At 48.5% G+C, this 288,358-nt stretch overlaps 4 protein-coding genes, 1 non-coding gene and 1 pseudogene across 5 annotated transcripts; 4 read left to right on the top strand and 2 right to left on the bottom strand.

Moving 5' to 3' along the window:
• The first annotated feature begins 20,453 nt into the window (after positions 1-20,453).
• LOC120849020 lies at positions 20,454-23,700 on the top strand (annotated as a pseudogene).
• A 7,432-nt stretch (positions 23,701-31,132) lies between these two features.
• Positions 31,133-32,254, top strand: LOC120849019 (uncharacterized protein K02A2.6-like). Its single transcript, XM_040221110.1, has one exon. It carries the CDS (start codon positions 31,133-31,135, stop codon positions 32,252-32,254), a length of 1,122 nt encoding a protein of 373 aa, XP_040077044.1.
• A 14,863-nt stretch (positions 32,255-47,117) lies between these two features.
• Positions 47,118-86,697, top strand: LOC120849015 (peptidase M20 domain-containing protein 2-like). Its single transcript, XM_040221103.3, has 6 exons — positions 47,118-47,441; positions 60,604-60,749; positions 67,402-67,551; positions 81,011-81,152; positions 82,157-82,399; positions 84,139-86,697. Exons 1-6 carry the CDS (start codon positions 47,198-47,200, stop codon positions 84,429-84,431), a joined length of 1,218 nt encoding a protein of 405 aa, XP_040077037.1. The 5' UTR covers positions 47,118-47,197; the 3' UTR covers positions 84,432-86,697.
• A 6,865-nt stretch (positions 86,698-93,562) lies between these two features.
• On the top strand, positions 93,563-93,634 carry Trnaw-cca. The gene has a single exon. It is a non-coding gene; the product is annotated as a tRNA-Trp (tRNA).
• Positions 93,635-100,365: 6,731 nt separating this feature from the next.
• Positions 100,366-168,360, bottom strand: LOC8036048 (ERI1 exoribonuclease 3). The gene is made up of 9 exons (XM_029971091.2): positions 168,128-168,360; positions 160,619-160,796; positions 133,256-133,372; positions 131,270-131,329; positions 129,498-129,592; positions 122,428-122,500; positions 119,431-119,527; positions 103,897-103,983; positions 100,366-100,621 (listed from the first exon to the last, which is right to left on the bottom strand). The coding sequence occupies exons 2-9, from the start codon at positions 160,790-160,792 to the stop codon at positions 100,578-100,580; spliced, it is 747 nt and encodes a 248-aa protein (XP_029826951.2). The 5' UTR covers positions 160,793-160,796; positions 168,128-168,360; the 3' UTR covers positions 100,366-100,577.
• A 2,274-nt stretch (positions 168,361-170,634) lies between these two features.
• LOC8036051 (phosphatidylinositol 3-kinase regulatory subunit gamma) lies at positions 170,635-201,341 on the bottom strand. The gene is made up of 8 exons (XM_029971096.4): positions 201,002-201,341; positions 188,545-188,651; positions 179,839-179,973; positions 177,374-177,451; positions 176,832-176,886; positions 174,410-176,135; positions 173,512-173,682; positions 170,635-172,669 (listed from the first exon to the last, which is right to left on the bottom strand). Exons 3-8 carry the CDS (start codon positions 179,917-179,919, stop codon positions 172,453-172,455), a joined length of 2,328 nt encoding a protein of 775 aa, XP_029826956.1. The 5' UTR covers positions 179,920-179,973; positions 188,545-188,651; positions 201,002-201,341; the 3' UTR covers positions 170,635-172,452.
• Positions 201,342-288,358: the final 87,017 nt, after the last annotated feature.

Here is a 288,358-nt window from a genome sequence, read left to right as displayed (position 1 = left end):
TTGTATCATTTGAGTGCAGATGAAGTCGCTCGCGCAACTCAAGCCTTGACATCTTGTTGCGGCTTCGGCGAGGTTTGTCGCTTTGTTTGTCGCATGAATTTCGGTGCCGACGAATACGAGGCGGCGTGCTGTAATAGATTTTCGCGGCGCGAATTTCGTCGTTAAACTTCCCTCCGCTGAATTCAGCCTTTAGACGCGAACCTCTATGAGTAGAGTCGAATCATTCCCGAGATACGGTCTTGGGTTATGAAAAGCGCTTCTGTTCATCGCGTCATTTTTCAGCGGTCGTGTGTACGGCGCGTGCTTTGCTGACTTTTGGAATCGACGAATGTGCCCGTGATGAGCTGCGAAGATGGCATGCTTGGCTCCGCGACCTTCACAACCCAGTATTTTGCAAACAAAAGGCTGCTGACCGGTGCGATCTTCAGCGTTCGTGCGTATGGCCGGTACTTTGCTCGCTTTCCGAATCGCGACGAACCAGTGTATGCTGGCCTCTGAAGATAGCACCCTGGGCTGCGATTTTGTAAACATCGAAACGCACCGAAAATACGCTCAAAGCAGGGAAAGTAGTCAGATTTCTGGATTTTGTTAAACATCTCCAGCGCTATCGTGGGAAGATCTAAGCATCCTACGACCTTCATTTCATCTTGACAATGAACCCCCTCCCCCCCCCCCCCCCCAAAAAAAAAAAAAAAAAGAAAATCAATTTTCTTGTGCATTTTTAAAGCTCGGGTTTAAGTAGCAAAATTTGGCCATTGAGGTTTGTTTTTAGCTTGTGTGGTTTAGGCTGTTTGTTTTAGGAGATTTGCCCTTAGTAGCATAGATGTAGGAGATGCGCTTTAGTAGGCGCGAAGAACAGAGGTCAATAACCCAATGGCGCGTCTTGCCATTGGCGTGGTTGTGCGAAAAAAGCTGTCACTCTCTCTCTTCGCGATCGAGTAAACTTTTTCGTTCAAAAATTGTCCGTTTTCGCCGTAAAGGGGCGCTAACAACTACTGCCGTAAACTATGCGGAGGCAAATTGAGAAATCCAGATGTTTGTTGCAGTCAATGGTAGGCGTTAAAACATTACTTAAGCTGACTAGTTTTTAGGGCGCAATAAACGACGAAATATTAGCCAGACTATAGGCGCAATAGGTAAACGTCTAAAAGCGGAAATCGTTCACTGCGTACCTCACAAAACTATGCTGCGCAGACTATACCCCGTTTTACTCCGAGTCCGAGCGCAGTGGACTCTATCAACCCGATGGAGTCAGACATGTACAAGTTACTCAAACAGACTAACGGAATACCGTTACACGTTGCGCACTCAAGAAGTAACTAAGCACGTTACACCGAATCAAAAGAAACGCTGTAGGAGCTTGGTTGGGTACTTGAGTACAAAATATCGTTAGTCGTTACTTCATCGAAAAGTATATCGAAAATGCGTTACTCGTTCCTGCTCTTAAAAATATTACGTGTAGGATTGTGAAATCATTCCTACACGCAGCGCATTCCTACAACCAGCGCGCCACGTCTTCCTTCTGCACATGTTCCTTCGGCGGTGACATCAGGGTTACCTACTGCGCAGGCGCGGCGTCCCCGCCGACTTCACGGCTTCCGTGACGAAGCACCTGCGCTGCTGTGCTTTTCTTTGTGTTCAATTTCTGAGGCGCGTCCGCTTCTACCTTGAGAGCCTCGTGCTTGATGACGCATTATTATGGCCATCTTTCGGGCACAACGCCCGACGCAACCTTTTCGCGTAATCGGACATATAAGGCTTCCGCCATGAAGGTTACAGTCACCAGGTCATTACTTCGTTACCCCCCCCCCCCCTCTTTCCCCCCCCCCCCCAAAAAAAAAAAAAAAAGAATCGAAGCAAGTAATGCTTGACTTATAAAGCCGTTATGTACAAGTTCGGATGGAGCCGATCAAGCACCGCCGAAAGTGCATCACCACAGCGCTTACCGCCTTCACGCGTTTGCTACCACAGGCTTTAACGGCAATCACGTACAAACAAATCCGCAGGACCGTGGGACATGCACGGGGCGAGATTGGTTTTGCCGGTTACAGCAAAGGCACAAGGACGACAACCGGCGTGACGATGCACTCCGGCGCTGCTTGGCGGCTCCGCCGTGTGGTATACTATCGGCTGCTGTCGGTTTTGGAGTGAAACGGAGTGTAGACCCCTCCCAAGTTGTCACTAAAAGAGCCGTCGACTTACCGATCGGCGGTTTGGCTCGCGAGGAGGATGCGGGAAGCGATTAGGGAAAGGGCCCCGACCGGCGCGTACCACATCATCGCTCTGGACGCCGACATAAGGTTGTTGCTGAGGCCGATGAAGAAGTTGAGCAGGACGTTGCGGTCGTCCGCCGAATGGGCCAGCACGAAGCCGACGCCCACCGAGAAGGCAACGAGGCCCAGGCCGTTGGGCGGCGAAGGGCCCCTGGGGTTCTTGGCTTCCTGCATCGTCGACATCGACGACGATTCAATATAGTACATAGCCATTTGAACGAGAAATGCAATGCCGCCATTCAAAATCGCCAGTGATTTTCGAAAACGCGCTTGTAAGAAAGTGAATGTAAGGGCGCACACGAGGCTGGGTTTAGGTTGAACATGACATAAACCCCGAGACTGCAACGAAACAACAACAGGAACACTAAAAGGTCTCGAGACTTTTCAGTGTTCATGTCGTTTTTTTTTTTTTTGTTTTTTTTTTGTTTTGCCTGCAGTCTCGGGGTTTATATCATGTTCACACTTTTAAGACTCGGTGAGCCGTCTGCTGGACACCTGGAACACAGAAGGACTGTCGCTAGAACTCGCGAACTGGATCGGTGGTCAAGGATCGTGTAGGCAGTATAGTACCACTCATTACAGACCATTTTCAAAAGTTCATCGGACAGTATTGGCGGTCGTCATTTCTCGGGCACGAAGCACTTGATTGGATCCGAGTCGTCCCCGAACACTGACGCTGCACTCGTATTCGATGACGAGCTAAACCGAGTTCACTCCGTACGCTGACGTAACTTTCGTGTTTAATACGTGTTCAAAGTACGGTGGCCAAACAGTGTCGGGCACGGGTAATTGGCGCAGCAGCTATTATAAATGGCGCGTACTTTTGAAAAGGGTTTATAGAGGTTACTTCCAAAATGCACACAACTATAGCCTCCTCTCTACTGACAAAGCCTGGCAGATGTTCACGCGACGCGGCCGCCGAAAGTGAAAGGCTAGAGCGGCAGACAAGAGTCATGTAACAGGCGCCCCGCTGCGGCGAGACGCCAAAACACACGTGTCCCGACCGATGGAATATCCGCTCATGCTTCTCGCGTTCCTCGGGCTACCGCTTCTTTTCTCGTCGAGTTTGAAAACCATGTTTTGTGTCCTCGCCGCTGCAAAAGCTATGCGCGGAATACCAGACTCCCCGAGAAATGCTCTGTGCTACCAGATCCTCGCGTTCCAATTCTGCGACCGGCACTCTATGGCTCCGTCATCGAACTGCCAGGCTTTGTGAGTATAAAGGAGGCTATGACAAAACATACCAAGCCACCCCCCAAAGCCAGCAGGGCCAACCAACTGCCTTCTTACAGCAAATCGGAATGAATCTATTGGAACTGTTCTCATGGTCGACGCTGGAAAACCGGTGGAAAATTTTCATCTCCAACCATTTCAAGCGGTGGTGAGACGAAAGCTCTTTCCGTTGGGACTTCTGCAGTAGCCGCCAAGAACAAATTTTCAAAACTTTACTCGAGTTTGGTGCTTTCTTCTCTAATTTTATTGCTTCCTACATCCGAATGACTAGATTTATTACGAAATAAATACCCCGAAACCATTCGATGATCCTCCCGCGTTTTAAGCCTTCTCTCTACACATATCTTAACATATAGTTCCTAACGCACGTATACATCTAAGATATTTTAGATGTCGGTGAATTTGGCGCGTCTTTCCCCGGCGATCCCAAGGTATATACATGCTGCTGTATAGTTCTTATCACGCGAGGGCTGAAAGCATGTTTAGACGGGAAAAGAGCCTGCATTGTGACAAGCACATTGAACATCACGCCCAGTGCCACAGCCCAGACTGTTTTTTTAGGTTTATAGACAAACACACAGTTTACAAGCAAGTCGGCGTTTTGCGCGTTTGCAGGAACCGGATTCCCGTGAAGTGAAGCTTCTGCGCATGCGCAGTACCGACAGCAGCGCCTCCGCAGTGTCGTGACGTCAGAGAGTTGAGTTGCCGCGTACATATTCTCAGCCTCGTCGTTCCCCGAGCTCCCTCCGTAGGTAATGGACCTTTCTGAAAACGCCAGCGCAACCAGTGGGCGCTCCGGGGAATCATGGAAGCTCCGAGGGTGTCGCGCCCTTTAGCCGAGCCTGGTCTGGCCTAGTCGAGCAGGTGGCGCACGCGACCGCCCGAACTGTACCATCATTCTTCATTCGTTCATGCTCCTAGGTCAGCTAACGGTCTTCGAACGTTGTTGGCACCAGCTTCGTTGTGTTTTTTATTCATTATTATTTTTTTAATGACGAAGAAAAATAAAATGTACCAACTATATTCTGTTCGCCCTTAAGCTTGCTTAAGCTCAGCTTAAGCCGAGACTAGAGCTCCCCCTTCACGCACGCTTTCGGCCCTTGCTAACACAAGTGCGAACGTGCAGGCACGTGCAACCAAAACACTGAAAGGCAGCGAGCTCGCTCTGAAGGCGGAGCTCACAGTCCGTTGCAACTCAAGAAGGTAAGCGAGGGTAATACGGACCGGGGAGGAGGAAGGAGACGGGGCAACACCTCCTAGACTAGTTGGACGGGGGGCACGCTAAAGAGAGAAGGAGGTTTCTCCTCTCTTCTCCGGCGTTCCGTCTGCTTCCTTCTCCCTGGCTCCTCTCACCCTCGCCCTACCCTCTTGAGTTGCAACGGACTATAGGCTTAGTCTAAAGGCCCGTTCACACTCTTGCAACCGAGTGCGACCGAGAGAGACCAAACCGGTTTTTAAGCCTCTTGCGATCTCTTAGGACCAGCTCCGCTCAGTGCATCCGGTCCCAAGAAGTCTTTCTCGGTCGTAGTCGGTTGCAAGAGTGTGAACGCGCCTTAAGGGTGAACGGAGTATAGCTCAACTAATTCCTGTAACAAAATTAAAAAAAAAAGTTTATTGTGTGAGTGATACCTCGTTCTTTTGGAGCGTTCATCCCACGTGATGACCCATTAAAAAAGTACGGGGGCCTATCCAGACCGATGGCCCATCCAAAAAAAAAAAAAAAAGAAAGGGCAGTGGACAGACGTGCTGCGATTGACAATTTCTCACCTCATGAGGGCAACGCGGCGCAGAACAGGGCGCGGCAAAGATTTCCGTCTGCCGTTCACAGGGACCCAACGCGGTTCGCGCAGGCGGTGTACGGCGGTCTAGCGGCAGACGACGGAGCAGCGACCTTCACTGTTCCCATGATGCCTCACGCGCGCCGTTTGAGGGCAAGCGCTACTATGCAAAAAAGTTCATTGACTCTCCTCAAGTGCTTTTTGGGGAACGTATGGACGCTCCGATGGTCTCTAATCTGGACACTCATCGAAATAGTCGGCGATAAATTCCACCGCCGTGATTGGCTGGCGCCAATGTTCAAGGGCGGCGCCGGCCAATCGTGGCTGCCGAATTCCTCGCCGACTTTCTCGCCAAGTGTACAGGGGCCCTAATCTGGGCACTAGGCGACAAAGTCGGCGAGAAATCCGGCGACTATGATTGGCCGGCGGCGTCGGCCAATCACGGCCGACAGATGTCTGGCCGATTTTTTCGCCGAGTGTCCAGATTAGGGCCCCAGAGTAGAGCTGAAGTTTTTTTCATTCTACAGATTCCGGTTCACTTTACAAGCCGACTGCACTAGATCCGGTGTAACCACTCAGTCCGCCCCAAAAGTGCGTCGTCACAACGGTCGTTGCCTTTGTACGTTGGATATCACCGACTTACTCGATCATGCACGATGGAAGCACTGTGAACGTGTGTATTCTTCTGTTCGCCATTTGTCTAGCCGGTGATGAAAAAAAAACGGCGAAGACGACGACCGCCGTGACAGTGCACTTTCGGCGAGGTTTGATTGGCACCATTGTGGTCGGACTAGAAGTGAAACGGAGTATTGTATTATTCACGCACCTTGAGTGGATGGGGCGTTGCCCCATCGGTGGCCAGCAGAGCGCAGTTATGATGCGGCCTGTCCCCCGTGTGCACCGTCGTAGAATCCGGTGGGTCAAAGTAGGTTGCGTTGCCCCGCGCTCTCCGTCGGACGAAGGCCTCGGACGGGTACGAGTGGACCACCACGTCGACGATGTTGGGCGGGAACAGGTCCCTGGGTGACCGGACAGAGCGGAAATAAAATATATTAATATTAATGCAAAATAATTAATTGTCCCATTGAACGAAGCCGACGTTGTCTGTAACCGCGGAAAACGGCACCTAAATTCCGTCAGGATCAGCGAAAAACGGCAGTTAAATTCCCATTGACTGAGCGAAACCGCACCAAATGTCCCACTGGCAAAAGCACAGATGCTTCGTCACGGAATTCAGCGGGGTGGATTCCGTGAAGAAAACACAAAGAAAAGCACAGCAACGAGGATGCATCGTCACGGAAGCCGTGGAGGCGGCGGGGTTGCCGCGCCTGCGCATTGGGGGAGCGTGATGTCACCACCGGAGCGCGGCGCCACGCCGAGCTTCGCACTCCCGCCGCTGCCTCACCCAGCTGCGCAGCAGTCACCAGCGAGCCAGGGCGGTCTGTGCGGCGCACCGCCGCACACCCTGACGGCGCTGCGGCCGCTTCTGGTGGCGTTCAATTAGACATTAAGGATTTTGAATTCACTGCTCAACAACTCATAAGAAGTGCTTAGGTGTCCTCTGAGGTTTTTATTTTCCCATAAGAAGAGAGCGACACTGGGGGAGAAAGCCTCTATTGGAAGCTTGACGAGCCCTTAACCCGAGCAATCAAAAGTTTCCATCTTTTCCGGATGCCGAATGCGTTAATCGTTCTGCGTGGAGCGAACATTTTTCATGGAGCATATTGAATTTATGTCATTTCTTTCCATTCATTCATTTTTATTTCTTTCATAAAAATAACAATGCCTGAAACTCAGTGCGTGCCCTGTGCTTTGTTATCCCCAGTGCGTGTTAATGACAAACATAGGTGCCATATAATTAGCACTAGATCACACGGCCGCTTGTTCTGGCGGCAATTGAGAGTTTGAGCGCCACTCGTGTTTCTTCAAGTTATTCAGCGACAGGCTATTTTGTAGATAGAAATCCCAGGCATGGTTTCGTAGGTTATGAACATCAAGGATTAATTCTAAGTGGCATTTAATGGAAGCACAAAATCATAACCTCTTATATACGAAGAGCCACCTCTCTTTTCTTTCTGAATTTTGCGGGAGAAGGGATGGAAAAAGGCTCTGGGTACACCTAAGCACTTCTTATGAGTTGTGACTGCGAAAGCATGAATGTCGTTCTTCCGCTCCCTTAGTTCGTCTGCGGTGTACTGGCGTGAACGGCCACGTTTCGCTACTGGCGAGCTCGCGGCCGAAGGCCAAGCGCGCGCTCTCGTGAAGTAACCGTGCCGCGCTGAGCTCGGCCGTGCAGCTACTCTGGAGTCTGCCCGAGCGGGGAGGCCCCGCAGCCAGCCGCTTCCTTTTACCGGCGCGCTGCGGCGCCGGCCCGCACCGCCATGGGGTGGCGCTCTTTGAAACTGACGCGCGCCGGCCAATGGGAGCCTCGTTCCTTGAAACTATGACGCGCGCCAGCCAATGGGAGCCTATATTCGTCAGATTTCCGCTTTACTTCGCTCCTTTCAGAGAGGTGAATTTAGCTGCCGTTTTTTGTGGCTTTTTGCGCGGCTTCAAAGCTGAGAGCATTCAGATCGCGGCTTCACTTCGCTCTAGTGGGAGAGGGGAGTTTAGCTGCTGTTTGGCACGCCTTCAAAGCTGATGACGTCGGCTCGCTCCACGGGACCAGCTAATGCTTTCGCATTAAAAACCGGCTTCCATCATAGTTCTCACTTTCAATACGGCTTACCCTCCTCTCCTAGATGAAGGAGGAGCAAGTCGGAGGACGCCCCGAGGGACTGGGAAACGAGGATGTCATAGGTGGCATAGATGTCAGACAAACGGTTTTTTTTTTGTTTTTTTAATGCGAAAGCATTAACTGTACAGCCGTTCGCACAGACTCCGGAGCGGCTGTACGGCCGATGTCAGAGCGGCGCGGCCACTTCACGAGAGCGCGCGCTCGGCCTTCGGCCGCAAGCTCGGCAATAACGAAACGTGGCTGTCCACACGAACTAAGGGAGCGGAAAAACGACATTCATGCTTTTGCATTTACAACTTATAAGTGCTTAGATGTGACTCGAGCCTTTTTTTTTCTAACGGACAAGAATATAAAAACATTTCGGAAGGTGCCCGCGGATTCCTGAAGGTGCCACCAACTTCAAACCATCTTTCTGCTATGTTCTGTCGTTCTCTCACTTTCAGTTTTGTGACCAAATCTACGTGCGAATTCGCCGGCTTTTTGACACACCTTTTATAGCCCTTTTAAGGACATGTTCAAAAAAAAAAAAAAAAAAGAAGCCCGTAGATACCTTACGATATCTATAAGCACACGCGTGGTGAGAGAGGCCGAGTGGTTGATGGACATTCTGTCCCCGTTCTCTGACGGGTTCTGGCGCCCCGGCTGCATCAGGTGGGCCACCGAGACGCCTACCACGGCGGCGCTGCCCACGTTGAGCACGCAAAAGACGAACGCCCACTGCATGAGTCTGCCACCCGTCCGATAAGAGGTGCTCCCGATGGCCCCAATCACGCATGACAACTCCAGAGGTAGGAACAGCATCATCAGCATCTGCGGGTGGAATCATGCACGGCGAATCAACTTAGTGTGTTATTGTAAAAATTATGTCTATATGCCGAGCGCAAGTTGGTCTGTTTCTTCTGCAAGGCGTTGTGGTGACGTCAGAATGCCGAGCTCTGATTGGCTCTGATTGAAAGAATAGTAGACAGACCTTGAGGCAGTTTGTTTTGAAGTCTACCCACCATTCTTTCAATCGCAGCCAATTAGAGCTAGACGTTCTGACGTCACCATAACACCCGCAAAAAAGAAAGAGGCAGACAAGTTTGCGCTCCGCATACTCCGTTTTAAGTTCGACCGCAGCGAACGCAACGAACCGGGTCAACCGATGGCGCTACTTCAGACTTAGGCTAGGTGACGCAAGCTACCGCCCGTTACAAAGAATATAGTTATTAACATCCATCCATCCATTCAGCGCTTGTCGTATTTGAGCGTTGCTACATAGCCTCCTCTATACTGACAAAGCCTGGCAGATAGTCACGTGACGCGGCCGCCGAAAGTGAATAGGAAACGGATAAGGGAGGAGAGTCATGCAACGGGTGCCCCGCTGCGGCGGAACGCCGAAACACACTATACACCAACTCATGTTTACAAACAAACCGGAGCGCCCCTAGCGGACGCCACCGGCGCGCGCATGCGCGATGGGGGTGTGGGCAAGAAGCTCGCCGTCGCCCATAAACAAACCATTGAAATGCGATGTAGTCGGCGTCGGTGCGAGTCCCCCTGCCCTTTTTCGCGTTCGAATTGTTCGTTCTACGTCTTCCTGGCGATGTCTGACTATCTTGAGCGGCGTCAGCGAAATTACCGAGGCTCGTTACACCGCGAAACTTCACGTGAATAATGTGACATGTGGCGATTCATACCGCTGGACGCCGCAGATTGTACGCTAAAGCCTGATTCACATGATGAGATTTCGCTCGGTATTTTCAGTCGCCACGCCGCTCGGGCTTTAAAAGCGTGAACCGTTGCTGAGATGGTCGACGACGATACTGAAAATCGCAAGCAGAATCGGACCAACTGAACTAGGCATAACAAGTCGGTGTTGGTCACTGGTAACAATGACCAACATCTCCTTGTATCTACTGTTTACATCGAGCCTGCTTACCAACCAAATTTAAGTCTTTTGAGGCCTGCACTCGCTTCTTATCGCAAGTACCGGGCCAACATTTGGTCTACGGACCGGCGTCGTCTAAAAGAGCAAACGACAAGCAGAAACGTTTGAAAGAGCAGACGACAATTCGAACAATCAGGCGGCCGTTTGAACTTGAAGACGCACTGAACGTAGTCCACAGGTGGTCTGCACAACTTGACAGTTTTCTGGCGTTCATGTTGGAACAAAACAAATGAATTCAACCCAAAGTGCTTCCCGCCCAAGCAATCGTTGTCCGACGGCGTCTGCTTTTCCCTTTTCACAGCACATATCCAGATTCTCGGACGAACCGAGCACGTGAAAACTGACCTTCAAACCTTTCTCGACACTTTTGGTACGGCCCCAGTCGCGACGTTTTGACGAGAAGGCAGGTTTTTGTCTGGTTCCTTTCAAAACAACGCAGGAATACACGTCTGGCATGGGGACTTCTGCCCACAGCCCCAGACCGGAAGTGCAACCGACGCGCCACCACCGCGCTGTGACGTCACAGAGATGAGTTCGTGTATACTTTTCTTTCTCCTGTTGGCGAGGGTATACATGGAACGCCACGCCTTCGCTGTTCCTCCGTTTCGGTTTCGTCTGTTTTGTTTGCGCTCAAAATTGTGCGGCAAAGTGCCGGGGTTGATTGATTACAGATTACAGATATTGATACATGAGAACAGCGTCGAAAGGACAATCAATATGCAAGATGACGAGGGCGACGTTGAGAGAATAGCACATCGGGCGACGGCGGTGCCTCAATCTGAGCCCTTGGCCTCGGTTCCTCGGAGGCGGCAGCTTCTACTTTGGCTGGGCTACCTCCTTGGAGCCTGATGCTTCGACCCCAGTGAGCAACAGCGCCATCATGTTCCTGGGACTCCTTCATGCACCGATTGAACAGCGTGACAGATCCCCATGGCTCGCCGCTGACCCGACCAACCCGACACCACGAAATCTGGACTTCTGCGAATCGAACTGCCATCCTCCCCAATACCAGCAACCATGGGCGTACCAGCCCGGGGGGGGGGGGGGGGAAGCAAGGCCCCCCCCCCCCAATTCTCAGAGGGTGGGAGGGGGCAAGGCATGTGTTTTGCCGCCTTGAAACAGCCGCGATCGGCGGCACCCAAGGAATACCAAGGGCACCGCCCCCGGCCCTGGGAGTGGGGGGGTGCTGGTCTGCCCCCCCCCCCCCCCCCCACCAACTCAAGAACAAGTTGGTACGCCGCTTCCAACAACTCATGTCGTCGTCATCTTGCATGTATACACTCATCACATTATCATGTTCACTATAGTCGGTTACAGGTTAAGAAGGTAGCGGCTAATGCCCCTCAAAGGGAATCATATATCCCTCCGCCACCTCCACATCCAATAGCGTCCCATCGTTTCCGTGACGTCGCGGCCAACGCGCGAGGAGGGTCTTGCCTTGCTGTACATATTTGCCTTACCTTTCGACTTTGACTTAGCATTGTGGAAGCCACGAGAGGGAGATTAGAGTTTTCCCCCTCCGATGGAAACAAATACGACTTTCGAGGATCAGCTTCCCCCTCCGATGGATCCAAAGGCTGCTTTCAGGTGTTCGGTTCCCCCTAAAATGAATACAAAGGTCGCTTTCTTAAAAGGTGGGATCGGAACAAGTTGGAATCCATTGAAGCGGAACAAGGAGCGTTTCCAGTGAACCCTTCTTTCGACTGCGGAGAGATTTGAAACGAGCGCATCACGCTTGTGGGAGGAGCTTCTCCTACCTTCTTGACTTGTAACCGACTATAGACGCGGCATCGCGGGCCTCCATGGTACGGGCTGCTGCCTTTCCGCGGTGCCGCGGCTCTCCGGAGCCAAAAAATAAAGACTAAAGACTATCGCCTGCATGGCGTTTTCGGCGGTTAATGAGCCATAGGACACACAACTGCCCAGACAACACATATGGTCCTGAGGAAGCCCTCAGCTGGCCGAGACGTCTTCGTCCTGACGACGTCTTTGTCGGGACGTCCGGAACTAGTCGGGACATTCTGGTCCTTTCAAAGACGTCTTGAGGACGTTTCAGGTTTCCTTGTTTAGGAAGACCAAAAGAGTCTTGTCCCGAATGATTCACATTAGTACAAAATGTTTCCATGCCGGGAAGTGAAAACGAAACCGGAATGAGTAGAAAAATAAGAATTAAAGGATATTTTTACTGAACATTTCAATAGAGGCCGCCGAGGCCTGTGGCCTCGGCTGCCGCAATCGCCGTTGCCTCGACATCAGCTGCCCGTCGCATCGGTTTCTCCTGAGCGAACAGTGTGTTTCGGGTCCTCGCCCGCTCAAAAGCTGTGCGCTGACTACCGGACTCCCTGAGAAATGTTCTGTGCTACCAGGTCCTCGCGCTCTAAATCCGCGACCGGGCACTCTGTGGCTCCGTAGGCTATGGTTGCTATCACAGGATAAATCAATCATGCTGAGTGACGTGATCCTACGTTGTATTTGTTTTTGTTTTTTTCATCTGAGCGTGATTGGCTTATTTGCTGATAGCAGACTCACAGAGGATGTGCGCCGTGAAGGTGCATTTTTGATGCTTTTTAATTATCTGCAGCAGTCGGTCTAAGGCGAAACGGACTATGGAAAGTTTGACGCTTCAGAGCGCACCATCGGGACAATGGGGAGTTTTTGGCCCATCCTCCATTCGTTTTGGTTCACGCCGCCGGATACTCTTTTCTGGACAGCGTGATTTGCATGTCCGATCTAAATCAAAGTGTGGGTGTCTTCGTGACGTCCTCTCGAAGCAGCACTGCCTCTGCAAATTTGCCTCGGATTGCTGCAAAACCCGCTACGCCAATGATTGGCGGATCTAGCCGAGAGCAGGTCTTTGGCCTCCTGTCAGGCATGATGGGGCTCAGGTTGGAAGAATATTCGCCGTGTTGCTTCTTTTAGAGCGCAGCTCTTACACGCCCGTTTCCGGCTTGAGCGGCGTCGCCGTCGCTTTGGCGTAACCATGAGATCACGTGACCCTGCACGTGACCCCTGTGACATTACGTGACCCCCTGAGGTTACGTGAGCCCCAGTTGTTAACGCCACGAATTTCAAAGAAACACGCTCTAGCTGACACATATTTTTGTACATCCGATTGTAAAATGTTCCAAGCTTCTTATTCTGCCACAACGCTAAGCACAATTTGCTCTTATAATCGGGCGTTGAAGAGAAAACACATTTGTGTTTTCCCATAGGAATACATTACCAGAAGTCAAATTTAGACTGCTTGCTGTCTGCTTCAAAATGCAACAGCACACTAGCGCCACCTGAACCTGTAGCGTCTATTGTAATAACTCTATGGATTGGTGAGAGTCTCCGATGACGAATTTCCACAGAAAAAAACAAAGCTCACTTTTTTTTTTTTTTTTTCTTCTACGGAAATTTGTCAGCGACTCTCACAAATCAACATCTAATATGCGTTTGCTACGTTTTTGACGTCCCTTCCTTCTCCCTAGTCGCCGCGGGAGTCCAAAAAGCGCAACACAGGACCCCAGGAGTGCGGGCTATCTCGTGCTTGTAACTTTGGAAGCATTAAAGGGGAACTCCGCCGACATTTCGAGCTACCTAATTCAAAGGCATAATCTGAATGCGGATGGCTTCCTGATTCCGAAATGCTATCTCGTTCTCCCAGATTCACTCTAGTTAATTAAAAAAGTGATATTTTGTTTGCTGCCGAAACCGAAACATCGTTCTCCCTAGTTTTTCCCCAGTTTTCCCCGCCGCCCAAGCGTGACGTCACTTATGTGCAGCGAGGCGCGCGGCCGGCAATCGGGTACGCTCGCGACGCCTTTCTCGCGTCTAACAGCAAAAGAACCTGGCCGTTCGTGCTGTTTGAAGCTGATAATTATCTATATTTGCACAAAGTATGATTTTGGCCTACGTGCCGAACTATAAGAAAGTAAAAAAAAAAAAAAAAAGGAAAAACGGAAGCAATTGGAATTTTCATAAAACCGTTTTTGCAACTCGCTACGCTCAAGCCGCGGCTCGCTAGTTTCGTAATATCGCCAGTAAACCCGTTCTCCTTTTATTAGAGGATGGCTAGCGAAGAAAGGTCGAAGAGTCACGCAATACATTTTTTGACGAATTGCCAAAGCACCGCGGAAAATGCTCGGAATGTGGGCACAGATGCCCCACACGCTCGTATGACCTGAAGGAACCTGCCATTTGTTTTAGGTCTTCTTTTGAAAGAGTTGCTGTTGCAGGCGTCAGCACGTGTAACTACTCATGTGGCATGAATATGCTCCTGGGTTGCTTAAGTAATTTAGCAAAAGATCTGTAGACCATTTCTGAAAAGCGCTTCTGGTCGATGCCATTTTCAGTGTTCGTGCGTGTGGCACGTACATTGCTCGCCTCCCAAAGCGATGAACATGTGCGTGCTGGGCTGGGACCTAAGACATGTAGACTGTGATTCTCGTAAACAATGAAATGTATAGAATAGAATGAACTGCATTCGTGTAGATCAGATGGCAGGTTACTGGTCATGAAGGTCGTGTTAAAATGACGATTAAAAGAACTTCGCAACCACCAAGCCAGACATCAAAGTGCAATGGAATTCATTCATTCATTCATTCATTTGTTTATTTTCTGTGCTCATGAACAGCTTGATGCCTTGGTAATGATGCACAACAAAATGGTCACAGGTTAGTTACAACCACTGATCTCTATTTTAGTAGGCTGGATCGCGGATCGGGAGCCCGTCGGTGTCGCCATCGGCGGCCATTGCTTGACACCACGCAATACACGCAAGTCTATGGGAGAAACGCACAAAAGTAAGAATATTGAAGCTTGTACACTGTGCTCCGAGGCGAATATGTTATGGTGTGCTGCGGGCCTTATGTCGGGTGTTTGCAGATCGAATCGGTATTTGTCAAATGTCCGGTCGCCGACTGAAAAAATCAAACGTACCGGAGCACCTACGGCTGAGCTGGCAAGCTTGCTCTCGTAGTGGAGTAAGCAAAGGAACTTGCCGTCAATGAGACCGTCCTCGGGGAAGCCCAGAGGTTGATGAATGACAAAGAAGTTCCGTCTCGACAGCGGCTTTCGGGAGTGAGCGAATTCCGCGTGGCACACCCTTCGCGCTTGTCGTCTGCTAAACCCAACTCAACGAAACCGCCACCGACTCCGCGGTAACTCTAGGTAAGTCGCCTCGTTAAGCTGCACTACAGCGGAGTCACTCTCGACCACAAAATATTTATTTATAAGAATTACCAGGGCTGTAATTTTTAATGTTTGTACGCAAGCTATTTGAAGGGCTTATCGAAAAGCACCCAAAAAGTTTCAGTGCCGACAACAGCTTAGAAACGGGGGAAAACGGCACTTTTTCTCGTTCTTCCCATAGAGTCCCATGCATTGGCTGGTGTCAATCGATGGCCACCGGTGGCGACACTCGGCCCCAGCTGCCGAGGCCGCGGTCCGCGATCCAGCCTACTACAATAGAGATCAGTGGTTACAACAGTCTTGAAAGCTACGAAATGTGGGTTAGAAACATCAATATCTGCTCCCCTGAGGGTATTGTAGAAGTGTTGAATACGGGTCATGGGACTGGTTTGGAATGCGTATAAAATACACAAACACACTGTTCATCTCAAAATAAAGAATATTTGCTTGAAGATACAGTAGTGCGTGAGGTACAGAAAGACATCATAAATCTTTTAATTAAAAATAAGTTAACAAAAGTTGCTAAAAAAATATGTACCCGTATTTTTTCTTTTTACTTTTTGAGTAGAATGCAACGCGTTCATACACCCATCCACGAGAGCACTTGGGAAAAGGGTAATTCTATTTAATATTTTTTTTTCTTATTAAGTTGGTTTAGCGCAGTTTTCATCAGCTCTAAATATGAATGCCTCCCCTCAACAACATTAATGTTTTCATGGTTTAAAAAAAACTTTTCAGCCCGATATAAAATTTCTCCGCAATAGAATAAATTAAAGACGTTTTCACCACTTTTTCTGCAAAGAATATTGCACGCCAACCATTTGACAAACCAGGCAAGGCTCTATCGTATTTTGATGGAGCTCAACACCTGCTCCATAAACCTCTGTAATATCAGATAGGAATAGCAATATGTCGAAAGTCATGTCTAAATTCAGACTTGAACTTTCTTTAGACGTTTCACTTCTCGTCTTCAACATATCGGCCGCGTGAGTGGAACTCCGAGAGTTGCCCGAGCTAGATTCGACGTCCGAAACAAATATAGTGTTTATAAAAAAACAAATAAAAAAATAAAAAAATCACTGATCTAATTCTGAATAACAAATGTGACTGTGCAAAATGTCGACTATAGTGCTAGATCGTATACTATATTTCTCGATATTATTAGCGCCCTTCTTTAGACGGGTGTCGTATAATGGTCACAGCAGGCTTGAGTTTGCGCTTGCCACTCTTAAAGCTGTTCCAGCTGCTGAAGGATACTCAACTCGCAGCTCGCGGCTATAAAGCATCCCCAGCAAAAGTGAAAATGTTTCACGTGACACTAGTTTTCTCGGCACACAGCTCGCGCAAAAGCACCTTGACGGCTGGCCTCCATTGCTGCCGGGGAACGCTTTTTTTTTTTTTTTCTCCCACGAAAACAAGGGTAAAAAAGAAGCTCTTTCCCGGCACTGTTTCTACAATTTATCGCGGAGCACATATTGCTTCCCATTGCAAAGGAACTTTCAACTTTGACGCTGCGGAAAAATTATCTCGATCGCTGGCGTCCGGAAAGCCATGCACTTTGCGGGCCGCGGCTGCCCGAGTCGCCTGTCCGCCTGCACATTCGTGACGTACGCGGGTAGGGAAAAGTAGGGATTTTTCATTGTTGCCAGTAGAGAGTTGCCTCCCGGAACCCTCGCGGCCGGCGTAACTTGAAAATTCAATAATTTCACGGAAAATTTTTCTTTTCTTAAAACATTTTGGTTATCATTTGAGAAAGGGTTATTGACGCGGTCCGCAAATTTCCAGCCAAATCGAAGTCTACCAAAAAATCGGCGGAGTTCCCCTTTAAAGGTGAACGGAGTATAAGAGGGACTTTTAGTCGACCGTACGCTAGAGCTTTGCTTTACTAGCGAGAGCTCGTGCCGTCATTTCAAAGCATGGAATTGAGCAAGCGCCCGCTGGGCCCCCTTTTCCCAGCGTACGATCTACCAAAACTCTCTAATAAGACAACCCGTCAGACGTTCTACTCGGTCACCCACCCGCATCAGGATCTCTCCCGGGAAGGCGATGTACATGAGCTGCCTCCCGGTCCACTCCCTGACGTGGAGGGCTGCCCCGAGAGCGAGTCCCAGGATGACGGTGAGGGTACCCAGAGCGCTTTCCCTGTGCCGCCGCTTCCACCGGCGGCGCAGCAGGCCGGACATGTCCATGTACGCCGTCCCCGGCATCCTCGTCCTCGGGGACAGTGAGTTCCGTGCAGAGGCGTTCTTCCACGGGACGGACAGCCGCGAACGTTCTCTACCAGTTTTTTTCGGCAAGAATGAAAGGCTTCGGCTGTGCACGCGGTCTTCGTCTTCTTTACATCTTGTTTCATTAACTTTCGTCTCCATTAAGTAGTTCTGGTATTATAGCCATAAACAAGTTAAAGGGCCATACCACAATTTGTTTTTTATACATATATGTACTTTCAGTAAATATCTATATACCAATTAAAATTATTCCTTTGTATTGATAGCCTATTAAACTTGCCTAAATTATTTTTCTCTCTTTGCAATGGCAGTCGCAAAAAAAAAAGAAAAAAAACGAGAAAGAAAGAGCGAGGACTTCCGGCGTGTCTTTACACAAGCTACACGGCGATGATTCTCTAAGGGATGATTCTCTAAGTAGGCCTATACGCCTTCACGGAACCGCACCGGGGTGGACGCCATGCGCATTCTACCTTGACAGAGCCGTGCCCCAGGACTCCATACTCGGGCCAATGCTTTTCAATATCGCCATGGCACGGTTAGCGGATGCCCTGGAATGGGACACCACGGCACGATTTACTATCTATACGGATGACATTACAATATGGACTAAAGCTAACGACCACCTAGACGAACAACAAATGCAAACCGAGCTACAAGCAGCAGTCCTAAGACTAAAGACAACTCTATAGATGCACTGGGGCTGCAACTATCGCCCGAGAAGACCGAACTCCTCAGCGTAGACGGAAAGGGCGTCACCAACCCGAGGAAGCAAATCACCTTGGTGCTCGGCTCGGCACCAACCACCTCGACGAACGGACATATTTTCACCCTTAGTGACCAGGTCGCTAGCTGTAATAGCACACACAAGGGGATTCAAACGTTGCGTAAGAACTAAACACCCCTTCTTCACCCCGTCCGCCATATGTCCAACAAGTATGGCGGCGCGTGACAAAGCTCATCCGCAACCCTTGCGCGTGCGGTGGTGGTATCAGCACAGTATGCGTCTGGACGCATACTGTGCCTTGCGCGTGCGGTGTGGTATCAACACAGTATGCGTCTGGACCAGTCTTGGGCAGTAACTAGTTACTATACTCCGTTTCACCTTCAGTCCGAGCGCAGCGGACGCTAGGAGTAATCCCAGTCAATCCAGCGTGGAGAGAGTGTCATGTGACCTTAAGCTCCCTGCGTCCCTCTGCCCAACCGGCAGGTCACGCGATTTTCTCCCGGCGCTGGATCGGCTGGGATGGCCTGTGGCGTCCACTGCGCTCAGACTGAAGGTAGAACGGAGTATAGGAACACGTTACCGGTAACTAGTTACTTTTTTCGGTAACTTTTACCTGTAACGCGTTACTCTTTAATACTGGTAACTTGTAACTGTAACACTGCTACTTTTTTATTGGGTAACTGTAACTGTTTAGGCCGTTACAGTTACTTTTTTTTACTATATAAATTAAAACTCCTCACTGACAAAAAAAAAGAAAGAAACATTAAACAAACAAAAAATTGCCTGCTTTTGCCCACGACGGACAATGGACGACGGGCGAGTGAGCACGAATCTGGGAGGAAAAGGAAGCGGCGCCTGCGGGGGTAGGGGAGGCAAACAATGTCTGTTTCACCGACTTTGGCTCAAACTTCTCTTGTGGGGACCATCTGCGGGTGTCGGTTTCGGTGGTCATGCGACATGTCTCCGAGTATTCCGTCTGGGCTGTGTATGCCCTTCCCCCTCTCCCTTCCTCATTGTCAGATATGTCCGTGCTGTCGCTTTTACACCCAGCCGGTCGCCGCTCCCTCTTCCCTATTAGTTTTCAAGGAAGCTGTCCCCATATTGGGCGGAAAGTCGGCGCTTGTTTAACCTTTTCATTCTCTTCGGAACCGCTCGAGTAAACATGACGGCAGGTTTAAGGGTAATTGCCTTTTCTGTTGACAGCCCCAAGAAATACCCCAATGGACATTTTGTTGTGGATTCTATGCAGTGCTCCAACTGAAGCGATTACCCGGAAAACACGTGTTTTTAAGTGAGAGAAATAGCTGTTTTGAGGCGCGTGTGCGGACTGATCTTCCACAGTTGGCTTTTGAGACAGGGGCATCAGTGGTCGTCGTGCACACCTAGAGCACCAGAAGGCCTCACTTTGTCTTCTTTCCCCCTATATTCTTGCAAAGCTGTTTAACTTCCTATCTTTAAGCCTGTTTCCGAGTATATCCCATAAGGTAATTGTGTGACCATCTGTGTCCTCTTTGGTTTCGGAGTGAAAAAATAAATGAAAACGTTCACTGACGCGGGAGGTCTAAGTCTAACGCAACTTAGTTCTGAAAGCTTGTACCCTGTCGCCTATTGGTGAAAACTTTTGGGGGCTGAGCTACGTGCAGGAATGCGATTGGTTTGTGCAGAGGCCCGTTTAACCAGACGGTTCAAAAATGGCCACTATTTGTCAGCTATCACTTGTCAGTTTATTCGGAAATCTCAAGCAGAGGTTACTGTGCGCGTTCAGCCTGTTTATTCTTGATAGCGCTCAAGCCATGCTGATAGGCAGTCATGTCTTCCGACACGGAGCAGCCGTTACCTTGGCCCTCGTATCGCGAATATTTTTCTGTTCTGACAACGACTGCGACAAACATCACAGTGCCGTGCAACATTCGCAGTAAACAGTACTCAGCAAGCAAGACGTCTTCGTCCAACCTGCGCAAGCATCTAGAGGTATGTTTAAGCTTTCTATTCTTGGGAACTCCGGTTTCTTATGGCTCATTTGGCGTTATGAATTGTGCTGACGATGGGGAAATATATCCGTATCATTAAATTGTGCTCTTTTTTTTTTCTTTTTTTGCGCAGAAGAAACATTCGGTCGCTCTGAAGGAAGTCGACTCTAAGAAAAATGAAGCCGAACCTGGTCAGCCCTCGAATGAGAAAAGACATGCGGGTGGCGGTTTGACACAGACACTGCAGTCCTGTCTTTCAGGAACGAGTCGACACAAAGCTGTGCCGCAAAGTCAGATAGACAGGCTAATTGTAAACTTTGTGGTAGGCGACATGCAGTGCTTTTCAGTCGTTGAAAATGAAACTTCCGGTGCTTGATCATCGGAATGCAGCCATCGGCAACAGCGATGAATCAGCAGTCTTTTGTGAATCATCTGGACATCCTCTACCGAGAACAAAAAGCGTCCCTCATTGCTACCCTGGAGAAGGCGACGAGGGTCTGCTGCACAGCAGACTGCTGGACAGCCTCAAACAGGTAAGCTCTTGACGCACTGCACCCCATATTTATACGATACGCCCAGTGAGACGCACGTCGGTTGGTTTTAATGCCCGGCACATCTAAGCCTGTAATTCCTGAATAGCTGAAATAATTAACATACAAATATTGTATTAGATTGTCAACAGAAACCTAACCTTAAATGAAAGATCTTGTAGTCCACTTTCTAGTCTTTTTGTAAAAAGTGTCTCCTGTTGCATCAGCACTTGAGCAGCAAATGTATGAATCTAATATGTTTGTGACCAGTCAAGCCGCTTAAGCCACTACTGTGTTACTGATCCAGCAGTTTATTTATGGCAGCGTTAGAGTTATGTAACGTTAGCTTCCCTTTGCGCAATATTTTTACACCGTAGAAAACACCTGCGCGCAGGTAAACCCCAAGTTGAACGTAATCACCATCCGAGCGCTGCGATACCTCGATTAATCTAAGCGCTGCTCTGCCATTCAAGACCGTTACGGAAGGGCACCGTTCTGGCGTTTGTCCTTTTTTTTTTTTTTAATTCAATGAAAGCAGAGAGTACGCCGTTTCCTCTACTTTTTTTTTTTTTTTTTTTTTTTTTTTTACTGTTGGACGCGCATTTAACGTTTGGCGGCGCTCAGACGTATGCTAAATGAAATATAACATTTTCGCACCAAATCATTTTTACCCCTGCTATTGATCGAAAAGTGATCAATAGAAGAAAAAAGCATCACTTGTGGGCAAGTAGACCTGTGGGCCTTTTTTTTTTTTAGACTGAATAGCAAATTTGACAGGTTCAGCACTCAAGGCCTCTCTGGAATCGAGATTTTGCTGTTCAGTAGAACAGCGAACTCTTGATTTTCACTAATTAGATTTCCAACATATTGCCATTTTCGTAATTTTGTCGTCAAATGGTAGGGCATAATAAAAATAGTCAGAATTAATCAGCTAAATTATGAGTGCCACGGTAATAACCGGAGCTTTGTTGTTCCTAACTAATAATGTGACTGGCGATAAAATTGCAGAAATTTAAGATTCCAATCGGAATATGTTGCGGTGACCGTGGACCTTCAAGCATGTATACAGGAGAATCGCGCTTGGTCGTGATTGCATTGTCACTACATTGAATGGCGCAGCAACAACAATAGCCATTCCCTTTGTTTTTTTCCCAATCTTTTTAGGAGCTTTCTTGGAGTGACAGTTCACTTCCTGGATGAGGAATCCCTGGAAAGGAAATCCGCAGCGCTGAACTGCCATCGGCTTTCAGGCCTTCATACATATGATGCGATCGCTTCTGCGCTCCATGCAGTGTTTGTGGACTACAAAATATTACACAAGATATGTGTCGTGATTACGGACAACGGTTCGAACTTTGTGAAGGCTTTTATGTAAGTTTATAGTCTTGTTACTGTTTTTTTTTTTTTTTTTACCCTTTTCGCTTTGGCTGGACACCTTCATATCACCTAAACGTATACCCGAATTACATATTAAATGCGGTACATTGTGTTTTACTCAAAATTTTTATTATGCTGTTGGGGCGATCTACAGTGTAGTCATTTACTGCTTTTATTGGATTAATGAAGCTGCACATGGGAAATTCGGCTGAGTTTAGGCAGTTTTATTGAAAATATCCGGACGCACACTTATTGCGTAGCTTCATTTCGTAACCCTATTTTTATGACACTTTCCCATCGGAGTCATCATACACTATATACTAGATGATTGTTTAAATTTGTAGCTAACCTATTATCTCATATCTTTTGTGAGGTTCAAGCTCAGCTGGGTAAAGGTTCTGACGGGTGTGACCCATTTTGTGGCGCAGGGTATTTGGAGAAGCCGCCGAACCTGAGGAAGATGTCATCCAAAATTGCATCACAGAGGTGCTTGACACAGCTTCAGGCACTTGCACATCAGCGATCCACTTGCCTCGGCACCAGAGGTGCGCTGCACACACTCTTAATCTAGTTGCCTCCGCGAATGCAGAAAACGCGTGCACCGACTTATCTTACGGTGCAATGGCGAAGAATGTGCTTGCAAAACTGAAATGTCTCTGGAGGAAGCAAGCTCAGTCAGTTCAAGCCGCTGAAGCCATAAAAATCACCCTAGGAAGACAACTTCCTGTCCCAAGCGCCACGGGATGGAACTCTTTGTATAACGCTCTAAGGTTCCTGAATGAGGTCTCGGAAGGCAAACTGGACGCCACATTCGAGAGACTTTCGCTGCCAAAGCTACAGAGCGAGGAGCTTGCCTTCATCAACGAATACTGCAAGGTATTTTAATAGTGTATTTGTTTCACTTTATGCAATGCGCTAACCTTTCGTACACTTTCAGACGATGTATGCCGTGGCGAAGGCACTGGACATTCTGCAAGGCGAGCAGTACATGTATATGGGTATGCTGCAGCCCACTCTCCACTCGCTCTTGCGATATACCAAGGGTCGCTCCCACAAATGCAGTACTGCACCCCACTTTCCAATTCCCTTGAGGCGGCAGTCAAGAAGAGGTGAGTGATACATTGGTTGTTCTCTATATTGCTACCCCTCTCTGCACGTGCGTTTGCATTGGAGCATATCCGTGCGAGCTATCTAGACTTAACATCGTAGGTTTCAATTATCCATAATTTGATTTAAAGGTTCAAACAGTACAAAAATCTCCCTTTTGTTACTCGTCTCGTCACAGGTTCTTAGAAGTTCTTGAAGACCAGGACTTGGCCCTTGCAGCGGCGGTACACCCTAAGTTCAAGCTATCGTGGGTCATGGAAAACGAGCGGAAAGCTACAACTGTACGGCTGTTTGGGGGAGAATGTCGTGCGCTGGAGGAGCACTGCACTGAGGACGCAGCAGGCAAAGAGGACGGCGACGAAGACGATTTTTTTTTTTTCCACTTGCCTCAAGCGTCGCCATCATCAACGGAGGTGCAACAGTGGGTGAGCGACCCCGCATCCGATCTGATCGGGCTCTCAAGGTTCCCCAAGATAAAGAGCATCTTCATCAGACTCAACACAGGGATTCCATCGAGCGCACCAGCTGAACGCCTGTTCAGCAAAGGACGTGATGTGTTCGCCATCAAGAGAGGGAAGCTCTCCGATGACAATTTTGAAAAACAGTTGATATTAAGTTATAACAAATATTGCAAATAAATTATAATCGTTAAAATTCTGAAACGGCGAATAACGCAAGAAAGAAACACCCTTCGGATTTAAATTTTTCTAATTTCTCAGTTTACCTTTCTTCTCACTATAGTGTAACAAATAAAATATTGTTTTGGTTTATGGTTTCTTGTGTTCAATTTCGGTACTGTAACGAGAAAGTAACGGCGTTACTTTTTTGCGGTAACTGTAACCGTAACACGTTACTTTTTAACCCGATAACTGTAACAGAGTTACTTTTTCCCCCTAAGTAACTGTAACTGTAACACTGTTACTTTTTACTGGTAACGTGCCCATGACTAGTCTGGACAAAAGAAGGCGGCTAAGCTTTAAGAGATTACGCTTCGCGAATAATTTCTAAAAAGAAAAAGGAAAGTACATTCTTCAATCCCTTAAAACGTTCTCCGCTCAATCGTCAGGTCCGGGTGTTTTATGCGACGACAAGCCGTCAAAACACGCTGAATTTTTTCGAGTGTGATCAGCTCTTCCAAATTTTTTCTTACATCATCCGATAGCTGCGGTACTCCTTCCAGTAACGCTGTGAGCTTATCTTTCTCTTAAATAACATTTACATCACCGAATAGTAGCGAGTAATTAGCAGTGAAAACATATTCAATAAAATCTTTATCACTGCTCGTGGCTATCTCGTGGTAGATAGCCGCGGATTTTTTTACTAACTGCATGTTTTCGCTCTTCATCTAAGGCCCTCCGGTTGGGTTGCTACCCTGACACAAACTTTTCAGCACGCGCTCGCACAACGGCTCCGCAGTAGTGCTCCTGATGGAGAGAATCCAACTTCCGCCCCCTTAGATTCTTAATTTCTTCCTCCATTACACCTGGGCTACTGTTTTCAATTTTGAAAAATTCGTACCAATACATTTGCAGCTCTTTCTCCTCTCTTCTCGCCTTACGCTGTAATTGCGAAGACCTTTCAACCGCAGCTTACTTAACCTCTCCCTTAAAATACTCACACTTTTCAAGGAAACGTGTTTTTTTCCTTGGGATTATTTTGTATAAAATACCGCTAACGCCTCTGACAAATTCGTCATCCTTTAGCAAGGTGATGTTAATTTTCCAAAGGTACCATTAAAACGTATTCTTTCGCGTTTTTTTTTTTTTTTTTTTTTTTTTTATCAGCGTCACGTTTACTAAACAGTGATCGGTAAAAAAAAGAGGGCATTACTACATAATCTGCTGTTCTGCTGATAATCTTAGTGGAAACGTAAATGCGATCTAATAGCGAGAGAGATGCTCGCTAATATTACGTAAAATGGAGCCTGCCCCGGTTTGCCCTCGCGTATATATCTTCAAGACAGTGCTCTTGCAACAATTCGATTAACATTTCCGCGCTCATACCGTGGTTTTTCCTTGCTGATGCCCTATCTTCCGGGAAGCAGTCGCAATTGATATCACCGGTAAAGTCGACAACCCTATCGAACTGCATGTACGATTTTATGAAATCAAAGAAAACTGTTCTTTCATTAGCTCGGCTGGGCACATAAACACAAATAAGACGCCACTCGCGATTAAGCAAGACCAAATTGCATAGTAGGAATCGGCCTCGCTCGTCCAAGGCTACGCTCAAGCCTCACAACGGCACTAGGGTGACCACCCATCCCGCGACCCGCGGGACTGTCCCGCATTGAGGGCTCGTGTCCCATGTCCCGCAAGAAATACCAAAATCTTTAAAATGTCCCGCATTTCACATTGTCGTAGCATTCGACTGCGCGAATTATGGCGCTCTCGAAGAACGGGCCGCGGGGTAGCGCGGAGGTCGCTGACAAACGTGTGAATCTCGGTGGTATGCCATTTTCTATTATTCTATCATTGCGGGACGCTACCGTCGTTCTCGCAGGAGTGGGACGCGCATGTCCCGTTGTGCCTCTACCCTTGATGGCAAAATATTGCGAGCGAAAAGTGCTCGCCAAAAATTGAAAAATAAACTATTGTAATTATTTGCAAATCATACTGTGTCATGCGAAAGGGTTGTTGTGGAAAGTTTTTTTTATTTTTACTGGAGAAGGCCACACAGGGCAAAAAACCTGCAACTCACAAGGGTAGTAAAAACAACAACATAATGGTTATAATTTTGTGGAAGAGCATGGTTAGTATAAGAGTAACTATCGACAGGAAACAATACGTCGAAAAAGATTTACTGTTTTTTATTTCCCTTTCATGCATTGGGGTCCGCTGCAGTCGATTTATATGCTTTCAACTTAGGCACTCATAATAAAATATTTACCATTACAATTACGCAAAAATAGATCACTGTGAGCGAAAATTGTTTTAGCATAATTGCCTCCACACAATTTTCGGGTGTATAATATGCTTTCGGACAAGAATATCGGGGTGAATTTTTTTAAATACTCTTTTCTTGAGTCGTGAAAATACCATCCTCCTCTTACACCCCCCCCCCCCCCCCCCCCCTGTTTAGGGTGTCCGGCATTTCGCCTGCAGGAAGGTGGTCACCCTAAACGGCACAGAATTTCTGAGAAACAAAAAAACATCCCGCTGACATACCTACTGCGCATGGTTTACGCACACCTCACGGTTGCTTAAAAGGGGCCGTAGCGCTTGTTCTATGTCTCTATTCGAGGACACCCCGCAGGGGGCACCTGTGAAAGCAGGTGTTTGGAGAGTCGCGTCTCCACGGACCCCGAAACAAGCGGGTTTGCCCGCCCACGTCTGGCTGTGAGTAGCTTCCCCGAGTCCGAGGAAAAAGGCATCCTGGTGGTTGAGTCGAGCCCGGGGTAGGTTTGGACCCTACGGGGCCCCCCGGGTGAGGCAATATACCACTTCGGCTCTTGCTTCTCGTAGACGGCGGTCCTGGTAAGGCCCGGCCAGGATGATTCAGTCTAGTCGCCTTTTCTACTAGTATCCCCTCCGATCTTTTACTTTTACCTTTCCTGTTTCCTTCACTTCTTTCTCATTTATCTTGCTCCTTTTTCTCCCCTCTTTGGCGGCAAGGACTAACCTTGGGTGGCAATAGATACTCTCGTCTAAACCACACTTGGTTATTACAAAGAAGTTTGTAGACATGTCTGACTTCGACTCTTTAGCTATGCCAATTGGTTCGGGTCACAGGCGCTTGCCTAGTCGCCACGAACCGGGTTTTGGTCTAGAAGGGGCAGCAATAAAAAGGCAAAAAAACTTCGGCACCTGTGGTGTACCACCCACCACGGTGTCCAACAAGGGGACAGGCAACACCTCATAACAGTACGGGCTTGTCTGAGTATGCTGCTGTGCCGGTGCCACCAAGACACTATGCTGAGGCTGTGCGCCGGGGACCTGCACGGCCAACAGCTACAACGGGAACAGAGACGTCCTTGGACGGTTTGTGTGACCGTTCCTCGTTCCCCTCAAGCTCAGCGGCTCCGCCCTCGGACCGAAAGGTAGATGCCGGTCCGTCAGAATCCACTAAAAACCAAGCACAGGGGAATGTGCCTTGGGCAACCCCTGCAGCCCAGCCACCTAAAGGCCGTGGACTCTCTCGTGCCTCTGGTGGCTCCCGTGTACCTGGCAAGCCGCCTGGGCCAGAGACTCCCAACGGTCCGCCAGCAGCGGCTCCAGACGAACCGATGAACGAGAGCGGGCCTACGTCCGAGGAGGACAGGCGCCCCACTCTAGTTCAGAGTCTTTACCCTCGGCCACCTGTGATACCACAGGTAAGCCGAAAGATACGTCCAAAAAGAAAATGCACCTCGAATTAAAGTTGACTTTAAAGTTTAGCTAGACAGTTTCTTAAAAATACCAGCTTACATATGATGGAAGAAGTCCTCCTCCAATGGAACTGTCGAGGATTGCTACATAACTATGATGATGTGTGCTATCTGTTAGGCCATCATCACCCATTAATCTTTTGCCTTCAAGAAGCCCATTTGAATCACAACCATTCTGGATTTTTAAGGCACTTTCATGTTTTTCGAAAGGACCGTCTCCATTCTTCCCACACCTCGGGTGGGGTAGCAATAAGAGTTCAGCGGTCTACTCTATGTATTGAGGTACCCCTTAATACTACATTGGAGGCTGTGGCAGTTCGTATTTTGCCTGACCGCTTGATGACAGTTTGCTCCCTTTACATACCTCCTAATTATCCTCTAACTCGGGACGAACTTGAGGGTCTGTATGACCAACTCCCACGACCAGTTTTAATCCTTGGAAATTTTAACGCTAATAACTCCTATGGGGTAGTAGAAAATGTGATACGCGGGGATCAATGATTGAACGATTTATTTCTTCTACGGGATTATGCTTGCTCACCAACTCGCAGGCTACATATTTTAGTGCTCCAACCCGCTCATTCACCTCCATTGACCTGTCGCTTAGTGACCCAACATTGTTCCCTCTCTTCTCATGGGGGGTTAATCGTGTAGTGATGTGGATTTTATGTGTGCGCGTGCAACACATATATCAGCGGGGAAAAGGAGAAAGAGGAAGAATAAATCCAGGGAATGGAAATGGCTGCCCCTCGTTCATTCTACACGCAGTAGTAGCACACCGCTTATGCACCGCGACTGCAACTCTACAATGGCGACGAGGATGCTTCAGACTGTCTCCGGCTACAGTTCTGACAGGTAACTCCCTTGCACGAACTCACAGCCAGCCAGTGATCTACCAAACTGTGTCGGCTCCAAAGTTAGGCCTACATTCCCACCAACAATGGCGTTGATCCCGGCTCCTCTGCTCATGTTCGACTTGGACGCCACCGACGCCGCTAACATCGGCTCCGAATGGCGACGGTGGGTAACCAGATTCGAAAACTTTATCATTGCTTTTGACGTGAAAGATGACGCACGCAAACGCGCCCTTCTACTTCACTATGCGGGGGAGCGAATTCACGAAATCTCCGAGACTCTCCCTGACTTGCCGAGTAACTTAACATCCGGCCAAACGCCAGCGACTGTCGTGGCTGATTCCTCATCAGGCACCACTACAACCGTGAGCACGTATAAGGATCTTAAAGACAAGCTCGACGCCTACTTCAACCCACACATGAACAGTACGTTTGAAATCTTTCAATTTCGGCAGGCGAAGCAACTCGATGGCGAGTCTATGAGTCAACTTTCAATCCGACTTCGGCTTCTTGCTCGGAATCGCGGATTTGCTAACCCCGATCTCGAAATCAAGAATCAAATCATATTTGCGACAACATCATCGCGTCTGAGACGGACAGCTTTGAGGCAGGACCTCGACCTTGCAGCGCTTCTGAAACAAGCTCGGCTCCTCGAAGATGTCGAACGCTCAACAACAGCCATGGAGACATCAACTGATGCCGCTGTCCACAATCTCGATAAAGAACCTCGCCAAGACCGTGCAGGCTATACACCAAGAAGTACTTCATCGCCTCGGCGGAAGCCAGAACTCCGAGCACAACACTGTCAAGACTCATCTCCTCAGTGCTTCCACTGTGGTGGCAGTTGGCCCCATGAGGGAGGACAAGCAAACTGTCCTGCCAAGTCGTCCTCCTGCAGAGCTTGTGGCAGAAAAGGCCATTTCAGAAAAGTCTGTCAGTCAGCCCACAAGCCCATACTTCATCTGTCACGTGACTCTGACTCTGACGAGAACATCTACGCCATTGGAACCGTTTCGGAGATATCTAACCGTAGCCTTCCACAAGCTTGTGTAGATATCAACAACACCCTCGTGCACTTTCTAATCGACACAGGTGCTTCAGTATCAGTCATCGGGACTCACACCTTAGAAACTCTAAGAACACCTGCGGAGCTGCAACAAGCAGGAGTTCGGATTTACGCATATGGGTCAAGCACGCCTCTACCCATCCTTGGCAAACTAAGCGCCACGCTGACATACAAGGACAGCAGCATAAGAGAAGACATTTTCGTGATGGAGGGTTCAATGAGGTCATTGTTAAGCTTCGCTGCTGCGAACAGACTGGGCCTCATCAAAATCACGTACGCCGTGGATTCGTCCCAGCAAGCAGCACCTCTGAGCCCGAGCGCTGAAGCCACGTCGAGCTCCTTTGGGACACCACTCAAGGCCTTTCCTGAGCTATGTGCCGGTATTGGCAAACTAAAAAAAACATCCAAGTACATCTTCACGTTGACAGGGGAGTCGTTCCAGTCTCTCAACCTCACCGAAGAATACCCTTTGCGCTGCGAAGCAAAGTGGAAGAAAAGATCAGTCAGCTTCTATCCTGGGACATCATTGAAGAAGCAACAGGACCCACCCCGTGGGTTTCTCCAGTTGTAATCGTGCCAAAACCGCAAAACCCAGACGAGATTCGATTATGCATCGACATGAGATGCGCAAACAGAGCCATACTTCGTGAGAGGCATGTCTGCCCTACCTTCGACGACTTGGTCATCGCACTGAATGGGTCAACGTTATTTACGAAACTTGACCTAAAGGATGGATACCATCAACTAGAACTTGACGAAGAATCGAGAATAATAACAACATTTGCGACACACACCAAGCTCTATCGATACAAGCGCCTAATGTTTGGCATTAACGCGGCCGCCGAAGTCTTTCAGGAAACCATTTGCCAAGTCCTTAATGGAATACCTCACGTCCTCAACATCAGTGACGACATACTAGTGTTTGGTAAAACAAAACAAGAACACGACCAGGCCGTAGAGGCCACACTTGTAAGGTTGAAAGAATGGGGCCTCACAGTTAACCCAAAGAAATGCCTCTTCGTACAGACGAGCCTGTGCTTCTTTGGACACATCTTCTCCGCTTCTGGCATTACTGCGGATCCCCAAAAGATTGCAGCACTTAGGGAAATGGAAGCTCCTACTAACGCGCATGAGGTTCGAAGTCTGCTTGGCACTGTAAACTACAGCTGACGCTTCCTTCCTAATCTCGCGGACCTTACACACCCCCTTTGGCTCCTCACCAAGAAAACTGCCAAGTGGGTCTGGGGACCAACAGAGCAGGCTTCCCTGGACAACTTGAAAGGAAAACTCTCTGAAGTACATAATCTCGCATTTTTCGATGGCACAAAGGAGATCATTCTTACAATTGACGCATCCCCTGTTGGACTCGGTGCCATATTAGCACAGAAGACAGACAATATCATTGAAACTGTCGCGTACGCTAGCCGTGCTTTGACCCCCACGGAATCACTATACTCCCAAATTGAACGCGAACTACTTGGTGTTGTATGGGGAGTTGAGCATTTTCACCTGTACCTATATGGCAACACATTTCTTCTTCACACAGACCACAAACCACTCGTGTCAATCCTTACCAATCCAAGAGCCTCTCCCTCGGCACGCCTTGAGCGTCTCGCTCTGAGAATTCAGCAACATAACTTCAGAGTGGAACATACGCGTGGAAGCAGCAACCCTTCGGACTACTTGTCTCGCCATCCCTTGCCAAACCTTCCCGCTGATGCCAACCTGGCTCATGCCACTGATGCTATGTCAGCCTTATTGCTCAATGCCATCTTCCAAAAGCTATGACTAGCGCAGAAGTAGTTGAGGCCACGGCTAGTGACCAACATCTACAGGAAGTGATCGCTGCCCTCAAGAGCCCTGCCAGATGGCGCAACCCAGCTCTCAAGGACTTTGTGTCAATACAACACGATCTCTCTGTGGCAGACAATGGCCTGCTGCTGAAAGGTACTCGTCTCGTTCTACCCGCCGCTCTCCAGCAACGAGCCATATCTCTTGCACATGTGGGGCACCAAGGGATAACCAAGACAACCAAGCTCATGAAGCAGAAGGTCTGGTTTCCTCATCTCGATACTAAAGTGCAAACAGCCCTGAAAACCTGTATGCCGTGCCAAGCGACCATTCAGTACCAACATGCCGACCCCATCGCCATTCCAGAAAAGCCCAGTCGGCCTTGGGAAGCCCTCTCACTTGACTTCGCCGGTCCATTTCCAAACGGCAAATACCTGATGGTCCTTATGGATGACACGTCCCGCTATCCTGTCGTAAAAATATTGTCATCGCTCACCAGCCAATCCGTCATCAATAGCATCACCAAGATCTTCAGCATCTTCGGAATTCCAAAGGTGACCAAAACGGACAACGGACCCCCATTCCAGGGCCACGACTTCAAGCAATTCGCCCACACGCTAGGATTCCACCATCAGCGTATTCCACCGCACTGGCCGCAAGCGAATGGGGAAGTGGAGAGATTCATGCGAACATTGAAACGGTTCATACAAGCGACAACACTGGAAAACAATAGCTGGACCTCCAAGCTGGGCGAATTCTTGATGGCCTACAGGGCAACACCCCATTCAGCAACTGGAACCCCACCTTTTGATGTGCTTTTCGGCAGGTCCATGGGATATCTTCTCCCAAGCTGCTCCAATGACAACCCACCTCAGAAGTGGCAAGACACAGATCTCCAAAATCGCACAAAACACAAGATATACGCTGACAAACGTAGGCACGCCCGGCCTCACAACCTCACTGTGGGAGACCGAGTTCTCTCCAAACAAAACCAAAGAAACAAGCTGACCCCTGCCTATGATCCCAAGCCATACCAGGTCATCGATGTCAAGGGGACGCAAATTACGGCACGGCGGGATCACGGCATAATAACAAGAAACGCTAGTTTTTTTTAAACCCATGCCCCCCACCACGAGCAAAGGATCCGAAGGTGACTGTGACTCGGACAACGCGTGGTTCAATGTCCACCTCTCTCAAGATGGCTGCAGGGGAACGCTTCCAGACCCGACTGATCGAGAAACCGAGCAACGCCTCGTTCGGGGGGAGGACGAAAGAGACCGATCTGTTGAAGCCCCTGCCCCTGATCCACCAGGAACATCGCGACCGATCCATACCAGGTGCCCTCCTGCACGACTCAAGGACTACGTCTGCTCTTAATGGGCCTTTCGTTCTGGTCATTTGTCTGCTTCTTGGGGGAAGTGATGTAGTGATGTGGATTTTATGTGTGCGCGTGCAACACATATAGCAGCGGGGAAAAGGAGAAAGAGGAAGAATAAATCTAGGGAATGGAAATGGCTGCCCCTCGTTCATTCTACACGCAGTAGTAGCACACCGCTTATGCACCGCGACTGCAACTCTACAAATCGTAACCCATTTGGAAGTGACCATTTTCCCACAATTTTAAATCGCATTGGAGGACCGGTTACACTTCCAATGCGAACTCCCCGTTGGAAGTTTGACCAAGCAAACTGGTCAGTTTTTAAACAAGTATCCCTTTTAGCGTTTACATCTCTCCATGAGCTCCCCATTGATTGCATAAGTGAGCGTATCACCAAGCATATTTTAGAAGCATCAATCATGGCCATACCCATGACATCAACACATCTTCCCAAGAAACCGAAACCATGGTGGAATAACGACTGCCGCATAGCAAAAAAGAAAAGAACAAAGCTTGGGGGATTTTCCGCCAATACCTTACACAAACTAATCTTATCAGTTCTAAGATAATGAAATCTTGCGCTCGGTGTATTCGCAGGAAGTCTAAGCGAGATAGCTTCAAGGGATACACATCTTCCATAAACAGCAGTGTTTCGTGCAAAGAGGTATGGGACCGAGTGCATAAGATCGATGGCTGCGACCGTGGATATTATATCCCTCTTTTGACTAGACATGAAATCTATCCCGAAAGTATTGAGGAGCAAGCTAATCTACTAGGAGAGCATTTTGAGTCTGTCTCAAGATCTGATCACTATACGCCAGCTTTCGTTCGGCACAAACTCCATACCGAGAAAATATCTATAAGTACCTCAGGAGGCAATCAAGAACCTTACAATGTATCATTTACACTACATGAACTTGAGGCAGTACTGCATTGTCCCAAGGAGACTGCCCCTGGCCCTGATGGTATTCACTATACTATGCTATGCCACCTACATCCCTCAACGCTTGAACTCAATTTGTACTTATTCAACCGTGTTTGGTCGGAGGGTCAGTTCCCGCCGTCTTGGAAGGTGGCCACTGTCATTCCTTTGCTTAAGCCAGGCAAAGATGCTTATGTGCTTCCAGTTACAGACCGATAACACTAACGAGTTGTCTCTCAAAAACACTGGAGAGAATGATAAACAAAAGACTTATGTATTACCTAGAAAAAAGCAACCTTCTAGACAAATATCAGTGCGGCTTCCGTTCGTTTCGATCCACTCTCGATCACCTGGTTTGATTTGAGACCACTGTGCGGGAGGCATTTGTAAATAAACAACTGTTTTTCTGTCTTTTTTTGATTTAGAGAAGGCATATGATACGGCCTGGCGTTTTGAAATTTTGCAGGATTTGTTTGGTCTTGGTGTCCGAGGTAGAATGCTAGGTGCTATTCAAAGTTACTTTAAATGTTGCACATTTTATGTAAGATTGGGAACAACCCTTTCCACGGAGTTTTGTTTCAAGAAAATGGAGTTGCCCAGGGAAGTGTCCTTAACGTAACCCTTTTCATTGTAAAAATGAATTCTATTGCCTGTGCTATACCTCCTTCCGTGGAATATTCTATATATGTAGATAATATTCAAATTTCTGTCTCGTCCTGCAATCCTTCAATATGTGAACGTCGGGTCCAACTGGCAATTAACAAGTTACAAAAATGGGCTGACACAAACGGTTTTAAATTTTCGCTAGAAAAAACTGCCTGTGTGTGTTTTTCTCGTCGGCGTGGAGTTCTGCAAGAACCTTCTTTAAAATGTACGGAATACCAATAGTCACAAAAAGTGAACACAAGTTTCTGGGACTCGTATTTGATTCGAAATTGACTTTTGTTCCACACATTAGGAACTTAAAACTTAAATGTCTCAAATCGCTGTATATACTTAAGGTTCTATCGCATGTATCGTGAGGCTCCGAAAGACTATGTCTGTTACGCATATACCAGGCGGTTGTTCGCTCCAGGCTTGATTATGGGAGCATTGTGTATGGCTCTGCCCGAGCATCAGTCCTAAAGATGTTGGACCCCATTCACCACCAGGGAGCAGGGACAGCGATTGGTTACTGGAGCATCTCGCACCTCCACGGTACTTAGTCTGAATGCAGAAGCTAATGAGCCATCCCTTGAAAGTAGGAGGTTTGCTCTGGGATTTATGTATTCTATTCGAGTTCGCTCTGTCTCTTAGCACCCTACTCATTATAACCTCAAAAACATCAGGCTCCAGAGAACGTTCGAGAATAAACCAGCCGTTGTTCCTCCTTTTGCAATTAGGAATATGAATTATGCTGGGTCTGTAGAACTTGATCCCAAGACTCCAGCAGTTCAATGCTTAACCACTATAACCCCGTGGGATTGTGATCTTACACTGACTAAACATTCCAAAAAGGACACACCAAATGAAGTCACGAGGCAGGAATTCTTTCAGCTACAAAATCAATATGAACAGTACGCAGGTCTGTGTACAGATGGGACTAAAACAAACTCGGTAGTTGGCTGAAACAGGTCAAGAGAATCCACAATGCAGCCACCATGCTGACAGCTGAGCTCTATGGCCTGCTGTTAGCTGTTGATTATGCAACAAAAAAAAAAAAAAAGGCTTCGCCACTCAATTGTTTACACAGATTCCTTGAGGTCATAAAGAGTACTTACATCACTGAATCACATTAGAAATCCACTTCTTCTAGAATTACAAAATAAAGTTATCGCTGCCTCCTACAAGCAAATTGAGATGATTTTCTGCTGGGTCCCAAGTCACGTCGGCATCTCAGGTAATGAAAAGGCCAATAGTGTTGCAACTTCTGCAAATGAGGGACAAATAGACCTACATAAAATACCATACAAAGACTACCACATCCCTTTCAAGTGTTGCATTCGAACTAAGTGGCAACGTGAATGGAATAATGAAACACATAACAAACTGCATGCTATAAAACCTTTTCTAAGTGAGGGGGAGAGGGAGACCCCCGGCATCGGGAACGCTTTTATGAGGTGGCATTGTGCCGGCTACGGATTGGTCATACGCGTCTCACCCATGGGCATCTCTTGCGTGGAGACGATGCTCCACAGTGTGAACGCTGCAACATTCCTCTATCAATAGAGAGTTTTAGTAGATCGTTCCCATGACTCCGATAACGATACCCGATACTCCGCCACCGCCTATCTTGTGCATGCATAGTATCGTTATCGGGGCTATCGGAGGTATCGGAACGATCTACTAAAACTCTCTAATATCACGCATCCTACTTGAATGCCCCAAGTATGACCAAGATCGCTTTAAAATTTTCTCGCAAATATATCAAGAGCATACTCCACTGCACTTAGTTATTTTACTTGGCGATCAGCCGCTGGTTCCGCATGCTTGTGTGTTTAATTTTCTTAAGGACATCGGCCTTAGACACCGAGTATGATTTTAATTAGTAATCCGAGCTCATCTTCATCCTGTAAACACTTATACAATCACATATACATAGATTTATTACACCATCAGCTACTATACCTTTTTCTTCTTCCAAACCCTTACTTATGCAATAGTTTCACTCTTGACGCATTTTGGCCTGAGTAGCCCTTCCGCCATGAAACCCCACTCAATCAATCAATCAATCAATATTCGAGGACATCTTCGTTTCCGGCAGAGCAGTGAATTCTATTTTTGTGTCAGAGAGGGGCTGTTGCAGCTGGTACTGCTTTTTTTCTGAGTTCAAACTGCGGACATTTAATATTGCGAACCGAATCAGCTCGCGAAAATCGAGCGTGCTCAAAACGTAAGGCGTCATACGACGTGACCAAAATAGGAGCCCTCCGACGAAGTCTTATTAAAAAAAAAAAGGCTCGAGGTACACCCAAGCACTTCTTATGAGTTGTGAATGCGAAAGCATGCAAAGCTGCGTACTTTTTGTCGCCGATCAGCGCGCGCGCTGCCCTGGGCGCGCTGACCTTGGACGCTCCGTGTTAACGGCCCGCTGACGGACACGAGTGCCATAGGGTAAGCGGTCGTTGAAACTGACGCGCAGCAGCCAATGGGGGCCTCGTCAACGCCCAGCAGCCAATGAGACCGAAGCCGAAAATCCATCAGCTTTACTCCGCTCCTTTGGGATCGGGGAAACTAGGCGCCGTTTGGCTAGGCTTTTCGCGTAGTTTCATAGCTGGGAGCTGGATTCACTTGAAGAAAGGATTTAAGGTGCCGTTTGGCGTGGCTTCAAAGCTGATGACGTCGGCTCGCTCCATGGTACCCCCCCCCCCCCCCCTTTCCCCACCAGTTAATGCTTTCTCATTAAAAAATAGCATCGCTCAATACAAGCTTTCCACAGCAGTCACTCACTGTGGGTTGTCTTGCCGACGGTCGTCAGGCGGGATGCGAGGTTTGAGCTGGACGCAAATCTTTTTTTCCATCCAGCCCCGTGTTCCGATGACGTGCCGTTCCCTTCTGCTTCGGTGTTTTCCGGAAATGACGTTGAGCCCCGCATTCGCTTGACGACCTGGGTCGCTAAACTCGTCAAGCACAACTTTGTGCCCGAAGTTTGTGGAACGCGCTAATTGGACTCTGGCGACGCTGACGTCGAGCCGAGCGAAATGTCAATCATTCGAACGCTCATTTCTTTGAGAGAGGCAGATCGTAGCAAAGTTCATCGAGGCGCGCGTGCGGCACGTGAGGGGCGCGAAGAGCCCGCTGATTGAACGGCTTCGCCGATGACGTAGCGCCCATTCGTCCCTACATCCCTACGCCAAGCTAAAATTAATGCTTTGCAGAGTGTCCCTAGGCGACCTGCTGACGCTCAAAATCCCTCCGAAGTTTGTGTAAAAAAGAAACCTCGTTTGTCGAAGTTGTCGCTGACGTCAAAGTGACGTTCCCGAACTTTGCGAGAGCCGTGGTTTGAGCTCGAGATCTTCGCTTCGGATCGAGGCAAAGTTAAACTTTGTCAACATGGCGGTGCCGTACGCTACGGCCGAGCTTATCTTCCGCCACCGTCGGCGTCGCTACTGAGACCACCGGGGACGCCTTTCAACTCCCCGACGACGACTTTCGGCGACAGTACCGGCTATCGAAAGCCGTTGTGCGTTGACTCTGCGACGAGCTTCGTTCGGTGCCCGGACTTCCAGGCGGCGGACAATCGCGTCTACCATGACCGTGGAATAACATGTTCTCTGCGCGCTCCGGCTATTCGGAACCGGTAGCTTCCAAGGCATGGTGGCGACTGACAAGCACCTGTCAGCCTCCCTCATGAATGTGAGCCGGGCTGTCAGATTTTTTGCGGCTACCATCTTTTTTTTTTTTTTTTTTTTTTTTGTAATATCCGAAGAGGTACTAATAAGCTGGTATACAATTCAGAATGTTGGGAAACAAACAAGAACCGGGGTAATTCTTGGGTAGGGTCGAGTCTCCCGGCAGCCGGCAGAATTATTTCCCCGAAATTCTACTGGCAGTCGTCACTCATTGGCGGTCAAATCAGTTCATCGAACGACGTGTCATCGACAGATCGTTTCATCGGCACGCGATGTAATCACATGAAAGAGATTTTCTTCCGTTAGAGGTATATACACATTAAACATTTTCACACTTTTATACATCTAAGTGGGGTGTCTCATAACTAACACCCTAATAAGTGTAGCGATGGACATTATAAAAGAAATGTAAACCTCACACCTTTGAAAATGTGTGATTTTTAAACACGTTTCTTAAAACGTGTGATAATAAACATCTTTTTATAAAGATGTAAAACTACAATACCCCTTCTCATCAGGCACGTAGCCGGGGGAAGGGGGGGGGGGCATAAGGCCCCCCCCCCGAGATCTTCCATTTTGCTGGCGCCTCCTCTCCCTCCTCCCCCTCATAGAGCACTTTATCATGAGCGCCCGCCCCCCCCCCCCCCGCCCCCCCCCCCCCCCCCCCCCTTAAACAAAATTCTGGCTACGTGCCTGCTTCTCGTCAAGGTGTAATTACCACAGTACATTTCTTTTTTGGGGTGTACACAGTGGCCCGGGACCCAATAAAATGACTGAAAAACTAAATTACACCAACGAGTCGCCGAAACAGCACGTTCCTTCTTGGCGAGTGTCGAGGCAATTTCGGCCGAAAACCGGCTTCAATATTGGCCGGATGTAGTACGTTTTTGCGCCTCGTCCCGACATCCGGCAGGTATGGGTGTACCGATGCAAATATACGATTTATGTCTAATAGCACTGGCACCACTGATTTCTTAGGAGGCTAGATCGCAGATAGAGGCTTGCATTGCTGGGGTCGAGCTGCACCAAAGGCAGTCATCGCTTGACACGATCTTATGCATGCTATAGGAGAATCGGGAAAACTCAATTTTATTACGTTAGTAGGTTGTTCGTTACCATTAAACTTCTATCGTGTTTCCGCAAATAACAGTTAATATTGTGGGCAAGAGTATTAAACGCGTTGGAATACCAATCTTTTTTTAACTAAATGTTGTGTCGAGGGCGACTTTGTTCGGCGTTAACTGTGATGTGTTTAATGAGACAAGGGCTACCGTGAGTTATTGTGGAGTCATCCGTAATTTCGGAGTCATCAAAGCTCAGCAAACGACAAGTTAGAAGGCCTTTACTGGGGACGTTCTCATCGTTTTAACCGCTTGTACATAGTACTTCATGGTGAAAGCTTTTTCTTTCAACTGCTGTGAGGGCTTCCGTGAGAAACTGAAACTCGGAGCGTGCCGTTCAGTCGCTGAACGTGCCATTTATTTATCAACCGAAGCAAGCGACGTCGGTAAAGTCAATGGTGCTCCGGCCGAATTTTTTTTTTTTTTAATCTATGTTCAAACGCTTGACGAACGTCTATTTGATCTCCAAGAACCCGACATAATCATCGCAGCACGTCATAAAATGCTCGCCCTCGAGCACCGCGTACAAGCTTCGAATTTTTGCGTGTTCCTCCCCTAGACTTGCGTGTATTGCCTCATGGTGTAATAGGCCAAAACAACAAGGACGAAAACGAAGGGAGAACTATCGACAGGACGCGGCGTATTGCCTGTCGTCAAGCAATGGCTGCCGGTGAGGCCAGTGACGGGCTCCCGATTCGCGATCCAGACTTGCACTGTGAGAGTTCTAATGCATTACACCCGCGTAGTGCTGCACGGAGAACAGGCCCCGAACGAACTTGCCGAATGCACCAAGTGCAGACTGATGCTGTCGCCATAGATGTTGTAGAAAAGTACCGACCTCAAACCGAAACTAGCGCCTTTTTGTTCGACGTGATGGGTGGGAATGCGAGAGTGCAGTCGCTGTCATCGTTTATCTATAAACGTTGGTTGCTGCAACGTGAAACTTACACATTTGCGATGACTTCCAATTAAGCAACTCGGCTGTCAGAGATATCTACAGACGGCGTACGTTTCCGAAACCAGCTGACTACAAAACAGCATACACTTGAGAAAATTGATGGCACTGTACGCGCAAGAGCTTGCTTCTTTTTAAGCATAGTATTATGAGTGAACCACTGAAAGGATGCGGCTTAAATCTAGTTCTTTGGAACATCTAGCAATACGTTTCGTAAGACTTTTTACTTCCTTGGTGAGGGCATTGAGAACGAGAGCTTTCTCAAAACAAAATATGACGGGGCAAGATAGCTGCCGTTCAAATATGACTTTGCTTGAGTCTCGGGCAACGTCTCCATGCTTAGCCTTCTCGGACACTGAGTGAATGCGTCACAGGTTTCTTCTGTGGGAGCTTTGTCGAAAAATGTTCCACTTTTCACCCATACACAAATGATGCTAGATCTCGCGGCCTCTGTGGTTGTCCTGGGCCTTTCATTAAACACTGGTAGGTTTCAGCGTCTGTACGGCTACAAAACGACTCAAATTTTGCAAATAAAACAAGGGCCGTCGATTCCTCCCTTCGTGAAATAGCAGACGCTTACAATTCAAGCTCACGTCTGAGTTTGCGGCCCGCGGGACGCGATTTCGAGCAGAAAACCAACTTTTTCTTTCAGTTCCGCTGTGCGAATGCCGCATCGTAGCAGACGAACTCTCGTCGTCTTCTCTCGCTCCTTGCCTGGGCGAGGCATGACGGGATTGTCGGCACTAGAGAGCTCAGAGACAACGCACAGCGAGCGGCGTGAACGCTCGCCTCCCCGCGCTGTCTCGTGCTCATACCTCGGCAAACCTCACTCATGAGGGCCCTCACTCACCCTCACTCACCCTCATCCTCACAGGTGAGGTGAGGGTGAGTGAGTTTCTGAACCAGGAAAATTCATGAGTGTGAGGGTGAGTGAGGGCCGTGAGGGCCGTGAGGGCTGTGAGGGCGGTGAGGGCCGTGAGGGCTGTGAGGGCGGTGAGGGCCGTGAGGGCTGTGAGGGCGGTGAGGGCGGTGAGGGCCGTGAGGGCCGTGACGGCGGTGAGGGCCGTGAGGGCCGTGAGGGCGGTGAGGGCCGTGAGGGTCATGAGGGCGGTGAGGGCCGTGAGGGCGGTGAGGGCCACGAGGGCCGTGAGGGCCGTGAGGGCCATGAGGGCGGTGAGGGCCGTGAGGGGCGTGAGGGCGGTGAGTGGCGTGAGGGCCATGAGCGTGTGAGTGGTGTGAGGGCGGTGAGTGCGTGAGGGGTGTGAGGGCCATGAGTGCGTGAGAGCAGTGAGTGGCATGAGAGGCGTGAGGGCCGTGAGGGCGGCGAGTGCATGAGGTGGTGTGAGGGCCATGAGTGCGTGAGGGCGGTGAGTGCGTGAGGCCCCCTTCAGATCGAGCACCTTTTTCAGCAATTTTGGTGTTAATGACGGGTTGTTCCCTAGCTTTCCCTAGATCGACACGAATTGCTGAGATCGGGTCCGGCTCGAAATAAGCAAGCAACTCGGAGCAATTCGAATACGTTTGAAGCAGCTGCATCCAATCAGGGACGCAACATTTTCACGTGATACCTCGTGCCGGTGATGATGACACCGAAAGACTTGGTTCTGGTTTGAAATCGATTGTTTTTTGGAAATAAACTGTTTCAGAAAGGTGCATTAGTATTCTTAATGGGCGGTGAGTGGCGTGAAGGCGGTGACGCCGGTGAGTGGCGTGAGGGCGGTGAGTGGCGTGAGGGCCGTGAGGGCCGTGAGGGCGGTGAGTGGCGTGAGGGTGGTGAGGGCCGTGAGGGCCGTGAGGGCCGTGAGGGCGGTGAGTGGCGTGAGGGCGGTGAGTTTCGTGATGGCCATGAGTGAGTGAGGGGCGTGAGGGCTGTGAGGGCGGTGAGGGGCGTGAGGGCCGTGAGGGGCGTGAGGGCCGTGAGGGCGGTGAGTGCGTGAGGGCCGTGAGGTTCAGTGAGGGTGAGTGAAGAGCTGAAGGTGAGTGTGACTGTGAGGGTGAGGGTGAGTGAGGGGCTCATGGTGAGTGTAGCTGTGAGGGTGAGGGTGAGTGAGGGGCTTAGGTGAGTGTGGCTGTGAGGGTGAGGGTGAGTGAGGGCGACCTAAAATGCCGACCTCTGCTCGTGCTCTCGTGCACCGCCTAGGGATCGCGGGGGATTTTTCGTCAAAAGTTGCGAAGTTGAGCGCGCGCAGGGAGGAGGAAACTTTGCGGCGTTCTTTTTGTCACTCCCCCCGCTACGTCAAAAAGCGAAGAATGTTTTGCTCCACGAGTTTAGCGACCCTGGCTCATCTCGACATCGACGTCTGGCATGTGAGCCGTGGGGTCCATATTCCGCTGTCGTCGTTGCCGTCAGACGGTGGACTTGCGTCATGTTGATTGCGCACTTGCTGTTGATCAGGTTTCCCCTCCGTCTCCTCGCCCGTTTCTCCAGCGCCTTGCGGCACTGGCTCGGGGGCACTCGTTCGCGCTTCCGGGACAGGGAGACGGACGGTCACTGGGGCATCTGATCTCACGCCCTTACACACTGACAGGTCAAAATCATATTTGTTTTTTTTTTTTGCAGCAGAGATGTTGAGGGCTACTTTCCCCAGTTTCGTGTCCGGTACCAAACAAATGTCGACACAAAACTATACAAAACTCTGGACAGCTACCGCCATCTATGAGTGATGGCGGTAACCAGAAAACCAGTGTGGTTGCCGTCGTCGCTCATAGATGACGGCAACCTTTCCAGTAATCATAGAAGAATGGACAGTTGGGCGAGTTGGTAAGAATTTATCGTAAGAAACAGCGCACGAAACAGACGAGGACGAAGAAACACACGGGACGAGCGTACAGCTTCGCTAAACTTCCTTCTTCACCAACTGAGTGCAAAGGTTGTTTATTATCCGAAACAATTGAAAACGATGTCTGGAATTACTTTCAAACCCCAAACCTTGGGAACTCAGTAAAAAAACAATTTCCCAAAGCCGAATTCGAATGCATTGACGTCAAAGATTGAATCATCCTGCAACTCAAGTTTCTCTCTCGCCTCTGAACCATCCCGACCTGAAGTGTCTTGCTCGTCCGCGTCCCGCGGTCAAACGCTCTTTTCGTGCCTACCGCCTATCGCTGTGAGCAGGCGTATTTGATAATAGTAGATGCCACTTGCAAAAAAAGTTACTGCGGACGTGTGACTCTTCGGTGTGACTTAGGGACTCGCGGAAAGCGGGGTTACGTGGCAAGTTTTTACCGCTAGATTGGCTGCATAGGTCGTGGCAGCGAGACACCGCACGTTGTCATGGCATCAGTACATTCATGCGCCGCCTCTCATTGGTCCTATTTTTTGTGTGTGGTGCAGCAGACAGAAGTAATGACACATGCCATTCTCCAACAAAACGGCAAAACTGATCTCGGCGGTGTCAAGCAAAGGACTCGTGCCGCGAGTCGCCGTCCCTGCAAGTTCGTGAAAAGAGCAACAACCACAAACGCTCTGACTTAAGGTATTTGGTGCTGGTGCCACCATCTCGTCGAACCCATTGAAAATAGATGTAGCGAAAAATGCCCCATCAAATTTATTTACACAAATAAGGAAATACCGAGACGTTTAAGCTTCCCGTCAAGCTCTTAAATTTAAAATACATGGTAGTCAAATTGGTAATTTTTCTGGAGTTTATTAAAAATCTTTAGCGCTACAGAGAAAAATTAAAGGGTCGTACGACCTTCATCATATCTGCATGGTGAACCACAAACATATTCCATACCCTGCTGCATTCCTCAAACTCAGGTTTGTGTAGCGAAATTTACCCATTGAGTGACGAGCGGGTGAATCCCCCTGAAACGTTTATTTCAGTGTATTATTCATTGTCTCTTCGCCTTCATCCATGACGATATCCCCATTTGTATATTTCCTTTCACCCCACGTTGGAGCGTAGCCAACGCTAGCAGGAAACGAGGTGAGGCAATCAAACAGCGCTGTAAGGGCAGCGCCACGACGTATATTACCCATTTTGTTTGTGTGCGTTGTCTGCTAATCTAATCAAACGCGGTACGTGTGCTGTGATGTTGCGGTTTCAATATGCGTGTATTTTGTTACGTATCCGCCCATTTTATATGCACTTCACGCGGCTTCCAACAGAGGGCAGAATTTTGAAAGGGGTGCATCACAAGGGTTTCAAATTTTCGGTTTTAGCCGATAAATGTACACTGCATTTTTTTTTTTCAGATTTTGGTATTAATTGAAGGTCAGTATTTTGCTGTAGAGTACAGTCAACTACTTTCGGGATCGTTTAATGTTATGCTGTGGAGAGTTCAACAACTAGTGCTGACAAAAAGACAAGCAAAACAAAGTCCCGGTTTTGGGTTGCTTAAAAAATATTGCATATATCACAAAAAAAAAAAAAAACACGAAAACGTTTAATCTGCAAAATATTAACCGAAGAAGAAATTAATATAAGGGTGTTTCGATCTGAGCACTCTTGGTGCGTATAAATATTTGTATAAATAAACTAAACAAAGGAACACATTCAAACATTTTTCAAAGGTTGTTTAGGTGTTGTATTTATCATGTTATAATTTTACAAGTCTAAGTATCCGCGGCAAAAAAAAAAAAAAAGAAAAAAAAACCAAAAAAACGTGAGCCTGAAATTATTGTTTTTTTATTTTTGTCGTGCACAGTAAGGAAAGATGGTAGCATACACGTTCGGATCTGCCGGATCCTCTGGTGTTCATCTCAAAGAAGCCTTCACCTTTTTGGTTTAGGTGGCGCCACTTGTGAGTGGCAGCGTTAGTCAAACTGTTTTTACCGTTTCCCTCCCTGTGCATAAGAAATAACGAGACTTTTTAGGCTTCACAATTTTTCCTAAGACCCACACTCCTCAAATTTTAGTCTATAATAAATGCACCACTTGGAAAGGTCTTTGTGGAAAAGTGTCATGGCATTCAGATCTTTTTATTTTATTTATTTACACGATTTTTCTTGCCCGAATAGCACTTGGGAACAACCTGTAGCTAAAAACTAAATGATTACGCCGCACATTAAGATGAGCTAGAATACAAAAGGTTAAGTACTCTGTGTAACGTATTTCGGGTCGATGCCTTGTCAACTGTGCCGTGCTGGCACAGTTGGACTCAGATGGCCGAAAGGCTCCGATTGCCTTCGCGTCCAGGACGCTAGGAAGCTCTGAGCAAAACTATTCTCAGCTAGACCGAGAGGGCCTGGCCATTGTGTTTGGGGTCATCCATTTCCATCAGTACGTCACAGGGCGGAGTGTGATCATAACCACCAGCCTCTGCTAGGCATCATCGGAGCTGAGAAGCCCGTTCCACAAGACCTGTCGCCGATGATTACCCGGTGGTCGGTAAAGCAGCTCATAACTTCGAGTTAAGGTACCGGCCAGAAAAACACCGTCAGAATGTGGACGGCCTTGGTGGACTTCCGCTCTCAACCACAGATGATGAACCGGAGGTTCCAGGAGCGAGATATCTTGATATTTGAGGCTTTGTCCCGTCCACCATTGTCCGCCGCACAAGTGGCGATAGACACAGCACGCGACGGCGTCTTTGCGAACAGATACCGAGCCATCCTTGAGGGCACCCTTGACCGGTTACAAACACCGGGGTACAAGCCGCACAGCAAAGTGGCAGAGCTGTCGACACACAGGGGATGTGTAAGTTGGGTAGCACGAATCGTGATTCCTACAAAACTGAGGAAAAACGCGATGGCTCTGACACACTCTGTACATCGCGGGATTGTGGCAATGAAAGCATGCGCTCGGAACTATGTTTTGGTGGCCCGGAACAGACAGGAATATTGAGATAGCAGTTTCAGAATGCAACACCTGTCAAAGGCAGCGATTGCAATATCCGAAAGAACCTATCCCCGTGTGGAATATAGGACATCAGAACCATGTGACACCCTTCATATAAACTTTGTAGGTTTCGGTCAATGGTCAGGTCTTCCTAGTTGTTGTGGACGCTTTTACCGAATTGCTAGAAGTGGGTGTTGTCGGCAACGTGACCTCGACCGAAGTCATTAGAGAATTATGGGTCATTTTGGCGAAATTCGGCCTGCCAAGGAAAGTAGTGTCTGACAAAGGCGCAGCGCTGGTGTCCAAGCGAATTAAAACATTTTACCGAAACAATGGCATCATAACGGTGCCAGGTGCACCGTACCGTTTTGCCACCAATGGTCAGGCAGAGCGCATGGTACAAGAGCGAAAAATCTCTCTCGCCGAGAGAGGGAAGGAAGAACTAAGGTGATGCGCTGGCATGGTTTTTATTCAAACAACATACCTCCATTCACGTTGCAACATGCAAAATTCCAGCTTGGGTGATGTATGGAAGGGAACTGCCATCAGCGTGTGAGCGACTAAAATTGGTTGTGTTTGAAGAACCTGTGAGGACGGCCGATTCCTCTACCTTCTCTAAAGAATCTGAAAGAACGGCCGGTTCTACTAACTTGGGCATATGCTGAGCGTAGGACAGGCGGCTTTGACTAAGAAGTTTCCAAGCAGTCAAGGTTGGACTGCAGGAGTGGTGGAACGTAAGATGGGCTTACGCTCATTGATCAAGGTCTGGCGCGTCGACATCGCAACCATATATGAAAGCGACGGACAAGACTGATGTGCGACAAAAACCGGACACGTGGCCTATTGCCCGGGACATTGAGGTGGACAGATCTGCTCTAACGCAGGCACCATCACTCAGCTCCGACAGTCAGGCTCAACCAAACAGTCCATATCCGAGAGCTGGCGACAAGCCAACGACTTTGCCTTGGGAACTAGTATTAGCGTCTTCGACGGCTGACACCGGTCCGGCTCCAGGTATCCACCGGCCTAGCAGAATTCAAGGACCTGTGCAACTCTATGGGCACCACAACTAGTCGGAGGTGTTTTATACCGACTGACAGACTGGCGCTTATCAGCTCGTGGCCACCCGAGTAGCTTGTGCACCGAGCGCGGGGGGCCAGGTTGGAGCGCGAGCAGACGAACGCCGGGGCCCGATCCAATTAAATCTGTATTCCAGTGGTCTCCTGTTTACGGCCCACATGTACCAGTCATCATCCTAAACCCCACTAGCCAGGAACTGTCAAGAAATAAGAACCCTGAAAACAACACTGTGCGACTCAAATCCCCCCAAGAAATGACGGAAGAAAACGTCGGACGAGCGCGAAAAAAGAAAAACTAGAATAAAGAATCTACGTCCGCAGTGTGATAAGCGTGAGCTGGATCTCGGAACGCGAGATAATCGGCCTTGCGCCGAAGCGTGGCGGCGGTTGGCGGCGCTAAAGCGTGACGAAAGCCGCGGGGGCATCAGCACTTGCCGAGGCCGTCTGTCACATCGACTCCGCGAGGCAGTACGGCCGCAGCGTCAGAATATGTCAAGCGGTGCTGCGATGGATTCGTTCGAAGCGCTCGTCGAGAAGGCCGTGGACAGCAGGCGGGTTGAACTGCACGCCCTAAGCGACTACCTCTGGCGGAACCCCGAGCTGGCCCTGAAGGAGTTCAAGGCCCACGAGCGCCTCACGGAGTTCCTCGAGAACCAGGGATTCCGGGTGCAGCGACACTGGCTGCTGGACACTGCCTTCCGCGCCGAGTTCGACAACACCCGGGGCGCTGAAGGTATGGATGGGATCGAGCAAACCTGCAGACATTCGGCGAAAAAGTCTGCTAGGAATCCGGTGGCTGTGATTCGTCGGTGTCAAGGTCAAGCGCACCGCCGTCCAAGTCCTCGCGTACTTTTCGCCTAGTGTCCAGATTGAAGCCCCATGAGGTTGGAGGCAGCGACAGGCGGCTATGTCCGTCTATTTACTTTCCCAACTAATTCGCTAGCAACAACCCGAAGAGGCTATCGGGTATTTCAAGTGCGGCAGCGTTTATGACACACCCGGCTCATTTACGCGTCCGGGCCTTGGTTTGTAATAAACGAAACAGGTCGAACATATCAGCTCTACCTCAATAATGCATACAGGGGTCAATGACCCCAACGAATCTGATACTCTATTAGAGAGTCTTAGTATTGCGTATAACGAACGCAAGCGCTTTGCATTTTCGTTAGCGTTGCGTGTTCCATCCTGCGCATGCGCGTCGTCGCTATCCGCCAATCCAAGATCGCAGTCGTGGGTTCTGCGCACGCGCAGTGCGGAACACGCAACGCCATTGCAAACGCGCAGGACTTTCATCCCCTAGTATACGAGGTACTGAAAACCCTATATTAGCCTTCTGAACAGCAAATGCAGTATTGCCAACATTCGTATTATGTTTAGGCAGGGTTTTATATAAGTAATATTTATCCCAAACAATCTTTTTTTTTTAATAGGGGTGGGAGTTGTTGTTGTTGTTGATTACGGGCTTTATGGCGCAAAGCTACTATGGCCATACTGCGCCAAGCTTGGGGGTGGGAGTTAGAGGAGTACTGTCTTCACCATGCAATTATCAGACTCGGTGGACACGAAACGAGCGTCCTATTTTCACGGCAAGTTGGCTAATTAACTAAACTCTCTTAATTAACTTTTCCTTTGATGGTTTTAGATGTTATGTTGAAATTGCAATATTGACGGCAGTTACTAAGAGGCCATACCAATTTCAAACATTTCGAAAGAGGTAGTGCTTTTTTAAAGACATTGTTCGATTTTTTTCAAAGTGACGTCGTGTTTCAATTATGTCGTTAATATCTTGGCAATGTGTCCTTAGTGGGTGCGCAGGCGACAAAAAAGACGATGCGATTGAAACGGATATGTCACTCTTCTAAGCGTCATTGTGAGCCGGGCCAGAACTCGGGGTCGGACTTCCATCGCTTTTTTTCGCGCAACATTCAAATCGAACGCCAAAAAAAAAAAAAAAAAAAAAAATTGATCAATTTCTTACAAAAATTATTAATGAGTTTCAATTGACTTTCTATTGTGTTCCTATAGAGTCAATAAAACTCAGTATAAACTCAAGGTCTAATGAGTTTGATCATTAGAAACTCAATATCGATTCTATTGAATTTACTCATTAGGAATGCAATTGAGACTGATAAAACTCAATATCGATTCTATTGACATTACTCATTAGGAATGCAATTGAATTTGATCATTAGAAACTTAATATCGATTCTATTGAATTTACTTATTAGGAATGCAGTTGAGTTTGGTCATTAAGAACTTTTTTTGAATATGCTCATTAAGAATGAAATTTGGTTTGCTCATTAGAAATGCAATTGGTAGTCTTTCGAATTCACTCATTATTAATGCAATTGAGTTTACTCATTATGAATTCAAAATATATTATTTTGAATTTACTCATTAAAGGGGTAGTGAAACGAAAGTTTAGCGCCGATCTTGTTGCATAAATATGGGCTAGGGACAGGCACCACCTCGGAAATATAAATATTGCGCTGTAAAACACAGGAGAACTAATTTTAAACATAATTAAACGATTTCAGATTCTCATCTGGTGGATGGGGGGAAGTTCTCGTGACATCACTTGTGGCATAATAGCAGCGCCGTTCTGCGGCAATACGGCGTGCCGGCAGAATTCGCCTAGGCCTGAACGCGTTTGCAAAGCCTTGGCGGAGAAAGCCAAAGCGTAGTTGGCCACAGTGAGCTCGTTCTCGTAGCGGCTCTTTGCCCGACACGACCCGAGCATGCTTCTGGCTCGGCCGGTATTAGTTGCTGCGAGTCGCGAGCTGCGAGCCGACGTTAAAAAGGATATGTTTGAACAACGAGGGTGTCAGCAAGAGCCACGCAAATACCTGTTCACACTCGGAGCGGACACGCGCGTTTGATCGAAGTGCTGGATTCGCTTTGTTAGACCGCGTTTCGGTAAGTGCTTCTGGACCGATCTTTTACGATTGCAACTCGATACTGACATGACACTCGGCAAAGAAAGGTTAGACCGACATCGCGTAGCTCCCACGAACTGCTATAGCTCGACAGTGACGTAGCGTCGAGTCAGAATAAAAATGGCATACTACTAACAGAGTGTACATACAGAGTTGCGAAGGTAATCCGTATGGCGTTTATTTGAGCTCTATATCACACAAAACAAGGAGATAGAATCAATGAGAGTCCCTTTTCAACGACAGCGTTCGTCACCGCTGTCTCGGAAAATAATAATAATAATAATAATACTTTATTCGCATTGATTGGATAGGGTATCCCAGGCATGCAGGGGTGCAAAAAGGCATAGCTGCCCATGCCGGGGAGGCTTGCAACCCAACCTGGGGACCCAGGAACTGCGCACACATGCGCAAGGTTATAGAGTTCAAGTTGAAGGCTAGTGCAGGCGCTGGGCAGCCTTCACCAGGGACAAGATATTGTCGTCTTCAGGGGGGAAAAGTCGTGTGAGGTCCGGCGGTAACTGTTGCCACAAAGCAGCAGCACGTGGTAGCCATGAAGACTTGTGACGCTCAGTCCGCGTATGCAGCGGCTGCAGGCGGCCAGTGCGGTGACAAAGGCGGGGCGCATCAATAAGCAGCTGGTGGCCAGGGCTGAGAAGTCTGCAAAGGAGGCGCACGGAAGCGCCATGCATCCGGGAGGCAAGCGGTTGCCAGGACGCATGGTGAAGAAGAACAGCAGTCCTAATCTGACGATAGGGCAGGCGGCGGGCTCTAGGAGTGCTGCGGCTATAAAATGTGTATGCTGCACGTCGCTGGACACTGGCGAGGCACGACTGTAGGCGTACCGAATGGGGGAACCAGATTACCGAACAGTACTCGAGTATGGGGAGAACGAGGGCTGTGTAGAGGTTACGGAATGCATTTGGAGGCATGTTGAGCGTGGTGCGGGTAATGAAGCCCAGCATACGGCGAGACTTGGCGAGAGTGCGTTGGACGTGAGGAGAGAATGACAGGCGCTCATCAAACTCTACACCCAGGATGACACTTGAGGAGACCCTGCGGATCTCCACTTGGCCAACAGTGAGCCGTGGAGGTGGTTGTCGAGGGCGACACAATCCAGTTACAGTCATAGTCGTTGATTTTTGAGTGTTGATGGGCAGCTGGTGCTGCTGCGTCCACTGGTAGCACTGGTCGAGATCAGACTGGAGGGATGCATAGTCGGAAGGATTGCGGATTGGCTGCAAGAGTGAGATGTCATCTGCGTAGAGTATGGGGATGCAGTGTAAAGAATCAGTGATGCTGTCTATGAACATGGTGAAGAGTGTGGGCCCAAGCACACTCCCCTGGGGTACACCAGCACGGACAACACTGGAAGCAGATTTGGCGCCACGGTAGACAACACGCTGCATTCTGTTATCCAGGAAAGATGCTAACCAGGCGAGCACAGTGCCTGATATACCCTTGGCGTTAACGCTGGCCAGGACAGAGGGGTGTGGAAGACGATCGAAGGCTCGAGAAAGGTCGAGCTGTACAAGCTCACAAGGTGTGCGGTTATCCAGGTGGGCACTCAGTGTGTGTACTAAGACACCCAGTGCAGTTTCACAGCTGCGGTTTTGGCGAAAGCCGTGTTGAGCAGGTGACAAAAGGTTGTTGTCGTCGAGATGGGAACGGATCTTCTTATTAAGGATACGCTCAAAAGTGCGACAGACAATGGATGTAGACGCAATAGGACGGTAGGAAGACAGTAGACTCGCTTGGGCGCCATGGCCTTTGTAAACGGGTGTGACGTGGGCAAGCTTCTAGGCATCAGGGGCCGTGCCCGTGTCAATAATGCGCTGAAACATACGGCACAGAAGAGGAGCCATACTCTGTAGTGTGCACTTGAGAATCAGTGGGTGGATGCCATCGGGGCCAGGGCCTTGGGAGGGATGTATGAGGGAGACAGCCTCAAGGACGTCCTCAGTACTCATGGTTACAGTGGAGAGGCTGGGAGCCGAGGGAATGGCGGTAGTGGGGCTCAGGATAGGCTCAGGCGACACTGTGTATGTCGACCAGACCGACGAAAAATGGCAGTTGAAGGCTTCCGAGATGCAGGACGGTGAGGAAACCATGGTGTCATCAATGAGAAAACGTGGGCACTGCGATTGCTTGCGTTGAGAGTTTATGTAGGCCCAGAACAGTTTTGGTTCTCTAATTGCTCTTGCGGCAATGTCCTCAACAAACAACCGGTGAGCCACGCGAATCTGTTTCTTGAGACTGCGCTGGAGTTGTTTGGCAGTCAGAAGGTCGTCGGCGTGGCAGGTTCTTTTCGCTCGGCGGAATAGCTTGTCTTTCAGTCGGGACAGGGTTATGAGCTCACGTGTAATCCAAGGAGCGTGGTGTCGGCGGCGGGAGCGTTTCTCAGGGACAGTGCCGGAGGTGAGGGCACACGTTAGGGAAGTGTAGAGGTCATACATATCATTGATGGTGGGTTCACAAAGCACAATCTCCCAAGGGGTGAGAGACACAAGTCGTTGGAGGTGCTGCATGTCAAGTTTGGCGTAAGATCGATCCAGCCTGCTGTGTGGACCACGTGTTGGGAATGATGCAAACATGTCTAGAAGGATGGCTCGATGGTCAGAGGAACTAAGGCCAAGCGTCACGACACATTCACGGATAAGGGTGGGGTTGGAAACGAAGCAGAGGTCAAGGTAAGATGGGCTACCAGCGGGGGAAGTGTATGTCGGCTCGGTACAGAGTTGGGTGAACCCGTTAGTATCCATGATGTCGAGGAGAGAGTCCGATGCCAAGTCTTGGGGCGTAGGGGACAGGGGGTCGTGCCAATCAATGTGGGCATTGAAATCGCCAAGGATAAGAATGTTGTGGTACTTGCCGACCACAGAGACCATACGCTCTACAGAGCGACGGAGCTGTTCGTAAGACTCTGATCGCACTGCAGGGGGGCAGTAAACGCAAGCCACAAGGTGTTTCTTCTTGTTGAAAGTAATTTCCACAAATAGAGCTTCAAGCTCGTCCAATTCGAGATCACAGAGCCGGTGGCACGGGAACGAGCTTGGTATGGCAAGCATGACGCCCCCACCACGGGACGAAAAACGATCCCTGCGAAACACAGCGTATAGGTCCAGGGGGATGATGTGGCTGTCAAAAATTGACGGATCCAGCCATGTCTCACAGAGCGTGAAGATGGTGCTGGGCATTGACGCCATGGTGGTCTGGAGCTCCGGTAACTTGTTCCGAATCAAACGGGCGTTCGAGAACCAAATCGCAGGGTTCTTCCTTCGTGAGGAGCCGGGGTTAGTCGGAGGTTCCCGTAAGTTCTCGGTCGTGGTTCTGGGTGACCGTGTACATGGCGGGGTCCCGGGAGACTGCGGAGCCGCTGACAGGAATAGCTCGTCGTCGATGGGGGGCAGCTGACATGCACCACAATACCACTTCTCAGGAGACGCGGAAAGGCGACGGTAAGCCGGCAGAGAAAGGAGCTCGCACTTTCGATGGACCCAACGGTCACACTTGTCACACTGTAGGGCAGCAGTGTTGTTGTGGACATCTCGGGCGCAACGGGGACACGAGTGCCGTGGGCCGGGGTTTGTGGAGACATCTCCGGCAACCAGTAGCAGCCAGACGACGTGGGGTCGAGCGGGCGGGAGCGGACCTTTAGGCTTGGTCGCCGCCGAGGCGGAACTCACAACGATACGGGCTGAAGTCAAGCTGCGAAGTCCATATCCCGGGATCCACGGGTGCCCGGCGCATTCATGGGCTGAGACCTTGGCCTGGAGCTCGGAACGCAGGCGTAGGAAAAGTAGGAGTCCGAGAAAAAGTCGGAGCCATGTGAAAACCGTGCGGGGCGCCATGGCTGCCGTTAACGGCGACGAACAAGGAGATCGAGATGACAAGGGGAAAATATTGACCTCTGAAATTTAGTTCAGGGATCAAACTACTCATCCGGTAAGGGTCCACAAGGGTCGCGCGGGCATATTCCATTCAGCAGGCCAGCCGGCCATGGACAGATGGTCTTGGCCAAGGACCGCCGGAGCAACGGTGCGCCGAGTCGATGTTGCTGCTAGGCCTACTATATTCTGCCGAGCTCGCTCGGTCGGCAGAATCGTGGCAGTCCTCTTCTCGTGTGTTTGTGGATCCTGCGTTCTTGATCGTCGTGGTCTGTTTTAAGTACTCCTTCCTTTTTTCTTGCTGGTTGAAGTCGGGACGCACGAGAAGAGCACGTAGAAAAATAAATGTCCGTTGGTGGCCGATACCAAGTAACTGAGCGACGCTGTCGGCCTTGTTGATTTGATCGTAAAAAGTGCGTAAGACAGCTTCGGAGCTGTCGTAGGATTCTGTCGTAACCTGCGCAAAGGTTACGACAATTTCGTTTCGAGAGTACGGGTTTTCTCTCAAATTTGTCGTACGCACATTTTTCGTCGTGAGTTCGCCTTGAGAATCCGGCCTCAGGGCTGGTTTTGTCAGTGCTGCCGTGGTTGCCGACTTGCCGTGGTGCAGCGTGCGTGCAGCCCTTGCACATCTCAAACGGCCACGTTGTCACAGGTCGTAAATCGTCGACGCGCCACCAAGTGGCAACGCTCGTAACCACAACATTCACGCCGTAGCCACCGTAGCCTTTCCCGTCTGGCACAAGTGACGTCACGAATGCGCCCAATATCCCAAGACGCATCGCGCTCTCCGATGGCCGATTTTTGAGCGCGCGCCCAATCGGGCCCATTAGGGTGAAAAATATAGCCATCCGTTCAAAATACAAACGCGCGATTATGATTTATGAATATCATTGATCATATTGAACCTATTTCTGACCATAATAGGTGTATTTCAAGTTTCGCTTCAGTATCCCTTTAAGAATAGACTTGAGTTTGCTTACTTAGAACTCAATATCCATTAATTTGAATATACTTATTAAGAATGCAATCGAGTTCGCTTATTATGAACTCAGTATCTATTCATTCGAATTTACTCATTATATATGGAAACAAGTTTCATCATCAAGAACTTAATATGGATTATTTTGAACTTACTTATTACAATTGCAAATGAGTTTCATTATTAAGAGCTCAATATTGATTATTTTAAAGGGGCTGTGCAACGATATGTATAGGAACGCTTCTCGTTTTACACTAACTTATTGGCACTATACTCTATTTCACCTTATGATGTACCGCAGGAAACGCTACGATCGCGAGCTCCTTGCTCTAGGGCGCATCTCGACGGCACAAGCTCTCGTGCATTAAGGGCAGCTGTCAACGCTATGAGCTCGCGCTTCTAGCCTTCGCTGCGGTACAGCATAAAATGAAACGGTGTATAGTAGGACCCAAGAATACTCGAACACAACGCCACTGACCAAGAAGCGTCTTCGTAGCTGCGGAATTCTAAGGATAGAAGCGGACCTTTTCTTTTGACTCTCTCCTTCGCAAATTTTAATGACGGAGCTGTGGGGACAATGCCAACAATGCGATCCCCAGGAGTGCGTCATCAACCTTTGCGATCCCGCTATGACGGTATTTAAGTGCTTGGAGCGAAAGCTCGCGCTGCAGAACCCAGGGATCCTGGGTTCGAGCCCCACCCCTGCCCGTTTCGATCTGGATGAGCATCGTACCGGCGTGCGGTCGTGTATCACTACTGCGTGATGCACGTTAAAGACCCCAAGCTAGCGGCTGTACCGCACTGGCTAAATTGCTCATCTACAGCTGGGAGACTCCTCGCCCCTGTGAGGCAGACCAAGTTCTAGGCTGTATAAACACACACACAACCCCAATTTTTTATTTAAGTGCTGCTCATACAGTGGACACGAAGACTGCGTAGGCACTCAATTTTGGCTCGTGACAATCAATGCCTCGACATGCATTCGGGTAGTGGCCCGTGGCCAATCGCTGCAATGACGGGAATAGCCCAACCTTAAAAGGGTCATGAAACGATTTTCCTACTTCTTCCTCCTTAGCTTTAATCCTCAACTCAAATGCGAATTGTGAAATCACGTGGTTGTGACATTCCTTCGGCACCGGTGCGATGACTCCTAGCTTCCACCGTGCTTTTTATGCACACCATAAAACTTGTCATTCCCCAGTGACAATAAGTTCCGTCAGGGCACTCATTGGCCACTAACGCGAATCCAAATATTCGTCGACGGATTGATTGTTGACGAGCGCATACGTCCGAGTGACGCAGTTCTCGTGTCCAATGCGTGAGCAGGGGTTTGCTGACGTCACGTTGGCACCGCTGACGCGCTTTGAGAACCGCGGATGTGTCATAGTGAAAAGACTGAGAGCTTTCGAAGGCAAGAAGGTACAAAAATAGTCCGCTATATTTTCAAATGTTCGTAACAAAAAGCTGGCTTTTGACTTTCTACCCTCTTTTTGTTTTGGCCAACTAAACGATATGCGAATAGTGAAGTCCCAATTTAAAATCATTTATCCCAGCCCAAAATTCGTTTCATGCCCCCTTTAACAATGCGTGGAACTCAGCGCGCGCCCTGTGCTCTGCCAACCTAAACGTGCGGCTATGTGAGAATTATTGGCGGCATATAATCGCCTCCAGATGACGTTGTCGTTTTTTCTGACTACGAGTTGAGGGAATGGACGGTAGTCGTTTTTCTCGAATTTGTTTTGCGGCTGCCATGAAGAAAACCAACGTGTGTTTCATAGGCCGTAAATGTCCAGGATTAATTGTAAACTGTATTTATTGAAAGTAGAAAAATTGTTGCATCACCCCTTTAAGTTTACTCATTAAATATATAAATGAGTTTTATCATTCATTACCTTGAGCTTAGTCGCTGATATGACTTGACAGACATTTCTTTGTCTCCTCGTCAGATATTCAACCGAGTTTTTGTCATTGAGTATAGTTGACATCAGCTAGCTTGCGCCCTTCGCTGTTGATGAATCCAGCAAAGGCACAGCTGCGAATAACCATGAGTACACTTACTCTCAACATAAACATATTTGTTCAGATTCATTTAATGGAATCCAAGACTTTTGAAACCTTTGAGAGCGTAGGGTGCATTATAATAACTCTAAGGTCACTGACAAGGTAAGAACATCAGGGAGGAGCTTCACATGTCTCCTCTCAAGCTTGAGACTCCCCCTCGAAAACGCTCTAACGTCTCGTGCGCATCAAGCGCGAGCGCTGTCAAAACACGGTGGAATGCATGAAGCGCGTGCTCGCTTTATGTGTTCTAAAGACACGCCAAGCAGTTTTCACGCTGTCAGTGACTATATGGTGACATTATTGAGCCTATTATACTAGTCACTTCGTACAGAAAAGATGCAATAAAATATTTTAAAGCGAGCAACTACCGTGTCTCGTCTTGCCCTAAGTGGTGTTATGCAGAGAAGCGATAACATACCGTCCAGGAATCGCTTTTGTGGATTACTGCACCGAACGACTATTGCTTGTGCCAATGTTTTTCTATTAAGGGATAGAGTCCAATGACGTCGAAACACTGTTTATCATTTATGAGACTTCCGAGGAGGAAATAGCAAACTGGGAACCTTAATAAATGCTGAGGTGGTCACCGGCCAAATGAATACCTCCCTTATGTAGGATATATAATGCGGTGGAGCAGTCAAGGGGAGTACGATTAGTGTGTTGTGAGTGCTTAGTTATGATGTTTGCGTTCGTTTCTTCCATGTGCTTTGTTTCCTTCATGTTGCATGCTTTAAGGAATTATACAAAAAATTATCAACAACTTGCAATGTTTTTTTTTAACACAGTTGCAGTAAATTCGATTGAATGGCGTTGCAAAAATGCAATTGAAACTATATTGCAAAATTTGTATTGAAACTCAATAGCAAAAATTCTATTGAAACACAAATGCAGAAATTCAATTGATATGCAATTGCTAAAAATTCAGTTAAGACTCGGTGGCCAATATCCTGGGACGGTTCAATAGGAACTCGTTAGAAAAAGTCTATTGAGTTTCAATTTAGACTGAATGCGGTGGTATTAAGTGAATCCTTTACACTTTCAATTGAAACTCAATTAATTTTTTGTAAGGGATTAATACATTTAAAAGCAGTACCTTTTCGCAAATTATTCAAATTGGTCAGGCCTAATAAATGCCCCCTCAATACTGCAATTACAATATTACACCTAAAACCAATAAATAAGAGGTTAATTCACAAATTTTAGTTAACCAGATCAATTCAGCACGACGATTATCACTGCATCTAATGTTTAGCGAGCCGCATAAATATATGGCGAAGGCGACATCTGTTTGCAGATGACGTCAATCCGCCATTTTGTCCTTAGTTTCTTTTTTAAAACAAATTTACTACTTTGAACGATTACATCCCAACCGGTTGAGATGATGTCAGCGTGGTAAGACATAAGCTTCTGTGCTCTACGCACTTGAGGGGTCATGAAAATCCTTGGAATGCTCGAGTTTGGCACACGCCAGACAGCTCACAACAACAAAATGCTGGACAATATTATGTCAGTAAAAACACCCTATAGGGTGTATTCACTAGCGGTCATAGATGAGCTCGCTGCTCCTTTCGAACCACCGGGGAAGAGAAAGAGAGGGGGAAAGCTGCTTATGTACGAATTTTGAGTGAAAGTTAATCTTCTATAATCTTCTAGATGGAGAATAGCGACGTCTGGGGAAGCCTGAGACATACAAAGGAAAGTCCCGGTGAGAAGAGAGTTTCTCCTTCTCCTCTTGTGATTGCCCGAGAGCTGATGGAAAACTCCTCCCGAGCATGCGCTGTGAGCAGTTACCTCAAATATGGCGTCCAGTGAATTCCGCCTATAGCAGGCGGTAGGCAGAAAGACACTCGTTGAAAAATATTCATTTCCCGATTTTTATGAAGGCCTATCGTGTCGTTAAGCACGGTCAGTTCAGCTCAGCACCGCGCTACAAAAGACGCTTTGGGGTACCGCCGGTGCTAACTCAATTTTACAGTATAGAAACAGGAGTTGCATGGAAGGTCGAACCCCAGAGACACTTCATACGGTGGCGTAAATTCCGAACGTGTATCAGCGATCTCACATTCCTCAATAAGGGCTATCTGCTTTGTCAGCGAATGAAGAACATCTTGATAAAATGAAGGGTGGACAATACTGCTTGTGTCGAGTTTTCTAGTGAGTCACTGGTTGATGTCGTCCGTGGTGTTTTCCGGCCCTTCGAACATAGCACTTTGTAGAGTCACATTTCCATTAAGTCCGCGATGGTGGAGCGTTTCCCGTGTTGTCCCCGCCGTCAGCGCGGTGTGACAGGGCCCCGGGCGGCAGCAGCATGTTGCCCGACTGTTGTTTTTGCCGCAATGTGACAGGGTCGCCGGCAACACGATTTCCTCGTGTTTGGTACGTACCAAACACGAGGAAATCGTTTGGTACATTTAGTACAAAAAATAAATACTTATCGCACTCGTTATTCCCAGCTTCTGCTTCTTTTTTTCCCTGCCTATCGCAGTGCAACTCCCTACCCCGAGTCGCTGCTTTGATCCCACCGCGCTGGATCCTATGAAGGGGCGTGGCGGACAACGAACATCGTTCTACGCCGGCGCGCGTTGGGCTTGTCGACGCCAAAGTATATAGGTACATTAGTAGCGCTGGTCCCGTTCAGAGTCTGAACTTGCCACGATTCGAGGGGCTTTAGCGACCAGGCCGACGATGCGAACAGATCCTCGGCGCGGCAGTCATGGGCCTAGCAGACAGCCGTTTCGCGGTTTCGCTCGAGCCAACCCTCCAGTCATTGGATTTTTCCGACTGTGTCACGGACGAAAGATGTTTTGCTTTTTGGTAAATTTATTTGCTAATAACTCTTAAAATACAATAAATTTCCAGAAAAAATATTTTTTCCTCTAAGTTCCTACGTATGGTGAGGTCCGTTTCATCGGAAATTTCAAGCCAGTTCAAAAATCATTAAAAGAGCGGTGCAACGATATTCAATTGGAATGTTTTTTCCTTTACACGAGCTTACTGGCTCATAGTGGGACTCAAGGATACTCGCACGCAACGCCACTGGCCAAGAAACTACTTTGTTGCGGTGTAATTTCAAGGACAAAAGCGATCATTTTCATTCAATCTTTCTTTTGCAAAATTTGATGACGTAACGTGGGGATCGCAGTATACTCCCCAATGACGATATTTGAATGCGGTTCATAGAATGGACCCGGGCATTGTGTGCGCACTCGATTTGGGCTCGTTATAATTACTAGCCCGAGAAGCATTCGGGTACGGGGCCCGTGTCCAATCGCTGCAACGACGACAATAGCCGAGCCATAACAATGTCTGGAACTCGGCGCATGTCCTGCGCTTTGCCAACCCCATCGCTTGGCTAGGATCAACATTGGCGGCATATAATCGGCTCCAGATCACGTGGCCGCTTGTTCTGGCTGCAAGTTGAGGGGGTGAACGCTGGTCGTTTTTCTTTAATTTTTTTCTGGGACTTCTATTGCGTGAAGTGAAAAACGAACGCGTGTTTCATAGGTCATTAACGCAAGGGATCCGCTCTAAGTGGTATATGCGCAAAGTAAAAAAATTGTTGAATCGCCCCGCCCCTTTCAAGGGCTTCTTTTAAAGATTGTTTTTATTATTATTACACGTAGGGACGAAAACAGTACAAGTGCCATCTTGCACCGTACGCAAAAACCTGAAAACGTTTTTGAGATGAAATCCCGAAAGTAGATCTAGCATGTCCCAGCTTATATGACGCCATCTGTGAGTCGCAACGTCAATCAAACGGTGTTTTCTCTCTCTCTGTCTTTTGCATGGGGCTATACGAACGTTTTAAATTCATTTCCTCTCTCCTAAAACATGCTTGTAAGATTAAAGTATGCTAAATGCACCGCCTAAATTCATCTTTGCAGAAAAGCTTTGATACACTCCGTTTATTTCTTTATTTATACTACCTTTCTACGCCCAAACATCGCTCCGCGAAACATTTTGTATGCTTAGTTTTGGCAGCTCAGTTATTCGACGGAGTGCCCTTTAATGGAAGGCGGTGTGGTTTGGCAGGTCCCACGGTGGCCTTCATGTGCGAGTTCGACGCGCTGCCGGAAATCGGCCACGGGTGCGGCCACAACCTGATCGCCGAGTGCTCGGTGGCCGCAGGCATCGCCGTCATGGAGGCCCTGAAAGCGAGACCCGATATCCCAGCCAAGGTGAGTCAACAGGATGCCGCACTGGGATGTCGCCAACCTGCCGACGCACGAATTTGACCAGGTTCGAGATCGACCAGGTTCGAGATCGACCAGGTTCGAGATCGACCAGGTTCGAGATCGACCAGGTGCGAGATCGACCAGGTGCGAGATCGACCAGGTGCGAGATCGACCAGGTGCGAGATCGACCAGGTGCGAGATCGACCAGGTGCGAGATCGACCAGGTGCGAGATCGACCAGGTCCGAGATCGACCAGGTCCGAGATCGACCAGGTCCGAGATCGACCAGGTCCGAGATCGACCAGGTCCGCGATCGACCAGGTCCGAGATCGACCAGGTCCGAGATCGACCAGGTCCGAGATCGACCAGGTCCGAGATCGACCAGGTCCGAGATCGATTAGGTCCGAGATCGACCGGGTCCGAGATCGACCGGGTCCGAGATCGACCGGGTCCGAGATCGACCGGGTTCGAGATCGACCGGGTTCGAGATCGACCGGGTTCGAGATCGACCGGGTTCGAGATCGACCGGGTTCGAGATCGACCGGGTTCGAGATCGACCGGGTTCGAGATCGACCGGGTTCGAGATCGACCGGGTTCGAGATCGACCGGGTTCGAGATCGACCGGGTTCGAGTTCGACCGGGTTCGAGATCGACCGGGTTCGAGATCGACCGGGTTCGAGATCGACCGGGTTCGAGATCGACCGGGTTCGAGATCGACCGGGTTCGAGATCGACCGGGTTCGAGATCGACCGGGTTCGAGATCGACCGGGTTCGAGATCGACCGGGTTCGAGATCGACCGGGTTCGAGATCGACCGGGTTCGAGATCGACCGGGTTCGAGATCGACCGGGTTCGAGATCGACCGGGTTCGAGATCGACCGGGTTCGAGATCGACCGGGTTCGAGATCGACCGGGTTCGAGATCGACCGGGTTCGAGATCGACCGGGTTCGAGATCGACCGGGTTCGAGATCGACCGGGTTCGAGTTCGACCGGGTTCGAGTTCGACCGGGTTCGAGTTCGACCGGGTTCGAGTTCGACCGCGTTCGAATTCGACCGCGTTCGAGTTTGACCGCGTTCGAGTTTGACCGCGTTCGAGCTTGACCGCGTTCGAGCTTGACCGCGTTCGAGCTTGACCGCGTTCGAGCTTGACCGCGTTCGAGTTTGACCGCGTTCGAGTTTGACCGCGTTCGAGTTTGACCGCGTTCGAGTTTGACCGCGTTCGAGCTTGACCGCGTTCGAGCTTGACCGCGTTCGAGCTTGACCGCGTTCGAGCTTGACCGCGTTCGAGCTTGACGGCGTTCGAGCTTGACGGCGTTCGAGCTTGACCGCGTTCGAGCTTGACCGCGTTCGAGTTTGACCGCGTTCGAGTTTGACCGCGTTCGAGTTTGACCGCGTTCGAGTTTGACCGCGTTCGAGTTTGACCGCGTTCGAGTTTGACCGCGTTCGAGTTTGACCGCGTTCGAGGTTGACCGCGTTCGAGTTTGACCGCGTTCGAGTTTGACCACGTTGGAGTTTGACCACGTTGGAGTTTGACCACGTTGGAGTTTGACCACGTTGGAGTTTGACCACGTTGGAGTTTGACCACGTTGGAGTTTGACCACGTTGGAGTTTGACCACGTTGGAGTTTGACCACGTTGGAGTTTGACCACGTTGGAGTTTGACCACGTTGGAGTTTGACCCCGTTGGAGTTTGACCACGTTGGAGTCTGACCACGTTCGAGTCTGACCACGTTCGAGTCTGACCACGTTCGAGTCTGACCACGTTCGAGTCTGACCACGTTCGAGTCTGACCACGTTCGAGTCTGACCACGTTCGAGTCTGACCACGTTCGAGTCTGACCACGTTCGAGTCTGACCACGTTCGAGTCTGACCACGTTCGAGTCTGACCACGTTCGAGTCTGACCACGTTCGAGTCTGACCACGTTCGAGTCTGACCACGTTCGAGTCTGACCACGTTCGAGTCTGACCACGTTCGAGTCTGACCACGTTCGAGTCTGACCACGTTCGAGTCTGACCACGTTCGAGTCTGACCACGTTCGAGTCTGACCACGTTCGAGTCTGACCACGTTCGAGTCTGACCACGTTCGAGTCTGACCACGTTCGAGTCTGACCACGTTCGAGTCTGACCACGTTCGACTCTGACCACGTTCGACTCTGACCACGTTCGACTCTGACCACGTTCGAGTCTGACCACGTTCGAGTCTGACCACGTTCGAGTCTGACCACGTTCGAGTCTGACCACGTTCGAGTCTGACCACGTTCGAGTCTGACCACGTTCGAGTCTGACCACGTTCGAGTCTGACCACGTTCGAGTCTGACCACGTTCGAGTCTGACCACGTTCGAGTCTGACCACGTTCGAGTCTGACCACGTTCGAGTCTGACCACGTTCGAGTCTGACCACGTTCGAGTCTGACCACGTTCGAGTCTGACCACGTTCGAGTCTGACCACGTTCGAGTCTGACCACGTTCGAGTCTGACCACGTTCGAGTCTGACCACGTTCGAGTCTGACCACGTTCGAGTCTGACCACGTTCGAGTTTGACCACGTTCGAGTTTGACCACGTTCGAGTTTGACCACGTTCGAGTTTGACCACGTTCGAGTTTGACCACGTTCGAGTTTGACCACGTTCGAGTTTGACCACGTTCGAGTTTGACCACGTTCGAGTTTGACCACGTTCGAGTTTGACCACGTTCGAGTTTGACCACGTTCGAGTTTGACCACGTTCGAGTTTGACCACGTTCGAGTTTGACCACGTTCGAGTTTGACCACGTTCGAGTTTGACCACGTTCGAGTTTGACCACGTTCGAGTTTGACCACGTTCGAGTTTGACCACGTTCGAGTTTGACCACGTTCGAGTTTGACCACGTTCGAGTTTGACCACGTTCGAGTTTGACCACGTTCGAGTTTGACCACGTTCGAGTTTGACCACGTTCGAGTTTGACCACGTTCGAGTTTGACCACGTTCGAGTTTGACCACGTTCGAGTTTGACCACGTTCGAGTTTGACCACGTTCGAGTTTGACCACGTTCGAGTTTGACCACGTTCGAGTTTGACCACGTTCGAGTTTGACCACGTTCGAGTTTGACCACGTTCGAGTTTGACCACGTTCGAGTTTGACCACGTTCGAGTTTGACCACGTTCGAGTTTGACCACGTTCGAGTTTGACCACGTTCGAGTTTGACCACGTTCGAGTTTGACCACGTTCGAGTTTGACCACGTTCGAGTTTGACCACGTTCGAGTTTGACCACGTTCGAGTTTGACCACGTTCGAGTTTGACCACGTTCGAGTTCGATCAGGCTCGAGTTTATGGCGCACCGTGCATTCAAGAGGGCGCCCATCAAACCACTCTGGCATCGTTACCGCGAGGCGGCTATACAGTTGCCTCACCTCAGACACGATCACATGGTCGTGTCGCCGCGGGGTCGATTGGGATCTCGAATTTGGCTCCCGACGGGCCGCTTTCTCTCATAGCCATTAGATGGCGCTGCAGGCGCCCCAGGGCGGGCGAGGAGAAACCTCCTCGCCCATCGATCGGGATATAGTCGGGGGCACCTGGGGCAAAAGTCTCTTAGGACTCCGGGCGGTACCGAGAATAGGCAAGTGTGTGCGACCGGATCTCGGGTAATCGCGGGACACGAGGCCTGGGGGCCCTTGTGTTTAGCCTTGGCTTAACGTGCCAGTGTAAATATGTGTGTAATGTCACGTGTATTTGTAGTTTAGTTTGAGTGTTGTGTTTTATGAATCAATAAAAGGGAGCGGAATCCCGCTCCCGTGAAAAAACCAGGCTGGATTCGGTTTGATCTGGCGTATCGGCGGCGGTACGTGATTTCCTACGAGTTCGATCAGGTTCGAGTTCGATCAGGTTCGAGTTCGATCAGGTTCGAGTTCGATCAGGTTCGAGTTCGATCAGGTTCAAGTCGATCAGGTTCGAGTTCGATCAGGTTCGAGTTCGATCAGGTTCGAGTTCGATCAGGCTCGAGTTCGATCAGGCTCGAGTTCGATCAGGCTCGAGTTCGATAAGGTCGAGTTCGATAAGGTCGAGTTCGACCACGTTCGAGTTCGACCACGTTCGAGTTCGACCACGTTCGAGTTCGACCACGTTCGAGTTCGACCACGTTCGAGTTCGACCACGTTCGAGTTTGACCACGTTCGAGTTCGACCACGTTCGAGTTGGATCAGGTCCGAGTTGGATCAGGTCCGAGTTGGATCAGGTCCGAGTTGGATCAGGTCCGAGTTGGATCAGGTCCGAGTTGGATCAGGTCCGAGTTGGATCAGGTCCGAGTTGGATCAGGTCCGAGTTGGATCAGGTCCGAGTTGGATCAGGTCCCAGTTGGATCAGGTCCGAGTTCAACAAGGTCCGGGTGCGTTCAGATTCAAGGTCAACCAGGTTTGAGTTCGACCAGGGTCGAGTTCGACCAGGGTCGAGTTCGACCAGGGTCGAGTTCGACCAGGGTCGAGTTCGACCAGAGTCGAGTTCGACCAGAGTCGAGTTCGACCAGAGTCGAGTTCGACCAGGGTCGAGTTTGACCAGGGTCGAGTTTGACCAGGGTCGAGTTTGACCAGGGTCGAGTTCGACCAGGGTCGAGTTCGATCGGGGTCGGTTCGAGTTCGACCAGGGTCGGTTCGAGTTCGACCAGGGTCGGTTCGAGTTTGACCAGGGTCGGTTCGAGTTTGACCAGGGTCGGTTCGAGTTTGACCAGGGTCGGTTCGAGTTTGACCAGGGTCGGTTCGAGTTTGACCAGGGTCGGTTCGAGTTTGACCAGGGTCGAGTTTGACCAGGGTCGAGTTTGACCAGGGTCGAGTTTGACCAGTTTGCAGTTCAACCAGGTTCAGTATCAACCAAATTCAAATTCTGCCAAATTCTTTTTTTTACTTTAAAAGTTTGATAGAAGTTCGACTATTATGCGCATGCGCGGGAATATAAAACGAGTTTACGTCTCCTGGCGGACGAGGGGTGCAATATGTTTTGTGTGAATTGCTTCACATGAACACGTTAATTTGATTTAAATCAATTTTTTTACAGCCAGAGTACAGAATGTGGGTATGAGGGCCGAGCGTTTCCGTAAGGAGTTTTTGTAGATCGCTTTCGCCCTCCCGCAATGCTCTCTGCAACCCACTACGATACCCGGAACTCAACAGTCAAGGCCATCGGCGCGCAGGCGCAGTAGCGGCTTCTTCGTTGCGGAGGGCTTAGCAAAGGGGGACTTCCGCTGACGGAGACACTCTAGCTTCAGACAAACGGTGTAAAGTATGGATGACGTCACCAGCACTTTGGTAGCGCTATCTAGATTGTCGTCGCAAAGCTCTGCATTCCATAGAGTTCAGTAAAACGCCGTCTAGAATGTAGACGCTGTACGTCAAAACATATGCATTCCATAGAATACACCGCAGTTACCATAGCAGTAATCCTCAAACCGGTGGAGCGTCGAATGGGGGTACTGCCCAACCAAGCAGCGTCTACGGGCGGTTCCGTAACTGAGGTAATTTAGTAACGTTGACACAGACTGCGCACGAGCGTTGCGTCAGCGATCGGCTGAGCCCTATGTCAAGTAAACTGGTCCAAGGACTCCCGGTGTCAGGTTCGGGCCCAGTTGCCGAGCTGGCGCTACATAAGCATAATGACGTCACGTGGAGGTAGAGGAGGCTGCTCGTAGGCTTTGATTATTATTGGTGGCGTGGGGAAAGTTTCCCTTTAAAGCTATCACTTTAAAACGGTTTACAAAATCGCCCCATTTTAGCGAGTTTTTGTAGACCGCGCTCCCCCTCCGCTAAGCCCTCCGCAACGAAAAAGCCGCTACTGCACCTGCGCACCGATAGCCTTGACTGTAGAGTTCCGGGTATCGTAGCGGGTTGCGGAGAGCGTTGCGGGACGGTGGAAACTAGGGAGTTTTAGAATAACGTACGCAATTTTAGCGCACGCTAGCGCTAAATTTAGCGCTTGTATTAGCGCACGCGACGCGAGGGAGTTTTAGAATAGCGTTTCTCCGCCGCGACGCAAAAGCCCAAGCATCTCGCGCTTGCGACGCCACCAAGATACAGTAAAAATTTTTATTTCACACACGAAGTGATGTAACTTCAGAAGAAAACGAGTTTTTTGGTCCAGAGTCGCATTTTAATTTGTTTAAACATGAGAACGCGACGCGAGCGGTTGACCGGTCGTGTCCGCTTGCGTCGCCTCGGCAAGAGAGGTCTCGTGTACTGACCTTCGCACATCGTTCCTTCGCCGTGAAATGTTCGCGCGTCGCAAGCATCAAGTTGCCGGTGATCGCTGCCAAACCGAGTACATTGTCGTCCCGTATTTAAAATTGCAGTCGCGAGAATGCCGCCGACGTCGCACTCACGACGCCGCCAAAGCAGCCGCCGACATCATCCATGCAAGCCGCCATTTTTTTTTTAACTCTGCTCGTCTTGGCTTAAGCCAACTTCTCATCACGAATCCTCCTTGGAGAAGCGCAAAGACTCTTTGCGTACGCACGCTATTTCCGAGAAATAGCGCACGCTAAAATTGCGCACGCAAAGCGCGAAACCTGTTTTGCGTTCGGAGCATGCGCAGTGGCGACGACGCTATTCTTTGCGCACGCAAAGCTTTAGCGTGCGCTATTCTAAAACTCCCTACTATCTACGAAAACTCCCTATTGTCGGACCCTTCTTTCAGGTGCTTGTTCTGGGGACCCCTGCGGAGGAGAACTGCGGCGGCAAGGAGATGCTCCTGCAGAAGGGAGCCTTCAGGGATGTGGACGTGGCGCTGATGGCACACCCGGGACGCCGAGACGCGCTGAAGATGGGCTTTACGGCCTCGCAACACGTACGTTTACTCGCTTGGGCCAGAGCGACGGTCGTGTCAAATACTTTATTATGAAACACATCTTAAAGGGCCACGTCCTAACATCGATATTTGTTTTATTATTGAAATCGACTGAAAATGATTCGTAGGGATCGCCCTTGAAATATCAAGAAACGCCGCCCGGATCTATGACGTACTAGTTGGCGAAATGATGCACTCTTTGCTTTTTCCGATGACCTCAACAGGAAATGGCGTTTAGTTTTCTCTCTTTACCTTTCGTCGGTCATGGGCACTCAAGGGCCACCCGGCCAACCGCGGAAATATTTCGCGAGACAATTCTTCGCGTGCAGACGGCGTGTTCCATTTCAGTTCCTCTTTCTTTTCTTGTGTTTTAGCAGTGTTACTCGGTCTAAAACGATTTTTCAAAAGGTAAAGGAGAAAACTACCTACCTTGGTCAGCGACGTGAGGGCGATGTCATAAAGGTGCTGCGTGAGAGGGTACCCAAAAAATTATCCGGCACGTAAGAAAAAAAAAAAAAAAAAAAAGCTCGTCCGAGTTTTTGATTTTCCCGTTGTGCGCACTCCTCTCAACGGCCTCGGCACAGCCGCCGGGTGCTGTTTGTCATTAACACTTTTGGGCTCTGATTTTTATTTTTCGAATTCAGGGGTCTAGTATATTTACAGTCGTCGCAAAAAAAAAAAAAACGCATTTTATGAATGACAATTATTACACACATGCAACTTGCGACACCTCTTAGCGTTTTAAAAAACGCTGTGGCTGGAGTTACGTCCGGACGGAGCACTGAAGCGCGTATACCTAACCCTCCCCCCCCCACTCTCCTCTCTCTCACCCGTGAACCTAAGGAAGGCGGAGATTTGGAAGTAACTTGGGTTACGTCGGACGTAACGCTAGACGCTTCGTTTAAAACTGTCCTCGCAATAACGCCACAAAAGACCAAAAAAAAAAAAAACGAGCAGGAGCTTAAATTGGGGGAAAACACAAACTTTTTCGCGCAACAATTTTTTTTTTTGCGATGATTTTTATGGTGTTTTGCCACGCGTTTTTGAAGTTTTTGGGACGGTAAAAAGAATATCGATCTTGGGGTTGTCAGTGGCCCTTTAGAGAGTGTACAAACAGAACACAACAAAAACCACGTAGAAAAAAAAAAAAAAAAACGCGCGTGCGTTTTTTGCAAAGTGTGAAAGTTCCGGCGCGCGCGTGCGTTTTCAGTGGCGACGTCTATTTGATTATTTGTTATTTGACCCTTTTTGACAATACAAAGATTTCAATAGAGCTGGAACAAAAAGGCGACCAAAAAGTCTCCTGACTAGGCCCCTAGTACCAGGTTGCATTCCCTACACTCACCACGCAGGCAGCAGGCAAATATACAGCAAAACAACGAAAAAAAAGGAAGAAGTTAAAAGAAAGCCCGATATGCATATTACCTTGGAAGTCATAGAATTAACAATAGAAAATTATGTTACAGCAACATAATTAAATACATCGACATGTATGATTGGAACGGAAAAAATAGCAAACTACAATGAATGGAGGAAATACATTTTTGCCTGTTTTCTACACTCGCATAACAGGCAGCATGCAAACATATACTACTTATAAGGTCATAGAACTAGCTAGAGAAAAAAAATTGTCTAACAGAAATATAATTACAAATACATGAATATGTATGATTAGAACCGTCAAAACAGCGAACTACAACGGATGAAGGAAATGCATTTTTGCTTGTTTTCTGAAGGACAACAGTGAGGAGCTATTGTCAAGCATTTCAACTAATTCAGGAGGAAAGTTCAAAAAATTAGAAATTAGACAGTTTTTTTTATTATTTATGTGTTTGAAATTGTAATGTATGTCAGTGTTTGTATATGTAGACAAAAATAGTTCACAGTCAGTTTTTAGTTTCGAGAAAATAACTTCAGACAGTCGTTGTTTATATAAAGCCTCAATATTCAGTGTATGGTTCACTTCAAAATATGAGGATGTGTGATCAGATGCAGACAAGTTTTGAACAAACCGTATGTCTTTTTTCTGCATTAAATACTAACTCTCTATTTTTTATTTGGATGTGACTCCATAGACGAGTAAAGAACAATGTAGTCTAGAATGAATGGTAGAAAAGTAAAGTTCTTAATCTATGTAACAAACCGCGGATGACTGAGGAATATTACGTTTCACGAAGCTTACATGAGACGTCCAACGAAAGATTTTTATGAATCTGTACACCTAAGAACTTGAATTAGGAAACCAGTTCTAAAGATCGTGAATTAAATAATAATTCACTGGTAAGATTTACTGGCTCGTTAATTTAAGAAAAAAACATTATACTTTCTTTATTAGCATTTAGAAGAAGCTGAGTGGCATCTAGACACTTGACAAAGTTTCAAGGCACAGGTTTGCGACAGGAAGAAGAGATGATAGGTTTTGGACGAAGAAACAAAACAAAAAAGCATTCGTATCGTCAGCATAGAGAACAATGTCTGGAGTACAGTCAACTCTCATTAATTCAAACTCAAGGGGGGCCGAAAATTTGTTTGAATAAAGCAAAGTTTGAATTATCAGGAGTTTCTTCCCATAGAGACGCATAGGATGGGACCTGCAAGTTAGTTTGAATTATCCGAAAGTTTGAATTAAGAGATTTTGAATTAACGAGAGTCGACTGTATAAGGAATGAAAACAATGTCATTACTATAAAAAAGAAACATTATGGGTCCTAATATGAATCCCTGGGGAACACCGTATCTTATATTATCAGTGCCTGATGCTATATTATTGATTACCACAAAGTGGGTGCGATTTGATTGGTAATTGCGTAATAGGTGAAGTGAAACGCATCTAATTCCGTAGTATGGCTGGTTGTTAAAAACTATATCATGTTTAATAGAATCGAAAACTTTGTTAAAGTCTAGAAATATACCTATCCTGTAGAGCTTATTTTCTATGTTATAACTTATGAATGAGTTTTTCCAGAATGTTGAGCAGAGCAGATTCAGTGGATTTCCCTCTATGGAAGACATATTGATTTGCAGAGATCAACTGATATGTTTTAAGATGATTAACTATTCTGGAATTTAATTAAAGCTTTTTCTATTTTAGAAAAAAAAAAGAGGAAGCATTGATATGGGCCGATAATTACTGATATACTACCCACAGCACCACCCTTGCGCAGAACAGAAATTCTAGCAGTTTTAATTTTTTCAGGAAAGATTCCCGAGGATAACACAAGGTTGGTTAAAGGGGCGGTGCAACGATTTTATGGTTAAAAGAGTTTGCATCTCGTCATTTTTACATTGTTTATCGAGTCCCCGAGGATAGACAAAACACCTCCTTCATTAAAAATGTCGCGATTCCGCTGCATAATCGCAAAGCAAAAGTCGAGCTTTTAGATGCGGAGCATCTCTTGCTCGGGTCTATGTCCCGCGGCGTCGTTGTCCGCACTCACACTACGCATGCACAACTCTCCTCCTTCGCTCTCTCCAACAGCTGCGCGTTGCTCTCTCCGCTCTCTCTCTCTACAAGCTGCGTGCACTTCGCGTGCGTTCGCTTCTACTCACACCGCGCGCGCATGCGCAACTCTCCTCCTCTAGTCTCATCTCCTTCAAGTGTGAATAAAGACCAGTGTCCGCGCCAATTCCAGGGCGCCGCCATGTTTATCTACGCTCGCGCCACCACGCGGAGAGAACTGGCAGGCAGGAGGGGGGGGGGGGGGGGGGCTGCGTTGGCGGCGTTGCTTTGGGGAGCTGGATGCGGCAGGCTGTCCGAATGCACCGGCACATCGTGAACGATGTCTTCACCAGAAGCCTCCGCGACCCGTTCTTCAACAGATAAGATGTCGCGAACATTCGAGAACCCATCTCGATCAAGAAAACAAGAGAAAACCTTTGTTGTCTTCAATGTTCTAGGTGTCTGCTGACCCTTGACATCCGCGTTTCAGTCCGGGTTCATTGCGTAGTAAATATTTCGCTACCGCTTTCTTGTAGCTTTCAAATGCTTGATTGTTGGCTTCTTGTATACGACATTACATTCGTTGCACGTTTGAGACCGATTTTCGCGATCTGCTTGCCTTTCTGCGGAAGCGCGGCTCTCCCGAGCCGAAATAAGTGGGAGGCGTTCACTTGATCGAACGCCGTTTTAGCGAATGCAAACGAGACCACGACGTTTCATCGAATGACTAGCGAATGGGTCTAGTTACATAGACAGCTCGGATTAGCTTTCTTTTGTAATGTGGCGCCTTGTCTGCCGCTGCGAAGCGGCGAAAACGAGGGCTCCGAGTATGTTAGCACGCGTCCCCCCCCCTTACACACACAACAAACACACACTGCGAGCGTCTGGGTTCCAAACTATTAATTGCCAGTTCTAAAGGATGGTACTTACTTGAAGTGGGAGCTGGAATTCTACGAGGTACCAGGAGACACTTACTATCGGGCAACGAAGCACGGTGCCTGTGGGGGCGGAATCTAGGAACGCTACAGATTAATATTGTGACAGACGATCAGTTATGATAGCAGACGAAACTTCGACTCGTTTGTTCAGAAGTTCGAGGTAATATTTTATTAGCCCTCGTTACAGCACACCAAGGATCTTAGGCAGTGAAATTCACATCACGCAGGCTCGTCCGTCGTAGCGAAGTCGACGATGAGGTGTAATGAGCTACTAAGCTTCACAAGGAAAATGCGCGTGAGAAAGAGTTTTAAGGAAGTCCAAAACACCGATCCAGCAGACGTACGTACGTTTACTCCGGACTTCATGAACCCGACCGCGCAAGATCAAAGAGCACCGCCGCCATCGCCACCCGGTTTTCTCTGCACTTTGCGCGACGACGGCACTGCAACGGAGGGCACTAGCCTCGGCGTTAACAATCCGCGAAATATATTAATTTCCCACTCTTGAAGCCATTCCAAATGATAAATGAAACTACCTCGGCGTTGTTGAACATCTGACGACACAACCGACACAAGTGTGCCGCTGGCTGCGTGAGCCTGACACAACTGTGCCGAGCGGCTGCTCGGCACCGTTGTTGCTCGTGAAGGCCTGCTTATTTGTAGTTGAGACGATGATTCCACATCTTTCGTGGTGCTTGCAATAACTTCGAAGGGCAGGGGAACCTTCTCACGAGGACGTTGAAGACACTCAACACCGGAGCCACCAATCGCACAAACCGTCGCCATGTTTGCTTCTTCTTCGTCACTCGCGGCGCGGTCAACTCGTCGCGAGATGTTTTCTGGCTCGGCTAGATGGAAACCAACAGCGGCAAAGTGGCGTATGGACACAGGGCTCTCACATTACGGGCACTATACTCACATACCGCGGTAAACAGGACCGATGCCGGCGAAACGGCAGTCGGCACACCAGCCCTCAACGGGAAGCGGCGGCGCAGGCCGAAGCAGCCCCCCCTCCCCGTGAGCGTCTGGGTTCGAGATTATTGTTCGCTTTTGCTCCTTGCGGTCGAGGCTAAAAAGAGCACTTCCGGACAAAGGTCTATAAGCAGCGGTAGCGCGCTTGCGCGCGTTCGGGGGAGGAAGTGGCCGAGTGGGCTAACGCGTCTCAGCTCGGAGCGTGGAGCGAAAGCTTGCGCTGGCAACCTTCTGGGTTCGATCCTCGCCGCCCCCGCCCGTTTCGATCTGGATGAGTTTCGTACCGGCACGCCTTCGTGTGATCACTACTGCGTGATGCACGTTAAAAACCCCAGGTTAGCGGTTGTACCGCACTGGCTAAATAGAGAGTTTTAGTAGACCGTTTTCGGTTTCCCGCTCCGCTCTATGGAAAGCGGAGTCGCCATCGCGCATGCGCGACCCGCTCTGGGATTTGAGCGTGGAGCGTCAGCTCCGCTATCGTCGCCATTTTAAGAAGTACGTTCCACTCTCAGTAAAGGTGGTGCTTTTCTGGAAAGGTAGGTGCTCGCTATTTGAAGTCATGCTTGGGAGCGCGCTTGACCCTTATGAACCTCGCTGCACTAAGAAGCTGCGCAGACTTTGTTTGCAAAGGCGTCCGCCAGAAAACGTTTCACGGTGGTCAAGAACCTCTGGCTGCTTCGAGAAATCGCTGGCCGCAATCCTTTCACAGCCCCTGAACGGTGGGAACAGGTGCTGCCTTGTCTAAGCCAGCGGGCTCGATTTTTCTATGCGAGATGACGACGACGACGTTGAGAGGATGACACACCGGGCGACGGCGGTGTCTCAATCTGAGCCCTGGGCCTCGGTTCCTCAAAGGCGGCAGCTTCTACTTCGGCTGGACTACCTCCTTGGAGCATGATTCTTTGACCCCAGTGGACCCCAGTGAGCAATAGCGCCATTATGTTCCTGGTGCTCCTTCATGCACTGATCGAACGGCGTGCAAGATCCTCATAGCTCGCTGCTCACCCGCCCGACCCGCCTCCACGAAGTCTGGACGTCTGCGAATCGGACTGCCACCCTCCCCAATACCAACAACCCATCGTCGTCATCTTGCACGTATATACTCATCACATTAACATGTTCCCTAGACGCGGCACCGCGGGCCTCGGTGGTACGGGCGGTGCCGCGGCTCTCCAGAGCCAAAAATTAAAGGTTAAAGACCAAAGACTAAAGCAGTCGGGAAACGGACAGATATTTTGTTTGGTTACTTCAGGCAGCAAGACAGTGAAAATTAGCGAAAGCGAGTGCTCCATTTATATATCTACTTTTTTTCCCCAATGAAATGAGTCTTTTCTTCTTCGTATGCTTCGGTTTGTGATATGGTGCCTTGGTGTTTATGTACACTGCGCGACACTGTTAGCGGGAGCATTCAATATCCTGTTTTCATTGTTCACCTTAAATTCGAGGGGCTGATATTTGCCTATTGGTGTGGAATAAAGTGCTCGTTTGTGGCACTAATCTGAGCGACAAATTTTCAGCTTTTTCAATAGCTGTCAAAGAAATAAACTGCAAATAAAAGCGATTTTTTTCGTGTTCGTATTAACAGTGGAGTGCAGTGAATGTATCTGCCTTGGGGGGTGACATGAAACCATTTTGCTTGACTATACACTTCTTTTTATTCCTTTTGTGTGTTTATGAAAGTGCGTTTTTCAGCTTAAGCTCCTGCCCAGTTTCTGCCTCACTTGTGCTACGGTCTTTTCTTGCAATAGAAGGCCACGCAACATAGTCTACTCTTACAATGCTGAATCAACAGTAACACTGTAATTTGGTTAGATGCAATATTCACACGCACATTTGAGAAGTAAAATTGGAGTCGTTGGTAAAAGTTTTTTATTAAAATATTTCTAGATGCCTTTCAGCCCAGTTGGACAGGTATTTCGCTCAGTACAAAAGCTTGAACATGATTTACTGTGATAATTTTATGCATTCTAATATTAAACAAACAAAAAAAAATGTCCATGATCTTTGTGGGTTTCGGCCAGCCGTCAAATTATGCCGTCTGCGCACATCACTGCCTGCTGCTTCATGACGAGCACCCTCTTGTGGTCTTCTTCTAATTTTTTTTTGATGGACGGCATATGGGGGCATGCTGTGCGGCCAACAAAACCCCAACAGTTTTTCAGGGGTGTTCCCTTGACCTTGACGGCCTAATAAAAAAGACAAAGAAAAACACTCTTACAACACGGCAGTAATTAAACACTACCAAAACATGTGATATGGGACTTGTTACTCCTCTAAGATAAAGCGTATTTCCATTGTAGGGTTGTAAAAAACAAAGTATCGTAAATTAATATATATATATATATATATATATATAGTTGTTCCTTATTTCTGCTAAGGTTTGAGGCCGTCAAACTGTGCATGCAAGGCCCGCTACGCCGGAATTCAAAACGAAACTTCTGAAAACTGTTCTAATCTACCACTATTGCTTAGAAGTCCAGGGTTGTGTTTGCTAAATTTTGCATTGTTTATGCCTGTCTGGTCTTCACCAGACAAAAAATTGACGTGGAATATTCTTTCGACCGTTATTGGTAACTCTTTTCAGAACACCACCGGGTAACATATTCGGCCGCCATATTTTGGGCATCGCTTTTAGTGCGAGACTTGTGACTAGAACCCATTTCATATTCAGTATTGACGCAGCATTCGTGTCTAATACACTTAGACTCGCATCCGCGACAAACAATGACGTAGCTCTCTTGCTCCCTAGACACTTGGCCAAAATAAGGCGGCCTCGAAGACTAGCGGCACCATGGGTTGCACTTTTAAATAGGCTGCATTCAAGTTTCTATTACTTTGGAAATCTACCAAGGAAATCCAATGCAAACATCTCTTGAGGAAAGTTAAACAATTCAAAGGTTGCGAGCGAGTGTGAATAAATAAAGCTGAGAGGGAATGGTTTCTTTGAGTGCAGCTTGCGAGCGCTATGCTCGTGGTCAGCTTTCAGTGGCATTTTCGACAGGAGGGCGCGTGCACAGGTATAATAGGCGTTCAAGCACGACACCCGTACATCTGACTGCATAGCCATAGGACGTCCACAAAAACACAATGACTTTACCGACGCCGTGCTGGTTGCAAAGTGATACTCGTTCACTTCGTTTGATTATGCTCTTTTGTGTTACATAGAACTCAAATCGAATGGTTTACTTTTCACGCGCGGGGCGTACGCTTTACTTCTTGATTCAACCTCTTTCAAGCTGAGTCACGGTGAAAAACATCGACGCGTATTGAGTAAGTGCAGCCATCTTGAAATCTAAGCGATCACGCTAAGGACGCTGAGGGCAGTCCGCTCTACAACTTGTGAAGCGGAGCGCACGCTCACTCCGCTAACTATACGCTCCAAATCAGAGCGGGCCACGCATGCGCGGTGGGGACGATGCTTCTCGCAGAGCGTAAAGTAGAGCAAAGAGGGCTCATAAAAGTGGCCTACTAATACTCACAGATTACGAACGCGCTCGTCGTGACTTGTCCTGACACTTCCCATGTACACCTTTGGCGTATAGAAAAAAGTAACTTTTCACCAGACAGAGCAGCTGTGCTAGAAACAGTGGAAACGCGAAATTTACACAAACCATACAGGGTCTCACCTGTGAGCGCAGCTCCAGTTTCGCCAGGGCCAACCACCTATGTTTGTTCATGTCAGCGAGCAGGTGGCCGAACCTATTGTTGATGTGACCCACGATGAGCTTCACAGAACTGAAGAACACCGACAAGCTCCGTCCAAGTGCTCATCCAAGTACGAACAGACGGTTGGGATAGGCCAGTCGAGGAAGAACCATGCAAAGCGTCTCGCTAGATTGGCAACACCCTGCGCCGATCTGTCGGGTGCTGGTGTTTGGAGGCCCGCATGCAGAACAGCCAGGTCCTTCTTTAAGCAGGATAGCTTCCTGAAGGGTTTCTTTTCCACGTTGGAAATATCCAGCCAACCGCGTTCGGAAAGGAAGCTTCGGCGCTTGATGGCACGAGGGATACGAATCATAGATTCGATGTCTCGCCAGCTTAATCTCGTTAGTAGAAGTCTCCTTCCTTGAGAACAGCGGGGATTCATCGTGCAGATGCCTTGCTAGCCTTGAGCAACTCTGTACTCGTACTACGCAAAAGGATGTACTCGCAATGCGCAAACTTCGTCCTTTTCCCTTATTTTTCTACTTCGAATAAGTAAATCTGTTTCAGTATTAATTCGAGTGGAGCAGAAGCTACAAGAGCGAGTGCCGGCCTTTCAGCGTCCTTGATAAGCACGCTCGCTCGTGCAGTGCAAGTACCGTTAAAGGTGTATCCACACGACGGACCGGGCCGCGGACCGATTGATCACATGATGCACGGCCCGCGGGCCGCCCGGCTGCAATGAGCATCCACACGGCGGACCAAAAGAGCAGACGACAGAGCGAACCGGCCGGTCTAACCCTCGACCTCACAGCTCCGCCAAGCGCATGCAGCGAGCTGCTTTGAGGCTATTTGTAAGGAGCCAAGATGGGGGTTGAACGAAAGAGACGTTTGGTCGCGGTGGCCCTGGCGTTGAATATTAAGGACGAGGACGACTTAAGTGAACCGAAAAAGACATGGGGACATCTTTAGATGATTATTTGGGTAGTCGTCGCGACTATTGTCCCACAGAGCGGGGAATTGCTCCATGAGCGCGATGAAGTAAAAAGTTGCATCGTCGCACAAGAAAAGGTTCGTCTTCTTCGTCTTCCATAGTTGGCGCCAAAAGAAAACGACTTAGGATTTAGATTCTAATCCAAACAACAAAAGTCAGCTTGTTGCCAGACTTAGCGCTTCAATTATACTAAAAACGCCGCGGTCCGCCGCCAAGGTCCGGGCGAGAAATGTCGCTTGGCATTTCTCAGAAGCGCGGGCCGCGGACCGCCGGCGGACCTCGAAAACCGGTGACGTAAGATCACGTGATGCGCGGCCCGCGGACCAAAACAGCAATTTGGCCCGTCGTGTGGATACACCTTTAGAGCAACATGCTCATGCTTATACCTTCGGCTTCACTCGCACACACGGTGGAACGATTATATTTATATTTTATAGCTTAATATTTCTTCAGGTGTGTGCCTACTCTTTTGTGTTCATTGTTGTCACCTTCGTTTTTACTACCTCTACAATCCCGCTCCCTTTTAGTCTCTTGGTGTTAACGCTTAGGTTTTTTTGTCTTACTAGTACTATAAACGTCCACTTGTGGGGCTACGCCAGCAAATTTTTCGAACCCGCTCAAAACGCTCTTACGCTGAAGAAAAACGCTCCACTAAAACGCGTTTTTGGACCTCCGCTTTCCATTCCGGCGAAGCGGGCCGCGCATGCGCAGTTTGGCACCGTCAGAGCGGAGCGGAAGATGAAAACGGTATACTAAAACTCTCTAATGTCTCATCTACAGCTAAGAGACCGATTACCCGTTGAGGCGCATCTCCATCAAGGCTGTATAAACATACAGAGCAAACCACTGCGCGCGTTCAGTTCACCCGCTGTTGACTCCACTTCACTCCGTTCTTCCGATGAAGTGTGATGGAAGCAACAGTCCCGTCAGTTAGTGGGTTGGCGCAAGCAAGCGTCAGCACCACCCCACAAACTAACAGCAACGCTACGTCCACTGAAGACAAAGCTGCGCAGCGAAGGGCACGCGACGCTGAGCGCAAACGCTTGAAGCGAGCGGCAGACCCTGAACTACAGCAACGAGAAGTGGCGTCCATTCGTCAACGTCGAGCGGCGGATGCTGAACTAGGACAACGTGAAGCAGCGGCGGTTCGAGAACGTCGAGCAGCAGAACCTGAGGTTCGGGACCGTGAAGTTCAACGTAAACGTACGAAGCGAGCGGCGGAACCCGACCTTCGAGAACGGGAAGCCGCGTTGGTTCGTGAACGTCGAGCAGCAGAACCTGAGGTTCGGGACCGTGAAGTTCAACAACGTTACTAACACCGTTAATAACACCGTTAATAACGATCCGCGATGCTCCGCATCACCCCATGGTTCCCCTCGGGAAGATGGTGTAATTTTATTTCCCCCACCCGCAGCCCCAAGTGGCAGCCGAAGGAACTACGGCGGAAAGATTACGTGACCTCGCTCGGCTCTAAGCTGCAGCATAACGCCCGCTAATGTCAGTAGAGAGAGGGAGAGGAAGCGCCCTCCGAGATAGCACACGGGAACCTACACGGCACTCCGAATGACGTCACTTGAAGGGGGATCAGGTGTGACCCTGAAGGCTGGGAGTAAGTTGAGGGGTGCCCGAAATGCCAATCTTTATCTTTTTTTCTACGCAACAGCTAGGTACACGCAGGCGAAATCGGTTTTCTGTTCTTTACTTCAGAAGTGTCAGAGGGCAACTTCCAGAAATCTTTGACCGAAGTCCGACAATCGTTGCACTCCCCCTTTAAGTGACAGACTACATCACATATTAAATCCAAAACTGCTTTAATTAATGCCGCCTTCAATCACGCAAACAGTACGGGTTGCCTCCTCGCTGTCATCTTCACATTTTTCTTGTTTTCGGGTGGACTAAAAACAACACTGGAGGCCTTGACGACAGCCATCCGTGCGTGCCAGTGGCTGTCCGGGCGCACGGGATGAGCTCACTCTAAGCCTCTGACCAAAGACAGATGCGAAGGGGAGTTCCCATCCCCACCCCCTAAGCTAAAAACAAAAAGAAGAAAAAAAAAACGCAACAAAACGGACCGGAACTAGAGGAAAACCTCTACGATTCGGCTGCAGCAAATACAGGAAACGCGTGCTCTTGACATCCCTTTACTCCGCGAAAATTCAATGGCCTTGGCACCGACAGCTTTTGCATAGGTGGAATGGCTGGACGCGAGCACCTTGGGGGTTTTTCCAGAGGCATTGGGCGTCCAGATTCACGAGTCCGGATTCGCCAAGACAGCCGATCCCGAACGATCCCTCGGCGCAGCGTGAAGGCGCGGCAGCCTGGAAAGCACGATGCGCCTGTGTTCTCTCGGACGCTGAGTTTGCCCCACCCTCCAGGGGATGATTTGGCGCTGTATGCGCCACGTCTAATGCAAATGAGTGGATTAGAATGTATTCTACTTGTAAAATATTTGGTCTTACCGTGGTCTACTTCCACATTCTTTGTAGTTTTGCAGTAATTCAACAAATTTCACACCAATCACATACGCGTTTTCTCGCAATGGCCCCACACATCTTGCAAATCAATGCTGGCTTGACACTTCTTGCGCAGGAGCAGCAAATGCCGTTAGATTTGTACGAAAAAAGCACCCACACGTCGTATGCCTCCATAAGCGACCGCCATATTTGATCCTATACCTTAACACATGAAGTAGTCTGCTCTCTGCGCGGCAAGCCCGGGAATCTACAGGCAGAACAAAAGATTAACTAGTCACCGCAAAAGAGTGAGGAAGAGCGAGTGCAGACTAAGGCCTCGGCGTTTTGTGTCATCCCGCCCTGGGGCCATTCTCTGAGGAACGTGGTACGGTCCCTGGTCGCTGCCCCGCATAGCGCTAAGTGCGCAGGTTCTTGGTTTCCCTCCTTCCTTCTCTTTTTCCTGGTGTCCTCTTGTCACAATATTGTGCCGGGCTTCCCCCTTTGCGGTAACAAAACTGAAGGAGATGCGGAGATTAGACCTCGCGAAGACGTGGGGGTGCAGAGCTCCTATTAAAATGCTTAGTGCGTAGACGCAAAGGTGTGCTGCCTTTGTCACTACTATACTCCGCGACTACTTTTCTTGGCAATGCAGTGGAAGGTACGTCCCGCGTCCCCTCTCCCATTTTGAGTGTACGCAGGCTCTCCTCCTCTCCTCGGAAATGGGGGAGCAGGAGAGCCTGCGTACACTCAAAATGGGAGAGGGGACGCGGGACGTACATTCCACTGCATTGCCAAGAAAAGTTGTCGCGGAGTATAGATATTTGATTGCGTACCCACAGTGAGTAGAGACAAAGGCAGCTATGTGACAAAGGCAGACATTGCGTCGACCCACTAATTTCGCCGAAACACAAGAAAAAAAAAAGCGGTTTCTAAGTGGCGTGGTTCACGTCTTGCGGGCGAAAGAACTTCGCTTGCGGAGTGGGGCACACGTCTCGAATCACTGTCGTTGCCCATCCTGCAGCTGTCAGTCAAGTTCCGAGGACGGACCGCGCACGCCGCAGCGTCTCCCTGGGAGGGTCTGAACGCCTTGGACGCAGCCGTCACCTCCTATATGAACATCTCTGTGCTCAGACAGCAGATGAAGCCTGCGTGGAGGGTGCACGGTGAGTAATTGGGCAGAGCTTCTTAACCTCTATCGGTGACAATAAACCCCCCCCCCCCCCCAAAAAAAAAAAAAGAAAATAATAAAACCTTCCCAAAGGAAAACTTTACGGAGAAGTGCTCCCCGGATAAGTGCTCCCCGGAGAAGAGTTCCCCGGAGAAGAGTTCCCCGGAGAAGAGTTCCCCGGAGAAGAGTTCCCCGGAGAAGAGTTCCCCGGAGAAGAGTTCCCCGGAGAAGAGTTCCCCGGAGAAGAGTTCCCCGGAGAAGTGCTCTCCGGAGAAGTGCTCTCCGGAGAAGTGCTCTCCGGAGAAGTGCTCTCCGGAGAAGTGCTCTCCGGAGAAGTACTCTCCGGAGAAGTACTCTCCGGAGAAGTACTCTCCGGAGAAATACTCCCCGGAGAAGTGCTCTCCGCAAAAGTGCTCTCCGCAAGAGTGCTCCCTGGATAAATACTCCCCGGCGGAATACTCCCCGGAGAAATACTCCCCGGAGAAGTACTCCAGGGAGAAGTACTCCCCGGAGAACTCCTCCCCGGAGAAATCCTCCCCGGAGAAATCCTCCCCGGAGAAATACTTCCCGGAGAAATACTTCCCGGAGAAATACTTCCCGGAGAAATACTTCCCGGAGAAATACTTCCCGGAGAAATACTTCCCGGAGAAATACTTCCCGGAGAAATACTTCCCGGAGAAATACTTCGCGGAGATGTCAGCACAGAAAAAATCCCCGGAGAAGAACTCCCTGAAGAACTCCCTGGAGAAAGACGCCAATAAGACGCCTTTCGTTAACAGAAGGACGCCGTCGATCAGGATTTAAAGTCATTTATTTCTATCGTTTTATTCACGTAAGATTTTTCAGTGAAATTTTTATACCGTTAATACATGTTTTTCGGCCACCTCTCTACAACAACCTCACTCATGCGGTATACCTTCAAACAGCCATCGATATCTTTGAGTTGCGCTGTAGGACCCTCCGACAAAATCAATCTTAGGTTGTTTTGTTGACTTTCAGGAGTGATGCTCCAGGCGGGCAAGTACCCGAATTTGATACCCGAAGAGAGTGAACTCAAGTACCATATCCGGGCCCCCAGTACAGAGGAGCTCGACGTGATCCTGTCGAAGGTGGAAGCGTGCTTTAGGGGCGCCGCAGAGGCCACGGGCTGCTCGGTCGACATCATCCGGGGCATGAAGTACAAGCACATGCTGCACAATGACACCATCGTCAGCGTCTACCAGAGGCACGGCGAGGCTCTTGGTGAGCATCATATTATAGACCCTAAGATACGGTGAAGTAAAATAACTGACACGACGACAGGTTCGTTCCCTCTAGTGCCCATCGGTATAGGTTAGCCGCAAGCTGCGGTACAAAACCTTCATCCAAATTGCGAGCCAAAAACATACTTTTTGTGTAAAACTAAAAAAAAAAGGCTCTGAGAAAATTAGCCGTCTGCGTAACGCCTTCATTTCAAACGTTTTGTTCACTTTCCATCCATTGAACAGCACGGCGGAAGAACCCACGTTGGCACCTAGCTGATCTCGCCAATCCGCAGTTCCATTCCCCACGATAAAACCCGTCTGTTATGGTCAGTAGTGTCCGCATGGCAACGAAGCGTCCTTTCAGACGGCCGCGCGCACGCAGCGTCTAAAAACAGCAATGGCGGACGCTATCATCTGAATGCCGTGTGCTAAAGTGAACAGGGCAACGCTAGCCAAAGTCGGACGCTCCGTTGTGTAGCGGTTGCCCGGCGGTCCAGACCAAGCCCCCCCCCCCCCCCCCCCTTTTTTTTTTAAATATATATATATATATCTTCTGTGTGCCTGTTTTAATTCGGAAGCGTGCGGGAGTATCTGGACGAGCAGCAGCCAGCCCGAATATTGGGGCGTCTTTTAATGAAATAAATATCACATCTGACTATATTTGGGCCCTAAGTGACCACATATGCGCTATAGTAAACTTAATTACAAGTAAACTTAATTATGAAATCATTCAATTTTTTTTTTTTTTAAATTTTGTCTGAGGCCGAGAGGTTCTACTGGCAACACTGAAAGCCTGACATCAGATGTTGTAATGTGGGACAATATGGAGGGCAGTACTGCTTGTTTCCGATGGTTTACAATAAGTTTAATGGCGTAAAATGAATTCTAATTAAGCTCACGCCAAAAGGAAAAGAAAACATGCGCAAAATGCTACGTTTTTCTTCTTTTTTTTTTTTTTAGGTTAGCGTTTGACTTTTAGGCAGTGTTGGCGGAAACGCGTTAGAACTTAAAACTTAGAAGTAACGGCATTACCGGTGATGCGTTCCTTTTTCTGTAACGTAGTAAATTAACGTACTCGCTCCTTTTCTAGAACAGTGATAGGTAACGTACTTCCGTTACTTATTTAGAGTAACGGGTAGCGTAGTTACGTTACTCGTAACATCCTCTTCTCGAGAGCTGAAATAAGCACACTTAATTTCCTCTTTGTTTTGTTTTGTGCTTATATACTTCATTTACCCGTCTTCTTTGTTCCCAGGTACTTGGGGATATATATATGTATATGTATATAATATGGGGTATATATATGTATATAACAAAGCCAGACCACAGCCCAGCTGCAGCCTTGTTTTAACAAAGAAAAGGGCTACTCATGTCTCTTGCCGCGTGCTCGATCTGTAGTCACTCCTTCCTGAAGAACCGGTGCTTCTTGTCTGTGGCTTGGTTTGAGGATTTCTTTTGTAGGGAACTTGAGGAAACGTAAGATGCAATTTGAAAGGGAAATGAGAAGCTTTTCTTCCAACGAACCTTGGGGTACAAGTCACAATAGGCACAAAAAAGATGTTTCTGGAGCTCCCTCTCGGCCACGCGTCCATAGCTCCGTGAGGCTGCAGGATCCAAAGCGTCGCTTCAGGGAATGTTCGCTCTCGCTCGTACATCGCCCACGCACTTTCATAGCAAATAAATCTCAAACCAGTAACGTGAGAAATGGTGAATTCAGCACGCGTGTCCTCGATGCAGGCATCACATTTGAGGGCGAGGACCCCAGAGCGGTGATCGGGACCGGAGCATCGACGGACGCGGCCAACGTGTCGCACGCCGTTCCGACGGCGCACCCGGTGTACGCTCTTCGAGCCACGGCCCGCAACCACACCCGGGAGTTCAGCCGTGCTGCGGGAGACCGGGACGCCCAGGAGCCCACGCTCAAGGTGGCCCGGGCCCTGGCCCTGACGGCCCTGGACTTCCTCAAGGATTCGGAGTTGCTTCGAAAGGCCAAAGAGGAGTTCGCGTTCAACGCGACGCCCAGCAGTTAGCTTGCCCCAGAAATACTTCTTTCTGATACACCTTTCACTGCTCCGTGTATTGCCCAACATACAGGGTGTTTTTTTGTCTTTTTTAACACAGTGAAAGCTACACTAATTCGTTTTCTGCGGGTGAGTTATATGGCCAGGGGGACAAAATATAAGTGACAAATTGTCCTAATAAATAGAATAATTAACTAAAATGTATTAATCAACTTTTTAATGAGTGAAAATAGACATATGATTCTAATCAAAAACTTATTGAGCGTTATTTAAACCTACCAAATGAGTAATTATTGGAAATAATTTAGGCGGGTGGGAAGCGCAGTAGTGCGCTAAAGGGACCACTCGCGCGACAGGCACAAGGCTCGGGCTACGGTAAGAGACGGAAAAACCGCGCGGGTGTTTGATCACGCCTGTAGCCTTGCTCCTGCTACCCGAGGGGTAACTTTAGCACTCCACCTGCTTTCCACGCGCGTTAAGTCGTCCTGATATTGACTGATTTATCGGTCTTAGGTGACGCTCAGCAAGTTTATAATTAAAACCATACGTTTATTTCCAATAGTGAAAACGTTAACATACTTATAGTTAATTAGCCGACTGATCGTTATAATTTGCCCCCTCTACAAATAATGTCCCCGTGGCCGTACAACTCGCTTGCCCAAAGCGCAATAGTGTCGCTTTCGTAAGTTTTTTTTTTAGCAAATTTGTTAGGCTTAAAAAGAAACGGCCTGTGCTGTTAATGAAAGGACGGCGGGGTGGCCTCTGAGTTGCCAGACCCCCAGCGCCAGTTTCTCAAATTTGATGGCACTTGGGCGTTTCGTGTGCATAGAAGGTAATGAGTACTTACATTCTCATTGTGTCAGAGACTGGAGGTGCTGCTATAATGTGCGTGCTCTGTGCTCGCCAGTGTCTCTCTTGATAACCACGAAACTATATTTAAAAGAACCGTGTCACTCGGCCATATTAATTTTTGATGCCGAATCGCATTCTCGCGGAAGCTAATCAAGATTTTGTATTCGTGCCGTTCGTGGCACGTCGCGCAACTCGCGGTACAAAGTCGTGTCGTCACGTAATGTCACGGTGTCAACGTTATGGATATACTAGTCACCGAGACGGTTCCAGAGTAGTTAGGCTCCGAAGCTCCGCGCGCTCTAAATCATCCATATACGTGACTCCAATTGGGAGCCTTGCATGTACACTGTGCAATAACTGTACGGATACCGCGCCGTCGGCGTGGTCGCCAGGTCTTTTAGGTGTGTGGCGCTCTGGATAACCGCTTTCTTTTGCGACATTATTTACAATGCAGTCTGAATGCCCTCGTGTATCTAACTCCGAGTTTCAAGTTAATGACCCCGGGTGTCATGCCGCACTGGTCAAATCTTTCATTTTGAAATGAACCGTCTATCACTGCCTAAACATCCAGAAAGACAAGTAATACACTCGATGAGGGTGGCCTGCGCCGTGTTCCCACTGCATTGGCGAACTTTATCGCTCAGACTTGGAGCTTAGCCGATTATTTCTGGCATCACATTAAGCCGCTGGCATTTTTTTTTATTTATGCCTTTTTAGCATATCGTAGAAAGCGATAAAATGCAGCAGCATTTTATTGATTTCTTTACAACTGAATGCAAGATTTTCAGGACTGGACAGGAAGAGGATAGATTGAAACATAGCCTCAGGTTCTTGTGATAGCCTGAAACTTGCTTTGTTGGTCAGATGAAGCTAGCAGCGAAGTTCAGCAATGATTTCCCCATGACGATTCTCAAGGCAGTTGGCCGTCGACGCTATCTTTGTAAAAGATTAATGTGGACAAATGAATGTGACAGTGAGTTACGAGAATGGCTTGATATGAAATCTGACTCTCTAAACCACAAGCACCAAGTATTTTTCTGCCGTCATTCATTACCTAAACAGCAAGACGCGTCTTACTCACTCGGGGCATCAAGTGACATACCTATCTAAACCCGGGCTGTCAAAGCTTCATTAATCAAGACAGAGAAACAAAAATGTAATAAAAAAAGGTCAAATGGCAACCGCCTGAGTGCCCATTTACACAAATCCTTACATTTTTTTTTTTATGCTTTATACGAAGCGAAGCAACTTGAGTAGACTGCACTGCAATAGAATTCATATTTAGAAGCAGCCGTTTTTCCAAGCATCGTTCGTGCAGAACCAAGTTCAGTGAAACAGCCTGATCGGCGGCCGAGCCGACGAGCAATACGCCTCGCAAGTGGGCTTATTTTCGTCTTCTGCGCATGAGAAAGGAGGTAGCGGTGACGTCAGAACGCCGAGCCCTGATTGGCTGATCGCGACCCCATCTGAGCGTCGCATGCCCCTTTGCAACGTCGTCTGCTCGCAACGTCGTCTGCGTCTGTCTTACCTTTCCCGCGACTTTCGGAAGTGCAGGTCTTTACGAGCGAGCTCGACTTCGCCTTTCAGAGAGGGCAGACGAAATAACTCGAGCGGTACGTTGTTTCTGTCTAACAACTAGCAGACGCGCATCAAGGGGGGAGGTCAAAGGACTCACTGGCGAGGTGTCCCGAGGCGCCGAGGTTTGTTTGCTAAGAACCGAGAGGTGAGCTTGTTAGTGTCCGCAAGTTCCCTCCCGAATACTTTTTCCTCCTTTCGTGTGCGGCGAGACTCCTCCCTCTTTAACGGCATCGGCGGGTTGGCGCAGTCTGCTTTACGTCTGCTAGTCAAAGCGATGGCTGCTTTACCTTTCCTGCGTCTGTCGGAGATTCACCGCTTTTTCAGCGGCGAGAGTCTCCGCTCCCTCGGAAAACAAGGAGATGACAAGAAAAAGAGATTGACCTCTTGATCTAAAATTGAGGTTAGCGATCAAAGTATAATATGGGAAGGGTTCACAAGGGTCGCGCGGGCATGTTCCATTCAGCACGCCAGCCGGTCGTGGGCAAACTGTCTTGGCCAAGGACCGTCGGAGTGCCTGCTGGGCCTATCTGCCGAGCTCTCTTGGCCGAGGTCGGTGGGATCGTGGCCCTTGGAGCTTTTCCCGGGTGTTTGTGGATTCAGCGTTCTTGTTCGTCGTGGTTTATTTCAAGTACTTTTTCCTTTTTTTCTTGCTGGTTGTAGTCGGGACGCGTGAGAAGAGAACGTACAAAAATAAACGTCCGTTGGTCGTCGCGACCAAGTAACTGAGCGACGCTGTCGGCCATGCTGATTTGATCGTAAGAAGTGCGTAAGACAGCTTCGGAGCTGCCGTAGGATTCCGTCGTAACCTGCGCAAAACGATCATTTCGTTTCGTGAATACGAATTTGTTCTCAAGTTTTGTCTTACGCACATATTTGGCGTAAGATCGTTTCGTGAATCTGGCCTCTGCACTTCCGAAAGTCGCAGGAAAGGTAAGACAGACGCCGACGACGTTGCGAGCAGACGACGTTGCAAAGGAGCAGACGACGCTCAGATAGGGGGTCGCGATCAGCCAATCAGGGCTCGGCGTTCTGACGTCACCGCTACCCCCTGCGCAAGAAGCAGGCGAACTTGCCCTCCGCATACGCCGAGAAGACCAGTGAAATACACTCGCCACACAAAGCTTGCTTCCTGCAGTGGGCTTGGAACTCTTTCGTTTTATAATGGCAAGAAAAACACTCATCTACTTCACAGTAGTCTTCTTTCCCAAGGAGATGCGGAAGAGTCTTGTGTCGTTCTCTGACCTGCATCGACACCCGAAAGGCAAGCAGGCATGGGAGTCGCGAAATCCGGAACGTTAAAATGCGGTTCCCTGAAAATACGGGCGTCACGGTGCTAAGTGCTTGAGACGCGACCTGATCACTTCAGCAGAATCTGGCTGTCAACAATATCGTGGCTTATGGCGGCGATTTGAAAATGGAATAATTATAGTGACAACAGACGCGACTGCTGCCGTGCAATGATGCCGCAGGTAATCAAAACATATATACACGGCTAGAGTGAGGCTGTTGTCGGCAAAGCATTAAAGAATGGGAATGCGGTATACTCTGACACAGAAGCCAGTGACACTAGGATATACTAATGATGGGTGTCAAGTCCTGGTGTAAGGTGACCTCATGTCACGTGAGACGTAATGGCACGGCGCGTGACACGGAATTAGTAATTTCACGTTGCTTGAAACTATGATGTGACACAATAACGTCACGTGACCATGTTGGGTGACGTCAGGCCAAGTGACGCTATACTGAGTCGACAATATGCCATTAAAAGAAATGTTATGAAAGCCTACCGTTTTTTATGCATTTCAATTCTGAACATGGCGGCTTGATCGCTAGATCAGAACATGTATCTCTCAATTTCTTTTATATATTCACATTACCTTAATGCCTTAGTCCTAGCAGAGCGACAAACAAAAACAACCGGCACAGACAAGCCTCAAACACGTGCAGCATTCACGCGATGGCACCTTTGGCAGGCTTGCAATATCACTCGTGCTTGCTTCACGAGCGCCGAGAGACATGCGGCACGTGTTTTAGGCTTGTCGGTGTCGTTTGTTTTTGTTTGTCGCTCTAGTGAGGCTAGGGCAGGCTGTTGATAGACATTACGTAAGCGAAGATCTAAAGAGGAAGATATGCTAAAATTATTAGACTTGGCATCGTACATCAATCCTCAAGCTAAGCCAGGCCGCCTAATTTAACTTTGCTGCTGGCGACGCAACAGGAATTACGTAAAGGCATTCCACATGTACCGATTTTCTTGAGGTGTAAAAAATCTTCAGGGCATAAACATACCCAACAAGGTAGTGGCCCCACCCCATTCTATCGCGATTCACTCCTTATCAAAACATGTGCGAACATCCGAAAAATACTGAAATTCTGGAAGCGCTACCAGGCGAGCCCACCTAAAATAATAGGAGCCTGTGCACTAAACATTTGACGTCATCAGAGTGAGATCGATTGGAAACACATATTCGGCACGAATGCAGCGTTCACCTGAGCCCCGTGTCCAATGAACGCGTCGAAAGACGCTTGACATCGGGCTTGGGTTCAGTGAGTTGGCGCCATCCGACTGTGATGACTAGAGTCACTGAATAGGTCTCCAGAGTACCGACAACCCCAAGCTTCGCGCCGTGGCGCTCCAATTCATCCATATCCGTGCCGCCATTTCGGAGCCTTGCATAGTACGCTGCACAAAAACTGTATACGCAAACCCCGCCGTTGGCGTTGTCGACCGGTCTTTCAGGTAAGTTTGTGGCGCCGTGGATATCCGCTTTCATTCATTTGCACCATCATTTATTATTATCTGCACTCGTGTAATCACTATACTCTGTAATTCACGTTAAAGAAATTCACGTTAAAGACCCCAGGTATTTAGCAGTCATTTTGTACTGGCAAAATATCTAATTTTGAGATGAGTCTCCTATCGCCGTCTAAATATCCAGAAAGTAGTAATTCGCTCGATGAGGGTGGCCTTTGCCGTGTTCCCACTGTAGTGGCGAACGTTATCGCTCAGAGCTTAGCCGTTTATCTTTGGCATCATGGTAAACGGGCCGTGCAACGACTTCAGTTTGGAATGCTTTACATTTTACACGAGCTTGCTGGCTCTAGCGGGGACCCAAGTATGCTCGCAGGCGACGCCACTGGCCAAGAAACTCCTTTGTTGCGGTGTAATTTCAAGGACAAGAGCGAGCGCTTTCTTTCAATATCTTCTCGGCAAAACTAGATGACGCAGCTTTAATATCAATCGAAGACGCACGAGGCAAGGTATATGTACCTTGCACAAGGCGCGGCGGCGTCATCTCATCCTGACCTGCTCGACTCGCGGCATCTCGTCAGGCTCGTCTGTCAATGGGCGCGGGACAGATTCGAATCGTCTCTAGAGGCGTCAGCTGGCAGCCCAGAGGCTGTTCATGGGTGATCCGAGAACGCGCCTTATTTCAATGATAGCACGAGAACAGTCGGAGCTAAAAAAAAAAACACCCTTGCGCTTCCGTGCCTGAGAAAGGCGCTCTTTCGATCCAAACAAACATGAGAGCGATGCGTCCTATAGACGCTTTGCACACGCGCCAAATTACAGCCGCCATTGGTGACCTTCTCTTGTCTTACCGAGATGCCGAGCAACTGAAACGGTAGTTGACGATCCCCTACAAAAGCCGATGCTTTAGAAAAGGACACAGTTGAGGCTAATATGGCAATAACCTGGCCTGCTATGGTAATGATGAAGTGAAATAAACGGAATAGGAGGAAACAAAAACTGAAGGTCAGTTATGGCGGCGTCCATGCACAGCTCCTGCAAAGCGTCTATAAGCAGTATTCTCTGGGCGGCCACATTTATGGATGCTGTCTAGAGTCGAGACTCTAGACAGCATGTCTGCTTCTTGAGCAGGGGTTGTGCTGACGTCAGAAAGACGCCGAGCTCTGATTGGCTCCGATTGGAAGGACAGCGGGTAGACCTCGAGGCAGCTAGCATTGGGGTCCACCCAATATCCTTCCAATCGGAGCCAATCAGACCTCGGCGTCTTTCTGACGTCAGCACAACTCCCGCAAAAGGAGCAGACCAACTTGCGGTCCGCATAGCCACGCAGCGACACCAAGACGAACGCGTCTGCCGCTTGGCGGCGACTCTCGTCAAGCTTCGGCGTGTTTGCTGCTTGAAGCAGGTTCGGGATCGACCGATGATGAGGTCATGCGCAGGCCCTGCCTTCTACCTTCTAGGTGGTGTCGCTATACGGAGAGCAAGTCGTCTGATTCTTGTACAGGAGTTGCGGTGACGTCAGAACGACGCCGAGTTCTGACTGACTTTGATTTGAAAAATATAACCTATCAATCAACAACAACAACAAAAAAAGATAGTACTTTAATGCTAGACGGCTTGAGGTCCATCCACTATTCTTTTTGGTTTTTCAATCAGTCAATAAGAGTTCGGCGTTCTGACATGATCGCAATTAACCCCTGTGCAAGAAGCAGGCGTACTTGCGTTCCGCATAAACTTCACAGGGCCTCTACTGAAACAAGCCTGCAGGTCACCTACTTCCTTTTTGCGGCGTACTGCGTAGGGTGTGAAGTGATGAAGTAATGTTAAAATAATGTTATTTGCATCATGGGGGGGGCACAAGAAATGCCGTGAATCAGAGGGTGGGTAAAACGCGGGAGACGTACAGCTCGACAAAGCTTAGAACTCCCCCCCCCCCCCCCCCTTTGCGCCCTCAAAGACGACACCCCAACAAGGAAATCTTCACATGGCAGCTAGACAAGACAATTATAGAAAAATTGCAACGAAAATACAAGATTTCATGCCTCATCGCTAAGATGTACGGTGTCGGAGATATTTGTCAAAATGTATCGTACATGCTTTTATATATATATATATATATATATATATATATATATATATATATATATATATATATATATATATTCAATTTTTTTTAGGAATGTAATTCCAAATATAGAAAAATACGTAAAATATTCATTAGCGTATTATGAAAAATCAATAAAAAGGCTTATGAAAAAGTTTGATTTATTAGAAAGACTACAGTGGCTAAAAGGGGTAGTGTAACGAACGAAACCGGAGAAACGGCACAGCGTTGGAAGACGGCCGCGGGTGGCGGTGGCGCTTTTAGCACCGTCGTTGCGGCTATGGCTCCGGCTTGGCCGCTTGGCTCCGGCCAACTCCGGCCGATTCGCAGCTGTCGATTACACTGTCGTCTGCTAGTTTCACATTTTTATTCACCTACGAACACAAACCATGTCCTTGAAAGTTCACTGGAAACAAGTAATTGTTTTTGAGGTATTTATATTAGTTATGAAGTGTGTTAGGGTGCCTCTATCTGCCGGCCGATGTAGGCACCCTAACGGAGCTGCGGATCGAAGCGCCATCTACACCGTCTTCCAAGGAGCGACCCTTCCCGATGCATGGTGAAGGCTACGCGGTAACTACACTACCCCCTTTAAGCCACTGTAAAAAGACGAACAGGTTAACCGAGCTGAATGAAATTCCTTAATATATAGCTCGCAACATAAAGCTAGTTTCTCTCTCTCTCGAAAAAAAAAAAAAGGTATACTTCTACACTTCCACAAAACTTCAGTTGGACGTTCAGCGCGCTGACGTGGAACCGGCGGTACAAACTTTCACGAGCGGCTTGGTAGCCGAGTGGCACAACGTATTAACATAAATAATGTACGGGTTACTGATTAAAAGAAGGTAATCGGGGTTTTGTTGGTCCTACTGTAAAAACATCAGTGTTTTCTTTTTTTTTTTTCTGTAGTTTTTGAAATGAGGTATATCTCCACCGTTATCAAGCCCCTCCTAAAAGTTAAGGCCGTTTGTTCGACGTCAGTGCAATGAACTCCGAATTAAAGCTTTGAGGTGCATTATATGGGACAAAAGGGTGTAAGACGACATCCCCTTTTTTTTTTTTTTTAAGTAAACCGCAGTTTTGCGGCGTGTGAGGAGGAAGCCTGTGTGATGAGGAGAAAAAAATGCTGCAGTGAAACAGCGATGAATTCGGCGCTATTATTACGCGAATTCAGCGGTGCGCGGGATGTGCGAACCGGCCTTCAGAACTTTGCGCAGTTACTGCTTATGAATTCCTGACGTTTATAAATTATAAGTTATAAAACACGCGCTATCTTCCTTCCCCCCCCCCTTCCCCCCCCCCCCCCCCCCCCCGCAATGGCACTCGCAGAAAAAAAAAAATCAAAGAAAAACGAGCGGCGTTCACCCCCTCCACTTTATAAGCCAAAACGAGCGGCCACGTGATAGAGGCGATTATTCGCTGCCAATGTTTCTCATAGCTACGCGTTGAAGTTGGCAAAGCACACGCACTGAGTTACAGATATTGTTAGATTTCGGTTCTTCCTGGCAGTGATTGGACACGAACAACTACCCGAATGCTTTTCGAACTATTGATTATCTTGAGCTAAAATCGAGAGCTCACGCAATGCTTGGTTCCAATGTATGAACCGCGTTATATCATCTTCACTCGCGGGAGTACGCTAACGCTGACCTCTGAGCTAAGTCATCGAGTTTTGTGACGGGAAGACTGAGAGAAAACTCCCGCTTTTCTCCTTGAAATTACACGACAGAAAGTGTCCTCGTCAATGGCCTTTCGTGTCAGTATACTTGGGCCCCACTAGTACCAATAAACTCGCGTGCAGTGAAACAAAAACAAAGTACAACTTAACATCGTTGCACAGTATTTTTAAAGAGAGGCCCGGTGGCGCAACGGTAGCGCGTCTGACTCCAGATCAGAAGGTTGCGTGTTCAAATCACGTCCGGGTCAAGGTTCATTTTCTATTCTAGGAATCGGAATGGTGTTCCTCAAGATTGATGCACATTTTTTTTTTCTTCTGAAACTCTTCAAAAGGTGCTTAGAGAAATGGGGACGATTGGTAAGTCGGCGACGGCTCGGACTACTATTTTTTGACTCTGACTTTCATATTGATACTGTTTCCCATAGGTATATGGTGTATCGTCGGTACCTTCTCAGAGCTCGCCCCGTGGAAGCTTCACGAAGCTTGTCAACCGAAATGTGTCACTCATAACAAACAAATCGATTGATGTGCAACGTGTACGTATAATTGAGATAGAAAGAACCGGGACTCCCATTGCTTCTGTATACCAGTTCGTTAGCGAGCTCACCGGCGTAAGCGAGCAGGGGTGAAGATTGTGGGATTTGCTAGCTACCAACTAACACAGGTACCGATAGAGTAACCAAAGGGTTGTCTCAACAGCGGCGGCGATCTCAAAGGAGACGTCAAACCTAGTAGCCCGCGGTCCCCACATCTCCGCGGCAATGTAGACGACGTTTAGGGCCACATTACCGCGGGTCGCTCCGTCGGTGCCAATGATCGTCTACCTTGTCTCACTCTCTCGAATATAGCGGAAGAGAAGACACACGTACCAGAGTAAGGGCAGAGTCCAAGAGAATTTATTAGAACACTCTTAAAATGAACTACTATGTCCCCATCCAAAATGGCCCCCGCGCCGGCAAGGTAAGAAAAGGTCCTTACCTGCCCAGAGGCGGGGTTCCGGAGAGCCAAGACCGGGGAAGCGTCGGAGAAGTCGCCGACACACGTCCTATCTCTTTCGCGGTCACCCGGACGAGTCCCTTTCCCGAAAGCGGGAAAACAAGAGGCGAAACCTCCTCGCCTGTCAGCAGTGATCCGCATCCGAGCGGGGCAACGGAAATCGGTCCCCCCGGGAGAGAGTGAGAGGAGGGCCCCCCAAGCCAGGCGGCCCTCCGCCTCACGAACAGGTCGTAGCTCACGGCGAAGGAGGCCGAGTGTTCAGACCCGCGGCCGTTATCACAGCCATCAGGGAAGGGAGACCAGAGGAATTCCCACAAGATTGAGCCGAGGATCTCCGCGTTCTGCAGCGGAAGCTGCTCAAATGCGCTAATACATAAAAGCTAGGGTTCGGAGTTTTCGGTTTGAACCGATAAAAGTATGCCGAATTCATTTTCGTAAATTCAGTTTTAACCGAAAAAGGTCAGTTTTTTGGTTCGGCATTTTCGACTTAAACCGATAAAAGTACATCAAATCCATTTTTCTAAAATTCAGTTTTAACTGGAGAAGGTCACTTTAACCTTCCAGTCGTACCGCAGAGCCGTGGAGAAAAAGTGGAACGACAGTGTCTATCGAAACGTGTCCGATTGTATGGCATACACGTCGATCGGAACGTGAAGTCTGAAATGTCCTGACTTCGCCATGCACGAACGTGTTTTCAAACTCGTTGTAAGGAAGGCTGACTTGATGCAAGCTCTGCTGGTTCCGTTGTGCTTCAAAACGTCGCACCGTCTCTTTTGGCGGTCACAATTGGTTGATTGGCCGATTTTGGCTCAGGCAGCGCTTCATATCTCCTCAGCCTGCCAGTGTCCAGTGTTAGCGTTGAGGGGGCATTCTCAAAGCTCAGGGTCACATTAACAGGAAAGAGAGAGTGCGGATCAACAAGAACCTGGGAAAGTACACTTGTGTCACGTAAAGATCACGTAATCCTGATATACAGAAGGTGAAGCTTCATGTTTTTTGGGCATAGGCTTCATGTCACTTGTTTGTACTTCTGTGATTTTATTGTCTTTTTTTGAAGTTGCACAAGAAATGGACAAATGAAGTGTCCATTTATTTTTCAATGTATCTGTGCCGTTATTCTTTGAGTGATCACAAATATCAAAGCTACAAGGATCATCTCATGCGGTGTCCGTAGGTGTCTATTTTATATTCACCGAAAAAAAAAAAAACGAAAAACTTTTGTGGGCAAAAATACACGCCGAAAAAAAACCGAAAAATAAATTTTAAATGAACACCAAAAAAAGTACGCCGAATTTTGAAAAAAAAAAAAAAAAAAAAAATAGAAACCGAAAACGCGGAACCCTAAATATAGCGTGAAAACATTAACGAAAAAGAAACAAAGTACACACCTTCGAAGTTTTATAAAACTCTAGCAAAGAATTTTTTTCTTTTTTTGCGGCTGTTTCGAATTTTTGTTTTTTTTCACGTGTGCATTTTGGTGCTCAACGTGAGCAAGCGTTTCAATGTTCACAAACTTACAGCCCAGCGTGCAATCTTCACAGCTCAGCTCGCGCGGCTTCGTAACTTCGGGAATTGAGCGAAGCACGTGCCATATACGCATGGACGCTAAAAATGACACCGGTCCGCAGCCTATTTCAGACAACTCTGCGTGGCATTTCAGATGTGAAGAGCGCGCGTGTACTGCTTAGAGCGGCGCGCAAAATGCGGAGCGCCAGTTCGTCTGCTTCTTCTCCAGGGGTTGTAGCAGGGTGTAAGATAGACAGGTGGGGAAACGAGAGCCACATGAGCGACCGGATTGTGTCCCCCTCGGTTTTCTTTTTCTGTGGCGCCATCTATGTGGAGCACCGCGAACTCTCACTCCGGGTGGGCGACCGGTGGCGACCGGCTAAACCGACGGAGACGGTTTTTCGTGGATTTTTAATGGAGGACTCTCGTGCTCTCGGTTTATTTTGCGCACTCCCCCATAGAGTTCCACGCAAATCCTATTCCAATTTTTTTTCCTCTCACCGCAGCGCCATCTGTCGCAAATCGGGGGTACCCGCAAGCAGACGAGTACACAATGCGGTCACGGCGCTGCGGTAGGCTTCTGTGGGCCGTTTCCCCACCTGTCTATCTTACACCCTGGGTTGTAGTGACGTCAGAACGCCGAGCTCTGATTGAAGGATAGTGGGTAGATCTCAGTGCAGCTTGCTTTGAGCTCTACCCCCTATCCGACAATCAGAGGCAATCAAAGCTGGGCGTTCTGACGTCACTGCAACCCCTGCAAAAGAAGCAGACGAACTGGCGCTCCGCGTAGCTTTGGCTTCATAGCCACGGGAAATTGCGTCAAACAAATGGCGCGCGAAGCGCCGCTTCCCTGACACTTAGTGCAACTGAAATTGATTTGCAGGAAAACTGCGAGAATAGGTGGTGTTCACTGAGCCTGCAGGTTCGATTTTGCCAGGGAGCGCCACCGTCGATCCGCCATCTTGGAGGTCGCGGTTTGACCAGTTTAGCTGGCTTAGGTAACTTGGGTACGCGGTCGTCCGTTGGTAGTGTGTTAACTCCATATCGTTGAAAGTAGCTTCGTTGAACAGAAGACAGAAAAAAAGGCTATTTCGAAGGCGGGCCGTTTTAATTTCCTTGTTGCTGCCGCCGAGTACTGAACCGTATGCAAGCGATTTAGCGAGCGACGACGACCTGCACTCTCAAGTAAAAAGGGTGTAAAAGGGTGTATCGTTACACCCTTTTGTCCCATATAATGCACCCCAAAACTTCAATTCAACGTACAGCGCCCTATAGTCGAACAGACGGCCCCAAATGTTACGAGGGGCTTGTTAACGGTGCGATATAACTTTTTAATTAGCAAAAGTACGTATCAAAGACCACAGAAAGAAAACACCGAGTTTTTACCGTAGAGCCAAGAAAACCCCGATTATTTTTTTTTTGTAGTCAGTAAAACGCACATTAGCTATTTTAATAAGTGTCACCACACGGCTATGAAGCCCCTCGTAAAATTTGGGGCCGTCTGTTCGGCTGTAGGGCGCTGTACGTCTACTTGAAGTTTTGGGGTGTATTCTATGGGACAAAGGGTGTAACGATACACCCTTTTTTCTTGACAGTGTGCTTCGCTGTAGCTCGGTCACTCGCGCCACGAGGAAAACCGCATGAAAGCGACATAAGCAAGCGAACAAGGCGATGAGCAACTATTTCTAGAAACCCAACAACTGAGCGACGCGCACCGTGAGAAATCTCGTCGCTGTCACCGTCGCTCGTCTTGTCGCTCGCTAAACCGCTCTCATCGCGTTTGGGCGATGGTGAACTGCGTGGTTGTAGGGCGCTGTAACCACACGCGGAAAAACCATATCGACAAAAACTTCGCGAAAGCGGGCTTTTTCCTCACCCCAAAAGTGGTGATTACCCAGTGTGAGCGAACGGCATCCTTATAACTTCGAAGAGGCACCGCGGCATGGGCGTACCAACCGGGAAGGCAAGGCAATGCACGTGTTTGCCCTGCCCCCCCCCCCCCCCCCCCCCCCCCCCTTCCCCTGAAACAGCCGCTACTGGGCAGAGCAAACATTGGCCGGCGGCGCCCAAGAAATACCAAGGGCACCGCTCCCCGGCCCTGGAAGGGGGCGGGGGGTCTGGTTTGCCCCCCCCCCCCCCCCCACACACACACACACACACTTAAAAGCAAGTCATTGGTACGCCACTGCACCGCTGAAACAGCTGACGACGTCGGAGAAGCGGCCGTCGTGCTGACGACCTGCTGCGCTTGTCGCATGCATGCAGTGGTTGCCGGACTGCGTACGCGCGGTGCAGATCGGTTGTTCCGGTCACAACGGAATCAGTCGCTCTGACCGCTAAGGAAAAATGCGCCGCATTTTTTATTAGCTACGCACTCGGTGAGCCGCGCGGTACGTTTCTGCACAGGAACGAACACCGAAAGCACGAGGCACGACACGGAGGCGATGGAGCTACACGGCCGCAGTGAAGAATATACGCTAGAGGAGAAACAACAAAAAGCTAGGTAAACGAAACAAGGGTAATCACGCAGTGCTACAAAAGCACCAAAGGAGGAAAATTACAGTTCTTGCAAAAGAGCTACCGCCGTGGGCACGGCGCGCGGCACGGAGCGCTGCATGGAGTCGATGGAGCAACGCGGCCGCGGTGGGCAAGTCCGAGAGCGACAAACAAAAACGAACTAAAACACACACAAAAGCACCAAAGTGCTTTTAAAACGCCGCCCCCCCCCCCCCCCCCCCCCCGGGATTTACTCGGCTGCCGCGGTGTGAGAATCGCGCTCCTCCTCGATGATAGGCTTCACAATAAACGTGCTTGCCCAGAGCTTCCTGGCGTGAGAAAATAAAGGCCCTAATACCGCTCGTATATAGCAAAACTAGAATTATTTACGCGTCGCAGACCTAGCCTCGTGCTGCTATTCTGGGTGAAACAAGGAGACGCCAGGCTCTTTAAATCGACCGGAAATCGCGCTACGACCTTGCGCAGCGTTACCTACAGATGGTGCATTTTTTTTTTTTTTTGTAAAATGCACCATCGCGACGGCGAATCCGTCCTTGCGATTGGCCAGCGCCGGCCCTCGCGCCTTCCTCGGGGAAGTGGAGGGGCCCTTCAGTTTGAGTATAGTTTGAGTGAGGTTTCTGAATTCGGCGGTAAGAGCTGCGCTCTAAAAAAAAGAAGGTTCAAACAATCAAAATTAAAATCGCTAGCTAGCAGCAAGCCTCCGCCAGTTTTATGGTGTTCTGCCGTACCCATCATCCATTCTTATTTGGTGCCCATTTGCGCACGCACCCCCTGGCATGCAGGTTGCTAATGCAAGTGTCAACAACCGCATGGGACCGCCTATAAAAAGGCGGTGATATCAGTTTACACATTGAACATTATCAAGGCGAAAGCCTTACTTGTCCCATTGTGCGAAAAAGCGGCGTATATGGCCATAAAATATGATTAAGCGGCACACACCGCTCAATCGTATGCTCAGGGACGACACCGTCTTTGGCGCCGTCCTCTACGCGTCGTTCTCAACGTCATCCTAGAGGCCCTGGAAGTCGTTCTTGACGTCAACCTATAGGCGTCGTTCTCGACATCGTCCTTAAGGTTGTCCTAGACGTCCTTCTCGACATCGTCCTTCAGGTCATCCGAGAAATCCTCCTCGCCGTCGTCCTTGACATCACCCTAGGGGTCGTCCTAGACACCATACTTAGCGTTGATCTCGAAGACGTCGTCCTAAACTTTAATACGTGTATAAACATTACTCGAAAACATTTCGCCCGCGGGACTATAATGCCTTCGCCTTCCAACACGTAAGCAGTCTTAGGTGTCCTCCTATAATTTTTTTCTGCCTCAACTGATTAAATCACTTGTGGTCACGTTCCTAAAGCCAAAAAACAGCACTGTGGAATGCGAGTTTGTCAGTTCTGAGGTCCGTGGTATCGCCTTCTGCGTCACGTATGTTCGTAGCGTGTGCTCACGTGTTTAGTGCTTGTTTTTAATAAATCTTGCTTTTTCACCTGAAAAATGATTGTTTTTGTTTATCTATTCACCATATGTGGACATTTGTTCAAACGTTTACGCACCCTGGCTGTGTGGTCGTAATAATTTGCTTGTTTGCAATATTTCTACCTGGAGTGTAAGGAATTTGGTATGGGGTTTGTTATCATGGAATGTCTATGTCAAAGCATGGTTCTCAAGCTTTCCAATCCCAAGGAGTGCCGATATTTTAATTAGCAACTGAGGAACCCCTCGTGATCTCGTCATTGATGCAATAAAGCACTGAAAAAGTCTAGAGACCTTGTAAAGAAGAATGCACACACTAGGGAATGTTTTCCTTATAGTTATGCATGAAAGGACTGTTCAGATGTTCTAAAATAGTGCTTAAATAGGAAGCCAGGATTTTGGAGCTTGGGGAAATCCAAAGGGTTTTGGGAGACGGTACGTAGGAACCCAGCTTGAGAACCCGCGTGATAAAATCATAGACTGCAAAGGCACTGTGGCGAAAAATGGACAATTTATTTGGATCGTCTCGAAATGTGTAAATGCACGCAAATCATGGCAATCGGTGCCACTGCAGTCGGTCTTTGTCGAACGACAGCCACCTCCAATGGGTTCTAATATGGGTGTAGGAGATTTGTAGGGCTGCACATCAATAGCAGAGAAGGGATTTGCAATAAGACTTTTAACCTAAATTTGGTGGCACTATAACGAGGGAGATGGTCCTGCCAATGAGGTCTTGCCGGCCGCTGTAAAGAGGAACAAAGATTGCACGAAGTCAACAATGTGCAGTTGCTTTCCAAGAATGAAGCCCAACAAAAGAAAGATTAAAAAATTAAGGGAAACTCCGCTCAATTCCGGAAGTTTCGGGATATTGAGTGATTTCACAAAGCACTAATAAAAGATAATATGTCGTTTGCTTCATGAAAACTGGGATATATATTGTTAAATCTTACTTTAAACATGAGCAGTGGTGGAACTTACAAGTGGTGATTTGGAGCAGCTCTTGTAGCAGAGAAAAACGGGTTTTGGAGCAGAGATTACCCCTTTTGGAGCAGACAATTATGAGCTTTCATTTCGGAAAGTTTTATACAATCTCTTTGAAAGTTAGCCTGTAGAGAAGACTGCAGTTGTTGGAGCATTAGGAGACTAAAGTGTGTTATGCCTACAGAAGACCTGGTTTTTACAGATATTTGTTTATTTATTGAACAAGCATATGCCGGCAATTTTGCAGATGTCTCAATTAACCTATTAGGAGTACCAATGGCATCATCAATCTGTGTTTGATATAAAAAAATGTTTTTGGCTACACGGTGACGTAATTGTTGCGAGTTTGACATCAAATGAACACTTTTGTGCTGAATGTGTCTCACACTGCTCTCGCTCGTATTCAATCTGCTGCTGTTTATAGAACAGCCAAGCGGAGCACATAACTACTCTAACCGATCACGAGTAGCACTAGCTATTCATTGCAATCGATGTGAGCCCTGTATGCACAAAAACCAATAACTCTTCATTAGGCATGTGCAAAAAATGAATTTTGGGATCGAAGCAAATTCAAAGTGAATTGTGGTCTTGGACGAATATTTTTGAATTGTATATTTATGTATAAACTGCCCACTCATGGGCTCTGTTAAATTTTAAACTAGCTATGTTTATAGACTAGCCTCAGAACGTCCAGTATCCTTGCTATCCACTGTCCACTGGGATAGCAAGTAAATGACAGATTTGACATAAAATTAAACATATGAAAGATCCCAGCCATACCTAATTGAGGGAATTTACGGATCTTCTTTCTATATGAACATATTTTCTTCAACTGTGAATTAAAAAACAAAACAAAAAAACACAGAAATAATGAAACAGGTTTTTAGAACATTGCTGCCTAACCTATACCCTTGCATAATAGCCACAGTTAAATTTTGAAGATTTTACTGCAATGTAATATCAACAATAACAAAATTTCCTTTTTTTTAATACATCAGGCGCGCGAGTATGCACCATACTAGTTGGGAGATGTGTTTTTCACTCAAGCGCGCGGCTGCGCTGTGGCGAAGCGAGTCGCGAGATCGCTGTGTCTGCTCCACGGGTATTGCTTCCCCGCAGTGTACCTGTACTTGAGGAGAAGCGCACTCAAGGGGGCTAACCCGCCGCGATCAACACTTCGAAAAGCATGAATATCGCAGTCCATTTGGAAGCGAATATTAAATAACATATTTGAAACTACGATTAGAAAATTAGAATATTCGCGCAACCCTATTCTTCGCTCATAGTACTTAGGATAAAAAAAAAAAAAAAAAAAAAAAAAAACTACACTTTCTTAATTTTCAGTGGCATCGCCAACAATGTCACGTGCCAGACACTCTCAGTTTCCTTTTCGGGAACAGCTCCCTTTCGGCGCAGACATGGCGCAAATTATGCACAAATACAGCAGGAGCAGCATGTAGCAGGTTATTCGTTCTGGCATAGTTTGGCGCAATTGGCGCAGCAGTTCCACCACTGCATGAGCAGAAATCGAAATCAAAATTTCGGCTGCGTCTGGCAACATTGGCCTCGGGCTGCCCAAAAACATGGCTGTCACGTAGCACGAGATGTCACATGATTCATGGCCAATATGGTTGGCAGGCCACCGTTGGGGCGGGCATGTGCCAGGCGCAAAAGTTGCCTGCACTGCACTCTTCACCATATTTTGGTGGCTACGACAATGACGACGTTTGCACAGCTACTGCATCAGTCCACATGTAGTGTGAACGAAACTCATAAAGACAATAATCACAAACGGTGAGACGACGACGGTGGTTGTGACGCGGGAGTTGGCGGGACGGCTCCCAAGAAGCGCCCTAAGCAGGCGCATTACGCCAATCCAGTGGACACTGCTGAGCGCCAATAAAACACATTATTGACGTCACTAGCTAAGCTTGCCCGGAGAAGTAAAAACAAACAAAAAGGGGGCAATGGTGATGACGTTTAGCTCAATGTTGGCTACGCCAATGCCCATAGCCTTGATTGCACCGCTGGTTGCGCCTCAATTCACCTGCTAGAGTCAGTTGATTTCAGCAACATGGCGCACTACAAAGTTTGCCAGACCGTTTAAGAAACGTTTAGACAGAACTAGGTGTTTTTCTTTTTTTTCAAAAACAAAAATAAAGCTTTTGAGGATTGCTTTTGAGAATATTTTCTGCACAATATCCGAATTTTTAATCCTTCTCTGCACAAGTATTAAATTTTAAACAGAGCCCAACTGCCCAGATTGCACCCATAAAACACACGGCGTTTCATTGGCAACAGCGGAAGCTCTGACGTTACATCATGCAAAGAGAGTCACGACAGCTTCACTGCTCCCTCAGTAAAACAACCTTGTTCTGATAAAGACAAGATTTGCAATATTGAGGGAAGCTCAGTTCTTCGACTATGATCTTTGTACGCACCATAAGCCATGTTCCCAAGACCAGGAATAAGTCAACGCCTGCGACTTAGACGTTACATTGCCCAATGTGATGTTACGACACGACCAGCCATGCACACTTGCGAAATTTGGCGTGCAATTGCGTATTGATGTTCAGAATTGATTTGACAAATATTGAGGTGCTTTTAATAAAATAAATATCACATCTGCCTATAATTCAGCCCACTCTATGTGACCAGCACAGAAACTTAGTAACTTTCGGATAATCACCAAACAATCCCAGTATGAACTTTGCGACACACGATGGCCATGCAGCTCATCACCCTGGTTGCCATCATCTCAACCGGTAACTTCGGTTTTGCCGTAGACCCCCCCAAACAAAACTCTGAAATAAGATCTCTACAAAACTCCATGAGGCATCCAAAAATAAAATGTACCCCATGATTCAGGAACACTTCCTGCACTAAACACTTCATGCACTATAAACGGTTATACCTACACCTTTTGCCTTAGACCCCTTCTGCGGTACAGTACCGCAGAGAAAAGTAACAAACAGAAAAAGTGTTTCCCACTACAAGCGCTCTCTGGAGCAAGGTTAACAATAAAGGAAGCACTCACTTCTCGATGGCAGGTGGCCGGTAATCCGGAATATGTGACCCTTCTCAGCAAGCCAACGCAAGACAGACGTTATGTTGTGGCAATCATCTGCAACAAAGCATAACAGCAACTCACTTGACCAATCAGAGGGCAGAAGATTTGTATGGTGTGTACTTTACAAGCCTTTGAATAGGCCTAGTATTTCCACTTCATTATACTCATCCCTCAACAAATGTATCTGTTAACTACTCTCCGATACAATGAAATCACGGGTTACGAATTGCTAACGGAAATTCCCGGGCAAAGCAATTGTGAGAAGTTATGAAAGAAAATTCTCACAATTACTTTCTGAAAGCAATTACCAGAAATACCTTCAAGGGAACACATACATTCCTCCATTGGTTAGAGTTTGGGTAACAACAATTGCACACTTTTCAGCAAATTCTTTCTACAGCAAAAAACGAAAAACGGTGAAAGTCTCACATAAATAACATAAATGCCGCTATCAGGGTCTTGGTTCTAAAAATATAATAACTAATACAATAAGCATTCAGAAATCACATGACTGGATAAAGTAGCCAATAAAGTATTCTATTTTGTATGTATACCTTATTTTCTAAGTTTATTTTCCCAGATTTTTATCCGCACAAGTTATACAATGGTGCGACTTATTTGCATTTCCTTATTAGTATGGACCCTGATTGTGCAAAATGTTGGCAGGATCGACATTTACGATGACGGCAGAGCGCCTGCCGATGGCCTGCTCTGTCAGCAGCCTGAAGATGGTCCAAAGGATAGCAGCATAGGCCCACAGCTGCAGTTTTTCCGTGCCAACCATATAAAAAAGTATGGTTGACATACCAACAATTCTGTGACCTAAAATACTTTGGTAATTGCCCAATTTCAGTTACGCCGTCAAGCAAAGAAGTAAGTGACGCCATTAAACACTTTTTGACCTACACATATTGCACCTGTGACAGACAACTTTTCCCTGCTAATGCGTACAAGTCTGCGACGCTGCCCAATTGCAGGTACTATGCTAAAATGAACTTTGCTTTCTTTTTTTTTTTTTAGTTCCCACACCATTTAACTGGCAGAAAACCTTACTAAATTCTGAAGCCTTGTCAAGCTTCAGCATTTTCCCCGGAACTCTGGCGCAAGTGTGCACCTTTTTGTTTCTCTCTCTAAGAATCCACCAGATGCCGAAGAGTTGGTGCTCCCTGTCGGCGACTCGGTTCGAGGACATTTTGGTAGGAAACTCAAGGAAACAAAGAGCGCCATCGGTATCATCGTCATGGAATTACCCGAGACTGCGGTGATGATGGAAAAGCACCAAGAAGTATGGTGCCTGGAACGTGTCTCCAACCGGTGTGTCTACCGTGTCTTAAAAAGAAGTCCCTCGACTTCCTCCTGATGACGTCACAGAAGTGTCATTAGGCCACGACCCTGGCGGCATCGCAGCAGCAGCAGTGGATGGGGCAGATGCCTGTTCTGCTGCAGGCCACTCTCCAGGATGACAGTCCGTGAAAGCTTCGACAGCCAGGGCCTGTGACATCGCGAGGAAAGCGACCCTCACATTTGCTCACACTTTCTGCCACGACTTCTGGCCAGGACCGCGACGCGCAAAAGCGTGACACTTAGGCTACCGCGACGTCGTTTATTGCCACTTCAGAACCACTTTTGATCTCTGTGCGGGATAGGAGGCTAAAAACACACCAGTGGAAGAATCATTCCTGGCGCCATGCTGTTAGGAAGGGGGAGCAGAAAAGCTTCTTTGTACGAACTTCGATCGAAAGACGGGCCACAACGGGACCAAAGGCGACGTTATGGCAGATCGGTCTAGGTCACCATGGCTCAACGAAGGCAACAGGGTCAAGCTTACGCAACTTCGAACCGAAGGACTCTCAAAGCGGGAATTCGGAAAACGGTGGATTCTGAAGAGGTCGTGTAGCACTGAGGCGCGAAGCCCAAGAGCGCGGGGCTAGGGCGCGAGCGGCCAAGGCAGCTTGAGAGCGACGAGACCCACTAGTCAAGTATCCTTGTCGAAAAAAGCGCCTCGTTTATTTTGCACGGCGTTTATGAATACAATGACCTACCAAAGGGGGCGCCGCAATTCGGACACAATTCGGTTGCTACATTGGCGCCCTTTCCATCCCTCCTTCGGGAGCACTTTTCTCACAAAACCAAGAAGCTTAGAGGAAAGCACTACTCCTGTAAGCTATGCACCGTAGCTTTGCCTCAAAATGAAATCCTTGGCAGACCCATTATGGACTACAGCCCAGAAAGGGAAATAATGTGCCTTACACGTTACGTCCAGCAGAGAAAAAAGTATGCACTACAAGTTCAGTCATTTAGGGGTAACCACACGCCCTCCGTAATGGGAGTAGCGTGACTGTGGTGGCCCTGGAGATACTGGAGGTGCTCTAATACTCGTTCGACCAAGGCAACGTATGTTCCATCAGTGAGAAAAAGGAAATACTGAAGAGAGACGGCCGATGTTTCAGGTGCTGCAAAAGATATCACCGGGCAAGAGATTGTTGCAACGCCAGATTTCTCTGCTGCGCCAACTGCCAAGGGAAACACGACTTGCCTCTGCGATCGTGACTTCAAACCCACCAAAGGCAGTCCTCATTCTTCGTCACAGCCCGGCACTTCGGAAGTGTCAGTAACGAGTGCGGTGTCTAACAGCGTCAAAACAGTTCTTCTGCAGACCGACACAATCTGGGCGAAAGGAGAAACTAAGCGCCGCCTATTCCGGTACTTACTGGATGGGGGGATCCAGCGAATGTTTGTGACGACCAGGCTTGTCAACGAGCTGTCTTGTAAGGTTCTAGGAAAAGAGGATTTGAGCATTACAGTCTTCGGCAATACTGCCCTTGGCAGTGCGAGTAAACTCCGGAAGGTAGAGGTATGGCTTCAAAGCCAATACGATCGGAGACGGGTACAAATTGAGGCTCTGGTAGTTCCTGCCATTTGTCATTCTTCTGCGTTCCCAGTAAGTCTTTGCAGGACAGCTCAAACGTGCATGCTGCAGCTTGCCGATCGTTCGTGCTCGGGGTTCAAGATAGACATTAAAATTGATATACTGATCGGAGCAGATAATTACTGGAAGGCTGTCACCGGGTCCATCAAGTGACTTGACGGAGATTTGGCAGCGGTAGAAACAATATTTGGTTGGAAACTCCAAGGTCCAGTACGACCATTACCGAAAGCGCGCTGGCACCAAACAACTGCTATGGAGGTAATGACTTGACATCAAAGCGACCAGCCTTCTCAGCAGCTACGGGAAAAGAATACCCTACTGGTACCTGAGGAGGATGTGCCAGAAGCCAAGCAGTCAAGCACCAAGAGTGAACCGGTGCCTGAGGAAGCAGCCCGGAAAAACAGTGACAATGAATGCGACGAAACGGAGGCCCTGGAATGGGCGCCCTGTACGGTACTGACACCTTGCAATAGCCCCGGCAACAGCAGGGAATCTGCCTTTAAAGATGACAGGGAAGCAGCTGACGCTCAGCTACTATCGGAGCCTGTCGGTTGCCAGCCTGAGCTGAGTGCCAGTGACTCTAAGGAGGACAATGGAATCCCCAAAGGGAACGTCAAAAGCAATGATGCAAAGGGGAATGAAGCGACTCCCACTGGTGTTGTTGAAACATGGGGGAAGATGCTGAAACCGGCCAACCGCATAACCGTTTTCACTGAGATTTAGGAGGGCAAAGTTGTCAGCGTCAACTGCAAGAAATTTTGAAAACGGGACCGACCCGGAGAGTGTACGAGTTCACCTTCGAAGACGTTTGCACCGCAGAAGGAACAGTTGAATGGCTCAGTGAATCGAAAGGTGGGCGAAGATGTTGACGCGGTTGTTGGCGAAGCTCTTCGTGGCCTCGTAGAAAAGACTGGAAGGGTCAAGTGGACTACGAGGTGAAAAAATCTCTACCGAAGCCCTCAGACACCTCTTTGGAACACTCTGCGATAGCAACGGTTACAGCTACCAGGACTTTGGGAGTGACGAAGCGGGGCTCAATTTAAGTGCCCTTTTTGAACAGCCTTTGGTGGAAATGCAACATATTGTAACGAAGAAAATGATAGGAGTCTTCTTTTCTCCGTTTATGAATGATACTGATTTTAACAAACTGTTTATTTAAGAGATAGGATCAAAATCTTTACAACAGATATGGCCAATTCGTCAATAAATGTTGGGGGGAATAATCCTAACCTAAGGAAACTTTCTCTGCCGTCCTCCCTGACCACACACACCCTCAGCGGGGGCCCCGACCACAGCCAAACTCGACAAACAAGGTTCCACACAAAGGCAAGCGAGCCAAACTCTTCCACAGCCGTAAGGGGTACCAAGTTTGCGAGCTAGCGGGTGGACGACTCCACAGCCGAAGGGGGGTCGGACGTGCAGGTTGGCTTCCAGAGGCAGGGAGATGTCCGAGACTTGGTATCCGGGAGCCAAGCGCCTTACGGCCCTTCGGTGGCCGCTTATATTCAGTTCAGCAGCATTCTGGGCTCCTCCAGTCCACCAATCAGAAAGTTTGGGAAGGACCAATCAAGAGGGGTTTTCTTAGAGCCAAAGGCTCGGAGCCTGAAGTAAATACAAACATTCCAAAAACAAGCGCATATCCGAGACAGAGCACATTCCAAACGAAGCTCACAAGAGCAGCCATAAACAACAGAAAGCACATACCTACGTAGACAGAGAAGTTACACATACACAGCTCAAAACCACCTCCGAAGTAGAGAGCCCAAATGCAAACATACACAAGAGAAAACGTTTCCAACGCGGGGTTCTGTAAACTAAGTGTAGCGTTACAGCGTTCACGTTCGCCCCCAGTTGGGGCCCCCCGGCTCCGGTGGAATCCAACAGCCGTCCCGTATAGACGGAAAGAACTCTCAGAGAAGGCAAAAACATAAAGTGAAGCTAGACTAAATACTCGCGCGAGCAACATTTCGCGACAATATTGCAATGCAAAAGCGTCGCCGTGGTAGCTCGGACCACGGGTCGTCATCCGATCACGAGCCCGAAGTTCCACCCAGGATAACCAGGAAGCGGCAAAAATGTTTTACTCTCGTTCCTGAGAAGTGAATGCTCACACAGAGCGAGCGGCGAAGGACGTGTAAGGTGAAATCTTTCAAATTTGGCCGCTTGGAGCTGCCATTGCAAACGCGGTAGGCTCATCCGACTCAAGCCGCAGTCAAGTGGGAGATGTGGTGCTTCTCAGGAATGACCATCGCCCAAAAACATTCTGGTACCTGACCTTCCCTGGCCGAGATGGGAAAGAGCGTGCCTGCACTATTTGACTCGGAAGTGGCGTGAAGATAAGAAGATCCATCCAGCTTCTTTATAGTCTAGAAATTCCGACAGAACAGTCGGTTTTACTTTGTTGGGTGGGAGGTTGTTGGAGAATGGACATGGGATGACGAAGAAGTGGGCGACGGGCCACGCGCAGAAGAAACCCGCCATGTTCTCATTCTGATAAAACCACTACCATCACGTCGATCGGGTTGTAGGTTTTTCAGATCCCAAACAGCATCCTCTTTGTCAGAAATGCCTCGCGTTTTAGAAATTGACAAAGAGCGAAAGAACAAGTTTGCCAGTTGAAATGGAAGAACACGAATTTTACCCAATGTTCGCGGGAAATCAGTGTACATGTCCCTGGTTTTGTGGCACGTTTGCATGCAATGAGATTGGCCAAGAGACGCTGTCACCCAATCATTAGAGGGGTACTCCACCGGTTTTTTCATTGTCTCCGATTTGCTTGAAATTTAGCTAAACTAACCAACAAACATTGCTAAAATAGTATCCCAAATATTAGGTCAAAATATTGCTTTTTCGCGAAGTTATTGAATTTACAATTTTGGTCTTCACCATGTTTTTCAAACTGAAAGTCTCTACTGGCAACAACAACAAAGTGACGTCAGTGGAAGGCAGGGGTCAACTTTTTGGACTACAGAAGTTGCTCCCAACGGATTTGAAGCAGTTTCTTGGTGTCAAATGAGTGCTTTGGAAGCTCGCTCCCGTATCCGCGCTCCAGCACGGAACAAATGATTGGCATATTCTATTTTTAGACTACTTGCTCGACCGGCAAGCCTGCCTGCCACTGACGTCACGGCACTGAAAAGTGCGCGAATATTTGAATATTGGTTTTTGCACAATTTTCATTTGCCGATTTCACAATACCTATTATGAATTTCGCGATCCTAAATAGCATACCGGAAAGACTAAAGGCCGGGGAGTCAGAAAATATAGTTAGTTGAGGTAGCTCAAAAAATCGGTGGAGTACCCCTTTAAGTAGTGAATATGGCACTGCAGTCTTCTGTTCATGAATAGTACTGGGTTTGTTTCCATGTATGTCCAAAGGACAACGCAATTAGTTATTTTGACAGCTTTGAAATGACTCCCAATTTACGAGGAATTTAACGACTTCACTGGAAACGCCGCCAGTTTCTTCTACACCAAAAAAACAATTCAAAGGACTCTGTCGGTCACGTGCAAACTTTACTGTCTATATGTCGGTGCACTCCTGTGTTGCAGTGTATCGCTCCATGAGTGCATCCAAATATTTTCCTCAAGCAACTACCGACAGAACAATCACCTAATTTCTGTACTTGTGCACAAGCAATTTCCCTCTCCCACGTTAAAGCTTTCCTGCCACTCCGCTTTGTAACATTTGAAATAAAGCCACAAGAAACACCAAGCGAAGATGGATCTTTTCTTTTATTCAATATGCATACATCTAAAACTACATTCTCAATATAGGCAGAAATGGATTGCGTGACATAAATGGCTCTCTATACAAATATTTACACTTAATACAAAAACACATTGCACAACATGAAAATCATAAATGGCTCTTCACACAATATTTACCCTCTGTACAAATACATCACTCAGCCTAAAAAAAATATTAAAAAATAAGCATTTCACAATGTTGTACACCATCTTGCATCCTTAGGTAGAATGTGTAAAAAGTCTCCAATGTCCACAAGGAAGAGTTGAAACGCTGTCATCGTCGATAAAGCACTTGTTGTCAAACGGGTTCAGCCCTATTTTCTCCGCGACAACACTCTTATTTTTGAACAACTTACGAGCGACAATCCGCTGCATGATCTTGTGCAGAGTATGTTGCTCGAGAGTTTGAACGTAGAGCTCGTAGGTTAGCTTACAGAACTCAAATTTTTTCACTCCTTTCACCCTCACGCACTGCTCTCTAAAGGACAGGTCGTTCGAATAGAGTTTTGGCTTTAAACAAACAAATCCAAGAATGTGATCTTTCGGGAACTTGCTTTTGAACACTCCTAGTTTCATTTTGTTTGCAGAGGAAAACAAGGGGTGGTCGGGTGGGTAACAAGAAGTATCCAGGTGAGTTTTGGCAAGGGTTGCGAGCTTCGAGTCTACATCAGGGTCGGTGATTTGGAGGATAAACGAGTCATGTCACTATACGCTGCGCGAGCGTTGGGGAAAACGCGCCCATCTTGTTTGTAGAAAAATTCATACATGACAATTTTGGACATCTCTAGGTTAGAGAAACCGGTGCACATGGGTTTGTTGAAGTGCAGGGTTTTTTGAGAAAACTAGAAGATGACCACGGTCGGGCTGATCGTCGCAAGCTCTAAGGTTAGGCTTTTGCAAGTTTTTCAACACTTCGTCCTCTCTTACGCTAATGACAATGTTATTGTACTGACGTAGGTTTTTGACTGTCTTGCCATAAATTGAATTCATAATGAGTTTAGATGAGCTCTTTTGAAAAGCCTTTGTCGACTGTTTTTGGAGTTTGTGGTTGAAGTCGATGAAATCTTTTAGGGACACACGCTGCGAAAACTGCAAAATGCGATGAATAGCCCCTAGTTTTAAACCCAACTCCAGATAGATGTTGAGATTTCAGTAAAAGAATGACATAATTGCGTTTCGGGAAAAAGGTTAGAAGCTCCTTTCGTTCAGACTCTCGCTCGGGTAGGTGAAATTTTTGTACCAGCCCTTTTTGATAGGGTGACTGCCATTCGAGGGGGACTCCTTGTTTCTCGGGAGCCAGGGGAAGTCCACGTGTGAATCGTGTTGTTCGTGAGGCTAGTCAAGGTCCACCTGCAAAATGCAAACCTCGGGCATGTCGTGGGAACCTGATGGAACTGAAGAGTGTCGATTTCTTGCGATCAAGCCAGCGAAAATCAACGCATGGAAGGCGTAATGAAGTTAAAGCAAGGGTGCAGGCGAGCTGGTTGAGTATAGACATTATTTTAACCCTGGAAAGTGGGGACAAGGAGGACAATGGGACACAGTTTCAGGTTGTTGGATAGTGGAAGTGTACAGGCTGTTCATGTCGAGGTCCAAAATGTGAGAAACCTCCATGTCGGGATCAAAACATGCGATTCCTGGCACGCTAGCCCTCGCATTACGAATAACCCACTAAATGATACCTCCTCGCAAACCCGCTTCGATGAAGAGATACGCATCCACGTCGTCGAGCAGCTCCAGTTTTACCCCAGTCTGTTTAAGTGCGCAGGCGAGACAGCATGCGGAGGGAAACGTAATGTAAGGGATCAATCTTCTACGTGCCTAAAGTCCATTTCCTGAAATTTTGGAACACGTTGGCGAGAAGTAGGCAGTCAAGTTTCAGAAAACAATCACTGTATTCTCTTAGGATGTAGCTTGGGCTCCTCGTAAGCCTTAAAACCCGTCACACAGTTGTAGGGAAATACGCCTTTCCAAGCCAGAAGCTCGACGTGGTCCATAAAAGCATGCTTCAGACAGAACAGGTTTTCCAGGCCCTTGGAACGGAGGTCCTGAACCAGCGCGTCCAAGCCGGCGGGGGGAAAAGCTAGACAGTCGAGAAACCACAGGTTACCCACGTCGAGTCTCTAAACTGTTTGTAGCTAGTGGCCAGCACTTTCTTTTTAGACTCGAGTACCGTATTTATTCGAATCTAGGCCGATAGTTTTTCTTAAATACCGATACATCGAACTCTAGGGTTGGCTTAGATTCGGGGATTTTGAAACACGGGCCAATTTCCAAGTAAGATTGAAGAAAGTGGCGCGCAGCTGGCGCCACCTAGAAAAGAAAGTATTGTAGCCATTACTAGCCGAGCCAGTAGCCACCAAGTACACGGGCGGTGCCGCCATTTTGACCTGCATTGATAATGGCCTGCGTGCGGCGTGGCGTTTTTTTTTTATCAACAGCGCAATGGCACTAAACAGGCGGTGCCATTATATTTCCGCTTTTAAAAGAAAAGTTGTTTCAGCCGTGGAGTTGTCGTCGAACGTTCAAGCCGGGCGAGACTTCAGCGTGGATGAAAAAAATGTCTATCATTGGAGGAGGCAACAGGAAAGGATATTTGCGTGCGCCACAACGAGGATGGCGGGCTGGGTAGCTGCGGCGTGGGACGACATCCCTGGAACTTTGACCGTGCGCTCCTTCAAAAAGTGCAGCATATCAAATGTGTTTGATGGTACTGAGGATAGCAGACTGTTTGATGATGACAGTGATAAACAAGTCAGCGACGAGGCTAGCAGCAATGATTACTCAGAATGAGCACGGCATCTTCATGTTCAATAAATATCTTCTTTTTGTGAACGCTGTCTTTGCCTCTTTGTTCGGCTTACATTCGAGGTAAGTTTTTTTTTTCTTTCTGGCTTCGGACTTTCTGGGGTTGGCTTAGAATCGGGGCCGGCCTAGATTCGAATAAATACGGTAAGTCGAGTTTCAGTAAAATAAAGGCCAGGTCATACGAATGGTTTTGTGCAACCACCGGAATGACGTTCTTGTTTACTCTCAGACTTAAATTGCATCACTGACACAATGACTGCCTGTTTGATCCGCTGAAGTGATTGTGATCTCAGACTTTTTCCTTCGCTTTCCGAATGATTCGCCACAAATCGCACACTGAGAGGCCGACGCATGGGGCTCTTCGTCCACGCTCACCATTGACACTTTATTTATTTTATTTATTTATTTATGCTGTTAGCCCGAAGGCCGACACAGGGTGGTACAAAAGAAAATCATATGTGGCCAATGTCCTGGCCACTGCACACGCCCGTATACAAAAACATAGGTGCACATACGAAAACACACAGGCATAATATGCAACAAAATAATAACAGTCAGTATATTATGACCAACTACCACTGGAGGATGCAAGGTAAGCGAGTACGTTATTTTCAAAGCTATTCAATGAGTCCATGTTCACTATTTCATGAGGAAGAGAGTTCCAATCTTCTATGGTTCGAGGAAAAAATGAATATCTGAATGCATCTATACGTGCCATTATTGGAGTTATCTGATCCGAATTGCTGCTTCGAACTGAGCGAGATGATCTTGGTTTTATGTATTGTTGGACGTCAAAGGACTCACTTTGAGTCCATTTACAAATGAGCTTTGACAATTGAATGGAAAAGAACTTTTCCACGCATTCCTCGCCCCAGTACAAAAAATGCTCAATGACGCGCGAGTCCGTCGATCGGATCATGAGTACGGAAAATGAACTGGGGACGTGCTTCTCATAAGCCTGAGCCAAGTTTTCCGCTTCCAGAATGGCCTTGAAATCGTAGACGCAAAAGTAGGGAAAAGGTTCCGACGGGTGTGCGCTCTGGAAATACAATATGTCCCCCTTTGTTCGACACAATGTCCAGACTGTCTTCTTTTCTTTGAATAGCGATAAATTACTGTCTAGCACAAAGTGCAAATAAAAGCCCATCGAAAGACCTCTTACAGCGAAAACGGTGACTGTCCCTGTTTGCGAAAAGTGTGGCAAAGTTGGTGATTAGAACAAAGTGATTTTCTATTAGGAGCAAATCCACGTGCTTCTCGAACTCACGATCGTTAATTTTGAGTCCGTAGACAAACCTTTGTTCTCAATCGTAACCATACACGTTGACGAACACAGATTTTTGTTTTCTCTCGAAAGCCTGTCCATCTTGCAGAAACATCACTGGATAACTGGTGGGGAACCAATACTTGGACAAATGGTCTCTGTACCAAGAAGCTCTCGATCCTTTAGAGGGTGCGGGATGGAGACCGGCGAGCACAGAAAACACAAAGCACATGTTTCTTTCTGAGTCATTTAGTAGCTCGTTCACATCCACTAGACTCTGTCTGCTTGGGAGTTTCCTGAGGAACACAAGACTTGCACAACCGACCGTCTGCGGAAGGAAACGTCCAACGGTGATGGCAGAGATCTGAATGGCGACGACGACAAGCCCGGATCCACATTCTTGATAATGTTCGGGGTGAGCGGATATCTCGGCGCATGCAGTCTGTAGAGCATCGAAAATTCTACCTTCAGCCCAGACCGTGTGGACTTAAGAATGAAAGTAGTGCACGCAAAGTTCAAATTCGTCGCCGCCATTGAGACAAGTTATTTCCACGGTTAAGGTGATGAAAAAACGCAATGGCATTCCATAATGCCTAAAGACGCTGGCCATTGCGTCGGACTGAAGACATTTTGAGACTCGTCGTCGCGCTCGTGCAAATGCATATCTACTGCGAAGTGAAGTTTCGAAAAGTGCACAGTGAGTTGCTAAACAGAAGGCAATCAGGCAGGGGAATATTGTGAACCTGGACTAGGTGAACTTGTAACTAGGGGTGTGCGAATACCGAATAGTAGTTTTCGAATCGAATACCGAATCGAATCAAGAAAAGAAAGCCGAAAATCAAATATCGAATAGTGATTTTATTTGTAGGAATTTTTCAAAGTGTGCTGCGAATAAGATTATTATATGTGCAGAGTATGCGCCTGGTGCAGAACATGCGTCTTGTACAAAACAAAAGCCAAAATGTAAAAAAAGTTCTGGTGAAAACAAAAAGCAGTTGCTGTTGGACGTCGGGCACTAAAAATCCAATTTTATGGTGCAAACATAGTCTATCTACCTTAAACGTCACAAAAAACCAAAGTTACAGTCATGCGTGCCTTTTTTTTTCTCTTTAAAAGCACAACCTAACACCACAACTTTTTAAAACAAATATTTGTATATCTCAGAAAAGGGGCATCTTGCAATAATTGGTCTCCATTTTAAGGAAAAAAAAATGGCCCCTGGGATTTCATTTACATAAATAAACAGATAGGTGTTAAATCTGAGTAAAAAGGCTTAAACAGCATAATCTCAAGTAAGAAAAAAAAATGTGGTGAAGTGGCGCAAGTCATTGTCTAACTACCACTATGCATTCATTTTTCTGTCTATCTATCCTGCCTAGATTTAAAAGGGGGAGCAACCGAAACTGAAGCCATGGAGACGGCTCCAGCGCAGATTGATCATGAGTGTGCATGTGTTGTGTTGTCGCGTGGAAAGAAGGCGAGCAAACAGAAGAGCGACGACGCCTGCCCTGCCTGCTCAATCCCGATCGATGCTTTCGTCTTTTCATCACCTTCTCGCAGTTCGTAATAGACCTATTGCTATATTACCCAAGCATCACGGAGAATGCAGGGATCGGTGTTCCACGCGCCACACGTGCTGGCCTCAGCAGTAGTAACCTAAAACAAAAGGCATCTTGCACGCGCGTTCGTCACCGATTTATTAGGGTTATTTACTTAGAATCTTTTATACGGGGAAGGCGTGGGCGTGTGGCGCGTGGAACACCAATCCCTGCATTCTCCTTGATGCTTGGGTAATATAGAAAATGGTCTATTCAAACGCGGCTATCGAACTGTTGGAAACCCTCTCAAATCTAGGCACACTATTTTTCCGTTCCGTTTCGTTCTGAATCAGAATGTGCGGTTCCAAAAGAATGACGACGATAACTCGGCTGGTTTCATCGGCGTGGTAATGTGGTTTTCTTTCCGTGGTCGTGCAGTGGGGCAGCGCCAATTTCTGCGAGTGCAGCCAAGTGTGTTTTACATCGGCGCTTCAATTTGAAACGAGGGGCTTTACTCGTGAAAAGAATTAGGCTTTGGCCCGGAATTCCGGTTTTCCCAACAATTAATCTCTGGAAGCGGCGCAAACGGGATGTTTCGGTTGTGATTCAAGGGTAGATTGTGTCACGATCGTGAGTAAATCTGCGTGCTATAAAGTTTGTGGTGTTCGTTACTTTTCTTTTTTCTAACCTGTGTGTTAGATTTTTGTGGAATGGTAGGACCAAGAGGTGCTTCTCGCATGGTCTGTCTAACATCACGGCGCTTACATCGGGAGAAAAAACGGCTTTTTTTGTTTGCTTCGCGCCAACCGCGCGTCTTTGGCCGAAAATTTTGAATATTCGAGTAACCCAATATTAGAAATTCGATTCGCGAATCAAATTATTCTGGAGCTTTCTATTCGATTTGAATTTGTATATTCGAGTATTCTCACACCCCTACTTGTAACGCCTCCGCGGTGGAGTATTGCTGCTGCTCTCCACATCACACAGATGACAAGTTGCCATTTTTTTTTTTATTGTTTTGCGATTTACAATTATTGTTTGAGCACGAGAAAGTAATGACTGGTGACCACTCGTCACCCCTCTTTTTCTCAATCAATAGTTCCTTTACTATCCTCATGCTCTCGTGTCTTCCTCGCAGAAATACCTTAACCAGCTCGTTCTTCGACTGAAGAGTCACACACACGGATAGCCCGTAGCGTGTGTCCATTCGCATCACCTCCTGCACCGGTAGCTTGATGTTGCACGGAATTGAGCCCCCATGCTTAAAAACACAGACAATGACGACTATTGCAGTGAACGCAGCTTGTCTAGGATCCTGTCCATTTCGAGTTGACCGAAGGGGCCGTGGCTCGAGGCAAGATGGCAGGTCTGAAAATAATCCCAAAAGTACAGCGGCCCTTGAACTACAAAGCTTTTTCTAACATTACCTTTTCTTCTGGAAAGAAAGCGGCGAAGAGACAAGGGACGATCCTTCGGCATTTATACCAAGCGGCTTACGAAATGATGCCTCGCTGTGAAATCGACATGTACGTCACTATTGTCTTTATATATAAAAAAATGAGACTGAAAAAGCGAGCTAGCGGAGCGTCATGCATAACAACGTATTTAATTTGCATATGAAAAAAAAATAAAAGACTATCACACTACGATCTGTTGAAACCTTTCCAGACATGTCCAGACTTGTCTTACACAAACGAAAGACCTGAAATCGAAACGATTAAGGGTGCCTGAGCTTGCCACAAACTCTGTTCGGGATGTTGCTGGATATTTTTCTCGAGTCAAGTCACGTGCACACAATTTTCTGCCAGACGGTCTCATATCGCGGTCTGCTTCAACCTTGACGAACCTCCGTTGATTTTTATTGCATATCTCTTGTAGCGTAAACATTGAATCGGTATTACTTCCTTGTCCAGGCTCCGCTATAGACCGCACTGCTGCAACGTGTGTGAAAATTAGCATCTATCAAAAACCATGAGTCGCGTCTGCAGCCTAAAGTTGGGAAATCTGCTTCTCTCTTGAGAGATATACTTAGAAACAGGTCTGCGACATCTTTTCATTTGTCGACAAGCAGTTGGTGTCACCATGTCTCCGGACCTGGATAAATTTCGATTCCAAACGCCAGCGTCCATCACGGTGATAAGCTCCTCTAAATGAGGCAAAAGCACGTATATTCACAAATTGTTGCGATTTAGAAAAGAAATGTTTGACCAAGAGTTTCACGTAGTCTACTACGTTTTTGTGTTTCACCAGAACTGGTTTTCAGAGATTAAGGTGCTCATTTTCACCAAGGAGATCTTGCAAAAGTTAGACCCCAAAAGAAATTCGCCGATTATTTTCGACGACTCCCTCGCAAATTTGACAAAACTCAAAGACATTTGTGAGTATTTTAAAGAAGCTGCTCACCACTATAATGCTTCGGTCATTTTCATCACGCAAAATATGTTTACTCAAGCGGAGGTTTTTCCACCGGGCCGCGGCCGGCCGTGGTCCTTCCAATGAACTTGCGGCCCACTCCCGACAAGCCTGCCGCTACCGGCGAAAAAGTAAGCGTGCATAAAAAAATGCCGCCACAATGGACCTTTTTCCAGTAAGCTACTACGCATGCGTTCACTCCCGCTGTCGCCATTTTCGCAGGACACCAGGACGTGGTGCCTTGCGAAAATGGCGACACCAACATTGTCAACATCTAGCTTCGCGCATATTTAGTTTATTTTGACGCTTTGCTTTATAGTATCAATAGTATAGGGTATAAAAAGCACTGCAAACCAATACAACAGCACGATGCCAATGTGTTTTAATGGGCGGGGGCATGCTAAGCTGCTCTTCTATTGTAGTTCGCAGACAACTCACCAGATGGCGATGGTTACTCGAAAAAGGCGTGTCGAACTTCGACTCTCGTTTCAAAGAGATTGCGCCGCAGAATACAATACAATACACAAGGTCCATTGCGGCGGAATAAAAATTTACCTTCTTTCGTGTCTTCGTTTACGCAATCAGATGCATAAAAGAAGATATCAGAAAAACATGAAAAAGAAACTGCCGTGATAATCCGCGGAAAACACTGCCTCCACGTATGAAAAGATATACGCATGGCAAACGTTAGCCAACATGGCATCCGGCCGGATTATGAGCCGGAGGTATGACGCGTGAAACCGCCCTGTGGAACCCACGAGGAAAGTGTGCAAGGACGAGAGAGCGCCAGTGTTGCTTACCGATGCCACTGTGGTGCCTCCCAACTTGCTCCAGTCTGCAGTACTCCAGGGTCTCGGGCAGGGTCTTGGGCCAGTGGCCAGTGGCCTCCACAAAGGCCTGCACACGAAAAGGTAGCCTTTAACCTTCCGAGTGCCGGTTCCTTTTTTCCCGCATGCCGAGCGCAAATTTTGTTCCCGGCAACACTGTAGCGTGCTCTGAGAAGGATATTTGTTCGTAAAAGACATACAGTGAAAGCTCGTTAATTCACAACTCATTAATTCAAACTTTTGGATAATTCGAACCAGTCGCCATGGTCCGGTCACGCTGCGTAGAGGCACATGTGTAAAACAACCCGTTAATTCACGCTCGAATCGTTTCCGGCACCGATAATTCAAACCACGTGCCGCCATGCGTGGAGCTTTTCCGGTCAAGCGACAGGCGGCGCGCCGGGCGCCGCGTCGCTGCGCGTTCCTAAATGCGGCAGGCGCGTTGCAGGAAACGCGAGTGCGTCGTCGGTATCCACTGCGGGCCAATAGGAATGCGCACATGAATATTTGGAACAATATCGCCAGGCGTTCAAGAGACCAATAGGGGCGCTCAAAGTGGTTTCTTTCGCGCTTTTCGAAGCCCTTCACGTCCCTTTGTTCTCCGCATTACCAGTTCTGCGATTCTGTTTCCGTGCCTTGTTGATCCGGGCCTACTGTGTTTGAACCGTTGCGCGATCGCCGATCCATTTGTGCTGGTGACTTAGCTGATGGTTTTGGCTGTACGACCGGGCTACGTGCTACGTGCTTTGAGACCGCGATGTCGTCATCGGGTATACTGGCCCAAGAAAATTATCACGCCAAAACGCTCAAAGAGAAAGTGGAGATTTTGCGTCAAGTAGACGCAGGAAAAGCGAGCAAGGTCGAGATTGCCAAGAAGCACGAGATCCCGAGGAGTACGTTGTAAACATACGTCCGCAACAAGAAAACAATGACGGAAAAAAATACTTTGCTCTGTTAAACATCCGGATTTGGAGAAGGCGCTCATCACGTGGGTTAAAAAGATGAGAAGCCAAGATCTTCCTCTCAGCGGCCCCATCATCATGGCGAAGGCAGCAGAGTTTGCACTACATTTGAAACGCCACGACTTTGCCGCGTCTGAGGGATGGTTCCATCGCTTTCGTCAGAGACACGACCTCGACTTCTGTATCGTGTCTGGGGGGGGGGGACAGGCTAGAAGACGATTATTTGCGCGTTTCCTGGGGGGAAAAAATTCGATATAGCCAATATTCTATTCATTATAAAATGTACTTTTTACATGCACTTTTATTTAAATTATCCGCGAGTTCGATATCAACAATAATTCGTTGTACGTGGGTTCGTTCTAAACGGGTTTCACTGTATGCTATGTATTTGCTACCATAGAAAAACATATCTGCGGGCTTTACTTTTCACCATATTATTTAAGTCGAAAAACTCACAGAAATTGGGGTCTCATGAAAATTAGGTCGCTTACAGCATTTTAAAACACAAGATTTTGTGAAATATTTTGGTTTTTTCTGGGTGTTATTGTTTTTCTCCAGAACTGCATTTTGTACAGTTAATTTTTTAGCTTAACTTGCACTATGGATGTTCTAGTTCACATTAAAAAACAAAAATGTTGTGAATAGCAATTATTTTTCTTTCATCCATTTCCTTACAGGGTCACTTTTTTCTGTAGCTAGCTAAGCACAGTACAGTATAGACCACTTGGAACGTAACCGCTTATAGTGCAGGACCGGGTATAACGCGGCTTTTGTAAACCACCGGTTCGCCTCCCATAGAACTCCATGTAATTAAATACCGCTTAAAATGCAGGTGCGCGAAGGGAAACACCGGTTATAGTGCGGTTTCTGGAACAGCTCGTTGACCGCACGCTTCCCTGCGCGACACTAGACAACGGCGCCGACGGCACTACCCGCAAGCGGCACTCGCGGGGCAAGGAGGTTGCTCGAAGAAGCGGGGAGAAGCGAAGAGAGAGGCTTCAGTTGCCATAGCGACGGAGGGACGCACGCACGTGTCGTTCACGTGCGTGCGTCTCTCCGCTGCGTCTGAAAAAACCGCGACGACAGACCAATCGCAGGTCGAGGAAAAGTGTTTGCGCGCGTTGCATGCCGGTCGCGGGCCGGCTTCTTCTATCCGCAAACATGGCGTCGGTGGTGATCGTCGACGTGGACGGCGTGGTGGAAGCTCATCGTTCCGCGTAAAAGCGCTATCCTTGACTGTGAATTTTCCTTGTGTGTCGCTATGATAACCCAGCACGTACTAGAAGGGAAGATCCATTTACTCGTGCGGCGATGTCGTGGCGACACTCTCAAGACAGCAGAAACGCCCGTGTCATCGTGTTTGTTTACTTCGACTACAGTGGTGCTTTCTAAGCATTTGTGTTTTCGAACATCGCCCGGATTTCTTATTTAGAGCATTTCATACGTCTGCTCAAGTTGAAGGTACTACTGGCGCATACCGTATAAGAGATGCAAATTTTTACGCGTTTTCATCACCGGAGAAAAGTGATTAGGGTTAGCAATCATGAACGCCCGCAACGTCCGTCCGCAACCTGCAACACCGTTAAAAGGCTGCGCCAGGCAAAAGTCGCTCATTTCTTTCAAAATGTGTGACACACTTGAGAGAGAAGTGTACTAGTCTGGTGAAATAAAGACTTCCCTCAAACTAAGCTTTATTTTTTATCCAATATAAAATAAATTGTTTTACAAAGGTAAGTTGTCTCATGGCATGTATTTTGGCCTGAAAAATTGATGTTTTGGTTATAGTGCGGTACCGCTTATAGTGCGGATTTTCGCGACTCCCGCGACATACGTTATATGCGGTCTACACTGTACATTGCAGAATTGACCTACAAGACTGAAACGTTACTTTAGACATAATCCTTCCTAATAGGGTTCAGGTCAGCCTGAAAATTCGAATCAATTTGAGTGATCGGCTCGAAAGGTTGACCCTCCCAGGTCATATCCTCCTTAATAAAATAACCATTACCTTCTTGAGGTTGATCCAGCTGGTTAGGTACTCTGGCACGGGAATCTTGAAGTATGAGCACTGGGAAGGTAGCCTGCGAAACAAAGTTGTTTTGTCAGTGAGCGAACAAATGAAGAAATGCCAAAGGCAGCAATACTAATATGCTCTCAGTCTGGCAAGTCAGTACCGCGACATATACCAAATTATTGGAATGTCTATCAACTTCTCAAACCCTTTGTCAATCTACTGATGAGTGCTCTGTTCTACTGACCTACCGTAAAATTTCGTAAGAATGTCCACCCGAAATGAAGTGATAAATGACGAAAAACATGGGGTGGTCTATCTTTGGGGATGTGACAAAAAAATGTTCGTCAAATAATGATAAAATACTGGGGCATCCGCTAGAAACCACGTGTAACGGAAACAGACAGCGCCGATCGCGGACATTGCAAATTAGCATTTCACGATGCGATAAACATGCAGCAATTCACTTACAAACTACTGGGTCACAGGAAAAGATGACGGGTTGCGGAAGCAGCAGATTCACTTTCCACGGTAGGAAGGACACGCGGGAACTTGCCGAAAACTCGCATATGATGAGAACCGATATCGCAGATTGTGGATGCACTAGATTTGCATTTCATAACGCCATAAACATGCGGAGACAACTTGAGTGTCACAGAAACCAATATCGCATTCGCAAATCGTGGACGAAAAATGCCGAAACCTGCTACAAACTTGCACATCACGAAACAGATACCGCAGAAGTAGCAGGCTCGCATTTCACGTTGCAATAAACACACGGGAACAACTTGCGTGTCATGGGAACCGCGCACACAAATTGAAAACGCATGAAGCCACTACAAACTCGCTTGTCACACGTACTGGTACCGCAGATCGCACGGTTCATGTGATTCCCGTCAGACATTGCAGGATATCCGAGAGGAATGAAAGGGTGGGCTATGTTTCAGAATTTTTATGTTGTAGATATTTAGCCAAAAAAACGGGGCGATCTCTCGGGTCCCTACGGAATTTAAAGGTAATAAGTTCTCTTATTTGTTATTTTCTTTTTTCTTATGAGGGCATGACGCCCAATGATGTCTCTTCCCCTTTACAGTTCTAGCATGAGGCATTTTACATAGTTTCTAGCAACAAAAAAAAAGGACAATCTCGCACATCAGAGAAAAACACAAAATTGCACAACCATGTGATAAAAAAGAAAAAAAAAAGGTTCTGTTTTTGATAGAATCATAGAATCAGAGAAAATAAAGTCTATCATGTGAAAATATAAACATCATGAAAAAAACATGTGCAAAATAAAGCTGAGAAAGCAATATTACTGCACAACAAAAGTCGCTTCATTTTGTTTTTATATACGAAATTGAAGTCGATATTCATTATTATTACAGATTTTGGCTACCTGATAATCTTTAGCTTGATTACCATCATTTGCCCATACTTTTCAATGGTCATCCAATTTTGTGTGTAAAGATGTATAGTTATTTATGCCACCTGACATATTCTCAACAAGCTTTTCGCTGGGTATTATTTGCAACAGCTTAAAATAATAAATTTTCCTAACCTTCAGCAGGTCTCATCTGCCGAAAAGTGGGTCTGTGGAGAGACGTCGAGGCCTGCCCCGTACTGTCCATACATTCATAGTATCCACTTTCGTCAAACGAGCAGCTTGTTGTACCTTACTGATATATACCTCGTTCGACTGCCGACTTTTAAACCAGTCACTCTATATTGATGAAATTTAAAGGGTCTATTCATCTCATTGCCTAAATGCACTGTACAACGTTTCATCTCCTTAGGACAATTTTGCGGTAAGCTACATGGGGAGGTATACAACTACAGATATAAGTCGCCTTACTTGGCAGGGAAACCTATCAAAATATTGCTGCAAAATATTGAGCATTTCTAAGCTTCAGCCAAAACTAGAACATATGGGGGTGTGGCTATCTATTTTTTACCCTGAAATCTGCGCTTTTCCTAAGCAAAATGTTTATTTGAAACAGATTCCACATACGCTAATGGCGCACTTTCTCCTTGTCAAAACCCTACTTTTTTGGCAATAAAAATTTTATTTAAATAGAAAAATAAATATCTAGCCGCATATCTCATTAAATTTCAGTTCAGAAACATCGATAGCGAAGAATTAATTCTGCAATTAATTCAAATGATAACTTTCCTAAAATGAAAGTTGCTGTAAAAAAGTGAAACTGAGAAAACCTATTTGAGGTTTATACACCACTACATCTGATTTTACTGGTGGGGGTGGCAACTAAAGCACACCAAGAGCATACATAGGCGGTGCCTTCCGCTTACACCCAATCTCAGCATGGCCTTGCTGAGCGAGTCCGAGCTCAAAACGCTTTCTTCGAGTGTCATTTTGTTGTCGACATGTGGACATTGATCATGAAACGAGTGAGGAATTGGATACGCCTGCAATACACGAACCAGCGTAAGCAATTATGGGCAGGGCAAGGTCAAAATACAAAGCAGACAAACCTACGTCACTTTCTACAAACAAATGTTGGTTTTAGTTAGTTTTCTGTTCAATCAGGGCAAGCTTCTTGATTATTGGCCATGTGGATAGCCTCTTCCACTGGAAAGATGGACTTCTGTGGTGTTCTTGCCCAAATTGTTTACTCTCAAACAAATATATTTAATGTACTAAAACTGCAAAGAAATGCTATTTCCAACGAGAGTATAATTATTGTTCTAGGGTATACTGGTGCGGAGCTACAGCTGTTAGAAAATAGGAAACACAGATGTTTCACATGTCCAAAACATGATTTTGCATCGTCGGCTTACCGAAAATGGTTTATTTTTCCGCAAATATATTTCAGATATAGCAATAAAAATGTGCACGAGTGTGCACTATTTGTTGTTGAACCACAATAGATAAAAATGAGTTTTTTTTTTCTAAGAAATTGCAAATTTTAGGTGGTGTCCCTCGTTAAATGTGCTACCAAGATTAACAGAGACAAGTCCATATGGACCTCACAGAGAACAGTCCATAAGTGGGGTTCCATGTTGTCGGCAGTTCTATTTTCTTCGAATTCAGGGGTGCTCCCTCGGTTCTCATTGTCCCCCCCCCCCAGATTCTGAGTTTTTCAGAGTACTACTTTCGGCGCTGGTAAAAAAGAATCTGCACTTAGCGGGGCTTAGGTTTAAACAACAATTGAGCGGTCCTGCATTAATCTACAGCAGGAGTTCTCAAACTTTTGGTCTCACGGAAACCCAGGAAGCCTCAAAAACTGCCGCGGAACCCTCTTCTCCTCCTCCTCCTCCTCCTCCTCCTCCTCCTCCTCCCTCCCTCCCTCCCTCCCTCCCTCCCTCCCTCCCTCCCTCCCCTCCCTCCCCTCCCTCCCCCCCCTCCCCCCTCCATATTTGCCGACTGAGATGCAACAGATGCACAATTGTAGGCAATTTTGCTTGTGTTGCTTCCCATATATCCCCACCATATCAATCGCGATGTCAGTACAAAGTAAGATGAAGGCGCTTTGCATCGTTCTTCTGCGCAGCCTGCGGCGTGGGGGGGAGGGGGTTGCAATTTGGGTGTTCGCGGAACCCATGAGACCAGCTTGTGGAACCCCTGCGTTCCCAGAAACCCAGTTTGAGAACCCCTGATCTACAGCACAATCACAGCGAAAGTTGCGATTTGTCATGGCGAAGTCGCTGGGCATCGCCGCTGCGTTCACGCACCGTGGGGTGCCTGAACAAGAGCGTTCAAAACAAAATAAACATCTGACTTTTTTTTAAAAACGCTTTTGTTTTTGTTGCTTTTTGTTTAGGGGCATGTGAAACTGCATCTCTTGGCACAAGCTCTTGGCACTGACAGCGCTACAACTGCAATTTGTTATCAGCTATTTGTGGGGTTTTTTTTTTTCAGCGAGAACGTGCAGTGGGGAATAGGTTCTAGAAAAGTTAAAGTATAAAGCAGGTTATTAACACTGTGGCGTAGCTCTCTTGTAACGTTTCCGCTTTGCATACAGCACAACAGGTCTGATTCTTGCAGGCGGCGGGCAATCTTTTTCCAGGATTCTGCAACACCGACGATGAACGCACAACATCGCCAACTACATCAACAACCGCTACAACTACAACATACACAACGGACATAATTTCCATGGGTGGGAAGAGCCCGTAACAGCCTTCGCCGTAAAACAGGACACAGACGCACGATTCCCCAGCCTCGAGGGAACATGTGCGTGACCCAAACAGCGGAAAAACGTTCCGGTACGGACGAGAAAAGAAAACATGGGCGTGGTTCTCGAAGGAAGACGCAGCCTGGCAGACAGTCCAGTAGGTATTGTTTTCCGGATCGAGACAAAATAAAACTGTAGAAAAATATTTCTTTCCATGAAACTGGGGTTTCTTTAAATCTGTGAGCCTTTATTGCCCCGTTGCAAGCAGCCGTCTTTCATTTCTGTCAGTCGTGGTTTGGACTGGACTGGACCGGTTCTGTGAGGCCGCAGTGCGGTTCTTGCCGTGCTCTTTTGCTGTGTTCGTTCGCTCGTTACGTCCACTTTCCCTCTTACAAGAGGGAAAGAGTCTTCTGGCATGCTTCCAGTGATGCACTGCAGAAGCGGGAGAGGAGGAGATCGAGCGGCAGTGGCGGTAGCACAACGTACACGACGACGTAAAACCCGAGGCACAGCGGCGAAGCGGTTAGTGCAAAACTGCCCCCACTTGGGAGGAAAGATTGGCTCTACAAACGCAACAGGGTGCACACCGTTGCGAGATCAAAATCCCCATCCTTCGCCGAGTCGGAACCCCTGCGCTAAGTGCCAACGCATTTCGTCGAGAATTGGCGTAACAAAAGTGGCAATTTCGGCATCATTTTTTTTTTTTTTTTATTCGAGGACAACTTTGATTTAGTGTTTTTCAATCCCCCCCCCCCCCCCCCCCCCCCCCCCCCCCCCTTTTTGACAAAATGGGCTCGGGGGTTAATTTTGGGGGTTTATCTGTACTTAGAGAAAACACAGAACCCTACCGAGAGGTCACTTTTACCTCCGGCTGGAGGTGTCGCACGATCAAGTGCGTGCTTCGGCTTTAAAACGCGGCGCTCTGCGAGTCAGCCGGCCAAACCTTGGCTGGACGGAAACTAATTAATGGTTAACCGTTGTGTCAAGTGCATCATCCCTTGAAATGCGCCTTACAGCCCCGAATATTGTGTTCACAAATAAAAAGCAATTTTTTTTTTTTTTTTCAGCCTTAAAGGGCAACTTTGCTTAATTTCAAAAATTTTGAGATAGTGGCCGATTTCGCTTTTTGAAGCACTCAAAGACAATCCCCAGTCCTTTGTTTCGCGAAAAATAAAATATTTTTCGTGTAATTTTACTCTAGCCATGATCAGAAACCGAAACCGAAACGGTGGCAAAGCCGGACAACATTGGATATTCGGCATCACTAAGCATGTACACCCACGTGATATACAAGGGGAAGAAGGAGCTCCCCTCTTATCAGGATCCTCCTTTGCGCCTCCCGGATTAGCACAGGCGTCGCTATTCTCCTCCCAGAAGATTATAGAAGATTAACCTGTCACTCAAAATTCTTACAAAAGCAGCTTCCCTCTCCTCCTTTTACTTGGTGTTCAAAAGTATGCGATGTAACACAAGCCGCGCTCAACGAGGCGATCGGCTTATCAGTAGTATCAATAGTCGAGTGCCGGGCCGGCCGAGCGCGTCACTCACGTCTTTCACGGCGCTGGCGCCACCCGTGCTCTCCCCGGGAAAGAAAACAAAATTAAAAAAAAAAAAAGAAGCTGTACATGTTTGATGACGTCGCGGAGGTGCCGGGGGTGCCGGGAGAAGGAATTTGGAGGAAGCGGAAATGCAGCCGGGCAGTGTTGTCTGGCCCGCACGTCTCATCCAAAACCAGCGGATTCGTGCTTGTCAAACTTTGACAGCGATTTTAATGAACTTCTAGGCGGAATTCCGTCGTAATATTTGCCATGGGGGTTTTGTAGATGATAACAAAGAGAACTGTATAGTTTTGCACTACTGGAAAAGAAACGGAGTTGCCCTTTAAAAAGACTGGATGAAATTTGGCCAGTAGAGCATGACCAATAACCGGTGGTCTTTAACATGCACCATGCAGTAGTGAAGAGATGAATGCGTGCCAGCATAATGTTCATCCAAATGGAGACTGGAAGGATCGATTAAACCCACGAGTCGGCAGTCTACAGCACAATCCCTCACTCGCTCAACCTCGAGCCGCAGCACCGGACGCTAAAGTGCAGTCTGAGTTTGTCTTTACATGATGATAAACATCCTAAAAAACAATCAATTACAATTATCTGTAGCCATTTTCTTTATAAAGAAGACGGGGCTGTGTTTCTGCACTGCTTTGCTGCGGACTACGTAAAAATGATATCTCTATGTTTTTTCTATGAAGGCCCCATTCCGCCGAATAAATCGAGACGAACCTCGTTCCTTCGCTCTGTCGTAGCAGAACAAGCCCCCCTTGCTTCTCTGTCCCTGGCTAAATGCCGTTCCCTCTTTCGTGGCGTTTCACTGGCGCGACGAACGACGCCCCTTGCGAGTTCGCTTCTTTCTCTTGCGAGGCATTGTTAGGACAACCGGAGCACCTCCAGTATGCGTACGACTTTTATCGTAGACCTCTTTCAAAAGTGTGCCCTGCATTGGAAGCTGTGGAATTCCTGCAAAATGGCAGACAAAAGGGCGAGCTCCTTGCATTTGGTCGTGCCTCGGCTGCACAAGCCCTCGTGCGGCGGGAGTAAAAGCTGGAGCTACCCACTTAAAACGTTCCGCGGAGGAAAAGTCGTCGAATTTAATAATCGTCGGTTCGCACGCCTCCCCCTTGGTGCAGCGGTTAGGCATTGGAGTACACTCCCGGGGTCTTTGGTTCAATTCACCCAGAAAGACGTTTGTAATTTTGTGCTTTCTTCTTAATTTATTCACTTGCGCACCCCTTTCGAGTTACAAATAAAAGCTTTCATGCGGGGGCTGCCGACAGAAATGCCGTCCCGTTTAATACAAACATTGTGACGTGCTCCTTTTTTCGACATAAAAAAGGTGTCCATTTCTGTCGAGAGATGCTGCACCGACGCGTCTCACATTTTCTGCAGGTCCCAGTCTCCGAAGGTGACGAAGGCCACCCGCTTCTCTGGAGGTCCCAGGAGACCCTCACTGCACATCCACTGGTGGAACTTCTACAAGAAGCAAAAGTGGGTTGAATAAGCACTGACCCGCTAACGTTCTAGACAGAAAGAAAAGCTGCGTTCAGCTCTCCCGAACAAGGAGTGAATGTAAGCAGGCAGTGATGTATACAAAGGCTTATACGATGGAATGTCTCAATTGACTCTATGGCCTCGGAAATTTTGCTCACTCTTGGCTTCTTTGTTTATATGGTCTGACCTTTCTTAAAGCACCATGCCAGAGAATAGAACCTCAAACTATATTCAAATAAATAAGGCTGTATTGCCATTTTGTTTTACCCAACTCATCTTATCGGGGCTTTCCTCATGTTAATACAAGTATGTGAAATATTTCTCACGTAATAAAGTTGCTCCTTTTCAAAACTGCTAAATATGCCTCTTTTTTCCTTTTTTTTTCTCCCAATGAGTGGATTGCCATGGAGGGCCTTCAACCACCACCTGCCTACCAGAAGCTCAATCTAGATACCAAATTGAAAACAGGCAGGCCATGGAAATTCGCCAAAAACTCAAGATACATCGTAAGATGTAAGCATGAGCCGCTGGAAGCTCTATTAGCAATGACAGTCAGACGCGTGCGACCAACACGTTTAGTGTATTTGCACGACAGATATTTTTTTCTGTGGAGAAAACCAAGTACTATGTCACAGAACTGCGAGAAGGCCACAAAAGGAGGAGGGTATGCGAAAATCAGAGGAAGCATTCACACGACGGAGCTGCAATTGGTTGAGTCGGTAGAGTCTTTCTTTTCGATAGCCCGTTTGTGACCCTTGCAGGCACGTCGAACAGAGGGGAGGAAAAAACAAAAGAAAGGCAGCCCAGAGCTCAATGCAGCTGACCGTAATCCTTCCCCAAAAGGACGGCAAACGGTCGCTCCAACGGGACGACAGATGTTCTGCGAGCCGGTTGCACATTCTTCGCGGCTCCCCGAGGGCTCGGGGGATTAGTGAACATTCGTGACACCGCGCACGTGACATCAGAGCTCGTCGACGTCTAATACCCACCTCGGAAAAAAAAACTCCATTGTGAGAATACACCAATAAGGACACACTCATTCGAGTGACCACGAACGGCACAGGGTCACTCTCAAGGACTGACACAGAGGCGTCCCGCCACCACCACCCTCTTATGCAGGGACAGCCTAGATTTAGAACCAACCCTCCCTCTAGACACCTTGCTGTTCTTAGAACTCTGTTTCTTATTGATTGCTTCATTGTTACCACAAGCCGGCAGAGTTCGAGCATGTGCTTCAAGCCTTCATGATAGGGCATTGCATTGAGGCAACAAATCACTGATATCGATTTACGGAGACTAAACACGAGCACTGCCAAAGTATTACACACGAGAAACTGTGATTCACACTAAGGCCGATCTTAAAAAGGTTACACCAGCTTCTCAGCAGGCATTCAGCCGGTTAGCCGTTTGTCAAGCAACCTTGTGCCCCGACGTCATCCAGATCGAAACAGGCGAAAATTGGGATTAAGCCCAGGATTTCTCCGAGCCGCAGAGCATTAACACAGTCAGCCAGCTATCTCCCCCAGGCATTTGCTATAGGCCCTGTGTCTGCCAATCGCCGGTTTGAGCGTCGCGAAAACTAGGAGACAAAGGTGGTTATCTATCCCTTTCTACAATAGCTTTGCAGGGCCTCTAAGACAGATACAGACATTGGCATACCTCAAGAACTTCTTCAAAGAAAGGCTGCTCATCCACCATATCTTGAATGATGCCGGTGAGCTGGAAGTAGACAAACGGTAGTTGGTTCAGCACCAAGTGCAATGTTCAATTTTAGCAAAACTCGACTGGTGTAACTATAGAGGGCTGCAACCAAGCGCTTAGACAGCACGCATGATCTAAAAAATTTTAAACGACCACATGAAGTGTGCTGCGATTAACAGCGGCAACTTTTGCATTGTTCAAAGATATGCTTTAGCAGATTTGCTTTTAGTTTATGTGCTTTAGGAGCTTTGCTTTTAGTAGATAGTTGTAGGAGATGTTTACTTAGGAGAGGTGTGCTTTTGTAGAAAGCTCGTACGAGAAGCGCTTTAGGCGGGAAAATTACATTGAGACATGCTTTTTGGTTTAAATGTTCTCACAGAATGTGGATTTGGTTAATTACTTCATTTGACCAAAATGCTGGGTTTTGTTTCCTGTTATTATATTACTTGGGAATTGCAAAGACAGCCTTGTGATCCGTGTATAGGCCAGAATGTGCGTGCAGTCTCGTATCCTCACGCCCCTTGCAAATACAAAATCGATGCATTTTCTCATCATTTCATCATTTATTTTCCTTAAGGGCCCGTGGGGCATTATACAAGGGGGTGGCAATTGAAAAAAAAAAATATATATATAACAGTAAACATAATTATAACACTGTAAGCTAGCTAGGTAGGTTAGATAAAGATGGGGTAATGGCTTCCACCATTATTTATTTTCCTGTTCCTGATAGTGGGTGTATGGACATCGGTGACGAGGGTGACATTGAAGCTGTCGGGAGTAAACACCATCCGGCCTTGGAGACGTCTATGTGGAAGTCCTTGACCACTACGAATGGGAATTGTATGGATCCGAAATGTAAGCACAATGTCACACACGTCATTTGAAGGAGTATTTTGTAGACGTGCCAAGGAACCTTCCAAATCCCTGAAGTTGCAGTGGCAGCTGCAGCGGAGGGAAGGGGGGAGGGAAGAGGGGGCGATAGCACATCTTGCTATAAGTTACGGGGTTGTGCAAGGGCGACAATGGTGGAAACAGAGCGATAGTGCTGCGACAGTGAGGTGGTGTGCGGATTTTGCCAAAAAGAAGCACTGACAGCTGCCACTGTAAAACATACTGCACGAGATTATGAGACAAGAATGAGGCAATATTTTGTATTGTTACGAGTATCAGATCCACATACATAACTTGGTAGTGATATCAAAATAGGAAAAAGGTTGCCAAGCAGTTAAACATATATGTTATGAATCACATCTAATCAAAACTTGCAATCTAAGGGTTATTTTGTAATATTTTTGTTACCTCTTTAGAGGTAACAAAAATAGCACTTAACTGAATAAATTTGTGAGGTTAAGTAATAAGCACTTAACTGAATAAATTTGTGAGGTGGTAAAAATACATGTTTTGCATTTGCAAAACTTCTTGAAAATAAATAAAAACTACATCTGAAACAGATGCTCCACATTAAAAAAATCTGGTTTATTCTTTATTTAGAATCCTAATTAACCCCCCCCCCCCCCCCCCCGCCCCATTTTCTTTCAACATTGAATATTACCTTCAGATTTTATTAATTTGGTATACTACCATAGAAGTATTCTAAAAGAGGGGTAGAAAAAATTAAAAAAAAAATACTATAGAAATGAGCCCATCCCATGCTAACAACATGTGTACAAGTGTAGAAATTAGAATATGCTAACATTTGCAGAAATTAAAATATGCTGACTTGCATGAACCCATGCTAATAGTATTTGTAGCAATGAAAATATGCTAACAATATTTGTAGAAATGAACCCACCCTGACACTTGTAGGAACGAACAGATGCTATGTCAACGAAATTTGTGAGGACGAATCCATGCTAACTTTCCTTCCTCCCTCTCCTGCAATGACCCCGTACTAGTATCGGTATCAAGCAACAGTAAATCCTCCCAATTCAAGTTCATGCTCACCTCGGTGCAGAAGGAGCTCAGTTCTCTGTGAACCCTGGGCTGGACGTACTGGTGGAAAGTGGACTCCACCTGGAAGCTTCGCCCGTTCACTTTCAGCACCGGGAACTCTATGATCTCCTGCACACAGGGCAGCACCCCACGACTCGTAACACGCTGCATCGATGCTGCGCAACCCACAATGAAATAATTCATAAAAAAAGAAAATTGCATCTTAGTACTATGGGTAAAGTTGGAAGGCACAGTATGTGCTGCACTGAGTTAGTGTGACACGAACGTGTGGTCCCATCATGATACCTTAACGTAACATGGTGTCAGATTACGTGATGCCATGATGTAACAAGGTGTCACGTCACATGATGTGACTTGACTCGACATCACCTTATGGTGCCACGACGCAGAGTCACGTGACAAAAGGTGACGTCCAGCTATGCTGTCACGTGTGTGGGGGCCCGCTCTGCCGCCGCCTGATTGCTACCAGACGCTGGCGGCCGAGGGCGGCTCAAGGGCGAGCCGTCGGCACCCTCGGTAGCCGATCGAGGCTGATAGTGGCCGGCTGGTGGCGGCGGCGGACGTCCTCGGGCCCCCTTCAAAGGAGCCCGACCCCCAAGGGCCTGGACGGCATGGATGGGGAGCCGGGAGAACACCCACGTCGGGAGGAAGGCACCCGTCGGCCTGGCGCCGGGAAAAGGGGGTGCGAGGGAAGGACCGGCGGGGGCTCGAGGGGTCGGTGGGAGGACGCAGGGGTGGTGCGACGGACGTGAAAGTGGACGGACGTTTGAATACCGTGAGGTGCGACCGCCGGAGAACTCAACAATGTGAGTGATTAAATGTTTATATTGTGGGGATTGTGATCCCTCAACATTCTGCCGCGTCAGCGTTTTGGCGCGCCGTGGCGGCCGCGCTGGCGTAGCGAGAGGTGGCACTGCTTACCACTGTGAGTGGCTTCCTCCTCTCCCCCCTTGGGGCGATTTCCGTAACGGACCCCCGCACAAAGGAGATCGACGTGTCGCTCCTTGATTGGCCACTTCGCCCCCGCCGTTATCTTAAAACCAGCGGACAGCAGTCTCGCTTCGCTCTTCTTCCTGGGATTCGGCGGTGGCGACAACGGGGACCCTTCCGGCGCACCGGTGAGCGTTTACCCCGTACTTTGTACATTTGTGAGCGACCGTTCGGCCGTGGGCGATCTCCACACCGACGGCGTTCACCAGCTTATAGCCGCCGTGTTGTTGTTATTTTGTTTCATTGTAAATAAACAGTTTATCACCGTTACCAACGTGACTGGTGTCTGTTTGCGCTCAACGAGCAGCATGCCACGCGAGTACGAACCCGCTTCGCGGTAGAGCGTCTCGCCGCGAACGTGGTACTCCCAAAGGCAGTGGCCCCAAGGAGGACCACAATTTGGCGCCCAACGTGGGGCCGACGACCAGAATTCCGGTACGTCTGTGTGTGGCGACTGCTGCCGAGTGACGAGTCCTCGCGCAACCAGCGCTTACCGTGACGATGCAGACCGACTTCTCGGATTTGCTCACGCTGGCGACCGCGGCCGACGCCTTCGCGCGGCCCCCACTTCAACGAGAAGCGCCCTACCGCGCACCCCTGGAGCCGAGCGTGGTTCCGACGCCATTGCGGACGGGCGCCATCGCTCCCGGATCTTCCCTGAACACGCGTGCTCCGCCGCCGGCACAAAGCGAAGCCTATCGGTCTCCCCACGGAGAAACCGCTGCGGCGCCTCATCACACCTTGCTCGAAAACGCGGCACGTGTGATTGAGAGTCTGACAGGTGCGTTGCGAACGACAACACTCGCACCACAGGCCCAACGACCTCCGGTCCGAATTCCCGTCCCGACGTATCGGGGTTACGCAGACAAAGCGAGCGCTACGAACTTCCTTGACGATTTACGGAAGTACCAACGCGCGATGGGAATGTCCGATCGTGAAATACTTGAGCGCATTCTGCCAATCGCGCTCGCCGACGAAGCCGCCCGCTGGTTCCGACTTGTCGGTGACCAACCCGCCGGAACGCTCGATCAGTTCCGAGAGGCGTTCCGCCGCGAATTCCTTCCCGCCGACTATGAGAGAAGGATGCGGCGGGAGCTCGAACAGCGAACCCAGCATCCGGACGAGTCCCTGCTGGAGTTCGTACGAGCCATGCAAGAGCTCTTCGAGCTCGCAGAACCCTCAGCTCCCAATGCAGAGCGAGTGGAACGCGTCATACGCCAAAGCCATCCGACTTTCGCTGCGTATCTTCGAGGCAGCCGTTTCCGCGACCTGAACGAGCTCGCCTCCGAGGCCCGGCGCCTTCAGGGTGACATTCTCGCTGCCCGTGCGTACCGGCCTCCGCCTCCAGCGTCAGCGGCCCTCGAACCGCGCTGCGCGTGGAGCGGGGACACGCCATCTCGAACACCGAGGCGCTACGATTCCGCAAGCTATGCGGAAGATCGGGGCCGAGACACGTACGCAATCTCAGATCGTGCGCTCGACCCGTACTCCTACGGTAGACGAACAAGCCGGCCGACGCCGCAGTTCAGAACCACCGACTCGCGCCCCAACGAGGCAGAGAGGCAGGAGGAAACGAGGATCCCTCAATCTCAGCGAGCCGATGCACGCTACGACAGAGCCGGCGAAAACCGAAACGCACGGCGGAACCCCCAGCGAGGCGACGACAGAAGATGTTTTCGGTGCAATCGCCCCGGTCATCTCGCTCGCCAGTGCCCGGAGCGGCCGAACACGGAATCGCACCGTGCGGGAAACGAGCAAAGCCACCGGTAAACGGCCCTTGGACGGACGGACCGGTGGCTAACAAAGAATCAGAGGGTCCCATGGACACTCTTTTGCCGACCGCCTACAGAATAGGCTTCCCGACCGGCACGCCGGCCCCGTTCATTTCTGTGACGATCGCCGGCAAGCCATTCAAGGCACTCCTCGACACCGGAGCAAGCGCTTCGATGTTCGGCGACGAAGTGTTGACTTACCTCCGACAGAATTCTGTCCGACTCCGAGAATGCAACACTGCCTTTCGCCTAGCCTGCGGAACCGCCCTTTCGGCTGGTACCGCGCGGCTGGTCGCGAGATGGGAGAATCGAGTAAGACGACAACGCTTCGTTCATCTCCCTGGCCTATCGGTGCCCATTATTTTGGGCAGAGACTTCCTTGCCAAAACAGGCATTGTAATCGACGTCAGCAGCGCAGGCTATCGGGAGGGCACGTTTGCACCCCTGAAACCCTTCTGCGAACCCCCGGCCGTACCGCCAACGCCACCATTGGCGCACGCGACGAGCCGTCGAGAGGAAGCGAGGGACTCCCTAAACCGGGTCATTGACCCCAAGACACCGAGTCCAGCGCCGATGGCAGCGAGCGCCGCCCCCATCGGGGAAATGACGCACCCACTGCTCACGCAATCGTGCAGCGTGTCAGGGCGAGAAAAAGCCCGACTGTCGTCGTTGTTGCGCCGTTATGACGCAATGTTCACGGACCGACCGGGCTGCACAAACGAAGTGCGACATCGCATTGACACGGGCGACGAACTGCCAAGAAGGCAGAACGCGCGACCCGTAAGCTTGGCTAAACGAAAAGCCATCGACCGTGCCCTGGACGAAATGATCGACACCGGAGTTGTCCGGCGATCTAACAGCCCCTGGGCATTCCCCGTGGTGCTGGTCCCGAAGAAAGACGGCAGCTCACGTCTTTGCGTGGACTACCGCCGTCTGAACGACGTCACACGAAAGGACGCCTACCCGCTACCGAGCATCGACTCGATTCTGTCCAACTTGGGCAGTGCGCGGTACTTCACCACCCTGGACGCTAGCCGAGGCTACCTCCAGGTTCGGATGGAGCCAGGTGACGAGGCAAAAACAGCCTTCTGTTGTCACCGCGGGCTTTTCGAATTCACACGAATGCCTTTCGGTCTGTGCGGAGCGCCAATGACGTTCCAGCGATTGATCGACCGAGTACTGGGAGAAGCCAAATGGAAACACGCAATGGCCTATCTCGACGACATTGTCGTCTACTCCAACACGTTCGAAGATCACCTACGTCATCTCGAGGACGTACTCGACCGGCTAAAAGCCGCGGGAATGACCCTGAACCCCGAAAAGGCTCAAATAGCCGAAACCCGCATCGCCTTGCTCGGGTTCGAACTGGATCGCGGGCGCCTTGCGCCACATCCCGACAAACTACAGGCAATCCTGGAGTTTCCCGCGCCAACCGACGTGAGCTCCCTCCGTCGCTACTTGGGAATGGTGAACTTCTATCGCCAATTCATCCCAAACTGCGCGACGCTTCAAGCACCACTGACACGCCTCTTGCGAAAGTCCGTGAGTTGGAGCTGGGGTCCCGAGCAGGAAGCGGCCTTTCGCCGCACCTCCCGAGCGCTCGCGGACACAGCTGAACTCAAGCTACCCGACTTGAACAAGCCCTTTCTGATCCAAACAGATGCCAGCAATCTTGGCTTGGGCGCGGTCCTGCTCCAACAGCACGAAGGTGTACTCCGACCGGTGGCCTTCGCCAGCCGCTCGTTGACGCCAGCTGAAAGGAACTACAGCACATGCGAACAAGAGTGCTTGGCCATCGTCTTTGCACTCCGGCGTTTCGACATTTATGTCGACGGGACCACTTTCGTGATCGAAACAGATCACCAAAGCCTAATATGGCTCTCCCGACTTCGCGAACCCGCTGGTCGCTTGGCAAGATGGGCTTTGATGCTGCAAAAATACGACTACGTCGTGCGGTACCGGAAAGGCAGCACAAACGTGGTGGCGGACGCATTGTCACGAGCCCCCGTAGACTGCACACAAATTTCCGCAAGGACCCAGGCCGAGCCAACGACATCCACATTGTCAGGCGAAGCCGTGACTCAGTCCCAAAGGGAGGCAGCAGATCTGACCACCCCGGACGAGACGATCAACCACCTAGACGCAGTGAGCGCCGTGGGAATCGTGTTCAGCAAAGAAGAGCTTCTGAAAGCCCAGCAGAATGATCCGTTTTGTCGAAAGGTGATCGACGGACTCGCGGAAGAGTCGGACGCCGTGGAGGCGGGCGGTGCGACCGCCGGGCGCAACACTACTGGTATTGTAGTAGGCGCCGAGTGCCGGGACGCATCTGGTATTGGTGCGGGCACGGAGGATTCATATCTGCTGAGCAATGACGGGCTCTTGCTGAGGTACATACCCTCCGAGAACGACTCCGACGAGGCGTTCAAGGTAGTGGTACCCCGCAGTCTGAGAAACGCAGTTTTGCGTTACTATCACGACTCACACTTCGCCGGACACGCGAGCGGCTCCAAGACTTACTCAAAGTTATGTCGCATCGCCACCTGGCCGGGCATGAAACGGGACGTTTTCCGTTATGCCCGCACCTGCCACTCTTGCCAAAGCTTCAAACCAAGAGGCGGCAAACCGCCGGGCCTAATGCAACCGATTCCGAGCCAGCAATCATGGTCTCTGGCAGCCTGCGACGTGGTCGGCCCCCTACCGAGGAGCCCTAAAGGACACCAGTATTTGCTGGTTGTAACTGACCACTTCAGCAAATGGACGGAACTTTTTCCACTCCGTAAGCTGACAGCCCGAGCGATCACGGAGAAGCTCATGGAGGTTTTCACCCGTTTTGGCTTCCCCGAAGCTCTTTTGACTGATCGAGCGAGCTACTTCGTCGGGAAGGTATTCGTGGACGCGTGCAAGGCCCTTGGCATAAAGCACAGAACAACCACGCCGTACCACCCGCAGTCGAACATCACGGAGCGATGTAACAGAAACATCAAACCAATGCTGGCCGCCTTCGCGGAAAGGCACCGTGACTGGGACGCATATATCCCCGAGATCGGGTTCGCACTTCGGACCACTCTCAACCGTTCGACGGGCTTCACCCCCGCTTTCCTCACATTCGGGAGAGAGCTTCCGAACCCCATGGACCGTGTCCTAGGGGCGAGCGCCGGGGTGGACAACGCGCAGCCGACGCAAACGGACCACGCGCGGCAGCTACAAACTCGGATGACGGAAGCCTTCTCGGAGGCGCGTCGCAATCTCGGGGTAGCGCGAGCGAAACAAAAAGCTCAGTACGACCGCTCGCATCGAGATCTCCGCTACAAAGTGGGCGATCTCGTCCTCAGACGCAACCATGTTCTGAGTGATGCCAGCATAGGCTTCTCGGCTGCTTTGGCTCCGAAGTGGTGTGGCCCGTACCGAGTGCAGGAACTTCTCTCCCCACTCGTGTACAAGCTGACAAACTTGCAATCAAGAAAAGTCGGTGGGCCGGTACATGTGTGCGATCTGAAACCCTACCATGAGAGGGAAAACGGGGCCAACGAGCAAACTAAGCCCCCGCAGAAACATGCACACGCAGCGCGAGACGACGCCAGCAGCGAACAACAGTCGTCTCGCTACAATCTGCGGAGACGGAGGAACTATTATCCGAAGTTTTCGTAGAGGCAGCTCCTGTAAGTGGCGAAATGTCACATTAAGGGAAGTGCAACACACAATGCACCTGCTGCCTTCGCGAACGCGCCAGACACCATTGTTTACTGGCAAGCAGTGACCTAGATACGTCACCTCAGTGTTCGCTCCCAGATGAACCCGTAGGGGAATCCCCCAAACACGGCTTCCGAGGGAAAGGGTACGCGTAACTGCCATTGGTCAGTTATTGCCACCTACGCTCACGTGGGCCACATGTCAACGCAAGAGCGCGGTGCGAGCGTCGTCACAAGCGGTCGGAGACCAAGTGGTCATCCTACCGCAGTACGTTCCGCACCTACGAAGAGGACCTCCAGCCTTTGCTTCGCGTCGTTCGGGAGCTGCTGTCTCTTGGCTACGGCAGTTCAGCGGCGTCCAGGGTCCACGGATGCGCGTGACTCGTCAGGCAGCCCCGCTACCCCAGCCGGCCACGGGCCAAACCAGCAACCCGTCGTTTTCGTGGGCCGTCAAGTTCGACATCCGGCAAGGGACTGCCCGCTCATCATCTTCGGCACCCGCACCGCGGTCGGAAAGCTCGCCGACCAGGGACCAGCTGTTCCCGTTCGTCCCGTAACAAGTCCCCAGGGCCCCAGGGAGCTGGCGCAGTTCGCCCAGCAGGGCTCGTAGGGCACGCACCACATCGGCAGCCGAGGGATAATCCTCCGGGACCTGGTCGCCCGGAACGTGCTCGTCGACGGACACGGCTGCTGAGTTGCCGACTTAGAGCTCTCCAGGAGCACTGGGACCCCGAGACGAACGTCTACCGCCAAAATTCCAAGGGCGCCCTTCAAGTCCGACGTCTGGGCTGTCGGAATACTGCTGTGGGACATTCGCCACTTTGGGCTCGATGCCCTATCCCGTCCTGTGCGCTCAGGAGGTGATCCGCTACGTGCGCGGCGGTCACGTGTTGACGCAGCCGACCGACTACAGCTGGGAGCTGTACCGCTGGTGAGGGACCGTTGGACGAAATTTTGGAGCATGGACCTATGAGCCGGGCTGTTGGTTCCCGTGTAGCTACAGCCGCCTTTTTCTTTTTTTATTATTTTTGTCTGTTGTGTGTTTGTGTTGGTCTACCCGTTTGCGGGTGACTAATGGCTAAGGAGGGGGGAGTGTGGGGATTGTGATCCCTCAACATTCTGCCGCGTCAGCGTTTTGGCGCGCCGTGGCGGCCGCGCTGGCGTAGCGAGAGGTGGCGCTGCTTACCACTGTGAGTGGCTTCCTCCTCTCCCCCCTTGGGGCGATTTCCGTAACGGACCCCCGCACAAAGGAGATCGACGTGTCGCTCCTTGATTGGCCACTTCGCCCCCGCCGTTATCTTAAAACCAGCGGACAGCAGTCTCGCTTCGCTCTTCTTCCTGGGATTCGGCGGTGGCGACAACGGGGACCCTTCCGGCGCACCGGTGAGCGTTTACCCCGTACTTTGTACATTTGTGAGCGACCGTTCGGCCGTGGGCGATCTCCACACCGACGGCGTTCACCAGCTTATAGCCGCCGTGTTGTTGTTATTTTGTTTCATTGTAAATAAACAGTTTATCACCGTTACCAACGTGACTGGTGTCTGTTTGCGCTCAACGAGCAGCATGCCACGCGAGTACGAACCCGCTTCGCGGTAGAGCGTCTCGCCGCGAACGTGGTACTCCCAAAGGCAGTGGCCCCAAGGAGGACCACAATATGGAAAGTGGTGTTGTGTCACTCGGGGGTGGGGAAGCTGGACGGGGATAACCCCATACACTGGCGCCCAACGTGGGGCCCGATTAATTGTCTTTGTCCAGTTCCTCTTCCCGGGTGTCACCACTCTACTTGTGTTTAATTTTGGAGCGGGGACCAATTTGCCAAGGGTTCTGATTAGGCAGAGAGCTTTGACTTAAGTCGAGATGCCGAAGTCCAGGCGCGAGGGAAACGGAAGTTCAAACGGCGCGAACCAGCCGAGCAGACGGGAACCCACAGCCGCCGTTCCCCCTGAGGCTAACCCCGCAGGGGCGACTGCGTCGCTGGTTGAGAGTCCGACCATCGCGCAACCGCAGGGGCCTTCGGGTGCGGCTGAGCTCATGGAGCAAATGACAGCTCTGTTCGCTACACTTACGCGGCAGTTAGCTGCGGCGCAGAGCCCGACTGCTCCCGCGCCGGTGACTCTTCCGCGTCCGCGGCTTACGATGGAGCTGCCCACGTATTCGGGTTACGCGGATGAGAGTTCTGTTCATGACTTCCTGTTGCGCCTGGGCACCTACCAAACGGCCGTTGGCGCGTCGGATGACACCGTCATCCGGCAGATCCTGCCAATCGCCCTTGTCGGGGATGCCGCCCGTTGGTGGAGGCTTCAGGAGCCTCCCTCATCGATGGCCGCGTTCCATGAGCGCTTCCGAAGCGAGTTTCTGCCGCCGGACTATGAGAGGCGCGTCCGCGAGGAATTAAACACGCGCACGCAGCATCCTGACGAAAGCCTTTTGGAGTATGTGCGCGCACTTCAGGAACTTTATTCGAGAGCAGACCCCGCGGCGAGTCACGCGGACCAAGTTTCGCGCGTAATCCGCCAGTGCCACCCATCCTTCAAGCCGTACCTTCGTGGGCGCAGCTTCGACACCCTGGAGGCTCTGGCTCGAGAGGCGCGCGTCGTTCAGGCGGACTTGCTTGCTGAGCTCCGCTACGCGCCGCCGCCTGTGCCGGAGGAATCGCTTGAGCCTAGCTGCGCCTGGGCGGGGTCCCAAAGCCCGACCCCCCGCGTCGAGGCAGCGTCGGTGTCCGCGGTTGTTAGGCGCGAGGCGCGAGAAGTCGTTTCAGCTCGCGCGCTAGACCCCTTCTCGTACGAGCAGAGACGCCGCGCCGGCCGCGAGAATCGGCCTTCGAGTTCGGTCGGGGCCAGCGCAGCCGGGGCGCGTGGTGTTGCGAGGCGGGGAGATAACGCGCCCCGTTTCGGTCGAGATGAAAGGGACGGGCGTCGCCAGAGTCCGGGCCGCCGACCCCTGCGTTGTTTCCGGTGTGACCAGCCTGGCCACATCATACGTAACTGTCCGCAGCTCGAGCGCGACGGTCAGCGCCAGGGAAACGCCCGGGGCCAGCGGCGTTAACCGGATCATCCAGGTTCCCGCCGCTGGCCAGCGGCGAAAGGGAGGGGCGACGCGGTACCGTGGAGAAGCCCCACGAAGACGTGTCGCCGACATGTCCCACTGATGTCGCGGACGCGTTTGCCCCACTGGCATGTAGAGCCCAGACGGGACTCTCTGCCTCTGGACCTTACATGACGATTAACATTGCTGGGAGGGAGTTCTCAGCATTGATAGATACCGGAGCTACCCTTTGTCTGATCGGTGACGACGTGTACGAAGCATGCCGCGAGAGGAGGAGGAGTTTAAGACCGGTCGACATCTGCATGCGTTTGGCAACGGGCATGACGAGGGCTGAGGGGGCTCTGCGCCTTCAGGTCGAGTTTGACGGTCGACGTAAGAGGCAACGTTTTGTGTACCTTCGGGGTCTCACATCTCCGGTCATACTGGGGCGAGATTTCCTTTCTCGGGAAGGCATCATCGTTGACCTGCGGAACAATGGGTACCGTTACGACCCGTCTACTCCGCTGATACCTTTCGCCGACCCACCGCCCTGTGTTCCTTGCGATGATGATGATGATTGGGGTTTAATGGCACAAGAGCGACTACGGCCATATTGCGCCAAGAAAATTAATTTAAGGAGCCTTGCATTTACATCTAACTTTACTTATCTATATCAAGTGCAAAAGGCCAATTGCATGTAGGAAACTTAAAACGCGAGCAACTGGTACCAAAGGTCTATCACCAAGCAAAAAATAAGGATGAAATGGAAGGTGGTTTCTGAAAAGTTCTGGAAAATATCTTCGACGTTGATGATCGAAAAATCTACAATTCCACAGGATGTGAAGGACAGTTAACATTTTCCCACACTTTTCACAGAGCTTTACATCTTCACCGCAGAGCAAGTGCAGGTGAGTCAATCGAGAATGACCAATTCTCAAGCGGCATAAAAGAACTTTTGAACGGCGGTCCTTATGGGAGGAACTCTCCCACACTTCTAAGTTGGGCTTAATAATGTGAAGTTTGTTATCTCTCTGTGTGTCCCAATCCTGTTGCCATAACTTAATAATTGACTTGTTTAAGGCTGGCTTGAGGTCTTGGTGTGGCAGGCCAAAAGACGTTTCCGTGTAATTTATTGCAGAAAGTGCAAGATGGTCTGCATTCTCGTTACCGGGAATGCCCACATGACTGGGCACCCAGCAGAAGTTTATAAATTGTCCTAGATGGAAAGCTTTGTTTATCTGAAAACGAACCTGTTGCACAAGAGCGTTCTTGCTGTCTGCTAAAGATGAAATAGCTAAGAGAACACTTTGGGAATCAACAAACAGAACTGCTTTGTTAATGTTATTTTCTAGAATATATTCAATAGCCATCAGGATACCATACAGTTCAGCAGTAAAGATAGTTGCTAGAGGGTTGAGTTGCCTCACTTCACTGAAAGCGAGAGAATAAACTGCACAGCCTACGCAATTCAATGTTTTCGAGCCATCAGTGTAAAAGTGGAGATAGTCACTATATTTCTGCTCTAGCTCTGCGAACTCCCGCAAGAGAACAAGACGAGGAACAACCTTTTTGCTGTACTTCGAAAGTGACCAATCACAAGAGATTGGCACCAAATCCCAAGGAGCAACCCTATAGGCCTGTCTCAACAAAGGAGGCTCATCAAAACAAAGGTGCAGCGACCTTGCCATGCTCTCAGCCCGAAGGCTCAAGGGCCGAACAATACTGGGCTTATTCTCAAAAAGGCGCAATGATGCAGAGGTCTGCAGAGCAGAGAATGCAGGGTGGTGTGGATCACTATAAACTTTGTAGGCATAGCAGAGACTAAGATATTGTCTGCGTCGCTCAAGGGACATCTGATGTGTTTCAGCATACAGACTCGGCACGGGCGACGTGCGAAAAGCACCTGTGGCTAGACGCAGGCCAAGGTGATGGATTGGGTCTAACATCTTCAAAGCAGATGGTCGTGCCGACGCATATACCGGTGCACCATAATCCAACCGGGACCGCACTAGAGAGTTATAAATTCGCAGCAGACATCGTCTGTCAGACCCCCAAGTTGTGTGCGACAGCACTTTAAGAATATTGGAAGATCGTAGGCATTTTCGTTTTAGTTCTTTCAAATGGGGTACGAATGTGAGCTTCTTGTCGAATATCACGCCTAGAAACTTGTGCGCCTCCTTAACAGTAATGGTAACGTTATTCAGATGCAAGGTAGGATCCGGTGACAACCCTCGACGCAGCGAAAAAGGAACACATACGGTTTTGTCGGGGGAGAAGCGGAACCCATTTTCGGCTGCCCACTTGCTCATCCTGTTGATTGTCAGTTGCAGTTGACGTTCACAACTATGCAGATTGCAAGAAGAAACTGAAATTTGCACATCATCCACATACAAAGAATAAGATACTGTCGGTGGTATCACCTGAGCCAGGCTATTGATTTTAACTGCAAAAAGTGTGACACTAAGCACCCCTCCCTGAGGGACACCACTTTCTTGAGAAAACACATCTGATAAGGTGGAGCCCAGACGGACTTGGAAAGTATGTCCCATTAAGAAGCTTTGTATGCATCGCAACATGCGACCCCGAACACCGTAAGCATAAAGATCCCGCAGGATCCCATAGCGCCACGTTGTATCGTACGCCTTTTGCAGATCAAAAAACACAGAGAGACAGACCTGGCGGTGTACAAACGCCTCACGAATAGAGGTTTCAAGGCGGACTAAGTGGTCCAGGGTGGAACGTCCAGCTCTAAAACCACACTGATTAATGTCAAGCACATTCTCACTCTCCAAGAAATGAATGAGACGTCGGTTAATCATTCTTTCGTAGGTTTTTCCCAAGCAACTTGTGAGAGCAATGGGTCGGTAGCTAGTTGGTTGAGAAGCATCTTTGCCAGGCTTCAGAAGAGCGATTACATGGGCTCTTTTCCAAACCTCGGGGAATGCAGAGCGATGCCACAATGAGTTATAAAAGGTCAACAAACTGCCTAGAGAATCAGGTGACAGGTGCCTTAACATCTCATAATGAACATTATCTGGTCCAGGAGCAGACTGTTTCTTTACACTAAGAGCCACTTTGAGCTCAGAGAGTGTAAAAGGCCTGTTGTACGGAGCGTCACGAGCACCAGACAAAATGATTGGTTGTTTCTCTGCTGTCGAACTGAACTTTTTAAAGGCTTCACTGCAGTTGCGTAAACTAGAAACATCCTGAAAATATTTCCCAAGAACATTCGCTTGATCTTTCAGAGATGTTGAAGATGATGCAGGGAAGAGAGGAGTTCTGAAAGGTAAGTAGTCGCCCCTAACCTTTCTAAGCCGATCCCACGCTTCTTTTGTAGATACAAAACTACTCAAGGACGTCAAATACTTTCTCCAGGAGCTTCCCTTCGCCTGGCGTCTTGTCCAGCGAGCTTTAGCTCTCGTTTTCTTAAACTCAAGTAAGTTGCTAGAAGTTGGATATCTACGAAAGATGCACCAAGCTTTGTTCTGGGACTTCCGTGTTGTTTTACAGTCATCATTCCACCATGGCTTGCATCTCTTAGGAAGACGACAAGACGTTTGAGGGATACTCCGTGTGGCAGCATGTATTATAACCTCTGTGACATACAGCGTTGCTTCATCTGGATTCATGTTTGAGATTATAGAAGAATCAATCAGTGCCTCTAATTGAAAAATGGACCAATCTGCCTTATCTAGTTTCCATCGGGGCATTCGTGTTAACAGAGTCGGAAGAGAGACAGTACTCTCTAAAACAATCGGGAAGTGATCACTCCCAAAGGGATTATTAAAAACCTTCCATGAAAAGCATGGAAGTAATGAAGGTGAAGTAATAGAAAGGTCAATAGATGTAAATGAGTTGTGAGCAGAACTAAAAAAAGTAGGCTCTCTCCCGTTAAAAATACACAAGTTAGATGATAATAAAAACCGCTCAATTACTCGGCCTCGAGAATCGAGGCGAGTACTGCCCCACATGGGGTGATGGGCATTAAAATCTCCTAAAATTAAGAAGGGTTGAGGAAGCTGTCCTACAAGACCCTGAAGTTCGTGAAGTTGCAATGGAACGTTTGGTGGCAAATAAATGGACACAATTGTAATGAGGCGATCTAAAAGAAGGCGTACCGCTACAGCTTCGAGCGGTGTGCAGAGAGGGACCTCCGAGCAGGCAACCCCGCTCTGCACGACCACTGCTACGCCACCAGAACTGGAACTCAGACGATCTTTGCGGAACACTTGATAACGTCGTAAAATCTGTGTATGATGTGTTTGAAGATGAGTTTCTTGTAAAGAGAGGGCAATAGGCCGAAGATCATCCATAAAATAGTTAACGTCATCAATATTGGGTAAAAGACCACGACAGTTCCACTGCATAAAATGCAAATTCTTCATTTATCTAAAAAGGTGAAGTGTAAAATTAAAAAGAGAGAGGCAATGAAGAAATTGAGAGTATGAAATTAATGGTTATTTGGGAGGGACCACTGGTTTTTTCCCTTTAGACTTCAAAGTCTGCCACTCCATGTCACCCTCGTCGGATGCAAGAGTGGGTGACTCAGCGGTATCATCCATTGCCTCTATTTCTGGAGGCGAGCCTTTGCCTGAAGGTTTTGGCTGGCTCGTTGCACGGGGTGGCTTGCCCCGGCCACGACCAGCCGAAGAGGCACCGGAGGTGCTGGGCAGAGTGTCTTTCAACTCTGCCTCCTCCGGCCCCTTGGGTACTGGGGGAGCGGCATGAGGGTTGTGCCGCTCTTTCGAAGAGGAGGTCCTCTCTGAGGAGGTCGGGCGGGAGTTTTGCCCCCTCTCCCCGGCAGAGGACCGCGATGTGCGGACAGGTGCGGCATTTGCCGGCCTGTCTAGAACCAGCGAAGCAGCATGTGCACTCCCTCCATGAAGAGGGGGGCACTGCTGCCCCAGCTGGGGGGTTGGGGCCCTGAGGGCTGCCTCCAGAACCTCAGGTGAGACCTGGGTAGCCCTCGACTCCGAGCGTGGCACAAGACCCCTCCGTGCCACGTCGGATATGATCCCTTCGACATGAAGGAATACCTTTTCTTTGCTTCACTATAGCTGATATTTTCTTTCGCTTTGATGGCAATGATTTCCTTTTCTTGCTTCCATATGGGACAGCCACGATAGTAGGTAGGGTGTGGTCCATCGCAATTAACGCAGTGGGCCACATTCTCGCAATTGTCAGAGATGTGATCCTGACTGCCACACTTTGCACAAGTCGCCTTCCCTCGACAGCTGCGTGTTCCGTGACCAAAACGCTGGCAACGGAAACACCGCTGGGGGTTGGGGACAAAAGGGCGGATGTGGCAGTTCAGGTATCCAGCCTTGATTGTTTGTGGTAGTGTATGCCTCTCAAATGTAAGGATGACGTGTTTTGAGGGAATTTCTACACCATCTTTTTTGAACATAATCCGTTTTACTGCGACAACGCCGGCACCCTGGAGTCCCTCGAGGAGTTCTTCCTCACTAGTGTGAAGGAAGTCGTCCTCAGAGAGGACTCCACGGATGGTGTTCAGTGTGCGGTGAGGGCTCACCGACACTTTCACATCAAGTATGGTGTTCAGCTTGAGAAGCGCTTCACTTTGCTTTTTGTTATTTATCTCAACTAGGAGGTCTCCTGAGTGGAGTTTTTTAGCCTTGTAGGAAAACCCTACAAGGTCAGTGATGTGATTGGCCTAAGCCATTTTGGCGCACGTTTTGGAGCAACCAAAACAGTGTTTTGGAGCAGCAAAAGCGGCTTTTGGAGCAGATATTTTTAGGAAAATAAATATATTCGTTTAAAGTGCTGTATAAACGAAGGGCACTTTGTGTTGTGTTGTGTTCTGATGTGCCGTGTTGTGACGGAACTCGCTGCTTTTGTTTTTACTGCTCAGACATCCCACAAGTGTATAGTGCTGTAGGCATTGCCAAGCAATTTTGAAAAACCGCTTGCCACCGTTTTACTGCTTCCCGACGTGCCAGATTTTCGTCAAAAGTAAGCAAACGTAAAACAATGAATTGCAAGCGTCCCAGCTGGTGCCGCAGTCACGCAATCATGTTCGCATGCACGTGAGGCCAACTTCGGCAGGCTTGCTGTTGGGCATGCTTCGTCGCGCGAGCGCAGACAACGGCTGTCCGATCGAAACCGAAACCATGCCCTCAGCTCGGTCGCTAACTTATCCCCAAAATTGTACACAAAATGTAACTTTCGAGCATGCGACTTAAAGGGATACTGAACCAAGGAATTTAGTGTCCGTAATAAGTGGCGCACGTTCTTTCCACGAGCCAGCAGCCGCCGGTGTGCGCGGGTACACGCAACAAAAATGACGTCAAAGACCTCCATTCGCGCTTAAGGGGACAGTGAAATGTATGCGCTTCGGGCCAAAGGAGATTAAAGACAAGTTTTTCATCTACACAGTGGTGTCTCATGTAAAAGGTAAGCGATTAATTGGTCTAACAAGCCCGTACCATTCACTTGTAGAGGTGAAAAGCTTATCTTTATTCTCTTTTAGCCCGAAGCACATGCATTTCACTGTCATCTTACCCACGAATGGAGGTCTTTGACGTCATTTTCGTTGCATGTGCTCGCGCACACCGGTGGTTGCTGGCTCGTGGAAAGAACGTGCGCCACTTATTATGGGCACTAAATTCTTCGGTTCAGTATCCCTTTAAACAGTCTAGTGGCGCGTGCTTGCCAGCAGGCCGGCAAACAAGGTATAAGCTAAACACACAAAAAATAAAGAACCTGAGTGCATCGATGCAAGACATTGCGAGCCAGCCTCGAAACGTTCTTGGAGCGCTTTGTGCAACGACTGAACTCGAGACAAACAAGCGTGCTGTGCGGGTTCAACATGCATACATTGCTTTCTTTGCTTTAGCTCACTTCTCTTAAAAAAAAATTGGGTTGTCTGTATGTTTATACAGCCTAGAACTTGGTCTGCCTCACAGGGCGACGAGTCTCCCAGCTGTAGATGAGAAATATAGCCAGTGCGGTACAACCGCTAGCCTGGGGTCTTTAACGTGCATCACGCAGTAGTGATACACGACCGCACGCCGGTACGATGCTCATCCAGATCGAAACGGGCAGGGGTGGGGCTCGAACCCAGCATCGCTGGGTTCTGTAGCGCGAGCTTTCGCTCCATGTGCTCCGAGCTGGTGTGCGCTAGACCACTCGGCCACCGATCCCTTTTTTTTTTTTCTTTCTTTAATACATGGAAGATTTCGCTAAAAATTCAGATTACAAGGGCATAAGGTGAAAAGATGACTATGCACACAATGATAGAAATGAGATGAAAAGTTAAGGTGATTGTCTTTCTGAACCACAGTCCTGGAGCACATTTTCATCCATGGCACTTCACAAACACTAACAAACAACGTTTCAGGTACGCAATAGTCTCAAACATTTCCAGGTATTAAAAATCTGGAAGCCTTAAGCACGCCCCCATTTCTCTTCAACTTTATTTCGCGGCAGATCTTTCACGTACCGAGGTACTTTTCGAAAGAAGACCCACCGAGAGGAATCTAGATAATCAGTACTTTGACAGAGCAGTCTTTGAATTAAAGATGTATTTTTGTTGTAACGTATGATTTAAACAAGAACAGGAATGTTGGTGAACATGCGGCGGTACTTCGTTTTATTTTAGGAAGTACCATATCTGCAGTGATGTGGAACGGCAACATCCGACGTCGCGCGACCACGGTGACTGAAAGGCAGTGACCCAATATAGTTTTCCCACGGCCGTTGCTTCAGCTCACAAAGTAACTTCTGCCGCGCAAAAACGTGGTTTCGTTTCACAACATGACTGCATAGCTGGTACCCGGAACGCTAGCGTTGGAGCGTCTGCACACATCCGCGTCTATCGCTGAAAATATAAAAAAAAAAAAAGAGACGAGAGACGAGACCCACAAGAGAGAGCGCGAAACGCGAGACGCAGGGAAATCCATGAAAGACCGGGTGGACAATTGATGCACGGTACTTTGTGTCAGGTGGCCGCTTGCGCCACATAACACACGTCTGCTCAATTACAGTACTCAGTTTAGTTTCGGTTGCGAAAGGCAACCTAATTTGGTCCTTTGGCGCAGGCTTGGCGCAGATTACTCAAATTTTGGCGAAATGTAGCAGGATGTAGCAGGGTTAGCCCCTTGGCGCAGTTTGGCGCAATTGGCGCAGCAATCACATCACTGCAAGGTGTTCAAGTACTTTGGCTACTACAAATGGTGAAAGCTTTGACATAGGTTTCTGTTCATCGAGGGAATGAACAACGAAAAACTTCGTGAAGTTTTCTACCTCTGGTTCTTTTTCAATAGTCTTGTGTTCAGGGCAGCGCCTTTTAACGGCTTGCCCCGAACGGGGTTTGGAAGAGAGGGGCGCCATAAGAGGGCAAGGAGTGTTCGGAATCTGTGGCGCGCCGCCCACCACGGAGCCCAACGAGGGAATAGGTAATACCCCATAACAAATATGGCTTTGCTGGAAGCATTACTCTATTAGCGCTACCCAGAAACTATAACCAAGTGTGGATCTGGACGAGAGTATCTGTCACCACCCAAGGTTAGCCCTTGCCGCCAAAGAAGTTGAAAAGGAAAGAAGAGAAATGAGAAGAGTGAAAAGAAGGAGGAGACAAGGGTGAAAGAAGGGAGGGCATAGTAGAAGGAGTGGCGACTAGACTGAATCATCCTGGCCGGGCCTTACCAGGACTCCCGTCTATGAGAAGCGGGGGCCGAAGTGGTGTATTGCCTCGCCCGGGGGGCCCCGAAGGGTCCAAACCTACCCCGGGCTCGGCTCAACCACCAGGATGCCCTTTTCCCCAGACACGGGTAAGCCACGCACAGTCAGACGTGGGCGGGCGAACCCGCATGGCTCGGGGTCCGTGGAGACGCCACTCTCCAAACACCTGCTTTCACAGGTGCCCCCTGCGGGGTGTGTTCCTTGCGCTCCACGTACGACGGCTCTCGCTGGGTGTCCCAAGCTCCAGCCAGAGGCGCTCGTCACGCAGGTTGGAGCGGCGGAATTGGAGGCCGTGCTCGCGTCTTTCGACGGCCCGACCGAGCAGAGGCATGCACTCGCGGACGTTTTGTGCCCCTTTTCGGCGACATTCACCGAACGGCCGGGCATGACTAACGTCCTTCAGCACCGGATCGACACCGGCGAAGCTAAGCCCTGGGGTTGCAATCCCCGGCCGCTTAGCGTTCACAAAAGAAACCTCCTAGACGCCGCCCTCGACGAGATGATTGACACGGGCGCGGTCAGGAGATCGAAAAGTCCTTGGGCTTTCCCGGTAGTTCTAGCTCCAAAGAAGGACGGGACAGCCAGGCTTTGCGTTGACTACCGCCAACTCAATTCTCTGACAACGAGGGATGCGTATCCTTTTCCGTCGATCGAATCCATCATGTATTCCTTGGGGAACGCCCGAGTGTTTACAACACTAGACTGCAGCAGGGGGATTTTTGCAGATTCAGATCGCTCCTGCCGATGTCGAGAAGACTGCTTTCACTTGCCATCGCGGGTTATTTGAGTTTACTCGCCTTCCCTTCGGACTGTCTAACTCGCCGGCAAGTTTCCAGCGACTTATGGACATCGTTTTGGGAGACGCCAGGTTTAATTTCGCAATGGCCTACATGGATGATGTTGTGGTCTTCTCCAAGTCATTCAGCGAACATCTCGTTCACCTGAGGATCATCCTCGGACGAATGAGGGATGCGGGGTTGACGATTAACCCGAAGAAGGTACAGCTCGCTTCTCCGAAAATCGATCTCCTTGGGTTTGTGGTCGACGAGGGAACCTTGAAACCGAACGACGAGAAGTTAAGGGCCATCCTTGATTTCCCTCGGCCGCAGGAGGTGAAAAGCCTCCAAAGGTTTCTAGGAATGATTGGGTTTTATCGCCATTTTATTCCCAACTGTGCCGAGCTAGCCCGCCCGCTTAACCAGCTGCTGCGCAAAGGCTCGAAGTACGTCTGGCAACGAGAACAAGAGGTGTCATTCATCTCTCTCACTCGCGCGATCGCGGCGACTGCCAGTTTGCGACTGCCGGACTTAAACTTGCCGTTTGTGGTGCAAACAGACGCCAGCGATTACGGCGTGGGAGCGGTCTTGTTGCAAGAGCACGACGGCCAATTAAGGCCCGTCGCCTTTGCGAGCCGCACACTCACGCCAGCGGAACGCAACTACAGCACCACCGAGCGAGAGGGAGTGGCAATTATGTATGCCCTGCATAAGTTCGATCTATACCTGGATGGCGCTCTCTTTACCATCCAAACTGATCACAACGCTCTCGCCTGGATTCAGAGGCTGAAGCAACCAGCCGGCAGACTGGCCCGCTGGGTGCTCACTCTGCAGCGCTACGCCTACAAGATAGAGTATCGCAGAGGCACTGCGAACCAGGTCGCGGACGCATTGTCGCGCGCACCCGTGGAGACTGACCCGGGGGAACTGCCCCGGGCAACCCTCCACCCACGACAGCAAGCTTGCGGGAATGCAGAGGAAAGGGGCGAGAAGGAGAGAGCGCCCGGTCACGCGCCGGAAGCTGGTTCCAGGGGAGCCATCCACGCGGAGAGAAAGACTCGCGGCAATGCGAGCGGTGGCGGAAAAGGTGATACCCCGCCTTGTGCGGCTGTGTGTGATGCCACCAAAGAACAGATGAACGCTTGGGGTACTGTTGTGAGCAGGGAAGAGTTGTTGGAAGCCCAGAAAACAGATGGTTTCTGTCAGCGAGTGTCGGAAAAGCTAGCGGATAACGCAGCAGACGCTGGAAACGCTGGCACGGGACAGCGGGTGTCAGAAACGCTGGAGGGCAACGCAGCGGACACCGGAAACGCGGGCGCGAGGGTCGATAGAGAGATCGATTCCTATCTGTTGGGTGAAAACAACTTGTTGCTCAGGTACATCCCCGAGATGGACGAACACGAGGGAGACCCATCCCCCTTCAAAATCGTCGTTCCGCGGAAGCTGCGGCAGAAACTGATGAGGTATTTTCATGACTCGGCCCTGGCAGGCCACGGGAGCGGCAAGAAGACTTACGAAAAGTTGTGTCGTGTCGTGACCTGGCCGGGAATGAGGAGGGAGGTACTTCGATATGCCCGCAGCTGTCCAGCGTGCCAAGTGGCGAAGCCCAGGGGAGGGAAGCCCCCCGGCCTGATGCAACCTGTCATCAGCAAGCGCCCTTGGGAGACGGTCGCGTGTGACATCATCGGACCACTGCCTCGAAGTCCACGTGGAAACCAGTATCTACTCGTCGTCACAGACCATTTCTCGAAGTGGGTCGAGCTTTTCCCACTCAGAAAGCTAGTGTCTGCAAGAATCTGGGAAAGACTGTTGAATACGTTTTGTCGCTACGGTTTCCCTGCTTCTCTGATCACAGATAACGCGTCGGTGTTCACAAGTAAGGTCTTTGTGGACTCGTGCCGGTCACTCAATATCCAGCACAAACGAACAACGCCTTACCACCCACAGGCGAACATCACCGAGCGGGTGAACCGGAACCTGAAGGCGATGCTGGCGACACTCACCGGTAAGCATAAGGATTGGGACGCGAACATATCCGAGCTCGGTTTTGCAACCCGAACGACGGTAAATCGATCGACTGGACTGACACCCGCGTACCTGAACTTGGGAAAGGAGCTGACGTATCCCTTGGAAAATGGATTCCGAGAGTGTGGGCAGGCTGACCCCCGCTTCATCTCTCGCTACGCATCGGAACTCCGTGGCCGACTCGGGGACGCCCTCCGCACGGCCAGGGAGAACCTAGACGCTGCCCGGCTTGAGCAGGCCGCCCAGTACGACAAAACGCACCGCCACCTGGTACGCCGTTGGGGATCTGGTCCTTAGGCGAACACACCCTCTCAGCAACGCGGCGCAAGGTTTTGCGGCGTCGCTGGCACACAGGTGGGAAGGGCCGTACCGGGTCGCGGCACGACTGTCACGTTTGACCTACCGACTTGCTCGCCTGGACACGGGCGAAGTGTCCGGCTCGGTGCACGTGGGCGACTTAAAGACCTACTGCCTCCGCGATCCTGACGATACTGACGGGGAGGCAGGCGGGACAAGCAACGCTGGGGAAAATCCCCGGAGATACAATCTCAGGGCCAAAAGGCACTAGTGTATCGCATCCATTAACCACCTCTTTTTCCCACACAGAATGTCTGCCAACGGCGGTGCACGGGGCCGACCCCACCGCGGCGAACGCCGAACTCAGCCCTGGACGACGGAGCGGGTTTACTACCCCCGCTCGAGGTCCAGGTCTGGTCGCAGGTCCCGGAACCGGGGGGGGCGACAATGAGACGCCCGAGGACTTCAGGCGCGTCCGGTCGGGCAGGGGAGGGCGCTCGAGCTCCCACTCCACGCAACCGCCTCCGGCTGGGCCTAAACCCCTGGAGCAGGCCAAGAAGAAGACGCGGTCGGCTGCTACATGGACGGTGGTCTCCGGGAGGGAGGCAGTCGGTTACGCGTCCCACGCAAGGTGGAGGGACCAGTACCGCCCCTCCCGCGGGGTCAACCCGTCCGAGGTGAGGCCACCTTTCCGGGGATTGACCCTGGCGGACCGGGACGACGAGCCGCCGGCCGTCTACACGGCAGAGGAGGAGGCGGCCCTCTGTCCGGTCTGCCACGTCTTGGTGGTGTGCCAGGAGGCCCACGCCGGGGGCAAGCTCTACACGGAGAGGGACCAACGGAAGAAAGACGCAGCGGCTGCGGCTGCTGCCACCGAGGAGGACATCGAGGCGGCCCTCAAGCTGCTGCGGAGGGAGCGGCCGGGGCTCCTGACTCCGGCCCCAGATTTGGTCCCCCCTGCCGCGCCGATCCCGCGGGCCCTGGAGCTTCCGCCGCTGAGGCAGTCCGAGCCAGTCCGGCCTGCCGAGTTCATCGGCCCCTCCCCGACGGACTCATCTGCCACCGGGCCCGGAGGGCCTATCACTCGGACCCTGCCGTCGCCGTCCTTGATGGACGTTGACCTGGACTCTTTCTTGGCGGCGTCGGGGTCTGAGGATTGAGGGGGGGGTGGTGTGGGGGCCCGCTCTGCCGCCGCCTGATTGCTACCAGACGCTGGCGGCCGAGGGCGGCTCAAGGGCGAGCCGTCGGCACCCTCGGTAGCCGATCGAGGCTGATAGTGGCCGGCTGGTGGCGGCGGCGGACGTCCTCGGGCCCCCTTCAAAGGAGCCCGACCCCCAAGGGCCTGGACGGCGTGGATGGGGAGCCGGGAGAACACCCACGTCGGGAGGAAGGCACCCGTCGGCCTGGCGCCGGGAAAAGGGGGTGCGAGGGAAGGACCGGCGGGGGCTCGAGGGGTCGGTGGGAGGACGCAGGGGTGGTGCGACGGACGTGAAAGTGGACGGACGTTTGGATACCGTGAGGTGCGACCGCCGGAGAACTCAACAATGTGAGTGATTAAATGTTTATATGGAAAGTGGTGTTGTGTCACTCGGGGGTGGGGAAGCTGGACGGGGATAACCCCATACGTGTCACATGACGTTGTAGCATTACGTCATGGTGTCATGTGACATTATGTGTCACATGATGTCACAATATAATGCGACGTCACATTGTTACGTCGTGGTGTGACATGACGTGATGGTACCACGGATGTTCAGATCTACTGGAATCATCTCAAACAAACATTTAAAAAGATTAAACTTGTTTTTTAAATAAGTCAATGCTTTTTTTTTGGCGTAGTCTTTCCTAGAGAATCTAAATATCATCATCACTTGACCTCAAAACGACACTAAACGTGAAAAAAATCGCAAAACATGCAGCCCCTCGTTGTCGCTGAACGTCAATTGGTTGGTCGAGCCGCGACGTCATAAAATGACTCGGCGCAATTCTAATTGAATTTTTCGCACAACGATCAACTGGCAATTCTTACCTCGTTTCATCTGCGTTGCGCTTAATAAGCTCCTTGTATTAGCCAAAGTGCTCAGACCTGCTGCACTAGCAGCCATTTGCTGAAGATAGACCTCTTCCAGACCTATAAGTTTAGGAATATTTTGGTGTTTAGCAGAGCATGCTAACGTTGGCACGCGCGACCTCAAGCGCAAACTGTTCGTTTGAGACTAAGATGGCAACGCGGCCGTCTGGGTTATACGACAGTTTATGTTCAGTAAACCGTTTTCTTATTAACTAAGCCAATCCAAGGCTGACAAACACAATATAAAGTGGCGACGAGAGATGGTCAGCCGACGGCCGACGAACCTGAGCTACGAGAGTACACCGATGGGCCTGCTGAGGCTGCGACCGAAGCCACCTTGGAGCTGAACGACGCAGACGACAAGAAGGTAGCCGTGGCCAAGATCGGGCAAGTGGAGAATTTCGACTCTTCATTGGGTTCCATGTCTCCTTACAAAGAGAGACTCATGTGGGTTCTCAAGGTGAACCGTGTGCCGTACGCCCGCAAGGTTGATGCCTTCCTAAGCTTAATTAGACCTACGACGTATAATCTGCTTAAGTCGTTGATAGCTCCCGCGTTGCCGGTAGCAGAGCTGACGAAGTTGTTGCAAGATCATCTGGAGCCTAAACCGTCCGTCATATCGGAGCAGGTCAGATTTCATTGCCGTGTTTTGTTCGCGGATTATGTCGCGTTGACATTCAACGAGAGCTCTTGGATGAAGGTAAGATGCTCGAATTCCAGAAAGCGGTTGAACAAGCCACAGCGTCGAACGCCGCAATAAAAAATGCTTCCGAAATGCATGGCACTAGCAGTAACAACGTGCACACCGACAAAGTAACCGTTTACAAGTTACGACACGAAGAGGAACCTCGAATATGAGGAGGAGCCTATTATCGGTGTGGATCTACTGGGCACATGGCAAGTGCATGTCCTCAGAGCGAGGCGGTCTGTTTTCAGTGCCAGCAGGTCAGGCACATTTGACGCGTCTGTCGCTCATCCCGAGGAAAAGAAAAGCCGCGAGGCAAGAAAAAAATGCTCAGATCGCTCACAGTGGAGAAGAAGAAAAAGGGAAGCCCTGATGTCAAGAACATAAAGTCTACAGCAGAACATTCCCTCACTGTAGAAGTGTTGGTTCAGAAGTCTCCACTAACAAAGGAGCTGGACACTGGAGCAGTGGTGTCTGCTATCTCAAGGAAACAGTACCTTGAGAAGTTGACAACAAAAAAATTGAGAGACTTCACTTCGTTTGCAAACGTACACAGGCGAAGTCATCAAGCCATGCGATGTCATCAATGTCGAGGTGTTCCGCAACGAGCAGACAAAGGTCCTGACCGCTACTAGGCCGAAGATGGCTACAACAGCTGCGGTTTAACTGCAACCAAGTTGTGGGCGTCAACGAACTTCACAAAGGTAAACAAGGGCCGCACCACAATACCAGTCCGCAAGGCACAGGAAATGTTATGCAACCATCAGAAAGTTTTCAAGGACAAATTGTGAAAAAGCTATGGCAAAGAGGCAAGGGTGTTACTGAAAGAAGGAAGCTGACCGAGCTGACCGAAGTTCCCGAAAGCTAGAAGTGTGCCTTTTTCACTTGTTCTGGCTGTGGAAAAAAGACAGGAAAAGTTAGAGGTTCTAGGTGTAATCGCAACAACAACGCATAGCGAGTTTGTGACGCCACTCGTTCCCGGACCCAAAAAGGATGGTACCACAGGCACGTAGCCAGGATTTTTTTTTTCTTTTTTTTATTTTTTTTTTTTGGGGGGGGGGGGGGGCCTGTTCATGACAAAATGCAGTATGAGGGAGAGAGGGGAGAGAAGGTTCCAGCAAAATGGAAGATTTCAAAGCAAGGGGGGGGGGGGGGCCTTATGCTCCCCCCCCCCTTGAATACACGCCTGTGGTACCATACGGTTGTGTGGTGATTATAAGACCACTCTTAACCCAGTGCTGGACGTTGATCGCTACCCATTGCCTAAGGTAGATGAGCTTTTTTTCAGTGCCGGCTGGTGGCCAAAGTTTTTCCGAAATTGATCTCAACAGAGCGTACCAAAAAGATGTCACGAGCGAAGTCACGGAAGTTGCTGACAATAACGACAAAGAAGGGTTTGTGCCTAATGAATCATTTGCCCTTCAGAATCGCATTGGCACCTGCCATCTTTCAAAGAACAATGGACAACATACTGAAAGGAATTCCCAAAGTGGCTTGCTACTTCGATGAAGTGTTAATTGCTGGCGAGACTCGAGAGCATCTGCGAAGCTTGAAGGAAGCATTCGAGAGATTCACCAACGTGGAGTTCGCATCAGGTGAGAAGTGGGCCTTCTTCCAAAACCAGCTTCAGTATCTGGGACATGTGATAGGCCCTGAAGGGATCAGTACGAATAATGAGAAGGTGGTCGCCATTGTGAATGCACCAGCAGCTGAAGATGTACAGCAACTGAGCTCACTCTTGGGAGCTGTGAACTATAATGGCAAGTTTGCTGCACAACTATCCACTGTAATTGCGCCCCTCCACAAGTTACTGCGACAAGACGTGCACTGGTCCAGGGACCAGAAGTGTGAAGAGGCATTTCAGAAAGTCAAGGAGCTGCTAGCCTCATCAAGAGTGCTTGTGCACTACGACCCAAAGGCAGCGTTGCAGTTAGCATGTGATGTGTCGTCCTACGATGAGGGTGCCGTTTTGTCTCACTTTCCAGAAAATGGAACTGTTCGGCCAGTGGCGTATGCATCTCGTTCCCTTACTTCAGCAGAAAAGGGATACAGCCCCTTAGAAAAAGAAGCACTAGCCTTGCTTTTGGGAGTAAAAAAGTTCCACTTCTACCTCTACGGTCGTAAGGCCAGTCTTGTGACAGACCATAAACCTCTTCAAGCTATTTTTAGACCAAAGATGGGAATTCCTGCACTGGCTACAGCTTGACTGCAGAGCTGGACATTAACACTTTCTGCCTATAACCACTCTTCAATGTTTAAGCAATTGGCTGGAAATGCAGAAGCAGACTGTTTTTCTTGGCTTCCAGTGAACACAATGGAAAGGAAAACCACGTAAGATGAGTCTTTTTGTTCACTATGGTTGCTCTCCTCGCCAGTCAGTAGTCGAGACATCGCAAGAGAGAGTGCCAAGGACCCTCTGTTGGGTCGAGCGTTGGAGTATGTTCTGAAAGGTTGGCCCTCGTTTCTGTCAAACCAGTCGCTGAAGCAGTTTCTCCGATGTAGTACTGAACTGTCAGCACAGCAGGGCTCTCTCATGTTAGGACAGTCATGGTGCCGGTGAAGCCACGGAGTTTCTTGCTGGAAGAAATCCACGAAGGACACCCAGGTGTTGTACCTGCCAAAGAACTAGCCAGAAGTTACCTTCGGCGGCTGTCAGAGGACAGCGACGTTGAAGCATACATCAGGGCGTGTGAACTGTGCCAACAGCAGCCACCGTTGCATCCTTGGGCATGGCATACCAAACCATGGCAGCGTGTCCACATCGACTAAGCTGGATTGTCCGAGGGAGCCATTTTTTTAGTGGTGGTAGACGCTCACTCCAAGAAAAAATCGTAAGGGTGCAGGCGAGCTGGTGAATATTAACCATGTTGAAATTAACCTGAGACTGGGGTAGAGAAGAAACATAAAAATGTAGAAGGGACAGAAAATAGGACGACGTCTCAAACTCAGCTGAGTTTGAGACGTCGTCCTGTCTATTTTCTGTCCCTTCTACGTTTTGATGTTTCTTCTCTACCCCAGTCTCAGGTTAATTTCAACATGCTTACTCCAAGTTGCCTGACGTTTTTGTGATGCAATTGACAACATCGTCCAGTACGACTGAAAAACCGCGAGAATTGTTTGCACAATTTGGAGTGCCAGAGACACTCGCCTTCGACAACGGAATGCAGTTTACATCTGAAGAGCTTAAGCAGTTCATGAAGAGTGTTAGAACACGTCACGTGTTAACAGCATGTTACCACCCAAGTAGCAATGGCTTTGGAAAGCTAAACACGATCGAAGACAGGTTCCAGCCACTGCGGCACAGGGGAGCAGCACTTACCTGCGGGTGCGGAGGCGGTTTCTCTCTACTGCAGGTCGCTTCGAAGTCCAGGACCAGGAAGTAGTCGAAGGGCTGCTCCCTGACCGTCATGTTTGAAGCAGGACGTGCCGACAAAACTCTAGATGCCAGGAAGATTGGAAGCCTCAAGGACCGGAGGAACATCTGCAGAACCATGTGCCTGAAAAAGGAGGGAGGCGGTCTGTTTACATGCTGCAAGCGCGTGTGCCAGTGTGCGAGGCTTGTGGTTCTTACGCCGGATACGTTCCTGTGTCGAGATAGAAATGTAACCAACACCTCCGCCAGAGCCCAGAAAACGAAAGACCCTCGCACATCCTTTTTATTGCCCTTTCAGCAGAGATATGGATGTTATTGAGAAAGCAGCTGGGTAACTGCAGTAAAATATGGTGTTATTTCGATTGTAGAGGCACTATGTCCTGCATAACGTTGTTTTTACAATATTTCCAAATTAATAACTGCATCGTTAGAACGTACCTGCCGTAGGTGCTATTCCATAGCTCGCGTGCCTCTCGTAACTGCTTTGTCTTCTTTCCTAGACAAGTCACTACGCCATTTTTGGAGTGGTGTATATGACATGGTGCATCAATAAAATTTAGTCAGCTGTATTTGAGACATGTTGTTTTTGTTCCCTTTCTGTTGTCCGTGGTCTCTAGTTCAAATTGTGTGTTATTGCATGATGTACTGGGCGCGCAGTATTTGAGAACACAAGTTAAAGGTGCATAACTTCTCATATTCTTACTACATTTTTCTAGATGCTTGAGTTTGACTTTGACTACATTTATATCAGCTATCAAGAGTACCAATTTAAAAATGGCAGCTTCAGGTCTTACACAAGAAGTGAAAAGGCATGCCGCCCTGGTTGTATTGGCCGCTGACCACAGAAAATTGGATATAGCCACCTTCTTGAGTGTGTCAAGGTCCTTAGTTTTTGAGAACAGCTTTCGAATTTGGTTGGGGACATTGCGTCTGTGGCCCAAGCCAAAAAAACATTCGCAGCAGTCAGACGTCGTCAGGCGGCTGATATGTAGAGAAGGTGTAGGACATTGGGAACGACAAACCCAGCAAGTTAATGAAAGCCATTTCCAAGCAGCTAGAGGTGGCAGAGTCAACTATCAAGCTTGTGGTGCATGAGAATCTTAGATACCAGTTGTATGTGATGAGGAGAGAGCAGTTTATGTCCCAAAAAACCCCAGGAAGACCGTGTCATCCGGTCCAAGCACTTGTTGAACAAGCTCAAGTACACTGAGGAACCAAACATGCTTTGTTTTTTTTTCTGACGAAAAGAACTTTGATTAAGACCGAAAGGTCAATAGGAGGAATGACAGGTGGCCCTGTGCGAGCCCCGTTGATGTCCCTACGGTCATGCAGACAAAGTTTCCATTATTTGTGATGGTCCTAGCGTTGTGAACGAGGGTTGCATCCTCCAGCCACACTTCTTCCAACAGGGCTTAAAGGGCAATAAAAAAAATGTTTTTTTTTTTTAAACAGTCTGGTTGGGACACGCATGCCAAAAAATAAATATTACGTAAAAAAAAAAAAAAAAATTTCGAGCAATATTGACGGTGACAGATTTATTTTAAACTCTGCGCGCAAAGTCCATGACGTCACGGGTCATTTCGGAATGACCATCTCGGTCGTTTGCTCTTTCCACCTCGATCTGTAGACGAAGCCGATCGACCTCTCCTCCACGCGCGCCCGAAATGCAGAGAGAAAACAAGTGCAAAGGAGGTGACTACTCACTAAATTGCGTCTCGCACTGTCAATACTGCACTAAAATTTTCTTTTTTTTTTTTTTCATGTAAAATTATTTTTTTGACACGCGTGTATCCCAATTAGACTGTTCAAAAAATATATTTCTTTTCTTTTCAGGGGCCCTTTAAAGGTGAAGTCAAAGGCCTACATGGAGACCCTGGAGGCAGTAGTAAAACCTTACATAGAGGGGGTGGCCCAGGGGAGGCCATAGATTTTTCAACGAGACTCGGCTCCATGCGACCCAAGATCGACTGTCTGACAACCTACACGACTACGCCACCCCAAACATGTGGCCTCCTAACTCTTTAGGTGTAAACCCCCTGCACTACTACTATGACTGGGGTGTCGTCCTGAGAGAGAGACCATCAAGTAGCCTAACAACACCAAAGAGACATTCAGGGCTGCCATTGTGAATGCTATAGACGCTTTGCAGCAGCTGTGCATGGGCGCCGCCATAACTGACCTTCAGTTTTTGTTTCCTCTTATTTCTTCTATTTCACTTCATCATTACCATAGTAGGCCAGGTTATTGCCACATTAGATTCAAGTGTGTCCTTTTCTGAAGCATCGGCCTTTGTAGGGGAATCGTCAACTATCGTTTCAGTTGCTCGGCATCTCGGCAAGACAAGAGAAGGTCAGCAATGGCGGCTGTAATTTGGCGCGTGTGTAAAGCGTCTATAGCCACCTACGAAAACCACTGAATTAGGGCATGCAGTTGTTTTGAAGCCGCATCGAGCCATACATTGCTGCTGACGGTAGCTTTATTAGATGAAGTTGATAACACCAACAGAGAGCAGTATCTGTACCAAATTCCGTGCAAATATATTAATATTTATTGAATTATCTTTTTTATTTTTTTTCTGGAACCACCGTCACGTTCTCAAATGCATCACGCACCCTGTACTGTGCTACGATCATCGAACTACACTTCTGTAAATTTATTTGCCTGCTCTGACAAAAGTATCTAACCTGTAATGCTTTGACTCCTGAAGTTGGCTTACGGGAAACCTGATCGGTCCTCTAGCAGCAGCCAAATAAAGGGAATGAAGTCCAATAATGGACAATTCCACATACATGAATGACATTTTCCAAACACATTTTGCTAATATGTGGTAGATAAAACAATGATCTCAGATGTATTCATATAAGCATGTAAAAATTACAAGACACTTAAGACTGCTTACATTTAGGAACGCGAAAGCATCATAGTCCCGCGGGAGAAATGTTTTCGAGTAATGTTTCTACACGTATTAAAGTTTAGGATGACGTATAGGATGACATCCTAGAGATCAATGCCAAGCACAGCGTCTAGGCCGACCTCTCGGATGTTGTCGAGGAAGACGTCAAGAATGGCGCCTAGGACGACGCCGAGGACGACCTTTCGGATGATGTCGAAGATGACATCTATGACGACCTCTAAGACAACGTCTAGGAGGACGTCAAGAACAACGCCTAGAGAACGAAGTCTAGAACAACCTCTACATCGTCCTAGTCAAGAACGATGACTAGGACAACGTCTAGAACAACGCCTAGAGGACAGTGTCTGGGCTGACCTCAAGGACAATGCCTAGGGGGTGAAGTCTAGGACGACGTCTAGGATGACACCAATGACGGCATTGTCCTTGAGCATACGATTGAGCAGCGCGTGCTTGATGACATATTCTTATGGCCCTCTTTCGGGCACAACGACGCCGCTTTTTCGCATAATGGGACAAGTAAGTCTGATTTAAGGAAAGACTTTTTAAAAGCGCCCGACCAACCAGTAGTGACGCTCTTCACGAAGTGCCCACCATGGTAAGTCAACCTCAGTTTTGTCCCTTCCAGGTGAAAGGGCTGAATTCTATATCACTCGAAGGCAAATTTTGGTATTTAGTTGTTTAATTGTATAACGACTATCTCATGTCAGAATAAAGGTTGTGCACCATCATATTAGAAAACTAACCTCTGTCCAGTGTAGCACTTGTGCTCTCGCACAATTCGCCCCGCAGGACTGCCTCAAAGCTCGAATTCAATTGTGTCTTCAGTGTAACCGGCAACGGCAAAAAATCAGTGTCATGTTTTTCATGTATCTGTGCCTATGAAGTGCTCTTGTGTTTGAGGACGGTCCAGTAACTATTATACGGACCAGCAATTGATAACACCCGCATGAGAAGCATTTTTCGTTCCTCGTTTTATCACATCGCTCTTCGCTTGTTGGCAGGTGGAGGTCGGCCTACTGGAAATAAGATGACCATGGCTGTTTTCACCAGAGCATGAAGGGGGTCTGTGTTTAAAATTTTTTATCTCTAATAAAAGAAGTTAGCGGCGACTGTGGCCCCGAATGTTTTGTGCAGCACGATGCTCACGTGAGCTGATATTGATAAGGAACGACTGACACAATGCTTGCTGTTCGTTGGCTGCTAGCATGGCAAGCATGCAAAAAGGCCCAGCTAGGAGACGCAGCTCTCGTCGCACGGTGTCCAAGTTTGTCTGCTCCTTGGACACCTCATGCTTTTGTTTACCTGTCAAATGCACCCACAGACTTTTGTTTTCCCCAACTTCAACCAATAGCAGAGCGCGCGCTTTGCTCTCTCGTCATCTTCGTTCTCTGTGTTGCAGAGGCAGTAATAGAAGGGTCTATAAGCCTACACCAAGTGAGAAGAAACATTTAGGTGATGACTGTCTGTCCAACGTGGCGACCATGTTATGTTCGGCGCACTGAGCGCTTCACTCGCACGGAAATAGATGGCACCCAAATATAGAATCCCTCCCAAACCGACCACTCTGGTTGTTTCTCCCAGCGGTGGTCCCGCAGTCCCTCGTTCACCGCTTCTTGTTGTACCTCACCACCGCCACGCCGCCACCAAATCGCCAGAGTACGTAAATCTCTGTTCTATTCCTTCTTTTTCGGGTTAAGGCTCACCTTTGCTCATGATGGTGGCACCTGTGATCAACACAGCACCAAAGCAAAACACGAGGCCTCACACTGGTCGCACACCACCACCACCACTGCGAAAAAGGCAAGCACGCTACGCCGCCGACACCGTGGCTGCCAAAAAGGGACCTCATACATCAGCGCCCTCCACAGCGGCGCAGAACTAACTACCCCTGGTTCGAAGCTAGCTCCGAACACAATCTAGTAGCTCGCTCCCCGCGGGAAAGGCGGCCAGAGTCATCACGTAAATGTGTCTCTTTCACCGTGGCCTACACCCACGATTGCGTCTCTTTCCTTTTCCAACTACATCGCCTTCACACATACACTGTGTTGCCCTCTGGTTCATTCGCACACTCTGTGTTGCCCTTTGGTTAAGGTGTAGTGGTTAGCCCACCCAACCGGGCTTTCTTTTTTTTTTTTCCCTTTTTATTGGAGTGCATCGTTTTGCATTTCCATGCGCCAAAGACGCATTTTTTTTACACTTGCTCGCCATACAGTTCATTTCATGTGTGTGAGTGAAACCGAAGCAACCGAACATTACCCAGAATTAATCGATGCTCCTGTGGTGGCACCACACTGGAAGAAATACATTTAGGTGATGACGCTGGCCGCTCTTCCCGCAGGGAGCGAGCGACCTGGGCCCGTTTGCTCGAAGCTGGTTAACTCTAACCACGGTTAGAAGTTACCCGCATTTCCCTACAAGGGGGAATTTTAGGTCACATGACCGGGTAGAGTAAGGATGGCGGGCAAACGTGGTGGTGCCCCGGTGAGTGAGCACTGCTCGCTTTGGAACTCTTACGTCGCAGTAGCTGCAGTATTGGGTGCATTAGTCAGCAATGAATGGTGCAGGAGGCTTTCGCTTTGCCTCACCTCACTTAAAACGCAATGACCTCGCCGCATTTTTTAGAGTCTTTCGATTCTCGCCATTCCTAAGCCTAAATGAACGCGATAGTTGTCGGCATGGCAACGTCTTTGGAAACTGGACTGCCCTGACTCAATCGGCCGGGTATTAATAGCACACAAAAGCAGACAGCGCCCCCATAAACCTTTTGCTAAATTTCCCAAGCACCGAGGTGCGCTACGAGTGTAGTTACATGCGCTGCACGTGCTGGCGTCTGCAGTAATAACTGTTCTAAAGCAAAAAGCCTAAAACAAATTTTGCCGTGCACACGTGTTCGTCAAAGATTTATTATGATTATTTACTTCAAATCTTTTATAAACGGAAGGCCAGCGCACGCGGATCGTAGAATTACACTTCCAGCGTTCTCCTTGATGTTCGGGTAATTTACTAATAGGTCAATTTTCACTAGAGCCGAATTACAGGTTTTTCAATTTATGACGGTGTTATATACAGTTCTTACATGCTGGCCAACTATGCTGTCGGTGTACCGCCCGCCTTTCACTGCTCACTTCTTCCTCATCGTTTCTAGCACTGAACTTCGTTGTCCTTTTTTGAACTTGGAAGGAAATTTCAACGAGGCTTGTCTTCACTTCAGACAGCCAAATATTTAGAAATTTTCCAAACAAGGGTTAATTTAGTTTTACTTTACCAATTATTTGTACCACGAACAATAAAAATTGTTTCTTAAGCTAAAATGTATGCCGCGCTGCATCGCGAAAACCCGGTAGCGTGCATTTTTGGGCCCCCCCTTTCCGGAACCTTCCCACGGAAGCCACTTATGTTCGCTACAGCCAGTAGGTGACACCAGCTACCACCCCATAATAAAACACGGAGCCATCGCTCATTCCGCCCTCGTCAAACTTGGCTAGGTACTTGTAGGTACCTAGTAGGGAAGGGCGGTTAACTTTTAACCGCGGTTAAAGTTAACCGGCTTCGAGCAAACGGGCCCAAATCGTGTTCGGAGCTAGCCTTGAACCAGGAGTAGTTAGTTCCGCACCGCCGCAGAGGGCGCTGAGGTATGATGTCCCTCCTCGGCTGCCACGGTGTCGGCAACGTAGCGTGCTCGCCTTTTTCGCGGTGTGGTGGTGGTGTGCTGCTAGTGGTTGGCCTCGTCTTTCGCTTTGGTGCTGTGTCAATCACAGGTGCCAGTGGTGACAATGAGGTACAACAAGAAGCGGTGAGCAAGGGAATGCGGGACCACCGCTGGGAGCAATAGCGGGAGCAGTCGATTTGGGAGGGATTCCATACTTGGGCGCCATCTACCCCCGTGCAGGTGAAGCGCGCTCGGTGTGCCGAACATATTGTTGTCGCCGCATCGGAGAGAGAGTCATCACCTAAATGTGTTTCTTTTACCGTGGGTACAACAACAAGCGGTGAGCGAGGGAAGGAGGGACACCGCTGGGAGAAACAACCGGGGAGGTTGGTTTGGGAGGGACCCGAGACTGGGGCGCCATCTATCCCCGTGCGACGTCGCAACGTCGGACAGGGAGTCGTCACCTAAATGTTTCTTCCACCGTGGGTGGCACAGATCTAAACAGAAACCAAAATCAAAAGAAATAAAAGATGAGGTTCTCGGGCGCGCGAAATACGCATCATCGAGACAGAGAACGCTCGGCAGGGACGCTGGAAACCCAAAGCTTGCCGGAGCACATTTGTGTAGAAGTGTGGTAAGCTGGGCGAGTTGGTGCGATGACAGAGTGGACAGAACATCGCTTCGTGTGTTGTGCATGTTCCTTTTCTCTGTCCGTCTTTTTGTGCGCTGTTCAGTGCACTTTTGTAGCTTGTGCTACGCTTGCGCTTCAAGTAAAACGTAGTATACTACCTTGAGCACCCAAGCTGTACGACATCCTTACACCGCACGAGCAATGGCATGACAAATCAAGATCCCGTTGAACTGAAAACTACGCAAAACCATTTCGACTTGCCAGGGGTAGAGGCGGTAGAGGATCCACGGCAATGGCGCCGACCTTCCGCTTTTGGGTTGGTGCTTGGTTGGCTTGGCTTTACAAGGTTTTACTCGAGAGTAGCATACCTGTTTATTAGCTTCCTACGTTCTCTTTTCGACAGACTTCTAAAATTACTGCACCTTAGAACGGCGAGAACTTCTCACAGCCCCCAAAAGTCCCGATTTCAAACACTTCCAGATCGTTGCGCCCTCAAGCGCCCTAAGGCCCTAAGTGTCATCAAAACCACGTAACAGCAAGAGATAAATGTAAATTAGCAACTTTTCGACAAGATGTTCGCAGTATTCGAATTTATTTTATACTAAACAGCATCTTAATTGTAAGGCGTTTGTTTCATAAATGTTTCCATCGGCAGCTTTGTGCAATCTCTTGCGTCGTCTGCTTTCGTGCGTTCCCTTGATCGTCGGCGGTGTTGGCTTAAAACTGACGCCATTTTCACCGGGTTTTTGAGAAAATTGTCGAGATTTCGTCCGAATCGCTGGCATAATGACGAGTAAGAACGTCCCGAACACTCAGGAGGTTGCGAGCGTCCTTAGCGAAAGGCAGCTTTTGATCGAGCAGGTCGAGATAGAGGAGGAAAGAGCGCGACAGCATGACAAGCACTTGAAGGACTTGCGACTGCAAATTACGCTCTACGAGGAGAAGATACAGGGTCTAGACGAAAACATCGAGAGGGGGAAGGCAACCCTGAACACCAGTGAACTGTACTTGAAGAGCCTTACAAAATCTTTCTTCAGCTTGCAACAACAAGAAAGAAACCTCCAAGAAAAACTGGCCCTTCAAGAGCAGAAATCAGCTGCGAGACTTAAACAGCTGTCGGAGGACGAAGCGAACTTGAAGAGCTTGCTGTCGACCATCAAGCGAGTCGAAAAAGACCTGAAGGATTCGCAAGGCATAACAAAGCTGGAGGAAAGTGTGAAGGAACTTGCAGAGAAATATGCTTCAAAAGAAGCATACCTGCTGTCCCTAAAGGCACAGATTTACAGACGAAAAGAAGAGAAACGTAGGGCTGCAACACAGCCTTTTGTTAAGCTCGCCACACTCTACAAAAATTCAGAGGTCGCAAAGCAAAGCATCAAATGCCTTAACGACAAGATCCACCAGCTCCAACTTAAAATTAAAAACCTCAAAATACGACAGGACAAATCCAACCAAAAAAAGGCTGCCGGGAAAGAGCCATTTAAACTGCTTCCAATAACTTATGCATCGTCCCAAGTGACTGCTCCATCCCCGACTAGACAGTCGACACATTCCATCTACTTTGATAAACAGAGTCGTCAAACATCGACTACAACCCCAGCCGAAACCTCGCGGGTGCAAGACCCCACTGCACCAAAGCCTGTGCCATGCAGTCCTTGCTTTGCCAAGCCCACGTTGTCCACTTCAGCTGCTTTGGACAAGACACCCATCCACAGGGCTCTGGAGCTTCTGGAGTCTCCAAGCCGACAGAGCATTTCGCAAGCCAGTTCAACTTACCTGGACGACCTGAAGACACTCATGTCCACGAGACCAGGCTTCACAAAGCGATCTATGGAACCAGACACCCGGAACAGCGAGGTCGTGCCACCAAAGCAGCCACGCAACAGGCAAGAATGGCTCCTGCCCGGACCCAGAACCACTGGCGAGCCAAGATCTGGTGCCCAGTTGCCATTGCTTCCTCGCGTCAGCGTTGCTGCTGCCGTCCGCCCGAGCAACCAGAACCAGGATTTACAAATGACCAAGTCACCTAAATCTTCCCACAAATATGCCAAGGAACCAAATGGCCAGTACCAGAAGTATTCCAAGGAACAAACTAACCAGTACCAGGACTTGCAGACAGCAAAGACATCTGGACCTTCCTACAGGCACGCCGAGGGACTAGCCGGCGAGTACGAGGACTCAAAGACTACAGAGTCACCTGGACACAAGGGGCAGAATGTACAGGGAGGATTCGCCGTACAAGATGCCCCGAAGGAGAACTGCACAACGTCTCAAAGTTTCGACAGCGGCAGCCAGGTGCAGCCATTGTCGTCAACGCCCCCAGGTATGCTTGCAGAAAGAGAATTCCATTCTGGATCGACCAAGCTCAGCGACGTCGACTCGGAAATCCTGAAGTTTGACACCATCCCAGAAGTTCGTCATGAAGCCTTCGACGTCTTCGGAGAAGACAATGCTGACGTCCAAGGAGAGACTTCTGGCTTCCAGCTGGCCCCCAAAGGCTACAGACAAGGGCAGCCTAAGTTTTTGTTCTGAAGTGTAGCAGGTAGCCAGACATGGCCCCCATAGGCTACAGACAAAGACAGTTTTTGTTCTGAAGTGTGGCAGGTAGCCAGACATGGCTTGCATTCACCATGTTTAATCAACGTTTAAGGTTTAAAAGGAGTTTGCCACATGCTTCGTGACAGTGTAGCATCACCACCTTATAACTATAGTACTGTTTGCTGTGCCTTTGTGTCAAGCCGAAAGAAATAAAGACAGACGCGCAAGACTTTAGGAAAAAAGGACATTTATTTGTAAAACCATCGTGCCATTACGGCACTTCAACCTCTGGTTCATTTCGGCCGAGCGCCAGGTGACAACCCTGCACGTTTCTTTTTTAAACAGCCTTTTTGTAACATTTTCAATTATGACATAGAGCCACAGTTTAAAAGAAAAGGGGGGGGGGGGGGGGGGCATACTCTTTCGAGCTTTCAAAGCTGTGAACTCAATGTGGCAAACTGACTAGTATTAAAAAAAAAAAAAAGCTTGTATGTATGTCACATCGAGAATGTAAAAAACGAAGATGCTACAACTCAACTTTCTAAACACAACTGCACGCTTACACACACAGACATACTCTTGTTTTTTTTCCACTTGGTCAACACCTGCTCCTTTGAAAGCCAAAACAAAGAATTCGCTAAATATACCTAGCTATATGTATATGTACAAGGTCCATTTAGTCTTTACAACCAGTTTCATTGGATAAATCCTATAAAATACTCAACAGACGCAGACACGCGGTACTGCCTTCGTAAAGCACGGCGGCCCCAGCTAAGTACCTCGGCAGCACACATCACGGGTAACCACGGCCAGCGACCCAAGCGTGTCTGCGAGTCAGTTTCGCCTTTGGGAAACTGCGTCGACTGGACAGACACCTTTCCGGCCGCTTGCCCTAGGGCCCAACAATTCCAAAGAATGCAACGCAAGCAAAGCTAAGTATAGGCCTCGTCGGCACAACGGTTGTCCTCTTCGAGGCAAGGACAAGTTGCGGCAGCCAATCCGGAAAGCTGATTGTCAAGTCGTGCGACGCGGCTCTGCTCGCGACTTTTCGGAGCAGCTTTCAATCGGAGGTCAAATGCAGACGCTGGCTCGCCGTCCAAAAACCCACGCTCATCGGCACAATCCCTTTCCTTGGCCGCGGCGCGGCGGCAGACCCTGCCAATCGTTCTTTCCAAAAACAAAGAAAACGAAAAAAGGAGAACTATCCCTTTGTTCGTAACACCTCTGTTCCTTTACACGCGCCGACGCTCTCCAAGCGCCGGATGCAGTCCGTTACGCAGAATCGTTCCTTTCGGGACTGCTCACACAAAAGTAGCGTGACTAGATGCGGCTGAAAACCATAGCTCGGGCAGTCGTTTTTGTTTGCTAAAGCATAAAGAAAGTGATAAAAAAAAAATATGATGCTCCTCTTTAGTCTTTTGGGAAAAAAGACAATGCTGCACTTGGATCCACAGCCTCGTTCCCTCGCGGCAGCAGAGTTTTTGCCACCGCTCACATAGAAGCACATATGTAACACGCGTGGAAACGGCACGCAGAAGGTTCTCGTCCCCACCCGGCCGTCAAATGTATTTACAACACCTCGGAAAGTGTCGACGATGTATATTTATATGTAACGAAAGAGTGAAAGACGCGCGCGCGGGGAGGAACCACGAAACGAGGCCGAGGGCCAAAAACGACGATGTTTGTGTTGCGTGGAGCGTCGCCTCGAGAAGAAACCCAGCCAGGCTCACTCCACCGATGTGAGAACGAACCGGAACAAAGACACGAATCGCGAGAGAGGAAAAACAAAGAAAAAAGAAAACAATGAAAAGATGGGTTGTCGAAAACAACGTGCTGATCACAGGTACGCTTCCGGCTTTTAAGCCCGAAAGCCCGGCTATGTTGCAGCGGCGAAACCGTCGTCGTCGGGGCGACAGAGTCCCACACTGTCTTTCCTCGCGCCGCAGCCGTCGCCGCACACAGTCTCTCTTGCAGACGAGGAGGTGGCCACAGACGGGCGTCTTGTTGGCAGTCCGAGAGATCACGGCCGGACGGGGGAACACTCGAGCTCAGCTGGGGGGCTGCGCCGGCTGCTGTTGGCTGCCGGAAGACGCAAACACGGGGTGTGCCATGGTCGTCTTGAGGAGGGGGTTGTGCTCTTCGAGCGAGGTGAGGGCGTAGTGGTGCACAAGGCTGCGTAGCGTCGGGTGGATGTTGTAGGGCTCCGCAAAGCCGTAGCCGCGGTCAGTCTTCTGGATGAGGCAGTGGTTCACCTTGCCCTCCGCCCTGCAAAGACACGAGCAAAACATGGCTATAAGGCTCTGCCAAACAGGCAACAACGCTGCGCCGACCTTGCAGTCCCGCCGGGCACGCGTGGGACAGGTTTAAACGCAAACATAAACAATCCATCCATCACACAGAGCCGCTAGACGACGCTTCAGCCATCTTGGTGCTGATAATCATCATTGCCAATTGTCCGAAGCTTTATTTGGAATAGAAAACACGGTTTTCCGTCCTCCAGAAATGTTCACACAGTCCATGACGGAGCGAAACGCTTTCCTCCGAGCTTCCCGACACCGCATGTGAAGTTCCGGCAGCGGCACTTTTAATTATGACAGTCACCAACTGCACCCTCGCTGCAGTGAGCACGAAGAGAATGGCACCCATAACAAAATTGGGGAATGCAGTGCCGACACCCTGAACATAGCTTATTTGGTGCCTATAGCCATACTCCATCCCACCTTAACTTGGCAAACGTTACCGTCCCAGTGAGCCAACCAACACAATAAACGGATACGCGTGACCGTGTTTTGTCTCACTAGCTGCATGCAGTGTTGTAAAAGCCATGGGCGGGGAAGAGGGGAAAGCCGCTTGGTACAAATTTTTGAGCGATTAGGAGTCTGGGACACAAAAAAGAGGGTAGGAAGGAGTTCCTCCTTCCCCTCTTTTCCGAGTGCTTGGGTTACGCTCTCGCCCCCGTACCTTCTATGAGGGCTGTCAAGTTCTTCGCCTCAGTCACTCCGATTAGCTCGTTGGGACCGTCCACTCTCTGCCAAGTTACAACGAAACGAAGAGTAGAACTACATGTGAACTGAGAATTCGGGCGCGCGACATTTGTGGACACTCACACGATGGAGAGGGCGTACTGTCCAGGCATCTTGCTGGGGCGCACCAGGAACGTGCCGTCCCTCCTTCCCTCAAGTAACCGCTGGGCTTCCTTGCGGTCGCAGTCTTGCACAAACCACGTGCTGTCGCTGTACAGGCCGGGGGCCTCCCCACTCTCGTCTCGGCTGTTGCGGCTGAAGAAAAGAAAACAGTACACTACGTCAGCCACGTTGCCCATCGGCCCTAACAATCGTCACAACACCCCGTTTCAAGCAGATCGTACACGACGCAACACTTGGGTGCCTGGAATGCGTCTGGTGCGTCCACACGAAAAATCCAGCGCTACTGCCTTGCTATTTAGTGGCTGTTCGAGTCTCCCCCTTTTCCCTCAGCATTGTAGGGCTGTGGCTCTGGTAGCTGAGAACAAAGTCGTGCATAAGAGTTGTTGCGGGGTAGTACACGTCTTTCAGGCGCTCGGGCAGGAAGTACCCAGCCAATGGGTTGCTGACGCATGCATGGCGGTCAATATTCCAAGGGAGAGAGCTACCGTGCATTGTCAGAACGCATCCCTGACCCAGCACACAAAGATGGCAGCTCGCAGAAAGCGGCTGCCATCTTCGGACTGCTGGATCCCCAGATCCAGGAACTTCGATGGTCCGAAATCTGAAGATCAAGCTGAATTATGTCAGCTATAGTTGGTGACAGGCTAAGACTTCAAGGGAAGCTCTTCCCACCTCTTTCCTCTTTAGCAGAGTGGGAGAAGAGGTGGCCTCCTCTCCAGCATTCATCTGCTAAAGTGGAAAGAGATCGGTGGAGCTTCTCCCTCTTAGCCTGTCACCATCTCTAGGTGTGGCCAGACAAAGACCGTCTTTGGTCTGCAGGAACCTTTGGGGCCTAGGTGGGATCGAGAGAAACCCTCACCCGGCGGTCTCCTTGGCCTCCCCGGACGAGTCCTGGAGCAGCTTGTTGATGCGGTCCTTTTTGACCCCCTTGCTCTGCAACCAGGCCTGGCACTTCTCCCGCTGCTTGGCCGCCTGGGCCACCTCCAGCTTGAGGCCGTTGATCTCCCGCTCCAGCTGCTTGTAGAATGCCTGGCGGCCCCGCACGTCGTCTGCCAGCTTGTTCTTGCTCTCTCGGAGCACCTTGAGCCGCCGCTGAAGAAGAGCCGCATTTTCCTCCAGCCCCTTGAGCTCATGGTCGGGGGCCTCCTTCTGGAAGTGTCGCAGCACGTCTGCCTGCTCTATGAACATGGCCTCAGCTTCGGCAAACGACTGCAGCGCCTGGTTCTTGATCTGCAGCTCCTGGCTGAGCCGGTTGAACTGGTCGTGGAACTGGTCGAACTGCTTGCTCTTGCCCAGGTACTCCCGGTTCACCTCCATCAGCCGCTGGCTCACTTTCTCCGCATCAGAATCTGGGTCCTCGTCGTGGAACTTGGAGACTGGGTAGAGCAGCTTCACATTCAGGAAGTTGTTGTAGTGCTCCAGTGAGACGTTGCGGTAGTGGCTGATGAGATCCGTCACCGAGTTGAAGGTCAGAGGCTCCGAGAAGCCGTACTTGCCAGCCCGGTGGTAGATCTTGATGAGCTTGTTGCTGCCACCCACGCGCAGGGTCAGCGTGTAGTCGCCGGAGCCCCGGTCAAGCGCGTCCCGGACCAGGAACGTCCCGTCGGCGGTGTCTTTCAGCTTGTCTGAACACTCCTCGCGCGTGATGTCGCCCCAATACCACTCGGCCTCTTGGAGGCTTCGCGGCGCGGCGCAGTCGCCGGCATGCCCGCCAGAGCGCGACAGCCGGCGCGGCGGGAGCGCCGGAGCAGCCCAGTCCGGCATCGCCTCGCCCCAGTCACCACGGAGGAGCAGGGTCTCCAACACCTGGGCATGCAGCTTAGCATTGCGCACTGCCTGCAGAGTCTCTTCCCAGGGCGGCCTCAGTAGGATGAAACAGAGGGAGTGCGCCAACGCCAGCGGTGGCTCCTGGTGTCCTCGCGCATGCTGGAGCCGGCTAAGGCGGCACAGATGTCCCATCACATTCCGCAGCGTGGCCTCGTGGTGTGCCGGAAGCTGGTGCACTAGCTGAAGAAGACGAACGCTCCGTGGCTCTTCGGCACCATGCTTAGCAGCCTCGAGGAAACGGTCGTAGAACTGTACCGGGATGACGGGGTTCACCAACTCACGGAGATACTTCTTCAGCGCCCCGATCAGGCAGTGGATGTCGTAGCCCGTCAGGTCCGCCTTGGTGGGGTCATCGCGGAGCTTCAGCGCCACCTCGTGGACGCGGTCGGGGAGACAGGGGGCACTGTACGCCTTGTAGAGGTCCACGTTGGAGTTGAGGTGTGCTAGGCACTCTATCTCCTGCATGCAGCGGAGGAGGTACGAGGGAGCGGACTGCTCCGTTAGGCTGAACTGGGTCGTGAGGTCGCGGGACAGCGAGGCCAGGGACAAGATGGCCGCCCGCTGGCGGAGAAACTGGGCGCGGCACGCCGGCAGCCCGCGGGTGACGGCGCAGCCCCGGTGGCAGACCAGGCCACAATCGCGGCACAGGAGCCCCTGGTGGGCGAGGCCCCGCAGCAGGTGACGGCAGCTGTCACACTGCTCGGTGCCCGGTGGGAAACTCTGCCACTCCAGCTGGTGCTGCTGCTGTGCACCTGTTCCTGGAAGAAGCAAGGCGGACAGATGGTCAGTCATCGAGGGTACCACTATTAACTGTTGGCTAAGCGTAACAAGAACATAAATAGTGCTACAGACAAGGACAAGCGCTGTAACACAAACAGCTAGCACTTGTCCTGTTTCCTGCTTTTACTTGTCTTTGCCCGTACCACAATTTGTGTTGTTGCTAAAGGTCACTGAAAGGCTGGTGAATAACGATCAATGACACACAAAACAAAAGTAGAACTACAAAAGGGAAAGAAGAGTGAGACTTAAAAAAAATCGGTATCAAGTTTTTACTGGCGAGTAACACAGCAACATGTGGGAAATGTTAGTCAATTAGAGCAGCGATGTGGCAGATATTTGGTTCCAACGTCATTCTTGTGATGCAAAATTATTAAGCTGTTTGCAGTCAGGTACCCATCCAATAATGTTACCCAAAAATTACAAATGAACTAGTGAGTTCTGAGACTGAAGAGCATGCCCCCTGAAACAAGGTTTTCTCCTTTATGCATGCATCAGCCTTCCATGTTTGAAAGTGGTTGCTCAAAGAGAACTCATGAAATTTATGCTCAACCATGCAGGCAACGAAACTTTGGTCCTGCTTCAAGTATCTTCAGAGTTTATCCAGACATTCTATACCGTCACCAAGGGCAACGCTGTATGATTCACACACAGAGATGGTGCAAAATGGCACTCACCATCTTCCTTCAGCAAGGAGCTTAGGAAATTCCTCTCCTCTTCACAGCAGGAGCTCTGCAGGAACAGACAAGTTCACCGTGAGTCGACATATTCACCTGCACTGTCACTAGGGTTCCTAGTTTTCATGTGTAAACCCCAATAAGCACCCAAATATTGTTTTGCAAAACCTGCATAAAAAAAAAAAAGTCACCTGAAATTTTTTGGTTAATGAGTATTTCGTCTTGTTTCATCTCTGGCCAATTTCGGCACAGACACCAGTAACATTACGCCATGACGGTTATTTCTCGGACAAACCATTGATCATCTTCACTCGTGTCTGTGCACTACTGCTTGCAAAACATGACACAGATGCTGCTAAACACCATTTTACGTCTTACCGAAACGAACGTGCCCCTTTACTGCGCCTCAAGCACATCAAAGCTTATTGCTGAAAAATGAGACACCCTTAACTCTTGCCTGCTGCTCAAATGGGCAGACCCAGGCTAGGTGACACAGGCACAACTTCCACAATATGCAAAGGAATCGGGAAGAGCTCACATACCGTGTTTGATCCGCGGCAGAGCTCCCCGATGCACCGCAACAGCACAGTCTGAGAGGTCTCTTCTTTGATCCCCATGTTCTGCAAAGAAAAACAGGCAAGAAACCGCTTTTATTCACACTTTGGGGATACCAACCTACTCTTTAGAAACAGACACGCATTCATGTGATATTGGACACATGCAGAAAGCCAGACAAGAGGAAAATATGGGAGGAACACTTATAATTTGTGCATAAAACGCCGAAAAGGTCACACCAATGTGGTGGAGTGATGTCAGAGGCCAGTTATATATGAGAAAGTTGTGTTGGTAATTCCAAAATCCAGAAGTTTAAAGGTTGTGCTGTTTTATATTTAAGCAAAGGGCAAGTTGCCATCTTTACTTAGGATTATTATAGCACAACCATACTTTATGAAGAGGATTTGTTCAATCAAAAATTGGCATTTTGGACCAGAGAGGGTTACGAGCTTTGTTTGGACCAAAACTATGCTGCCCCCATTCATAATCATCCAGAGGAGGATGAAGAGATAGAGAATTTCCGGTTTCCTAAAATAAAGGACCCCGCATATAACCTACGAGTTTATGCATCACAAAGCAACGGTGAAGCCCAAAAGGTCTCCAAAGGTTCTAGCCTTGTACCAGGGGCAGAATTATTCTCAACTCCATCCAATAAGAGGACCCAAACCACCGACACACCAACCAAAAGATGTCGAGAGAATTCTTTTTTTAGTCCCCATCCAAAACAACCCTGTCCCGTAGCCCCACCACCCCCTCCTCTACTTATACTTTCTTGCCAAAGACTGGAAAGCAAAGAACAGTTTCATGCCAGCTCACTGATGTACGGAGGAAAAAAAAAAAAGAAAAAAAAAAAGCTTTGGCTAGAGCGGAACCAGAATGAAAAGTGTGAAGGGAGGCAGGTTTGGCAAAAAGAGAGAGAAAAAAAAAGGGGGAATTCCAAGCTACTTGGAGCGAGCCCAAACAGAAGAAGGGAAGGAGGAAGCGGCCAATGTTTCAAAATCAATTTGGCGCCAGCCCGGCTGCAACGCACCACTTCCAGATATACGCCAACTCTGGACGGCGGTGCTACAAATCAGAGCCTTGAAGAGTTGTGGATTACATCAGAAGTTGGAACAAGAGTAATATAAGCGAGAAAACTTTTCTGCTTGCAGAATGGAGGTGGAAACCACTCCACAGCTTGTCAACGGTCTATAAATGTGTGAGAAGGGCCGGCCTAGCTAGATTCAAGCAGGTACCAAAAAAAAACAAACTATGAATTGTCCTTATTGGATTTTACAATGCAGAGGGTGTCTGAACATACTGAAGCTTGGTCCTACAGTGAAGAGATTGTGAATGAGGCCGCACTATTTAAGTTAAGCATCTTTGAGTCGCTTTTTATGCACCCCCACATGAGAAACGTTTGGCACGTCAGGCACTCCAAATGCATTTTGCAAGCTGGGTCTCGAAACAAGTAGGGTTTTTCTGGCCAATGGTAGTAAGGGGCTCAACGAAATTAGCTTTCATGAAAAAAGCCAAGGCTGCAGATATGGTCTCTTTCAGTCTAAGGCAGAAAATGGCAAGGGCTAAAGCCCCAATGAACCCATTAGAGTGTTGGAGTGAATTGTGTGACAACACACCATTGCCATACACTCCTCCTGTGGAGGGCCGTCGCAAGTTTCGGTTCACCTCTCCGATAGACCATTTGCTATATTACCCAAGCATCAAGAAGAATGCAGGGATTGGTGTTCCACATGTGCACGCCTTCCACATATAAAAGATTTGGAGTAAATAACCAAAATAAAGCGTTGACGAATGCGCGTGCAAGATGACATTTGTTTTAGGTATTTGCTCTAGAAATGTTGCTAGTGCTGACGCCAGCATGTGCGGCACGTGGAACACCAATCCCTGCATTCTCCTTGATGCTTGGGTAATATAGCAATAGGTCTATTGGCTCACAGGTGCTTTTGTTTTGCTCTCCGCCAAGTTATGCTGAAAGCGAACACAGCTAAGCCAGTGCACATGCTCTCAACAGTACATCACGTCAGTAGAAACAAACATAACTTAAGTAGCATCTGAGATCTGTGCCTAGCTGTCCTGGCACACCAAGTGCAAAACTGTACACTCTCTCTGCAGCTTCCTATGCCACGGCACACCTGTGTCTTCATAGCACATGGTGACCTTCCTCTCTCGAGCAAAGTTCAAAGTTAAAGCTTGACCCTGTTTCCTCCATTTTCTCGTGCAAAAACTAGGGGTATCAAAATCAAACATAACCTGCATTCTATGCTCACCGCAAATCGAAGTCTGACTAAAAGCATCCTATGGTCATTTCGGTTGTGGACACCAAAGAACTAATGCGTTGGGAGAACACATCCCAAATCACTAGGCTGTACTGGTGGGTTTTCTGCATCCCCCTCCCAAACAAGAGAAATAAAGGGAGAGAGAAGAAAAAAGGAAGGAGAGGTTGCTAACTTACCGAGAGTTTCTCCCTGTCCAGGGAGGGAAGGTCGCTCCCGCTGACCTCCTTGGCTTTGAAGATATCGCTGTATGCGAGCATGTTCACGCACGCCAGCCACTCCAGCACGTTCTCGCTCGTCCACTGGCTCAGGGGCTGCACAGACAAGTACACGGGGGAACACTTGAGGACACTTGCACAAACACAAACAGTTACAGAAATCACTAACAGATCTGTTGGAAAACGTTTAGCGCACTCTACACGGCAACCACAGGGATTCCGGGAACTGGCTGCACAGACCCAGCTGTAGCAGACAACAGAGGCAGCGGAGCCGAAAGGTAACTTCACTCTCTCCTCAGTGTCATATGGTGGACTGTGTGTGTAGATGCTCCCAGAGCAAGGAGGAGCATACAGGACGTTCCCATAATTCATTGCGCGCTTGAAATTGTGTCTTTCTGGATTTTCGTTGTTGGTCTATTGGCTCTTGTTCACTCTGATGGGAAGAAGACAATCGGTAGGGGCAAGGTCAGCTGACCTTTTCGTCTGCCAACTAATCCTTCCAATCAGAACTCGGCGTTTCTGACATCTCCGCACACTCTGATCTCCTCCTCTTCTTCAGTTTCTTTCGGCATATTTGGTGGACCGGTGGTGGTGGCATACTCCGTTTAACCTAACGATGGACCGCAAAGGAAGCTACGAGCTATCAAAGCCAATGTAATGCCGTGTGTCACGTGATCTTCAACAGGGCCGCAGCGACGCCGCGCGTAGTTATGTGAAACGTTCGCAGCGCTGGAGCGGCTGGGATGCCCCTTATCGTCGGCTGCGGTCCATCGTGGGGTGAAACGGAGGACAGTAGTAGTGAGCGCGGCCAAAATTAAACCAGCACGACGCGCAACCCTGCACGGCGGCAAGCCCTCTCGCAGCCCGCAACGTGCGCCGGCGGGTTCCGGTTTTCCCCAAGGTCGGCGTGTCGTAAAAACCAGCCGGCCAACGGCGCCACGGCAAGGGAGAACCGTACCCCAAGGTCAGCCCAGGCGGGCAGCAGCGCGCGCGCGCCCAGACAGATGGATGAGCCATTTTGGCGCTGCCGTATCGCCTCCCGCGAGCCTTGCCCAACTTGCCGCTGCGGCTGGCCACGCAGGGGCGCCGATTCAAATCAAGATGGCGGACAGGTTGCAGCGATCGCATATCGTCTGCTATCCGATCGTCCGATATGCAGATATCAGGGAGTTTTCGTATATCGTATCCGCTGTCCTGCAAGCGCTACCGGCCCCTCGAGCCAATCAGAGACGTGACAACTCTCAGCAGGTGGAGTGCACTCTGACGGTACGTCGTCAGGTGTCTCGCTCCGACGTGCTGATTGGCTCGCTGGGCACGCAGGCTTTCACCGTTTGCCAAGCTAGAGAAAGGCTAGCGGTGCGCGCGCGCAGTATATCGACTGCTAGCGGTTTGTTTTAGCGGACCATCGGGACTATCTGGAGAGGACACGTTCGGCACAGTGCGCTTTACTTTTCACAAACCTTGTGTTGCCACGAAACGAATGTAATCGCTACATTTCGGGCCATAACAGGCTATGGCCATAAGACGATAACAGTCGACCCTTTTTCTAATCATCGACAAGGTTTCCCAGCGCTCCTTTTCACACAAATCATTTCCCCCCATTCGAAGAAATTACGGTCTGCATGTTAGAAGTCGATCAGCACTGTTTAAAGGTCGAACTTCGACGAATTTTGCAAAAAAGTTCGAAGGTTCGATAGAGGTGGTTCGCGGCAACAAACCAACAAATCGAAAAAAAGAAAAAGAAGTATTAGCGTTGCGAGTATTAGATTGAGGCAAGCCCAAACGACACATGCACACCGTAATGAACGATTCGAAAAGGAAATAAAATTAATGACATACGAGGTACTAGGTTCCAGGCGTACGTGCCGTACGAAGCGCGGCGTGGCATCTAGGTGGAATTAAGTTCATTTCTCCTTCTTAATCCTCCACGAAGAAAAAGAGAGATGCCGCCGCGTGAGAAAACCTTCCGCGCCCCCTTTGATCCACACACGTGTGCCTGCCCGATTGCGATAGCGGGGGAAAAAAAAGAAATGTGTTTCGTCGACGACTATTTGAAAACCGGCCGTCGGAGATAGTCGAAGTAATGGCGTAGCGGAGAAGAGAGAAACGGCGTTTGCACGAGGCGTCTCTCTAGGACGCGAGACCGTCTAAGCAGGCCAGACACACAGAGAAGACAAAGACGCCGAGTCTCGTCGAAATTAATGCAAAGATGCAGGCGAGCTGGACAGAATAAACAATAGTAACCCCTGAAGAAGAAGAACAAGGGGGGCAAGGGACAAACGCAAATATCTAAACGCAGCTAGATGACTGGTGCGCGCTGAAAAAATCCGCCTGGTCCTGGCTCAGCCGTGTTGGGAGATTTGTGTTGTCCGTTGTCCCCTTTGCTCCCCTTTTCCAAGGATTATTGTTGTTTATTCTGTCTAGCTCGCCTGCACCTTCGCATTAATTGTATCATCATAATAACCTTAAAATGCAGGCCGTTCACCCTTATTGCTGTCAGACTGGTGGCAGCTGATAAAACCCGTTTGCTCTAGTGACGTCTAATTCCTGGTTAGCTTAGTTGGTAGAGCGCTCCACTGGAAATGGAGAGGTCCTTGTTCGATCCAGGACCAGGCGAATTTTTTCGGTCCCGCACCAGTCACCTAGCTGTGTTTGGAGACTATATTTGTCCCTGGATTCCTTTGTTCCCCTTCTCCGGAGATTATTATTGATTGTCTCGTCGACAGCGCCAGACGCAAGCATCTTGGCGTCGCCGTCTGCTAGCATTGCGTTCGTTGTGAGACACTGCAAGACGTGCCCCTGACGACGCGAGCCAGGCGCACTGCGTGAATCCACTCGTCCGACAGTCGTTCCGCTACCACTCGTGATGACGCTAGAGCAGGACAGGCCTGGGCCTTCTTAGCCACAACGCCTACATACTGAAGTCGCGCTGAATTTTTTGTGTTAGCTAAAGAAGGCTAACTCGGGGCACTTACTGAACGCGAGTGTCGCATCAGCGCGTTCAACTGGGACTTGTGACTGAATGAACGCTAGATTCCAGCTGAACTCGTTCACAGGCCTTGGTTGCGCCAGTTGGTACAACGTGGTGATGGGTCAGCTTGAACAGACATAAGTGTCCTAAAGCAAAACTATTAGTCAGCTGTTTTGCCTTGTCCCGTCCTTTCTGGGTCTTCAAGCTGACGTGCCAAATTCAGCAGAAGGTTAAGAAAAGCATGACAAGCTCGTCCCACGAAGCCCTTCTCTCTTTCCGCTTTTGCGGAGCGAATGCTGGAGAGAAGGCGAGTAGAGCGGAGGAAACCACCAATCACGGCGAGCAGAGAGCTTTGTGGGAATCGGGGCTTGTACCGCTTTTCTTTGCCCGGTGCTCTTGGACGTGCACGAGGGAAACGCCAAAAAGGGACAGAGCTCGAGGTTCAACGCAGCAGTCTCCATGTTCGCAACCCTACCTCTCCTCAGAAGGCCACACGCTGTCCGCGTGAGGGGAGGAGGACGGAAGAGAAGGGGTTGTCGCAGGCAACCGTTCCTGCGAGAGCGTCGGAGGAGCGTGCCATTGGACGCGTCCCCATATCGGAGCTCGAGCGATAGCGGGCAGGGGAACGTGCTGCGGTACGAGTGGCGTCTGCGCACGAACGCAGCCATCGGTGACCTTCACTGCTCTTTCCACGCCGTTCGTTGACTTCATCACTGCGGCCAGACGACAGGACTACGGACCACAGTCATGAAATCGACAACTGCGTGATGCCACTTTTCTTTTTTTTAATAAGTTGTGGAATGCGTTTTTGAGCACGCGCAGCACAGAGCACGAGGCCACAGCACCGCGACTGGGCATTTTTGGCAGGGATGATCATCGCTCGGAAAGTGTAGACACACGCACCCTTCTTACATTCCGTTCCACTCAAAGGTCAATATTTTTGTGAATTTGAGATTGCGAGAATCTCAAATTTCAGTGAGAATCTTTAAAATCCGGTTCCAGTGGAGTACGCGGCTCCACTTCGACGTAATATTTCGGCTGCGATCCTCATCATCTGTGTGTCTTTGCCTTCACCAACTAAATCAGTCATACACAGTGATTGCGTGCGATTGGTTTCGACGGCGTTGCACGCAGACCAGAAGCGCCGTGACGGTGCAGTTTTGGTGTTGCCCGCTGGGCTCCACTGGATCTCGGCATCAGCTCCGGTCGGACTTGAAACGGAGTAGATGGATAACGGGCTTGGACCATTGTACGCGGCGTAGGCCCGGCCGGATGATGCGGCAGGCACGCGACACAAAGCGGTCTTGCGTGGCGTGTGCGCGCAGCTTCGTGAAGCGCGCGGGGAAGCCGACATCATAAATCACCCCTTTCTCTCCGTCCCCGGAATAGTGGGAACGCGACGACCTTGGAGGAAAGAAACCGCGGCAGGGGAAAGTGGCCGCCGAGGCAACGCGGCGGCCTCGAGATGTTCTCCCTCTCAGCTCGCAGTTATCTTCCTTTTCTACTTTTTCCAACACAGAAGTACAGCATCTCCGTGAAGGCGCATCTTCCTCGGCCCGTGACGAACCACGCGATTTTCCGAAGCGTCCGACTTTGAAATATGCCTTTCTTTTTCCCCCGAATGCAAACCGTGGACCGACGAATATCGTACCCCTTTCCCCTTAACGATAGACCGCAATATACGAGCCAACGTAACTGATCAAAGACCGCGCGAGCGTCATGCGACCGATTTGATGGGGCAGCACGTCGCGTCCCCATCGTAAGGCGAAACGGTCTATACTTCTGAGATTGCGCGAGCGTTTTTCGTCCACCCTTTCGATCCACTACGAGGTTACCGCCCCTTCGCGGCGAGGAAGAAAAGAACAAAAAACGAAAATAGCGGACATAAAAAAATGTCTGGCCGGCGCAAAGAGGAGACACTCCTCGGATCGAAGGTCGCGCTGGCGAAATCCCCGGTTTCGCAACCCGTACGGGGTTGGTAGGCGCCGTCTCCGACGTTCGCCGAAACACGCCCGACTACAGTCACTATAGCAGGCAAGAGAGTTCCAGTTGTCCCGCCTCCACCTTAGACAGCGGCGGCAACCCGGGAGCGTGCGCGCGCAGTCGAAGCACGGTGGAAGGCAGCGAGCGCCCGCTCTTCCAAAGAACCGCCACCCTGCTGTATTCATCATCCTTTCATTAAAGTTTTGCGCACTGTTTATACGCCGCGCGAAGTAGCTCTTACGGGATTTGGTTGTGGGAGGAAGAAGCGATGCTTTTGGCTTTTGAAGGGCGTACGTCCTGATAAGGTACCATACACCTAATCTGAAATGCACCTAGACATATCTTGATTATTGACGTCATGGGGGGGAATTAGTAACACTCCGCGTGGAGCAAGACTTTTTTTTTTTACTACGGTTCTTCAGGTGGCTGTGCACACACCCACCGCCGGTAGCACTGCCGACTTTTCAGTCCTAAGCCTGCTCTTTGTTCCTTTGTCTGGCAGTACTACGTCGAACGCCCGAGAAAGGCTAGTCGTCGCGCCCGCCGACTACGTTACGGCCCGCGTGAGGTCTGTGAACCCCCGCAGCCCTTCTGGCCGAGCAGACGACTGCTGCTGCTCGACAAGAAAAAGGCACCTGCTGCGCCCACGCGGAGGACGCGACGCCTGCAGCAGCTACTGCGCCGCGCATCCAACGAGATTAGCAGAGCCAACATTTCTCTTTCCGACGGCTTCGAGAGGCGCGATAAGGAAGCCGTCCGCAACGCCAGATACGTTTCACATTGGGGCCCGACCGCAGCCAAGGCTACATACGACGGAGCCGACCGAGGAGCGGCAAAACTGCACCATCGCGGCGCTTCGTCGTCTCTGCGGGCTTCATACCCACAGATAAACCAATCGCGCAAATTATAAAAACACGCGGCAAGAGAGCGAGATTGGTGTAGCCGATGTCAGCAGACTAGTAATTGCAACAGTTAACCTGTACCTAATCTCTCTACCGCAATAGATGGATGGATGGATGAATACGGCTGAGCCCTTTGGATCGGGCGGTAGCTTACGCCACCTAGCCCATCCCAACTCCAGAGGAGGATACGCCACCTAGCGGAAAAGACACGAAGGAAAGAAGCGAGGGAACTACCGCCCATCCAAGCGCATATTGTTGCGGCCTGGCGGCCGAAATGGGAAGAAGAGGAAAGGGGATCACGCGCACGCCGTTGGGGTATCGAATAAATAATCGCCACCGCATAGGAACGTCAACCTTCGCGCGGAAGTTGTTCACACGCAGATAAGGAGGAAGCGCGAATGTCATATATAAAGCCGCCAGCGAGATATTTGAAACCGTCCAAACCGTAGAGAAACAGAGAATGGAGAAAATGCCTGCCCGCGCTCAAGCGAGACTAGACCAAGCCATTTAGTTTCTTGTCCTCGCCCGTGGGAACGTTTACACGGCGCCAACGGAATACAAAATGACGCGCTGAAGAAGCTTGGGACTGAGCTAGCAGACGGCGGCTTACTGTGGACTGCGATAAATGAAAGGATGCGCGCTCGTGGAGAAAATGCCTCCCCGACTGCAGTGCCAGTGTCCGGGGTTTGGTTCGAGTAGCAAAACGCTGTAATTCACGCTGTATGCCTCTCTAGTATTTGAAAAAAATCCCAGCTCCAGGTGGCATTCGACAGAGAGTTCCGAAATATACGCTGCCAAGTGTCACGTGACGGCGGTGACGAAGCAGGAACGGCATAGTCAGGTCGCATTAGGGGTGAAACATAGCCTCCTGTATACACCACAAAGCCTGGCAGTTCGACGACGGAGCCATACAGGGCCCGGAAGTAGATTTGGAGCGCGAGAGCACAGAGCATCAAGGAACCATTTCTCAAGGAACCGGGACGTCAGCACACAGCTCTTGCATCGGCAAGTACCCGAAACACACTTGTTCACTCGGGAGAAGTGTGGTTCAGCGTCTCGCCGCAGCGCGGCGCCAGTCACGTGGCTCTGCTCTCATCCGTTGCCTGCCGCTCCACCTTTTCCACTTCGGCGGCCGCTTCTCGTGGCCACCTGCCCGGCTTTGTCAGTACATAGGAGGCTATGGGTGAAATCATCCACGCCTAACTGATTACTGAGCAAAGGCTAGCTGTCTGTCCAATGTCTCCTTCCAATCAGAGCGAGAAAGAGCGCCGTCTGCTCCTCGCACTGTACCTCGCGTAGTTCCAGCTCCGGACGCTGGCGTTCAAACACCGAGTAAAGACAAAGGCGCCTCTGCGTCGAGTCGACCCTTCCAGTCAGATGTAGGCGTTGTGACGACACCGAGCGCCCTCGTCGCCTCCTCTCCCTCATCTTCTCGCCGTAGAGCGCCGGAGCTCGCTGGATAAAACGAAGTGTATCACGGCGGGGATATATTCGCTGGCTGGAGCCGCGTGCGAGTGATCCGAACGGTGCGGCATGAAGCCCGGGCGAGAAGGAGGAGGGGAGGAGGGGGCGCATTCCGGCCCGGTCAGTCACACCAGCGTACAGGCGGAAAGCGGTGCGCCCAGTGGCACCCAACTCGGCACGCGCCCAGGTTATTTTCTGCGGGCGCACTTGTCATCGATTATTTTGGAGGCTTCTTCTTCGCCCGGAGAGAGAGAGGGCCGCTCCGTGCCACAAGGCCGCGGCACGCACCGACTCCGTCATCTGTCAAACCGCGAGAGGGGGGGCTGAAACTCGCACGCGCCGACATCGGAATGGCGGGTCGCGGTGAACCAACACCTCGTAAATGGCAAGGCCAAAAACGCTCCATTCTCCACGTCACACGCGAGGAGCCAGAAGACGACGCTACGAGCTAATGGGTTCGATCGAGCGGCGACAAAAATGCAGCGTCACGGCAATCGTATTTCCACGTGTGTGAGCTGTCATCCGGTAAGTCAATCAAGCGCAGTGAATGACCTTGCGTTTTGAGACGCACCGACGTCAAGGTGAAGCGGGGTGTGTCCAGTAATCGAAGACTGCGCGAGGACTACCTACCTCCATCGAACATCGTAACCTTAGAATGGCGCCCATTCGGCGACGGGGCCCGACGCATTCGATTGGACACGAGGTCCCGGTCGAACGTCGACGCAAAATTCGTGCCCAATCCGCGTTGGCCCCCTCGTACGTGACGTAGAAAGCAGAGAGCTGCGACCTTGCTAGTGGAGGAGCGCTGTCGAGAATAGGAGCCGATGCCATCAATCCATCGGCGCCGAAAGCGCAACGTCACTGCGTTCGGCATTCCTGCGCGGGTGTGTCATGGCGGCCTAATCCAACTGAAGAAAGAAAAAGCGCGCCGTGACGTTGCGGTTTTAGTCTTGCGTGTGTGTGCAGTAGGAAGCTCGCCATGGAGGTGAAAAGGAAGGACAAAAAATACGTCTCAATTTGAGACGTTGACTTCGTCCCTACTTTTTGCCTCCATCTCGGGTTTTGAGTATTTTTTTTATTATGTCGTTTAACAACAATCAGCTCGCCTGCCTAGCCGTCAGAGATAAAATGACACGCAGTGCTGTTCGTGTTCTGCCCTATATATAAATAAGCTTTTACAACATACCAACGCGCTCACTTAAAAGGGTAAAAAAAATGGGCACTAATTTGAGGTATTAAGCGCAGTCGAATGGATGGAAGCATACGGCTGAACCATTTAAATCGGGCGGCGGCTGGCGCCATCTACTGCGTGTGACGGCGGCCAACCGTTGGCACACGGCAACTCACCACGCTGTGCGTGTAGAAGACGGCCTGGCGGTCCGAACCAGCAGCCGGCTGGCACGGGTGCAGCACGCTGAAGGCCGCGCACGGGCCGTGGAAGCAGCAACAGCACTCTGAAACGGAACACGGCGCCAGTTCAGCAACAAGGCCGCCACAGACACAGCGACATGGGCGACCCAAGACACGAAAGTGGGGCACAAGACCCAAAAAGTTCCTTCAGACAAAGGTCACATGAATCCAGGGAAAGTAGAGCCAGTGTCTTCCCTGCTTGCCAGCCGGACAGAAACAGATACTAACATACAGGCTACCAAAACTTCGGCAGGTGATTGGCTGATCCGTGTCCGTTGCCATGGCAATCGCCATTTCGGCCCCCTTAATTCGAAGCTTCGAGAGGGGCCGTTAGAAAACGGTCGTCCTAAGATCGCCATGGAGAAACAGCGCACTGAAGGCGCTCCTCGCAAATATAAACTTCTTGGGCGCTGTGTATGCAATCAACTTATCAACCACGCACATCTCCACGGATATCTTACAATGATATTGTTCGTCTTGCGTACTATAGTCAGTTACAGGTCAAGAAGGTAGCGGCAAATGCCCCTCAAAGGGAATCGGATATCCCTCCGCCACCTCCGCATCCAATAGCGTCCCACCGTTTCCGTGACGTTGCGGCCAACGCGCGAGGAGGGTCTTGCCTTTCTGTACATATTTGCTTTATTTTTCGAATCTGACTTAGCACTGTGGAAGCCACGAGAGGGAGATTAGAGTTCTGCCCCACCGATGGAAACAAATGCGACTTTCGGGGATTAGCTTCCCCCCCGATGGATACAAAGGCTGCTTTCAGGGGCTCGGTTCCCTCTACGATGAATACAAAGGTCGCTTTCTTAAAGGGCAACTCCGCTTCATTTTCGATGCTGAAAAAATGACGCAGTTCTCTTTAGTATCACCTAGAAAGACTACACGTTAAGTTTTACGACGTAATTAAGCCTAAAAGTTTGTTAAACTGGTAAACAAAGTTTGAGATGCCTCAAGTCTCCGAAATCTGCTAATTCTAGCGGCCGATGTGCGGCGAAGAGAACAGCGCAGTCAATACCGCGTGTTGGCACAGCCAACACTGCGCCGCACGTCATAGTCTGGGACCGCCTTTCTTCTTGTTTTTTACTTTATTGAGGCGCAGCCTACAGGCGGCGCCAACAGCGTGCATACCGATGTCCACGTGATCCAAAACGCGCATGCGCTGATGAGCGCCTGAGCGAGCGCTCCGCGCTCGTCGTCGGGAAGACCGAACCTGCTGCGTCTCGGAGCAACGTTTTGTGCTGCGATGCCTGGCATATTACGAGTGATTTACTTAACTTCAACTACTAATGGTTCCAAAACATAACTTTAAAATAACTTGCCTTTTTCTGCGTCAAAACACTCTGCGGCCGCGGTAGTGCACACGTCGTTGGATAGCAAAGACCGTGGAGCAGACGACACGGCGCGGCGACGCTTGCTCCGCCGATCCGTCCGTCCGCGCGGTCGGCGAGGTCGTGCGGTGACGTTCGTACCACGTGGGTTGTCCCAGACTATGACGACGCGGGACCAATGTTGCCAGGCGCGGGCGCAGTTTCGGTTTCGGTTCGTGATCAGGAGTAAAGAAGGATTACGAGAATTATATTTCCTTTTTTGAGAAACAAACGACGTCGAGCCGTTTATTAGTATATCTTAATGTATAATCACCAAAACCCCCGAAATTCCTGGAATTGAGCGGAGTTGTCCTTTAAAAAGTGGGATCGGAGACAAGTGGGAATCCATTGAAGCGGAACAAGGAGCGTTTCCAGTGAACTCTTCTTTCGACTGCGGAGAGATTTGAAGCGGGCGCATCACACTTGTGGGAGGAGCTTCTCCTACCTTCTTGACTTGTAACCGACTATAGAAGATAAAATTATTTTTCAATGCCTCCAAGCCCCGACACCTCATGTGGTGGCGGTACGAAGGTGTGCGTTTGTTCCGACACTGCGTGGCTAGCAAAATCACGGTATACAAGAAACGTCTCTAGAAAGCTAGCCGCTACCAGCGAATTTAGATTGGCTCACCAAAAACAGAGAGTTCAGGGAGATATTGCTCATTTCATGAGCGAAAATGGCGACCATAGGGGGAGCTTGGCGCTACTTTTCAAGGATCCGGTGACCTTAGTTCAGACTACAGAGTCAGCAAATAGAGACATTTAGGCGATCGTTCCGCTGACTCCGATAACAATAGCCGATACTCCGCCGCCACATTTTGCGCATGCATCGCGTCGTTATCGGATATCCTTATCGGAGCTATCGGAACGCTATACCAAAACTCTCTTAACGAGCTTAGCATATACGGCATTTCATTACCGTATTTGCCTGTGGGCGCCGTCATTTCGGTGCATAGTGCAGAGCGGTCACAATCGGCAATAGTTACGGGAGCTCGTAGAAAGCTCAAACGACATCGTCACCAACCGCTTTAGCATTTCTAGAGGAGGGAAAATCACTTCCTGCGATTTGAGGTAAAGCTTCAGATGCCTTGGTATCAATGATTTTAGGCGCAGAAACGGTCGAATTATCGTTCTCTGAAGCATAGCTGACGTGGTGGCTCTAATTCAGACATTTCCGTTTGAGTGACCGACTGTGTTGTAATCTCTTGTGAACTATAAGTTCAGTTGGTTCATGCTTGGATGGAAGCGCCGAAGGACAGGGGCAAAGCGAAGAAGGTAACGACAACACGAAGCGCACTCGCAACCGAAAGTTTATTAGAAAAACACTCTGACTTCAATACCTCAATAAAACCCACCGTCGTCATAAGCGGTCTTGTGGAAACTTACGACAATGGATGGATAGACGGATACCCCTGAACCCTTTTAATGGGGCGGCGGCTTGCGCCACCTATGCCAAGGATTCTAAATCGAACAGGTTATACCATTCACCACAATCGAAAGTTACAATCCGTGTGACGGTGGAGGGGAGTGTACAGATACAGACGAGATAACTGGCCGGCGCCATCTATCGCACAGCTGTGGAACGCCTCTCATCTGTTTAGTTTCCTTTTTTCTTTTGCATCATTTTTTGCGACGGATTTGAAACAATTCCAACGATGTTATAAGCGACCATTTTTCACAGACAGATTTAATCTCGCAAATAGTACGAGACCTTCAGTCGATCTAGTCATACGCAGGCATTCCGGGGGACCCGGTATAGATAGCGCCAGTGTTGCCCATTTGTCCTGGTGTATCTTGTTTCACTTCACGAAACAACTGTGCGCTCCTCCCACGCACCTGCTCAGCTTAGTTACGATAAAGAAAGAAAAATGCTCAGCCTAGCTCCGTGGGACCTCCGGCTGGGAATCACTCGGTTCCAAGTTCAATGCACGCGTCGCGAGTATTCACGCGTTCGTGGTTTAATTACAGCCCCTCCCGGTTTATATGCTTGGCATAACTCGAACCAACGTGCAACGACGGTTCAGCGTTGCTGTCCTTTCATGAAAATCAGCGTACAAAAAAAAAAAAGTAAAAAATACAGATATTTCTTTGCGGACCTGAAGACCTAGCAAAAAAAAAAAAAAAAAAAAAAAAAATAGAAATTAATTTTTAAAAGTTGTGCTCGCGTAATTCTCGGCGGCTGCGGAACCGGACAAGCTTCGGTAGACACGCGGGACAGACGAGTATTCCTGTAAGAGAAACGTCCCGGGGCAGGCGGCAGAGCGCAACGGAGGCGGACGCCGGAGCGTTGCAGCCTACGTGCTCGAGCGACGGATCGCCGAGGCCGCAAAGGTCGACGCCGACGGCCGCCCTAGCAACAGCCCAGAGGAGCGCCGCTCCGCACTGCCGCCGCCGCTCGGGGGGCAGGCTCGCGTCCGCCGACACGCACGCACGCTCACGTGCAGCCTCGCACGCACGCGCACAAACCGCCACTGTTAGAGCCGCCTCTCTCTTCAGAGCGGGATATACTTCGTTTCAGCTGAAGTCCAGACGCAACTGATGTCACAAGCGCGAGCACGTGGCCTAAAACAGTGCTTGCACTGCACGAGCGCGCGTGCTTGGCGGGGACGCTGAAAGAACGGAGCTCGCGCTTGTAGCATCGGCTGCGTCTGCGCTTCACCTGAAACGGTGTATAGACGGGAAGGGCGCGAGCTCCCTGCCTTTGGTCTCACCGAGGCTGCGCGAGCTATCGCGCAGCGGGAGCACGAGGCAAAGCTACACGCTCGTACTTGTAGTAGTTGCGGTTAGACAAAGTATACAGTTACAGACGAACCGCCAACTGGAAGGTACCGAATACTACGAAATAAGTACCAATTGCTCTCACAATATCAGCGGAGACTGACATCTTTTTTTTTTTTTTTTCATCAACGCATATCTAGTTACGTGTCGTACCGAATTTTTCAGATTCCAGCAGATAACCCCCCCCCCCCCCTTCTTTTTTTTTTTTTTTTGGTATTTAACTTAAAAGAAAAATCAAGGTATTAGTTTTCCTCCCTGTTATCCACATTTCTTGGGCGTAGCACATTCACGTCTGGAGAATAACAAACTACCCACCCAGCCATCTTGGAACCACCCTCATTATTAACCGTTTCATACAAGAGAGAGAGAGGGAGATAGACGTAGGTTGTAATACTACTTCTTACGAGCAGTCCGAGGGCTATTACTCCGCGAGTAGAGGAAGGACGCCTCCCAAAATAGAAGGCCGACACGTGCCCCAGCGAGGCCCCGGGACCAGCCCGAGGAAAGGAGCGTCCCAAGGTTCCGGAAGTGGGGAGACGCCACGCAACCGCCTGCCCCGGTGGGATCGACGGAATCGATTGCAACCAGGCATCCCCCGACTATGTCAAAGAAAGCCCGTTTGATTCTTGAAACCTGCCGTTTGCCAGCCTTTCGATCAAGGGCTAGCTGTTTAGACCCTGACAGCTTGAGAATGGCAGGGGGTGTCAGTTGTCCCGCCTCCAGCGCGAACTTCGTACCTCCGTCGACCGCGCTTCTGGAGAGAAGGCTCGAAAATGGGGATGCCGCGCGAACTTACCGAGGTTCGAGTTTCAGAGGGTTCAACGTTTTGGAACTTTAAACGCCAAGTTTTTGGAGGGTTCAACGTTTTCAAACTTTAAACGCAAAGTTCCACACAATTTTGACGAAAGTTCGACTCCTCAGTACAGTCTCAACCTCCACGCGTGCGGAATTGCGGTCATTTCAGCGAATCGACGTTTTAGCGAATCACTCGGGCGCGTCTTATTATCTATCTATCTATCTATCTATCTATCTATCCCCCCCCCCCCCCCCCCCTTCCTGCGTCTGCGGCGGCTCATTACAAAAAAGTTAACACACCTGGAACACCCGTAAACGCCGCTTCGCGGCGGCAGACCATTCGCTAAAGCTCCTATCGATGAAAAGTCGGCATTCGCTAAAACGTCGTTCGACAAACTGAGTGCCACCCAGTGGCGCGCACGCGCTTTAGCGACGTCTTTTCTACGGAGCGAGCGGCGGAGTGGGAAACGCGGTCTACGAAAACTCCCCTGTTGAGCGTGGCGTAAAATGACGCTTCACTCCCATCATCGCGCATGGTGCAAAAAAGGTCGCTTCACTCACAGCATCGCGCGTGGTGTAAAAGGACGCTTCACTCCCACTACCGCGCGTGGTGTAGAAGGCCGAGCCCCGTCCACCCAGAGAGGTTCGACCCGGCGGCCGTTCGTACGCGCCCTCAGGACGATCGACCCGTGCACGAGACCGCCCAAAGGAAGGCGCCGAGGGTGCGCCGCACTGCCCCCATCTGGGTCAAGGTCGGGGCGCTCTCTCGCGCCGGCGGGAGAGGAGCGGGAGCCGAAACGTCGTCAGACCGGTTAGGCCGCACGAGACTTCCCGAAGCAAAAGTAAGAGATAAATAAAATGAGAGCGACGCTCGCGGTGGTAACCATGCCCGCGCTGACGGACGCCCCCAAGTTCGAGTGCCGCCAGCCAAAGCTTCTCCTTGACGCGCGGCATTCGAAGCACGGATCTCGCGTTTGAATCTCTACGCAGACTGTCTTTCGCAATGATGTATGAGCAGCGTTATAACGTTGCTCATACATCACACTGCTTATAAGCAGTGTGACCCCACCCCGTCGTTAGAAAGACAGCGTGACCCGTCCCGAATGCACATTGTGTGTGTGTGCGCGCGTGCGTGCGTGTGTGTTTAAAGCTTTGTGGATTTGTAAAAAAAAAAAAAAAAAAGTAAAAGCGTCAGTGCTGCGGTTTGTGCAAGTGAGTTATACGGCCAGGGGAACGTAATATTATTTTGTTTTATTTACTTATTTGATATACTGCAGACCGCAATTGATCCAAGCAGGGCTAATCGTCACAATACGTCGAAATACAGTAATTAACTAAAATATCTAAACGTTTTCATTGGTGAAAATAAACGCATGTTTCTGATTCGAAAATTGCCGAGCGTCATCGGAAACCACTAAATAATAAATATGTCTTTTTTTTTTTTTTTTTGGAACACTTTGAGGCGGGTGTGAAGCGCGGCAGTGCTTTAAAGTTGCCACTCGAGCACCAGGCACGAGGCTGGCGGTGAAAGAAAGGGAGGACGGCACAAGACGCGAAAACCGATATCTGCGCTCTCGCTGCACAAGTGGCTAACTTTAGCGCTCCACCGTGCTCCAAACGTACGCAAAGTCTTCCTAAAATTGGCCGATGTAGAGGTTTTCGATAACGCTGAGCAAGCTTCACATTGGAACCACGCGTTCATTGACAGCAATCAAAAAGTTATTGAACACATTTGAGTTCATTAATCAACTTATCGGACGAATGGCACCCTTTAATATATCCCTTTATTCACATAACCGACCCCGTACAAACGGCATTAAAATAGCTTTCGCGCTTTTTTTATTATTTTTTTAGAACAAGCTTGTAACCCCTCCCCCCCCCCCCCCCAAAAAAAAAAAAAAAAAAGAAAGAAAACACTTATTATTTATTTACGGTCAATGAGAACGCGGTTCTGGCCGACACAAGTGCCCAAGAACGCTGCACTAAGCGTGAGCAAGGTAAGCGATGCACTGCGTTTCTGAAGCTGGCAACTATAAACCTTTCCAAAAAAAAAAAAAAAAAAAAAAAGCTAGGTGGCGCAAGGTACCGCCCGTTACAAAGGGTATAGCCACGAACATCCATCCATCCCGGGCTTCTGGACGGTTCTGTTCTCAGTGTTCGAGCGTATGGCGCGTGATTTGCTCGCTTTCTGAAGCCGAAGAGATCTCACGCCAGGCTGAGGACTCGTAAATATGGGAATCGAGTATAAGCCGCCCCGTAAGCCACCACTCTTTTTACTCCTAACTTGCTCTCAGGGAATAGTTTTTTTTTTTTGTTCATAAAGTAAAACACGTTCAAACGAAATCGGAAAGAATCGTGCTTTACTTACGACGTGCTTTACGCTTTACGACGTGCTTTACTTAACACCTCCCGAATTGTTGTCTGAATACGACGCAAGTACAATCTGGGTACCTTATGCTTAGACAGCCCACATATAATGTTACCATCACTTCTCCTGTCATAAAATGGGGGACCTGTAACCCATCGGGATTGAACTGGAGCCGATATTAATTTCGAAAAGACAAAACTCCGATTACATCCTATACACTAAGGACAAAACGCTTTTTTTTTTTCTATTGTTTTGACATTTAAACTATAATAATAAGTCAGACTAACCTGAACTCCGCTGCGTGCGTGCCGCCATAGGGCGACATCCAACTTCTTCGCCAATGTATGAACCACAACCAAATCGGCCGTGCTAAATCAACGCAGGCGGTGCGTACTGTGACAGGCCGTTCGCTTTTCTCGAAGCGTATAAGACGCTATGACGTCAGTCCGAGGCAGCGACGCCTTTTGTTTTACTTTTCGCGCGAGCGCGCAGTTGTGACGCGCCGACGTGCTCGTTTACAAACAATGAGGGATCGGTCAACAGACTCTCCACTCCGACGACGTTTATGTGCAACTCAAATCCTTAAAAAAAAAAAATATTGCTTCGTTTTACTAGAGCCACTAAACATGCACACCTTAGAGTAAACAGACTTCAGCCATCGGATGGATGGATGCTAACGGCCCTTGGTAACGGCCGGTAGGTTGCGCCACCTAGTCATCATTGTGCATAAAATCGTGGTTCCCAGTTGTCTCGAGTTTTATCGAAAAGCGCGGGAAAAGTGTTCTTCGGTCCTCCAGAAATGTTACAACAGCCCGCGACAAAGTACCACCGCATCGGCCGAGCGTCCTGACACTGTGTGTAAAGCTCGCGAAGTCGCATTTTCGCGTTTTCGGAAGTCCGTCGAGCAACATTGGCGGTCGCCATTGTTCGGAAGCGCGTGATTGGAGCCGAGTCCTCGCCGAGCGCCGAACGCCGCACTCGTGTCCAATAGGCGCGCTCGGGGTACGCGCCCCAACAATGGCCGACTCGAATTAGTTCGCGCCACTGCTACTAGACGGCGCCCAACTTTTTAAAAGGGGTCTGGTGCGCACGCTCCGCACTAGACAGAAAAATGGCGCCGCTCGCGAGAAAACTAGAAAATGGAGTGCTCGTCTCGTAAAGGCCGCGGTTAGGACATTTGCGCTTGAGGTGCGTCTGCTAACGACTTCCAACGGTTTGCTCTATCCCACATCCCGTGCTGATACCGTGCAAATACTTGCTCGTTTCACTATACGGACCAGTGTGCAGGTCTGCAGCCCGGTAGGAGTGCGTTCGTTGCCGCGGAGTGCGAGCCAGACACGCACACGAGCTCTCAAGATGGCGCGCCCTCCTATAGGGAGCATGTACACGCGGCCATAGCCGAGTCCTCAGCTCGTGAGTGCGAGCTGATGGCGAGCTTCCGCAGTTCTTCCGCATCGTGCAGTCAGATTGCAAGGCTTAGCAGCCTATTAATGTGAACTCGTTCGGAGCATGCGCTCTAATGGCGTCTAGCGATTCGTATTCGTGACGTCACGAGTTGCGAACCTGGCTACTTGTCATCGGCCTCGAACGCTAAGTTCGATGACGCCTGCAGAAAGCACGGTGGAAGCTCGGTGTCGGAGCTTTCTTCGACCAACACGCGCCGTCCATCTTGACAGTGTGACAATGTTCGCATTTCCGTTAATGAAATCACAGTGAAGGTTTGGGAATTCGTAGAAAGTAAGGCCTCTTGACGTGATCGTTTTCCTACAAGTAGCGCCAAATGCGCCAATGCACGAGGACCCTGCCCCGTCCGGTCCTTGGAAGCAAATGGCGGCGAAACCATTGGAAGCGAACGGCTACACAGTGTACAGTCGTCTCGCGCGTTTCCAGAACAATGGTTGTCGGGACTTTGAAGAAACGCGCCTTTGATCAAGAGGGGGTTTAGCGGAAGCCGACCACGGCGATGGCTTCCGTCGTGCACGCGGCCAACGGTAACGGGGGAAGGCGGCACTTTGAGCCAGAAAGGCGCTGGAAGGCGCTGCACGTGGAAGCGGCGGCCCTGCCGGAACCGGCCGGTGCCGGACGAACGGAGGGCGGGCGGCGCACCGCAACTGGGTCAGCCGCTCTCGGGGGTCGACGACCGCCGGCCCCCGCTCCCCCCCTCGGACACTGGCCTCGCTGCCGCACCACCGCGCCGCTGCTGCGAACGCCTGCCCGCCGGTCAGGCAGGCCGACCGGAGCGGCCGCAAGGGGGGGGAGCCCCATCGGCCACGACGCCGTCAGTTCAGGGAGTTTTAAAACTCCCAACGGGTTCCCCAAGCTCCTCGGGGACTCCTTTCATCCAAAACTCTCCAACGGCTTTACCTACAGGGTGCGTTTTATAAACCGCTTTTCATACTGCATATTACGGTATGTCGTACAAAGGCGGTTTTGTAAACCGCCTTTGTACGATACTGTGGCACGTGCCTGCGACTGAGTTTCGGTTTCACTGCATCGCGTACCCGAAGTACGGCGGGAAGCCGACCTTGCGGCGCTCGCGGCCGGCTGCGTCGAACAAAGAGCGGCGTCCAGATCGAATGAACGGCGTTGTTAGCGCCAGGCCGCGGGAAAGTGCAGCTGCCGCGCTCAGCTGCCAAGGACGAAACGCCGGCGAGACTACACAAGCCCCGCTGAGAGTACGCCGCCACCCATTTTCCCAGATTCTTTTACGGGCGCCGCCATTTTGGTGTTTAGTGCACAGCGGGCACCACTGGCGATCGTTTCGGTTCCGAAGTGCACGGCATCCTGAGCATTAGAGAAGCGGTCTCGGGAAGCTCCGGTCATGTGGTTACGCTCTGAATCGGACGGTTCTGCCAAACGAAAAACCGTTTCCTGCGATTTCAGACAAAGTGTTCGGGCGACTGGCAACAATGATTTCAAGCACCAAGTTACAAAAATGCAAAGGGAAAGGAACGATGATAATGCAAATAATGCGAAGGAAATTGGCGTGGAAGGGCGAGGGAAGGAATCATACTTTTTGTTTCCAGACTAGGTGGCGCAAACTACCACCCGTTTAAAGGCTACGCCCGTAAGCATTCACCCATCCATGGCTGAACTGCCGTTACGCTGAAGCTTACTAATTTAATAACTTTAGTAGCTCTGCTTTAAAAAAAAAAAAAAGACGCGGATTAAATTGGGCTTTACATTAGCATCTTCACGAAAAACCAAGTTTGCATCGACTGCAAAACGACTTCCTGTGATATGACGCGAAGTTCGGTGGGCGTGACTATCTAACGAAACACAAAATATATATTTAAAAAAAAAAGACATTATGTTAGGCTAGGTGTCGCAAGCTACTACCCAACACTACCTACCCATCCATTCATGCAGACGTGTCTGTGAGAGTCAGCGTGTGCTGCGATTCTTGCGCATGTCTCTGGGTGGACTGTGTGAACGTAGTGCTGCGCACCATCGGGCAACACGGCACGAACACGACATCGGAGCTTTTTGGGGGGTACTGCCCATAAATGGTAATCAATACAGCCAAATTCGACCACCCATGTCAGCACCCAGTATGAGCACATTCAAGCATGCTATAAGTTTCTCTGAGAGTATCACAGATTACGTAAAGAATTTAGAAGAAAAAAAAAACGCCGGTGGCTTGTTCGTGCTAACGGTGTCCCACCCCGAACACAGGTTTAGGCTCCGCAATATCTCCATACACCAAAAATCGAAGAAGAAAGACTAATGTGCAAAAACCATTCATATGGGTATTAACCTGCTACTGCAGTAACGAAGCAGTGACGTAAGTCTAGATGCAACAGGAGTTCGTCCGTGACCGCTAGTTACCACGGTCACGCGGGAGGTAAGCCTAGAGCTAATAATGAGAACGAGCCAAAATAGTACCTTGGAACCAACACGTGTCAGTGGAAATTGTACCCAACAATATTAGTGTGCACATCTAATTATTATTAGCACCATCTTTCGAGGGAGATTAACAGGGATATTATTATTCAGTCGTATAACAGACTAAACGTGCCGAACAACGGCTTGCAACTCATCTGTATATGTATATACAGTATATATAAAACAAGAAAACCGCTAGTAATACCTAAACGGAGAGCTAACAGCTACTACATAATCCCAGAGAGTTCATTTCGGTTAGACCCTGACCCTCGAGGGAGGTTAAGAACCAAATCAATTTAAAATTATCGATCCAAATGAATTGTGGGACGCAAAGCCCGCAATTAAAGACGACCAACTATAGTAAAAAATGCTTCGGGGCAAACAGGGCGGGCAAAGTCGGGCACATCGGTGGCCGATCCCAGGCACGGCGTGCCGACGAGGTTGGGCCCATGGAAACAGCGAGTTCTCAAAGTGACCGGTAGGAGAAGCGGAGGCCGGCGCAGCAGGGCGAGCAGCAGAGCGTGAAGCAACCGCGACTGCCTCCTACACAGCCTGGGCACTTCCAAGGCCAGCCGAAACTGGAGATGTGGACTCGTTTCATCTCGTCCAACCATCGCTCAATCGTGCAAAGTTGCGACAAAAATAAAATAAATAACGCACTCCCGCCGGCATGGCTCCCTCCTCGTGCATATGAGAGCGCATTACACGTAAAAGAAAAAGAAGAAAAGAAAAGAAAACGAGAGAGAAAAAGTTGGGAGAGCAGCGGCGTAATAGTTAGCGTTGGTTTCCCATATTACAGAGTTTCGCGCGCGTGATGCGACGTCGGGGGAGCCGGTGAGCCCGGGATGCGCGTGAGCGCGGTGCAGAGCCGGCGGTGCGTCGACTCGAGCGACGGCCATGCAGGGGGAAAGGCGGACGGGGAAAAGGCGTACGAAGGAGCACGCCGCTTCGGCTGCCGCAACGAGGTCGCCTCGCCATTCAAACGGGACCGGCGTCGCTGCAACGCCGTGCGTCCGCGCAAGGACGAGAGATAGCCGTCCGTTGAGAGGACGCATCGTGAGGTGCGGTTAGCCACCGGTGACAGTTTGGAGAGCAGGGTTTGAACCCCGCAAAATCGACCAACTCCGGAGGTCGGACAGATCCCTGGCGACGTCGGCCCGTAAGGGCAAATGGAGAAGCGATAGACTGGCGTAACTCACATGTGGCGACGGATGGGATGATGATGCAAGGACACCGAGCAAGCAGCGGCGGGGGCCCGACGGCAAGCTCCGATAATCCAGCGGGCGAGGCGCGCGTATCACGGTGGCGTGGTCGGTCGCTATGCCCTAGTCCTACCGGTCTTGTACTCGGCGCAAGCCCAGCGGCGAGGCGCCGTGCCACACACGCACTTGGGACGCACACACACTGCGCAACACACCGGGCTCAGCGCGACCGGCATAGAGGCTGCTGGCACGAAGACGCCACCTCGGAGACCATCACACCGGAACAGGGCTCAACGAGAAGTCGCATTGCTCGCGGCGCTCGTCGGACGGAAAATGAAGCGGCGCAGCAGACGACCCGTCCGACCCGCCGACCAATCAGCGCCGCGCCGGGTTGCGCCGCGACCAATGGGAGCGCGGGCGACGGCAGCGCCGCCGCCGCGCGCCCTCCTCGTCGCCAGCTGGAAGTCACGTGGGGCCCCGACCAACGGCAGCGCGACCGACTCAGTTGCTAGGCGGTCGTGGCCGGTTAAAAAAAGAAATGCCGGCAAAAAAAGGGGTGCTCGTCGCGCAACATGGCCGGCTGCCGCCTGGACACTCCATTCATGCGGCAGCCGCGGCATTTGTCCGGACATCTGACGGACCGCCGTCATGGGGGAGACGCGAGGTGTGACGGACCGTCGCCGCAAAGCAGAGCCGCAAATGCGCCGAGGCGGCCTCGGTGCGTGGCAGGACGGCGTGGTTAATTAAGGTGGGGGGCTTCCCCACACGGCCGACAGTCTCTCGAGGTCGCCGTGGACGAACGCGCGCCCGCGGCAACGGTCTACTGCATCTTTTCGTAGCCAAGCTTCGCGGTGTACTCGCGTGTGGCGGCGATCTTTCCTCCTCGTTGCCGTGGTTGCGATTATTACAGAACGCATTTTATACGTGTGGGGCAAACTGCGACGCATAAACGCTAGCGTAGATACCTAGATGGCAAGGTGAGAACGGCAGCCATTCTCGCTCTGTCATTCACTGCCAGGAAACGTAACTCTCCGCGATCGCGTAGTCGGCGTCACCACGACCGCTCTCTCCCAAGGTTCGGGCGTACGAGCAGGCACGGTGCCACAGATTCAAAATGCTATAGTCGCGTGCCTGGTTGGGTTCATGCTTCTAATGATTGGTTCTTCCACGTTCATATCGGCTAATGTCCCAATCTCGTGGGTTGCCAGCGGTAATTGGATGCACGTCAAGCCGCGCGTTTCTTAAATAGTCGCTGCAATGGGCCGTCCAGTATTTCGTCATAATTTTTTTCGGAGTCTACTTTGTTCGACCTGTCCGTGAAAGCTATATTCGGCAAAATGCAAAATCCCCCTAAAAAAAAAAAAAAAAAAAAAAACATTGACATTTTTTGGCAATTAATTTCAGTTCCTAAAGTACCTACCGTACACTTTTCCGGACCTATAGTCCGTGGCCTATGCATGAGTGAAAGTTGAAATCTTTCGCGGCTGACTATCTACAGGTGCGGACTACGCGGGAATTTTGTTTTCTCAATATCCTTCCTTATGACGAGACGTGACGAACTTAGTGAATGAAAGACTACGTTCGTGATGACTAACGCACGAGATTGTTTGTGAGCTAAGAGAGCAGACATTTGCCAAGGTGTGTTCTGCTGTACGAAGATTTTTTTGTGCGCACGTCAGGTGTGAACTATCTAAGCAAAAACTTTTATGTATGCCCCCAAATTTGCCCCTGCTAACTTTCCACCGGGTGCGCACTTTAATCCCGAAAATACGGTAATCACAATTAGAATTACAAACCTTAAAAAAAAAAAAGTAAATTAGAATTACACGTCACTTTTAGTCCTGCGCGAGCTACGCGACTTCAATGGCGCCGGTGTGAAAGAAATCTGTCGCACTGAAAGGCCCATTCTTCGCCTCACCGATGGCGAAGTATACGCACTTCTACGTTCGCCACCCTTTGTGCTTTTTGCTTCATCTACTTTTTCATTAAACTCTGACAGTATCCTCACTCGTAAGTACCGTACATTGTATTGTATTCTGAGGCGCAATCTCTTTGAAACGAGAGTCTAAGTCGAAGACGCCTGTTCCTTTTTTTTTTCTTTCTCGTTTTTTGCAAAACCACCGACATTACCGATTGCCTCTTTTTTTTTTTCTATGGCAACAATTTTAGTAGTGCGCCTAAGAACAGACGGAATCGAATGAAGTCTCAAGCTCTCGATGTCAAGATGATATCATTTTGCAAGCGCAGCACTTCAACTCGCGACAAAGCCCCTTCAACGTTCGCCCCACAATCCAAATCTTTCCGATTTTCCGTCTCCTCCCCCGCAATAATAATAAAAAAAAAAACACGTTTCGTTATATTTTATTCTTATTTACTATTCCGGTGGCGCGTTTTCTGCCTATCCCATGGCTTCGACAGACAGTCGGCCAGCTGTACCCACGATCGACGTCTCTCCGGAGACCCCAACGTGTGCTGGCCAAAGCACAATGACGCAGACGCTCGGCGCGCATTTTAGCCTCTCACTACACAATACCATTCAGATGAAAAAAAATAAAAAGGCTCCGCGCCTCTGCTCCCCAAAAACGTGGTGGCGCAAGTGTGCAAATAGCCCCCAAACCACTTCCGGTTCTGAGCTAGACGGCGAGTTTCGCGGTATTTGCGAAATAAAATATACACTCTACGATTATAATGCAATTAAGTGCAAAGGTCCAAGCGAGCTGGACAGTAATTATGAAAATAAACCCTGGAGAAGGGGAACAAGAGGGACAAAGGACAAACTCAAATCTCCAAACACAGCTAGGTGACTGGTGAGCCTCTGAAAAAATCCGCCTGGTCCGGGTATCGAACCCGCGACCTCTCCATTACATGTGGAGCGTTCTACCAACTGAGCTAACCAGGGGTTAGACGTCAGTAGAGCAAACGGGTTTTATCAGCCGCCACCAGTCTAACACCAACAAGGGTAAAGCTTGCAATTTAAGGATATGATTATACTGCAATTAAATGCAAAGGTGCAAGCGAGCTGGACAAGAATGAAGAAAATAAACCCTCGAGAAGGGGAACAAGAGGGACAAAGGACAAACACAAATCTCCAAACACAGCTATAGGTGACTGGTGCGCGACCGAAAATACACGCTCACTCTAAGAAAAAAAAAAAGAAAAGATGTATTCTTACACCCTTCGTCCAACATAAGACACCCCAAAACTTCAGTTGGACGTGCAGCGGACTGATGTTGAACCGACGGTACCAACTTCCACGAGCGGCTTGATAGCCGAGCTGTACAACTTATTTAAATAGCTAATGCACGTGTGACTGACTATGAAAAGAAATAAACAAGGTTTTTCATGGACCTAATGCAAAACCTCAGCGTTTTCTTTCTCCAGTCTTTGATACACACTTCAGCTGTTTAATAAGTTATTACCTAGGGTTCGGATTTTTCGGTTTCTATTTTTTTTTTTTTTTTTTTTCAAAATTCGGCGTACTTTTTTTTTGGTGTTTGTTTTAAAAAAAAAAATATATTTTTTTTTCGGCATATATTTATGCCCACAAACGTTTATCGGCTTTTTTCGATGAATATAAAATAGACACCAACGGACACCGGATCAGATTATCCTTGTAGCTTTGATATTTGTGATCACTCAAAGAATAACAGCACATGTAAACTGAAAAAGAAATGGACACTTCATTCGGCAAATGTGTGCAACTGAGAAAGAAACAAGAAAAAAAAAACAAAAAAAAACACACAAGTAGAAACAGGTCAGATAGGAATATGCCCCGAATCAAAACACACGTACTTTCCCAGGCTCTCCTTGTTGATCCGCACTCTTTCTTTCCTGTTAATATGACCCTGAGCTTTGAGAATGCCCTCTTAATGCTAACACTGGACACTGACAGGCTGAGGAGATGAAGCGCTGCCTGAGCCAAAATCGGCCAATCAACCAATTGGGACCGCCAAAAGAGACACGGTGCGACGTTTTGAGGCACAACACAACATGCAGAGCTTGCATCCAGTCTTCCTTACAACGACTTTGAAAACAGGCTCGTACATGGCGAAGTCATGGGGCATTTCGGACTTCATGTTCCGATCGATGATGCGCACATTAAACCGAAACGTCGTGATGCCACCCGTGTATCCCATACATTCGGGCACGTTTCGATAGACACTGTCGTTCCAATTTTTCGCCACGGTTCTGCCGTACGACTGGAAAGTTAGTGACATTTTTCCGGGTAAAACTGAATTTTAGAAAAGGGATTCGACATGCCTTTATCGGTTTTTATCGGTTTAAATCGAAAATGTCGAACCTAAAAACTGAGCTTTTTCGGTTAAAACCGAATTTCCGAAAATGGATTCGGCGTACTTTCGAAAAATCCGAACCCTAAAACTTATACCGCACCGTTATCAAGCCCCTCGTAAAATTCGGGGCCGTCTGTTGGACTATTCGCAACTTCCAAAGCCCTCCAGGCACGTAGCCAGAGGGGAGGCCCATGGGGCCCGGGCCCATTTTCCCTATTGAAATTTTTAGAAAAATCACTTATAACTTTTGAATAAAATGTCGGTTCTTGCTGAAACTTTGGCATCTGGTTGTGACCCTTTAGTGCTACCTTCGGCCGGAGAATGAGCGTTCGGCCAGCATAAAGTTCATTTTTGCGATAAAAAAAAAAAAAAGATACGCGTAATTTATTTTTGAACACTTTGTATATGTTTCTCTTGACGCAGCTATTTCTGTCACCGTGTTTCTCCGTTGGTGCGGGCCAATAATCACACAGTGCGCGTGTTCCGCACCTGGTTTCACTTTTACGGCCGACTGCGTAGCCGACGATCTGACGGTGCAAATTGAGCGGCGGCAAAACTGCACCGTCGCAGTTATGCTGGGAAAGAAAAACAAAATTAAAAATCGATAAATACACTTAAAACTGCTTACGTGTAGGAATGCAAAAGCATTCCTACACGTAAGCAGCACTCCTACACGTAAGCAGCTTTTGCATTCCTACGCGCGCAGCGCCCCCCGCCCCTCCCACTGCGCAGGCGCGGCAAACCCCGCCGGCTCCGCAACTTCCGTGACGATGCATCCGCGTTGCTGTGCTTTTCTTTGTGGTTCTATTTCTGAAGCGCGCGTCCGCTTTGACCTTGAGCGGCCCCGCTGGCTTTCGCCACGAGGGATCTGATATGACCCGTCGCAACCAATGGGAATCTATTGCTCGTTTCGCTGTTCCACACAACGCCAGTTTGCTCCATGGGACACTTAATGTTTTTCGCATTAAAAGGGCGAGATCGAGGCGCCCGCAATAACTCCGTGTAATTGGTTTAATAAGAAGTTTTAGTAGACCGTGTTTCCCCTCCGCTAGCCCTCCGCTACGAAGAAACCTCCACTGCGCCTGCGCGCCGGTAGCCTTGGCTGTAGAGTTCAGGGTACTGGGGCCCTAAACTCGTCAAACACAAAGTTGGAGTCGAAAGTTGGCGGAGCGCGCCAATTGGACGCCGGCGACAAAAGCGCGAAGTCATCGTCGGGATAGTCCAATCGGTGCGCTCCATGAACTTCGGCCCCAACTTTGTGTCTGACGAGTTTAGAGGCCCAGGAGGGGCTTAGTGGAGCGGGAAACACTGTCTACTAAAACTCACTAATATAGGAAACGCACCAAGAGGACGAGCACCGCGACGTCCATTTTTTTCCGGCGCTCGATCGGCTCAATCGGAGGATAATCTTCAAAATCGCACCAAGTGCCAGTTATGATGAAGCTCGATGACCCATGGTCGGATATATGAAATAATCAGAAGCATCGATTTCCTCATTTGTGAGATAAGTACATGATCGCACGCCAGGCGCACACGCACCCACAGTCTTTCCCGGTTTGGGACCGCAAGATTAAAACACTGTGTGTGTCGATTACAATCACACGCCACGGGCGATGTACATCTTAGTATTTAGCGGCCTTCGATTTCAAATACGTTCATATACGGCGCACAATGCCGGCGTCTCAGGCTTGGATGGAATTGCTCGCGAGTTATTTGAGCGAAATGCTAGTCACGAGAGCGATTAGGCGCTGCCCAAAACCTGTGTGAGAAGTCGGTCACTGCGCGATCGGATTCCGAGCGCTTCACGTCTGCCGGAGCTGCGCTGAGCTAACACCACCTGAAGCAGGCAAGTAGCCACGATTTTGATTCAAAGGGGGGAGGGGGGGGGGGGGGGGGGCATGACAAAATGCTGTATGAGGGGGAGGGGAGAGGAGGCCCCAGCAAAATGGAAGATTTCGGAAGAAGGGGGAAGCGATCACGGTTTCCCCTTCCCTTTTGCAGTTCAACCGAAATCGGTTATATCGAAATAGCGGATGTAGCGAAGGGATTTCCGATTCCCGTTGATTTCGTTATCACCGGTCTCGACAGTAGTCACAAACAGAAGTAGAACGCCAGGGCGTCTCCTTTGGAAACCCGGCCTCCAGCACGCGCTCGCCGCTGCCTTCTGTCGTGCTTTGGCTGCACGCTCGAGGATCGCGAGACGCCGGAGCGCCGACAAAGGTAGGAAGAATAACCGAAGGTTCTCCCTACCGTCCTCATTCTGCCAGTGACTAGAACTGTTCGGGTGAGCTTGTACTACCCAAAGTCAGGTGAGCTTGTGTTACCCAAAGTGAGGGCGCCACAGTCTGTTCAAAGCTCCAACACAGCTTTTTTTTTTTTTTCGAATTAACAATATTTGGAATTCAGCGAGTGCCTCTTCTTTGCCAGCCCTAACGCGCGGCTGTGATAAACATAGGCGGCATATAATCGGCTCCAGATCAAGTGGCCGCTTGTTCTAGCTACAAATTAAAAAAAAAAGCTGTTCGTTTTTGTTTATTATTGGACGAGGAGAAAAATTAATGCGTGCTTTATAGGTTATAAACGTCAAGGATTCATTCTCAGTCTTATTTAGGAAGAAACAAAAATCGTGGCACCGCCCCTTTAATGCTTCTAAGCAAACAAATAATCACTCCCCAAATAATGCATTCCGTGCGTTTATAACGCACGGAATGCTTGGACTTAAAAGATAAAAGTCGCTGCCAATTTCTTTTTCTAGTACGTTTCTCTGGCTGTAATCAAACGGGTAATTTTATTGCTCTCGAGGTAATAAAAACTATTGATAGCCGTGATCTTAAACGAATTATGTAGCTTTCAACCCGTTCCTGTCATCGTAAAAAAAAAAAAAAAGAGTAGGGAAGGAAATAAGGAAGTCTTGCAAAAGCAGCAACTAATCTGCTCTCCTGTACAAAAAAATATTCAGGATAAGACGCCAATCACGTGACCCAAGATAAGCGCTCTTAGCTTTGGAGTGGTCGTCACCTAATTTTCTGATCGAGTATAATAAAATAAGCTGATAAAGTACTGCAAAAATCAATCCTACGATTAAAAAAAAAAAGTATCTTTTGTTAGGAGTCCATGGACTTCTAGCGTCCTACAGCGCGAATCAAATTAGAACAAAAGAAAAGGGGAAAAAAAATATTGGTCGCACGTAGAAACGCCGCTGCTAGGGGCAGGGTACTTGTTTACTTTTAATTCTCGCCTGACAGCTGAAAAACTTCGAAGAAAAAAATGTAGTGCGATGGAATGCGCCAATTTAGGGCAGCAACGCAAGCGCTGAACGAATTGGTATATGAGACAGCCGAGTCAAAAGCGAAAAAGCAGCTGTATCCTGTTCCCGCTAACTTTGCCGCTCACTGTACACACAGTCAGGCACCGTGATCTCAGCCTCTCCATCAGAACGCAACTCTTCATATAGTCCGTTCACCCCCACCTCCAGTACGCGGCGACGCTGCGGTCGTAGGGACTGGAGGATTCGACCGGCTCCGAGCGTTCCGAAGGCCTTCGGCGAGCAACTTTGTCGGGCGGTTTGACCGTTTCGCGGTATGGCAGCGCGAAATGGCTCCCATTCTGAACTGATATTTACCCCGTGTTTGCGGTCGTTTGTGGCCAATCAAGTCTCATGCCGAATTAGTGTTCAATCGCGCAGCAAATGCAGTGAGAGCCGCTCTGGCTGCCCCCTGCATACGGCTTATCCGGAACAGGCTTTACTGGCGCCCTCTCGCGCCGTCGACACGGAGCGCGGCAGTCCTGAGCGCTCGCTGAGCTCACTACCCCTCCTCTAGTTCACGGACACTCAAGCAACCAAGGACGTCATGAAGGAGGTTATTTTTTGCTTGTTTTTGTAATTTTAATTTGCCTACGGTATAACTTTTAAAATAAAGCGAAATTCGAGAAAAGAAAAGTTTCACAAAGTTACTACGTTCAGTGCACTCAGGTTCGGTGCAAATTAAAAACCAGTAAAAAAGTCCTTGCAAGGCCCATTTAAGGCTTGGATCAGATTGGGGTTCGCGGCTTTCTCATTTGTTACTAAATCTAGGAGCTCTAACTGGATCTAGCGTGGTGTCGCGCTCTCAATCCAATCCAAGGGTTGGACTGGATTTTTCAGCTGTTTCCTCTGAGCAGAGCCCGCGCTCCGTTCTAAGCAGAATTTATTGCCCATTTTTCTGCCCCCAAGTCCTGAAGTCTTTGCTCAGGGCACTCGATGGCGTTTCCGGCTCTTTTTCCCTGACTGGGTTCGGTTTCTGACAATTTCTCTGACGTTTCCCCGATTTTTCCAGTTAATTAAAATTTCCCTGACAATTCCCGGTGTTCCCGGTCGCCAGACACCCTGGGAAGTGGGTCCGATCCGAGCAGTCCGACGCGAACGCCGGCTCCTAGCGCTCGCGCCGTGCTCAGAAACAGCTCGCACCTTGCTAGCAAATAAAACCTTTTGCCAATTTGTTTGGAAGCGGCATCAAGGTCGCTTCCGAAAAATCGCCTGGGGAGGCGAAAAACGCCTCCTCAGGCGATTTTTCATTTTCTCAGGCGGTTCTTCGTTTTCGCTGGTTTGCCTCAGAACTGGCGCGACAGATCGATAGAGACGACTGAAATGGCAGCGTAGTATTCGCCCAAATACGTTCTTGCAAAACATTTTTTTTATTTAGACCACGCTATTTTCTTCTTTTTTTTTCTTTTTTTTTTTTAATCTGAAAGTTTCTATTTGCAACCTTGAAAAAGTGAAGAATGATGCGGGTACAGGGTTCAGTGTTTAGGCAGTAGAACTTTTTTTCCAGCGCATTACAAGAAATTCGATGGTGCGAAACGAATGCCGTGGAAGCCCACATCAGCACTCGCTTAGCAACAAGAAACAAATGCGCGACATATTCTGTTTTTTTTTTCTTCTCCTTTCTAAACTGCCTACTCCCCCGCAAGTTTTCCAACATGCCACGTCACGCCACTGACAAACACGGGGACAATTTGTATGTCTGTCTTCGCATCACCCTCATCTACCGACTCCTCAATAGCAGTCGGCCCCACATTGTGCTTCCATTCTTCGCCGGACCTCCACAGCTTTAAGCGAACACATCGCGGAAAATGTTGCGCCTCCGCGGTGCAAGTGCCCCCATTGACATCACGTACACACCGCGAGCTGCCAAGTTTTCTACCCTTCCTAAACACGTTTAGAAAGCACACCACAGTTCCGAGCGAAATATTTATTGCCTCCTCCTAAAGTGTACTTTATTGGCTCTCGAGTAGGTTTTGACCGCGAGAGCGTACGGTAGCTTTACTAACGATTGCGAATTTTTGCTCCCCCCTTCCTCTCTCTGTTTACGCCCTTTCCCCCTGGCATCTATCTACTCCGTCTCACATGGCAAAAAGCGAAGGCTACAGCCCCCTCCAGCCAATGAGAGCGAAGCACGCGCCTCGCTCCTACCCGCTGATTGGCTCCTACCCGGGGCCGTAGCCTTCGCCCTTTGCTATGTTGCGGTCACGGTGGTTGCCGTGAAACGGATTGGCGTGACGCGCCCCCAGGTGGTCGAAATTAATCCCCAGTCCTTCGCCGGGGCGTGCCAGATGCCCGTCGTAGGTTTGGCACGTAAAACCCCCGAATTTGACTTTGACATTTGCTGCTGCGGCGGCTGTATGTATGCGCTCCGCTGCGGCCCTCCCAAAGGTCACGTGACATCCAAGCGGCCTTGGATAGGCTGGGATGGCTCGTAGCGTCCGCTGCGGTCCATCGCAAGCTGAAGCGGTGCGCCCCGAAGGTCGCCTCCTCCTCCGACCAGAGACGTGGCCTTCTTTCTTCCATTTCCGCGGTTTTTGCCTCCTCTCACAAAAGAACAGAAGCACGACGACAGCGCTTTGTACTAGAGCGCGCCAAGCGAGCACTTCCGAGACGAGGAAGCCGCAGAGCTGGAAATCTAACGTCGCCTTCAGCGGCCAGCACGGGGTGCACATTGGACATGTGTGCTGCGGTAGTGCTCGGCCAACACCACCTATTCTCGTATTGAACCTCAATAACCGTAGTAAAAAAAAAAAAAAAAAGTCTCGCTCTTCGCGGAACGTTACTAATATCCTCCGTCGAGGGCACTTCAGGGTAGCTTTATGTTATTTCACCAAAAGCGTAGAAGGTTTAGGGACAAAAATGAAAGCCGTTTACAACTCTCTATAACGCCGAATTAGAGCGCAGCTCTTGAGGAGGAGGAGGGGAAGGTGCGGAGAGGGGGCTATGCCTCTTCTGCTCGCCCTGATTTAGGCAAAAAATTTCCGCTAAATTTAGCAGAAAAAATTTCCCGCTAAATTTAGCGGGGAAATTTACCCATCATGCACCGCGCGGTTACGCCGACGGCGACGCCGCTCAAGCCGGAAACGGGCGCCGGAGAGCTGCGCTCTAAAACCACACTTCCTTCCTTCGACAACCAAGTATATATCCAGGCTTTATGTCGACTTTGGGGGCCCCTTCCTGGGCCAGTACTTCCTAGTCATGGTAGACGTTTTTTTCCAAGAGGGAGGAAGTGCATATATATATATATACTTTTGATATGACAACGAGTATGATCAAAGCTTGTGAACGGCTCCCTCTTCTATGGAACTCATCACAGTCCGATGGGGCCAAATCGGCAAAATACCTCTTGCAAGATGCAAGCGATCATAGCGGCCTATATAGTGCCATGCAAAGCATCTTGAGAATTCCTTGGACCAAGATTCAGTTTCGACCAGTCACCATCGCCTCACGATATCCCGTCACGGCCAGATACACTATGCATTTCCGAATGTGTGACTTTCCTTAAAAGCAGACTACTGTAGGTGTTGGTTACCAATACAAATAAAATGCAAAAACACTTTTTTTTTTTTTTTGGGGGGGGGGGGGGGTGTTTTGACGTGCCAGAGTTTGTGCACTGGTAAATCGGACTATGATAGCACATGGCAGAGGAAGTATACTGAGAGTGGGGAAAAAGAAGATGCTAACTGCGTTAATAAAAAAAAACCAAAAAATTACGTAAAAAAATGGTAAGTTTGGCCAGGCGACAGGCCAGGCGATATAGATCCACACCCGGTGTGAAGTCAAGAGAGGCGACGGAACGCGGAGGTTAAAATAAAATAAAATAAAAAAAAAACCTAAATTTAATTAGGCGACAAAAAGCCCCGCCCTGAGAGTATATTGCTAACTTTCTACCTATGGATGGATGAACCGTATACCGACCGAATAGAAACGAGAAAGAAGACGAAATTTCGCGGAGCTGATCTAGCGCTCGCGTCTCCTTTCCCGTTGAGGTACGCAGTGACAAGATGAGAAGGGCAGAGAGGAGCTTCAGTTGTACCGCCACCAGCGCGAGCTTCAGCAACGCATCGCCGTCTCGTGCACCTCCAAAGACGCGCCCTGCCCTTCTCATTCTGTCAGTGGCTATGCGCCGACAAACTGAGGGAGGAGAGGGTACGAGAGGGCGTTAGAACGCCAAGCTCTGGCTGGGATGGTCAGTGAGTAGACATGAAGTTAGCTCTGCCTTTGTCTACATTGCCATAGCCTCCTCTATACTCACAAAGCCTGGCAGTTCGACGACGGAACCATAGAGTGCCCGGTCCAGATCATCAAGGAGCCATTTCTCGGGGAACCTGGACGTAAGAGCGCACAGCTTCTGCAGCGGCTAAGACCCGAAACACACTTGTTCGCTCGGGAGAAGTGTGTTTCGACGTCTCGCCGCAGCGGGGCGCCAGTCACGTGGCTCTCCTCCCACCCGTTGCCTGCCGCTCCACCTTTCCCACTTCGGCGGCTGCTTCTCGTGGCGATCTGCCAGGCTTTGTCAGTATATAGGAGGTTATGCCACTGCACCAACCGGTGTTGTCATAGCTCTTAATACGCAATTTTTTTTTCAGCCTCCGATCAATAAAAGAAAAGGTTTTCGGGGCGAGATACCTGTCCGCGTCAACCCCCCCCCCCCCCTCCCCGACCTCCCTTACTTCCTTTCCCACCCCCATCGCTCTTTTCCTTGCTCTTCCCTCCCTTTCTTCTTCCCCCCCCCCCCTCTCTCTCGCTGGGGTAATCTTTCCCACTAACCCTTTCCCCGAATCTTCGGCAGCTTGTTCCTCGTCGACCTGGCAATAAAGACCTCAATGTGTTGAAAGATGTTTGTCCTGTCCCTCCTCTTTGTCTGACTCTTTAGTATATTTTTGAATTTAAAACCTACTTTAAAGTTTAATACATACAGAATTTAGCTCGATACTGCAGCTGGTTCTCCGCGCAGTTAGCACGCACATTTAGGCACTTCTCGTGACGTGGCACAAGCTTTCGGAAGCCCTTCTCAGAGGAGGTTAATTGTCACATCGTGCATTCCATCACGAGTTCAACAAGACCGTCAGTGGCCGCACGTGTAACGCGAGTGTGGAGGAAACTGCAAGGAGTTCCGGAGAGGACGAACAGACAGACGTCCACGAAGATGAAGGCCAGGCAAAAACGTCTGGGGCGACTGCATACAGTCTCGTTGAACGCGTGATGGAATGACCGCGAATCCGTGAGAACACTGTGCGCGGACACCTCCTCGGAAGAGGGCATCTAAAAGCTTCTGCTACGTCATTTTCATTGCTTAACTGTGTGCGATGACTACGTGGAGACGTAGCTACGATATCTACCTAAATTTTAAATCTATTAAAACATTTATCTTTCGTATCGTTCGTGTTGTTGTTTTCTTTTAACTTTCACTCAGTCCATTAAAGGTCGGAAACGACAACTCGTAAGATAAATAATGGGCAAGGAAACACGAGTGAACGAGACACGCGCTCACAATTTGTTTCGAGCGGGGAAGCAACGTCGACCGAACGTTAAAAGGAAATTCCCGACGGCGCTCGTTTGGAAGCAGGATCATTATTGCGGTGGCGCTGGGCAACGACAAAGTCCGGCGAGTAACCACATGCGCGGGGGTGGATGCTAAAAACTTTTTTTTTTTTTTTTTGACTTCGACGATATGAAGCCCGTATATATACCATAAGCCATTTGCAAAAAAATACTGTCATCTCTCATCACCATCATGCCACTGGGAGCCGCCATATTGGAGGGTTTTCGCCATCTATCGGCGGAAGAGGCGAATCCGCATCGAATTCGGCTTTCACGATATTAGGAAAATGCCTTCGTACATTCAATGGATGCGTGCTAATTTCGCGGCAACCAACAAAAAAAAAAAAAAAAAAGACGGTCGCGAGATTTTTGAAAATCAAGTGTCAGCAACGTGGTCGCAAGACTCGGTCACTGAAGTAATGAAAGGGACCATCCGGGTAAGTGGAAGACGCCGTGTGGAGCGTTTGGGCTGAACTTGGCAGTGCATGAGCGTACTTTAAATCTACGACTCCCACTTCGCCGCGACCGACGCCTCTTGGGATAAACTGTCGGCACGGAAACCCTCAAATATCGCAGGAACTTGACGAGTACACTCGATGGCGCTTCTTTTAGCAAATACTACAGAACGGAAAGCAGAGCCCCCGGATAGGGACTTCGAAACCCGCGCCCGCCTACTCGGAAACGCCGAAGTCGAGGCGACCTTCAAAGTCGATTTCACGCCGTTTAAATGCGAGACGCCAGTCACGTCGGTTTGCTCGCTTAACTGATCAAAAGCGCCGCGCCACGCAAAATACAAGAAAAAGAAGATAAAAAAAAAAAAGCGACGGAAAAGAAAAAGATTCCGTCGGCCCGCTCTCTCCCGTCGTCATTGTAATCTCCGGCGCTCCCTGGAAGAGTTCAGTTTCAAGGTGTCTTCCATAATTGCCTATCGCCGCAGTACATGGCGAAACTCGCGGGAGGAGAAATAGAAGGACACCATGTGGGCACGCGGCAACGAATAATACTGCATTTTCTCCGCGGAATATCGGAGCTACGTGGACTACCTCGCCAGCTGCGGATTTTTGTTCTTCGAAGTTGTTCCTACGACGAAACGTCACGGATTTTGCGAATGGCGGGTTATCTTAAAGATCATGATTTCAGCATGATACGAGTTTCTTTCCCTTTCCTCGGTTTCGCATATCGGCCGCCAGGCTTGCCACGCCAGTTTTCGCTGCACACCCGAATGAGCGGTAGCTCAAAGGTTCTCCGCTTCGCGCCTTTTCCGTTGGGTGGCGCCGCCTTCTCCGGAGCTGGTTTGTGTTTTACGTGGAGGTTAACTATTACAAACACTGCCCAGATGGCGCGAGCCGCCATTAGAGAAGGGCATTCTTCCGATGTACACGTTCACTCATCTTTGGCACCGTTTCCTAAAAGCAGGTGGGAGGAGAAGTCGCGCATGCGCAGAGAAGCTGACGCCGCAGATTCGAGTCGACATCCCACTCGCGCCAGCTTCAATGTGGACCGACGTTGTAAACCTTCGCTACCGCGTGATGCGCGTTAAAGGACGCCCTGAATCGGCTAACATGCTACGCACAAAAGAAATGCCCAGAAAGACAACAAAGACGTTGCCCAATCGGCACACGCATGCGTGTGAGCAACTGCATTACGTCAGCTTTCTTTTCTTTTTATACGTTTTATTAGACGGGATACATTATGCATTAAAACTTTGAGTTTGAGCTAGTTGGCACATTACTGAATAGAAGCCTAAAAAGTGCGAGCAAACGGGGACAGAAGAAACACGAAAGACAGGAGAGGCGCTTCACTCTCAACTGGTTTTTATTATCACCATCGTCACCTATACATATACGCATTGCCCAAACCACATCGCACTCAATGGCCACACTCAAAGGCAACCATCCAGAAACACCACTTCACACTGAAGCAGGTACAGACGGAGTGCTGACGCAATTGCTTTCCTTTTTTTTTATGTAGAATTCCTCTATAATCTCTCCTTCCGTTTTGTCTTTTGCCTGTCTTAAAAACTTCGTGGAAATCCGGTCAGGCTTACACCCACACCGCCTACAATGGTCACCAAGATGGCCCCCCGCGATGTTGCGCCCCCCATACACAGATTATGCTCTCGTATTCTAGCAGCAGCGCCCAGTCTGCCCAACGCAGATTCTGCCACAACTAAACGGAATCTCGTACACCACGTTGGTGACACACGCAGTATATTGCACCGCGTGTTTCTTGAAATACGTTGCTTTTTTTCTGCTTTGTCAACATCGCACAGAGATCCTAGCAAGTTTATACGGTGCCGAAGAGACCACATTATATCGTATGTGCCAGTTACCTTTTTTTTTTTTTTTTAGATTATGAGACACGGTATGCATGTGCGGAATGACTTGTACTCGTTTCCTTTGCTTACTCGCCTCACTACCCTTTTTTTCTTCTTCTTCTTTTTAGCTTTTGAAAGAGGCTCTCACGGCAGCTAGAGATTAGGTTAGGAGGCTTTCGTTCAAAGCTGATTTTTATCTGATGATTGCAACTTTTTTTTCCAGAGCCGCACTTAAACATGTTAGGGGTATCTCCTTCTTCACCAGTTTAGAATGAGCACGTTCAAACAAAACCAATTTTTTTTTTTTTTAGTACGCGGACATTACTGTTAGCAGACATGTTCGTCAGAAAAAAAAAAAGGATCAAAATGTCTAAAAACCAGGCGTGTCCGTAGATGTCATCGTGTCACCAGACCGTGTCCTATGTATATGCAGCGTGAACAGTGTGAGTGCGCTGAGAGAAGTCGCAGGTTCGACGCACCGCTTCGTGCGGAAGGATAAAGCGATGCCGTCCATCAGACAGCGTGTCACCTTGGCCCGGAGAGCGCCAACAGCGCCGATAAGCAGTCCCTGCAGATAGCGGCGTCCAACGCCCGGGGGCCCGTCGGACACTCGAGCGCACTCAGCGACCACTTCCCCGAAAAAAAGAAAGATACACAGTGATACAGTTGGAGCGGGAGGGAGAGAGAGAGAGATCCACACTCTTCACCCTTTTCATTCCGCAGGCGTAGGAAAGCGTGCCAAAAGCAGCACCTACTATACACCTTTCCAGCGCTTATCACCCGGGCGAGAAATGCCGACTCACTGGGCGTCTCATATGTCGTGGGAGAGAGTTACTGCAGCCGTTCAGAAGGCCTTCCACGGCCCGGGAGACCAAGATGGCAGCGCGCACAAGCCGATCGTTGGAAAGGTCTATATAGACCTCCCCAGCGCCTAACACCCGGGCGAAAAATGCCCAATCACCATGAGGCGGGGGTGATAGAAGCATGCGTGGCGCCTGATACAAAATACAGATCCTGCGCATGCTCACAACTCCTTGCACAGCCCGGTGCAGAAAGATGGCAGCAGGTTCATTGTTGGGGAAGAAATAAGTAAAACTATTAGGTCACGACACATTCACTGTGCTTCCGACTGTTCTTACAACACGAACTCACATGTGCAGAAAAAAGCGTTCTAAAAAGTGAAAGCCGTTTACAACTCCCTGTAACACCGAATTAGAGCGCAGCTCTTGAGGACGAGGAGGGAAGGGTACTGGGGGGTGAAGTGACCTGGGGGGGGGGGGGGGGTCACGTGACCTTGGGGAGTCACGTGACCATGCCGATGATGTCATCAGTGACGTCACTGATGACGTCATCGGTGACGATGACGATGCGGACTCCGATGACGTCATCAGCGATGATGACGATGCGGATGTCGGTGACGTCATCAGTGACGTCACTGATGACGTCATCTGTGATGACGACGATGCCCCCCAAGTCACGTGACCCTGGCGGTGGTCACGTGACCTGGGGGTGTCACGTGACTTCGGGGGGGGGGGGGGGGGGGTCACGTGACCTCGGGGTGTCACGTGACTTCAGAAGGGTCACGTGACCTTGGGATAACCTTGGTTACGCCGACGGCGACGCCGCTCAAGCCGGGAACGGGCCCCTAAGAGCTGCGCTCTAAAAAATACTTTTACGCCATCAAAGAAAAGAACTTCGAGAAGGTATCTGCGATGCGGAAATCGTGAATCTTCTTTCAAGGGGACGGTAGCCGCGGTTCTCGAAAATAATGTGGAAGGTTCTTCGCAACGATTCTCGTACCATTTTCGGAGGGTATTTCGCGCGTGTGCTCCGTGCCTGCAGCCATATGCTCCAGCCGACGACAACGCGCGTGCAAGAACGCGAGAAGGAGCGCCGTGACGTTACGTGTTTGACGCTATGCGTGCTTCACACCAAAGCCTCGTAACGTGAAAGAGGCATACAATCTTTATCTCCGTTCCAATTAATTCCCGTTTTAAACGGAACATTTTTTTTTTTTTGCAAAAAAAAAGTTTTGTTTAACTTGGAGGAACAGTGTTCCGCATACGTCCTAGTTTTATACGCAGCAGTGTTGCAGATAAATGTAAATACTTCGTAGTTTATACGCAACAGTGTTTGAGATAATTAATATTTGTAAAAAAATAATGTATAAAAATAAACAAAAACTTTGTGGCCTTTTTAGCTGCAGAAGCTCGGGGCTTAGGTGGAACAGAAAAAGTGGAACGATATGTACAACAATTCAGGTAGTGCGAACATGTCCCAGATAAGAAAAGCAAAATTTGTAAAAAAATAATGTAAAAAAAAAAAAACACCTTTTAGTCCTTTTTAGTTGCAGGAGCTCGGGGCTTAGGTGGAACATTGTAAGTGGAACGATATGTAAGTGGAACGACAATTCAGGTAGTGCGAACATGTTTCAGGTAAGAAAAGCAAAAATAAAGCCAAGAGAATCGTGGCGTTCCACAATTCGCAACTTTCACGACCTATATATAGGGGGCGCTCTGGCGCCTAACCAAAATGGCTGTCGTCCGGATGATCGCCGGGGAACAGCGGTACGAGGCCGGGTCTGCGACGCGTAAGGAATTCTAGTTTCGCTATCTACGAGCAGTATTATAGAGCCTTACTTTATTGTTTCCCGCCAGGAAGGAGTAGGCAAGCACCATTATTGTGAAGCCCAACATCCAGGAGCTAGGGAGCGTAATTCTCGCACCCCGGTGCTATCATCACAAAAAGTTGCGAATAGTCCCCCCCCCCCCCCCCCCCCCCACCAGTGCTGCCAACCTTAGGGATTTTTCCCTAGATCTAGGGGTTTGCGTCATCGTTCAGGGGCAAAGGTGAATTTGTTCAAATCGAGGGATTGACATTTAGTCGGTTTCAGAGGGCTTTAGAGACACGTTTCTTCCCTTCATCTCGTACCGGCTGAGTGTAGCGGGAATAAATGCTTCTTTGTATATTGTCGGCGCCAGAGATAATCTCCAGCGGTAACAACAGTTATGTTGGGGGGGGGGGGGGGGGGGCACACAAGGTTGAAGTAACGAACTTTAATTATGTAAAAAGGTCTCAACGGAGCACATTTAGCCTTTAAACGGCCACCAAACTACAGGAATCTATTTTTTCCTAACGATAATCTCAATATTGACGCGAATTAACTTTTTCTGAATATCTAGGGAAATCTAGGGAATTTTCCGTCAAAAATTGGAAGAGAAACGACCGCGGAGGTTGGGAACACTACCCCCGACCTACATAAAAACGGGGCTTGTTCGACATAGAATATACAGACGCTCATTTATAACTGGAACCTACGCGGGACCGGATCATCTACGTCATGAGCCGGAGGCGAGCCGGGCCATCGATTGGGCACGAGCGTCGCGTCAGTGTTCGGATGGGAGTCGGGTTCAATCGGGGGGCGCCTCGGAAGGTCTGCGGCCCGCGGTCGCCCGAGTCGCCTCCAGTGTGTGACGTAGACAATCGGGCCTCTTCATCCTCGTTGGCCCAATCGACTCCAAGTCCCTCCCAGAAATGCGCCGGACCGGACGTCGCTCGGGGCTTCAGTGAGATCGCATTAATGCATTTGCCTCGCGGTCCCGACGGCGCTCTTGAGGCGCACTTAGCAGCGACAGCGTGGCGGCCCTCGTTATCGGGAAAGCCACACACACTGAGTGAAAATGAGCACTTGGAGCAGGAGGTATACGCTAGAGCCGAACGTGACGTCATTACCAGACGCTACTGCGGTTACGGCTTACAATAAAAGTTTGCGCGCAATAAACACGTTCGTGATTCTAGAAAATGTCCCATTATAAATCCGATTTTTTTTTAGTGATTGTGTGCGGTTAACGCGTTCTTCTCTGAGGAATCGCTGCGGGTGAAACGGAGGTTTCCCGAGGCCCGGTCAACGTTCCGGCCCTGTCGCAACGGTAGCCGCGAGCGAGGGCAGGGGAGGCAGGCGACCTCGAACCGGCTCGCGGAGACAAAGGCGGCCGAGCAAGCTCGCGCCTTGCCACACTCCTTTCACCCCCAAGCTGGAAGTGAGGTACAAGCTGTGCGCCCGTTCCACCAATCAGACGTCGATCTTTCGCCACGTGATCTAGCTGCCGCCCATACCTCCGCCGCGCAGAGGGGAAGATCAAACTAGGCAATGAAAAATAATAATAATAATAAAAATTGTTTTTCGAATTTCTTTCACATCAAACGTTAACTCATATTTGGCTACAGAAAAGCAATTTCGCGCTTGTGCGCGAGAACCGGCAGTCCACGAGATAATAATGCGTAACCTCGCAAGAATAACGCAAATAAAATGCACTAAACAGGCTTACTATGCCGGGTGTTCCATTTTAATCCGAACAGATCTATTACAAAACATTCGTAAAAAATGCACTACTACGGTTTGCGCAGGTGAGTTATACGGCCAAAGGGACATGATACAGGTGGCTAATCTTTGCTATAAGTCGGCTAATTAATCGCAAATCGCTAATTAGGTCTTGAATTAGTGAAAATAGGCATATGGTTCCCGCTAGAAACTTAATGAGCGTCAACGAAGACCACTAAATCAACTCTTTTTAGAACGACTTGGAGCTCGTGGCAGAGTCGGGGGCGCACCAAGGTTGCCGCTGGTGCAGCAGGCGCAAAGCTAGCACTGACGGAACGCGGGTGATTAGATGATCATCGCGTTCCGCCACTTGAACTATTTGCTTTACTTATTGAGTGCACCTATTGAACTATTTGCTTTACCTATTGAGTGCAACAAAAACGATGCATTTGGTGAATGCATCGTTTTCGTTAGGATGTCCGAGTGCACGAGGAATGTGAGGACCGGAAGCTCTGCACAGTGTTCGTACCGTTCAGTCGGAACTTCAGGGCATAAAGGCTAGCATGGACTTCATAAACAAGGATTATGAAGACATGAAAGCAAAGTTGAAAGCAGCCGAGGAAGCAAACTCCGCTTTGGAAAAAAAAAAACTGTCGGACTTCAAGAAAAGTATGACGTCATGCTCAAGACCGCTCGTGAAACTGAACTGAGACTCATTCAATGCGAGCAGTACTCCCGTAATCGAAACCTGGAAATAAAGGGGATTCCACGAGTTGAAAACGAGGACGTTATGAATCTAATCAGTACTATCGGCGAACTGGTGGGCGAGAACATTGCAGTTTCAGACATAGACATATGTCACCGAGTGCCAACCAGAGACCCTGGAAAGAGTAACTTGATCGTGCAGTTTCAACACAGGCACACGCGTGACCTGATTCTTGAAAAGGCAAAGAAAAAACGAATCACTACTACAGATCTTGGCTTTGATACAGCCGCGCCTGTGTTTGTGAATGAACACTTATGCCCCCCTCTTAAACGGCTACTGGGAATGACCCAGGCTAAAAAGCGAGAGCGCCAATGGCGATATGTCTGGGTTCGGAACTGCAAAATCCTGGCACGAAAATCTGATGACGCTCCCGTTGTTACTATCACTCATGAGGATGACCTTGCTAAAATATGTTAATTGATTTCTAAAACTAGTACTTTTTTTTTTTTTCCTTATGAACTATCACGAATTAGTTCTACCAACTGATATTGCAAGTTGTTGTGGTACAAAGGATATCGCTGTTTTTCATCTAAATACCCGCTCCGTAAAAAACAAAGTTGATGACATTGTCACTCTTTTTGAGATGTGTAAAGTTACTTTTGACGTTATAATGTTTTCTGAAACTTGGTGTCAGTCTGACCAGGATATGCTAATCTTACCAGGCTATAATAATTTTTCTCTTAATAGAAGTGAACGCAGAGGGGGTGGTGTTTCAATCATGGTAAACCGGGAGTTTCAGTGTGAAAAGCTGCTTTCGTTTACGGAAATCACGGAGAACTATGAAATTTTGAGTTTGAAGTGTGAAAATAAACTCTTTTCTGTTGTTTATCGTCCGCCTTCAACAGATTTCGGCAAATTTTTTTCTTTTTTAGACACTTATTTGGAATTTGCGTCTGCAAATAACTTATCGGTTATCATAGGAGGTGATTTTAATGTGAACATGCAAGAAAACTCGAGTCTGTCACAGCAACTAAATAACATTATTACTTCTTACGGTTTTTTAAACGTAATCACGTCGCCCACTAGAACCACTGATTCGTCAAAAAGTGTGATCGACCTTTTTGTTACAAACGAAACTACACAAGTAAATAGTGCTGGCACTATTTGTAGCGACATTAGTGATCATACTCCAATTTTTATATCTTTCCGTGATTCGAACACAAAGGCTAAAGTAAAAAGAAATGTTTTTTCTTTCCAGTACATATCTGATCAAAGCTTACTGTCGTTTAGAAACGAGATTGCAAGCATAGATTGGACGCCAGTTACGTTACAAGCAAACATAGATGACTCCTACGATAAGTTCCTTAGCATTTTAAAAAAGGTTTATAACAGATGGTTTCCTTACAAAACAACTTCTGCATCAAAGAAAATTCGAAAGCCTTGGGTAACGCCTCTTCATCTTAAAAAAATCACGCATAAGAACCGTTTGTACAAAAATTTCGTTACTACAAGGGACCCGAGTAAATTGATAGTATTCAAAAAGTATCGCAATGCTCTGACGTCGGAACTCAAGAAGGCCAAACATGATTACTACAAAGCTTTATTCAGTGAATGTGCAAAAAAACGTCCAGATGTCGTCTGGAAATCAATAAATGAAATTCTCCAACCCGGCAGACAACATAATTTTTTAGGAGAGCTCCAGGTAAATGGAAAATTGCTGTCTGGAACCTCGCTTGCTGAATGTTTTAACTCTCATTTTGTCAACCTGGCCTCGAGTTCATACTGCGAGGATGCAGTAGAAGGCATTTATCAAAGGGTTAGTGAAACCCTGTTTCTTGATCCAACAAGCGAACATGAAGTGTTTCGGGTATTTATGGGCCTAAAAAACAGCAAAACGTGTGATATTGACGACCTTCAAATAAAACCAATTAAATTTGTTCTTGATATAATTACACCATGCCTTGTACATATTTTTAATCTGTGTTTATCGTGCGGAAAATTCCCGCAAAAAATGAAGCTTGTAAAAGTGTCCGTGATATATAAGGGTGGAGATAAGAATGTTCTGTCAAATTATAGACCCATATCTGTTCTGCCTGTTTTTTCAAAGGGACTCGAAAAAATCATTTTTTGTCGTCTGAATGGTTTTTTGTGCAAACACTCTGTAATCACAGAATCTCAGTTTGGCTTTAGAAAAGGAAGATCTACCGAATCTGCGCTTCTTTTGCAAAAAGAAATCATATTACAAAATATAGAAAGCAAACTCTTGACACTTGGCATCTTCATTGATTTTAGTAAAGCCTTCGACTGTCTCAATCATGGCATACTCATTGACAAACTAAGTAGGTATGGTATACGCGGTCCATCACTTTCACTTCTGTATTCTTACTTATATGAACGTAGGCAATCTGTAATCATCGATGGTCACTTCTCATCACTGTTGCAGATTAAGTATGGCGTGCCACAAGGTAGCATTTTGGGTCCGTTGCTCTTTAATATTTATATCAATGATCTTGTGAATATTTCCGAAAATGTCAAATTTGTCTTGTATGCCGACGACACCAGTCTGTTCCTCAGTGACGCGGATGCGGATAACCTAATAACCAAAGGAAATTTAATTTTGTCTAGATTTTTTTTGTGGTCGCGAATAAATGGCCTATATATTAATGATACAAAAACAAAGGCAATTTTATTTAAACCGTCCAATAAACAGGTAAATATAAATGAAACTCTCCATTTTCAATCCACGCCGATTGAATTAGTGAAAGAACATAAAACATTAGGTATTATATTTTCAGATAACTTACAGTGGGATAAACACATAAACCAGGTCGTCAGCAAATTATGCAAAATTGTAGGTGTGCTTGCACGTTGTCGAGCCATTCTCCCCGAAAAAATAAAACTACAAATATATCATGCATTATTTAAATCCCAAATATCCTATTGCCATCTCGTTTGGGGCACGACCACAAGGACAAATCTGAACAGAATATTATTACTACAAAAAAAAGTTTTGCGCTTTGTTGGAAACGTTCATTTCTTAGCCCACACAGAGGCTCTATTTTCACAATACAAAATTATAAATATACATCGTTTTTATGAGTACCTTTTGACTCGATCATTTCTTTTTTCTTCCCCTGAATCTATTAATTTTCTGAAACAGACATCGGGATTAATCAAAAACATACCCACCATCTGCACCCGCTACTCCGAGGAATGGAAAGTGTTTCCGTTTCGCACGAACTACAGTTACCAGTCTTTAAAACATAATCTACCCTCATTGCTAAACAAATATTGCGTAGATGACGTGGACATCTACAATATAAACCCTAAGTCATTGTACTTACTTTTTGTATAGAGCTGTTTTCGTTAACCTGTGAAACCTAGGTCTCTTTTATATATGTATTTTACGTATTGCTGTAATCTCTGCAGTTATTTTTGTATCGCCATAGCTGTCTGCCAAGTGCACGGGGCCCGGACCCCGTCAAGTCAACATTTGTTGACTTTTTGTCCGTGGCTCCGGCGTCTGTAACCCATACGGATGCAAAAATAAAAATTATTATTATTATTATTATTATAAATTGTCATACCGTGAACTATTAGCAAGGAGCCCGATTGATTGGTTGGGCGAGAGACTCGCTCCCACCGCACTGTCAGCTTGGGGGAGAACGGAGAGCGTCGAGGCCTCGGTGCGCGGGTCGTGACGTCATCACGGCGGGCTCGACCTTACCCCGAGCAACGGCTCAGCGACGCTCGGGCGACCGCTCACGGGGAAGGAGGGTTCCCGGAAGTGATAGAGGAAGTCACCTAGCCGCTTCCGGCTTCTCCTTCTCCCCTTCATTTTTTTTTTTTTTTATTTCCCTTGCGTGAACGCAACACCTGCAGGCTGCAAGGCCGCCGTGCTCGATTTCTGACGTCACCCATCGGAGGCCGAAACACGGGACGCGCATTTGGACGCGGGTAACGTTCCGCTGCAAGCCGCGCTCAATCGGCCAAGACACGAGTCCGAACCAATTACGCTGAGACAACAATCGAGTTCGACGATTTCAATCCGTGCCGTGGACTGGCCTAAGGTTGGTGACGTCATAAATCAAGGGCGGCGGCGTTGTCACCTATGGGGTGTTGCCTCAACATCTCCTAGAGAAGAAGGCCGTAGCGCTCTTCTCGTGACGTCGCGAAGGAAGGCCATCGGGGGCGCGCGTCGAAGCGAAGGCAACACGCGTGGATCGACCGTCGTAACGCGCTTTTGGTCATATACGCGTGTCTTATTGGCTAAAATGAAAGCTGCACATAGCAAGTTAGAAAACATTTTATTACACGGGTAAAATATTACACCGCTATATAATGGGTACGAAATGGAACGAGGTATGCGTATAAGACGTCTACAGAAAAATGTGATTATTTTTTAAGCCGAAAACATTGAGTCAAGCAATTATTGCTGCAGGAATGCATATTTTGTACAGAAATACTTCGACAAAATGGCGAGACACGCAGTGATTGGACACAGCAAAACAGATCACAGTTAAAAATCAGGTAGACGTAGTCAACGCGGACACGGCTAGACAAGTGTCATTTACGATCATGTTAGCGGCTGTTATCGCGTGCGGTCACTGAATTCTTGCATCATATCCCGGCCACATGACAAAGGTAATTTAATTTCGATCGAATGACATTATGGGGTCGACAAATCAGCTTGTGACGCTCGTATAATCACTCAAGACAGCAAGCTGATTAAATCTCGTATGATTTAATGAAACTATATTAGCTTTTCCCTGTGGCGGGGGTACTAAACTTACTATTTACAGTCAACTAATTTACTTCTCCCTATTGACTCGAGCTAGCCTTAGAACAAAATATAACTTATTTTGTATACAATATACTATTACCTTAATACAGTTATGATTCTAGTATAAACGCGGTGAAGGCAATACAATAATATTAGTGTAAATAAACACATAAGCACAAACAACTCACTTTCACTAATCACACATAAACTTGTTATTCACCTTCCAGCGAAAACTTGAATGTTACCAGGCATGTTTAGAAATGTTGACGCAATTGCGCACAGATAACGACGAAGAACGAGATTCCATTCTATTACGAGATTAAAGTAGCCGACTGAAGCACTCTACTCATGTCCTACATGACAAAGCCCGTAAATAAGTTGTTGCTCACCTCTCGATCGTATCCCGCAATATCCGTCACGAAAAACTTTGAACACAAACTACAAGAAGTCTCTCTTTGACCAAAGAGAGGTCTATCGATAATTCACCAAAGTCATCGTTGACTATGTCGGTGACAGGTCAAAAATGAAGTGGAAGCTCCTCCCACCTCTTTCCACTTTAGTAGCGCCAACGCTGGAGAGAAGTGGACCTCCTCTCCACCGTTCGCTCCGCTGATGTGGAAAGGGGTGGGAGGAGCTTCACTTCGTTCTTGACCTGTTACCGACTGCATAGTTGCCACACGTGTCACTCACACCGTAGCAGGACGTGTTCCGCGAATCCACGTAATTGCCGTGGTATCAAGAGAACACAAAAGAACCACACTCGAGAGCAGCGGTAGCAGTGTGAAACAAAAGGCTTAAAGGGATACTGCAACGAAATTTCGGCGCTTATTTTTTGGTCTATATATGTTCAAAAAAGCACCATCACATCGAACATACCAATATCTTGTTAAAAAAAGTCACGAAAAGGAATTTTAAAACGAATGAAACGATTAGCAAAGAGCACCTGGTGGATGTCGCTAACGCCTCGCTTGTAATGCCCGTCTAGGAACCTTGACAGCTAGTGACGGAGGTTGTCTCGCCTCCGGCCACGACGAGAAAAGAGGGGCAGGAGGAACTCCCCTCTTCCCGAGAATGCCTTTTGTGTGTCGCAGAAGTCGCTATTGTCCCCCTACAAGATTATAGAAGATTAACCCGTCACTCAAAATTTGTACAAAAGCAGCCGCTTCGGTGGCTGGAACGACTAGGCCATCCTCTCGACGTCAGCCTCGCCGTAGCTTTGCTCGTCTTGAGACGACTTACGTCACGATTGCGTTGGATGTCACGTGGTCTCCGCTGGGCCTTCTCCGAGCGCATGCCAGAGTGGGCCGTTTATAACGAAAAATACAGCCACCAGGCTCAAAATACAAACGTGCGATCGTCATTTACGGATATTGTGGATCATATTCAACCTATTTTTGAACACGACGGGAAGATTTCAAATTTCGTTGAACTATCCCTTTAATGTTGTCTCACCCATGCATCTCTTGCTCGTGTGCGCTCCCTGCGGCGATGACTGGATTGTTTTCGGTTCCCTTCTCTTCTGAAATGTTTCAGCGTTCCTTTTCAAACAGGCTGCAGCTCACATAGTTGAACGTGAGCGCGTTGGTTTTGATGACTTGTTACAGAAAGAATAAGCAAAAAGGACGGACAAGGTCCTTGTCCGTCCTTTCTGCGGGGAGCTGCGGGACTGCACGTAGTCTTGCGGTTACCGGGGATACTCATAAATATAAATTTGCTACTTTCAACCCCGCTAACGCGTTGTATATTACGTTTATATTATAAACATAATAAATTGCACAAGACTGCGCTTTTAAAACGTATATTAATGTCGGATAAACGCGCACGAACACCACCGACTGCTGGGCGAAAACAGCAAAATATCCCACTGACTGCTATGGCAATAGAAAAGAAAATTTATATAGTTTAATTGGTTAAAAAAAAAAAAAAAGTAACTCTTTTCCTTACTCTTTTACGCAACTAGTTGTCGAAACTGCGAGTCGCTGCACAAAGCGCGGAGAATAGGGCCAAGTTTTTTCAGATCGGTAAGAAAGAGAGCGAGAGAGAGAGAGAGGATAATTTCCATATTTTTCAAGGCGCATCTGTCGCCTTTCAGTTAGAGCCTTTAAACGCTCGTGAACTTACGCTTGGCAGCCCAATGAGCCAATAAATGAGCTACACTTAGAGTATCGGCACTCCGTTCCCCGTTCTGCTAGTGGAGGCCGCCATCTTGGTGTTTTGTGCACAGCAGATACTGTTAATCATCACAATGAAAAAATGCGACTTCCTCAGCTTTAGATACAGTGTGTTAGGAATCTCAAGTGATGTTGTTTTGCTCTGTCGCGAAATGTTTCAACGTTTCTGGAGGACGGAAAGACGTTTCCTGCAATTTCAGATAAAGCTTCAGATAAAGTGGCCACCATGATTTTTAATGAGATGCTTAACCAAACATTTCAGTGTCTATAATAAGTGGCGCACGATCTTTCCACGAGCCAGCAGCTGCCGGTGGGTGCGAGCACACGCAACGAAATCGACGTCATAGTCCCCCATCCACGCTTAAAGGCCGACGACCATTCTCTAGATTCTGCAAGGCAGAAGATCCTCCTCACCATGGTGGGAGGAGGAAATAGGCGACGCTGGACAGTGTAGGAAGGAGGAGAGGAGGAAGCGGTGGAAAAGTGGAAAGCGCGAACTGGTCGTCGGTCTTTAAGATGGCAGAGAGATATGTGGGCTCCGAGGAAAAGGAGAAGACAAGCTTTTCTTCTTCACAGGGGGTCTGGCGTAAAATGTAAGCGATTAATTGGTCTAACAAGCACGTAGCTGTCACTTGTGGAGATGAAAAGCCTGTCTTTATTCTCTTTTGGCCCGAAGCCCGTACATTTCACTATCGGGGACTATGACGTCAATTTTGTTGCGTGTGCTCGGGAACACCTGCGGCTGCTGGCTCGTGGAAAGAACGTGGGGCACTTATTATGGACACTACGTTCTTTGGTTCAGTATCCCTTTAAGCTTCAAGATCCGGAGTGTCACTACTCTAAAGCGTAGCTTATTCAGTGGCTCTGTAGGCAGCACGAACACGGTATAATGTTCCGCTTCTGTAGACCATTCCATTTAGCGCTCTCTGGGCGGCACCATTTTGTTCGACAGCAGCGCCCTCTCCATACATCCGGGAAATTCGGCGGGTTCGGCGGGGTAAAAGAGAGAGAGGGCACCCGCCCGACTCCGCCAGCACACGAAAAAACGGGAGGTTGCCATTCTCCATCTTTGGGCTGTACGGAACATCGAACTCTCGCTCGTGGCTGCCGTTGTGAAGTGGTTCGCGTTCTTAGAATAGTTATGGCTACTCCAAAATCAGCCTAGAGCTCTCTGTTTTTCTACTTCGGTAAATGATCAACTGACATATCTTTTTCCAATACTTAAATAGCAGTTGAGTCAGCCGGCAGTACTACCCTCAACTACTGCGTGTATTGCGGCGGGAGAGCACGTTTTTATATATTATTTCAGACATCCACTCATGGTCGCTAAAGGCCTACACCAGTACGAACTCTGTATAGTAAAAAGGTACAGCCACCGGATTCACGTTTCGGCGGAGAGAGCGGCCAGTCTGACAGTTTTCCCTATATTTTTCTTATTTGCACGCCGATAACAGTGCCATGGGACTCTGTTAGTCTTTATCTAGCATAGTAATACAGGACAGCTGGCATACCAAAATCTGCGCATCTGGGCTTGAAATTCCCAAAATGACGCGATTTTAAACAGAATTTGTATGCCAGCCGGATGCTAGGTACTGCCCACTCGGCGGAGCAGACGACATGCGGGTGAGGGGAGGAGGGCATTTTTTTTTTTCTCTTTTTACCCAGAAAGCCCTTTCAAACCTTAATTGAGCAACACTAGCGGCCGCAACATCTTGTGCATCGCTTCCTGTGCGAAGCGTGTGATTCGATCAGAGTTCAGGTCAGGCGCTGACGCGGCACCGGTGTCTAATGCTGGCTCAAAGCACACGTCCAAAATATGGCGACCTCCAAAAATCGACCCACAAAAAAAAAAAAAAAAATAGTGCCCTGGTTTGGACAAAGAAAAGTTGGCCAGGCTCAATGTGCGTCAGGTGTCTCAACTGTATATGAGAAATTTAGCCAATGCGGTACAACCGATAGCTTGGGGTCTTCAACGTGCATCACGCAGTAGTCATACACGAACGCACACGGTACTATGCTCGTCCGAATCAAAACGGGCAGGGGTGGGGATCGTGCGCAAGATCCCTGGGTTCTGCAGCGCGAGGTTTCGCATCATTCCGAGCTGCGGTCAGCTTACAGACACTTAGCCAACAATCCCCCCCGATAATGCAATCGGCAGCTACTTCGGAAAAATATGCACAGGGGAGACGCCATACACGTGTCAATATTCTCCGAGGAAACACCAGGACCCGTCCCCGAAAGAAAATGGAATCACCCACGCATCGCACGAGGCATACGAACGTCGGAAGAACCACAGCTGCGATCTTCTAGAGAGCGCTCCGTTACGTCACTCGCGCAGCAAGGCGGAGGCGCAACATTCATTGAGAAATTGGCGGTACGTGCCAACAATGCCCGACGGCAACAATCCGCCCGGCTTTAACGCACGAAGCCTCGGCGTATTGGAACAATGGGCAACGTGCAAAAGGCCCTCAGGTGATAACCGTGTCTGTTTAAAGTAACTCAGCTTCAATGGGCGTCTGGTGTCTCAGCTGTACACGATACATGTAGCCCGTGCACCACGCAGATACACGACCACACGCCGGTATACGATGCTCATCCAGATTGAAGCTATGCGGGAGTGGGGATTGAACCCATGATCGCTGAAGAACCTCGATGTTCGCTAAGCGTGAATTGTATCGAGGGGCTTTAGAATGGCTGTTTTCGCATGGATGCGAGCATATCGCGTTGAGTCCAGAGCTTATTATTTTGAGCGAGTAGAAGAGGAAGAAGTAGGGAGACGGGATGATGGCCTCCGAGATCTTTCGCGTGCCGGCCCAACGCCCGGCTGCTCAACAGAAAAAAAAAAAAAAAAAAAAAAAAAAAAAAAAAAAAAAAAAAAAAAAACGAGCCGAGTCAGTTCTCTAAATTTCCGAATACGGTTCTTAGACCCGAAACGGAAACAGAATCGCCTCAAAGCCCGAGAAATGAAGCCTGCATCTCCATTGTTCTCATCATCAGAATAGAGAAAGATAAGTTGATCTTTGTCCTGTCTTTGCGCTGTTTCGCTGGATATGATAGCTCAGAATGCAAGACCGGAACAAGAAGACGTGTTTTTCCCATCGTCAAAGAACCAGCCGGACCATTTGGCACACACCGTGTCTTCGATCGACAGGGTGGTCACGCTGCTCGGTTACAAGCTCGATCGCAGGCTGGCAGACTTCAGAGCCCGCTTTCGCTATGACCGCCGCCCGGCCAACAGCGGCGCCAACCCTTGGCGCCTGGGCGTTGGACTTTACGCGTCGCCGGAAATTCCTGGGTCTACGAAAATTCCCTATCGGTCTACGCGGCCTGCGAAAACTCCCGATGAGGGAGTTTTCTAAGACCGCGTTTCCCCCTCCGCTAAGTCCTCCGCAACGAAGAAGCCGCTACTGCGCCTGCGCGCCCATGGCCTTGACTGTAGTTCCGGGTATCGTAGCGCGTTGAAGAGAGCGTTGCGAGACGGTGAAAATATTTCAATATCGGTGCACAGCGACCTTAATAAAGAAATCGCAAAGAATTGCTTTACAAACTTTCGTCTTACGCGAGCCTTAGTGTCTGAAAGAACCGCTAGTGGCGTTGCGTTAGCTCTCGCAACGCTGTAAACTGTAGCGGGTTGCGAACAGTCTACTCAAACTTGAAATGACGGTTCCGCTAAGCAACATATAGCGGAGTTCGTAGCAGATTACGCATGCGTAGCGCGAGTGACTGGACCATCTACTAAAGCACTAAAAAGTAGACCATACTTTCCAATTTTTTTTTTTTTTGTTTTTGTTTATCGAAACTTTGATGAACGTCTGGCGGTGGCAAAAATGCAAAATCGGTTAAAATAAAAAAAATGCCGATTCCTCAAAATGTTCGCCATAAGGACTGTTTTTGTTGGAATCCTCCCCTCTAAGACTAAAAATCATATTTTCATTCCATTTTTTTTTTCTTCTATAATTAAAGTTTTATTTTGCGTCCGCCCAGAGCAAATCACAAATACATCGACATATTAAAAATAAATAAATAAAGAGCGAGAAACATTCGCCGATTTCCTTTGAAAATAAAACACTCAAAATTAAGCAACCAAGTAGGGCGTCACGAATGCGTGCGTTTCGCGATGCCACGAGGCTTTATTAGGGAGTTTTCGTAGACCGCGTTGCCCCCTCCGCTAAGCGTTCCACAACGAAGAAGTTGCTACTGCGCCTGCGCGCCGATAGCCTTGACTGTGGAGTTCCCGCTATCGTAGCGAGTTGCGGAGGGCCTTGCGGGAGGGCGAAAACGATCTACGAAAACTCCCTATTGTTCGAGCACTCGCTCGCAGGGCCCCGGAGCAGAGCGGTGCTTCTCGTTTCTTAGCGGGCGTCTTCCGGCGGTAGCCCCGGGGCGCTCTCCGGTTGCTCCCCCGGTGCGCGGTGCAGTGAGAGTCGTCCTTGAGCTTGGAGAGCTTCGCCGGCCGCGACGCGGGACTCCCGGAAGAGCGCGGGGTCTCCCCTGGCAGCGTCAGGGGACGTGCTCTTCGCGCCGTTTCGGCCGGCGCGGGCGTTGGGCAACCGCCTGCAACGCAGTCCAGGTTCTTTCCGCTTCGCTCGCGGATACTAAAGCCGCACCGCTAAAGAACTGCTGCCTAAACAAGCACGCAACAAATGCCGCGCGCGGCAAAAAGAAAGCGTGCATTTCATTTTTCCCTCTTTTAGCGGGCGTGAAAGTTGCGGCGCGCGTGTCCGTCTTGAGTTTGGAAATCAATCGCGCTAACAGCACGGCGTGCCTAAAGCCCCTTCATGTTTCGAAAGTGGCACAAAGTGCGTCGATGCACGAGGCACGTGCAACGTGCAGCCCTTGGGAACATCATGGCGGCACAGCGCAGCACTGAGCTAGATTTCAGACGCCATGTTCTTCCCAGAAGAGGCGCGTGGCACGTGTCTCGAACATTTCCACAACAATGAATGGCGCCACTTTTCCCGAGATAGAGGGGCTTTAGGCGTGCCTCATCGCCGCTGTCTCTTCCCCTTTCTTGCTTTCGGGAGATTTAGGGACGGAAAACAACAACGGCGGTCTTAACGACAGCCAGTAGGGCGTGTGAGTGACCACGTGACGAGCACGCTTCAAGCCCCAATTTTTCGCCAGCTCTCTTACCCTAACTATAAGGCAATAAATTCGATAATCACATTTTCCCCTCTTCGTTCATGATATCACCACGGCTGCACTTGTCAATCTTCACGCGTTTCGCATCATATATAAAGAGAAACAAATATGGGACCTCCCCTTCGTTTAGAGCAGGGTCGGCTGAGACCGGGTGAACGGAAGCACTGCAAAAGCTGGGTTTCAGCTCATGCGCTGGCTATGGCAGAGCATCCTCTGAGCCATGTCTCCGCTCAGGCGCTGTTTCTAGCAAGCCGGCCCAGATGCCGTGGCTGGAAAACGGCTGTTTAGACATCGTAAGAACTACAGACACTGTCACACGAGAACTGCCTGCAGAAGCATCTATGGAGAGAAGATGCTTCGAACATACGACCGAACTAGGCGTGTCATGTCACCAAAAAACACCGTTTTTTTTTTGTGTGTGTGTGTGTTTCTTTTTTGTTTACTATGACGCACAGAAACGGGCCCTGCCACCAGTTTCTGTCTGGTTTTTAATTTCCATCAAACCTGAGCGCACTGAACGCGGGAACGGAGCTCCTGTATCCAATACATCCTGGGAGTACGGGCCCGAAAAATGGCGGAATCGGGGCGCAACTGTTACTAGAGGGCGAGTACTTTTTAAAAGAGTCTTCAAGAAGCCCCCTGGCAAGAAGCTCTATTTTATTAGGATTTCTTTTTCTTTCAGAAGACAGTCTCATACAGCGTGTGTACACTGTCTTGTGTACGATGTATTGGCAATAGAACGGCGGCTTTACGCTGTCGACGAGAACAACGGCGGTCCATCAACGGGATGGATCGAGGGACTTGCCGGCGTCTGGCCGCGACGGGAGGTGTAAGGCGAGGTCTGTATGCAAATCGCGCTAGGCTCGCACGATGACGACAGCTGACCCAGCTCCGGGCACTATGCCACCGACGGGAGAAGAAAATCTCCGCATTTCCGGGTATTTCACAACTCTCCGCGCCTGCCTCGGGCTTTCTTCGCCGCTGCAGCCCTTCCTCCTCGAGATTGCTCCGAGCCGTCTTTTTTTGGCACAGCCGCTGAAAAACGACAGAAAACGAGAAAAAAGCTAGGAAAAAAAAGAAAAATACGAAAGAAACGAGAGTCGACTCTTGGCACGTCAGCGCGAGCCTCTCACAATCCAATCGATAACTCGAACCCCCTTCTCTTCAACTTCACTTGGACCACGGAGAAAGTTACGAGCCGAGCCGAGCCGAGCCAATCGACCGCAAAGGTATCGGAAGCACGTGGGTCACGTGGTACACGCTCCCTACCTTGCATTGGTTCGGCTAAATCGTAGCGTCGTCGACGGTCCACCTCAGCGTGACAGGGGCGAACGCGTGGGCGTCCGGTGCTTCCGGTACGCGGCGCCACTGTAGCAGCCTCATTCTGACGTCAGAGATGACGTCATCGGAGCACTTTAAACATCGTGTCCTCTCCGTAAAATTATTTTTTTCGCGCCGACGGTGCCGCGTTTATCGCCCAACTAAAAGAACGTCATTTTAGCGTGTACGCCTTGTACGCACCGTACTTAGCGCACCGCAGCTCGGGGGCACCTGGGGCCAAAGCTCGCGCTCGTAGATCCAGGGATACCGGGCTCAATCTCTACCCCTGCCCGTTCCGATCTAGAAGATGAGCATGGCAGGGGCGTGCGGTAGTGTCCTCCATACTACGTGATGCGCGTTACAAACCTCGCGAGTCAAGCTACGAGTCGTATTGCATTGGCTAGCTCTTCTCCTCCACGGTTGAGACACCAGACGTCCTTTGGAGACTTGAGCCTATCTCAGATACTCTACTCAAGATACTGTATTTCAAATACCTTTTGAACTATCGTGTTATCTTGCAAATACTTTTGATCGACAGCCTTTGATACTGTATTTTAGTTACATTTCCGAGTATCTTGTACTCATTATCTTAAATACATTTGCGACATTTCGCCATTTTCCGAGTTTATTGGTATGAAGTGGCGTGGGCGTGGCACGAGCAAACGTGAACATTTGAGAAACAAATCCTGTTGCTAGCTCCGACAAGCTACGGAGACTTAGAGTGAGCTCGGGAAAACACCTCTTTGGCGCGAGTCTTATTCCCAAAGTTCGTACCAATGAAGGTTTTCCCTTCGCCTTCCCAAAGGCACCTTTTTTTTTTTTTCTTAAGAGTTTCTTAAAAAGAATTCTCAAACGAAAGGGGTGATTTTACGGAAGTAAAGATTGCCGCACTGAGGCGCAACGCAGAACGGGAAACAACCTACGACCACAATGCAGACTTCAGAAGGAAAAAAAAGAAAAAATTACAAGTGGACACAAAAAGAATACACTTTTTTTTTTTTTTTGCGTGTTGTATATTTAATCCCGCTAAGGCAAAACGTCATATATATATATATATATATATATATATATATATATATATATATATATATATATAACGGGCATGGTGGCGGGAGGCCGAAGGTGTGGGTGTATAACTGAGAAGAAAAAAACCTTAGTGAAAACAGCAACGGACGATTTATTCTTCGACATTTCGGCCGGAGTCCGGCCTTCGACAGGAATATATATATATATATTTTTTTTTTTTCTATCTGTTGTCAGTTCGGCCCTTATTGCTATCGCGAACACTTTGTAATCGAACGTTGATAAGCAGAGAACAGGACAGGAAACGAACTTCGGGCAGGATAACCTGTCAAAATGCCAACAAAGCGCCCTCCAACGTTGATTGCCTTTGTGAAAGCAACTTACTTGAAGAAGGTGCGACCAGTGTCTTGGCTATTATGTGGGCTCTCTTCGCTATCCATTCACTCATTTCCGCATCCCAAGTTCGTTTATAGTGAACTCCCCATATAGGGAATAGGGATTGTAGTTAAACAATGAGTCTAAGGTGCGCCGCAGGATGTGACATTAAGCCAGGTTTATATAGCTGAAGCGACCTCGTTTTTCTTTTTTTTTTTAATTGTTTGCCCCAGAAATGTTTTGTAACATGTATCAGTGATATTCCGCTCCTTATAGTTGGACTGTATTAAATAACCTTACGCACTTCTTGTGTGTTATTGCGTGTTAATAAACCATTCTGGTAAACCAGATTTGCGCAAATGTAAAATTGTGTTTGTCACTGACGTCGATACAAATTACGCAATGCGGAAATATCTTCAAAAGTAACTGAATTACATTTCTAGGTATTCGTACTCTAATCGAGATACTTTACAGTGAAAGTAACTTGAGTAGTATTTTAAATGCTTTATGAAGCAGGTATTTAGTAACTTAACTCATTTTATCGAGTATTTTGTCTAACACTCTTTGGATCCGACCAACTATCTTCTGTCTAAACGCACGCGGAGCTGCTCTAAATTAGCCGGTGGAGTATCGGCAGCTCGCGTGCGCGCTTGATCTTCGACAACCCTTTAGCATGCACTGGCCAGCGGAGCTCAAGTTTCGGAATAATTCGCCGGTTCTAATCTTCACGACGCGGTGGGATTTCAATATTGATTCCAATGTGTTTACATTTTACCGGAATTGTTGACGGAAATTATTTTTCGCGAATTGTAGGCGATTCGCGAAAATTAAGTCATTTACAGTAACGTATCTCGTGGGCACTATTATTAAAGATCAATAAGCAATTATCGGCGAGCGGCACTTGATTAAAATCTAGACGTACAAACTACCACAAGGTCGCGTGTGTAGTGCTTCAAAATGTGCAACATGGCGGCGGCTTGGTGGGGGTCACTTTGAGCCTTCCAGTTTATCGCTCAACCCACGCACACGAGAGAAACGGCGCACATGGCAGGGCGAACGGAAGCCCATAAAAGAAAACGCACGGGGCTCGAAACAAGGCGAGGGCCCGAGCAATCTCGCAGATAGGGGAAGCCGGCGCATGCGCAAAGGGGCTCCCGGGGCCCATTCAGTCAAGGTCGCCCTGCCGAGGAGCGACCTTGGCGAGCGGCCGATAAAAAAAGAAAGAAAAAAAACCACCCGACCCGTATCGTCCCACATTTCCTGCTCAGATGCGACCAGCGGGCAAATAGCGGCGTGCAGCAGGCGTTGTTCATCGTCGCCCTCGCCGCGGTTGCCGCATCACAACGAAGCTGCTACGCTCACGAGCGTCACCAACACCCAAACGTATAACAAAAACAAACACAAGGTGTGTGTGTTTGTGTGTGTCGGGAGTCGCGTCATATGGTTTGCGGACAGGTTGCGTGGAACGCCGCATTCCATCGATTTCCTTTGTTAGGAACTTTTTTTTTTTTTTTTCTGTTTCGTTCCAGCTTTCTTTTTACATATATAATTTATCTTTCTTTTTTTTTTTTTTTTTTTTGCGTGGTTTCAGGAAAGTTCAGCGAGGGAGTCTGTTCGCTACTTGGACTGAGAGCGACGGTTGGCACGTTGAAATATGATGTAGTTGGGTTGGGCGACAAAAACCAAAGTAAACAGCTCGACCATAACCACACACACACACACACACACACACACACAAAAAAAAAAAAGTATAGTTAAGAAAAAAAAAATATAACAGTTGGGACGAACCTCTCGAAATCTAGCGCCTTCCAATGGACCTTTTCCGAGAAGCGTTCTTGCGCACGCGCGAAGGCCCAATGCCAAGCGGTGGAAGTCGGCACGAAAAATCGAGGAAATTCGGAAGGAGGCTTGGATAGCGAGTAGAACATGTAAATGCACCATGTATATGATTGTGTGACACACACACACACAAAAAAAAAAAGAGAAAGTGGGCGGCAAGAAAAACACGACGTTTGGGTGGACGCCACGGATGCCCCTCTTTAAAGTCGCGTTAGGCACGCGCCGCAGCTCAGAGAGCGAAGTAACTGGTAGCGTAGCTCCCATCATCGATTTGTAGCGCAGGTAGGTCACTTCCTCGATTTTTAGTTCGTGCAGCCACCGCCCGGCGCCGTCAAGATGTGGAAAAGGTCCCTTGGCAAATGAAGCGATTGCTATTTTTCTCCAACTCAGCTACGTCAAAATTCAACGTGCCAACAGCCCCCCCCCCCCCCCCCCCCAAAAAAAAAAAAAAATACGGTGCATCATTTTTCTAATTTTATCACCCCAGCAAAAAATGCCAAATCACTGCACTGTGGACGCCTGCGTCTGATATTCCAGAGAAGAGAGCTGCCGCTCATGCTCCGAATGCGCTGTTGCACAGCCCATAGTAGAGTAGAGCCCTGCGCGGGGAACTGTTTCATCATCCGGACCCGATCCCCATCCGCTAACTTGGTATCTGCATCCGACTCTCAATCCGCGCAATCATTTTACATCATTAAATCAAGCATAAATAAACATTAAAAACACATCTGAATGGTATCCATCTGCTTACCTTTCTACAAGAACGTTTCGTGTATAAATAAGGGGAAAATAGTTTTATCGTATTCCGTTTTATCCTACTTATAAAACAAGCGATCATCCTTCCAGAGACAATTCGCATTGCTGGAAAAATGATCGCAGTTATGAGATCGTTCTGGGAGTCCGTGACACTGACTCTCTCCAAAAGATGCGCTCAAAAGGAAATTTTATTGATTTTCCTTTTTGCTTCGTAAAACCCACTTCAAGCAGACACGTATTATATAAACATGAAAATTGACAAAGGACAGACTAAGAACATTGTGTCATTTCATTTAGGCCAAACGATAATAAGAAGGTGCTAGAGGAAAGACGCTCACTTGCCGCATCAGAATACTCGTGTAAATCTGGTAGGGCGCGAGTACAGCATTGGAAAAATATCACAATATTCGATAATTTTAAACACTAACCCTTAACTGCATGCTCGGAACCATACCCCTAGAAACAACTCAGTGCCAACCGTCGAGAAAAAGAAAACGCACACACACTGCAAATGATGAATGAGGGAAATTATGTTTTCAAAAGGTGGGAGACAAGTCTCGCAACGTTAGATGCTGTCACGGCATTTTGACCTATCGCGCCTCCAATATTTATATTACGAGGACGTCGAAGCCAGCAGCAATATACGTCTACATTGGTCAGGTTGACCGGCCACAAAAAAATACTAATTTTCTCCGTTCAATGCAGAGAGGCTCTGCGCGGATCTTCAATGAAGACTCTCTTCAGTTTGTCCCCGTGCTGCCGGCTATAGAACCATTTAGCTAAGTTTAAGTAGTATGTCTCCGTCTGTCAAATATACTTTTATTCAGCAGCTCACCTAATAGCTAGTCAACTAAGCTCATATTTCAACCCGAAGGATATACTAATATCGCTTTAGTGGGACCCCCCCCCCCCCCCCCTATAGTACGTAATATAATACATAACCCGCTCGTCAAAATGACTTCTCGATTGCTACTAAAACCTGAATTGAAATACAAGTATCAGCCGCTTAGTGGGGCGCCGGCGGGTTAACATGGTCCTTGGCTCAAGAAGCGGTTGCTTAATTTTCGTAATTTTCGTGCAGCCTGTGTTGTTGGCCGAGCAGACGACTGGAGCTGTTTCGTAAACGCGGATACGCACAAAAGCTCGATTTCGCGGACAGATACGTCGCATGGTCGAGGCATGCGAGTTAGCTGAAAAGTCACTCTCTGTGGAACAATTCTATAGTCATCGCTACTTTCCTCAGATGATCAAAACTGATTAAAGTCTATTACCGTCTCTCCGGAGCCCATAGTTTCGGTTTTGAACGAAATCTCCGAAACGAAAGTTTGACACGAAAAGAACAAAAAAACACCGGCAAAACAAAACTATGCTTTGCACGTTTATCTGCACCGGCTACACTTAACCCTCTCAGTTCAAATACCTATAAAATTGGGCATTAAACAAAAGAAAATCTGTTAAATTGAACGCGCCACCTGTTCAGGCGGCCCGGCCGAGCCGCCGCGACCTGGACTCAGCCGCCATGTTTGTTTGGTGGGGGCGCGAATATACTTGTAGGCGAAGAAGCCACTTGCAAGCTTCTTCTGCTTTCGTGTGGCTTGTACGTTTTGGGTTTTCTTTGTCCAAAGAGCGTTTTACGCTCTTTCCATGGCAAACGAGAACAGGCTTTCCCGGGACGACTGATGCCCCTGCATTCTTTACTTTTTCTATGGACAGTATTTTTGGCAAGATAGAACGTTCTAAAGCGATCCTTTGTGGGAATCCAATCTTTCTCGACGTAAAGAACAATTTTCTCTCCGATTTGCACCTTTCACCTAAGAGTAGTCTGCTCCCGCAATACATTCGATGATGTACTTCATAGTATCACTCGCTTATTCACTGTACGGTCGCACACGTTTATGGGGCGCCTCGGAAAAAATGGATCCGGACCCGCGGATATCCGTATCCGATGGGCATCCTCAGCCCCTGGTATCCGCATCCCGATTCGCAAACCGCCAAATCTGATTCATTTTTTTCCGAACCCTCCAACTTACGGCGGATATCCGCGGATAATCTGTGGATATACAGGGCTCTACCCATAAGACAAAGATGGCAGCGCGCAGAAGACGATTTTTGGAATGGTCTATAAAACCAAGGCCGTTGACAGGAGTGATGAAAAGGACGCAAATCCACAAGCATTTCATCAACTTCGGCGTCTACACGTCAGTGGGACTCGGATCAGAAGTCCCGATATAGAGAAAGATACCCCACCTGGAATCCGAGGATATGTTTTTGTCTTATTTTGATGCAAATTGCCCATTTTAAATAAAAATGTGCTATACGTTCCTCGAAGGGGGGGAATGAGTGGGTTTAAAGAAAGGACATACAAAATACACGAAAATTGTATGCACCGTCACGGTCAGGACATACACCTAAATGCAATTGAACAGTGCCTAAAAAAGGAACAAATAAGAACTGACCATAAAACATGACAAACACTATGATGGTACGCTTTTCACGCTGTCTGATTGACCCCATCAACGTCAGTTGCGTCTGGACTTGGGTGAAACTAAGTACGCATTGAGTAATTGAGGGAGTCAACGAGACAAAACCGCGCAGGAATGTCAGAATGCCAACCTCTGGTTGGACTGATTAGTGGGTAGACTTAAAGTGGGCGGCGCCCTTGTGGTTTTCCACAAGGGCGCCGCCATCTTGAATTGTCGTCACTTCCAGTATGGGCGAAAACATTGTTTTGCCGTCGCCACGCCAATAGAAGACATTTAGTATATAAACCTAACCGTCACAGATTCTCGTTTTGGCTCCCCTCTATTTTTTTTTGCTAGTTACATTTTGAAACGTTCTATTATTTTGTCGTCGCCCATACTGGAAGTGACGACAATTCAAGATGGCAGCGCCCCTGTGGAAAATGTCTATAGGCCCGCACTTCATTTTGGAGCCTCTGGCGCTAACCCACGGGCTCAACCATGTCAGCCGCTGCTCCTAGCACTCCGGTGCAAAGCAGTGAAGCTCGACGCGCACGAGCTGGTGAATGGCGGTACAGAGGTATGCGGCACACACGACAATCGGGTGATCCCACCAGGAGTACAAGAACCTGGTTTCGTCTTATAACAGGAGCCCCACATCTTACTATTTTGCAATATTTTATCACAACTTTAAGCTCGTGATATTGCCGACATCGTCTGGAAATTGAGACGATATCGGCGATCCCACCAGAGTGGTTGACGAGCAATAGCTCAACTTCGTTTCACCTTAATTCAAAATGCAACCAACGCAAAAAAAAAAAAAAAATTGGATTAGTTGTACGGCGTTAAAGCTCGGCACTCGTCTATCTTTCTGTACATGTTCTTTCATCGGCTAAACCATAGCCTCCTCTATACTCCCAAAACCTGGCAGTTCCACGACGGAGCCATGAGTGCACGCTCGCAGGCGCGACGTGATCTCGTTGCACAGAGCATGAAAGAGCCATTTCTCGGGGAACCTGGACGTCAGCGCACAGCTCTTGCAGCGGCGAGGACCCGAAACACAGTTGTTCCCTCGGGAGAAGTGTGTTTCGGCGTGTCACCGCAGTGGGGCGCGAGTCACGTGGCTCTCCTCTCATCCGTTGTCTGCCGCTCCACATTTTCCCTTTCGCGGTCGCTTCTGGTGGCGATGTGCCAGGCTTTGTCAGGATATGGGAGGCTCTCGCTAAACCAACCTAGTGCAGCGAGTGTTCCGTGACTTGCATTTTCGGCATGTGTGTTCGCGCTAGATTATGTTCGGGCTTTCGATTGTGCTCCGGCCTAAGATGAAACAAACTATGTGGTGAAAAGAGACGCTGTGAAATACATATTTGTACCATTTTCATCTCGTCCTACTTCTCCAAATATCAGGGTCGACCAATAATCAAACATTTGGTTTCTTTGCTCTTCAGCCCATTTCGGCGCAGATGTGGCCCAATTCTGAGCAAAAAAAAAAAATGGCACTTTGGCGCAAGACGTAGCAGACTTTCGTTCATGGCGCAATTCGGTGCCAATGGGGCGGCACTCCCATCACTGGGATAGAAAAAACCTCGTATAAAAAAAAAAAATGTTACTTTTTTTTTTGTTTTCGTTTTTTTTTTTTTTTTTACCTCTTTGCTAAGCCGCTAAATTACGACACGACAGCTCCCGTTAAATTTCCGGTTGAACTGACTTCGCAAGGGCTCGAAACTGAAAGTAATTAACCCTGGAATTTCGCTTAGGAGTGCGGCTATTTCGAACGAATTAAAACCTCGCTTTTTAGTGCATTCGCCCTGAAATACGGTGGAACAATTTTCGGAATGTGCAACTATATGGCTCTACATTAATTACAGTATCGACAGAGAAAGACCATTAAGAAGCTGCCGTATAAATTGCATTTAAAATTATATAAAAAAATATACTTTTTTTTTTTTTAGGACACGGATTATTGCGAGCGCAATGTAGCCTGACGAGCGTGTTGGTTGAGATGAGGAACAGCGAAAGAATGAGACACAGAAGACACGAAAGGACGACGTATACTGATTCCTTGAGGCGCAAGCACACATCGTCAACGTTTTAAAAAGCCGTAGTATTGCAATTCCTTCTTTTTTTTATTTTGGTACATTTTGCAACAAAACCAGCAGCGAGGTGTGTCATCCAAAACACAGCTTATACCGCCGTGGAACGTGTACCAGTATACCGCAGTTGCAGACGACATCACACCCGCCACTGTATGGAAGGCAGCCTTGGCAGTTTATAATGCCATTTTCTTTCGCGTCCTTTCGGATAAAAACGGGTGCGAATGACGATCGACTACCTCTCCCGTAAAGCAATCTGTTCCATAAAAAAAGAAGAAAAAAGAGAAGAAACGATAATAGAGAAAAGAGGCCAATTAATCGCAGCATTTACGTCACGATGACGTCGTCAGCGGTTGGCTGCCCTAGCGCCTCTGCATATGCTCCCGTAGGGAGCAGAGTAGCGCCATTGATTGATGTTCGAGTTTGCCGACAATCCGCGGACACTATTGGCTCACGGCGATCGCGTGGTCAAAATTTTCCCGCGCTTTCGGAAAAGGTGCCAGCCGTCGGGGCGGGAGCATTGGCGTGGTATCGGCACTCGTTGTTTTTGCAACGTTTCGAGCGTTTGATGCTGTGCTGCGCCGCTTTCGGGTGTAATAACCGGCATTTGGCTGGAAAACAACTCTTTCGTATCACGGAAGGAAGGAAACACCGCACACGACGACTTTTGTGGCTGTCGTGGATCAGTAGAACGGTTTTTTTTTTAACTCGGCGGTGCAAGGTAAGGTAGTGATATTACTGCGATAATTGGTGTAACAGTTTGAAGAACTGAATGAACCCGAACTGTGACGTTCACTCTGACGAAGGTCAGCTTTCCGGACGCCGGAGCGACGGCAAACGCAAGCTAGAGCAAAATGCAGTGCCTTCGATCTTTGCCCCAAAAGTTACGTAGGGCTCCTCTTTTCCGAGGAACCGAGAACAAATGCATATTGTATGCGTAGCATTTAAAAGCCACGCGTTAATCAACTGCTATAGTGTCAAGACTTGCCGCTAGCTCGACGTGAATTTCTCTCGTCTGATTAGTGTATCATGTTTCATACGCTACTTACGATACCCCATCGCTTGTCACGCACTGACTACGCGCTGGTTTTACCCTCCGCATGTGTCACGACTAGCTCGTCTTAGCATGGAGCACATGGAACGAAAGTTGGCGCTGCAAAAGCCAGGGATCCTAGGCTTCGTATACAGGCACGCTTTCGTGTAACACTACTGCGTGATCCACGTTAGAGACCCCAGGCTAGCAGTCGTACTGCACGGGCTAACTGAACAAACGCCACGAAAAGTTGGCGGCAGCACCGCAGAACCGTCGCTTACTCACCACATCAGAGTCCGATGTGTCGTCTGCTACCGTAAGGTGATTTGGGCTCAAAACAAGACTTTTTCGCTCGCTCAGACCCTAACAAGTGATGCACGTGCTTTTTAGAGTGCTTACCTATGATATAAAAAACAGTTTCCACACGATAAATAGCCTAGATAGAACGAAACCCCAGCTTTCTTCTACACCCGATATGTCCACCGTGCAAGAGTTGGAGCCTTTTTGGTATTCGCCACTAGTCGCCGAGTGGGGGCGCTACAGTTGAAAACATAGTGCCTTCTCTGCTGTCACACTGCTGTGCAAATTACTCAGGGATTCCTCGAAATGTAATTGTCCCAAACACTGAACTAGAGGTTCAGCCCTCTTTACAAGCACCAGACACGGAAAGAAAACATTCTTAGAATATGCACGCTCTCGTCCTCTAACAACATCTGCGTCCTTTTTTTTTTTTTTTTTTTTTGAAAGTTGGAATAATAATGCCATTTTTATTTCCCTTCGAACCAAGCTTTGATAATTATTTTATAGCGCGCCAACGACCTTTTGCACGCGGGAGGGTTTATGGCTATGCAAAATGGGTATGTAGGCAATAAACATGTTTACGTAAACAAAATCCAGACTTGGTTCGGTCTATTGGCTTCCATTCATCCGTAGCCAAAGCTAGTCTAATTTTAATTTTAACTACTTATCGATTCACTGTGACTTTAAAGAGAAGCCCCACACAGAGGTGAAAAGAAAACGAGGAATTTCACATACAAATAAACCTAAAATGATACGTCCTTATACCTTCGCGGATAGGTATCAAACCTGAAGAAATAGCCACGACTCGGTCCCAAGGATGTCCGCGCTGCTATTGAAGACATTGCAGTGGAGCATAATAACCATGGTTTTCTTTTGACAACTTTTCTGCGATGTTGCATTGTCATCTTAACATGCACCATATTTTTTTTCTTTTTTAATATTACGTTTAAAGATTTTTTTTTTTCCCCCGAGACACATCTGCATTGCAGCAAAGGAGGCAGAGCACGCAGAATCCCTGCACCCATAATATGGTTGCTTTCCCGCAGTGCAGCAACGTCTATTAAGAAGCGCACTTGCCGGAGCTAGCAAAGCCGTCCAAACTTTGGGCAATTATAGAGCTCCACACCTCGAAGAGCTTGAGACAACCGCCGTTCGTGATACGAAGGTCGACTCGAAGAGTACCGTAATCCGAACCGATATTACAAATCGTCCAAAACAGGCGCTGTCTTACTGCAACGATCCGGCGATGTACCGAGACCTGAATAATTAAAAGACAGTCAAGAACCAAACTGGGGTTTCGGCGAAGACTTGTCGCAAATACGTCCCATTTTGATGGATTCTAGCACAGCATGAAGCAGGGTGAGTGACGAGTTGTGATCCCGGCCACGTACCAGTAGTTGAGAACGACAAATTCGGAGGTGTACGTAAAAAGCACGGTCGAAGCTTGGGGTAATCTCGCTCTTAATTTAACTCTAGCGAAATTTCGGTAGTCACTGATTTGCCTTAAAAATCGGTTCAACACATTTGAAATAGTAACCCAAATTACAAATCATAATACGTTTTGTAGCAATTTTTTTTTTACGTAATTTAGCCAGTTCTTTTTCTTTTTATAATACTTTTTGCTTGCTTTTAGTATCAATATCAACAACATATGAAGAAAAGTCGCGATTAGTAGCAAACCCAAGGGCTACCAACGTTGCGGTACTTGCCACGACAGATTTGGCAAACAACGTGGAACTCAATTCAAGCTATACACGTTTAGAGTATATCGGCGCTCCATTCACTCTCGTGGGCGCCGCCGCCATGTTGGTGCTTACTGGACGATCTCGGCGATCGCTACAAGATTCGAAAATATATACGACTTCGTGAGCATTACATTCGGTGTCGGAAAGCTCGGGAGACGTCGTCTCGCTCTGCGGCCGAATGTTCGTACATTTCTGGAGGACGGAAAAGCCTTTCCCGCGATCTCAGATCAAGCTTCAGACGACTGGCAACGGTGATTTTAAGCACCCAGATGGCTCAGGTGAGGGGGTATTCTGTAACCTATCCTATTCGTTTGCATACCGCCTTTTTCTTTCAAATTTCATTTTAAGACCTTATGAGTGCCTTCTCAGTAGAACATACTTCTCTATTACGCAAATTTATTCATTCACGTTTTGGTTACTTGTCGATATCTACGTTTCATTTATCCTATTTTTCTGCCGATGTATCTTGGGAGTTGGGGACCAGTCAAACAGTTTTCAAAGACTTTCTTTCTTTATTGAAAAATTGGTAATGTTTATTCATTCGCTTTATGCGTGGAACAGTGGCGAAATTATCGCATGAAGTAAACTGGTCGAAAAAATAGATAAAAAGAAGCACGTGCTTTGGAGCGGCGCTGCCCCTACTCGGATCTTGGCCAGAAGCACTTGAATACATCGGCGTATAAAGCCGCAGTTACCTCACCGAGTCGGCGTGATTACGGCGATTTGGTTTTACGTTCTCGTACATTTTAATGGGCCCGACACGGGTAGCGCGCGGAGATTCGCTCGCTTAATTGGCGATGCTGCGCTTGACCTTCGGGGAAGACCCTTCCCGAGCGAGACCTTCGGCGTCGCTGAAGACGGCGCACCGCTCCAAGTCGCGCGCTGAACCGCCGTTGTTGTGGGCCTCCAGCATTGACCACCAGGAGGCGCAAGCACAGCCAGACTCAGACGGATAGTACCGCATCATTTTTACTTTTTTCTATACATTTAACATATATCTACTGTCTCGTGTTTTCTACGTAAACATCACCACTGTTCCCCAAATATTCTTTAGATAGCTATTTTATGAACCATTCTGAGCACAATTCTGGTGTGTGTGTGTATGTGGGGGGGGGGGGGGTAAACTCTGTCAAGTCGCATTTTTGGTAGGGTTTTGTCTGTACCCTTGCCATCTTGCAAAACAAATGCCAAACAAACGTGATATAAAAATAAAAAAAAAAAATAGTAAGCGAAGCATTCGACTCACCACAACGAACCGGCTCAGGTAACCAGCCCACGTGACCCATAGGTATCCCACCATCACTCCCCGCCGCGTCAGACGCGCAAATGTAAAGGCGAGCCGATCGTAAAGTACAATGTTTTGACAGTCGAGTCAAATTAGTCGTGCAGTATATCATGATTACAATCTCCCATTTCGCGGGGTGCTGTCTGTACATTATTAAAATTAGAATGAAAAAAAACCTCGTGGCTGCATAAACGTCTACCTATAGACGTACCAACTGCACTATAATCCCTACACGAAATACCATTCGCGTAACTCGAACGCCAAAGAGCTACTATCGTGGGGCCACAGCTGTCCACAACGTACGAGCGCTGCTGGCCGTTTCGTACTCCCAACGCTAGATGCCACCCCCCCCCCCCCCCCCCCCTCCCACTTGTCGTCGCTAGGCGCGAAGCAGACATTACCATAGCGCTTAACGATGTTTAAGCCAGCTATGTGCGCGACGGTAGACTTTTTATTTGGTTACTGGCATCGATTTGGCTTCTATCAACCTACGTTGTTGTAAAAAGTGTCGGAAGCAGAGGAAGTGCTACATGAATGCCAGTAACCACGCATTAACAGGGCGGTAATGCCACGCGTGTGCTCATCGGAATACGAAATTAACGCGCCGCATCGAGCGTGGCAGATGTCTGGCCATATTAAGCACCGTCTTCACAAAGCCCGAATAGGTATATATGGTCGCTGTTCAAACAGCTGCTCTGGCTTGCGCGGCTTGCAGACGGCAATGCATTCATCGCCACGTGGCGACGGGAGACATTTAAAGAGGCAAAAACAAAAGCGAGACTCCGAAAGGTCGATGGCGCGCGACAAAGGGCTCGTAATTGCACGGGCCTGCCCACCCATTACAATACACACACACAAAAAAAATGGGGACAAAAAAAAAAAAAAACTTTTTTTGCTTTCTGTGCGATGGTGAAAAACGAAAAAAAAAAAAAAAAACGCCTTTAGACATCCAATTTCGGTTAGATTCAACGCCGCGAGACAATCGAAATTTCCAGATTCGTGCCCACACCGCTAGGGTACGCGTCTTTTACCTCTGAGTGGTGACGTCCGAACATGTGACATCGCGACGCTTTTTTTTCCTTTCTATTTTGGAATACGTGAGACGGCGTCTCTTGACAACCGTGCTCTTGACTCAGACGCTTAGCGTCTTAACTCTGACCTGTGCTTCGACGGCGTTCAAATTTATGTTGTTATTTCGTAATTTCCACGTGGTCTCGCATTCCGCGCCTTCTACATGCGTGAAAGTTCCAGACGCTCAAGTTTGTACTGCCTGAAACAAGTCCTAACAAGTCCCTTTTCGCAGCGCTCCCTGGGCAACGCGGGAGGCCTATTCAAGAAAGCCTGTCGATTCCACGACGAAGCCATTGCGCGCCCGGGTGCCGGAAAAAAGGCGAGGAGCAGCGCCAAACGGTTCCCGATATGGTAGCACAAAGCCACTTCTGGGGTGACCCCTATAGGTAGCGCCAAAAATACGCGCGGCGGCCTCTTCGCGAAACAACAAACCGCTACCAATAAAAAAAAAATAATAAAAAGGAGGCTATTGGCGCTTCGAGAAGCGAGAGAGGGAGGCAAGAGTGTAGGGTTCACCCAATTTTTTTCTCAATTCCTGAAAAAAAGAAAAGAAAAAAAAAGGGGGGGGGGACGCGTCCGTGTTTTTCAATTTCACCGCGGGGGCATTGCTTGGCGCTGCCTGGGAGACCCCTGTACGCACCCTCCTTTCTGATCTCCTTTCCCTTTTGCAGCGGCCACGTTCTTTTGTGATTTGACAAGCTTATGAATAAAAGAGGCTATGGCAGTGGAGACAAAGGTAGCCTTTGACTCTACTGCACACGTCGAACACGTAAGAAGGCGGGACACCGGCGTCCGGTGTTTGGCTCTCGCATTCGACGAGTGCAGTGGAGACAAAGGCTTCAGGTCTAGCTTCCTCTATACTCACAAAGCCTGGCAGTTCAACGACGGAGCCATTGAATGCCCGGTTGCAGATTCGGAGTGCGAGGATCTGGTAGCACAGAGCATCAAAGAGCCATTTCTCGGGGGAACCTGGACGGCAGCGCACAGCTCTTGCAGCGGCGAGGACCCGAAACACACTCGTTCGCTCTGGAGAAGAGTGTTTCGGCGTCTCGCCGCAGCGGGGCGCCACTCACGTGGCTCTCCTCTCATCTGTTGTCTGCCGCTCCACCTTTCCCATTTCGGCGGCCGCTTCTCGTGGCGATCTGCCAGACTTTGTCAGTATATATCCAGGTGTTAAACTTTTATGATGATGAAACTTACCATGTGGCCAATAAGATACATCCGGCTGCATTCATTCGTCGTTCCTATAAACATCCCTTCCACTGCTAATGATAATCTTGTTTTAACGTTGACTTTATTAAGTGTACCATGAAACAGTTGGACGCCTATACAAGATGCAGTAACTAAACGAGCGAATTCGTATAAAAATTATATCTATTATACAGCCAAGCAATACATACATGTAATCGAGGAAGTATATGAATCATAACGCTATTGACGGTGCGAACTACAGGGGGCACTTCCCTAGCTATCATCATCATCGTTTCTGACGTCACGGGTAGGATAGACTGGGACACACCGCGCAGACTATGGATCCCTCGGTTCGTCAACTAGCTTCATGCGCTGTTTGCATAACGCGCGGCAAAACCTGTTCCACGCGTCGTTTATTTGGTGAAGTGATATATGCAGTAGGACATTTTATCAAAGTTTGAAACCGCATGTAACACGCGTAGTCGTGCCAACAAGCACTTTTGGAGCTGAGGTGTCGAAGTGGTAGGATGGTGGTGTGCTCTTCTTTATCCTGTACAAAAAGCTGAACGACGAAAATAGAATATCCAGCGCTTGGTCGCACTACAGCGTCTACCACGGCGAATAGGGTGTCTTTTGTATTATAATTCGGACAAAATAAAACTAAGAAAGGAATGTCTCATCAAATTGAAAATAGGAAAGCGAAGTTCGAGATGTCACGGACATGCTAGCGCTTTCAGAGGAGGACGAAGAGAAGAGACACACACGACACACATCTCTTCGTCCTCGCCTAAAAACGCTACCATGCCCTTGACATCCCAATACCCACTAGCCCAGCATCCTGCACTGAAATTCGAGAACGTCGTTCGTGTAGTAAACACTTCAGTGAAAGCGACTCCGTGTATCCCGTGTGTTCCACCGTGTTCTGTGACTGCTGGTCTTTTTTTAGTCCCGAGTTGATTCATTTTTTTTTTTTATTATTATGTTGCAAACCAGTAAACGAACATTTCCTCAACGTAACTGGCAGGAAGAAGTGGAGGCTGGCTTCCTGGGTCCTTTCAACTAAATCCCTGCTTATTCACCGGGTCGACGAGAAATGTGCGAGACTCCCTCGCCATCGAAGTCTTAAATCTAGCAAGTCGGTGACACCTCAGCGTCCCTAAAAATGAGGAACACACCTGCTTTGAATTACTACCGTTTTTACGTTTATATTTCGCGGACCCAAAAGGCACATAATGAGTGATGCGCTTCTCAGCCGAGCGATTCTGAATTTGTAAACAATTCTTAGTAGAAACAGGACAGAACAAATTAATCTATTATCTGAATTTGCCGGGCCATGGCCGACAAATAAAGAATTTATGAAAATTTATGTTTTTCTTTCGAGCAAAAGTCGCGATGTGAAAAACTTGAAACTTCTTTGCCACGTATTCGTTTCGGGAGAAGCTGAGCGTCAGTTGCTGACGAGCATTTGCACGGCAGCGAGTGCCGAGACGCACTTGGATAGAAGCGTCGGTACCGGCAAGCTCAATGAAGCCAAAAACAAGTGCGCGGCGCTTTGCGACACAACTGTGCGCGCGTGCACAGTTATAAAAAGACAGCACGTCGTTTCCTCTGGTGAATGCAAAACTTTTTACTACAGCAGCCTCCACAAAACCAAAAAGACAAGAATCAGAGAGACTGTGAATAGCCCTGACGCACGACGCGCAAGCTCTAATGTGAAGATCGTTTTTGAGCATTTTAAAGTTCCTAATATTAAAGGCAACTACGAGGCGCTGTTATTCATTAGAAAGAACACTCACGAAAACGCTACACGCGTTTCTTGAATAAACAAACCGTTTTTAATCGGCATAGATGCGAAACTAAGATAGCCACTCCGTGCTTTGACATTGCGCGTTGTCTACTCGCACCCTACCAGATGCGTCACGGGAGGGCGCCCGGAAGGTGGCGTCATCAAAACATCTCGCCGCCAATACCGAAGTACCTAACTGGAAACAAAATCACGACCAATTTTGCAGGCAACTCCACTGAGGTATCGCAGTGTATAACCTATATACTAGTCGTAGTTTACTTTGCACATTTTCGCAGTAACATATATAGTTGTCATATCAACATTCACCAAATTCCGTATCCCCTCCCCCCCCTCTCTACCTCATTTTTATTAGGTACACTGCGCAACACTGTTAGCACAAACTCATTGAAACTTTTCTTTTTTTTTTTTTTTTCGTTTCACTTCGAAAGAGTACTTGCGGGCATCAAATCTCAGTGCTTGGATTAGTGCCCGAAATTACTACTTTCCGTCAAACAAGTAGTTCTAAAACAACCTTTTTCGGGAAAAAAAAAAAAAAAAAGAACGCCGATTGCGTGTTTGCGCTAACACCGTCGCGGAGTGTATACAACCGTGGTCGAGGCACTGCAAAGAGCCGGAATGAACGGACCGAACGAAACTGCGACATGAAACTTTAAGCAGCGAACAATCCTTTCACTCACATGTTGGAACAGAGAAAGAAAAAGTACACGATTATAAGGAAACAGTAACGCGGAATAAAAACATAAATCATGGGGCAAGCGCTCTTCAAGAAACAAAAACGGAAGAAAGCGTGTTTTCGGACGGGAGTCTCCACACCCCGGCCCGCGGAAGCCTTCCGACCGGCCCGCGACTGGGTGCGGTCCTTCCAATGAAGCCGGACCCGCGGCTCACTTCCAGCTGACCCGCTGCTACCGGCCCAACTTGAAGTTCACGCAAAGAAACGGCGATGCAACGTGCTCCAAATGCGGAAAACAAAGGTACCGGAAAGAACGAGAGAAACTCCATTCTAGCGCCACTCCTTTCGTCGTGTGTGTGTGCATGTGTGAGTGTAAAGGCCCGTTCACACTCTTGCGACCGAGTACGACCGAGAGAGACCAGACCGGTTTTTAAGCCTCTTGCGACTTCTTAGGACCAGCTCCGCTGTAGCGCATCCCGTCCTAAGAAGTCGCAAAACGCTTAAAGGGATACTACAACGAAATTTCGGCGCTCATTTTTTGGTCTATATGTGTTCAAAAAAGCAGTATCACATGGAACATACCAATATCTTGTTAAAAAAGTCTCGAAAAAGAATTTTAAAACGAATTAAACGATTAGAAAAGAGCACCTGGTGGATGTCGCTAACGCCTCGTTTGTAATGCTCGTCTAGGAACCTTGACAGCTAGTGACGGAGGTTGTCTCGTCTCCGGCCACGACGAGAGAAGGGGGGAAGGGGGAACTCCCCTCTTCCCGAGAATCCCTTTTGTGTGTCGCAGAAGTCGCTATTGTCCCCCTACAAGATTATAGAAGATTAACCCGTCACTCGAAATTCGTACAAAAGCAGCCGCTTCGGTGGCTGGAACGACTAGGCCATCCTCTCGACGTCAGCCTCGCCGTAGCTTTGCTCGTCTTGAGACGACCTACGTCACGATTGCGTTGGATGTCACGTGCTCTAAGCTGGGCCTTCTCCGAGCGCTTGCCAGAGTGGGTCGTTTATAACGAAAAATACAGCCTCCAGGATCAAAATAAAAACGTTCGATTGTCATTTACGGATATTGTGGATCATATTGAACCTATTTTTGAACACGACGGGAATATTTCAAATTTCGTTGGAGTATCCCTTTAAAACCCGGTTTGGTCTCTCTCGGTCGTACTCGGTTGCAAGAGTGTGAACGGACCTTAAATGTCTTGTATGGTACGGGTACCACAGATTTACGGGTCCAGGCCACTGGCCTTCTGTGATGTCCAAACTCTCAAGGGTTAAATCCCCAGCGTCACCATTTCAAAAGGCCCCTTACGCACAGTTGAGTTTGGGAGCATTTGACTGCGTTGCGCCGAGAAACGAAAGCGAGTCACCGCGGCACACCTGTGCTTCGTAGGAGGCGTGGAATCCAATTCAAGGAATTGCTTGGCACGCGATATAAGAAGCACAGATGTCCAGGTTTCTTGCAGCCACAACGCGGTCAAACGCGACTGTGCGTATAGGGCGTTTAGTCCCGTGCTTCGTGTCTCTGTCGATATTTATTGGAAAATTATCTTGCACATTGTGCTTAGTGTCTTTTGTCGCAACTATAGGGAGCCTTCACTGGCGGCTATAAATGTGTGTGCGACTGCATGCTGTGCGCGTGCTGACGGCGAGCTTCCACAGTTTTTTGCAACGTGCATTCCGCATCATCACTATTGCCGGTCTTAGCAGTTTAATAATACGAGCTCGTTCTGAGCATGCGCTCTAAACATAGCCCTCAAATAGGGTGTCTAGTCAATGCATCTTATAGCAAATTGTCAGCATTAATTCATCATTCCCATTAGCCTTTTGCACTCTCCGAATGTGTCAAATTTTCGATACGCTTTGATTTTTCTTGGTCGTATTTGTTCTGTAAGGTCATGATTACCTAAATATTAAATATAAAACTAAGCATCGAAGTATACGCCTTCATTCACCATATGGTGCTCTTTCTAATTACTACAACAACGTTTGTGCGTGTGTGTGCGTGTGTGTGTGCGCGCGCGCGTGCGTGTGTGTGTGTGTGCGTGTGTGTGTGTGTGTGTGTGTGCGTGCGCCCGCGCGCGCGTGTGTGTGTGTTTTGAAACGTATATCAAGGATTGTTTCTTTAGTTTTTCCTCCTCTATAATTCCTCTTTTTGGCGGCCCTCGAGGCAGCGACAGATCCCTAAACCGGCCCCTTAGCCAAAACGTATGGAGACCCCTGTTCTAGTATACAGCGTACAACACGAGCAAAAATTTGAATCGAGAGGAGAAAAAGTGTACAATTCAAAATATTTCACGGAAAATAAAATCGAGAGCGGGCAGGGCAGTACTGGCACTGAGACACATCGAGAAAAAGCAAAACGACGTAGCCGAACGATATTCAAAATTAAAGATTAAAACAGCGCCAGGACACGGACAAGAACAAGAAGGTAGACAAACAAGGCGCTGTCTACCTTCTTGTTCTTGTCCGTGTCCTTGCGCTGTTTTAATCTTTAATCATGAAATACCAACTAGCCCAAACTTCTACTTTAATCGATATTCAAAACCACGCTCCACGGCACACGACGCCGGCTTCTCGGCTTTGCCGAGCGCATTTCTTTTCTCGCGTTGTCCGAGAAGCTTGCGCAACAGACCCCCGTCGATCTCCGTTCGCCCCGAAGCTCATACCAAAGTTTTAAACAAAAAAACAACAACAACAACAACAAAATATACAAATGAGAGGCAACACGGGGCAAGGAGCCTCCGTTCAGCATCGCCTCCCATTTTTTGCCCCCGTGTTTTTTTTTTTTTTTTTTTTTTTTTTTGGGGGGGGGGGGGGGGATAAAACATGAGTATGAATCAGAACCAAAGCTGACAGTGCGGTGAGAGTACGCACTCGCTGGACTAATCATTCCTTTCGACACCGACTCTTCTGCGTGTGGGCACGGGCAGTAGCGTGGTGGTCACGTGACGTTCGACTGGTCCAACCAACACGTAGCCTTCACCGCACTGTCAGCTTGGGGACGAACGGGGTGACGGTCTGAAAATTTCGGACTCCACGTACTGCGAAAGAGGTCTCCCTTTCGGGAGACGCAACGGGAGCCACGATGACACGAGGCGGGAGTTCACCGCTCGTGCACCGTCCTGCGACTCCCAGGTCCCTCAAAAGAGTGCGCTCGCGCGCTGCGTCCTCGGGTATTGTGTCGTCCGCTTGTACATGACCGTCCCAAAACAGCTCCCTCGCGTTATAAAAAACACGCAATCATGCGTGTCCAGGAGGCACACATAACGTTCGAAGGTTCAAGAAGCTTCCTGGCCGTCAGCCTTCGGCGCAAGATCTACATTTGGCGAAAGCAGAGTGAAATACACGCCCCGCAACAAACTCCGCGTTCCGCGAGGCAGCTCACCCTCAAGCGCTGTATAGTCAAGTTTAGCACATGTGACGTGTATCCCTTTTCTGCCAATAAAAAAGAAAAAAAAGAAAGGCGACACTCTGGCTTCGACATTTCCTCTATAGAGGCGCCTGTCTCTGGCTTCTCTTCTCGACAGCACGCTCCCGAAACCACCGGCAACGGAAGCAACACTAGCCGCGTGCGTAGATCAATACGAGCAGGTCGAACTCAGAAAGGTCGTGCATGACAACGGTTAATTGAATAGGGAAGGACGCGAAATGAAAAGAAACTAGAAGTAACGAAACATGCCACAAGCAATATACAAGTACTAACAGTTGAAACATTAACAGTTTCGACGATGACGAAAGCGCAACGCATGCCTCAAACTCCGAAAAAAAAAAAAAAAGGATCAACAAAAAAGAAAAAAAAAAAAAAAAGTAAGCGTGACGGACTGCAGCAGCGCTCGGTGTTCTACCCGAAAAAGCAAAGGGCACCCCGTTTTCGCAATCCTCGCGGCATCCGCGGACTTTTCTCAGCGGGGTGCCATGGCAACTGACTCTTCCATTCCTCCTCCCCCTTCTTGCGTCACCGCCCTCTCCCTCCCGGCCGCCAGAGGAACGCCAAAGCCAGGTGACCTTGGCCGCCTCTACCCTTCCCCGCTTCCTCCCAAGAGCCCTTTAAAACCTGGACATTCCTCTTTCACATCGTCCTCCTTCTCCTCCATTCCCCTCCCCTCAGCCAGTCCCCCAGTGCGTCGTCACGACACGATGGCGAAAGCTCGCATCCGAAACCGTACAAATGAATCCGCCCCTCGCCCCCTTCCACTCCACCGTTGGAAGCAATACCGCCTCCCTCGGGAGTTTTCACACTCTCTCACTCTCTCTAGCGTGCTGGCCCCGCTCGCCTTTGAGAGTTTCGACGATCACTCCAGCCACAAAACTTCCCCTGTCTGTCTGGGCACTTCCGAGCCTCGATCAGTGGCTGCCTCGCTCGCTCCAACCTCCTCTCGATCCTTCTGTCGCGCACCTCTCCTTCCCCTCGGAGTTTGAACGCCTCCCTCCTCTCCCATCGCGAGAGAACATACTCTCAGCCTCCTCTAGCTCCGGAGTTGGAGCCCGGGCTCGCGCCGAGGCCTGCGGAGGTCGATCAGTGGCGAGACATCACGAGATCCGTGACGTCAAACGAAGACCCTTATGAACGCGGAAGCAAAAGAACCTCCTCGCAGCTGTCGCAAAGCTTCACTCACTTCCTTTTCTCTCTCTCTCTCTTTCATAGCCGCGCACCAAGTAACCAATTTGCGCCCAAAAATAGAGATTTCGCCAATTTCGTCGAATCTAAGGTTCGACGTCGAAACTGGAGTTTCGACTGACTCACCGAACCTTCGACCTTGTACCAAAATTGGACGAAGTTCGACATATGGTCAGTGTTGCCCGGCATCTACACAAAAAAAAAAGGCGAATTTCAAAGAAAAATATAATTTAGAAAGTAGTTTTATTTAATAAAATTTTGGAAAATGATCCCAAATAGGAAATTTTCGTAAATCTTTTCCAACCTCACGCAACACTCTTCGCAAACCGCTACGAGATCCGAAACTGTGCAGACAAAGCTAGCGGCGACTCCGTCGCGCAGAACGCAGCAGAGGGAAACACAAGGACTACGATAATTCCCGATTGTTGCCACAATATAAAAGCAAAACACGCACGTAGTTCGAATGCCACAATCAGTTTATTATAGTGCCAACAACCAAATAAAGATACCAAACAAAGGCCCTCCTCCTCCTCGACCAGGCAGCGTGAGCTCGTTCGAAAATTCCGCCCATGCTCGTGACATTCGAACTTTTGTCGAACTTCGTTACAGAAGTTCGAAGAAACAAAAAACGTCGCGGACCTCGGCGAGTCCGCGACGTGCCTTCCCAAGAAAGATGCACGTTTCGGGCCGGCGCCGTAATCACCGCCATTCGTCGAACGTGTCCCCGCGGCTACGTCCAAACCTCCGACGCCGCATCGCCGATCAGCGAGAAAAAAAAGGCGCTCATCGCTACGGCTTACTTAGCGTCATCGGCGATTTAGTGACCCTTTCCTCGGCTCACTGTGACGGAATAGCTGCGCCAGTTCGACACGACCTTCGCTCGCGACCAAGTTAAAGGACCAAGACAGGTACACTAGCTACGTACTTTTACATAGCAAACTAAAAAGTACAGTTAACGTGCGTACTTGTCCACGTAATTTCGTGCTCTCAGGTATGCTTTAAACCACAAATAATTATTTCAGAAACAATTTTTTTCGCCCCTTCAACTCTTAAACGCACCATTTCGCGCCTGAGCAGAAAAAAAGCGTGGACCGCGGGGAAGCTCGCATTTACCCGCGGCATGTCTGCTCTGCGGATGTCGCTTCACCGCAAGGCAGCTCTGCCATGCGGGAAGCGCACTCGAGGAAGCTAGGATCTGATGGGATTCATTAGAAACAACGCCAGAAGTACAGCACCAACATGATGTTCCTCATGTTTCAGCACGTATTTTATAGAACTTTTTCACAAGGGCGCCGCCATCTTGAATTGTCACATCCAGTATGGGTGAAAACGTTGTTTTGCCTTTTCCACGCCAATAGAAGGCATTTAGGATTTAAGCGTAACCGTCACCCATCCTCGTTTTGTCTCACCTTGAATATCTACTATTGCAGGTTGAAACGTTTTATTACTTTTCGTTGCCCATACTCGATATGCCTATTAGGCGGCTGGGGACGAGAGTACACGAAAGAGGTCTATAGACCAGAGGTGGCCAAGCTGCGGCTCGCGAGCCGCATGCGGCTCTTCGCGTGTTAAAGTGCGGCTCGCAGCTCCCTCCCCTACACTCCTCCCTCCCCTCCCCTGCCTCCCTCCCACTCACACGAGCACAACCCCAGAAAAAAAAAAAAAAATGGAACGCGTTTTAAATCGAAAGAGAGGTTGCGATTGGGTAGTTGTGTGCTACTACTACCTTACGTACAGTTGGACTGCTTTTTGACTCAGATAGATTAAATGTAGTCCGAATTTCATTCATTGCTCTAACTCTTTTTCTCATTATCCAACTCTTTTTATTTAACTTTTTGATGGGTGAAAATTAAATGTGACTCCCATTACGGACCAGCTCAGCGTCATCGGAAAGCACGAAATCGGTCATTTTTAAAAAGGCTGAGCGCGTGGGAAGCGCATTAGTACGCTGAAGTTACCACCCGTGAAACGAGCAGACGTAAAAACCGTGCGGGCGCCTTATCGCACCGGTAACCTCGCTCCAGCTGCACGAGTGATAACTTTGGCCATAGCCTCCTATATACTGACAAAGCCTCTGCCACTAGATGCGGCCGCCGAAATGGAATAGGTGGAGCGGCAGGCAACGGGTGGGAGGAGAGCCACGTGACTGGCGCCCCGCTACGGCCAGACGCCGAAACACACTTGTCCCGATCGAACGAGTGTGTTTCGGGTCCTCGCCACTGCAAAAGCTGTGCGCTGACGTCCGGGTTGCCCCGAGAAATGGCACTCTGATGCCCTGTGCTGCCAGATCCTCGCGTTCCAAATCTGCGACCGGGCACTCTATGGCTCCGTCGTCGAAGTGCCAGGCTTTGTGACTATGTAGGAGGCTATGCTTTAGTGCTCCACCGTGCATCCACGTGCTCCGAGTCTTTCTAAAAATGACCGATGTAGACGTTCTCGATGACGCTCAGCAAGTTTCTAATTGGAACAATGTGTATATTCATCAACTAAAAAGTTAATTAGCGTATTGTAGTTAATTCGAGGACATATTGTGACGATTAGCACCCTATAGTACGTCCACCTGGCCATATAACTCAACTCAGGAGAACGCATTAGTGTGTAGTGTAGCTTTCGAGGCTTTTTTTTTTTTTTTTTTTTTTTTTTGTAACAAATAGGTAAAAAAAAAAAAAAAAAAAACACCCTGTAGCCCTAGCCAAGGCTATACCCGGTTTCTGCATAACTGCGACAAAGGGCGAACGCCGCGCCACCGTGCAGCCAATCGGAGCGACGACGTGTCGCACCCGAACGCTCACCGCAGGAAGGATGGTGCGCTCCGACAAAACGTTGTCACGCGCCTAGGCTAGGTTGCCTCGAAGGCGTCTCCCGCAGGTCTCTACCGCGCCCTAAAACGTGTCTCCCTCTATTTCCGCCCGATAACGTCACTTAAGTGCATCGTTGTCGCCGGTAGCGATCCTGGCGGTGTTACAACAGCGGTGATGGGTAGTACGCCAGAGGCCCGCACTGCTGTAAGGTCACTCTCCAGCTCCAAAGTTCACGGAAGCCTTAACAACGGCCATGAGGTTTGGACCACGTGACGACAGTGACCTTACCCTTCCGCTCGTATAGTTGTTGCCAGTACTCCCGGCTCCAACCGCCAGGATCGCGACATGGGACAACATGAAACGGGGCGGCTCCTGTGACGCAAATGTTTTGCCAGTTCGGGACCCCTTTTGATGCACGGGCGGTGTAGGACGCTAAACACAACAGCGAGAACCTCATTCCAGGCCCTTCGCAGGGCCCTTTTAAGCCCGAACGATTCCATAGCGAGCACGAAACGACATAGACCGCTCGGCGCGCTCGTCCTTTCGGACCGCTGCCAAGAGCAATGCTGCTTCCCTTCCTGCTGCTGTTGCTGGCTCTCCGTGGATCGCGTATATCACAGCCAAGGCTATACGAGCCTTTTAACGCGCCTCTCGCGTGCTCGCTCTCAAGAGCGCTTTTTTTTTTTTGTACTCCATACACTACTCGCTTTCGAGGTCGCTCGCTGGCAAAGAGCTTCCGACTGTACATCGTACGACTTTTTTTTCTCTCTCTCTCTCTCTCTTTCTGCGGTTTCCTTTTTTATTTAATAACACACCGCGAAACAGCCGTTTTGGACACACGAGTATTACGTTACACGATACAATTAGGCCGGGGTTACACTGCTTATACAGTCTGCAAAAAAATTAGAATGCGAGTCATCGCGAGCTGCGTGCTTCGAATGCCTCTTGGCAATGAGAGTTCGAGGAGAAGACTTGGGCACGCGGCATTCGGACTGCGGATATCGCCGTGACTCGTGTTTCAATTGTCTTTTGTATTATGCATGTATGATGAGCAATATCACCCCGTCTTTAACGCAAACCCTGCATCACCGTTTTTTCTTTTTTTTTTTTTTTATTTGGGGGAGGGTGGAGAGTTATGGCTTTACCGTTTAATTAACGGTGTGTTTGCACTTGCGGATTCGTGGGCGGACACGCGCTCGCGGCGAGCGGAGTTTGGAACCGGGTGGCAAACTGGACATCGTCGCAGCAAAATGGACTCGACGACTGCCCTGGTGGCGGGGCAGTTGAATGGAAGGCATAGTCAACAAAAGAACCACAAGTCAATTGCAAGGATGCGTTCTGGCACAACAGTTTAGACTTTGCGTCGCTCAGCAGGACATTCACACTGTTCTCCTTGTCCTCCCTCCGTTTCGCTGTTTGTGCGCCGCCAGCGCCTGTATTCGCCAAGTAGGTGTATGCAGGTTCTCAACAGATTTGTTTAGAGAAAGTTTACAGACGAGGCAACCAATCAACGCCTTTATTGTTAGGCTTACGACACGAATGAGGAGCGCGAAAGTGGTCTCAGCAAAAGCAAACAACCAAAAATTATGCAAAAAGTTGGTTCCATTTTGTAGAGTAGTTATCGCTTTCCCCAGAGATTAGATGATAGTTGAACACTACAGCCACTGAATAAGCTCATTTAGTTGCTCTAGTGAACACATGTCAGCAGGCTCCTAGCTAGTACGTTTATGTATCGTCAAGTCCTAAAATAACACCTACCTAAAATGAAAAGATTAATGGTGAAAAATACGAGGCAATGTTCGGGATGCGAAAGCAAAATTTTATTTAAGAACTGGTGATAAGCACGGGTACGTCGGATTTCGCTATGAACACTTCTGTAACGGGTACCACGGCAGAAAGCGAACTCAGCGCATTCGCGCTTCACAGCGCGATATACACGCAAGAACCCGCTACAATTTGTAGCGGGTTTAAACTTGGCTTTCACAAGACCGATTTCGCGCGAAAATCCAAAAAAAAAAAAAAAAAGTAGACGACGAACTATTTTTGTACTTCTGAGCCCTGACATTCACCTGTGAATGTCCCATTTTCGGAGATCAGACTACACGTCTTTGATGATGATGATCACTCTCGTTAAAAGTACCACGGCAGAAAGCGAACTCAGCGCATTCGCGCTTCACAGCGCGATATACACGCAAGAACCCGCTACAATTTGTAGCGGGTTTAAACTTGGCTTTCACAAGACCGATTTCGCGCGCGAAAATCCAAAAAAAAAAAAAAAAAAAAAGTAAACGACGAACTATTTTTGTACTTCTGAGCCCTGACATTCACCTGTGAATGTCCCATTTTCGGAGATCAGACTACACGTCTTTGATGATGATGATCACTCTCGCTAAAAGTACCACGGCAGAAAGCGAACTCAGCGCATTCGCGCTTCACAGCGCGATATACACGCAAGAACCCGCTACAATTTGTAGCGGGTTTAAACTTGGCTTTCACAAGACCGATTTCGCGCGCGAAAATCCAAAAAAAAAAGTAAACGACGAACTATTTTTGTACTTCTGAGCCCTGACATTCACCTGTGAATGTCCCATTTTCGGAGATCAGACTACACGTCTTTGATGATGATGATCACTCTCGTTAAAAGTACCACGGCAGAAAGCGAACTCAGCGCATTCGCGCTTCACAGCGCGATATACACGCAAGAACCCGCTACAATTTGTAGCGGGTTTAAACTTGGCTTTCACAAGACCGATTTCGCGCGCGAAAATCCAAAAAAAAAAAAAAAAGTAAACGACGAACTATTTTTGTACTTCTGAGCCCTGACATTCACCTGTGAATGTCCCATTTTCGGAGATCAGACTACACGTCTTTGATGATGATGATCACTCTCGTTAAAAGTACCACGGCAGAAAGCGAACTCAGCGCATTCGCGCTTCACAGCGCGATATACACGCAAGAACCCGCTACAATTTGTAGCGGGTTTAAACTTGGCTTTCACAAGACCGATTTCGCGCGCGAAAATCCAAAAAAAAAGAAAAAAAGTAAACGACGAACTATTTTTGTACTTCTGAGCCCTGACATTCACCTGTGAATGTCCCATTTTCGGAGATCAGACTACACGTCTTTGATGATGATGATCACTCTCGTTAAAAGTACCACGGCAGAAAGCGAACTCAGCGCATTCGCGCTTCACAGCGCGATATACACGCAAGAACCCGCTACAATTTGTAGCGGGTTTAAACTTGGCTTTCACAAGACCGATTTCGCGCGCGAAAATCCAAAAAAAAAAAAAAAAAAAAAGTAAACGACGAACTATTTTTGTACTTCTGAGCCCTGACATTCACCTGTGAATGTCCCATTTTCGGAGATCAGACTACACGTCTTTGATGATGATGATCACTCTCGTTAAAAGTACCACGGCAGAAAGCGAACTCAGCGCATTCGCGCTTCACAGCGCGATATACACGCAAGAACCCGCTACAATTTGTAGCGGGTTTAAACTTGGCTTTCACAAGACCGATTTCGCGCGCGAAAATCCCCAAAAAAAAAAAAAGTAAACGACGAACTATTTTTGTACTTCTGAGCCCTGACATTCACCTGTGAATGTCCCATTTTCGGAGATCAGACTACACGTCTTTGATGATGATGATCACTCTCGTTAAAAGTACCACGGCAGAAAGCGAACTCAGCGCATTCGCGCTTCACAGCGCGATATACACGCAAGAACCCGCTACAATTTGTAGCGGGTTTAAACTTGGCTTTCACAAGACCGATTTCGCGCGCGAAAATCCAAAAAAAAAAAAGAAAACGACGAACTATTTTTGTACTTCTGAGCCCTGACATTCACCTGTGAATGTCCCATTTTCGGAGATCAGACTACACGTCTTTGATGATGATGATCACTCTCGTTAAAAGTACCACGGCAGAAAGCGAACTCAGCGCATTCGCGCCTCACAGCGCGATATACACGCAAGAACCCGCTACAATTTGTAGCGGGTTTAAACTTGGCTTTCACAAGACCGATTTCGCGCGCGAAAATCCAAAAAAAAAAAAAAAAAAGTAAACGACGAATTATTTTTGTACTTCTGAGCCCTGACATTCACCTGTGAATGTCCCATTTTCGGAGATCAGACTACACGTCTTTGATGATGATGATCACTCTCGTTAAAAGTACCACGGCAGAAAGCGAACTCAGCGCATTCGCGCTTCACAGCGCGATATACACGCAAGAACCCGCTACAATTTGTAGCGGGTTTAAACTTGGCTTTCACAAGACCGATTTCGCGCGCGAAAATCCAAAAAAAAAAAAAAAAAAAAGTAAACGACGAACTATTTTTGTATTTCTGAGCCCTGACATTCATCTGTGAATGTCCCATTTTCGGAGATCAGACTACACGTCTTTGATGATGATGATCACTCTCGTTAAAAGTACCACGGCAGAAAGCGAACTCAGCGCATTCGCGCTTCACAGCGCGATATACACGCAAGAACCCGCTACAATTTGTAGCGGGTTTAAACTTGGCTTTCACAAGACCGATTTCGCGCGCGAAAATCCAAAAAAAAAAAAAAAAAAAAGTAAACGACGAACTATTTTTGTACTTTTGAGCCCTGACATTCACCTGTGAATGTCCCATTTTCGGAGATCAGACTACACGTCTTTGATGATGATGATCACTCTCGTTAAAAGTACCACGGCAGAAAGCGAACTCAGCGCATTCGCGCCTCACAGCGCGATATACACGCAAGAACCCGCTACAATTTGTAGCGGGTTTAAACTTGGCTTTCACAAGACCGATTTCGCGCGCGAAAATCAAAAAAAAAAAAAAAAAGTAAACGACGAACTATTTTTGTACTTCTGAGCCCTGACATTCACCTGTGAATGTCCCATTTTCGGAGATCAGACTACACGTCTTTGATGATGATGATCACTCTCGTTAAAAGTACCACGGCAGAAAGCGAACTCAGCGCATTCGCGCCTCACAGCGCGATATACACGCAAGAACCCGCTACAATTTGTAGCGGGTTTAAACTTGGCTTTCACAAGACCGATTTCGCGCGCGAAAATCCAAAAAAAAAAAAAAAAAAAAAAGTAAACGACGAACTATTTTTGTACTTCTGAGCCCTGACATTCACCTGTGAATGTCCCATTTTCGGAGATCAGACTACACGTCTTTGATGACGATGATCACTCTCGTTAAAAGTACCACGGCAGAAAGCGAACTCAGCGCATTCGCGCTTCACAGCGCGATATACACGCAAGAACCCGCTACAATTTGTAGCGGGTTTAAACTTGGCTTTCACAAGACCGATTTCGCGCGCGAAAATCCAAAAAAAAAAAAAAAGTAAACGACGAACTATTTTTGTACTTCTGAGCCCTGACATTCACCTGTGAATGTCCCATTTTCGGAGATCAGACTACACGTCTTTGATGATGATGATCACTCTCGTTAAAAGTACCACGGCAGAAAGCGAACTCAGCGCATTCGCGCCTCACAGCGCGATATACACGCAAGAACCCGCTACAATTTGTAGCGGGTTTAAACTTGGCTTTCACAAGACCGATTTCGCGCGCGAAAATCCAAAAAAAAAAAAAAAAAAAGTAAACGACGAACTATTTTTGTACTTCTGAGCCCTGACATTCACCTGTGAATGTCCCATTTTCGGAGATCAGACTACACGTCTTTGATGATGATGATCACTCTCGTTAAAAGTACCACGGCAGAAAGCGAACTCAGCGCATTCGCGCCTCACAGCGCGATATACACGCAAGAACCCGCTACAATTTGTAGCGGGTTTAAACTTGGCTTTCACAAGACCGATTTCGCGCGCGAAAATCCAAAAAAAAAAAAAAAAAAGTAAACGACGAACTATTTTTGTACTTCTGAGCCCTGACATTCACCTGTGAATGTCCCATTTTCGGAGATCAGACTACACGTCTTTGATGATGATGATCACTCTCGTTAAAAGTACCACGGCAGAAAGCGAACTCAGCGCATTCGCGCCTCACAGCGCGATATACACGCAAGAACCCGCTACAATTTGTAGCGGGTTTAAACTTGGCTTTCACAAGACCGATTTCGCGCGCGAAAATCCAAAAAAAAAAAAAAAAAGTAAACGACGAACTATTTTTGTACTTCTGAGCCCTGACATTCACCTGTGAATGTCCCATTTTCGGAGATCAGACTACACGTCTTTGATGATGATGATCACTCTCGTTAAAAGTACCACGGCAGAAAGCGAACTCAGCGCATTCGCGCCTCACAGCGCGATATACACGCAAGAACCCGCTACAATTTGTAGCGGGTTTAAACTTGGCTTTCACAAGACCGATTTCGCGCGCGAAAATCCAAAAAAAAAAAAAAAAAAAAGTAAACGACGAACTATTTTTGTACTTCTGAGCCCTGACATTCACCTGTGAATGTCCCATTTTCGGAGATCAGACTACACGTCTTTGATGATGATGATCACTCTCGTTAAAAGTACCACGGCAGAAAGCGAACTCAGCGCATTCGCGCCTCACAGCGCGATATACACGCAAGAACCCGCTACAATTTGTAGCGGGTTTAAACTTGGCTTTCACAAGACCGATTTCGCGCGCGAAAATCCAAAAAAAAAAAAAAAGTAAACGACGAACTATTTTTGTACTTCTGAGCCCTGACATTCACCTGTGAATGTCCCATTTTCGGAGATCAGACTACACGTCTTTGATGATGATGATCACTCTCGTTAAAAGTACCACGGCAGAAAGCGAACTCAGCGCATTCGCGCCTCACAGCGCGATATACACGCAAGAACCCGCTACAATTTGTAGCGGGTTTAAACTTGGCTTTCACAAGACCGATTTCGCGCGCGAAAATCCAAAAAAAAAGAAAAAAAGTAAACGACGAACTATTTTTGTACTTCTGAGCCCTGACATTCACCTGTGAATGTCCCATTTTCGGAGATCAGACTACACGTCTTTGATGATGATGATCACTCTCGTTAAAAGTACCACGGCAGAAAGCGAACTCAGCGCATTCGCGCCTCACAGCGCGATATACACGCAAGAACCCGCTACAATTTGTAGCGGGTTTAAACTTGGCTTTCACAAGACCGATTTCGCGCGCGAAAATCCAAAAAAAAAAAAAAAAAAAAAGTAAACGACGAACTATTTTTGTACTTCTGAGCCCTGACATTCACCTGTGAATGTCCCATTTTCGGAGATCAGACTACACGTCTTTGATGACGATGATCACTCTCGTTAAAAGTACCACGGCAGAAAGCGAACTCAGCGCATTCGCGCTTCACAGCGCGATATACACGCAAGAACCCGCTACAATTTGTAGCGGGTTTAAACTTGGCTTTCACAAGACCGATTTCGCGCGCGAAAATCCAAAAAAAAAAAAAAAAGTAAACGACGAACTATTTTTGTACTTCTGAGCCCTGACATTCACCTGTGAATGTCCCATTTTCGGAGATCAGACTACACGTCTTTGATGATGATGATCACTCTCGTTAAAAGTACCACGGCAGAAAGCGAACTCAGCGCATTCGCGCCTCACAGCGCGATATACACGCAAGAACCCGCTACAATTTGTAGCGGGTTTAAACTTGGCTTTCACAAGACCGATTTCGCGCGCGAAAATCCAAAAAAAAAAAAAAAAAAAGTAAACGACGAACTATTTTTGTACTTCTGAGCCCTGACATTCACCTGTGAATGTCCCATTTTCGGAGATCAGACTACACGTCTTTGATGATGATGATCACTCTCGTTAAAAGTACCACGGCAGAAAGCGAACTCAGCGCATTCGCGCCTCACAGCGCGATATACACGCAAGAACCCGCTACAATTTGTAGCGGGTTTAAACTTGGCTTTCACAAGACCGATTTCGCGCGCGAAAATCCAAAAAAAAAAAAAAAAAAAAGTAAACGACGAACTATTTTTGTACTTCTGAGCCCTGACATTCACCTGTGAATGTCCCATTTTCGGAGATCAGACTACACGTCTTTGATGATGATGATCACTCTCGTTAAAAGTACCACGGCAGAAAGCGAACTCAGCGCATTCGCGCCTCACAGCGCGATATACACGCAAGAACCCGCTACAATTTGTAGCGGGTTTAAACTTGGCTTTCACAAGACCGATTTCGCGCGCGAAAATCCAAAAAAAAAAAAAAAAAAAGTAAACGACGAACTATTTTTGTACTTCTGAGCCCTGACATTCACCTGTGAATGTCCCATTTTCGGAGATCAGACTACACGTCTTTGATGATGATGATCACTCTCGTTAAAAGTACCACGGCAGAAAGCGAACTCAGCGCATTCGCGCCTCACAGCGCGATATACACGCAAGAACCCGCTACAATTTGTAGCGGGTTTAAACTTGGCTTTCACAAGACCGATTTCGCGCGCGAAAATCCAAAAAAAAAAAAAAAAGTAAACGACGAACTATTTTTGTACTTCTGAGCCCTGACATTCACCTGTGAATGTCCCATTTTCGGAGATCAGACTACACGTCTTTGATGATGATGATCACTCTCGTTAAAAGTACCACGGCAGAAAGCGAACTCAGCGCATTCGCGCTTCACAGCGCGATATACACGCAATAACCCGCTACAATTTGTAGCGGGTTTAAACTTGGCTTTCACAAGACCGATTTCGCGCGCGAAAATCCAAAAAAAAAAAAAAAAGTAAACGACGAACTATTTTTGTACTTCTGAGCCCTGACATTCACCTGTGAATGTCCCATTTTCGGAGATCAGACTACACGTCTTTGATGATGATGATCACTCTCGTTAAAAGTACCACGGCAGAAAGCGAACTCAGCGCATTCGCGCCTCACAGCGCGATATACACGCAAGAACCCGCTACAATTTGTAGTGGGTTTAAACTTGGCTTTCACAAGACCGATTTCGCGCGCGAAAATCCAAAAAAAAAAGAAAAGTAAACGACGAACTATTTTTGTACTTCTGAGCCCTGACATTCACCTGTGAATGTCCCATTTTCGGAGATCAGACTACACGTCTTTGATGATGATGATCACTCTCGTTAAAAGTACCACGGCAGAAAGCGAACTCAGCGCATTCGCGCTTCACAGCGCGATATACACGCAAGAACCCGCTACAATTTGTAGCGGGTTTAAACTTGGCTTTCACAAGACCGATTTCGCGCGCGAAAATCCAAAAAAAAAAAAAAAAAAGTAAACGACGAACTATTTTTGTACTTCTGAGCCCTGACATTCACCTGTGAATGTCCCATTTTCGGAGATCAGACTACACGTCTTTGATGATGATGATCACTCTCGTTAAAAGTACCACGGCAGAAAGCGAACTCAGCGCATTCGCGCCTCACAGCGCGATATACACGCAAGAACCCGCTACAATTTGTAGCGGGTTTAAACTTGGCTTTCACAAGACCGATTTCGCGCGCGAAAATCCAAAAAAAAAAAGTAAACGACGAACTATTTTTGTACTTCTGAGCCCTGACATTCACCTGTGAATGTCCCATTTTCGGAGATCAGACTACACGTCTTTGATGATGATGATCACTCTCGTTAAAAGTACCACGGCAGAAAGCGAACTCAGCGCATTCGCGCTTCACAGCGCGATATACACGCAAGAACCCGCTACAATTTGTAGCGGGTTTAAACTTGGCTTTCACAAGACCAATTTCGCGCGCGAAAATCCAAAAAAAAAAAAAAAAAAAGTAAACGACGAACTATTTTTGTACTTCTGAGCCCTGACATTCACCTGTGAATGTCCCATTTTCGGAGATCAGACTACACGTCTTTGATGATGATGATCACTCTCGTTAAAAGTACCACGGCAGAAAGCGAACTCAGCGCATTCGCGCTTCACAGCGCGATATACACGCAAGAACCCGCTACAATTTGTAGCGGGTTTAAACTTGGCTTTCACAAGACCAATTTCGCGCGCGAAAATCCAAAAAAAAAAAAAAAAAGTAAACGACGAACTATTTTTGTACTTCTGAGCCCTGACATTCACCTGTGAATGTCCCATTTTCGGAGATCAGACTACACGTCTTTGATGATGATGATCACTCTCGTTAAAAGTACCACGGCAGAAAGCGAACTCAGCGCATTCGCGCCTCACAGCGCGATATACACGCAAGAACCCGCTACAATTTGTAGCGGGTTTAAACTTGGCTTTCACAAGACCGATTTCGCGCGCGAAAATCCAAAAAAAAAAAAAAAGTAAACGACGAACTATTTTTGTACTTCTGAGCCCTGACATTCACCTGTGAATGTCCCATTTTCGGAGATCAGACTACACGTCTTTGATGATGATGATCACTCTCGTTAAAAGTACCACGGCAGAAAGCGAACTCAGCGCATTCGCGCTTCACAGCGCGATATACACGCAAGAACCCGCTACAATTTGTAGCGGGTTTAAACTTGGCTTTCACAAGACCGATTTCGCGCGCGAAAATCCAAAAAAAAAAAAAAAGTAAACGACGAACTATTTTTGTACTTCTGAGCCCTGACATTCACCTGTGAATGTCCCATTTTCGGAGATCAGACTACACGTCTTTGATGATGATGATCACTCTCGTTAAAAGTACCACGGCAGAAAGCGAACTCAGCGCATTCGCGCTTCACAGCGCGATATACACGCAAGAACCCGCTACAATTTGTAGCGGGTTTAAACTTGGCTTTCACAAGACCGATTTCGCGCGCGAAAATCCAAAAAAAAAAAAAAAAAAAAGTAAACGACGAACTATTTTTGTATTTCTGAGCCCTGACATTCATCTGTGAATGTCCCATTTTCGGAGATCAGACTACACGTCTTTGATGATGATGATCACTCTCGTTAAAAGTACCACGGCAGAAAGCGAACTCAGCGCATTCGCGCTTCACAGCGCGATATACACGCAAGAACCCGCTACAATTTGTAGCGGGTTTAAACTTGGCTTTCACAAGACCGATTTCGCGCGCGAAAATCAAAAAAAAAAAAAAAAAGTAAACGACGAACTATTTTTGTACTTCTGAGCCCTGACATTCACCTGTGAATGTCCCATTTTCGGAGATCAGACTACACGTCTTTGATGATGATGATCACTCTCGTTAAAAGTACCACGGCAGAAAGCGAACTCAGCGCATTCGCGCCTCACAGCGCGATATACACGCAAGAACCCGCTACAATTTGTAGCGGGTTTAAACTTGGCTTTCACAAGACCGATTTCGCGCGCGAAAATCCAAAAAAAAAAAAAAAAAAAAAAGTAAACGACGAACTATTTTTGTACTTCTGAGCCCTGACATTCACCTGTGAATGTCCCATTTTCGGAGATCAGACTACACGTCTTTGATGACGATGATCACTCTCGTTAAAAGTACCACGGCAGAAAGCGAACTCAGCGCATTCGCGCTTCACAGCGCGATATACACGCAAGAACCCGCTACAATTTGTAGCGGGTTTAAACTTGGCTTTCACAAGACCGATTTCGCGCGCGAAAATCCAAAAAAAAAAAAAAAAGTAAACGACGAACTATTTTTGTACTTCTGAGCCCTGACATTCACCTGTGAATGTCCCATTTTCGGAGATCAGACTACACGTCTTTGATGATGATGATCACTCTCGTTAAAAGTACCACGGCAGAAAGCGAACTCAGCGCATTCGCGCCTCACAGCGCGATATACACGCAAGAACCCGCTACAATTTGTAGCGGGTTTAAACTTGGCTTTCACAAGACCGATTTCGCGCGCGAAAATCCAAAAAAAAAAAAAAAAAAGTAAACGACGAACTATTTTTGTACTTCTGAGCCCTGACATTCACCTGTGAATGTCCCATTTTCGGAGATCAGACTACACGTCTTTGATGATGATGATCACTCTCGTTAAAAGTACCACGGCAGAAAGCGAACTCAGCGCATTCGCGCCTCACAGCGCGATATACACGCAAGAACCCGCTACAATTTGTAGCGGGTTTAAACTTGGCTTTCACAAGACCGATTTCGCGCGCGAAAATCCAAAAAAAAAAAAAAAAAAAAAGTAAACGACGAACTATTTTTGTACTTCTGAGCCCTGACATTCACCTGTGAATGTCCCATTTTCGGAGATCAGACTACACGTCTTTGATGACGATGATCACTCTCGTTAAAAGTACCACGGCAGAAAGCGAACTCAGCGCATTCGCGCTTCACAGCGCGATATACACGCAAGAACCCGCTACAATTTGTAGCGGGTTTAAACTTGGCTTTCACAAGACCGATTTCGCGCGCGAAAATCCAAAAAAAAAAAAAAAAAGTAAACGACGAACTATTTTTGTACTTCTGAGCCCTGACATTCACCTGTGAATGTCCCATTTTCGGAGATCAGACTACACGTCTTTGATGATGATGATCACTCTCGTTAAAAGTACCACGGCAGAAAGCGAACTCAGCGCATTCGCGCCTCACAGCGCGATATACACGCAAGAACCCGCTACAATTTGTAGCGGGTTTAAACTTGGCTTTCACAAGACCGATTTCGCGCGCGAAAATCCAAAAAAAAAAAAAAAAAAAGTAAACGACGAACTATTTTTGTACTTCTGAGCCCTGACATTCACCTGTGAATGTCCCATTTTCGGAGATCAGACTACACGTCTTTGATGATGATGATCACTCTCGTTAAAAGTACCACGGCAGAAAGCGAACTCAGCGCATTCGCGCCTCACAGCGCGATATACACGCAAGAACCCGCTACAATTTGTAGCGGGTTTAAACTTGGCTTTCACAAGACCGATTTCGCGCGCGAAAATCCAAAAAAAAAAAAAAAAAAAAAGTAAACGACGAACTATTTTTGTACTTCTGAGCCCTGACATTCACCTGTGAATGTCCCATTTTCGGAGATCAGACTACACGTCTTTGATGATGATGATCACTCTCGTTAAAAGTACCACGGCAGAAAGCGAACTCAGCGCATTCGCGCCTCACAGCGCGATATACACGCAAGAACCCGCTACAATTTGTAGCGGGTTTAAACTTGGCTTTCACAAGACCGATTTCGCGCGCGAAAATCCAAAAAAAAAAAAAAAAAAGTAAACGACGAACTATTTTTGTACTTCTGAGCCCTGACATTCACCTGTGAATGTCCCATTTTCGGAGATCAGACTACACGTCTTTGATGATGATGATCACTCTCGTTAAAAGTACCACGGCAGAAAGCGAACTCAGCGCATTCGCGCCTCACAGCGCGATATACACGCAAGAACCCGCTACAATTTGTAGCGGGTTTAAACTTGGCTTTCACAAGACCGATTTCGCGCGCGAAAATCCAAAAAAAAAAAAAAAAGTAAACGACGAACTATTTTTGTACTTCTGAGCCCTGACATTCACCTGTGAATGTCCCATTTTCGGAGATCAGACTACACGTCTTTGATGATGATGATCACTCTCGTTAAAAGTACCACGGCAGAAAGCGAACTCAGCGCATTCGCGCTTCACAGCGCGATATACACGCAATAACCCGCTACAATTTGTAGCGGGTTTAAACTTGGCTTTCACAAGACCGATTTCGCGCGCGAAAATCCAAAAAAAAAAAAAAAAGTAAACGACGAACTATTTTTGTACTTCTGAGCCCTGACATTCACCTGTGAATGTCCCATTTTCGGAGATCAGACTACACGTCTTTGATGATGACGATCACTCTCGTTAAAAGTACCACGGCAGAAAGCGAACTCAGCGCATTCGCGCCTCACAGCGCGATATACACGCAAGAACCCGCTACAATTTGTAGTGGGTTTAAACTTGGCTTTCACAAGACCGATTTCGCGCGCGAAAATCCAAAAAAAAAAAAGAAAAGTAAACGACGAACTATTTTTGTACTTCTGAGCCCTGACATTCACCTGTGAATGTCCCATTTTCGGAGATCAGACTACACGTCTTTGATGATGATGATCACTCTCGTTAAAAGTACCACGGCAGAAAGCGAACTCAGCGCATTCGCGCTTCACAGCGCGATATACACGCAAGAACCCGCTACAATTTGTGGCGGGTTTAAACTTGGCTTTCACAAGACCAATTTCGCGCGCGAAAATCCAAAAAAAAAAAAAAAAGTAAACGACGAACTATTTTTGTACTTCTGAGCCCTGACATTCACCTGTGAATGTCCCATTTTCGGAGATCAGACTACACGTCTTTGATGATGATGATCACTCTCGTTAAAAGTACCACGGCAGAAAGCGAACTCAGCGCATTCGCGCCTCACAGCGCGATATACACGCAAGAACCCGCTACCATTTGTAGCGGGTTTAAACTTGGCTTTCACAAGACCAATTTCGCGCGCGAAAATCCAAAAAAAAAAAAAAGTAAACGACGAACTATTTTTGTACTTCTGAGCCCTGACATTCACCTGTGAATGTCCCATTTTCGGAGATCAGACTACACGTCTTTGATGATGATGATCACTCTCGTTAAAAGTACCACGGCAGAAAGCGAACTCAGCGCATTCGCGCTTCACAGCGCGATATACACGCAAGAACCCGCTACAATTTGTAGCGGGTTTAAACTTGGCTTCCACAAGACCGATTTCGCGCGCGAAAATCCAAAAAAAAAAAAAAGTAAACGACGAACTATTTTTGTACTTCTGAGCCCTGATATTCACCTGTGAATGTCCCATTTTCGGAGATCAGACTACACGTCTTTGATGATGATGATCACTCTCGTTAAAAGTACCACGGCAGAAAGCGAACTCAGCGCATTCGCGCTTCACAGCGCGATATACACGCAAGAACCCGCTACAATTTGTAGCGGGTTTAAACTTGGCTTTCACAAGACCAATTTCGCGCGCGAAAATCCAAAAAAAAAGAAAGTAAACGACGAACTATTTTTGTACTTCTGAGCCCTGACATTCACCTGTGAATGTCCCATTTTCGGAGATCAGACTACACGTCTTTGATGATGATGATCACTCTCGTTAAAAGTACCACGGCAGAAAGCGAACTCAGCGCATTCGCGCTTCACAGCGCGATATACACGCAAGAACCCGCTACAATTTGTAGCGGGTTTAAACTTGGCTTTCACAAGACCGATTTCGCGCGCGAAAATCCAAAAAAAAAAAAAAAAGTAAACGACGAACTATTTTTGTACTTCTGAGCCCTGACATTCACCTGTGAATGTCCCATTTTCGGAGATCAGACTACACGTCTTTGATGATGATGATCACTCTCGTTAAAAGTACCACGGCAGAAAGCGAACTCAGCGCATTCGCGCTTCACAGCGCGATATACACGCAAGAACCCGCTACAATTTGTAGCGGGTTTAAACTTGGCTTTCACAAGACCGATTTCGCGCGCGAAAATCCAAAAAAAAAAAAAAAGTAAACGACGAACTATTTTTGTACTTCTGAGCCCTGACATTCACCTGTGAATGTCCCGTTTTCGGAGATCAGACTACACGTCTTTGATGATGATGATCACTCTCGTTAAAAGTACCACGGCAGAAAGCGAACTCAGCGCATTCGCGCTTCACAGCGCGATATACACGCAAGAACCCGCTACAATTTGTAGCGGGTTTAAACTTGGCTTTCACAAGACCGATTTCGCGCGCGAAAATCCAAAAAAAAAAAAAAAGTAAACGACGAACTATTTTTGTACTTCTGAGCCCTGACATTCACCTGTGAATGTCCCATTTTCGGAGATCAGACTACACGTCTTTGATGATGATGATCACTCTCGTTAAAAGTACCACGGCAGAAAGCGAACTCAGCGCATTCGCGCTTCACAGCGCGATATACACGCAAGAACCCGCTACAATTTGTAGCGGGTTTAAACTTGGCTTTCACAAGACCGATTTCGCGCGCGAAAATCCAAAAAAAAAAAAAAAAAAAGTAAACGACGAACTATTTTTGTACTTCTGAGCCCTGACATTCACCTGTGAATGTCCCATTTTCGGAGATCAGACTACACGTCTTTGATGATGATGATCACTCTCGTTAAAAGTACCACGGCAGAAAGCGAACTCAGCGCATTCGCGCCTCACAGCGCGATATACACGCAAGAACCCGCTACAATTTGTAGCGGGTTTAAACTTGGCTTTCACAAGACCGATTTCGCGCGCGAAAATCCAAAAAAAAAAAAAAAAAAAGTAAACGACGAACTATTTTTGTACTTCTGAGCCCTGACATTCACCTGTGAATGTCCCATTTTCGGAGATCAGACTACACGTCTTTGATGATGATGATCACTCTCGTTAAAAGTACCACGGCAGAAAGCGAACTCAGCGCATTCGCGCTTCACAGCGCGATATACACGCAAGAACCCGCTACAATTTGTAGCGGGTTTAAACTTGGCTTTCACAAGACCAATTTCGCGCGCGAAAATCCAAAAAAAAAAAAAAAAAAAAAAAAAGTAAACGACGAACTATTTTTGTACTTCTGAGCCCTGACATTCACCTGTGAATGTCCCATTTTCGGAGATCAGACTACACGTCTTTGATGATGATGATCACTCTCGTTAAAAGTACCACGGCAGAAAGCGAACTCAGCGCATTCGCGCTTCACAGCGCGATATACACGCAAGAACCCGCTACAATTTGTAGCGGGTTTAAACTTGGCTTTCACAAGACCAATTTCGCGCGCGAAAATCCAAAAAAAAAAAAAAAAAGTAAACGACGAACTATTTTTGTACTTCTGAGCCCTGACATTCACCTGTGAATGTCCCATTTTCGGAGATCAGACTACACGTCTTTGATGATGATGATCACTTTCGTTAAAAGTACCACGGCAGAAAGCGAACTCAGCGCATTCGCGCCTCACAGCGCGATATACACGCAAGAACCCGCTACAATTTGTAGCGGGTTTAAACTTGGCTTTCACAAGACCGATTTCGCGCGCGAAAATCCAAAAAAAAAAAAAAAGTAAACGACGAACTATTTTTGTACTTCTGAGCCCTGACATTCACCTGTGAATGTCCCATTTTCGGAGATCAGACTACACGTCTTTGATGATGATGATCACTCTCGTTAAAAGTACCACGGCAGAAAGCGAACTCAGCGCATTCGCGCTTCACAGCGCGATATACACGCAAGAACCCGCTACAATTTGTAGCGGGTTTAAACTTGGCTTTCACAAGACCGATTTCGCGCGCGAAAATCCAAAAAAAAAAAAAAAAGTAAACGACGAACTATTTTTGTACTTCTGAGCCCTGACATTCACCTGTGAATGTCCCATTTTCGGAGATCAGACTACACGTCTTTGATGATGATGATCACTCTCGTTAAAAGTACCACGGCAGAAAGCGAACTCAGCGCATTCGCGCTTCACAGCGCGATATACACGCAAGAACCCGCTACAATTTGTAGCGGGTTTAAACTTGGCTTTCACAAGACCAATTTCGCGCGCGAAAATCCAAAAAAAAAAAAAAAAAAAAAAAAAGTAAACGACGAACTATTTTTGTACTTCTGAGCCCTGACATTCACCTGTGAATGTCCCATTTTCGGAGATCAGACTACACGTCTTTGATGATGATGATCACTCTCGTTAAAAGTACCACGGCAGAAAGCGAACTCAGCGCATTCGCGCCTCACAGCGCGATATACACGCAAGAACCCGCTACAATTTGTAGCGGGTTTAAACTTGGCTTTCACAAGACCAATTTCGCGCGCGAAAATCCAAAAAAAAAAAAAAAGTAAACGACGAACTATTTTTGTACTTCTGAGCCCTGACATTCACCTGTGAATGTCCCATTTTCGGAGATCAGACTACACGTCTTTGATGATGATGATCACTCTCGTTAAAAGTACCACGGCAGAAAGCGAACTCAGCGCATTCGCGCTTCACAGCGCGATATACACGCAAGAACCCGCTACAATTTGTAGCGGGTTTAAACTTGGCTTCCACAAGACCGATTTCGCGCGCGAAAATCCAAAAAAAAAAAAAAGTAAACGACGAACTATTTTTGTACTTCTGAGCCCTGATATTCACCTGTGAATGTCCCATTTTCGGAGATCAGACTACACGTCTTTGATGATGATGATCACTCTCGTTAAAAGTACCACGGCAGAAAGCGAACTCAGCGCATTCGCGCTTCACAGCGCGATATACACGCAAGAACCCGCTACAATTTGTAGCGGGTTTAAACTTGGCTTTCACAAGACCAATTTCGCGCGCGAAAATCCAAAAAAAAAGAAAGTAAACGACGAACTATTTTTGTACTTCTGAGCCCTGACATTCACCTGTGAATGTCCCATTTTCGGAGATCAGACTACACGTCTTTGATGATGATGATCACTCTCGTTAAAAGTACCACGGCAGAAAGCGAACTCAGCGCATTCGCGCTTCACAGCGCGATATACACGCAAGAACCCGCTACAATTTGTAGCGGGTTTAAACTTGGCTTTCACAAGACCGATTTCGCGCGCGAAAATCCAAAAAAAAAAAAAAAAAGTAAACGACGAACTATTTTTGTACTTCTGAGCCCTGACATTCACCTGTGAATGTCCCATTTTCGGAGATCAGACTACACGTCTTTGATGATGATGATCACTCTCGTTAAAAGTACCACGGCAGAAAGCGAACTCAGCGCATTCGCGCTTCACAGCGCGATATACACGCAAGAACCCGCTACAATTTGTAGCGGGTTTAAACTTGGCTTTCACAAGACCGATTTCGCGCGCGAAAATCCAAAAAAAAAAAAAAGTAAACGACGAACTATTTTTGTACTTCTGAGCCCTGACATTCACCTGTGAATGTCCCGTTTTCGGAGATCAGACTACACGTCTTTGATGATGATGATCACTCTCGTTAAAAGTACCACGGCAGAAAGCGAACTCAGCGCATTCGCGCTTCACAGCGCGATATACACGCAAGAACCCGCTACAATTTGTAGCGGGTTTAAACTTGGCTTTCACAAAACCGATTTCGCGCGCGAAAATCCAAAAAAAAAAAAAAAGTAAACGACGAACTATTTTTGTACTTCTGAGCCCTGACATTCACCTGTGAATGTCCCATTTTCGGAGATCAGACTACACGTCTTTGATGATGATGATCACTCTCGTTAAAAGTACCACGGCAGAAAGCGAACTCAGCGCATTCGCGCTTCACAGCGCGATATACACGCAAGAACCCGCTACAATTTGTAGCGGGTTTAAACTTGGCTTTCACAAGACCGATTTCGCGCGCGAAAATCCAAAAAAAAAAAAAAAAAAAGTAAACGACGAACTATTTTTGTACTTCTGAGCCCTGACATTCACCTGTGAATGTCCCATTTTCGGAGATCAGACTACACGTCTTTGATGATGATGATCACTCTCGTTAAAAGTACCACGGCAGAAAGCGAACTCAGCGCATTCGCGCCTCACAGCGCGATATACACGCAAGAACCCGCTACAATTTGTAGCGGGTTTAAACTTGGCTTTCACAAGACCGATTTCGCGCGCGAAAATCCAAAAAAAAAAAAAAAAAAAGTAAACGACGAACTATTTTTGTACTTCTGAGCCCTGACATTCACCTGTGAATGTCCCATTTTCGGAGATCAGACTACACGTCTTTGATGATGATGATCACTCTCGTTAAAAGTACCACGGCAGAAAGCGAACTCAGCGCATTCGCGCTTCACAGCGCGATATACACGCAAGAACCCGCTACAATTTGTAGCGGGTTTAAACTTGGCTTTCACAAGACCAATTTCGCGCGCGAAAATCCAAAAAAAAAAAAAAAAAAAAAAAAAGTAAACGACGAACTATTTTTGTACTTCTGAGCCCTGACATTCACCTGTGAATGTCCCATTTTCGGAGATCAGACTACACGTCTTTGATGATGATGATCACTCTCGTTAAAAGTACCACGGCAGAAAGCGAACTCAGCGCATTCGCGCTTCACAGCGCGATATACACGCAAGAACCCGCTACAATTTGTAGCGGGTTTAAACTTGGCTTTCACAAGACCAATTTCGCGCGCGAAAATCCAAAAAAAAAAAAAAAAAAGTAAACGACGAACTATTTTTGTACTTCTGAGCCCTGACATTCACCTGTGAATGTCCCATTTTCGGAGATCAGACTACACGTCTTTGATGATGATGATCACTTTCGTTAAAAGTACCACGGCAGAAAGCGAACTCAGCGCATTCGCGCCTCACAGCGCGATATACACGCAAGAACCCGCTACAATTTGTAGCGGGTTTAAACTTGGCTTTCACAAGACCGATTTCGCGCGCGAAAATCCAAAAAAAAAAAAAAAGTAAACGACGAACTATTTTTGTACTTCTGAGCCCTGACATTCACCTGTGAATGTCCCATTTTCGGAGATCAGACTACACGTCTTTGATGATGATGATCACTCTCGTTAAAAGTACCACGGCAGAAAGCGAACTCAGCGCATTCGCGCTTCACAGCGCGATATACACGCAAGAACCCGCTACAATTTGTAGCGGGTTTAAACTTGGCTTTCACAAGACCGATTTCGCGCGCGAAAATCCAAAAAAAAAAAAAAAAGTAAACGACGAACTATTTTTGTACTTCTGAGCCCTGACATTCACCTGTGAATGTCCCATTTTCGGAGATCAGACTACACGTCTTTGATGATGATGATCACTCTCGTTAAAAGTACCACGGCAGAAAGCGAACTCAGCGCATTCGCGCTTCACAGCGCGATATACACGCAAGAACCCGCTACAATTTGTAGCGGGTTTAAACTTGGCTTTCACAAGACCAATTTCGCGCGCGAAAATCCAAAAAAAAAAAAAAAAAAAAAAAAAAGTAAACGACGAACTATTTTTGTACTTCTGAGCCCTGACATTCACCTGTGAATGTCCCATTTTCGGAGATCAGACTACACGTCTTTGATGATGATGATCACTCTCGTTAAAAGTACCACGGCAGAAAGCGAACTCAGCGCATTCGCGCCTCACAGCGCGATATACACGCAAGAACCCGCTACAATTTGTAGCGGGTTTAAACTTGGCTTTCACAAGACCAATTTCGCGCGCGAAAATCCAAAAAAAAAAAAAAAAAGTAAACGACGAACTATTTTTGTACTTCTGAGCCCTGACATTCACCTGTGAATGTCCCATTTTCGGAGATCAGACTACACGTCTTTGATGATGATGATCACTCTCGTTAAAAGTACCACGGCAGAAAGCGAACTCAGCGCATTCGCGCTTCACAGCGCGATATACACGCAAGAACCCGCTACAATTTGTAGCGGGTTTAAACTTGGCTTTCACAAGACCAATTTCGCGCGCGAAAATCCAAAAAAAAAAAAAAAAGTAAACGACGAACTATTTTTGTACTTCTGAGCCCTGACATTCACCTGTGAATGTCCCATTTTCGGAGATCAGACTACACGTCTTTGATGATGATGATCACTCTCGTTAAAAGTACCACGGCAGAAAGCGAACTCAGCGCATTCGCGCTTCACAGCGCGATATACACGCAAGAACCCGCTACAATTTGTAGCGGGTTTAAACTTGGCTTTCACAAGACCGATTTCGCGCGCGAAAATCCAAAAAAAAAAAAAAAAAAGTAAACGACGAACTATTTTTGTACTTCTGAGCCCTGACATTCACCTGTGAATGTCCCATTTTCGGAGATCAGACTACACGTCTTTGATGATGATGATCACTCTCGTTAAAAGTACCACGGCAGAAAGCGAACTCAGCGCATTCGCGCCTCACAGCGCGATATACACGCAAGAACCCGCTACAATTTGTAGCGGGTTTAAACTTGGCTTTCACAAGACCGATTTCGCGCGCGAAAATCCAAAAAAAAAAAAAAAAAAAAGTAAACGACGAACTATTTTTGTACTTCTGAGCCCTGACATTCACCTGTGAATGTCCCATTTTCGGAGATCAGACTACACGTCTTTGATGATGATGATCACTCTCGTTAAAAGTACCACGGCAGAAAGCGAACTCAGCGCATTCGCGCTTCACAGCGCGATATACACGCAAGAACCCGCTACAATTTGTAGCGGGTTTAAACTTGGCTTTCACAAGACCAATTTCGCGCGCGAAAATCCAAAAAAAAAAAAAAAAAAAAAAAAAGTAAACGACGAACTATTTTTGTACTTCTGAGCCCTGACATTCACCTGTGAATGTCCCATTTTCGGAGATCAGACTACACGTCTTTGATGATGATGATCACTCTCGTTAAAAGTACCACGGCAGAAAGCGAACTCAGCGCATTCGCGCTTCACAGCGCGATATACACGCAAGAACCCGCTACAATTTGTAGCGGGTTTAAACTTGGCTTTCACAAGACCAATTTCGCGCGCGAAAATCCAAAAAAAAAAAAAAAAAAAAAAAAGTAAACGACGAACTATTTTTGTACTTCTGAGCCCTGACATTCACCTGTGAATGTCCCATTTTCGGAGATCAGACTACACGTCTTTGATGATGACGATCACTCTCGTTAAAAGTACCACGGCAGAAAGCGAACTCAGCGCATTCGCGCTTCACAGCGCGATATACACGCAAGAACCCGCTACAATTTGTAGCGGGTTTAAACTTGGCTTTCACAAGACCAATTTCGCGCGCGAAAATCCAAAAAAAAAAAAAAAAGTAAACGACGAACTATTTTTGTACTTCTGAGCCCTGACATTCACCTGTGAATGTCCCATTTTCGGAGATCAGACTACACGTCTTTGATGATGATGATCACTCTCGTTAAAAGTACCACGGCAGAAAGCGAACTCAGCGCATTCGCGCTTCACAGCGCGATATACACGCAATAACCCGCTACAATTTGTAGCGGGTTTAAACTTGGCTTTCACAAGACCGATTTCGCGCGCGAAAATCCAAAAAAAAAAAAAAAAGTAAACGACGAACTATTTTTGTACTTCTGAGCCCTGACATTCACCTGTGAATGTCCCATTTTCGGAGATCAGACTACACGTCTTTGATGATGATGATCACTCTCGTTAAAAGTACCACGGCAGAAAGCGAACTCAGCGCATTCGCGCCTCACAGCGCGATATACACGCAAGAACCCGCTACAATTTGTAGTGGGTTTAAACTTGGCTTTCACAAGACCGATTTCGCGCGCGAAAATCCAAAAAAAAAAAAAAAAGTAAACGACGAACTATTTTTGTACTTCTGAGCCCTGACATTCACCTGTGAATGTCCCATTTTCGGAGATCAGACTACACGTCTTTGATGATGATGATCACTCTCGTTAAAAGTACCACGGCAGAAAGCGAACTCAGCGCATTCGCGCTTCACAGCGCGATATACACGCAAGAACCCGCTACAATTTGTGGCGGGTTTAAACTTGGCTTTCACAAGACCAATTTCGCGCGCGAAAATCCAAAAAAAAAAAAAAAAAAAAGTAAACGACGAACTATTTTTGTACTTCTGAGCCCTGACATTCACCTGTGAATGTCCCATTTTCGGAGATCAGACTACACGTCTTTGATGATGATGATCACTCTCGTTAAAAGTACCACGGCAGAAAGCGAACTCAGCGCATTCGCGCTTCACAGCGCGATATACACGCAAGAACCCGCTACAATTTGTAGCGGGTTTAAACTTGGCTTTCACAAGACCGATTTCGCGCGCGAAAATCCAAAAAAAAAAAAAAAAAAGTAAACGACGAACTATTTTTGTACTTCTGAGCCCTGACATTCACCTGTGAATGTCCCATTTTCGGAGATCAGACTACACGTCTTTGATGATGATGATCACTCTCGTTAAAAGTACCACGGCAGAAAGCGAACTCAGCGCATTCGCGCTTCACAGCGCGATATACACGCAAGAACCCGCTACAATTTGTAGCGGGTTTAAACTTGGCTTTCACAAGACCGATTTCGCGCGCGAAAATCCAAAAAAAAAAAAAAAAAGTAAACGACGAATTATTTTTGTACTTCTGAGCCCTGACATTCACCTGTGAATGTCCCATTTTCGGAGATCAGACTACACGTCTTTGATGATGATGATCACTCTCGTTAAAAGTACCACGGCAGAAAGCGAACTCAGCGCATTCGCGCTTCACAGCGCGATATACACGCAAGAACCCGCTACAATTTGTAGGGGGTTTAAACTTGGCTTTCACAAGACCGATTTCGCGCGCGAAAATCAAAAAAAAAAAAAAAAAAAAAGTAAACGACGAACTATTTTTGTACTTCTGAGCCCTGACATTCACCTGTGAATGTCCCATTTTCGGAGATCAGACTACACGTCTTTGATGATGATGATCACTCTCGTTAAAAGTACCACGGCAGAAAGCGAACTCAGCGCATTCGCGCCTCACAGCGCGATATACACGCAAGAACCCGCTACAATTTGTAGCGGGTTTAAACTTGGCTTTCACAAGACCGATTTCGCGCGCAAAAATCCAAAAAAAAAAAAGAAAAAAAAAAAAAGTAAACGACGAACTATTTTTGTACTTCTGAGCCCTGACATTCACCTGTGAATGTCCCATTTTCGGAGATCAGACTACACGTCTTTGATGATGATGATCACTCTCGTTAAAAGTACCACGGCAGAAAGCGAACTCAGCGCATTCGCGCTTCACAGCGCGATATACACGCAAGAACCCGCTACAATTTGTAGCGGGTTTAAACTTGGCTTTCACAAGACCAATTTCGCGCGCGAAAATCCAAAAAAAAAAAAAAAGTAAACGACGAACTATTTTTGTACTTCTGAGCCCTGACATTCACCTGTGAATGTCCCATTTTCGGAGATCAGACTACACGTCTTCGATGATGATGATCACTCTCGTTAAAAGTACCACGGCAGAAAGCGAACTCAGCGCATTCGCGCTTCACAGCGCGATATACACGCAAGAACCCGCTACAATTTGTAGGGGGTTTAAACTTGGCTTTCACAAGACCGATTTCGCGCGCGAAAATCCAAAAAAAAAAAAAAAAAAAGTAAACGACGAACTATTTTTGTACTTCTGAGCCCTGACATTCACCTGTGAATGTCCCATTTTCGGAGATCAGACTACACGTCTTTGATGATGATGATCACTCTCGTTAAAAGTACCACGGCAGAAAGCGAACTCAGCGCATTCGCGCTTCACAGCGCGATATACACGCAAGAACCCGCTACAATTTGTAGCGGGTTTAAACTTGGCTTTCACAAGACCAATTTCGCGCGCGAAAATCCAAAAAAAAAAAAAAAAAAAAAAAGTAAACGACGAACTATTTTTGTACTTCTGAGCCCTGACATTCACCTGTGAATGTCCCATTTTCGGAGATCAGACTACACGTCTTTGATGATGATGATCACTCTCGTTAAAAGTACCACGGCAGAAAGCGAACTCAGCGCATTCGCGCTTCACAGCGCGATATACACGCAAGAACCCGCTACAATTTATAGCGGGTTTAAACTTGGCTTTCACAAGACCAATTTCGCGCGCGAAAATCCAAAAAAAAAAAAAAAGTAAACGACGAACTATTTTTGTACTTCTGAGCCCTGACATTCACCTGTGAATGTCCCATTTTCGGAGATCAGACTACACGTCTTTGATGATGATGATCACTCTCGTTAAAAGTACCACGGCAGAAAGCGAACTCAGCGCATTCGCGCTTCACAGCGCGATATACACGCAAGAACCCGCTACAATTTGTAGCGGGTTTAAACTTGGCTTTCACAAGACCGATTTCGCGCGAAAATCCAAAAAAAAAAAAAAAAAAGTAGACGACGAACTATTTTTGTACTTCTGAGCCCTGACATTCACCTGTGAATGTCCCATTTTCGGAGATCAGACTACACGTCTTTGATGATGATGATCACTCTCGTTAAAAGTACCACGGCAGAAAGCGAACTCAGCGCATTCGCGCTTCACAGCGCGATATACACGCAAGAACCCGCTACAATTTGTAGCGGGTTTAAACTTGGCTTTCACAAGACCGATTTCGCGCGCGAAAATCCAAAAAAAAAAAAAAAGTAAACGACGAACTATTTTTGTACTTCTGAGCCCTGACATTCACCTGTGAATGTCCCATTTTCGGAGATCAGACTACACGTCTTTGATGATGATGATCACTCTCGTTAAAAGAAAATAGGCACTTAGCGCCTGTTGTCATCACACGTAAAAAAAAAAGAAGAAAAAAAAAAGAAAAAAAAAAGGAGGTGTGTTTTGGCTTAACATTTACGCTTGTGAGCAGAAGGCTCAGCGAAAGTGGATTGGCGCAAATGTCGCAACTGGCGCAGCGCTTCCACCCTTGCCTCCTTAACATAAAAAGTGCTTTAAAAAAAATTTAAATTGTAAACAAGAAACGAGGAAAACCGAAGCCCACCGGGGACGCTCCTGAAGGCATACATACAAGCGCGTTTCGCAACGCTTCAGGTGCCGTTTATTTAAAAGTCCCTTATCACAATAGCTTACCAAAGACGCGCTAATCAATCCTCTTGTAATAAAAAAAAAATATATATATATATTTTTTTTTACGATACTATAGCTTTTTAACCAAGTCCTTCGGAGGAAAATAGAATAAAAGAAAAAATACCCGAAAAAAAAAAAAAAGATTGATTCCGTGGTGTGTTTGTTTAGACAGCCGAAACTTGGTTATTCGTAATGGGCGTCTTTTGGCCACGTGCGCGACCAAAACCGTCACCATGGTCGACATCCGCGAGGCAAACATGTCTTCACTCTAAAAGAACGGGGGAGGGAGGGGGGGGGGGGGGGGTTGGTCGTACATTCTTTGCCCACATATACTACACACCAAAACTTCAGTTCGATGTACAGCGAATTAACGTCGAATTGACTGCCCCAACTTTTGCGAGGGGTTTGATAACTGTGCGACATAAGTTATTAAACAGCTAAAGTACGTATCAAAATCTAGAGAGAGAAAAAAAAACGCCGAGGTTTTGCAGCAGGATCGAGAAAACCCCGATTATTTATTCGTAGTCAGTAACACGTACACATTAGCTATTTCAATAATTTGTACCATTCGGTTATCAAGCCGCTCGTGAAAGTTGGTATCGTCCATTTGACGTCAGTGCGCTGTACGTCGATATGAAGTTTTAGGGTGTAGGTATATGTAATAGAAAATGTAAAACTACATTTCTTTTTTAGAGAGATTTAGTTAGATTAACTTTTGATTTAATAAAAAAAGAAAGATACACGACGCGTCGCCATTTTATCACAGAATGTAGTTTGGGGGCAGGATTGCACGCGAAAAACGTTACGCACGAGCATAACCGTTACACCCGGGACAAGGTAAGTTAAAGCATGCGTAGCAGCTAGGCAATGCGTAAGCACACAAAGCATACAGATGGCATACTCAGTCGTCATTAAGAATGGTTTTAATTAACGAGATTTACCGAGCGGAACAGCGGGAATCGAAGCTCGGGCCGTGCTATCCGCAGGCAGATCGACAACTTTCCTCAGCGCCACGAGAAGCTGAACGCGAGAGCGCGAGGGGGTGAATATCGGTAGCAGGCGACCGTCGGCGCGCGCAGCCGGTTTCCGAATGACGAAGCGTGTACCTCCACGTGGATCTTAAGACGCCACACGTGTCTGGAGTAAATGTGAACTCGCCTTTACAACAATTTATCGACACAAGTTCATACTCAACGGAATTCATCCAGCGCGCGCTACATGCAGGCACCGTTATATTTCCCGATCATATATAAGCGATCGTCTGACACAATATCCGGATGTTTATACGCTGCGGCAACGTCCGACCAGCTTTTTCTCCCTGCCTCTCCCCGGGGTCCGAGAGTGCAGCAGCAACCAGGAAGGGGATGAAGCGAACTAAATGCCGCTTCGCGGAAGTGCCCCCGTCGGCCGGCAGCCGGCCGCACATCCACGGCCCATTGTTTTAAGGAGATAGTACGCGGGGCAGCTCGCCCACCGGAGAGAGCATTCCCGTCGAGGCCCTCGCCCGAGTCGTCCGAAGAGAGGCGACACTATCTACGCTTCCTGCTTGCCGAACAGGAAGACACCGCCAAGGCGCGTCCAGCACCAAAGTCTCCCTCGGGGGCTACGCTGACCGCAGGGAGACAGACGCCAGTCTGTCCAAGGACCTTCGAGCCGGCGTCACACTGAAAAAGGCAGTCTGCAGACTCGTCTGAGACTTCCTCAAATGAAGGTCTTATCATAGGATATTAGGGTGGGATAGTTGGTTCAACGTACTGAAATTATAAAGCGCAAGAAACAGACACGGACACGAAGTACACAGGACAGCGCTGTATTCACCACTGGGTTTTAACAGAAAACGAAGGAAGAGACGGAATAAGTGATAAGTTATACGGAAAACAAAAAGGACGAAAATAAAAGAAAGAAATTAAAGAAGTAGGAGAATCGTAGCAAACGTAGATATAGAGACAGGGACATCTCGCAATACACGTCCATGGCTACCACTGCACGCCTATCTTCAAAAAGACAGCAGAAGTCCTCGGACAGTACCGTCGGAAAAGATCGAGAGAACTTTACGAGGCGCAGACCATTAATGCTTGTGGTGACGTCTGTGTCAGTGCACCTTCCGCGTCCTTATCAGAGAAAGAACTATTATACCT

This window comes from Ixodes scapularis, unplaced genomic scaffold (assembly GCF_016920785.2).
Source record: "Ixodes scapularis isolate PalLabHiFi unplaced genomic scaffold, ASM1692078v2 PGA_scaffold47__10_contigs__length_4178495, whole genome shotgun sequence".
Classification (NCBI taxonomy): Eukaryota; Metazoa; Arthropoda; class Arachnida; order Ixodida; family Ixodidae; genus Ixodes; species Ixodes scapularis.
This window is presented reverse-complemented; position numbering and strand designations above follow the sequence as displayed.

Bases quoted from the DNA above. Each gene is read 5' to 3' on its own strand.
- LOC120849019 (XM_040221110.1), top strand. From the start codon at position 31,133: ATGACTAGCGCAGAAGTAGTTGAGGCCACGGCTAGTGACCAACATCTA.
- LOC120849015 (XM_040221103.3), top strand. From the start codon at position 47,198: ATGTCAAGCGGTGCTGCGATGGATTCGTTCGAAGCGCTCGTCGAGAAG. The intron at 67,552-81,010 runs GTACGTTTACTC...CCCATCCTGCAG, and splicing joins GCTTTACGGCCTCGCAACAC to CTGTCAGTCAAGTTCCGAGG. The intron at 82,400-84,138 runs GTGAGCATCATA...TCCTCGATGCAG, and splicing joins GAGGCACGGCGAGGCTCTTG to GCATCACATTTGAGGGCGAG.
- LOC8036048 (XM_029971091.2), bottom strand. From the start codon at position 160,792: ATGGTTCTGCAGATGTTCCTCCGGTCCTTGAGGCTTCCAATCTTCCTG. The intron at 119,528-122,427 runs GTAATGGTTATT...TTTCGTGTGCAG, and splicing joins GCTGGATCAACCTCAAGAAG to GCCTTTGTGGAGGCCACTGG. The intron at 100,622-103,896 runs GTGAGTGCTTCC...TCCTCTTTACAG, and splicing joins CGGCCACCTGCCATCGAGAA to CGGCCGGCAAGACCTCATTG.
- LOC8036051 (XM_029971096.4), bottom strand. From the start codon at position 179,919: ATGCTCGCATACAGCGATATCTTCAAAGCCAAGGAGGTCAGCGGGAGC. The intron at 177,452-179,838 runs GTAAGTTAGCAA...TTTTCTTTGCAG, and splicing joins TGGACAGGGAGAAACTCTCG to AACATGGGGATCAAAGAAGA. The intron at 176,136-176,831 runs GTGAGTGCCATT...TGCTTCTTCCAG, and splicing joins CTCCTTGCTGAAGGAAGATG to GAACAGGTGCACAGCAGCAG.